This window comes from Watersipora subatra, chromosome 4, assembly GCF_963576615.1.
Source record: "Watersipora subatra chromosome 4, tzWatSuba1.1, whole genome shotgun sequence".
NCBI lineage: Eukaryota > Metazoa > Bryozoa > Gymnolaemata > Cheilostomatida > Watersiporidae > Watersipora > Watersipora subatra.
This window is the reverse complement of record NC_088711.1, coordinates 28,685,502-28,951,037: the sequence shown is the minus strand read 5'-3', so window position 1 is coordinate 28,951,037 and position 265,536 is coordinate 28,685,502. Positions and strand designations below refer to the sequence as shown.

At 36.7% G+C, this 265,536-nt stretch overlaps 7 protein-coding genes and 1 long non-coding RNA gene across 10 annotated transcripts in view; 5 read left to right on the top strand and 3 right to left on the bottom strand.

Annotated features, from left to right (window-relative positions):
• The window catches only part of LOC137394128 (sodium channel protein 1 brain-like), a 76,717-nt gene extending 22,894 nt beyond the window's left edge, over window positions 1–53,823 (top strand). The window contains exons 6-34 of the mRNA XM_068080847.1: window positions 12,486–12,721; window positions 13,462–13,613; window positions 16,016–16,182; window positions 19,312–19,453; window positions 23,753–23,887; window positions 24,068–24,076; window positions 25,049–25,069; window positions 25,758–25,932; window positions 27,239–27,441; window positions 29,065–29,272; window positions 32,058–32,141; window positions 32,439–32,578; window positions 33,749–33,946; window positions 35,012–35,229; window positions 35,528–35,681; window positions 36,170–36,301; window positions 38,892–39,105; window positions 40,294–40,656; window positions 42,225–42,330; window positions 42,420–42,558; window positions 43,677–43,841; window positions 44,239–44,361; window positions 44,449–44,592; window positions 45,022–45,366; window positions 47,876–48,013; window positions 49,042–49,152; window positions 49,453–49,632; window positions 49,941–50,101; window positions 52,084–53,823. Coding sequence (XP_067936948.1) covers window positions 12,486–12,721; window positions 13,462–13,613; window positions 16,016–16,182; window positions 19,312–19,453; window positions 23,753–23,887; window positions 24,068–24,076; window positions 25,049–25,069; window positions 25,758–25,932; window positions 27,239–27,441; window positions 29,065–29,272; window positions 32,058–32,141; window positions 32,439–32,578; window positions 33,749–33,946; window positions 35,012–35,229; window positions 35,528–35,681; window positions 36,170–36,301; window positions 38,892–39,105; window positions 40,294–40,656; window positions 42,225–42,330; window positions 42,420–42,558; window positions 43,677–43,841; window positions 44,239–44,361; window positions 44,449–44,592; window positions 45,022–45,366; window positions 47,876–48,013; window positions 49,042–49,152; window positions 49,453–49,632; window positions 49,941–50,101; window positions 52,084–53,353 — 5,833 coding nt within the window. The 3' untranslated portion in view covers window positions 53,354–53,823. The remainder of the gene's footprint in view (window positions 1–12,485; window positions 12,722–13,461; window positions 13,614–16,015; window positions 16,183–19,311; window positions 19,454–23,752; window positions 23,888–24,067; window positions 24,077–25,048; window positions 25,070–25,757; window positions 25,933–27,238; window positions 27,442–29,064; window positions 29,273–32,057; window positions 32,142–32,438; window positions 32,579–33,748; window positions 33,947–35,011; window positions 35,230–35,527; window positions 35,682–36,169; window positions 36,302–38,891; window positions 39,106–40,293; window positions 40,657–42,224; window positions 42,331–42,419; window positions 42,559–43,676; window positions 43,842–44,238; window positions 44,362–44,448; window positions 44,593–45,021; window positions 45,367–47,875; window positions 48,014–49,041; window positions 49,153–49,452; window positions 49,633–49,940; window positions 50,102–52,083) is intronic.
• A 7,437-nt stretch (window positions 53,824–61,260) lies between these two features.
• LOC137395311 (peptidyl-glycine alpha-amidating monooxygenase B-like) lies at window positions 61,261–133,581 on the bottom strand. 2 transcript variants are annotated; one of them, XM_068082207.1, is made up of 20 exons: window positions 133,454–133,581; window positions 125,948–126,053; window positions 119,763–119,905; window positions 114,948–114,999; window positions 112,245–112,332; window positions 107,661–107,743; window positions 102,719–102,916; window positions 102,033–102,116; window positions 94,105–94,291; window positions 91,438–91,634; window positions 87,376–87,432; window positions 86,846–87,013; window positions 81,051–81,123; window positions 80,835–80,907; window positions 76,121–76,337; window positions 73,648–73,824; window positions 72,992–73,104; window positions 64,017–64,122; window positions 62,032–62,223; window positions 61,261–61,650 (listed from the first exon to the last, which is right to left on the bottom strand). In XM_068082207.1, exons 3-20 carry the CDS (start codon window positions 119,901–119,903, stop codon window positions 61,481–61,483), a joined length of 2,376 nt encoding a protein of 791 aa, XP_067938308.1. In that variant the 5' UTR covers window positions 119,904–119,905; window positions 125,948–126,053; window positions 133,454–133,581; the 3' UTR covers window positions 61,261–61,480. The 2 variants fall into 2 exon arrangements, with proteins under 2 accessions (XP_067938308.1, XP_067938309.1); XM_068082208.1 differs by lacking the exon at window positions 125,948–126,053 and having other exon boundaries at window positions 133,454–133,550.
• Window positions 113,343–115,222, top strand: LOC137395312 (uncharacterized). Its single transcript, XR_010978471.1, has 2 exons — window positions 113,343–113,420; window positions 114,972–115,222. It is a non-coding gene; the product is annotated as an uncharacterized lncRNA (long non-coding RNA).
• Window positions 133,582–133,680: 99 nt separating the features above from the next.
• LOC137395306 (mitochondrial import inner membrane translocase subunit TIM44-like) lies at window positions 133,681–160,114 on the top strand. The gene is made up of 11 exons (XM_068082199.1): window positions 133,681–133,747; window positions 134,051–134,245; window positions 134,333–134,410; window positions 134,984–135,052; window positions 138,122–138,341; window positions 141,412–141,570; window positions 142,409–142,501; window positions 149,922–150,043; window positions 152,050–152,100; window positions 154,881–155,081; window positions 159,975–160,114. Exons 2-11 carry the CDS (start codon window positions 134,162–134,164, stop codon window positions 160,092–160,094), a joined length of 1,197 nt encoding a protein of 398 aa, XP_067938300.1. The 5' UTR covers window positions 133,681–133,747; window positions 134,051–134,161; the 3' UTR covers window positions 160,095–160,114.
• Window positions 160,115–160,692: 578 nt separating this feature from the next.
• Window positions 160,693–187,977, bottom strand: LOC137395305 (nucleolar protein dao-5-like). Of its 2 annotated transcripts, XM_068082198.1 has the most exons (7): window positions 187,831–187,977; window positions 184,904–184,941; window positions 184,599–184,642; window positions 170,506–172,691; window positions 169,519–170,385; window positions 169,017–169,103; window positions 160,693–160,861 (listed from the first exon to the last, which is right to left on the bottom strand). In XM_068082198.1, the coding sequence occupies exons 1-7, from the start codon at window positions 187,936–187,938 to the stop codon at window positions 160,703–160,705; spliced, it is 3,489 nt and encodes a 1,162-aa protein (XP_067938299.1). In that variant the 5' UTR covers window positions 187,939–187,977; the 3' UTR covers window positions 160,693–160,702. The 2 variants fall into 2 exon arrangements, with proteins under 2 accessions (XP_067938299.1, XP_067938298.1); XM_068082197.1 differs by having other exon boundaries at window positions 169,519–172,691.
• LOC137394127 (uncharacterized) lies at window positions 187,937–190,228 on the top strand. The gene is made up of 3 exons (XM_068080846.1): window positions 187,937–187,985; window positions 189,523–189,679; window positions 190,006–190,228. Exons 1-3 carry the CDS (start codon window positions 187,937–187,939, stop codon window positions 190,226–190,228), a joined length of 429 nt encoding a protein of 142 aa, XP_067936947.1.
• Window positions 190,229–200,205: 9,977 nt separating this feature from the next.
• Window positions 200,206–202,130, bottom strand: LOC137394126 (uncharacterized). The gene is made up of 5 exons (XM_068080845.1): window positions 202,052–202,130; window positions 201,642–201,821; window positions 201,150–201,440; window positions 200,931–201,062; window positions 200,206–200,444 (listed from the first exon to the last, which is right to left on the bottom strand). Exons 1-5 carry the CDS (start codon window positions 202,128–202,130, stop codon window positions 200,206–200,208), a joined length of 921 nt encoding a protein of 306 aa, XP_067936946.1.
• Window positions 202,131–239,716: 37,586 nt separating this feature from the next.
• Window positions 239,717–243,714, top strand: LOC137395216 (uncharacterized). Its single transcript, XM_068082059.1, has 6 exons — window positions 239,717–239,812; window positions 239,962–240,027; window positions 240,345–240,452; window positions 240,866–241,000; window positions 242,351–242,544; window positions 243,615–243,714. Exons 3-6 carry the CDS (start codon window positions 240,390–240,392, stop codon window positions 243,619–243,621), a joined length of 399 nt encoding a protein of 132 aa, XP_067938160.1. The 5' UTR covers window positions 239,717–239,812; window positions 239,962–240,027; window positions 240,345–240,389; the 3' UTR covers window positions 243,622–243,714.
• Window positions 243,715–265,536: the final 21,822 nt, after the last annotated feature.

Here is a 265,536-nt window from a genome sequence, read left to right as displayed (position 1 = left end):
TTCATTCTCTGTGAACTCTAACATTCACGCTGTAGTCTATTCATTCTCTGTGAACTCTAACATTCACATTGTGGTCTATTCATTCTCTGTGAAATCTAACATTCACATTGTGGTCTATTCATTCTCTGTGAAATCTAACATTCACGCTGTGGTCTATTCATTCTCTGTGAAATCTAACATTCACATTGTGGTCTATTCATTCTCTGTGAAATCTAACATTCACGCTGTGGTCTATTCATTCTCTGTGAACTCTAACATTCACGCTGTGGTCTATTCACTCTCTATGAACTCTAACATTCACGCTGTGGTCTATTCACTCTCTGTGAACTCTAACATTCACGCTGTGGTCTATTCATTCTCTGTGAAATCTAACATTCACATTGTGGTCTATTCATTCTCTGTGAAATCTAACATTCACGCTGTGGTCTATTCATTCTCTGTGAAATCTAACATTCACATTGTGGTCTATTCATTCTCTGTGAAATCTAACATTCACGCTGTAGTCTATTCATTCTCTGTGAACTCTAACATTCACGCTGTGGTCTATTCACTCTCTATGAAATCTAATATTCACGCTGTGGTCTATTCATTCTCTGTGAAATCTAATATTCACACTGTGGTTTACTTGCAGACGTTTGTGGCAATCGCGAAGAAGTTCTCAAAGTTCACAATATTCCGATTTTCAGCTACAAACTCTTTGTTCATCTTCAGTCCAGTTAACCCATTCAGGAAGTTCTGTATCCAAGTGATTAGTAACCAGTGGTTTGACCTCATTATACTCCTCACCATTCTCATCAACTGTATAATGATGATCGTCAAGACTCCAACCAATAAGGATGTCATACTCACCTTCAACGTCTTAGAGTAAGTTACTGTCATGCTCTAGGCTATTGTCAGAATTTCAGCTATTAGGATACTAAAAGTGTGTACTTTACGCCCGGTGTATACTTAATACCTGGTGTATACTTAACACCCGGTGTATACTTTACACCCGGTGTATACTTTACACCCGGTGTATACTTCACACCCGGTGTATACTTTACACCCGGTGCGTACATTACACCCGGTGTGTACATTACACCCGGTGTGTACATTACAGCCAGTGTAAACTTCACATCTTGTATATGCTTCACACTTGGCGAATGCTCGCGGGCATCTGAGCATACACTGGGCGTATTCAGTTTTAAAATTTGGTCAAGTATTCACCTACAATCACTGCAAATTACAAGTAAATATGTGTCGACACGCGATGTAAAATTTGGAAAAATATTTGTCCACACCAAAAGCCATTTTCCATATACAATCCTCGAAGTTCCACAAAATATTGTAGTTCTTTAAATGAAACTAGGAAGGCTGATAAAAGGGAAACGTAAACAAATGAAAACAATCTGTTTATAAGTTAGCGTGAGTTACTACCTTTACCACCTGAAAACACACGTAAGGTAGGCCTACATGTACTACACATAGAGTACATGTACTACACATAGGGTACATGTACTACACATAGAGTACATGTACTACACATAGGGTACACATACACACATAGGGTACCTGTACTACACATAGGTTACATGTACTACACATAGGGTTCATGTACTACACATAGGGTACACATAAACACATAGGGTACATGTACTACACATAGGGTTCATGTGCTACACGTCTGTTTGAGTGTTTGTAAGGTCAAGGTTGAGTAATAATTAAAACCTTTACAAGCGCTACTTTATTTATGTAGTATTTTATGTACCATTTAGTTTTGCGCATACTCTTATATAACATATTTGTTATTTAGTGCTACCACCAGTATCTGTTATGGAGTTATTGTGGATTTTGGGCTATAGAGTTACAGTGCGCCCTTGGGTTACGATGACCGTGTTATACGATTTTTTGGTTCAAACAAAATATTGTTTGCCATGCGAAATCAACAGAAAATTTTCCCAAATTGGAATTTGACAGTCGATGTGCTGATTACGTCAGAATAAGAAATATGCCGATATACTATTTGCCAAAATCATTCTAACAACGAATGAAAGAAATACTTTGCACGATCAGTGATTGCTCAGTGTTATTTGTTATTAATTATCGTGGAAAAGAAGCCGGAGACAGATAGGTGATAAAATTTTAGCTATGAAAAAGTTGAAGTTCGGTAAAATAGTTGAAAACGCATACTAATACTTAGATTTTAGTATGTGTATTTAACACCCGCGCTTGACCCCATAGGTCAAGTATTAGCCTAATTAATGACTCTATAAATAGCTACGCAGTTTTGTCAAGCTAAGCTTAGCAGCAATCGTTCGGAACGAACGTTGGCACACTGAGACTGCTGAAATCGAAATAAAAACGACCGAAGCGTGAAAATGTTTATAATGTAATAGCCATCGATATTCTAATACGCATTATTCGCAAGTGCTGTTTCCATTATTCGCAAGCACGATGGATTCGATAAAGTTTTGCGGTTCACAAAACTTGCTTAGCTTGCGGATTTATGCCGTTTCCATGACGTGGATGGCTTGCGGATTGGCTCAAATTTGCGAATTATGCGCATCATGGAAACATAGTGAGTGTTGAAATGAGAGAGGGGGAGGGAGAAGGAGAGGGAGAAGGAGAGGGAGGGAGTGGGAAGGAGAGGGAGAGAAAGGGAGAGAGAGGGAGAGAAAGAGAAAGGGAGGGAGGAGGGAGAGAGAGAGGGAGAGAGAGAGAGTGAACATAGTATCTCTTTAAGGCTTTGTGAGAGGGATTCCGGCAAATAGCATATCAGCATCTTTTTTATTCCGACGTATTCAGCTCATTGACTGCCAAATTTTAACATAGAGAAAAATGTTTGCTCATGTCCTATGGCAAAAAAAATCATATGCTGAGGCAAAAAATATCATGTTTCACAAGGCGAACAAACTGTGTAACAGGGTAATCGTAAACCGGAAGGGGGTGGGCGGGTCTGCACTGTACTACTTATCTGATGCGTGTAAAAGTGGACTTTGGTTACGATATATCTCGTGATTTTTCACTTTATCCGGGAAGAGCTGGTCTCCGTTAACCACAACAAGTTAGGTATAGCTGTGTCTGTCCCTATAGTGCAGTGCGACTGCCTGTATATTCTGATAAACTTGTTTAGGCTGATGAAATCTAATAGCAGCTCATTAATGATAATTATGTCTATAGGTGTGCTTGAAAAGTTTAGTATCCTCCTATGGCGCCTTACAGTGCCTCGACGTTGCGTGTTCACAACTCGAGTTGTAACTCGAGTTCATCAAAACCCAAGCCGAGTTCTTTCAACAGCAACTCGAGTTCAACAACTCGGCTTGAGAACATCACATCTCATCGTTTCATTTTCTCTAGTTATATGGAATTTTTTTTGGTCCATCATTAAACGCCGTTGAAATAATTTCTATGTTCATTTTCTGTGTTCATTCAGTTTCTTGTCTGGTTCTAGAGAGATAACTCTTTTTTCATTTGAAAAAGAAGTTGCCCGGCTCCCACATAGATTGTTTTTTAGTTTGCTTTTTACATTCTACAATTGTTTTTGTCTCGTTATATTTATAGAAATAAGTATGCGCAAATATCGCCAATATATATAATTTAAATGTGTCTATATATTTAAATTAATATTATTAAATTTCTGTAAATGTTCTGTAAATGGGACACCCCAATTACTCACTTTGCTCGTTTTACAAACCCGTGTTAGTTTTGCGTATAACACAACTCGAGTTCATCAAAAACCCAGGCCGAGTTGTACAACTCGAGTTGCGAACACGCAACGCACTGTAAGGCGCCATAATCCTCCAGCCTAGATGCTTGTAGGTATCTGGCTACAGGAAATCAACATCTCCATCGTGATACCCTGCTTGGTAGCCATTTCTTGCAGTAGTAGAATTATTTAAACTACATGTATGTGCTGAAACTATGTTTTGGCATTTATCAGAACCTGAATCCGTTACAGAGCGAGTCTCGTGTTTATCCTCCTGGTCGAGTGGAGGTAGGAAAAGCTGTCGCTCATCTCCTGTCTAACTTTAATTGTGCGTTGTCCATTTAGAAACCTGACCTGAGTTAGTAAATTTATTCAAATGTAGTAAAGAGCTAAAAATATGCTCAGGGATTGTATAGGTCAAGACAAGCTCATTCATATGCTGACGCATATGCAGTAACAGGCAGGAAGTAGAAGTCCTTATCCGGATGACCGTTCACCTTAAGCACTGCATATTGACCAGTTTTAAAACTGAGAAAGATTATCAAATTAGAAGGTCGGCTTACAAGATTAAAACTATAATCTCACACAAATGTAACCATGTAACAATACTTGCGTGTCATATGCACATGTACTTGCAGCACATATCTCTACATCCAGTCGTTCAGGCAGCTACAGTTATCAGACTACAGTAACTAAAGTCAACTTTCACCATTTGCTGTTCAATATTTTCAATTTAGTTTAAATTACACACAACATTGTCACTTCTAGATGAGCATGTTGTGTCTACTTTAGGTGCTGCAGTTTTCATTTACAATCATCTAATAATTAGACTTTCTGATTGGTTGAGCCCGGTCATATGAACTTTTTCTGCAAGTTTTTTATGTTAGTAATAAAAATGACAAAGTTTGCTTGAATGAATCTGGAATTTTTGTGTGACACTGTTTTGTTTTTGAAAATTCATTACATTAAATGATTAAACATTTTGCTTATCTGCAAGTATTTTATGCCATCATCGCCATAATTGTCATAATTGCCATAATTGTTACGGTTACACAATGCTAAATTGTCAAATGTAATATTGTTGAGGCTTGTTAATATCTTGGCTCATTAAAAACAAATAATTGCTCAAAGATGAAATGGTCATGCAAAACTATCCCTATGGCAGCACAAACCATCATTTTATATTCTATCTGCAAGTAATTATATTCCATCTGCAAGTAATTATATTTCATCTGCAGGTAATTAATATTTGGTTATGTTTGTTATTAAAATGTTTTTACTGCGTGCAAAATAATCAATATTTCCAAAAGTAAATTATTTAGACCGGCTCTGGCCCTTACCTACCGCCATTCAAGAAAGTCTTTATCATAAGAAAAATGAATGGCCGGCTGTGGCAGCAGCTGTAAGCATCTTCTATGAACAACAAATTAATTTAACTTCAGCTGGCTTCAACTGCTTGAGCTCAGAATATCTGTTTGCTAGAACAGATTTGCTGGCTCTGGAGAGTCAGCAAATCAGAGGCAGCAATTAAGTCTTATTCTAACTCCAGTTAATTGAAATTTTAATTTATTAGGTGATTCAGCATTCATTAGGTGCAATGAGGAGTCTGTGCAATCAACTTTGGAACTTAGCCGGAGAGCTCTAAATTACACCTTGCAGTAGTGCTGGGCACGGGTACTTCTTGGCCAACGGGTTTAGACTCGTCTCCTTCTATTCGGGTTTTTCGAGTATTGGGTAACTAGTAGTGCTGGGCACGAGTACTTCTTGCCTACGGGTTTTTCGGGTATCGGGTTTGTTGATACGGATTTTATGTCTACTGCTTACCGTACTAGTTTTTCGGCTAAAGGGGACAACTCCATACAATTAATATATCATTTTTAATGGACACAATCTAGGAGCAAAACCTAGTGCAATATCCATGTAGCTAAAATGTGTTCATTATATGCGATGCACCTTACCTTCAGGCTCTTGTTCTATATACTTAATTTGCAATTAATAGTGAAAAAACTTGTTTTCGTTTCATAACTACAAAGATTCTGATGGTATAAACTAAAGCTTCAAACAGACAATGAAGGGTAAGAATGTACTAAAAATACACTGCTCTACACCATATTCAGTTGGGCAATTGACATTGACGAAATTATAATACCTGCAAAGACACGATTGCAAAGTAGTGAACGCGAAAATTTTCTACCATGTAAGATTAATGAACAGTTACTTTATAGACAAAGCATGCGTTATAATTTTACTAACATTTTAAAAAACATAAACCCCATAAAAATCTCAGCTATGGGATTTGTTTGACAGAGATGCCAGGTTTGTGGATAAAAAACATAGTTGATTAACTTTGGCAGGCTTTAGGCTATTTCGTCTGGCTGTGATAATGTTCCCAGCGGTTGAAAACAGTCTTTCACTAGCAACACTCGAAGCTTGAATGCACAAATATTTCTTAGCAAGGTTTGCGAGGCAAGGAAAGGAAGTTTCATGCTGGCTCCACCAAGTCAAAGGGTCAGAGTCTTTTTCCGCCACTGTCGGTAGACTTGTATATAATGAAACTTCGTTGCTAAGCCGGTCAACGCTGGCAGTAGTGAGAGCCGGCGGAGTAGTGAGAGCATTAAGATACGCTCCCCAACTTTTACATTTTGCTAAAGCAGTACAGCTGGTGGTGGCAGACTCTAGTGTGATTGTTTCTCTAGCCAAATCCTCTCCTGTTGGTATTAAATGGGTGTGCTTTTTATCGGCTGAAAGCACTTTCCTCACAGCACACTCTTGCTCAAGAAAGCGATTGATCATCGCAAACTTTGAGCACCATCTCGTAGGGCATTCGTTTAGCAAATGATGTTTTGGCAGATGGAGTTCTTCTTGAGCAGCCTCTAGAAGACGACTCTTCTTATGCGAGTGAGCAAAGTGTGTCGCCACCTTTTGACAGCTTGAAATGGCTTTATCTATTGCCTTGTCATCCTTCAGTCCATTTACAACTGCTAGGTTAAGGCGGTGACCAAAACATGATATTCTGGTCCAACCTGTAATGCAATGCAAACAATCACAACTAGGTATACTAGTCAGCATTCACTGTACTTGTGTGCTTATCAAGGATTGAATGTGAACCAATTTATTTACCGAACTTTTCGGACTATTAACCGCACCCCTATTTAAGCCGCATCTGCTTATTTTTCAAAAAACCAACAATAAAACAATACATATGCCGCACCTTTGTATAGGTCGCAGAACTCAAGACGGTGTTTTTTAACATGGCAGCAACTTTGCTAATTAAAACGAGACAGTGTCGTTAGGCACTGTTCCGTATAAACCCGCGCTTTTTAACCCAGCGCCTAACAGAACAGTACCGTGAGGCATTGTTTCGTTTTTTTTCACCGCTAAAAGCGCACTAACTGGAGATTCCGGTTAATGCGCCCTAGCGGTGAAAGAAAAACCACAGATTAGCCGCCACCTTATATAAGTGGCATGGCTCAAAACATAAAAAAAAAGTAGTGGCTAATAGTCCGAAAAGTACGGTATAAATGGAAATAGCAGACTAAACATGAACAAAAGACTGCGTTTTGTCAATCTATATATATAGCGGCTATAATTGTTTAACTGCTATTACAAGAAATTTTTGACAATCAAGAGGGCGAATTTTGGGGTCACAAACAATAAAATTTAGTGTGAAATTAGTTACTTCCATCTCTGCATTCTCGCTAGCAGCATTATCAGTGTAAATAGCAGTCAGCTTAGCCTCGTCCAGCCCCCAGTCTTCAATTACCCCGATGATGCCAGCTTTTAGGTTTTCAGAGGTATGATCTTCAGGGGCATGTAAAACCTAGCAAAATACAGTCAAACATGGATAACTCGTCCACGGATAGCTCGAACACATGGTTAATTCGAACATTTCCTTTGGTCCGTTCCCACGTAATGATAAATTGCTATAGATAACTCGAACTCAACACTGTTAATTCGAACTGTTTTTTTGCCCAACGGCTACCGAAACGGTTGTTATCGCTTTAGAAAATCACTTTATTCAAAGCCATAGAGGTAAACTTCATCTTTTCGTAGTTCATAAGCGTCGTTATTACCACCATCGGCAAAATATTTTTGTCAACGACTTTTCTAAAAGTTTGGTGAAATTTGATTTATACTGCGATACGATGAATGACACGGGCTAGCCGGGTCACGCGCGCAAGGATTTTCGCCACGCACATACAAAACAAAAATCACATGTTGTTTTGTATGTGCGTGGCAAAAATCCTTGAGTGCGTGACCCGGCTAGCCCGTGATGAATAGTTTTCCGACGTTGATTCCGTGTTGAATCAACGTTGGAATGTTGAATGTTTAAAACGTCTTAAAAAATGTTGTAATTAAACGTATACGTTGTCTGAGCTACAAAAAACTATTCATCGTTTGACCTAAACACAGAATACGTGTGTACATTCAATAAGTATCTATTAAAAAAGCGTGAGTGATATAGAATGTACCGTAAAACCTCGTAAAACTTCTAATTGAACTGCCTCGGAGTGTTGCTCTTAACGAATCCCAGGTAAAGTAAGGTAATCTTTGCATAAACTTCAAGAAAAATCGGCAAAATTGATCGTGGCTAAAACGCTCAAAAGAAAAAGATGTCTTTTCTTTTGAGCATTTCAACAACGATCAAGTTTTGCCAATGTCAATCTGAAAAACGTCCTGGCAATAACATCACCTCAAACAACAAACCAATCTCAAATGATAGAAAAATCTCTATACTTTTCGATAAAAACGTTTTAAACTTTACATTAGAATCATTTAATTTGAAACAAGCCATTTGTGCTTTTGATTTATATTATAGTTTGTATATGTACATGTATCTACTAATAAATGAGTAAATACATGGACTTGTGACAGTGCTCTGATAACTTGAACGCTCTGATAATTCGAACACTTTTGCACGGTCCCTTGAAGTTCGAGTTATCCATGTTTGACTGTATAATAATTTACGATGTGTTCTTTAAATTATGGGATTGCCACTTTCAGTCATTTGATTTGAAAGTGTAACACTTTTCACTCGAGCTTTTCTTGCTAAAACTATCATAATGCATCACTCTATTGTTGAGATAAATGCATCACTCTATTGTTGAGATAAATGCATCACTCTATTGTTGAGATAAATGCATCACTCTATTGTTGAGATAAATGCATCACTCTATTGTTGAGATAAATGCATCACTCTATTGTTGAGATAAATGCATCACTCTATTGTTGAGATAAAATATAAAATTTGGTGTTGAGTAGGATTAAGATTTACTGAAGGTTACTTTTGTTCAGCTAAACTACTAAAAATACGCCTAACCAATACAAGAACATCACTGAAAATTAATTTTTATTAGCAATGAAATCCGAAATTCCTAAGCAAATGCATATCCCAATTATAGCTAACACGTGTAAAATTTTGTTAGTTGGTTTTTTACTGAGGTTAGTTTTAAAAAAACTTATTTTAATAACGCTACCAATTCGCAATGTGATGCCGCATATTGGTGTTGAAACATAACTGCAAGCACCTTGATTTAAGCTTCCAGTCAGATATAAAATGAATGGTAAACCCACAGTAAGGTGCCCTAGTGCGTAAGCTCTACATGTCCGTAGTAGCAGCATAAAACTGAGCAGTGGTAACCTCCTGCTTAATGGTGCCATACACAATGTCATACAACTCAGAGATGGCTGAGCGACTGAATTGATGTCGACTTGGAATGGAATACCTAGCAAACATGGAAAATCAAAACTAATTGCAAACAACATGGCATTCACTGGTGCGAACTAATAATGATAAATGCTAATGTAAGGCCAAAACACATTTTCTGATTTCTATATTGATCTTAATGTTATGTAACTGCTAAGTTACATCGGCAGAGAAAAGCAACATAAATAATTAAATAAAAAATACATTATGGCTGCAAACGTTCCCATATCAAGTAGTATTCATATAATTATAATATGCCACTATTCATGAAAAATGGTCACACACAACAACAGTTTTATCAATCTATAAATATTACATGTATAGCTACCAAACACTAATGTTCACAGAACTGGCTTGTGGTGGAATTACATGAAGCTTAACATAATATGTTTTACTTTCATACCTTCTATCAAACTAAGCAATCATTGCTTTGAAACCTTCTTTTTCAACAGCATATGCTGGAACACCATCTTTACAAATATAGTGAGTTATTGCAGAAGTCAGTGAATTGCACAAAAGGCATCTAACTGTCTCCATGCCATCAACAATAGCAATGCTATCTTTCGCGAAAAATTTCCAAACATCGAACATATTTTAAAATTTACATATTAAAATATTTGTGAAATTTTGTAAAATTTACATATTTTACAAATTTACATTTTAAAATTCTATTCAATTTATTGATTATTTTTACTAGTTTCTATCGATTGTTACTCAAGCGCTTAGTCTTAGCAGGCGCGTGGCTAAACAGTGCTCATTGAGCAGGCGCAATATACCGGGTTTTTGTTCACACTACTCGACAGATCCGTGTACTATAACCCGAACTCGAAAGTAAAAACCCGAACCCGGGAAACCGAATTACTCGAAATTGCTATTACCCGATACTCGAGAGAAGACAAACTCGCGAGTTCAACGGGTATTAGTACCCGCGCCCAGCACTACCCTGCAGCATTGCTTACCTCCCAGCGTTGGTTACCTCGTTCTTTTCAACCACTTATATTGTGTGCCCTTAACTGATCAATAGTAGTCCATACAGGTCAATAATTAGGCCTGTTAACTAGTCAGCGCTGCCACCAAGGCGTGACAGTGAATTTTATGTTTATCAAAGTGACCTATTTATCCTATGTAGCGCTCGTGTATTCTTGGAAATGTGAAGATTCATCCTATATAGCGCTTGTGTATTCATGGAAATGTGAAGATTTATCCTATGTAGCGCTCATTCATGGAAATGTGAAGATTCATCCTATGTAGCACTCGTGTATTCATGGAAATGTGAAGATTTATCCTATGTAGCACTCCTGTATTCGTGGAAATGTGAGAAATAACAAAGACTCTTTGAAGAACCCTTGTAACGTATCCACTAACCAATAGCCTAGGATTGGCTAGTGGATACGCAGCTTTAAAAGTATTACCTGCTGCAAGTGACGCCGCGTTGATATTTAAGATCATGCGTTACAATTTCTGTTATGACTGTTCATATCCATTTGCTATAATAAAATATTAACTTAACATATTTACTATGTAAGACAAAAGACTTTTAAGAAACTTATCACTGTTGAATTTTATAATGCAAATAACCTTAAAAATGAATGACTAGCATGCCAAGTCAATGACAATAAACAACGACAGCCAAGTTGACATTTTCTCAGCGGTTTTATAGCTATGAACCTGTTTTCTTTTTTGACCCAATCATGAACAAGACTTTATAAAATTTTGCTGTTTAAAAGCCCTCTGCAATCAGTTCTGGAATAGTAACAGCGACGAAGTATATGGAAATGTAAAAGGTGAATTTTGATTGAGACTGTTTGATACCGACAGGCTGTGTTCATCTCATTCATATTTTTATGAACTTACAAAACAAAATTAAGAATTATCACCTACGAAAGGCAAAGATTATCAGCTTTATTACGTGGCAATAGCCATTAATTGATGTCTTTAAGAGCTTTCAATTGCTAAACGGAAATTCTCTTGAAGATATCCAAGCGAGTCACAACCGCGTTGCACGCATTGGCACATTTACTGAGCGAACGAGTTACGCTGGTAATTATCCTACAAGGAAAAACTTGTAATAGAAATAGAACAGATTATAGATTGACAACAATTATTATACAAACAGAAATTAACTAAATATATGCTTTTGTTTTGAACTTTTACTATTGCTAGAATTTGATTTAAGTGGGGCACTCATTGAGTTTCAGAATGGTCATTAGTATTTCTTTCCTTGTGTAGTAATATTGCAGGAATAGCTGATATTTGGCACATAATCATGGCAGTTGGTTGCTTCATCGCTTCCGTGTGTGTGCGTGTGTGTGTGTGTGTGTGTGTGTGTGTGTGTGGCTTTCATTTCCGCTCATTTCATATGAAATTGGCTGTCTCTTTTGCTGCAGCACTGAGTAAACACTAGCAACGCTCTTTTCTCATATTCACATGCCTAACCGGCCAGCCAAAATATAATAATTTTGGGTATCCTTAGCAAAGATATTATCTATGCAAATGAGGTAATATTCGTAAAATAGCTCAGCATTGCAAGTATTCAAAACAATTTGCTTTGCAAGTCCTTCAATGGCCAGCCTTGCCATAGCAGAATATTTCAGCTTAAAATTTTAAGGGTTTGTTCATGATAAATGATTTTTTCCATCTATCCCAGCACATTTAATCTTTGTCGGCTAATTCAAGTGCTGCAAATCTAGGTCAAATCTAAGTCAAACAAAGCTGGTTGTCAAAATTTAGGTCAGATTGGATGGCAGCGATGTTATTAGATGCACCTACTTATATGAATATATGAATTGCGACTAAACACAACTGTCCTACCTGTCACACCTGTCCTACCTGTCACACCTGTCCTACCTGTCACACCTTTCCTACCTGTCACACCTGTCCTACCTGTCACACTTGTCCTACCTGTCACACCTGTCCTACCTGTCACACCTGTCACACTTGTCCTACCTGTCACACCTGTCACACCTGTACTACCTGTCCTACCTGTTACACCTGTCCAGGGGTAGCTAAGGTCTAACATATCATCTGTCAGACTCACAAATGACATACTAAACTAAAAAACTCATGTTTCCGTTCCTTCCATAAATATTTTAGGTACACATTTCAAGGGGTCTACACGCTAGAGTTGGTATTCAAAGTTGTCTCGAGGGGATTCATGCTCAACCGATTCACATACCTGCGAGACGGATGGAATTGGCTAGATTTTGCCGTAGTAATATTGGCGTATGTGACAATATTACTTGACGAACTTCAGCTCGGGGATGTCAATCTTACGGGTTTACGAGCTTTTCGTGTGCTCAGAGCCCTGAAAAGTATCTCAGTTGTGCCAGGTACGATCTTACTCTCAACTACCACCTTTTACCATGAGCAGTTTGATCCATGGCCTCCTTTTCCCAAGAGCTTGGGATAGCCACTCAAATAGCCCAGCTATGAATGGCTAGAGGCAGGTATGGTAAAGCGCTTTCTGCCCAGCCTGTTATGACAGATATATAAGATGGTGAAGTGGCTGATAAAGATCTCTTTCTGTTCAGTTGAATTTAAATTCTCGAAATTTATTTAAAATAGCCTAAATACTTCATCATTATTTGTTTAAAAATAAATGCTTATTCAGTTCCTTGATAATGATCAAAAAAATAACATTCGCTTTTCTGAAGACTTTATAAAAACATTTCGTGTGCCGATAAAGAATGTCTGTTTTTGGCTTTATTATGTCATATCTATTTATATCTCATATCATATTGTGTCATGTTTCTGTATTGAACGACGGTATTGCGCGGTGGTATTGCGCGGCGGTATTGCGCGGCGGTATTGCACGGCTGTATTGCACGACAGTATTGCGTGGCTGTATTGCACGGCAGTATTGCACGGCAGTATTGCATGGCAGCGTTAAACAAATTCTGCTGATCTCTCTTGTTTGAATAAAAAGAAAGATAAATGCTAGTTAAAACAGCACCAATTTTATACCTAATTGCTGCCATGTCAACTTCGTTCATGCAGTTGTGGATTATCATTATGTCTGTCTTGTTGCGCTCTGTATTGCGCTCTCTATTGCGCTTCATTTGTCTTGCAGGCCTGAGAACTATAGTGAATGCTTTGCTCAACTCTTTAAAAATGTTGGCTGAAGTCATCGTGCTGACTCTCTTCTGCATCGCTGTGTTTGCCCTTCTTGCGCTCCAGCTCTACATGGGAGCTCTCCGCTATAAGTGTGTCCAAGATATGGATGTACGTATTCATAAATATTTAATAGTTTTATCTCAGCTTGTATTTGTATTTAGTTGTATTTTTCAAAGACTCGTTGATCTGCTTTCAAATGAGTTGAGTCGCTGAGGAGTGCAGATAATTTGCAGAGACTGTTTCTCATCACACAGTCAGCGAAGTTGTTTCAACGGCTCATTGGATTGGATGCTTGTCTTGCTATAAAAAACTCTTAATTTTTATTAATCTGATCTTGCTCTGATGCTAGGTGTATGCTGATTATATACAGTCAAACCTCTGCTTACAATCGCTTCAACATACAAATTGTTCAAAATATAATGAATAAGTTGAGGAAACACTTTACTCCATGTGCAAACTAATTTTTAATATTTGACATTCAAAGTTTTTCGAGGTACTACAGTTTACAAAGTGAAAGTGACGGGGCTGATGAAATTAATTATGAGACATAAGAAAATGAGTGTGTGTTAGTGTGTCAGTGTGTTAGTGTGTTAGTGCTTTAGTCGCGTCGAGTGTTATTAGTTTTATTACATTTTTCGTTCAAATTAGTCTCTTTAAAAACAATTAACTTTGTCACCTTGAAATAATATTACATTTATATATTCACAAGTTATGCAATAGAAAAACCTAATCTCCGCCCTCATGAGACATATTCAAATCATTAATTTCGTTATGAACGGAGTTATTCTAAAAGATTCAACTCTAACTCAAACATCAATTTTTAATGAAACAAAATTTCAGTCACTAATAAATGTATCCGGTGAAATCATTTCAAGAAATGAATGACAAAATTCTAAAAAGAGAGATTAATTGTAGCTCAGGCTGAGCGTAAATGCTTTAGCCCAATCATACATACGCCTGCAGATAAGATACTAAGCAAAAGTCGGCCTGTGCTCTCACAGAATCATGTGCCAGCTTCATGGATGTCAACAATGAGTAAAGTAGGTCATAGTCGACTATAACTTATGATTGTCCAATTGTTTTATTGCTCTTATCAGCAGGTCTCTGCGTCTCATTTGTTTGCAACTATTACAAGAAGACGGGCCTATTGCCAATTCTATTCTCAAATTCATTGGTTATAAAACGACACAATGTAAAGAATTCCTTGGGAGCATTTCAGCAGCCTACACTGATTGCGCTGAGCAAAGGAGACGACTATAATGTTACTAGCCTCAGGCCTCACAGACTGTTGATCAAATGTTTCTTTTTAGCTCATGCAGTAAATGAATCAGCAGAGCAGTAGCTACATCACTTCTGAATAAATTTAAATAATTTTTTTAAAACATCTTAGTTTCCGAATGTTTGTTTTAAACTCAGTCAAGCACATTTCTGTTTCACGACAGGTTCTATCCGGTCGAATGCAAAAAGGCATCCAGCTACAATCACTCATATGTACTGTGAACATCCATCTAGCTACGATCACTCTTATGTATAGTAAACATCCATCTAGCTACAATCACTCCTGTGTACAGTAAACACCCATCTAGCTATGATCACTCTTATGTACAGTAAACATCCATCTAGCTACGATCACTCCTATGTACAGTAAACATCCATCTAGCTACGATCACTCCTATGTACAGTGAACATCCATCTAGCTACGATCACTCCTATGTACAGTGAACATCCATCTAGCTACGATCATTCCTATGTACAGTAAACATCCATCTAGCTACGATCACTGCTATGTACAGTGAATATCCATTTAGCTACGATCACTCATATGTACAGTGAACATCCATCTAGCTATGATCACTCCTATGTACAGTGAACATCCATCTAGCTAAGATCACTCCTGTGTACAGTGAACATCCATCTATCTACTATCACTCCTATGTACAGTGAACACCCATACAGCTACAGACACTGCTAACATGTGAACTAAGAAAGGGTATCCAAAGGTGCATCATAGAACTAATGAATGTTTCGGTGGAAACACCTTTTTGGAAGAGTGCCAAGAATAGCTATTAATACATGAATTCAAAAAAGTTTTTTAGTAAATTGTTTACTCATCATAAATTTATTTTTCTGCTGTCTGACAGTCCCGCTTTAGTTAAATGTTTATAAATAAATTATGAACAGTCGGCTAAAGCTGTTTATAATTTACCTATAACCTGTGAAAGGACAAGCTCAAGAAAAACTCGAGTGTCCTTTCAATGCAGTAGTAAAATAACATTTAGCTCGGTTGATTTCGTTCAGTTTTTTGCTACTGAAATGATTCTAAACTATCAGTTTTCCAAAAGGTGATTCATAACTCTCACTTATAAGAACATTTATAGCAAAGGCGACATGACAGCACCCAGAATCCTATGTGCTGTTAGGAATATGAGTGGTAGTGTGATAGTGGTGAAATTACTGTTTATCCATTGAATTATTTATTAACTAACTGACCTGATATCATGTATTTTCAGGAACATTTTAGCGTGTGCAACGCAACAATTTCATCCCCTACTAACGCTACACCATGCTTCGCTGATAAGGAAAATTATCGCAAATGGTGGTTGCAACAGGAGGACCATTACGCACTAGACCCGAAAGAAGGAGAGTACATTATCTGCGGAAACATTGCCAATGCCAAGTAATATTTTAACATCTTCTTTGGCACTTTTTCTGGTCCGTTGATGCACTTCAACTTTAACAGTTTATCTACAAGGCTAAGATTAGAGTTAGTGCAGTAGTTTATCTGCAAGGCTATGATTAGAGTTAGTGCAGTAGTTTATCTACAAGGCTATGATTAGAGTTAGTGCAGTAGTTTATCTGCAAGGCTATGATTAGAGTTAGTGCAGTAGTTTGTCTACAAGTCTATGATTAGAGTTAGTGCAGTAGTTTATCTACAAGGCTATGATTAGAGTTAGTGCAGTAGTTTATCTGCAAGGCTATGATTAGAGTTAGTGCAGTAGTTTATCTACAAGTCTATGATTAGAGTTAGTGCAGTAGTTTATCTGCAAGGCTATGATTAGAGTTAGTGCAGTAGTTTGTCTACAAGTCTATGATTAGAGTTAGTGCAGTAGTTTATCTGCAAGGCTATGATTAGAGTTAGTGCAGTAGTTTATCTACAAGGCTATGATTAGAGCTAGTGCAGTAGTTTATCTACAAGGCTATGATTAGAGCTAGTGCAGTAGTTTATCTACAAGGCTATGATTAGAGTTAGTGCAGTAGTTTGTCTACAAGGCTATGATTAGAGTTAGTGCAGTAGTTTATCTGCAAGGCTATGATTAAAGTTAGTGCAGTAGTTTATCTACAAGGCTATGATTAGAGCTAGTGCAGAAGTTTATCTACAAGGCTATGATTAGAGCTAGTGCAGTAGTTTGTCTACAAGGCTATGATTAGAGTTAGTGCAGTAGTTTATCTACAAGGCTATGATTAGAGTTAGTGCAGTAGTTTATCTTCAAGGCTATGATTAGAGTTAGTGCAGTAGTTTATCTACAAGGCTATGATTAGAGTTAGTGCAGTAGTTTATCTACAAGGCTATGATTAGAGCTAGTGCAGTAGTTTATCTACAAGGCTATGATTAGAGTTAGTGCAGTAGTTTATCTACAAGGCTATGATTAGAGTTAGTGCAGTAGTTTATCTACAAGGCTATGATTAGAGTTAGTGCAGTAGTTTATCTACAAGGCTATGATTAGAGCTAGTGCAGTAGTTTATCTACAAGGCTATGATTAGAGTTAGTGCAGTAGTTTATCTACAAGGCTATGATTAGAGTTAGTGCAGTAGTTTATCTACAAGGCTATGATTAGAGTTAGCGCAGTAGTTTATCTACAAGGCTATGATTAGAGTTAGCGCAGTAGTTTATCTACAAGGCTATGATTAGAGTTAGTGCAGTTGTTTATCTACAAGGCTATGATTAGAGTTAGTGCAGTAGTTTATCTACAAGGCTATGATTAGAGTTAGTGCAATAGTTTATCTACAAGGCTATGATTAGAGCTAGTGCAGTAGTTTATCTACAAGGCTATGATTAGAGTTAGTGCAGTAGTTTGTCTACAAGGCTATGATTAGAGTTAGTGCAGTAGTTAGTGCAGTAGTTAAGTGCACTAGTTAAGTGCACTAATGCAGTTATTTTTTACTTTATTATCGTACTTCTGCAATTGTTGCACTAGTATTGTAATATTTTTGTGGCTATATACAAATTATCTTATATGGCTCACTCCTATCAAAATAAATCTTGAGGCAACTAGTAGCCAAAAACCTTCGTGAACTACTAGTAGCTAAGAACTTTTTGAAATGATTAGCAACATTCTTGAAAAATCTTTTGCTTAGATCTTTCTAGAATGACTTGCAGCTAAAGATTTTTACAATGGCTAGTAAGTTAGTGGCTAAGAACCGTTCTAAAACACTGCTACTAGCTGAGGTCCTTTTAGATTGGCCAATAACTGAGAACTTTCTAGATTGGCTAGTGGCTAAGAACATTCTAAAACACTGCTACTAGCTGAGGGCCTTTTAGATTGGCCAATAACTGAGAACTTTCTAGATTGGCTAGTAGCTGAGAACTTTCTAGAATGATTAGTAGTTTCTGCAAATACAGTCAAACATGGATAACTCGAACTTCACGGGACCGAGCGAAAGTGTTCGAATTATCAGAGCGTTCAAGTTATCAGAGCACTGTCACAAGTCCATGTACATGTATTTACTTATTTATTAGTAGATACATGTACATATACAAACTATAATATAAATCAAAAGCACAAATGGCTTGTTTCAAATTAAATGATTCTAATGTAAAGTTTAAAACGTTTTTATCGAAAAGTATAGAGATTTTTCTATCATTTGAGATTGGTTTGTTGTTTGAGGTGATGTTATTGCCAGGACGTTTTTCAGATTGACATTGGCAAAATGATGCAGAGCCACATTTTCTTCTTTTTAGGCTCTGCCTATTTTTGCTCTTACGCAAAAATGGGCAGAGCCTAAAAAGAAAAAAAAGTATATAAGCTATACGAGCACACTCTGCATATGTTCATATGTTTGAATGTGGTTCATTGCCTGTCATACATGTATGCTTATGTATATTTTAAACATGAATCAGTACTTAGAAACATAAAAATGTGCAAGATCTGAGATGGAATCTTGATCGTTGTTGAAATGCTCAAAAGAAAATACATCTTTTTCTTTTGAGCGTTTTACCCACAATCAATTTTGCCGATTTTTCTTGAAGTTTACGCAAAGATTACCTCACTTTACCTCGCTTCTGAAGGGCGATCACTAAGCGGATGTTTGGTATAAATCAAATTTCACCAAACCTTTAGAAAAATCGTTGACAAAAATATTTTGCCGATGGTGGTAATAACGACGCTTATGAATTACGAAAAGTTGAGGTTTACCTCTATGGCTTGAAATAAAGTGATTTTCTAAAGCGATAACTACCGTTTCGGTAGCCGTTGCGAAAAAGCAGTTCGAATTAACAGTGTTGAGTTCGAGTTATCTACAGCAATTTATCATTACGTGGGAACTGACCAAAGAATCCGTTCAAATTAACCATGTGTTCGAGCTATCCGTGGGCGAGTTATCCATGTTTGACTGTATGTTATACCGTCATTGCTGCTAACTCCCAAAATATAGTACGGCCAAATGTTAAGACAATAGCCCTTCATTTTGTTACTGATGCCACTTTAATCACTAGATCATCACTAGCCACCAGCTGGCCTTGCGTTTTGTTTATTAATATTTGTTATTAATATTGGTTATTAATATTGGGTTATTTATAACCTTCCAGAACTTGTCCGATCGGCTCATCTTGTGTACAAGCAGGACCTAATCCAAACTGGGGCTACACTCACTTTGACAATTTTTTGTGGGCTATGCTAAATACCCTCCAACTCGTCACCTTGGACTTCTGGGAAGACACCTATAATAGGGTAAATATATTTGTATTCTTTGTACTAATCTGCCACAAATCTCAGACAGGCTTCATTATTACTGAACTCCCATAATCCTTCATTGCAATTATGATTGGCCTTGAAGAAGGCCTACCTTTTATTGCCATATTCTTAACAAAAAAGTATGACATTGCTTTCTCTCATTTGCATTTAGTGGTCATTATGTAACGACTTGGGGCCTGTTGTCTAGTTTTTCCTGCCATAGAAGCCTAGCGGTAAACTGCTCACTATCGGTCTATCTACACTTCATGTTTGATGGGATTATTTCATGTTAGTGAAAAGAGTTGTCGCATGATCTCTTCATTATTATAAATACTAGTACGATGCCGGTTTAGTGTCCTGTGAGAGATTGGCAGGCGCGCCGATGAAGCGCAAAATGTCAGGAGGTATATGCGCAATACGTAATTCTAAAATCTATAGAGGCGAGGGATGTGGGGCGCTGGGTGGCACTGCTCAATGCTGTTGGTTCAAATCTTGTATGATGCAATTCTTTTTGCCAAACTCCAAAACTGTGGATTTGGACAGACAAAACATACGCGACTCATATATTATAGTTAAGATATATGCATTTTGACCACTTCTGTTTAGTTGTCGTGTGACCCTAAGTTGTGAACTCCTTGGAAGTTTGTAAGTAAAGCTCACGCATCTCTAAAGTAACCTTCAAAAACTCACTTCACTGTTTCATTCATCTCATGCATATGCTGCCATGATAGCGATGTTGGACAATGGAGAACAACAAACGTATATGCTGCCATGATAGCGGTGTTGGACAATGGAGAACAACAAACGTATATGCTGCCATGACAGCGGTGTTGGACAATGGAGAACAACAAACGCGTATGCTGCCATGATAGCGATGTTGGACAATGGAGAACAACAAACGCATATGCTACCATGATAGCGATGTTGGACAATGGAAAACAACAAACGCATATGCTGCCATGATAGCGATGTTGGACAATGGAGAACAACAAATGCATATGCTGCCATGATAACGATGTTGGACAATGGAGAACAACAAACGCATATGCTGCCATGATAGCGATGTTGGACAATGGAGAACAACAAACGCATATGCTACCATGATAGCGATGTTGGACAATGGAGAACAACAAACGCATATGCTACCAAGATAGCGATGTTGGACAATGGAAAACAACAAACGTATATGCTACCATGATAGCGATGTTGGACAATGGAGAACAACAAACGTATATGCTACCATGATAGCGATGTTGGACAATGGAGAACAACAAACGTATATGCTGCCATGATAGCGATGTTAGACAATGGAGAACAACAAACGCATATGCTACCATGATAGCGATGTTAGACAATGGAGAACAACAAACGTATATGCTACCATGATAGCGATGTTTGACAATGGAGAATAACAAATGCATATGCTACCATGATAGCGATGTTGGACAATGGAGAGCAACAAACGCATATGCTACCAAGATAGCGATGTTGGACAATTGAGAAAAACAAACGTATATGCTACCGTGATAGCGATGTTGGACAATGGAGAACAACAAACGCATATGCTACCATGATAGCGATGTTGGACAATGGAGAACAACAAACGCATATGCTGCCATGATAGCGATGTTGGACAATGGAGAACAACAAACGCATATGCTGCCGTGATAGCGATGTTGGACAATGGAGAGCAACAAACGTATATGCTACCATGATAGCGATGTTGGACAATGGAGAACAACAAACGTATATGCTGCCATGATAGCGATGTTGGACAATGGAGAACAACAAATGCATATGCTGCCATGATAGCGATGTTGGACAATGGAGAGCAACAAACGCATATGCTACCAAGATAGCGATGTTGGACAATTGAGAAAAACAAACGTATATGCTGCCATGATAGCGATGTTGGACAATGGAGAACAACAAACGCATATGCTACCATGATAGCGATGTTGGACAATTGAGAACAACAAACGCGTATGCTGCCATGATAGCGATGTTGGACAATGGAGAACAACAGACGCATATGCTACCATGATAGCGATGTTGGACAATTGAGAACAACAAATGCATATGCTACCATGATAGCGATGTTGGACAATGGAGAACAACAAACGCGTATGCTACCATGATAGCGATGTTGGACAATTGAGAAAAACAAACGTATATGCTGCCATGATAGCGATGTTGGACAATGAAGAACAACAAACGCATATGCTACCATGATAGCGATGTTGGACAATGGAGAACAACAAACGCGTATGCTGCCATGATAGCGATGTTGGACAATGGAGAACAACAGACGCATATGCTACCATGATAGTGATGTTGGACAATTGAGAACAACAAACGCATATGCTACCATGATAGCGATGTTGGACAATGGAGAACAACAAACGTATATGCTGCCATGATAGCGATGTTGGACAATGGAGAACAACAAACGCGTATGCTACCATGATAGCGATGTTGAACAATGGAGAACAACAAACGCGTATGCTACCATGATAGCGATGTTGGACAATGGAGAACAACAAACCAAACATTTCATCAGCTGTTTCAGGAAGGCACATTCTACAGCTATCAAACAAAATCATTATTTCTTTCAACTAACCGAAAGTTCTTGAAGACGCTGCGCAACTCTGGAGCTACTAAAAGGAAAATTGAAACCAAGGGAAAAACCATCGTGTTGTGCTTGCTGTTACCTAAGAAGTTGTTGTTAGTAGAGTTTGCCCACTTGCCCTCCCAAATTGTGTCCTTACGTTATGATTTCAAGAATATTGCTAATGCTCTCGTCTGCTTATGAGTAAGCGCAATAGGAGCCTGCACCTGAGCGACTCGTAGGTCGTTAATATAGGTAGCTCAGGCGATGCTTCATCGATTAGCAACTTGATTAGCTCCATTCTATGAAATTCCGATATTTTTTCTAGCCTATTAGAACAGAGAAAAAAATCAATCAGCTCTACTGCTATTTGTTTTTTCTATTCTAGTTTTCCGATCTAGCAAAGATATTTTTATTTCTTTTCCTTGTTTACAATGGCATCAGGCAGAGACAATTCTGACACGACGCACTTTGGTCTTAACTCTCCATTTCACACTTGAAACAAATCTGTATAATTATTATCGATTTCTATCAGTCATATGAGACTAAACCAGAGTTTCCTGTGCGCCCTCATATGATTTTGACTTCCAAAACTCTATCTAGCCTAGTGAAGTGCTTTATGGGAAAAATAAATCAGACCGATTTATTTATGCTTATGCAAGCCGATGATCAAGTGGCAGTATGATGGGGTAGCAGTATGATCGAGTGGCAGTATGATGGGGTAGCAGTATGATGGGGTAGCAGTATGATCGAGTGGCAGTATGATGGGGTAGCAGTATGATCGGGTGGCAGTATGATGGGGTAGCAGTATGATCGAGTGGCAGTATGATGGGGTAGCAGTATGATCAAGTGGCAGTATGATGGGGTAGCAGTATGATCAAGTGGCAGTATGATGGGGTAGCAGTATGATCGAGTGGCAGTATGATGGGGTAGCAGTATGATGGGGTAGCAGTATGATCGAGTGGCAGTATGATGGGGTAGCAGTATGATCGGGTGGCAGTATGATGGGGTAGCAGTATGATCGAGTGGCAGTATGATGGGGTGGCAGTATGAGGGCAATATGATGTACCCCCTGTTTGAAAATTATTCGAAGTTGCTAGCTTAAGTCTATTTTTCAAAACCGGCAGGTCATGTTTTAGCAGCCGCATACAAACGGTAAGCACAGCCATGCGAATATGTGAATGAATACATTATAAATATATGCATGTGTAAGTTATTAGCTATAGAGAGTAATGCTCCCAGCTTATGACCTGTGAGTGATGGTTTGTTGATGTCCTATGAGGTAAGTGTGCAATAGTAGGAGACAGCTAGCCAGCCAGAGTCATGTAATTCAGGCCTAAGAATCTTGCTAGTTTGTTGATAATGTTGATGCAAAATTAAAAATGTGATAATAAATTACAAAAATATATGTACACTCGCTCGTCTGCTAAAGATATCCGCATGCTCTGTTATAGCTACACGCACATCAAGGAAATTATTGTCGATGCACCAATATAAATATAGACGATAATAATAACAAAATAAATATAGATTCATTTTGGAGCGGACTAATTGCAGCAAAGATGTGTTAACTCTATTACACCTTTACTTTCTATGTTTGTTAGCTCTATTGTAAAGCCGTTACTGATACAAACTAGCTGCTGTAGGTTGATCATACCTTTAGTAGCTATACGCTGGCTCCCTTGTAGATTGTCGACGCCAACGGACCATGGAACATCCTTTTCTTCCTCATGGTGGTCCTTCTTGGTTCCTTCTATCTCATCAATCTCATGCTTGCTGTCGTAGCCATGGCTTACGAACAGGAAGCGGATGTTGAGGCCAAGGTGAGTCATCGCATAATGTCTGTTTAACCACTCAATGTCCATGTGTGTAAGTCGACTTTCTCCTTCATCTTGTAATCGTTTTCTCCGTGTCCTTGTTCTTGTGAACTACATGTGTATGTTATCAACTAACTGTTCATTACAGTTATGTCTGTTAACTCTCCTCTCTTTTACCTCACACAGGAGAAACAGGTAAAGGGTTGTGACTGGTGTGCATGCATTCATTGTACCCATTCGCATGTCTAGCATACTATCATCTGACTATCATCTGATAAACTATGTGTATCAGGCTGTGGCAGCAATACAGTGGCAGCAATACAGTGGCAGCTCTACTGCCACTGTATTGCAAATACAGCGTTTCAGCTGGTTTATGAAAAAATATTTATTATGCTGAACAATACTGTGGCTAAAGATGGTTGGATTAGAAACTTTCTTCTACTCTGTTTGATCTATGGGTGATCTATGGGTGATTAAATGGTTTGATCTATGGGTGATCTATGGGTGATCTATGGGTGATTAAATGGTTTGATCTATGGGTGATGTGTTGTTTAAATTATTCACGTCTTCATGTTTACCCTCAACACATGTTATGACTTGCACAAAATTTTAGTAGATTTATCAGAAAGTATCAGTATGTTTTTTATCATTTGCGATTGTTTCGGATGTTTGAGGTGATCTGATTGCCAGGATGTTTCAAAATTAAAATCTACAAAACCTGATCACGGTTAAAGCACCGAGCAGAAAAATACGCGTCGACAGGACATCACTAGTTACTATCATTGCTATAGTTGCTATCATTGCTATAGTTGATACCAGCTATTGCTTTCAAGTTGCAGCATTACACAACTCTATTCTGTCGGTCTTATCGCAACTATAGGCGTCATAATCACAGTTTTGTTGTTATTAATCTTGAAACATCCTGGCAGTCAGATCACCTCAAACATCAAAAATAATCGCAAATGATGGAAAAATAGCATTACTTTATGATAAAATCTACTAAAATACTGTGTAAGTTGATCTTGAAGGTCTACTAGTTGATGTGAGAGGAAGTTTAGAGGAGTGAGAATTGTTTCTCTATATAGTTGTTCTGGTTTATGTATATACCATGTATGTACACTATGTTTGGCAGCGTATCATGTTTAACATTTACCTTTTTTTATTTAGCTTGCTGCTGAAGAAGAAGCGGTAATAAAAAGTTTCTTTTGACGGGCTTTACAAAATAACTGTTGAGAGATTACTTTATTAACATGATAAGGGTTAATAACCTGCTGTGTCATGCCATAGACCCTCAGTCGGCCAGTTTATGTCTGTACTGATACCGTTGCTTTCCCTGTTGTAGTTATCCACGACATTCACGAAAACACCTGTTTACATTGTCAATAGCCGCTGACACCTTCGTATTGGAGTCTAGTTGAATAGACAAACAGTTCAATAATCCAGTTCAATAATGAATTTGTTATTTTGTAAAGCCATTTGAAAGAGCTCCATGGAATATTTCTAACCTATGATTTTGTTGTATTGTTGTGGCCTTACGCTGTTGCATGATCTGTATTGATTTACAATAGCCGCTTTATTTGTTGCGGTTATAGCAATACTCACGCTAGTCTTTGAATGTTGTACGCCTGATTGACGCATACTCAAGCACCATTGCACTTTCTCAATCTTGCCTTCTTCACCAAATGTCTGCGAATACCTAACGCAGACCTCTCGCTGATTGGCTGCTTGTCTTCACGCTTGATTTTTAATACCCGATGAACTCTGGCCATACAATGCTCTACCTATGTATCTATTGTGCCCTATTAGTCGTAGCCTTTTTCTGTGTGGAGTTAGTGATTTGTCGTCTCTCTCTCCATCATGCTGCCTGTGCTTTCAGGAAGAGAAAGCTAAGGCTAAAAGAAAAGAGAATACGGCGGCTCTGTTTGATCCCAAAAAGCTCAAGCAGCAACTTCTGCAAAAGCAGAAAGAGGCGGAGGCTGGTGGCACTAAAGCTAACGGAAATGAATCAAATGCATCTCCCACCAACAACAACAATCATTCCAATGTCAATGGTGAATACTTAAAAATTTTGTTTTGAACGCCTCAGCCGTTGATCTGTTCCGGAGTCTGAGCAAAAAATTTGAGAAATAGTTTTTGTTTCAGAACTGGAACATCTATGAAATAAGCTGAGAAAACCGAGCGACTACATCGCTGACTTCGCTGACTACATGGCTGTATTAGGCTTCATCACTGACTTCGCTGACTAAATGGCTGTATTAGGGTTTAGGCTTCATCGCTGACTTCGCTGGCTACATGGCTGTATTAGGGTTTAGACATCATCGCTGACTTCGCTTACTTCCATGCAGTTCTGTTATCTGCCTTCTTTTGCTATCTGTTTAGGTTCAATTTCCTCAACTTAATGTTACGCTTAGCTACATCTTAAAATCTCAATCTGGGTCTACCCTGATTCCTATTTCCTTCATAGAGTTGTGAATATAATACAGTAATTGTCTGGGTCTACCCTGATTCCTATTTCCTTCATAGAGTTGTGAATATAATACAGTAATTGTCTGGGCCTACCCTGATTCCTATTTCCTTCATAGAGTTGTGAATATAATACAGTAATTGTCTGGGCAATCATTCATTACCCATCCTGTGCGCATGGCCCAGCCATCTCACGCATTTTGCTATCAGAATGTCTGCCTTGGATGAGAGGACATGGCAGTCATTCAGGTCTTAGGATTTCGGTGTTCTTAGCCCAATACATGTATTTCATTTTCTATGAAATGTTAACAGTATGTTGTGCTTTGCACAATGTATTAATCTACCATACTTGCGTCCCCAAAGAAAGCACAATGTACATGTATTAATCTACCCTATTTGCGTCCCCAAAGAAAGCACAATGTATTAATCCATCCTATTCGCGTCCCCAAAGAAAGCACAATGTATTAATCCACCCTATTCGCGTCCCCAAAGAAAGCACAATGTACATGTATTAATCCACCCTATTTGCGTCCCCAAAGAAAGCACAATGTATTAATCCACCCTATTCGCGTCCCCAAAGAAAGCACAATGTATTAATCCACCCTATTCGCATCCCCACAGAAAGCACAATGTATTAATCCACCCTATTCGCGTCCCCAAAGAAAGCACAATGTATTAATCCACCCTATTCGCGTCCCCAAAGAAAGCAAATGCAAATACTAAAGCGATCGATAAAAAGAGGAAAGTAGTAAAAAACCTATTTTATATGGTATTTAAAAACTATTAGTGAATATGTTTTACTTTGAAGCAGCTAAAAACTCTTGCCACCAATTACCACAAGCAGAAATTTTTAGTCTGCTCACATAAGTGAATGGTATTATTCAATGCTTGTAGGCATGTCAAATGGAGGCCCAGGGGTTACTACGAGTGCAAACAAGAAGGCTTTGCGGCCTGTGACACCGGGAGGAGGTTTTGTTAAGTCGAACTCGCAGATGTTGACTGCCAACCAACAGTCAGGAGATAAGATGCAAGTGGTAGACATCGGTGAGCTAGAGAGAGGCTCTACACCATCACCCACCAAAACACAGGGCAGCGAGGTAGGTTGTACTTACAACGAGGTAGGTCGTACTTACAACGAGGTAGGTCGTACTTACAACGAGGTAGGCTGTACTCGCAATGAGATAGGTTGTACTTACAGTAAGCTACAGGTCTCCCCGAGTTCACTCAATGTATGATGGTGAAGACTATGTATTATATTATGCCTCTGTATCAGCTACTAAGGACAAAAAGGAGTGATGTATATTTGCTGTTATGGACCATCTGCAATTATTTCTGAGATTTCCTTATGTTTTCCTGGATACCAAAGTCTCAGTTTATGCTTTTCAAACTTGAGGCTCTAGTATTCTGAATATTAAAATTATTTGTTAAATGATATACATGTAATGATATATGTAACCGTTTCATGATTATTTTACTGAAACCTTCAAGTGATGGCCTTGAATATTGCCACTGACGCTGTAATGTTTCACTATAGATAACGGTGCCTTTTGTGTCCGTCCATCTAACTTATTTGTATGTACAGATCCTGAATAATGCACATTATTGTTTATACATTTCTAGCAAATTCTCATAAACAAGCACTGAGGTAGAAAATGTATGCCTCAGCCTGAACACAGTGCCAGTGTTTTCTTTTAGTGTCCTGTCACTGTGCTTTAAACACATATAGATGTAGGTCCTGTCACTGTACTTTAAACACATATCGATGTAGGTCCTGTCACTGTACTTTAAACACATATATAGATGTAGGTCCTGTCACTGTACTTTAAACACATATAGATGTAGGTCCTGTCACTGCGCTTTAAACACATATAGATGTAGGTCCTGTCACTGTACTTTAAACACATATAGATGTAGGTCCTATCACTGTACTTTAAACACATATAGATGTAGGTCCTGTCACTGTACTTTAAACATATATAGATGTAGGTCCTGTCACTGCGCTTTAAACACAAATAGGTGTAGGTCCTGTCACTGTACTTTAAACACATATAGATGTAGGTCCTGTCACTGTGCTTTAAACACATATAGATGTAGGTCCTGTCACTGTACTTTAAACACATATAGATGTAGGTCCTGACACTGTACTTTAAACACATATAGATGTAGGTCCTGTCACTGTACTTTAAACACATATAGATGTATGTAGGTCCTGTCACTGTACTTTAAACACATATATATGTAGGTCCTGTCACTGTGCTTTAAACACATATAGATGTAGGTCCTGTCACTGCGCTTTAAACACATATAGATGTAGGTCCTGTCACTGCGCTTTAAACACATATAGATGTAGGTCCTGTCACTGTACTTTAAACACATATAGATGTAGGTCCTGTCACTGCGCTTTAAACACATATAGATGTAGGTCCTGTCACTGTACTTTAAACACATATAGATGTAGGTCCTGTCACTGTACTTTAAACACATATAGATGTAGGTCCTGTCACTGTACTTTAAACACATATAGATGTAGGTCATGTCACTGCACTTTAAACACATACAGATGTAGGTCCTGTCACTGTACCTTAAACACATATAGATGCAGATGTAATTTTACCCAAAGCTATAAATTCAATCAGGGTTTGTTCATCAAATTTCTCTAACTTTAATGCATGCTATACCTACCATTGCATTGTTCAGAATTGTCAGCTCATGATATATAGGTGACTGCCTCCGGAGTACAGGCTGACCTACAAAGTAACAACACACTGAATGGCAACATTAAATCAGATGATCATGTGATGAGAGTCGAAGAGGAGGAAGAGGAAGATGAAGATGCGTTTCACGATGATTTGCCTGACATAAAACCCAACCAGCAACGCTATCTTATACAGAAGTATGCGAATCTATGGTTCAACAAAATCAAACCAGGTAAGGGGATCATGTTCTTTTAACATGTAAGAGTCATTGTTTAACAGCCAGGGTCAACGGTAGGTTGCACGTTGCTAGCATGGCCAATCAACTAGTGCGAAAATGAGTAGGAGCAAAGAGTTGCAGAGAGCAAACAACTCCTTGTTCAGCATGTCAAATGAGTAGTCAAGGAGTTCTGAATCCTCGATTGACTCTCAATCATCTGTTACTAAAAGTTAAATATAGACTAAAGAGGCAGTTATTATTAATAATAAAAGCAATGAATAATGCATAAAGTAAATGATAGTTGTCAACTAAATACCATGGAATGATGTGAGTATTCACATTTGGAGATGACAGTTCATTTTTTCTTGTTCAATGATTGGCTGATGACTAAACTGGTTATTTTCATCTAACAATACTGTGGCTTACGGCTAATAACAAGACCAGACATTGACATAGACTCAAACTGTAATACCAGTTGGCCATCCTGAACTGATTTCCACAATGTTGCTATTTGAAAATGCATTTGTGTATTTTACAAGCAGGAGGTAATATTACTATGTGCTGTTGTAGTGTCATTGCAGTTGTACATCTATGTCTATGTGTATGATGCATAGATGCCTCATTAAGATGCCTCATTAAGATGCTCAGACTATTATTTTAAAATGCATCTTAAAGTCCTTACATTGGCATAGGCTGTTGCTACCATCTGTGATAACGTATCTGTGATTAGCCAGCTTTGTCTATCATTTGTTTGCAAACACAAGGATTTTCCTTTACACGAGTTCCTGCTCTTTGCTAGCAGATGACGGTTTGTTCAGTTTGTCCAAGTTTGCTCGCTATATTGTTTTGTTACATCTCGAGCTAGTCGGAAACTGCTGCCGTATTTGTTTGGAATCATTGTGTGTAATAATTTACTTTTGTGATGATTTAATTTGTGCTTATCAAGCCTGGCTTATCAGCTTGTCAAGGCCTGGCAATTTCCAGCTTGTCAGGACCTGTAAGTTGCCACTTTGTCAGGGCCTGTAAGTTGTCAACTTGTCTGAGCCTGTCAGTTGCCAGTTTGTCAGGGCTTGTCAGTCGCCAGCTTGTCAGTGCCTGCCAGTTGCCAGCTTGTCAGGGCCGGTCAGTTGCCAGCTTGTCAGAGCCTGTCAGCTGTCAGTTTGACAGGGTCTGTCAGTCACCGGCATGTAGGGACCTATCAGTTGGAAAAGACACATTGCGCCGTCTAGTAAATATTTTTGAAGTCATCTCTGTCAGCCTCATATCCTAAGACAAGTGTAGTTTGGTGTCAAGGTTTGTATGTCAAGGTTCGTAAATACTGCCAAACCTTGACATACAGAGTTAATCTGTTTCAATATTTGTTTACATGTAAGAGCCATCGTATGTTGGAATAAATACTTCTATTCTAGTACATTTAATACATAGAATGTATTATTTTTATTTGTTATGAAGTTCAAATGCAGTGATAAATCATCTAAGCTTTGAAATGTATTATATAAAACCACTACTGAATGCCCAGCGTTGCCGAGTGGTAAAAAAGTCTTTGGACAGACAATTTGTTTTTATTTAACATATACAACATCGACCATTCAAACTTTTAAACTTCATATCATGAGAAAAGTGTTTTTGTGCAGTTCAAATGAATTAAGAGAAAAAAGAATACAACTGTAAAGGTTTTCAAATTTTTTTCTAACAACTTTAATTTTTAAATTCCATATCATGAAAGAAGTGTTTTGTTGAAATAATTTAGGAAGAAAAATAAAACTGTAATCGTGTTTAAATGTAAATGTGAAATCATCAGCAAGTAATGACTAAATGTAGACTGTTTTTCTACGATTACAATGAAAAATTATTTGGTATACAATTATATGATTTTAGTTCGTTTCAGTATTGGCATCATAAGGCGCAAATATTGTATAGAGTGGTATAAAAACCTATAGTAATTATCTAATACAATCACCTCCTGGTGAAAATCATCAAAATTATCATCATTAAAAATAGTAACAAAACAATATGTTAACCTTAGTAACTATAGCTACCTACAATAACTTTAGTGCATTTTGTGGTTATGATCTGCAAGAAAATGTAACATTGCAATGTACTACGTGCATCATGTACCAAGGGGAGTTCTTACCTTCGAGGCAGACGTGTAACATAAATGGTAAATCTAACTTAAATGAATTTAGTTCACTAAACACCTACTTGAAGAAAGTTTTAGTCTGTATTTTACTAAACTTCAAACTTTGAGCTAAAATTTCATTACTTATCTGTTTGCGAATCCGTTTTCGTCATAATTTACCGTAACAAATAAAGCTGAACTGAGATAGCGAGCAACGTATATGGCTTTCCAGAATCGTGTGAAGTATTTCAGCAAATAGCATATCGACATTTTTGTTATTTCATCATAATCAGTACAACAATCTCCAAATTTCAATTTTGAGAAAAATTTTTGTTGATATCATATGGCACAAAACAAGTTTGCCCTAGTATGGCTTGGATGAAAAAGCATTGTATTTCATAGAGTTGGACAAAAATATTTTATAGCAGGGGCATTGTAACCTTTAGAGGCAATGTATCGATTAATACAACATTTAGTGTGTGCAATCGGGAAAAGAAACAACTGCTTAGCCTTGTGGTTAGATCCGTTTTTAGAAACTTGTGGTTGCAGTCTTCGATAGTTCAAATCCAGCACTTTTTAGAGCTTTTCAATTCAAGATTTCGGTAGCTATAGTCGGACAGACAGATAAGTGAGTCGTTCCACTCACTCGGGCTTATGCCAACCTCTACTATTCTTTTTCAGATGACCAGAAGTTGATTGACAGAAACTGTGGCTGCTGCCCCAAGTCTGGCTTCAGCACCTACCACAGATGGCTAAAGTTTCAGAGCCTGATCTATAAGGTGGCCACTAATGGATTCTTTGAACTGTTCATCACCCTTTGCATTATTGGCAACACCATCATCATGGCTACAGGTAATCCAACACTTCTCTGTTCGACTTTGTGCATAGTTGAGAATTGCAGCGATATGTTAGTAGTTGATTTTATAGCCGTGTATCACTGCATCAATCGTAGGGTGGCACAATTTTTGTTTTATCCCACAGAAATTTATGACAAATGTGAGCAATGTCGGCACTGCCCTGATTACCTACCTCCACCTCTCACCGGTGATGACGGACTCGCAGCATATACTGTGTACGGATATGATTTGCCCAATTGTTCCATCTGCCCTCAAGATGTTTGTGGCAACAAGAATATCACGCAGTATACAAAGAATACAGGCATGAAGGACTCTCATATTGATGCTATGGAGAAGTCTAATGTGGTGTGTACTGTTACCAAAGACCAAACCTCAACCGTATATATAAATCTATCAACTGTTACCAAAGACCAAACCTCACCAGTATATTTAAATCTACAAACTGTTACCAGAGACCAAATCTCACCAGTATATTTAAATCTACCAACTGTTACCAAAGACCAAACCTCACCAGTATATTTAAATCTACAAACTGTTACCAGAGACCAAATCTCACCAGTATATTTAAATCTACCAACTGTTACCAAAGACCAAACCTCACCAGTATATTTAAATCTACCAACTGTTACCAAAGACCAAACCTCACCAGTATATTTAAATCTACCAACTGTTACCAGAGACCAAACCTCACCCGTATATTTAAATCTGCCAATGACATAAATTGAAAAGAAATCTGTTAAAGGGAATAGTCTAAGAATTTGAGATTTATTAAATGTTTGATTTGAACACAAGGCAGCTTGCTATTAAATGTCTTTGTAAAATAAACTTCTTTTTCACAACACGAGAGCATAACTCTCAAACAAAAAGTGTTTATTTTGCGCAAAATGAACTTATTTTTCAAAACTTTAATTGACGGCGTTTCAGGTTCACAAAATTGATCATTATATATTCTTATACACTGACAGTCTCGTACGCTGTGAGAGATTATCAGGTGTAATAACCATGTGCACAATTATTCTTAGATGTGGAAAGGGGATGTCGTGGTGCAGAATGTAGCATGCTTGACAGACACTCTGACTATCCGAGATTGATCCCCATGCAATGTAATATTTTTTCCAAACACTTGAAGTTCTTATTATAGTAAAGACTATTCATTTAAATTTACCAAAAAAGTTGTCCCACTTATTAAAGATTTTTTAAGCTTTTTAATGTTATGCGCAGAACTAATACTATAAACTATCATTATTTATATTACAGCCTCTTTTTCTGTTAAAAGTTTATTTTAAAAAACTCCAGTGAATCATCACAACCTTGTGAAATTTTTAAGAACTGATTGGTTTCGTTCATTTGTAAAGATTACATGTTCCTTTGAACTCAATTTTCATATTTTTGTTGAAATATAGTGGCTGTGATAATTTGGTTGGCAAGTGGTTACTTATGTTTTCGTAACATTTATTTTACAGTACAAGATTCTTTTAGGAACACTTCAACTGTTCTCGTCTGCTTCGCTTGTAGTTTTTCACAATAGTCTTCACCTTGGAGGCGATCATTAAACTGACGGCCCTCAGCAAAGAGTACTTTGCCGTTGGCTGGAACAACTTTGACCTCTTCATTGTTATTCTCAGCCTTCCAGACCTTGCCATCTACTTTGGCGAGGTGGGCGATGTGCCTGGTGTTTCTACGATTACAGGAATTGTCAAGATCTTCAGATTGGTGAGATTTCTTGCGAGACTCATGACTCACATCAAGGCTTGTGACTCACACCAAGACATGTGTCTCACACCAAAACTCTTGACTCACACCAAGACTCGTGACACACACCAAGACTCCGTGAATCACACCAAGATTCATGACTCATACCAAGGCTCGCGACTCACACGAAGACTCATGGCTTACACTAAGCCTCGTGGCTCACACCAATACTCATGGCTCACACCAATACTTATGGCTCACACCAAAATTTGATACTCACACCAAGACTCGATACTCACACCAAGACTCGTGACTCACATCAAGGCTCGTGACTCACACCAAGACTCGTGACTCACACCAAGACTCGTGACTCACACCAAGACTCGTGACTTACACCAAGACTCGTGACTCACACCAAGATTCGTGACTCACACCAAGACTCGTGACTCACACCAAGACTCGTGACTCACACCAAGACTCGATACTCACACCAAAACTTGAGACTCACACCAAGACTCGTGACTCACACCAAGACTAGCGACTCACACCAAGACTCATGACTCACACCAAGACTCATGACTCACACCTAGACTTCTACATAAAACTCTCAAGCATTTTTTGACAGTTATATATCCTTTCCAGTTAACTTTGACAAAAAAGATAAATTTATTTGGGAGTTTCAATGTTATAGATAGTCCAGCATGAGTTGGATCCGCGAAGTTTTACCAATTCTCATTGATCGTGTGAAATAGTTTTCAGGTATTGAGTTGTCTCCTCACAGCCGACTGTAGTTAATCTCTAGAATCGAACCTTGAACTATCCTTAGAAGAGATTCGCAGGTTTGTAAGCGAAGGTGAAGAGGCTGGTGAAGCTTGAAAGAAGAATGTTATAGGATTTACATACAGTATAAATTATATATACATATTATTACCTTATATGTATATGGTATATACATATAAGGTACTGTAAACTTCATATAGTTTTAGTTAGGGCAAGCAACACTGCGTATTTCTACCGCAACCTCTAGCTCTGAAGGTAGAGTTTCCCGAAGATCATGAGTGTAAAACTGCATCTGCTGTACTGTAGATGAGGATTATCAAGCTAGCGCAGTCCTGGAGTACCATGAGGACCTTGTTGAGTATTATCTTCCAAACTATGAGCGCCATTGGCAACCTCACAGCTATCCTCGGTCTCATCATATTTATTTTTGCTGTCCTTGGCAACCAACTACTTGGAGAGCCGTATGCTCAGTACACAAACACATCTCGCATTGACCTTGAGGACTATGGATATGAATTGCCTAGGTATGCTCTGTTTCCCATTTAATGTCTAAAACTATTTGAATAGAGAAACTCTGGTATAAAAAGTGAGAATATTGCAGGGAGCCACCAGAAATCTCTTAGCGGAGTCTACATAGGAAGTTTGTGTAAGTGGCTAGGAAGAATGGGTGCAAATATGATTTAAGGGAAGAAAATTCTTTTTTTGTAATCACTTGATCCCGGCGTTGCTCTAGATTCGTATCTTCATATAACCTGTACAAATCCTAACTCTGTCTTCTCTTTCCAACATTTAAATCTATAGTGTCTTTGGCTTCTTTTCAAGGTGGCATTTTAACGATTTCTTTCACTCATTCCTCATGGTGTTCCGTATTCTATGTGGAGAATGGATAGAACCTCTCTGGGACTGTATCAGAGTTGTCAACTCCGCCGGTTGCAGTTTCTTTTTCCTCAGTACACTCATGATTGGTAACTTTATGGTAGGTGCCCGTTGTTATCTACCCATAACCTTTTACATACCTCTATGTCATATGCTTACATCACAATGCCATGCAATAGATATAGCTTCTAGCTTTGGCCATGAGTAATGTCAAGCTGTGTATAACAGCAATCTATCTGGCTCTATGCCAGAGATATTTGTTACAATCTTCCTTTATTGAAATTTATTACGACATGGCCTTCTTTTCATGTTAGTTAACTTCTAGGAATGCTAACAGTGTTAATTTTTACCATAATTAAGTGAACTCTAATTAATGATATTAATTTTTTTCAAAAGCTTCTTTACTAACCAATAAAAATTAAGATAATTTAGAAAAATCATTAAATTTTTGATCAATAAAGACTGTATTTAGAGTTTTGGAGCTCTTCTTTTCCTTTTACCACCAGAGGAGACTAGAGTAAGAAATATCAAATTCTTTATAATTTTTCATAACTGTCAGCTTTTTTATGGGTAGTTTTATCTCCACAGGTCTTCAACCTCTTTCTTGCTCTGTTGCTCAATGCGTTCACTGCCGACAATATTAAAGATACCAAGTCAGATGAGGAGTCAAAGATGGTACAGAGTCTCAAAGACTTGATCAACTGCTGCCGCAGGAAGCAGGTTGGTTGGTTACTGATGGTCATGTCAAGTATATACATACTGTAGATATACATTATATAAAATGTATATATGTATTTATATATATATAATATGTAAAATAAATATAGGCCTTTATAGCATGTATATATACGCATCTTATATATACATATATACACACATTTATATACATATAAATATGTATATAACTGTATATACAGTATATGTAGTTTACACTGTAAAGTAAAGTGCTCAATAATCGAGTCAATTAGAGCTGTGTATGAAGTTTATTAAAAACTACAGGTTAAAATCATTACTACTATTAGTTTCATGCAATCGTGTTGCAATCTTCAGGTAGAATGACTAAAATGTATAATGTACAAGCTATAAAGTTACTTAATAAAGCTGAGGGCTTAATACTATTGTGTGATATATATATTTTAGTACACAGCAAATTATGTAGTCAAATTATGTTATTGAGCTAATTAGGTGTTTTCTGGCATGCCGGCATGTGGATATCAGCTCGCTTCTAGTGTTAAGGCTGGCTAACTTCGGTTCGAATATGATGAAGTACTTTTCCCATTGACATAACTGGCAAGGTTTTGTTGATGTGTTGTAAGACCGCGCTCTTTTGATGATCTTCCAGGTTATATTATAGTGAATGTTCTTGTCTTTTAAGTCCCATATGTATTTACTCAATTCTGTTTGTAGCTTTTTAGTAGGATATTTAAAGGATGTTTTGTGGTTGGCTAGTCTTGTTTTAAAAGTTGTTTCGGTGAGGCCTACATACGTTTGTGTCTCGTGCCCATCGCGTTCTTCAGACTCTACGGTTGCCTGATATACTATGCACTTTGAAAGGCATAGTATATCAGGCAAGTCGGAGAATGCCTTTCAAAGTGCATAGTATATCAGGCAACCGTAGAGTCTGAAGAACGCGATGGGCAAGAGACACAAACGTATGTAGGCCTCACCGAAACAACTTTTAAAACAAGACTAGCCAACCACAAAACATCCATTAAATATCCTACTAAAAGGCTACAAACAGAATTGAGTAAATACATATGGGACTTAAAAGGCAAGAACATTCACTATAATATAACCTGGAAGATCATCAAAAGAGCGCGGTCTTACAACACATCAACAAAACCTTGCCAGTTATGTCAATGGGAAAAGTACTTCATCATATTCGAACCGAGGTTAGCCAGCCTTAACACTAGAAGCGAGCTGATATCCACATGCCGGCATGCCAGAAAACACCTAATTAGCTCAATAACATAATTTGACTACATAATTTGCTGTGTACTATAATATATATATATCACACAATAGTATTAAGCCCTCAGCTTTATTAAGTAACTTTTTAGCTTGTACATTATACATTTTAGTCATTCTACCTAAAGATTGCAACACGATTGCATGAAACTAATAGTAGTAATGATTTTAACCTGTAGTTATTAATAAACTTCATAACTGTATATCCATATATACAGTAGATGCTCCTATAACGTATACCTTCTATAACGTAAATTCCAGATAACGTAAAAAATTTATCTAAAGTTTTTGCTTCCTACTACATAAAAAATTTCATAACATGAAGTGTAAAGTCAGGGGAGTTTGCAAAATCGATTTGTATATTAGTTTATTTTGCCACACTTGCGTAAGAAAAGACGCCGTGCGTTTAGCGGGGTTTTTATATATATAACTTTCTAGTTATAATTATAGTTATACTATTCTAGTTCGCTGTAATAGATCATTAAACGTGTCAACAAAAAGGCGAATAGGATAGCTGCGCAATTGTTCATAAATACAAGGACGATCGATTGGTGCAGGTGTTACAGCATCAGTCTACCAGACTTAGTGTCACCAGTTGAATTATCGGCGAAAATTGTCTTTATCCTAACCTTGACCCCTGGATATTGATAGAACGACAAACAGGTATAATTGCTTTTTATAGTAAAAAGGTTTTGTTGTTTTGCCTTGTTGTAGACATAAAATACTTGTTATTAGTTTTACTTTGCAAAATAGATTTTGCTGTTTAGAAAAAAACAAGCAAATCCTTGTAAATGAATGTTAAAAATGTGCAGTCCCAACAACTCATAAAATTATCGCAATCATGGTCTATAAAAACCAGTGAAATTGATCATAAAAAGGAGAAAGGTTGTCTGTGCAAACTAATAATGCTGTAGTTACAGTACAACCCACAAATTAAAAGAGTTAAGTAAAGTTTTTTTCTTTTTGTATGCCCAAAAAGGAGGAGTTTTGAAAGATCTTGGAACGGATTAGCCAATTTACATGTATTTTACTATAATTCTTATAACGTACAATCCCTATAACGTAAACGTTCCTGGAACAGATTATTTACGTTGTAGGAGCATCTACTGTACATATAAATATGTATATATGTATATGTCTATGCATATTGGTGTAGATATACAAGCATATGAATGTATATTGTATATTTTGGTGTATATACAGACATATATTTGTGCATACAGTATATGTATGGATATATTTGTAATCTGTCTCTACATCAGTGTATGATCACCAGACTTCCAGGTTTTAGAGAAAGCAATAATCCCAAACGCAGTGATATTCACCCTTATTTCTGTTGTAGGCAAGGACAGTTACTCCAAGCAGTGACATGCTTTTGGGAAGTCAGGTTACATTACGACAATCTCACACTCGCTTAGATGACATGCTGCCAGAGCCTAAGCCAAAACAGCCATTTATCGCTATTAATGGCAGCACACAAAGCATCAAGAAACTGATAGAAGCAACAGATCCTCACAAAGATAATAGAAATGGAACAGCGCACAACATGTCACAAGGTGCTTTTCTCCTTTATTCTGCATGTGCGTGAAGAGAAATCCAAAGTGACTACCAAGCCAAATCAAGCATGGTACAATCAAAGCATGACTTGAATTCATTCCCTTTACGCTCTTGTGTTGTTAGAATAGTGATCATCACTGTTAGCCCTAGTTCTATAGGTGTTTGGTAGTGATCGTTCTACCCTCATTCCCTATATGCTCCTGTGTTGTTAGAATAGTAATCATCACTGTTAGCCCTAGTTCTATAGGTGTTGGTAGTGCTCGTTCTACCCTCATTCCCTACACGCTACTGTGTTGTTAGAATAGTGATCATCACTGTTAGCCCTAGTTCTATAGGTGTTTGGTAGTGATCGTTCTACCCTCATTCCCTATACGCTACTGTGTTGATAGAATAGTAATCATCACTGTTAGCCCTAGTTCTATAGGTGTTTGGTAGTGATCGTTCTACCCTCATTCCCTATACGCTACTGTGTTGATAGAATAGTAATCATCACTGTTAGCCCTAGTTCTATAGGTGTTGGTGGTGTTCGTTCTACCCTCATTCCCTACACGCTACTGTGTTGTTAGAATAGTAATCATCACTGTTAGCCCTAGTTCTATAGGTGGTAGTATTGTTCGTTCTACCCTCATTCCCTATACGCTCCTGTGTTGATAGAATAGTAATCATCACTGTTAGCCCTAGTTCTATAGGTGTTGGTAGTGCTCGTTCTACCCTCATTCCCTACACGCTACCGTGTTGTTAGAATAGTAATCATCACTGTTAGCCCTAGTTCTATAGGTGGTGGTATTGTTCGTTCTACCCTCATTCCCTATACGCTCCTGTGTTGATAGAATAGTAATCATCACTGTTAGCCCTAGTTCTGTAGGTGTTGGTAGTGTTCGTTCTACCCTCATTTGCGCTCGCTGATGTCGAACCATTCTGGTTGGTGATGCCTAAAATATGACTTGTCTTTTTAGATTGGCATACATCACCTTTCTTTACTGACGATTTTAGTGGTTAGTGAGAGAAGACGTAATTGGTGATGCGTTCACTAAACTCTATATACCTTGTTTGGCCAACAAAATAACATGGAATCTCTTAATTTGACCTTCAAATGTTAATTCTTTCATTATTTGTGAAATGTTAATAGCAGCCATAGAAGTGTTGTTAATGTATTTGTGTGCTAATGCTTTCCTCATGGAATACAGCTGTTATTTCTAGCTACAGCATGTGCATGACACCGCTTCTTGCAGACACAGGAACTGTAGAGCTCGCCCCGTTGAGTAATGGTCATGCGAAGACTAGCCGAAGTGGCAGCGTAATATCAATCTTATCAAATGGTACAAACACTGGCAATGGCGTACTCAGGAGTCGTACAGTTAACATGTCGCCCGAGAACCTCAAGCAGATAGGAGATGCTTTTACCACCAACCGGGATGAATATGCACAATTTGAGTCATCTATGGAGAGCGCCAGCGCTCCAAAGATGCCACCCATCATTGTAACTGAAGATGATAATGTCGAAAAAAAGACAACGGTGTTCTCTCCTTCCGCTGAAGATGATGACAAAAGTGAGCCAAAATTATGGAATCATAGGCACTATAATGTAGAATTTAAATTTGTGGTAATGTGGCCTTATGACCATGAGCTATTATCTAAATAGCAGAGCGGTAGCAATAGAATGAGTGGAAATGTGGCCTTATGAGCTCTATATAGTACCGTATGTAACACTGGTTATTCACAGGTAAAACTTCCATACTTACAACTCTAGCTTAATTGGTTGGCAAAACCTGCAACACCTTTTTCATGAAAACAATAGATTTATTTCTATAATTTAATGCATTTATGAGCTCTATTGTGTTATTCATTGATTAAATAGCCATGTAATCCTTTAAACTTAGTTTTAACTTTAATCTTTAAAAGTCAATCTTATCTAAAAGATGTTTTTTATATTTGAATCGACAAAATAATTGCACCCTTTGCATGGTGTTATGAAGGCATCATCCTGTCATGCATGCTGTGTGGCCCAATTTATTGTTGTATGCCGTGGTTTTATGCTTTATTTTCTTCTTGATTATTATTGGCCAGCGCTACTGCCGGACAGCTTATTTTTTTCTAATAGTTTGTTTTATAAGATTAATCTATTGTGGTTCCAATATTCTTATTATCCAATAGATTCTTTTTCAGAAATATGCTCATTTCAGTATACATTAAATACACAAGTTTAGTCATACCGTCTAAATCTAGCACAAATGTATTGTTAATGTAGGCCACATGGCAGTAAGAGTTGTCTACCTAAGAGTAGATAACTCTCTACGATAACTCTCTACTCTCTACTTTTTTGGTCAAGCTTAAGGGTTTGTTTTCTATATTTGAGAGTAATGCATTTTTTTATCATTTGATCTAAGAATAAAAAGATTGAGAAAACAAAGCAATAGTCTGCCACATCTTGGTTATATTTTTTATAGTGATGCAAACACTGACATATTAGTTGTACATACTAAACATGCTGACATATTAGTCGTACATACTAAACATGCTGCCATATTAATTGTACATTCTAAACATGCTGCCATATTAGTTGTACATACTAAACATGCTGCCATATTAATTGTACATACTAAAAATGCTGCCATATTAGTCGTACATACTAAACATGCTGCCATATTAGTTGTACATACTAAACATGCTGCCATATTAGTTGTACATACTAAACATGCTGCCATATTAGTTGTACAGACTAAACATGCTGCCATATTAGTTGTACAGACTAAACATGCCGCCATATTAGTTGTACATACTAAACATGCCGCCATATTAGTTGTACATACTAAACATGCCGCCATATTAGTTGTACATACTAAACATGCTGCCATATTAGTTGTACAGACTAAACATGCCGCCATATTAGTTGTACATACAAAACAGGCTGCCATATTAGTTGTACATACTAAACATGCTGCCATATTAGTTGTACATACTAAACATGCTGCCATATTAGTTGTACAGACTAAACATGCCGCCATATTAGTTGTACATACAAAACAGGCTGCTATATTAGTAGTACATACTAAACAGGCTGCCATAATAGTTGCACATAATAAAAGAGTTACTGGTTTGGTAGAAGAGGCCTTGAAAGAAGTAGATGGAATGGCAGAAGAAAAAACTGAAGAAGATGAAGAGAAGCTGGTAGGGGATGATGGTGTGGTGAACCTCCCCAACTGCTGCTGCGCTGTCTGCCACAAGTAAAACACTTTTGATGTTTCACATTTACAAAATCTTTCCTTACGAAACTCTCATTCTCTACCGCTTATCTTACTCAATTCTATTGCAGTAATCCCAAGTTGAATGGATGCTGTACCCAAACCTGGACTGCTCATAGAGAACTCTGGGCTAAAGTTGTCTCTCATCCTGTCTTCGAGGGTTTGGTCTTGTTTCTCATTGCTGCCAGCAGCATTACTCTGTGCTTCGAGGTTTGTGATTTGCTCTTATTGTCTGAAGTTTTAGCGTTTAATGTAGTCATTAGTCATTTCTACTGTAAATAGGTGGGCCATGATAGCTACGGGTTATGTGGGTAAATAAGTGGGCCATGATAGCTACGGGTTATGTAGGTAAATAGGTGGGCCATGATAGCTATGGTTTATGTGGGTAAATAGGTGGGCCATGATAGCTATGGTTTATGTGGGTAAATAGGTGGGCCATGATAGCTATGGTTTATGTGGGTAAATAGGTGGGCCATGATAGCTATGGTTTATGTGGGTAAATAGGTAAGACAGGATAGCTATGACTTAAGTGGGTGAATAGGTGGGCCAGAATAGCTATGACTTAAGTGGGTGAATAGGTGGGCCATGATAGCTATGGTTTATGTGGGTAAATAGGTGGGCCATGATAGCTATGGTTTATGTGGGTAAATAGGTAAGACAGGATAGCTATGACTTAAGTGGGTGAATAGGTGGGCCAGAATAGCTATGGCTTACGTAGATAGTCACATTGTCTATCATTGGAGGATGGCCTGTAGACCAACCTAGTGAAAATTTTTTTAACCTTTATCAAATGGGTCTGCACAGCAGTTACCATAATCTACAGCAACTAAATATTCACAAGAATGTTCCATCATATTTTTCATCCCGGTTCGTAAGACCATAAATATACAGAATGTTGACAACATCTCTTAGACTCAGTTCCCACGTACTAACATGTACCCTCAATCAATCAAAAGAAAGGCCATACATATACAGAGTGTTGACAACATCTCTTAGACTCAGTTCCCACGTACTGACATGTACTCTCAATCAATCAATCAAAAGAAAGGCCATAAACATACAAAGTGTTGACAACATCTCTTAGACTCAGTTCCCACGTACTAACATGTACCCTCAATCAATAAAAAGAAAGGCCTTTCTTTCTCATCAGTCACTGTCTTATAAAGTCGTAATGAAAGCATACATAAGCTTTAAAAAGGCTGCCTTTGGGAGATGCTGCCACAATTAAATGCCACTCTAGTAAGTGCCAACAACTTTCTTCAATGTTTGCTTTGCTATTTCATTGGCAGTCTTTACCTTTTTTTCATATTTGGGGTCTTTCTCTCTAGGATGTGCACTTGCATGAAAACCAGGTGTTGTTGGAAACCCTGAACTACCTGAACATGGTGTTTGCTGTGCTCTTCTTTCTTGAGATGCTCCTCAAGTGGCTCGCCTATGGTTTCAAAACATACTTCACTAGTTTCTGGACCATCCTGGATTTTATTATTGTCGTGGTAAGTAGTCTCAATAAGTCTCATAAGCGTGAGAATAACTTGCTCATGAGGATCGTCTGTGTACTAACTATCCATTGAGGATTGTAGTAATATAAAATATGAGTCAGTTTTTACGGTTTTCAGCAATGTTAAGTACACTGCAAAGAGAATTTGTTCACTTTTAGCATTTGAATAATTACTTAATTCAGTAAGCACAAAGGTTACCCAGATATTTTAAAAATATCTAGAAATAAGCCGATGAGAGTAAGCAACTCCCCAGATCAGGCTACATTATATGCTAAATAGAAATTCAACAACTTTAAATAATCAGGCTTGCCGCGACCGGGCTAAGATTGTGGATTGGAAAGTCAGCAGATATGTTTTCTTTTTTATTAAGTTGTTTGTCTTTTTGTCGCAGGTCGCTATTGTGGATATTATTGCCAGCTTTGCTGGGTTTGATGGACTGTCAGCGTTTAAGATTTTGAGAGTACTGCGTGCTTTGAGACCTCTTAGAGCTGTCTCCAGATGGCAGAACATGAAGGTGCGTTTAATCAGTCATTCATTTGCATTTGCAATAAACTCATACAATGTTGGTTGTTGTCTCCTCATTCACTGCTTTGATTTGCAGATTGTTGTGAATGCTCTTATCTTTGCCCTTCCCGCCATTGGCAATGTGTTTGTGGTAATCTTTGTTTTCTGGCTCATCTTTGCCATCATGGGTGTGCAGACATTTCGCGGCATCTTCTACCAGTGTTTCTACAACGATGAGCGGGTGAGTCAGGGTTGAACATTGAAATTCTGACTCAGAATTAAATGCAGATTTTCATAGTGTTTTTATGGCGAGTTGTAATTACATGTACAAGAAAAGAGATTTGTGGCACTATTGGTTGCTTGATTCATTCTGTAGAAAAAGATATGACTGTATTGTTCTTTTTATTAATTGTAAGGTTTTTAGTTTAATCGCGACAATTGTGGCTTACATACACCTCGGGTAGCTTTCATTCTTCCTGCAATCTATTGTGCCACTCCTCTTTCCTATATTTTCTCTGAGGCAGATTTAACCACTTTTTTTTAATTGTTTCTAGTTGAATTCATTTTTATTGGCTATTTTACAATTTAATCTGTCAATATGATCATATTAATAAAAAATAAATGGACAAATTTGGCATTAATAACGTGAAATACTGATATGTCTATGCAGGTGCTTGCGTCAAGAGATGATGAAGCTATAGCCTGGGCATGCGATGAGACCTACCTGAACAGCTCAAATGTAACCTTTAGCTTAACGATCTATAACTTTGAGAACTTTGGTGATAATAGAACGAACGTAACACATGCCTGGCCGTCAGAACTCAGTCGCTGCACTGCTAATCCCGTTCTTGTCAACCTGTCATGGGCTGGTTTGTGCGAACGATTGGGAGGCTCATGGGAGCGTCCCCTAGTTCACTTTGACAATGTTTTCTATGGTTACCTAGCATTGTTCCAAGTGGCTACATTTGAAGGATGGATGGAAGTGATGGAAGCTTCAATAGACGCTCCACTATCTGTAAGCGTTAGAATTTAAGATTCTCTTGTATGCGCGAGCTTTTTCAGTACAGTAGCTCAGCAGTAAAAATGTCTTGTAGAAAATTAGATGATAGAGTATGCTGGTTTTACAGTGCTTGATTTTAGAGATTTGCTCCAAAGTACAGTTAGGCCTGAAATTACATCTAGTTACATCTGAAGTTGATCTGTTCTGCATATGTTAAAGTCGTTATAATCTGATACAAATACCTCCATAAGAGCACTTTGTTTGGTGTTTTAAGTTGTTCAACAGCCTTAGACTTGAAGAGAAATGTTTTAAATAATTATATAAATAATGTGTGCTACAAAACTATATGAAAAACTACAACTGCTAAAATTAAATTACGGTGAAACTAAATTGATAATGTAATAGTCAATCAAAATAGTTTGATATTGTAGCTTCACCTTTCCATTAAAGACAAGCAAATTGAGGTGCTGCCTTGACAACACAGTAATTGTACAACGCGTAGGTAGAGAGAGCGATACAGAGCTTGCTGACTTGACAACACAGTAATTGTACAACGCGTAGGTAGAGAGAGCGATACAGAGCTTGCTGCCTTGACAACACAGTAATTGTACAACGCGTAGGTAGAGAGAGCGATACAGAGCTTGCTGCCTTGACAACACAGTAAATTGTACAACGCGTAGGTAGAGAGAGCGATACAGAGCTTGCTGCCTTGACAACACAGTAAATTGTACAACGCGTAGGTAGAGAGAGCGATACAGAGCTTGCTGCCTTGACAACACAGTAATTGTACAACGCGTAGGTAGAGAGAGCGATACAGAGCTGGCTGCCTTGACAACACAGTAATTGTACAACGCGTAGGTAGAGATAGCGATACAGAGCTAGTCTAACTCAGATCATGTGAACTTCAAATTAGCATAACATATTACTGTTTTATGTTTCAAATTTAATTTGTTTTATTTTGCGGTCAATTATCAAGTCTATGTTCACTCGCTTCAGGTGTTCCTTAATTTTCCTCACTTTTATTAAAGTAATTACTAGAAGGCTTCATAAATTTTATTAAGAAATGATCAAAATACTTCTTTTCTAAACTTTATTATGTTAATGGTAAGCAAAGCATTGCCTTTGTGCTCATTATCACTGCTAGGCTCACACTAATTTTTCAAAGTGTAAAAGAAAGTGTGAAGTACTGTTTAATAGTTTTGCCAAATTGTAAAACTAATTCATGTAAAGGATAACTGCGTACCTATATACTAATTTACAAAACTATAATGTTTTGGTAAACTTTGGATGTCATACTTGGAAATTATGTCAAAATTTGAGTGAAAAATTGGCTCAAATTTTACATTTGTTGAAAATTCATATGCTATATATATAAGTTTTTTTATTTTTTTTCATTAGGTAGTCCATAATATTTTTATACAAAAAATGTTTTAATTAGGGCTCCAAAAATGAAAAATCAATAAATAAAAAGGTATTGGCATGTAGTGTCAGAAACGTAAAAACAAAAATAAGGAAGAAAAAATGGGGAATAAGGAAAACTAGGACTTGAAACTACTAAGTATAGTTATACATCTTATTTCTTTTGACAAAAGATTTAAAGAATTAGCAATACAATTGTTGAGTGCATCTTTTGGTAAGTGCAAATTAAAATTATCACGCTGTGGATATCTGATAATTGAGAATTTAAACATATCAGTGATATGTGAAGTTAAACTATTCAGTATTTTTAATCGAGCAATGTAAGTAAAATAAATTAGAAAAACATGATTCATTGCTTTACTCCTTACCGCCGGATCCCTTCCATAAGCTACTCCTTGCCGCCGGATCCCTTCCATAAGCTACTCCTTATCGCCGGATCCCTTCCATAAGCTACTCCTTACCGCCAGATCCCTTCCATAAGCTACTCCTTACCGCCGAATCCCTTCCATAAGCTACTCCTTACCGACGAATCCCTTCCATAAGCTACTCTTTACCGCCGGATCCCTTCCATAAGCTACTCCTTACCGCCGGATCCCTTCCATAAGCTACTCCTTATCGCCGGATCCCTTCCATAAGCTACTCCTTACCGCCAGATCCCTTCCATAAGCTACTCTTTACCGCCGGATCCCTTCCATAAGCTACTCCTTACCGCCGGATCCCTTCCATAAGCTACTCCTTACCGCCGGATCCCTTCCATAAGCTACTCCTTACCGCCGGATCCCTTCCATAAGCTACTCCTTATCGCCGGATCCCTTCCATAAGCTACTCCTTACTGCCAGATCCCTTCCATAAGCTACTCCTTTCAGCCAAATCTCTTCCATAAGCTACTCTTTACCGCCGGATCCCTTCCATAAGCTACTCCTTACTGCCAGATCCCTTCCATAAGCTACTCCTTACCGCCGAATCCCTTCCATAAGCTACTCCTCACCGCCGAATCCCTTCCATAAGCGTTTTCATACTGAATAAATATTAAAGTTTCTGAAAATTTAAGAATGGCTATGACTTCCTCCGACAGCATAATATGAAATGGAGTTTTATTTGTTAGATCGGTGGACAGAGTTTCAGAGAATCACGTCTCTACTGGTACTTCTACTTCATGTCCTTTATCATATTCGGAGCTTTCTTCACCCTTAACCTTTTTATTGGAGTGATCATCGACAACTTCAATGTTCTCAAAAAGAAGGTGGGTTCATCAATGTACGATCATCGGCTTTTTCCTATTATTGATGTCGAGGCTAAGCGGTAACCCTAAAATGATAGGTAGAGTTTATATAGACGATGATTTTCCGAAACTATCAGATCTGTGAAGGGTATTTATACTAGTTGAACTGTATGAACAATGTTTATAGAAACTGCTTCTAAGGATAGTGTAATCCATGATGGCATATGATTAGTCTATCTGCATTTATGTACATCAGATATTTGTAATAAGCGGTCTGTTCACTTGGACTATTTGGATAAGTATGTATATAAGTAATACAAGTGTTACCATGGACATTCGCGTGTTGCGGATTATTGTTACAAGAAGATTTAAAGGATAAGGAATTTTATGCTAGAGGTCATAGTGGCGCACTCCTATCTCTCTTAGTAGCGTGCTTTGGAAATAGGAACGACCGAAGCATGGAAAATACTCAAAATGGATTAGCTTGGGCGGCATTTTCTTGCGTGTCATTCGCAACTGCCGTTTCCATATTTTGCAAGCGTGAAACATTTGACAAAGTTTTGCGAGTAAGAACGCTTGCTTGACTTGTGGGTTTTTGCCGTTTTCATCTAGCAGAGTAACCGCGTCATAAAAACAGAGTGACAAAGCTCTTTCAGCAAGTGTTCATCTTTTCTTAATAATAATAAGGAAAGGGAAACACAATGTCGAAACAGCACTTGCAATATGCTATTGATTGATTGGAGCAAACATTTTAATCAAATAAAGATGAATTTCTGGTGACTATTACAGTTGCTGTCAGTGTACCTAGTGATAATTACAGTTGCTGTCAGTGTACCTAGTGACTATTACAGTTGCTGTCAGTGTACCTAGTGACTATTAAAGTTGCTGTCAGTGTATCTAGTAACTATTACAGTTGCTGTCAGTGTACTTAGTGACTAGTGCAGTTGCTGTCAGTGTACCTAGTGACTATTACAGTTGCTGAGGTTTTAACTGGTTGGCGACGGCAACAACTTCATAAATTTAGTTGACCTGAGATTTTCCTTCTGCAGTATGACGGGAGCTATCTCGCTGCCTTCCTTACTGAAAATCAGCGGAACTACTACAGCACTTTAAAGAAACTAGGCAACAAAAAACCACAGAAGACAATTCGACGACCCAAGGTAAATGATTTGTTGGAATTGCATGTATCCTGTTGAGATAGACAATATTGTTACAGTTTATACAGTGTGTATTCGTCACACATGTTGCATTTGTGAGAGTTCGTTGCACTATTGATTGTACATGTACCGATTTGTGTGACTCATGTGCTGCGGCTCTTTTTATAGTACCACACTTGTAATCATCTCTTGCATTACCATTGACATGGTGGCACAGTCTGACAGTCTCTTTACCTCGCTGTTAAAAAGTATTACTACTACAACTCCGGATGCATTTATAAAATTTCTGTTTCTGTATTTTAGAATAAGTTCCAAGCGTTCTTCTTTGATGTAGCCGTTGATACACGATTTGAGATTTCTATAACACTGGTTATTTTTCTCAACATGGTGGTTATGATGCTTGACTACCTGCCAAACCCAGAAACAGACCATGGGGAGCTTATCGATGGAGTCTACACACTCACTACAGAGAACCAAAAGAAGGTAATCATCTCTACTTTTCCTTTGCTATATTACCATAACTCCTAATTACTTTAGTTGGACGAATGAAGTTAACTCTGGTTGCTATATTAGTAATCCCCAATGTTTAGTCAATCGCTACGCGAGAAAGGTGGTGTTAAATAAGCTAACAGGCACTAGTTATTATTAATGCAAGGAATGCGGTGATGAAAGATGTCGACTTGACCAGTTCAAATATCTGTTTATCTTGTAAGTTTATAACCGTTTACATATCTGATCCTTTTCGAATTTCTGCTTTAAACTGTAGGAATTGTCTTCTTACTTCATTTTAGAAAGACTTCCAGTTGCGTATGACTGCTGCAACAGAGTATATCAATCTTGTATTCACCATTGTTTTTGTACTTGAGGCTATCATAAAGATTATTGGGCTCAGATTGCACTACTTCCGAAGAGCTTGGAATGTCTTTGACTTTGTCGTAGTTATCCTCTCAGTGTTTGGTAAGTCATACTATTGATACAAACATTACTATACATAGAAATTTATGAACAGCAGTTCTTGTGGTGAAGACTCAAAATTAGCACTTATAATTTGCCGCCAATAGAGCTACTCCTTAATCCAATAAAGCTACACCCTTGTCCAATAAAGCTACTCCCTTGCATAGCTGTTTGATCTAGTCTGAATGGTTGGATGTGGTACTGCCAGACTCTTGCAATAAGGCATTTTCCTTCTCATAGCTCTGTCATGAGGGAAATCAATGTATAAACCCTGAGAGTTGCAGAATCAATATTCGAGGGATAAATATATATTTAATAGTATATTGTATTATTTCTATTTTCAAGTCAGGGTTCAATTCAGGGTTCATGTAATAAATGTTGTACATAGGTATAGGTAGATTTTGTGAACTTACTGTTTCATACAGATTTTACAGAAAATACATTTGGCTGTTGGAGTACTGGCAGTGCAAATCTTAACATTGGTTTTGCTCAAATTTAGCAGCTAGTGTATAAAAGATTGAATAGCCAGGCTTATTTTTTGTTGATATCTAACTCACATACTTTCACTGCCTGAATATAAAAGTAACATGAAAGCATTAAAAGATCTACATACATGATAGAGCAAGTTCTGGCATAGCTTTTCACTTTCCAAAAAATGCAGAGTAGAACTAGCTTGTCTTTACATCTTTGTTATGGCTGATTTATTTTTATTTAATTATTTCCAATGCCTGGTGTGTCAGATAACTTATTTCCTGTGTCTGGTGTTTCAGATAACTTATTTCCCATGCCTGGTGTGTCAGATAACTTATTTCCTGTGTCTGGTGTTTCAGATAACTTATTTCCTATGCCTGGTGTATCAGATAACTTATTTCCTATGCCTGGTGTGTCAGATAACTTATTTCCTATGCCTGGTGTGTCAGATAACTTATTTCCTATGCCTGGTTTGTCAGATAACTTATTTCCTATGCCTGGTGTGTCAGATAACTTATTTCTTATTCCTGGCATGTCAAATAACTTATTTTCTTCGCCTGGTGTGTCAGATAACTTATTTGTTAAGCTTGGTGTGTCAGATAACTTATTTCCTACGCCTGGTGTGTCAGATAATTTATTTCCTATGCCTGGTGTGTCAGATAACTTATTTCCTATGCCTGGTGTGTCAGATAACTTATTTCCTATGCCTGATGTGTCAGATAACTTATTTCCTATGCCTGGTGTGTCAGATAACTTATCTCCTACATTTCTTTCTGTTTGCATTGAGCTTAGATTTTGAAACTCTTCAGAATTCATTCCAAGCTTATTAATTGTGCTTATAGTTCATGCTTAATTGACATACATTTTCATAGACATCTACAGCTTCTTTGACTCACGGTTTGGAGCAAATCCCAGTAAGGATGATTTCTCTGCTTATATATGTTACAAATAATTATCTGTTATAGTTAATAGGTTCTATGCACAAATTATTGAGACATATTTTCCCACCAAGTTTTTGTTGAAACAATGACCTTTTAGAAACGCACCTTTCATACCTTTCATACTTTAGTGTTTCTTATATTTTTATTCACAGACTGATGAGCATTTTCTTAAAAGTTTTCGGTTTTCATTTTCTCATTTGTGCACATGCTTGTATATTGTAGATTTAGTTGCTTTTACTGGTAGGCATAAATGCTGTGTATGTACTTTATATACCTTCTGCATGCTTTCCAGTACCACTACTAAAAACCTGTTTTAAATCGCCCATTCATTTTGAACTCTGGTTGTTTTCTGTCCAGCACTCACTATGTTTAGCTCATGCCATGCCATCCAACACGTTGCTGCTATGACGACAGTTCTTTGGCATGCTTTTAAAAAAAAGCTTCATCTTGACCCTGTAGAAACAGTTTGCAAATTTGATATGAAATGCAGTGTTGGCTGTCTGCGCTATTCAGGCTTTAGCATGGCTCCTTTTGGCTCGATGTTCTAACATCCTGTTAAAATTTTTAGCTTGACACCTGATTTTCTTGCAGGTATCATCTTGGAGGATATATTTGATGGGGATCTATTCATCTCACCAACTCTTCTTCGAGTCGTTCGTGTATTCAGAATTGGCCGAGTTCTCCGTCTCGTTAAATCTGCCAAAGGAATACGAAAGCTCCTATTTGCATTGATTATCTCTATTCCTGCGCTGTTCAACATCGCTATACTGCTCTTCATATTTATGTTTATTTTTGCGGTGATGGGCATGACCTTGTTTTCAAAGGTGCGACATGTTGCTGCTCTGACAGAAACGGTGAATTTTGATACTTTTCCTAACAGCATTGTGCTGTTATTTAGACTGTCTACATCTGCCGGTTGGAATGATGTTTTAGAACCATTGCAGGACCCGAAGAGCGGATGTAACGACAGCTTTTATGTTGATACTTTGGGCGTGCCACAAGCGTCTGCTCAAGGCAACTGCGGTAATGAAACATTTGCTTGCATCTTCCTGATTCTTTATCTATTTCTCAGCTTCATGATAATCATCAACATGTATATCGCCGTTATTCTTGAGAACTTTGCGCAGGCGCATGAACAGGAAGAAATCGGCATCACCGAAGATGACTTCGACATGTTCTACGTCGTCTGGGAAAAATATGACCCACTCGCTACTCAGTATATTAAGCTCGAACATCTTTCAGACTTTCTTGATGATCTAGAAGATCCTCTTGGAGTACCGAAACCAAATGGTATGCAGGTTGTAGCCTTTTGTTTGCCCATAGTTGAGGGTGACAGGATTCACTGTCTTGATGTGTTAATGGCCCTAGTACGGCGTGCACTTCACACGAGTGAAGAGGAAACACCTAACATGTCTCAAGAACACAAGGATGCTAATGAAAAGCTCAAAGCACAGATTGCAGATAAATACAGAGCAGCATTCCCTCAAAGACAGAAAATTAAAGTGTTATCCACAACTATGCAGCGCAAAAAAGAGGATGTGGCGGCGAAAACATTACAGCGTGCGTGGCGAAAACACAGAATGAAACAGAATATATTACGCATTAAAGAACTGGCTTTGGACTCGAGCATGCGGGACAGCATGTCTCACAGGTTGAGCGATGCTGTCGGTTCAATCAAGTCTCGTCTAGGAAGTGCTGTAAGTAGATTTTCTAGGCGTGGCTCAACCCGAAGCGAAAAAAGCTTGGATTCGCAAACATTAAATTTACCTACAGATCCAAAGTCTAATAGACTGAGTCCCAACATGACACCACGCCAAAGTCGACGCAGCCCATGGTGAAAGACATGCGGGCAACTTTTTGCGAGTTCAGTTTTGTGTAGGCACTTGAAAAGGCAGGACAGTAGCAAGGCATTCTGGATCAGTAGACCACACACGCACACTCTATGCATCAATCTCTACATAATGGGAGAACAGGGTACCGCCCATGTGCTATTGTCTTTTCTGTATCGTTACCTGTGCGAGAAAGTTCTAACTCTGAGCTAACCCAAAGCATTATCTGTCTTCCACAACACTATGTGTGACTACAAAGTACATCATTATTTTACATTGAAATGAAATCTGTTGATGTAATAAACATTGACATTCATAATTTCTGTTTTTTATAAATATCTATATTTGGTAGTTACCCTGTTTTAAATCTATACCAATATGTTCACGCCTTGTAACATTTCCGAAACACTGTGTCATGGTATAATCACCTAGTTTTATGACCTTGCCGATGCGCATCATCCGTATAACCCCACTGACTGTTGTCAGCCAAATGTTTATTCATTACTGTTTGGTCACCAATCAAACATTGCATTGTAATATTTGTGACACAAACGATGTATGCAAAGACTAATTGCATTGTATTTATCATAATATTATTATGCCATGTTATTTTATAGTTGATATAATAGATTGTGCTGATACTATATGATACTATAGCACTTTATATATTTTTGTTGTTGTTTGAGACAGATAGTTTCTTAATAAATCACCATCTCAGATGAAATGAGGTTTGATTATTAATTTAGAAAACTGTAATCAAAACAAACGTGCATCATATGCCAGTTATGTCAGTTATACTGAAGGCTTTTATATTGTATCTTTAGGTCTCACGTACATCATATGTAACTTATACTCAAAGTGCAAAAAAACACGATAGCTGAACAAAGATTAAAAAAAAAACACAAAAGCCTAAAGAAAGGTTGAACAAAAAATGAAATAGCCACTTTTTGACGCTATTTGCCAAAGTTGATTTTAAGTTTTTACAATACATCTCAATACCAAATTTTTCTTTCATGATTTCAAGTGAGGTCAATTGGTGAGCATATTGAGCATATGCGATATCGCAACTGTTCTCTTGTCTATTTTCTCTCAGCTGCATCATAAAATTTTTGGTAAAATCACAATATGCAAATGACAACATAGTTCGAATATTCTGCTGATGACATAATCTATAGAGATGTTTGATTGCAGGCAGAACTTTATAGGCAGCAGGCAGACTTTCATAGGCAGCAAAAAGAACTTTATAGGCAGCAGGCATACCTTTATAGGCAGCAGGCAGACCTTTTTAGGCAGCAGGCAGAACTTTATAGGCAGCAGGCACAACTTCATAGGTAGCAGGCAAACCTTTGTAGGCAGCAGGCTGACCTTTATAGACAGCAGGCAAAACTTTATAGTCAGCAGGCAAAACTTTATAGTCAGCAGGCAGACCTTTATAGGCAGCAGGCAGACCTTTATAGGCAGCTTGCGTGGCAAATCAAGTTTTGCACTTGGTAATAAATCATGAATGAAGGTGTTTCTATCTTACCGTATATATAGCCATTATTATATGGCTTAATAATCTATCTCTATCTATATTTCTCAAAATATGTCGTATGTCTGTCGTCTGTCTGCATTCCAGCTATGACTATTAAAGTGTTGATATTAGAATTCCACATTTTGATGGATTTGAACTCAGGACGAATGCATTGACAAGTTTTTTAACCAGCCACTCTACTTCTGAGCTAAAACGACATACTGATCAAAGACGTTTTTATATACTGCATACCCCACGCGCATGCTAATTATTTTAGCCTTGCGCCCACGTGTTACGATGTCTCTGTTTAGAAATATTTTGGGACTTAAGTTTATGCGACACGATGCTTCGTCGTTTTTTTATCGTAAGGGCTAATTTATTCTGCCCTACAATATCGACAATATTTTATCTCGGACCTAATATTTGGCGGTTTGTGTACTGATTATATATGTTGTTAAAAGATATACGTCGCTGAACTTGCCATGGCAAGTTATCCGTATCCGATATACGGTATATCCGGTATCTGTTATAATAAAAACGTTTTGCAATGATAAAATTAATGTTAAAAGTTTACTAAAATACATACTAAAATCTTTGGTGACTTCTAATATACAATAGGAATTGTTAAAGTATGAATAGGATTATATTGGCAAAATGTTCACTTGATAATTATTGTAGTTGGAAACAAGCTTATTAGCTCTAGAAAAGGTTGATTTAGTGAAAGATTAGTACTTCATGTATCCATGTTGAAACATCTGGATACACCCTCGGTACACACTCGGTACACACACATACATCTGTAATACACCCCGATACACATGAAAGCTGAATATCCATGTGTATACGGATTTGAGACACATGTATACACAATGTGTAACCACATGTACCGATACACATGTATACATATGTATTTTTGTGCATGACTTGTGTATGAACATGTACAAAATAGCAGTACATGTGGTTAAGGGTGTATACACATGTGTATACATGTGTCTGACACCTGTCGGACACCTGTTGAACACCTGAATACACATGTCTGTACAGGGAGAGCAAACTATTGTTTACCGAGCTTTGTATATGGATTACACCAAATTTTATTGTTGGAAGAGGGTTGATAAAGTAGTCTTGCTTCATATCTGCTCTACGAGAATTCTATAGACTACTGCTAATGTAAGTTGTTTCATATGCTAAGTTCTAAGAATTTATTAATGTAAAGTGAAGTTTATGTGTTGACAGTTTTGTATGGACTTTATGCAAAACTTAAATTTAATATGCCATTTGCGGAATACTACTATTTTTTATCAATTGAGTCTGTAAAACTGTTCTTACTTATGTTCTGTAAGGTAAGTTTTCTTGTTGAGAGTAATTTTCTTCTAATTAAATGATGTATGCATACATTTGTAGAGCCCTGATTCCGGCACGTGTGCAATCAATAATGTAAAGCATTCTTTTACTGGTAGAGGTTAATAATTGAAAGTGTGTACTATACTATGTGGTTATATTTGAATTAATATGCAACATTGCTTTTGTGTGTGGAACTTGACGCTAATTTGTTTACTTTCGTAATATTGTATTTTTGATAATTTTTCTCGGTTAGTGTTATACGGATATGTACCTTTGTACAAAGTCTAATACTAACATTACTCAATATTACAGGGCACAATATTTTGGAATAATACAACTAGTTGCCAAAGACCTACACTATTACCCTTGACCTTGATGCATATGTGCACAGGAATGTAATAATGCTCATGGAATGAATCCGTCAGCCATGTGTATCCAAAAAGTTGGGTCTTCTCAAAACTTTTCCCTCATGATATGAAGTTTGAAAGTTACAGTTGTTTGAAAGAGTTTGAAAACCTTTACAGTTGTTTTTATTTTCTCTCTGAATTTATTTCAACTGTACAAAACACTTTTCTCATGATATGTAGTTTGAAAGTTAGAATGGCAAATGTTGTTATATGTTAAATACAAATCAATTTTCTGTCCAAAGACTTTTTTATTACATGGGCAACGCCGGGTAGAACAGCTAATAATTGAATAAAGATGCTAAGGGGATTTACGATAATAATGTTTAATATTTCGCAGTTCACTTTGCTTAATTCGAAGGTTGACTTCCAACAAAATTCACATTACAGTTATTTGGTATCAAAAGATTCACCATGTCTTACTCTGTTGTGTTGTAAGTGCCAAATATGTGGAAATGTGATTACAAGCTCTTAAAAGCTCAAAAACGAAAAGCCACCGTAGATTGGAATCTGTTTATTTCTCTGACGTAGTCATTAAATTTGGTTATTGTCATGTCACGTGATGTTCTCACGTGAATTGAAAGGCCAATAAAAAGCTCAATATAAAACTTATCGTAGCACTAGTTTATGACAAAAACTTCGGGTTTTACCGAAGACCCCGTATCAAATATAGATGCTCGCTACTTTACAGTTTTGTTTCGGCTTGGTCTAATCGGCAAGTCGTAATCTGATCATGTGACCCAATACTTCGCAAATAATTTCTGCAGCACTTTTCGATTATCACAGGTGACCAACAGGCTCGTCATGATTATTAGACAATGATATGTACTTCTTCGAGCTAAGGTTTTAAAAATTTAATGAATTTTTATGGTAAGTTATAAGATATCAGTGCTAAAAGTGACAGCATTACGATGACGATAAAACAGACGCGTAAGAACAATAGACATGGTTTTATTGAATGCGTGAAATATATTTGTAAAAATATTTTGACGAATGAGGTTGCATGAAAGTGTAAACAGAAACCATCTTGTAACAACTACATCACATTTGAGCCATTTTGGAAAGAGAATCCAAACTACGGCGGTCTCGTGTGGCTGGGATTAACTGTTCATTTTTGAGCATTTAAGAGCTTGTAATCACATTTCCACATATTTGGCACCTACAACACAGCAGAGTAAGACATGGTGAATCTTTTCATATCAAATAACTGTAATGTGAATTTTGTTGCAAGTCAACCTTTAAGCCTTTAAGTTAAGCAAAGAATGAAAAATGTGACTGACAGAAACAGCACTACTTCCAATTTTGAGTTAAAATAGGAATTGGGTTTCTTTGAAATATGATTTACATTCAAAATCACTAGCAACCTGTCTAAGGAGACGATCAGTAAAATGATTATGTTTGAGGGGTTAAGAATGAGTTTGTGAACACTTTTACTTGCTTCTCATCTAACAGTCAACAGCATAAAACCTTCGTACGCAAGCCACTGGGTCACTAATTGCTCTTAGGTGATGCTCGTACTGAGATTTGTGACTTTGATGTACGATGTACGATCATCGCTAAGTCACAAATCTGTACGAACCTGTAGTTTAAACATTTTCAGCAATTTCTGAAGGTTTCTTCTGTCTCAATATTTTGCATTTCATTTGAAATCCACAGCATAAAGTGTGTCAAAAGTTTTGTTCCAATGACTGAGTAAGCTCTGCATAAAATAAAAATATTGTTAATTTCGTCAAAGTGTTATTAATGTTAGTGTTCAAAATGATTGCTCTAGTTAACCGTTTACATCTATATGTTCCATATAGCATGTGTTCCATAACAACATGTGTGTAGCTACATGTTCCATATAGCTACACACATGTTATTTTACCTATACTCTGAGAATCAGAGTGTAAAAATGATCAGCCGAGATTGACCTTTCGACTCAACTAAGAATTTATAGTACTGCCATGCATAAAGCAAATATGAATGTTAGTACCATTAGGGAATAGGTAAATGAACGGTTTGCTAATTTTAAAATCATTGCAAACATTTGCATGTGAGATAGCAAATAACAGGTATGGTTTTGGATATAGAAATAAACATCCTATTTCTAACATTTGGTCAACAGTCATAATAGTTATTGCAGAATGATCACAGCATTTACAAAGATGACCCGCAAGCATGTCATGCCATGTAATAAATATACTTATGGATGCATTGAACTACATTTAAAACAAATTAACTTTTTCTATAAGTATAATCTATTTACATCACTCTTAAAGCTACCTTAAACAAAAATACTTGAGTCACTATATAACATTTATATAAACGTTCTAAACAGTTCTACGATTCGGAGTGTTCTAAATGATATTAAAACATGTTCAATAATTGCGTAAGGTTTGGCAACTCCTAAATGAAGTAATTTTAAAAACCATTTTCAACATTACAGGCGTTATATTAAAAGTGTATTGACTTTTTAGTATTTGTATCATGCCGGTAAAACCCATACATGCACCATGTTCCAGGTTTTGTCAAGCTGTGTCCCATATGCTGAGTACACTGTGTTAAAAGTCTGAATTGTACCTGGAAAAACCTTATTTCACGACAGACGATGATCTTAATGAAGTGTCAATTATGCTGTTATGACTCAATGAGCTTGATATTTATCATCAATCGTGAAGCATAATTAGTGAACGTTGCAAAAACTTGTAGCTTTATTAACTATACAGCTATCCATTCCTAATAATTGTCTCATCTTAATAATTATCTCATCTTAATAATTATCTCATCTTAATAATTATCCCATCTTAATAGTTTTCTTATCCTAATAATTGTCTCTTCTTAATATTTGTCTCATCCTAATAATTGTCTCATCCTAATAATTGTCTCATCCTAATAATTGTCTCATCCTAATAGTTGTCTCATCCTAATAGTTGTCTCATCCTAATAATTGTCTCATCCTAATAATTGTCTCATCCTAATAGTTGTCTCATCCTAATAGTTGTCTCATCCTAATAGTTGACTCATCCTAACAATTGACTCATCCTAATAATTGTCTCATCCTAACAGTTGACTCATCCTAATAGTTGTTTCATCTTAATAATTGTCTCATCCTAATAGTTGTCTCATCCTAATAGTTGTCTCATCCTAACAGTTGTCTCATCCTAATAGTTGTCTCATCCTAATAGTTGTCTCATCCTAATAGTTGACTCATCCTAATAGTTGTCTCATCCTAACAGTTGACTCATCCTAACAGTTGACTCATCCTAATAGTTGTCTCATCCTAATAGTTGACTCATCCTAATAGTTGTCTCATCCTAATAGTTGTCTCATCCTAATAGTTGTCTCATCCTAATAGTTGTCTCATCCTAATAATTGTCTCATCCTAATAGTTGTCTCATCCTAATAGTTGACTCATCCTAACAATTGACTCATCCTAATAATTGTCTCATCCGAACAGTTGACTCATCCTAATAGTTGTTTCATCTTAATAATTGTCTCATCCAAATAGTTGTCTCATCCTAATAGTTGTCTCATCCTAACAGTTGTCTCATCCTAATAGTTGTCTCATCCTAATAGTTGTCTCATCCTAATAGTTGTCTCATCCTAATAGTTGTCTCATCCTAACAGTTGACTCATCCTAACAGTTGACTCATCCTAATAGTTGTCTCATCCTAATAGTTGACTCATCCTAACAGTTGACTCATCCTAACAATTGACTCATCCTAACAGTTGACTCATCCTAATAGTTGTCTCAACCTAATAATTGTCTCATCCTAATAGTTGACTCATCCTAACAATTGACTCATCCTAATAGTTGACTCATCCTAATAGTTGACTCATCCTAATAGTTGTTTCATCTTAATAATTGTCTCATCCTAATAGTTGTCTCATCCTAATAGTTGTCTCATCCTAACAGTTGACTCATCCTAATAGTCGTCTCATCCTAACAGTCGTCTCATCTTAATAGTCGTCTCAATCTAATAATCGTCTCGTCTTAATAATCGTCTCGTCTTAATAATCGTCTCGTCTTAATAGTCGTCTCGTCGTAATAGTCGTCTCGTCGTAATAGTCGTCTCGTCATAATGGTCGTCTCGTCGTAATAGTTGTCTCATCCTAATCACCTCAATTGCTGAATGGCATTTAACATAGACTTTGTTATATAGCTCTGCAACTTACCTTAAAATTTGTTTATATTTTAAAGGCATTCCCTTAAATAAAGATGTTATCTTAGTAGTGACCAACATGGCTAGAGCTGGCTGCACAATCTGAATTTCTAGACTGTTGATGAAACATAACGCCCAATAAGTACTTCTTGGTTGACCACATCTAAATGAAAAATTGGTTTATTGGACTAGGTAGCAGTAGCTATAAATATTTTAAAATTATGATTCTACCCTTATTTCTGAAATCGCTAACTAAAATGTTTGTATAGTTCTTTAACATAATAAACTAATTCTTTTGTAACGAAGTTGTATTTGCTGTATATAATTAACTGGTCTATATTATTCTTTATTACCAGCATTGGCCATAATTATACATAGCATTTTAGACTAGAGTTACAATCTACTAGCAGATTCGAGATCAGCTAGTAGATATCACAGGTGCCTTAGCAAAACATTGGGCCATGGTCGGTCATCGTACATCACAGATTATACAACAATTAACAAAATAAATACATAGAAACATTTAATCAACACTAAACAGCAGTACAACTATTGCTGAAATAAAATATTTAAAAAATAGAAGTCTGACATTCAAACGGGACAAAGGATGGAATGTACAGAAAAAACCTCTGACACATGCCATGACACAACGCTGAAACATGACAGAATATCAAGATGGAAGAATGACAAGAGGCAGATATGAGATTGACGATATTCTTTTACTAAATTTCTAATTGACCGTTTTCACAAAGCTCTTTCGCTCATTAATTGCATCGTCTTCAGAGTCTGAGTAGTTGTCCTCGTTGGTTGCGAGTGGACTAAAACCAGTTTTATCCGGTCGGCTGCTGCTACTAAATATATTTCCCATGTCAAAAGCGCCATGTATGTCTTTACGCTGCCCTGCAAAACATGACCACGGAGTTATAGTTATAACATGAAGTTATAGACTAGGGTGCAAGCTAACCAGCAGATGAATGATGGCCTCACATCGACATCGTGTCAAGCAATGAATGTTTATTTGAGAGAAGCTAATTATTAATGTTTTAAACCAAGTAAATTATACTGAACTATTGCTTTTAGGAACTATGAAATTATTTAGCAATTTTGTTTCATGCCCATTCCATTGGACTGGCAAATTGGTGTGCAAATGTGGTTTTCAAATGTCAAAGGAATGTGATTGGTTGGTAAAGAAACATGTCTGCTTATGTGACGTTCTGTATTATGACAACTCTGTTTAGGAGATATGTTACACACATTAAGTAAAAATGGTAGAACACTCACTGGTTTTGCTGATTTTATGAGCAAGCATGCCAAGAAGGATGATCACCAGAGCGGCCAAAAGAATTGCACCAACAATTATGGGTACTTTCTGTGACTCTCCGTTCTTCGTTGACATCTCACCTGGCATCACCTTATGGCTGGAAAATGGCCCGCTGCTCAAAGCCTTCGCATCTATGCGACTATCGGCTGACTCTGTTATGTAAAAATTGAAAGGAAGAATGCAGTTTAATAGGGCAGCAGAACTTCCAAGCTATTAGAATTGATGTACTTCTACATACAAAGTTAAGCAGTTCTGAGATCGCCTTCATATGCTAAAACCGTCGTATCTTAGAGTAAATATTCTCATAAGAGTAAACTGCACATTTAATTCATTCTACAACCCAAATACTTAAGAAAAACTCTATATACTGTTAATATAAAAACTCTATATACTGTTAATATAAAAATTGAAACATCCCATCACACCTCTATAAAGAAATAGCCAGACTCTTCTAAACCAAGTTAAACTAGCCAATCAATGTAATTTGATCAACTTACTGAAGCGTCTAGCGGATTTACAGTCGTCTCCAAACAAAAACATTTTAAGGTTATATCTGCTAGTTGATAAAGGCGCTAATCTATCGGCACACGGAGTAGCGCCGACAGAGTAGCGCAGACAGTGATTTTTGTGGCACAAATTTCAAAGATACAATATTACGGCTAAAGGAGCTTTAACATGACATTTTTTGCTGCTCTAGAATACATAAAATCCAGGGTTGCCAAAAATATCGATATTTTTAAAAATATCATATTACTGATATATATCATGATATTTATTGATATTTTTGATATTTTTGATATTTTTGAAACAAATGACATATTTGAAAAAAGTTTGAAGCCAGGTTGAACTTGTATGGTGTTAACATTGTGATTGATGTTAATACCGAACACTTGATTTATTGTAGGCCTAGTATAATAATAATATTTATAAATATGAAAATGTTCGTCAAACATTCGATTGGAAATCATGACATGAATGCAAAGTGCAAACAAAATAGTGCAAATAGTAAATACACACTATGTTAGTCCAAGCTTGTTCTAATGTCCTACTCTTGTCTAGTTTAGGTATTTGTAAACAAACACCAGCTTGCCAGCCTTCACCACACCGAAACAATTTCTCAATTTGCTGTGAACCAGCCTACATGATGAAAACACACTCAACACACATGATGAAAACACACTCAACACTAGCAGTCAGAGTAATATAATCACAATTTTAGATTTTATACTGAGCCAGAATCTTTTGAAGCTATTCATTGAAAGATTTTTACAGAAAATGATGAGATACTCTGTCATCTCAATAAGCCAGTGTAATGTGCTTACAATTCTGTTTCTGGGTGTCAGATTGTTCAATTCAAAATAATGGATTATGAAGTTCCAAGGGTTTTCAGCAGGCTGGTCTTTTAATAAGGTAATAAAATTTAACATTTTAACATGAGATAATCAGGTTAGTGAGATAGTACTGGGATGAAGGAATACAATTTAGATCTGAAAAACTCCTCTCAACTCAAACAGTAATTAATTGGTCTAGCCAATGTCACCTCTTTGGTATGGCTGTCTTTGTTTGTCTATGTTGGGTAAGCCTAATAGGCCCCTATGCAAGTATTTGATGATTTTAGGTGTTTAATATTTTTAGACTGTTAGCAATAGTTGCAAGGTGAAAACGGAATGATAAAGTGAATATTTTTCAAAAATATCGATTTTTTTGACCCAAAAATATCATATCTATCAGCGATATATATCGATGATATATATCAAGCGATATACAGTATATCAAACCAACCCTGATAAAATCCTTTGGCTACATGTTCTGATTGGCTATTGTTACAGATTAATCGACTGAACATTAAACACGAGCAATATTTCAACTGGCTGAGAATAAAACGCTTTTGCATGATTGGCAGAGTATTTGCGAGCTCTAGAAATGGACCAATCACAACGCTTACCCTTCACTGACATCATAAACTTGTAAACATGAGGAGGCTCGAGCTGAGCTACATATACAGACTGGCCATCATGAGAAGTTGCGACATCATGCAGTGTCTTGAAACTCTGAAATGGCCAAAAGTCATGAAGGATTTTAGGAAACCAATTATAGGTGAGCAAATGGAAAATTTTCAACACGTATTTTCGCTGTCCAGAATGCTAGGACAGATGATAAGTGATGCAGTCAAGACTTGTGAAAACACGCAACGGGTATCATACTATATGCAGATGATAAGTGATGCAGTCAAGACTTGTGACACGCAACGGGTATCATACTATATGCAGATGATAAGTGATGCAGTCAAGACTTGTGACACGCAACGGGTATCATACTATATGCAGATGATAAGTGATGCAGTCAAGACTTGTGAAAACACGCAACGGGTATCATACTATATGCACATGAATGTTTTATGTTTGTTTTTGGGATTGTACATGTACGCGTCCATGAAATAGGATTCCAGGCACAGCTTTTTAAATATTCGTCTCGTGTAAAGGCTATCATCAAAGGCTAGTTGCGAAACAGCGATGTGCTGCATCGACTAAATATCAAAGAGAACACATTTTGATTAAATCGAATTTGAAAGTAAAAGAGCTACAAACAATATAAAAATATAGCGATTTCAATAATTGACACTCGTGAGATGAATCTCTCCAGACATGATTTATCTGGGTCACAGGTCTACATAACTCATAAAATTTGATATTGATCGCATCAAATATTACATATATAGTGATAATATAAGGGCACAAAACCAAAGCTTAAGAAGTATAACCATTTTATTCTGTACACAATAATGCACTGATGCTTCAAATTTATGATGTAAAATATTCCACTAAGAAGCATCTAGCACTATTGAAACTTGTCGTGACGGTTGAGCAAAGTCACTATGGATGGTTTTAACAGTGAGATATAACTTTGAAAGAGCGAGCTATGCTTTTGTTTGCTACAAGTTTTCATTTGAGTACAAGAGATTTGTTAAAAAGCCGCCCAAGTGAATAGCTAATAGACTTATAGTTACTGTACAATACTAGGTCGATATTCTAAAGTTATGATTTCACTAAAATGTAAAGTCGCAATATTCGTTAGTTGGTTTGCTGTATGTCTCAGACTCCTCCTTTTACAAATAGCATATTCTAAGTATTGATTTAAGACCAGAGTAAAAGAAAGCAAACGCTCACCGATAATCTAGTAATATATTCAATCAGAAAACTCGGCCAGCTAAAATACCAAGTTAGCGATCACCTTGGTCAATACTCGAGCGATAGTTTTTATTAGCATTATTATGCTAATATTGATTATACTATTATTCTTTCATTCAGGTTGAAGGATGCGACTTTACGATACAATTTTTGTGTGATTTGCAGTTGAACATGTGAAACTTTCCTCTAACAGTTACTTTCCATCGAAAGCTAAAAATATTTCCTTATATTAGAATAAACAGTGAATTTTTACTTAAATGCAAAGACTGCCTAATAACATCGCAATAAGGAACATAACAACTGTTGTTATTAAACTAACACGCTAACAACCAATCGTGTAGTTTTAGCAACTTTTTGTAGTGTTTAGCGTGTTGCCACTCGGCTCTGGAAAAATTCATTCGTTCAATTCATATAAACGAGTATTTCTCAAAGTTCACAAATAGAATAATAATAATAATAATAGTTGTTTACAATATCTAAGCTCTAGGCAACTCTTGGTACACAGATTTCAATGATAAAAACAATCCGCCAAAATTGTTTCCAAATGAATCAGCCATTGCTCTGGAACTGAAACCATAATAGAACTAACTGCACTAACCAAAACTATCTGAATTTCGATCAATCATTACACCAGCTTCTGCTCAGCTGACAATAACAATTATGAATTTATAATATGTTCTTTTATATAATTAACGGAAAACTTTTATTCATTAAAATTATAGCGCAGACCATCTTCTTCATTACTAACTACCTGCTCAACAAGACTGACATTCTATTAACAATATTCAACACTACAGGACTGACCTTCTATTAACAATATTCAACATTACAGGACTGACATTCTATTAATAATATTCAACACTACAGGACTGACATTCTATTAACAATATTCAACATTACAGGACTGACATTCTATTAACAATATTCAACACTACAGGACTGACATTCTATTAACAATATTCAACATTACAGGACTGACATTCTATTAACAATATTCAACATTACAGGACTGACATTCTATTAACAATATTCAACATTACAGGACTGACATTCTATTAATAATATTCAACACTACAGGACTGACCTTCTATTAATAATATTCAACACTACAGGACTGACATTCTATTAACAATATTCAACATTACAGGACTGACCTTCTATTAATAATATTCACCACTACAGGACTGACATTCTATTAACAATATTCAACATTACAGGACTGACATTCTATTAACAATATTCAACATTACAGGACTGACATTCTATTAATAATATTCAACACTACAGGACTGACCTTCTATTAATAATATTCAACACTACAGGACTGACATTCTATTAACAATATTCAACATTACAGGACTGACCTTCTATTAATAATATTCACCACTACAGGACTGACATTCTATTAACAATATTCAACACTACAGGACTGACATTCTATTAACAATATTCAACATTACAGGACTGACATTCTATTAACAATATTCAACATTACAGGACTGACATTCTATTAATAATATTCAACACTACAGGACTGACCTTCTATTAATAATATTCAACACTACAGGACTGACATTCTATTAACAATATTCAACATTACAGGACTGACCTTCTATTAATAATATTCACCACTACAGGACTGACATTCTATTAACAATATTCAACATTACAGGACTGACATTCTATTAACAATATTCAACATTACAGGACTGACATTCTATTAACAATATTCAACACTACAGGACTGACATTCTATTAATAATATTCAACACTACAGGACTGACCTTCTATTAACAATATTCAACATTACAGGACTGACATTCTATTAACAATATTCAACATTACAGGACTGACATTCTATTAACAATATTCAACATTACAGGACTGACATTCTATTAACAATATTCAACACTACAGGACTGACATTCTATTAACAATATTCAACATTACAGGACTGACCTTCTATTAACAATATTCAACATTACAGGACTGACATTCTATTAACAATATTCAACACTACAGGACTGACATTCTATTAATAATATTCAACACTACAGGACTGACCTTCTATTAATAATATTCAACACTACAGGACTGACATTCTATTAACAATATTCAACATTACAGGACTGACCTTCTATTAATAATATTCAACACTACAGGACTGACATTCTATTAACAATATTCAACATTACAGGACTGACCTTCTATTAATAATATTCAACACTACAGGACTGACATTCTATTAACAATATTCAACATTACAGGACTGACCTTCTATTAACAATATTCAACATTACAGGACTGACATTCTATTAACAATATTCAACACTACAGGACTGACCTTCTATTAACAATATTCAACATTACAAGACTGACATTCTATTAACAATATTCAACACTACAGGACTGACATTCTATTAATAATATTCAACACTACAGGACTGACCTTCTATTAACAATATTCAACATTACAGGACTGACATTCTATTAACAATATTCAACACTACAGGACTGACATTCTATTAACAATATTCAACATTACAGGACTGACATTCTATTAACAATATTCAACACTACAGGACTGACATTCTATTAACAATATTCAACATTACAGGACTGACCTTCTATTAACAATATTCAACATTACAGGACTGACATTCTATTAACAATATTCAACATTACAGGACTGACCTTCTATTAACAATATTCAACATTACAGGACTGACCTTCTATTAACAATATTCAACACTACAGGACTGACATTCTATTAACAATATTCAACACTACAGGACTGACATTCTATTAACAATATTCAACATTACAGGACTGACATTCTATTAACAATATTCAACATTACAGGACTGACATTTTATTAACAATATTCAACACTACAGGACTGACATTCTATTAACAATATTCAACACTACAGGACTGACATTCTATTAACAATATTCAACATTACAGGACTGACATTCTATTAATAATATTCAACACTACAGGACTGACATTCTATTAACAATATTCAACATTACAGGACTGACCTTCTATTAACAATATTCAACATTACAGGACTGACATTCTATTAACAACATTCAACACTACAGGACTGACCTTCTATTAACAATATTCAACACTACAGGACTGACATTCTATTAACAATATTCAACACTACAGGACTGACATTCTATTAACAATATTCAACATTACAGGACTGACATTCTATTAACAATATTGAACACTACAGGACTGACCTTCTATTAACAATATTCAACACTACAGGACTGACATTCTATTAACAATATTCAACACTACAGGACTGACATTCTATTAATAATATTCAACACTACAGGACTGACATTCTATTAACAATATTCAACATTACAGGACTGACATTCTATTAATAATATTCAACACTACAGGACTGACCTTCTATTAATAATATTCAACACTACAGGACTGACATTCTATTAACAATATTCAACACTACAGGACTGACATTCTATTAACAATATTCAACACTACAGGACTGACATTCTATTAACAATATTCAACATTACAGGACTGACATTCTATTAACAATATTCAACATTACAGGACTGACATTCTATTAACAATATTCAACATTACAGGACTGACATTCTATTAACAATATTCAACATTACAGGACTGACATTCTATTAACAATATTCAACATTACAGGACTGACATTCTATTAACAATATTCAACACTACAGGACTGACATTCTATTAACAATATTCAACACTACAGGACTGACATTCTATTAACAATATTCAACATTACAGGACTGACATTCTATTAACAATATTCAACATTACAGGACTGACATTCTATTAACAATATTCAACATTACAGGACTGACATTCTATTAACAATATTCAACATTACAGGACTGACATTCTATTAACAATATTCAACATTACAGGACTGACATTCTATTAATAACATTCAACACTACAGGACTGACCTTCTATTAACAATATTCAACACTACAGGACTGACATTCTATTAACAATATTCAACATTACAGGACTGACATTCTATTAACAATATTCAACATTACAGGACTGACATTCTATTAATAATATTCAACATTACAGTACTGACATTCTATTAACAATATTCAACATTACAGGACTGACATTCTATTAACAATATTCAACATTACAGGACTGACATTCTATTAACAATATTCAACACTACAGGACTGACATTCTATTAACAATATTCAACACTACAGGACTGACATTCTATTAACAATATTCAACACTACAGGACTGACATTCTATTAACAATATTCAACACTACAGGACTGACATTGTATTAACAATATTCAACATTACAGGACTGACATTCTATTAACAATATTCAACACTACAGGACTGACATTCTATTAATAATATTCAACATTACAGGACTGACCTTCTATTAACAATATTCAACATTACAGGACTGACCTTCTATTAATAATATTCAACATTACAGGACTGACCTTCTATTAACAATATTCAACACTACAGGACTGACATTCTATTAACAATATTCAACATTACAGGACTGACATTCTATTAACAATATTCAACACTACAGGACTGACATTCTATTAACAATATTCAACATTACAGGACTGACATTCTATTAACAATATTCAACACTACAGGACTGACCTTCTATTAACAATATTCAACATTACAGGACTGACCTTCTATTAACAATATTCAACATTACAGGACTGACATTCTATTAATAATATTCAACATTACAGGACTGACCTTCTATTAATAATATTCAACATTACAGGACTGACATTATATTAATAATATTCAACACTACAGGACTGACATTCTATTAACAATATTCAACACTACAGGACTGACATTCTATTAATAATATTCAACATTACATGACTGACATTCTATTAATAATATTCAACACTACAGGACTGACATTCTATTAATAATATTCAACACTACAGGACTGACATTCTATTAATAATATTCAACATTACAGGACTGACCTTCTATTAACAATATTCAACACTACAGGACTGACATTCTATTAATAATATTCAACATTACAGGACTGACCTTCTATTAACAATATTCAACACTACAGGACTGACATTCTATTAACAATATTCAACATTACAGGACTGACATTCTATTAATAATATTCAACATTACAGGACTGACCTTCTATTAACAATATTCAACACTACAGGACTGACCTTCTATTAACAATATTCAACACTACAGGACTGACCTTCTATTAACAATATTCAACACTACAGGACTGACCTTCTATTAACAATATTCAACATTACAGGACTGACCTTCTATTAATAATATTCAACATTACAGGACTGACCTTCTATTAACAATATTCAACACTACAGGACTGACATTCTATTAACAATATTCAACATTACAGGACTGACATTCTATTAATAATATTCAACATTACAGGACTGACCTTCTATTAACAATATTCAACATTACAGGACTGACCTTCTATTAATAATATTCAACATTACAGGACTGACCTTCTATTAACAATATTCAACACTACAGGACTGACATTCTATTAACAATATTCAACATTACAGGACTGACATTCTATTAACAATATTCAACACTACAGGACTGACATTCTATTAACAATATTCAACATTACAGGACTGACATTCTATTAACAATATTCAACACTACAGGACTGACCTTCTATTAACAATATTCAACATTACAGGACTGACCTTCTATTAACAATATTCAACATTACAGGACTGACATTCTATTAATAATATTCAACATTACAGGACTGACCTTCTATTAATAATATTCAACATTACAGGACTGACATTCTATTAATAATATTCAACACTACAGGACTGACATTCTATTAACAATATTCAACACTACAGGACTGACATTCTATTAATAATATTCAACATTACATGACTGACATTCTATTAATAATATTCAACACTACAGGACTGACATTCTATTAATAATATTCAACACTACAGGACTGACATTCTATTAATAATATTCAACATTACAGGACTGACCTTCTATTAACAATATTCAACATTACAGGACTGACCTTCTATTAACAATATTCAACACTACAGGACTGACATTCTATTAACAATATTCAACATTACAGGACTGACATTCTATTAACAATATTCAACATTACAGGACTGACATTCTATTAATAATATTCAACATTACAGGACTGACATTCTATTAACAATATTCAACATTACAGGACTGACATTCTATTAACAATATTCAACATTACAGGACTGACCTTCTATTAACAATATTCAACACTACAGGACTGACCTTCTATTAACAATATTCAACATTACAGGACTGACCTTCTATTAACAATATTCAACACTACAGGACTGACCTTCTATTAATAATATTCAACATTACAGGACTGACATTCTATTAACAACATTCAACATTACAGGACTGACATTCTATTAACAATATTCAACATTACAGGACTGACATTCTATTAATAATATTCAACATTACAGGACTGACCTTCTATTAATAATATTCAACATTACAGGACTGACATTCTATTAATAATATTCAACACTACAGGACTGACATTCTATTAACAATATTCAACACTACAGGACTGACATTCTATTAACAATATTCAACACTACAGGACTGACATTCTATTAATAATATTCAACATTACAGGACTGACATTCTATTAACAATATTCAACATTACAGGACTGACCTTCTATTAACAATATTCAACATTACAGGACTGACCTTCTATTAACAATATTCAACATTACAGGACTGACATTCTATTAACAATATTCAACATTACAGGACTGACATTCTATTAACAATATTCAACATTACAGGACTGACCTTCTATTAACAATATTCAACACTACAGGACTGACCTTCTATTAATAATATTCAACATTACAGGACTGACATTCTATTAACAACATTCAACATTACAGGACTGACATTCTATTAACAATATTCAACATTACAGGACTGACATTCTATTAATAATATTCAACATTACAGGACTGACATTCTATTAATAATATTCAACACTACAGGACTGAACTTCTATTAACAATATTCAACATTACAGGACTGACCTTCTATTAACAATATTCAACACTACAGGACTGACATTCTATTAATAATATTCAACATTACAGGACTGACATTCTATTAATAATATTCAACACTACAGGACTGACCTTCTATTAACAATATTCAACACTACAGGACTGACCTTCTATTAATAATATCCTCTCATTAGCATTTTATAGCAGCAATTATATCGCCCCACAAATGGTAAATTTAATCTTCCACTCAACTTGATTCTAATTTTGTCTTCCTGTTTTAATTTTTTATCATCTTCTTCCGGCTCTTTTTTACTCACTTTCACATTAAGCGGGTCTTTTTAAGGTCTTTTTAAACTTTTTCAAACTGATGAGAATAGCAGGACCGACCAATGTTGAACTTGCAAGCTGCCTCTCACATACTCGATCACTTAGCGGCTGCACCGGGAACTATCTCGTATGCTTTATCTCAAATTTGTCTTGTATCTCCAGGCAAAATTTCGCTAACAGTTTTCCTAGTATCTCAAATTTCTCATATGTTTGGGCACTTATATCTCAAAGTATTACTGTACAGAGTAAGATATATACCAGAATCATAGGGTTGTAGTCACCCAAGCTGTTAGCGCGATCAGGCAGCATGTGTAGGAGAGAAAGGGCTCCTGTATTTTGTATTTGGTTAGCCTGAGCCACGACCAGTTTATCTGCAGGTAACATAAAATATACAGTGGCTCAGCCATTCAACTTTGCAACATAACCTAAATGATGAGCATAGATGTTTGAGCTAAAACAACCATGCAAAGTGAATATCTGGAGAAAAAACCTATCGCTATACACTACCTGAAATTTTTTCAAAATAACTTAATGTTGGATGTTTATGATATCTAAATGACATTTATCTCAACTGGAGCTAACACTTTAGTCATCTATTGACACTAGTACCCTGGAAGTCTAGTGTACCGTAAGAGAACGCCAGATGTACTGATAAAGTACATTTCCAGCTGCCACCCATCATATGGTAAAGTACCCAAAAGCCTACACAAACTCATCAAACCACAATATTAGGAAGACTTACAGATAATAAAGCAGTTTTTGATAGGTTTATCTTAGAGATCCACAAGTAAATCCACATTAGGTGTTTGGCTTTATTATTGCTCAAAATTCTATACAAGTGCATAAATACTGATCACCATAATATATAACAGGTTGTGTAAAAATGAAACACTTTGCACATAAGATTTACTCACCCGTGTTCGAAAGGAATGCGAGTGCAAACGGTTTAACATCGCAAGGGTGCTCATATAGAAACTTTCCCTCTGTGTTGAAGCACTGTATTCTCCCATTCTCTCTATCAGCTACACACAATAGATTTTTTGTTTCTGAGAGAGCGAGTGAATGTACAACATTGAATCTGTTCGGGGTTTCTGCAATAAACGAGCGAAAATGAATGAGTAAGTACAATTGAATGCCTACTTACAATCCTGTAACCACACATTTTCCAACATACAAGGTCAAATTTGAGCAAATATTGACCATACATCCAAGGTAACTTTCTGGCATTGGCTTTTTGAAACATGTTATAAAGCATGAAATTACAAACATATAAGATTTGATTAGACTTAGCCTAGACTACTATAGAGTAAATTAGACTTAGCCTAGACTACTATAGAGTAAGTTAGACTTAGCCTAGACTAATATAGAGTAAGTTAGACTTAGCCTAGACTACTATAGAGTTAATTAGACTTAGCCTAGACTACTATAGAGTGAAATAGACTTAGCCTAGACTACTATAGAGTGAAATAGACTTAGCCTACTATAGAGTTAATTAGACTTAACCTAGACTACTATAGAGTAAGTTAGACTTAGCCTAGACTACTATAGAGTTAATTAGACTTAGCCTAGACTACTATAGAGTGAAATAGACTTAGCCTAGACTACTATAGAGTTAATTAGACTTAACCTAGACTACTATAGAGTGAAATAGACTTAGCCTAGACTACTATAGAGTAAGTTAGACTTAGCCTAGACTACTATAGAGTAAGTTAGACTTAGCCTAGACTACTATAGAGTAAGTTAGACTTAGCCTAGACTACTATAGAGTAAGTTAGACTTAGCCTAGACTACTATAGAGTTAATTAGACTTAGCCTAGACTACTATAGAGTGAAATAGACTTAGCCTAGACTACTATAGAGTTAATTAGACTTAACCTAGACTACTATAGAGTGAAATAGACTTAGCCTAAACTACTATAGAGTTAATTAGACTTAACCTAGACTACTATAGAGTAAGTTAGACTTAGCCTAAACTACTATAGAGTTAATTAGACTTAATCTAGACTACTATAGAGTGAAATAGACTTAGCCCAAACTACTATAGAGCAGGGTTGGCATTTTTCCCGGGATAAACTGTTTTTCCCAGGACAGCGGGAAAAACTGGTAAAAACCGGGAACAACCGGTAAAAACCAAGAAAAACTGGGAAATATTATAACTCCAGAATTTTTTATCCAAATATTTTGCTAAACAATGAAATTCAATAAAAATGGAAAATTGGATGAAACAATTAGTTGTGTGACTCCATATTTATATCAATCAATAGCAATGGAAATAGTGTTTAAAAGTGGAAAAAATTAGAAAAAGTCAAGACCTAAGATACGGGCCAACGTCAAATAACGATGAGCCTTTTTACAGTCCAATAATAGCACTGTTTTGATGTGTATTGTTTAGCACTTTTTCCTCAGTGCAGACCAAGCTGCGCAACAGGCATGGAATGGAGAAAGCGTCCAAACTGGTAGCTTGATACCAAAACCATATAAACAATTTCTTTAGGGTATGTATCGGCCGGGTACGAGGATTAACTTGTTCAGTTCACCGGTCTCGACTACTTGGCATTATCTTCATGTGTTTTCGTTTTCCAATTATTTTCTAATTGTTGTATTATGATTACTGTCATGTTTCACAAATATCAATTTTGCTTTTCATTCAATATTACTATTTAATATAAGTAAATAAACGAATATTATCTTGTGATCTGGTCTTTTCATTCAATATTTAGTAAATTAACCAATTATAAAGGTTATGCGTTTTCTTAGCCTGTGTACTGTTAAAGAGCCATAAAGGAACTCTATGACAGCTAGTGGTATAAGTGTATTGTTATTCTTTGCTTAAGCATTAGTCAACTTGTCAAAAAAAGAGGTTTTTTTTAGTTTTTCTAGCTTTTTCCCACTTTTGGACAAAAATGAGTTTTTCCCGGGGTGGTAAAAACCGGTATAAACCGGCGGTAATAACCGCCATGGGAAATACTATACCAACCCTGCTATAGAGTAAGTTAGATTTTGCCTAGACTACTATAGTGTAAGTTAGACTTAGCCTAGACTACTATAGAGTAAGTTAGACTTAACCTAGACTACTATAGAGTAAGTTAGATTTTGCCTAGACTACTATAGAGTAAGTTGGATTTTGCCTAGACTACTATTGGGTAAGTTGAACTTAACCTAGAAATATATAGACTGAGTTAGGCTTAAGTTTACTGCAGAAAAGAAAACAAACAAATAACTATATTGAACCTCAAATATTGCCTTTACTGCAATAAACCAAAAGGTCACATGACATCACCCAACACTCACACGTTGTCTGATGTAAAATCAGCTTCAACTCAAAAGCGACTTCCTGTTCCTTCATTTGATATTCTTCAATATGGTAAAACTACTGAGGGAACTTACCTTTGCCGAAGGTACCCCACACTCTGATCACATGTCCTCTGACATCGAAATACATAATTCTGCTGTTGCAGTAGCCGTCAGAAATGAAGAAACTGCCATCAGCCATTACAGCCACATCTGTTGGCTTACAAAAATGCTTTTCATCAGAGCCTGACTTAAACTTCTCTCCCAGTGTCAGCGCTGCCTGCCATGTTCCATTCGTGGTGAATTTAAACACCTAAGATAAGTAGATCCCAAAGATAGAATCGGCAGACAAGGATGTCATTTGTAAGTGCTAATATGCATTTGTAAGGGCTCAGTAAAAGATTAATTCCGTGTATGTAACCAAGTACTAGATTAATTCAGTGTATGTAACCAAGTACTAGATTGTATGTAACCAAGTACTAGATTGCGCTTACCAACAACCAATTTTCAATACAGATTGCTCTGCAATGCGATTCACTAGCATTTAGTTTTGCACATTTGCTTTTATTAAATAGCAAATCTGAATACCCCCCCATCCCCCCTCCCCCTCAAGACTGCACCATATCTAAATACCCTCCATCCCCCTCCCCCTCAAGACTGCACCATATTTAAATACCCCCCATCCCCCCTCAAGACTGCACCATATCTAAACACCCCCCACCCCCCTCAAGACTGCACCATATCTAAATACCCCCATCCCCCCTCAAGACTGCACCATATCTAAATACCCCCCATCCCCCTCAAGACTGCACCATATCTAAATACCCTCATCCCCCCTCACGACTGCACCATATCTAAATACCCCCCATCCCCCCTCAAGACTGCACCATATGTAAATACCTCCCATCCCCCTCAAGACTGCACCATATCTAAACACCCCCCATCCCCCTCAAGACTGCACCATATATAAATACCCCCCATCCCCCCTCAAAACTGCACCATATCTAAATACCTCCCATCCCCCTCAAGACTGCACCATATCTAAATGCCCCCCAATCCCTCCTCAAGACTACACCATATCTAAATACCTCCCCCCTCAAGACTGCATCATATCTAAATACCCCACCAGAAATGCAACATATCTAAATACCCCACCAAAAATGCACCATATCTAAATACCCCACCAGAAATGCAACGTATCTAAATACCCCACCAGAAATGCAACATATCTAAATACCCCACCAGAAATGCAACATATCTAAATACCCCACCAGAAATGCACCATATCTAAATACCCCACCAGAAATGCAACGTATCTAAATACCCCACCAGAAATGCAACATATCTAAATACCCCACCAGAAATGCAACGTATCTAAATACCCCACCAGAAATGCACCATATCTAAATACCCCACCAGAAATGCAACATATCTAAATACCCCACCAGAAATGCAACATATCTAAATACCCCACCAGAAATGCACCATATCTAAATACCCCACCAGAAATGCAACATATCTAAATACCCCACCAGAAATGCAACATATCTAAATACCCCCACCAGAAATGCAACATATCTAAATACTCCACCAGAAATGCACCATATCTAAATACCCCACCAGAAATGCAACGTATCTAAATACCCCACCAGAAATGCAACATATCTAAATACCCCACCAGAAATGCAACGTATCTAAATACCCCACCAGAAATGCAACGTATTTAAATACCCCACCAGAAATGCACCATATCTAAATACCCCACCAGAAATGCAACATATTTAAATACCCCACCAGAAATGCAACATATCCTAATACCCCACCAGAAATGCAACGTATCTAAATACCCCACCAGAAATGCAACGTATCTAAATACCCCACCAAAAATGCACCATATCTAAATACCCCACCAGAAATGCAACGTATCTAAATACCCCACCAGAAATGCAACATATCTAAATACTCCACCAGAAATGCAACATATCTAAATACCCCACCAGAAATGCACCATATCTAAATACCCCACCAGAAATGCAACGTATCTAAATACCCCACCAGAAATGCAACATATCTAAATACCCCACCAGAAATGCAACGTATCTAAATACCCCACCAGAAATGCACCATATCTAAATACCCCACCAGAAATGCAACATATCTAAATACCCCACCAGAAATGCAACATATCTAAATACCCCACCAGAAATGCACCATATCTAAATACCCCACCAGAAATGCAACATATCTAAATACCCCACCAGAAATGCAACATATCTAAATACCCCCACCAGAAATGCAACATATCTAAATACTCCACCAGAAATGCACCATATCTAAATACCCCACCAGAAATGCAACGTATCTAAATACCCCACCAGAAATGCAACATATCTAAATACCCCACCAGAAATGCAACGTATCTAAATACCCCACCAGAAATGCAACGTATTTAAATACCCCACCAGAAATGCACCATATCTAAATACCCCACCAGAAATGCAACATATTTAAATACCCCACCAGAAATGCAACATATCCTAATACCCCACCAGAAATGCAACGTATCTAAATACCCCACCAGAAATGCAACGTATCTAAATACCCCACCAGAAATGCACCATATCTAAATACCCCACCAGAAATGCAACATATCTAAATACCCCACCAGAAATGCAACGTATCTAAATACCCCACCAGAAATGCAACATATCTAAATACCCCACCAGAAATGCAACATATCTAAATACCCCACCAGAAATGCAACGTATCTAAATACCCCACCAGAAATGCAACATATCTAAATACCCCCACCAGAAATGCAACATATCTAAATACCCCACCAGAAATGCAACATATCTACAATACGTAAATACCCCACCAGAAATGCACCATATCTAAATACCCCCACCAGAAATGCAACGCATCTAAATACCCCACCAGAAATGCAACGTATCTAAATACCCCACCAGAAATGCAACGTATCTAAATACCCCACCAGAAATGCAACGTATCTAAATACCCCACCAGAAATGCAACGTATCTAAATACCCCACCAGAAATGCAACATATCTAAATACCCCACCAGAAATGCAACATATCTAAATACCCCACCAGAAATGCACCATATCTAAATACCCCCACCAGAAATGCAACATATCTAAATACCCCACCAGAAATGCAACATATCTAAACACCCCCGCCAAAAATGTATCATATCTCAATACTTCCCACCAAGACTGTATCTTCTAAAATAAGGCAACAACTTTAAGTTTTGCATACATTTCAGGGGGACAATTCAAATTAAGGAGAATTCTGTTTATAATCTTACAACAAAAAACCTCTCCTATAATAAGGCTACTTTAAAAGTTAATTATAGTCCCTGTTTCTAGGATCAGCCTTAAATTGAATATGATTACTATAAGATTGCCTTTGGCCCCTATCCTCATACATTGACTTGTATAAAAAGACTATGCCGATGTAAATGTATGATGAAAACATAGGCAACAGACTTGCAAATCCTATCAATGCCAGCTGATCAAACACAACTTGAGTTACAAACACAACTTGAGTTACAAACTTTGAATGATGTGAAAACAGAAAGCAATTTTTGCAGCAATATTTAGACACAAAGTAACCGATGTAGCAAGGAATAAGGTAACAGATGTAGCAAGGAATAAGGTGACCAATGTAGCAAGAAATAAGGTAATAGATGTAGCAAGGAATAAGGCGACCAATTTAGCAAGGAATAAGGTAACAGATGTAGCAAGGAATAAGGCGACCAATGTAGCAAGGAATAAGGTAACTGATGTAGCAAGGAATAAGGCGACCAATGTAGCAAGGAATAAGGCGACCAATGTAGCAAGGAATAAGGTTACCGATGCAGCAAGGAATAAGGTAACAGATGTAGCGAGGAATACGGTAACAGATGTAGCAAGGAATAAGGTAACCGATGTAGCAGGAATAAGGTAACAGATGTAGCAGAGAATCAAGTATATCGCAAGAACAAGAGTGAATGTTTAGTGAAGAGGGAGTGATAGAAATAAAACAATGTAATTTCAAATTTAAATTAACTCACCTGGTTTATTTATTCTTATTATTTTATGCATTATTGTTAGTTGTAACCATATTATTGTTAGTTGTAACCATATTATTGTTAGTTGTTACCATATTATTGTTAGTTGTAACGATATTATTGTTAGTTTTAACCATATTATTGTTAGTTGTAACGATATTATTGTGAGTTGTAACCATATTATTGTTAGTTGTAACCATATTATTGTTAGTTGTAACCATATTATTGTGAGTTGTAACCATATTATTGTTAGTTGTAACCATATTATTGTTAGTTGTAACCATATTATTGTTAGTTGTAACCATATTATTGTTAGTTGTAACCATATTATTTACTTTCCCTTAATTGTGATGTTTGAAAACACTTCAGACATCACATGTCAGAAACAACTTTATTATGTCGAAAAAAATATCTGCTAACACTTTGTCGTATACTGAAATATTCAAATCTGGAGGTGATTGTAATTTCTTGTTTAACTGTACACGGTGTCACTGGTACAACATAGTATAATTATATAGTGACCTACATACCAAAAACTTTTAATTGAACCCCACCTCTTTGAATGCCACCTCTATTTGAATGCCACCTCTATTTGAATGCCACTATGGGAGAAGGGTTGAACAATAGAGCGCTACCCTTTAATTAAACGCTACCTCGATTTGACCGCCACTATTAATAGAAAAGTTGAAAAATAGAGCGCCATGGAGTTCAAATAGAGATTTTACGGTAACTATCTACCTGGTGCATAGCAACATCTGTGAGCCACATGTTGTTCTCATCGTCTATTGTCACTCCATGAGGAAGGTAGAAGCTACAAATTGAGAAAACCAGATAGAGTACGTAACAAATTGCTAATAGAACCGATCAGGTCAAAATATTAGCCAACCCCGGATAACTAACTAAAGGATATTTAGACAAGAATGATTACAAATAAGGCACAAGTTCATAACTTACAAGTTATCTCCCCATGAGTTAATTAGAGCTCCGGAAGAGTCAAACTGTATGAGAGTTTTTTCAGGAATAGCACCTGAAATGAGACAAGGGGTATATATATAACTAACAACTACTAACAAGTGATATGACTAACAACTACTAACAAGTGATATTATTAACAACTACTAACAAGTGATATGACTCACAACTACTAACAAGAGATATGACAAACAGCTGCTAACAAGTGATATGACTAACTACTACTAACAAATGATACTACTAACAACTGCTAACAAGTGATATTATTAACAAGTGATACTACTAGCAACTACTAACAAGTGATATGACTAACAACTACTAACAAGTGATATGACTAACAACTGCTAACAGGTGATATGACTAACTACTACTAACAAATGATACTACTAACAAGTGATACTGCTAACAACTACTAACAAGAGATACTGCTAACAACTACTAACAAGTGATACTACTAACTACTAACAAGTAACACTACTAACATTTATTAACAAGTGATATGACTAACTACTACTAGCAACTACTAACATGCGATACTAGTAATAAGCGATACTAGTAACAAATGTTTTGATTCACTACACCAACGGATTCTTCAGAGTCATTTTAAAGAGCTACTACAAAGTCTAAAGCCATCCAGCATACCCGTAATGTACACAAACATTTTCGAGCAATCAATTGTTTTTGAGATGCTGCAGAAAACACACTGACACTAAGCTGTACTACACACCTAGTATAAACTGCATTGTCAGTAAATCTATAAATGTGTTTAGTCCTCACCAAGCTATGAAACACCAAGTATTGGATTAGATTAATTCTATAAACAAGAGAAAAAGCTTACACTCTCCTGCATCTCACGTTCATTAATGGTGGTCAACTCATTGGACAAACCTGAATCCTACTCTTCCAACTAGTGTTATACCCCCTCAGACCCCCTATACCCCCTCAGACCCCCTATATACCCTCAGACCCCCTATACCCCCAGACCCCCTATACCCCTCAGACGCCCTATACCCCCTCAGACACCCTATATACCCTCAGACCCCCTATACACCCTCAGACGCCCTATCTATACCACCTCAGACCCCCTATACAACCCCCTATATCCCCTCAGACGCCCTATACCGCCTCAGACCCCCTATACACCCACTATACCCCTTCAGACCCCCTATATACCTCTCTTTAGAAAAAATAACAAATGCTGAACTGATAAATAACTGAAATGTAAACTGAAATACAGCGGTAACAACTTTTCAAAGTCACTGCTACCATTACTACTACTGTAATTCACTGCTACCATTACTACTACTGTAATTCACTGCTACCGTTACTACTACAGGGATAGAACCTTCTGACTACTACTGTAATGTTCTTGTTTACATTCCAAAGTTAAACCGTCTCACACCAACTGAACTTTCACTCATTTACAATCCAGACTGAACTCAGGAAATAAATCGCCTCATCAGTCTATTTCACTCTTTGGGAAATTAACTCTTTAAACCAATCGGTATATCATGTAGCCTACTTCATTAACCCTTTTTAACTTAGCCTACCAATTAACCATAAGAGTGCTTAGTCACTTCATAGACCACAGCTCAATCTTGACCGTTAACACTGCTCACACGTGTCTTCAGTTAAAGATAGACAATCACTGAAAGCTTACAGCAGGTTGAACACATATCGTACTGCATGTGGGGGAAGGAGCTCTGGTATCCCAGGAATCTATATACAGCGATACTTGAATAATGCGAACTTCACGAGACCGAGTGAAAGTGTTCGAGTTATCAGAGCACTGTCACGAGTGCATGTATTTATCAGTAGACACGTGTACATATACAAACTATATATAAATCAAATGCATAGCATGCTTGTTGCAAGTTAAAGGGCCTCTGATGTAAAGTTTTAAAAAGTTTCATCAGAAAGTATGCGTAGATATTTTTATATCATTTAAGGTTTGTTAGCTGTTTCAGGTGATGTGACTGCCAAGACGTTCTCAGGTTAAAATTGGCAAAACTTGGTCGCGGTTAAATCGCTAAGAAAAAAGACATCTTTTTCTCCTTCTCCATCTTCTTCTCTTTTTTAACCAAGATCAATTTTGCCAACTGTATTTTAAGTTTATTTGAACATTACCTCGCTTTTCCTTGCTTTCGAAGGGCCACCACAAAGCGGATGTTTGGTAAAATTTGATTTTTTGCAAACTTTTAGAAAAGTCGTTAACGAAAACATTTTGCTGATGACGGTAATAACGACGCCTAAGAACTACTAAACGTTGATGTTTATCTCTATGGCTTGGAATAAAGTGATTTTCTACAGCGATAACTGTTTTAATAGCCGTTGGGTAAAAAACTGTTCGAGTTAATGATGTTAAGGTCGAGTTATCTCAAACAATTTATCATTGCGTGGGAACGGACCAAACAAATCCATTCGAGTTAACCTTGTGTTCGAGCTATCCGAGGGCGAGTTTTCCGAATTTGAATGTATATAAATCTCAAAGTTTGTCGTCTGTCGCCATCTGTTCGGATGTCTGCGTGTCCGGCTATTAAAATCTTGGAAATAAAATTTCACTTCACGCGGGATTTGAACTCACAAAGATTGCACACGCAAGTTTGTAATCCAATTGTTTAACCGCCGAGTCTACGAAGGCACTTACGATTTATAGCCCTTACTATATACTCTATACACCCTCTTCCCGATTTCCTAAATGACGTATTAACTAAAACTCTATGAATCCTATTAACTTTATAGAATTCGATGCTTTTTCGTTCTCGCCTTACTAAGGCTAATTTGTTTTCCGCCAAACGAAATCAACTAACATTGACATATTACATTTAATCATCTAACTATTTTGAAATTTGGCGATTGTATCTCAGTTCAGCGTCATCCGCTTTTTAAAAGAACAGGTTCACAGACAGATAAGTGATGAAACTTTAGTTAAAAATTTACTAAAATACTAAAACTTCCTTCAAGTATGTTTACAGTAAGTTAAATTCATAGAAGCTAGATTCATGGGTTATGTTACATGTCTGTTATGTTACATGTCTGTTATGTTACATGTCTGTTATGTTACATGTCTGTTATGTTACATGTCTGTTATGTTACATGTCTGTTATGTTACATGTCTGTTATGTTACATGTATGTTATGTTACATGTCTGTTATGTTACATGTATGTTATGTTACATGTCTGTTATGTTACATGTCTGTCTTGAAAGTAAGAACTACACGAAGTACATTGTAATATTACATTTTATTGCAGATGATAACCACAAAATGCACGAAAGTTATGGTTGGTAACTATAGTTACTAAGGTTAACATATTGTTTCATTACTATTTTTTAGTTTTGGTGATTTTGATTATTTTTACTAGTCAGTGATTGCATTAGATAATCACTATGGGTTTCTATACCAGTCTATACGTCTATACGATATTTTCGCTTTATGATGCCAACACTGAAACGAACTAAAATCATATAACTGTATACGCAACAATTTTTCATTGTAATTGTAGAAAAACAGACTATATTTAGCCATTACTTGCTAATGATTTCGCATTTACATTTAAACACCTTTACAGTTTTAGTTTTTCCCCTGAATTATTTAAAAAAAACACTTCTTTCATGATATGAAATATAAAAGTTAAAGTTCTTTGAAAAAATTTGAATTCCTTAAAGTTGTTTTCTTTTTCCTCTTAATTCATTTCAACTGCACAAAACACCTTTCCAACGATATAAAGTTTAAAAGTTAGAATGGTAAATGTTGCGTATGTCAACTTAACCCGGACAACGCCGGACATTCACCTAGTATATTCTAATACATGCATTAAGGTTTCATACCCCTCTCAACCCACACATACCTATATTCTAATACATGCATTAAGGTTTCATACCCCTCTCAACCCACACATAGCTATATTCTAATACATGCATTAAGGTTTCATACCCCTCTCAACCCACACATACCTATATTCTAATACATGCATTAAGGTTTCATACCCCTCTCAACCCACACATAGCTATATTCTAATATATGCATTAAGGTTTCATACCCCTCTCAACCCACACATAGCTATATTCTAATACATGTATTAAGGTTTCATACCCCTCTCAACCCACACATAGCTATATTCTAATATATGCATTAAGGTTTCATACCCCTCTCAACCCACACATAGCTATATTCTAATACATGTATTAAGGTTTCATACCCCTCTCAACCCACACATAGCTATATTCTAATACATGCATTAAGGTTTCATACCCCTCTCAACCCACACAGCTATATTCTAATACATGTATTAAGGTTTCATACCCCTCTCAACCCACACATAGCTATATTCTAATATATGCATTAAGGTTTCATACCCCTCTCAACCCACACATAGCTATATTCTAATACATGTATTAAGGTTTCATACCCCTCTCAACCCACACATAGCTATATTCTAATACATGCATTAAGGTTTCATACCCCTCTCAACCCACACATACCTATATTCTAATACATGCATTAAGGTTTCATACCCCTCTCAACCCACACATAGCTACAGTCAAACATGGATAACTCGAACACATGGTTAATTCGAACGGTTTCTTTGGTCCGTTCCCACGTAATGATAAATCGCTATAGATAACTCGAACTCAACACTGTTAATTCGAACTGTTTTTTTGCCCAACGGCTACCGAAACGGTTGTTATCGCTTTAGAAAATCACTTTATTCAAAGCCATAGAGGTAAACTTCATCTTTTCGTAATTCATAAGCGTTGTTATTACCACCATCGGCAAAATATTTTTGTCAACGACTTTTCTAAAGGTTTGGTGAAATTTGATTTATCCTGCTATACGATGAATAGCACAGCTAGACGGGTCACGCGCGCAAGGATTTTCGCCACGCACATACAAAACAAAAATCGCATGTTGTTTTTGTTTTGTATGTGCGTGGCGAAAATCCTTGAGTGCGTGACCCGGCTAGCCCGTGATGAATAGTTTTCCGACGTTGATTCCGCGTTGAATCAACGTCGGAATGTTGAATGTTTAAAACGTCTTAAAAATTGTTGTAATTAAACGTATACGTTGTTAGCTACAAAAAACTATTCATCGTTTGACCTAAACACAGAATACGTGTGTACATTCAATAAGTATCTATTAAAAAAGCGTGAGTGATATAGAATGTACCGTAAAACCTCATAATACTTCTAATTGAACTGCCTCGGAGTGTTGCTCTTAACGAATCCCAGGTAAAGTAAGGTAATCTTTGCATAAACTTCAAGAAAAAACGGCAAAAATGATCGTGGGTAAAACCCCAAAAGAAAAAAATGTCTTTTCTTTTGAGCATTTCAACAACAATCAAGTTTTGCCAATGTCAATCTGAAAAACGTCCTGGCAATAACATCACCTCAAACAACAAACCAATCTCAAGTGATAGAAAAATCTCTATACTTTTTCATAAAAACGTTTTAAACTTTACATTAGAAGCATTTAATTTGAAACAAGCCATTTGTGCTTTTGATTTATATTATAGTTTGCATATGTACATGTATCTACTAATAAATAAGTAAATACATGGACTTGTGACAGTGCTCTGATAACTTGAACGCTCTGATAATTCGAACACTTTTGCTCGGTCCCGTGAAGTTCGAGTTATCCATGTTTGACTGTATATTCTAATACATGCATTAAGGTTTCATACCCCTCTCAACCCACACATACCTATATTCTAATACATGCATTAAGGTTTCATACCCCTCTCAACCCCCACATAGCTATATTCTACACTATACTTACCCTTTTCTGCATGCCTGTAATTTTGGTTGGCGTCAAAAGATGTGGCATCCCAGGTAAAGGAGCCCCGGTGGAAGAGAACAAGGTTGTCACGAGAGTCCGTGTCAAGACCTGCTAGCTGACCGATATGGATATCTGATGGAGAGAACCAATCCTGTGCCTCAGCCATTACTGCAGTAGGATAGGCTTGCATTAACAAAATGAGTGATGCTTTTTCCTCCACATCATTGAATACAACAATTAAAAAAGCATACGGAAACCATTAGCTTTAACTTTACAAAAAGTAGCAAAATAGTTGCTCAAATTAAAGTAAACACTGATTTAAACTGGACAAATATCTTCTAAACCTGCTAATAAAATCCTGGCACATTACAGATTTCATCCAGGCCCGGTGCTGCTCAACATTCCCAGGGTTACAATCCAAAATGTGACCCTCAATAGAATGCTGACACCAATAATTCCTAAATTACAGACTCTGAAAATTGATATTCCTCCGAGATGAGTCACTATAATAATGATTGATATTTACTAACATGGTAACTCGTTTCCATCTATCTTTATGCCAAAGCTCAGGGCTGTAGTAGTGTCCTCTACAAGTATAGCACAGTTATATAAACATGTATAAGTGACTAAGTTCAGGGTTGTAGTAGTGTCCTCTACAAGTATAGCACAGTTATATAAACATGTATAAGTGACTAAGCTCTGGGCTGTAGTAGTGTCCTCTACAAGTATAGCACAGTTATATAAACATGTATAAGTGACTAAGTTCAGGGCTGTAGTAGTGTCCTCTACAAGTATAGCACAGTTATATAAACAAGTATAAGTAACTAAGTTCAGGGCTGTAGTAGTGTCCTCTACAAGTATAGCACAGTTATATAAACAAGTATAAGTAACTAAGTTCAGGGCTGTAGTAGTGTCCTCTACAAGTATAGCACAGTTATATAAACATGTATAAGTGACTAAGTTCAGGGCTGTAGTAGTGTCCTCTACAAGTATAGCACAGTTATATAAACATGTATAAGTGACTAAGTTCAGGGCTGTAGTAGTGTCCTCTACAAGTATAGCACAGTTATATAAACATGTATAAGTGACTAAGCTCAGGGCTGTAGTAGTGTCCTCTACAAGTATAGCACAGTTATATAAACATGTATAAGTGACTAAGCTCAGGGCTGTAGTAGTGTCCTCTACAAGTATAGCACAGTTATATAAACATGTATAAGTGACTAAGCTCAGGGCTGTAGTAGTGTCCTCTACAAGTATAGCACAGTTATATAAACAAGTATAAGTGACTAAGTTCAGGGCTGTAGTAGTGTCCTCTACAAGTATAGCACAGTTATATAAACATGTATAAGTGACTAAGCTCAGGGCTGTAGTAGTGTCCTCTACAAGTATAGCACAGTTATATAAACATGTATAAGTGACTAAGCTCAGGGCTGTAGTAGTGTCCTCTACAAGTATAGCACAGTTATATAAACATGTATAAGTGACTAAGCTCAGGGCTGTAGTAGTGTCCTCTACAAGTATAGCACAGTTATATAAACAAGTATAAGTGACTAAGTTCAGGGCTGTAGTAGTGTCCTCTACAAGTATAGCACAGTTATATAAACAAGTATAAGTAACTAAGTTCAGGGCTGTAGTAGTGTTCTCTACAAGTATAGCACAGTTATATAAACAAGTATAAGTGACTAAGTTCAGGGCTGTAGTAGTGTCCTCTACAAGTATAGCACAGTTATATAAACAAGTATAAGTGACTAAGTTCAGGGCTGTAGTAGTGTCCTCTACAAGTATAGCACAGTTATATAAACATGTATAAGTGACTAAGCTCTGGGCTGTAGTAGTGTCCTCTACAAGTATAGCACAGTTATATAAACATGTATAAGTGACTAAGTTCAGGGCTGTAGTAGTGTCCTCTACAAGTATAGCACAGTTATATAAACAAGTATAAGTGACTAAGTTCAGGGCTGTAGTAGTGTCCTCTACAAGTATAGCACAGTTATATAAACATGTATAAGTGACTAAGCTCAGGGCTGTAGTAGTGTCCTCTACAAGTATAGCACAGTTATATAAACATGTATAAGTGACTAAGCTCAGGGCTGTAGTAGTGTCCTCTACAAGTATAGCACAGTTATATAAACATGTATAAGTGACTAAGCTCAGGGCTGTAGTAGTGTCCTCTACAAGTATAGCACAGTTATATAAACAAGTATAAGTGACTAAGTTCAGGGCTGTAGTAGTGTCCTCTACAAGTATAGCACAGTTATATAAACAAGTATAAGTAACTAAGTTCAGGGCTGTAGTAGTGTTCTCTACAAGTATAGCACAGTTATATAAACAAGTATAAGTGACTAAGTTCAGGGCTGTAGTAGTGTCCTCTACAAGTATAGCACAGTTATATAAACAAGTATAAGTGACTAAGTTCAGGGCTGTAGTAGTGTCCTCTACAAGTATAGCACAGTTATATAAACATGTATAAGTGACTAAGCTCTGGGCTGTAGTAGTGTCCTCTACAAGTATAGCACAGTTATATAAACATGTATAAGTGACTAAGTTCAGGGCTGTAGTAGTGTCCTCTACAAGTATAGCACAGTTATATAAACAAGTATAAGTAACTAAGTTCAGGGCTGTAGTAGTGTCCTCTACAAGTATAGCACAGTTATATAAACAAGTATAAGTAACTAAGTTCAGGGCTGTAGTAGTGTCCTCTACAAGTATAGCACAGTTATATAAACATGTATAAGTGACTAAGCTCAGGGCTGTAGTAGTGTCCTTTACAAGTATAGCACAGTTATATAAACAAGTATAAGTGACTAAGTTCAGGGCTGTAGTAGTGTCCTCTACAAGTATAGCACAGTTATATAAACATGTATAAGTGACTAAGTTCAGGGCTGTAGTAGTGTCCTCTACAAGTATAGCACAGTTATATAAACAAGTATAAGTGACTAAGTTCAGGGCTGTAGTAGTGTCCTCTACAAGTATAGCACAGTTATATAAACAAGTATAAGTGACTAAGTTCAGGGCTGTAGTAGTGTCCTCTACAAGTATAGCACAGTTATATAAACATGTATAAGTGACTAAGTTCAGGGTTGTAGTAGTGTCCTCTACAAGTATAGCACAGTTATATAAACAAGTATAAGTAACTAAGTTCAGGGCTGTAGTAGTGTCCTCTACAAGTATAGCACAATTATATAAACATGTATAAGTGACTAAGCTCAGGGCTGTAGTAGTGTCCTCTACAAGTATAGCACAATTATATAAACATGTATAAGTGACTAAGCTCAGGGCTGTAGTAGTGTCCTCTACAAGTATAGCACAATTATATAAACATGTATAAGTGACTAAGCTCAGGGCTGTAGTAGTGTCCTCTACAAGTATAAGTGATTAAGTCAGCTATGAACAGATATATAAGTTAAACTACATAGAGGCTAGTTAGCATACCAAATTAGATGTAAATGTGAAATAATTAGCAAGTAATAGCTGAATTAATTCGGTTTTGCTACGATTACAATAAAAGATCATTCGGTAATTTGGTCATGATACAATTAATACGAACTGAGAAAACAAAATAAAAATCCTGAATGTGTTGAATTAACAATAACAATTTTTGCATAGGCGTGTGTGTGTCTATAAAAAGGTTATTGTTTCATCAGAAGGTGTCCATCAAAACTTTTTTATGATACTCAGTTTGAAAGTTAGACTGGCAAATGTTGTTATACGTTTAATACAAATCAATTTTCTGACCAAAGACTTTTATTCCCCGGGTAGCACACATATTATTCCTATAATATTTGCTCCAACATACGATCGTTTTGAAACAAACAAGAAAGAACATTTCGGAACGGATTATCTTTGTACAGCGATGTTTTACTACTTCCTAAGGAGGTGAACAACTAACTGAGTACTCAATGACTTACCAGTGTATTGTATGTATATTGATGACCATAGTAGGATAACTGTTGAGTAACTAAAGGCTACCTACAGGGCTATATGGGAATGACTATAAACTAGTCCTATGGTGACTACGGTAGGGCAACTCACTGAAAGGTAACTCTATGTCAGGTTATACAGAACAACTATAGGGTAACAGTAAGCAAGCTATAAAGGTAACTCTATGTCAGGTTATACAGAACAACTATAGGGTAACAGTAAGCAAGCTATAAAGGTAACTCTATGTCAGGTTATAGAGAACAACTATAGGGTAACAGTAAGCAAGCTATAAAGGTAACTCTATGTCAGGTTATACAGAACAACTATAGGGTAACAGTAAGCAGGCTATAAAGGTAACTCTATGTCAGGTTATAGAGAACAACTATAGGGTAACAGTAAGCAAGCTATAAATTAATATGAAAACCTTGGGAATGGCTATAATGCAAATATATGCAAACTAGAAAATAAAAAATAACAATGTGTAAAATAGTTAAAGTGCAGACATTCCAATCCGATATTAAAACTGTGCCCTCACTTACATTCAACTCACTTATAAAGGTAAACATTGCACATCATTAATCCCGCTAAACTCGCTATTGTTCTTTGCCTATGTTGCTCTAGGGATAACCTCGCTAAGTGAAAATTAAACTCAAAGGAAGAACTGTAATTACCATGCTCATCAAGGTGGTGTTCATGGCCGACTGGCTTCTGGTCAAGTGGAGGATTCGGTGGTAGCGTTACCATACTGTCAGAAGGGAGAGTATTGGCTTGTTTTGGCAACCAGTTGCTGAAGCATGTGTGATACCCTGCTTCACCCTCGACATAGTACATCATGTAGAAGTTACACATCTCATCCTTGTGGGTTGACCTAGTTAAACACTTATCTAACTGAACAGGAACAAACAATAATAGACTCAAAAAACAAACATCTGCAGCTCCTCTGCGTGTAGAGGAGTAGAGGAAGACTCATTACTATTATCACTCCAGAACATTGAAAACAACCCAAAAGGGACTGACTGATTCATCTATTAACTAGGGCTTAAAAAACAGGGTCCGACAACTTCTAACACAATTAAATCAAAACTTGTAAGCGGTTACATAACTCACGAACTATCAATGCTTAAAGGGCCAGGCATAATGTCACGGGTATAGGCAATTTTTTTCTATCTTTTGTGATCATAATTTTCTGTCAATTAGTGAGTAAAATTGTTCAGACATACAGAAACACGAAAATTTTTATAACGAAATCTTCTCTCATGATGATATGGGGCATGCGAGTATATTTTTCTGGCATCGTGTGTGACGCGCGGGACAATAGGTCAACTTCTATCAAACTTTGCCATTCATTCTGTAATAAATTTTGCTTTTCTTCTATAATCAATGCAAGAATAGATTTTTTAGCCAAGGCATTTTTTCCTAATAAGTGCATTTTTTCCTTACCATTCAGGGCGAAATAGTTTGTCCCATGCGTCACATTTTCAGTGCATTTAGTTGCAGCCTGTTCTTCCTAAGCTATCTGAAGTAAAACAATTATTAATCTATCATTCCATGTTGGGCCGCTATGCCTCAGCCAAACTCGCAGAAAATATGGCAAGCTTCTGTTTTATAGGCACATGGAAGTATATGTGACAGGCGGGACATTTTTTAATAATATGACGATATCTGCCTTTGTTTGAGATTTCATTTTGATACCCCGCATGTGAAAGCAATGCTTGATATTTCAAGTCAGAAAAGCCAGTTTCTTTGAGAGAAATGAAAAATTGGAATTAATTTGTCATGTTTTGTAACTAAGAACATGGAGTTTGTCAAGATTACCCTACTGATACACACTTGGGGTGATGCCGTCAAATCATGAGGTAATCTTTGAACCAAATTTGTGTTTGTAAAGTATGGTTACAAAAATTACATCATATGGCGAAGGTGCAAGAGATGGTATTGAGGGACATCAAACAACAGGTTCTAATGGCAGTGTACCAGAAAAGGTATGTCGTAAACTCGGCAAAGTCATTTGCGGAAGCTACCACAACAATAACATCAAATCAGTGAAACCAATGAAGATATTTTCCATCTCAAAAGATAAGATTACTAAAACAGCGCAGATCTATAAAGAACCCTAGTCTATGGTGCCTATAATTCATGGCATTCAATAGCATTCAATCACATAGCAAATAAAAAAATAGTGATGTTGTTCTGATGGAATGGTGTCCTTCTCCCTGGCAGCCAATTCCACACACACAGAGCAGCGAACCTAATCAAGGGGTAACCACAAGAGATACTTCACAAACACTAATGCAGTTTTCACCACAAATGCTGGTCGCATTGGCCTATGACTCTGAAGTCAACATGGGAGAAATTCTCATAGCAAAGGCCAATGAAAGTAGGTGAACTATAAAGAAGTTCATGCAGCCAAACCCCAACGACAAAAGAACCACCCAGAGGAACTTTCTTCTTAAAGCACCTCCAGTTAATGCACCAGCGGGAACTATCAGGTCACTGAGATACTTTTACTAGCAAATGAGGAAATAATAATGGCAGAACGTAATGGTTTTAAGAAAAAATGGTTTACTGCATAAGTCTGACAATCTTTGAATCGTATGTGTTTTATGTTTCTTGTTTAAATAAAATAAGTATAATATATACTAATTTTAAATAATTAGTTGGTTTACCATATTTATAGATGTTTTGACTTCAAATCGTGACAATTTGTTGTCTAACAACTGCAAAATGTAGAAAAATTCTGAATTTTTCATGATGTTATTTTAGTCCGGCGCGTCACAGTCCCGCGCGTCACAGTCCCGCGCGTCACAGTCCCGCACGTCACAGGTGGTAGTCATCTTTTAAACCTCACAGAATCGTTAAACTTTAGCCTGAAAACAAAACAGTACAGACTTTTAGTAGAAGTATAGTAGAGATATGAGTTTGCCAAATAATAATGTCATGAGTCAAAAACTTCAGAATATTCTTGCAATTTATCACAAAGTAATTTTTCATGTCAAATTATGGTCCCGCGCGTCACACCAGGTTCAATATTTAATAATTCTTCAATCCATTGCATGACAAGAATGAAATCTCATTCAGTAATAGTTAGTGTCAAGTGCTGCCTGAAGAAGCAAAAAATACAGCAAAAGTTCACATCTGGGCTGTTAAGTATGCGAGGAAGCATTCAAATGTCCCGCGCGTCACAATCAGGCCAAAAATGGCTTTACCCTAAAAAGACAACAAAATAGATTACCCTTTGGAATGAATGCGATATATGATACAAAATACATTATATGTGAAACTGAAGGACACCTCGTGAGGAAATTGGACTACTACAAAAGATGACAAATTGAACATACCCAATCCTGGTTACGGTATCTTGGTTTGTAGAGTTGTAAACACATCTGGCAGCCAGTATGTCTTTAGGATTGATTGTGTGCTCTTGCTTCATCGGGTAAAATGACTGAGGCCACTGCGGATTTCCTTTGCCTAGCTCCTCCCACTCATCATGAATAGTTGGCTTTTTGTACGCTGATATCACTCTACCTATGCATATGAGGTATATATGAGGTATACATGAAATATACGGTATATGAGGTACATATGAAAAATATACTAGAAATTCCACTGTCATACAGCCCACCACCAAAGTGATAATGAAAAAAAGAAAGGGTACTGATGGTTGAAAAATGCAATATTAGCAGTCAAATAGGATAACTGCAATGGTAGCTGTAATGTACTGGGTGTGGGTGTTATTATATACAACAAATAGCAATAATGAAAGGAAAAGATTATATGTTTATATCTCTCCTCCTGAAAAAAGAGAAATGCAATATCGGCCAATATTAGAAGTAAAATGCACTGATATAGATTTTTAGAAAATCTGTACTACGTAGCCATTGTTCTGTAGTCATCCAAACCTATAATTAATTATTGTAATAATCTCATTAGAACCGTCAGAAAAAATATCATCGTCTTGCCCTTTACTTACACTAAGTTAGATTTTTAGAAAATCTGTACTACGTACGTAAGTCATTGTTCTGCAGTCATCCAAACTTATAATTAATTATTGTAATAATCTCATAAGAACTGTTAAAAAATATCATCGTCATTTCCTTCACTTTTACTTCGTTGGACATCAGTTAGAATACGAAAGTACAGTACTAAAATGTGTCGGCAAATGAAATTGAAAATGAAAAAATTGAAATCGGCAAAGAATGAAACGATTTCTGTACTCCTATGTTAATTGCCGAAACCTTCGGTAATTCGAGAATGCTATAGACTGGTGAAAAGTGCACGTTTTTTTCGTGAAATGCACAAGACTTTATCGTTCTATTCTCGGTTCAATTTCCGGTCTTAACTTTTATTAAACCAAGCTTTTCAAGCGTTTTGTGACGATTTTCGACCTAATAAATCTGTCTATTTATGTATAATCCGATCAGATGGGTTAGTTTTAGGAATTTGCGGTAACCTTTCAAAGGCTTGGTAACATATTTAAATAGGTTTATATGCGTTTTGTATCATTATTATACTTAAACGACTACTGAAAAATAGTTAAATTTTTTGATAGGATTTTGTTGCAAGGGTTTGGTGACGGCCGTTAACGGATAATTTTTTGGGAGTTGTGTGCACATGTGCATTAATCATACATCTCCCAATGAATCGCTTCACTCTTGTTTGGTTGTGGGATGAGGTATATATGAAGGTATATATGATATATGGAACATAGTGATACAGAAGCGATACACTCAGCTGATTGACAGGCCATCACAGGTTACTCACAGCTGATCGACAGGCCATCACAGGTTACTCACAGCTGATCGACAGGCCATCACAGGTGCTATTGGCCTTTTTGAAAAAAACTGTGCAAAATAACCGAGCATGAAAAGTTGTAAATGTCTTTACCGCGCAATAGCAAAATGGCTACAAATCAAACAAAATAAGCGCAATTGAGCATTTCGACACAAAAACAATTTTTGATTTCTTTTGCATACCCAGTAGGGAAACTTCTTTTCAGTATTTTGTGTATATATATAGTATATTGTGTCATGTATTAAATTTTCTACAGTAGTGACTTCATACTGTAGATTTAAACAAATTGGTCAAAGGGTTAGCAGTTGTCAGTACTTGATAACAACTTATTACATGAGCTGTGATTGGACAATTGATGATATTAAATAACAAGTATGGTTTCCAGAGGCTGGGGATGTCACAATTTAAAAGTTGACTTGCAACAAAATTCACATTACAGTTATTTGGTATCAAAAGATTCACCATGTCTTAATCTACTGTGTTGTAGGTGCAAAATATGTGGAAATGTGATCACAAGCCCTTGAAAGCTCAAAAACAAACAGTTCATCCCAGCCATCAATCACGAAAACGCCGTAGATTCGAATCTCTTTCCAAAACAGCCAAAATGGGACATAGTTGAACACGATGGCTTCTGTTTTACACTTTCATGCAACCTCATTCATTGAAATATTTTCACAAATATAATTCAAGCATTCAATAAAGCCATGTTTATTGCCCTTACACGCCTATTTCATCATCATTGTAATGCTGTCATTTAAGCACTGATATCTCAGAACCTACCGAAAAAATATTTGTCTAATTTTTCAACCTTCGCTCGAAGGAGTGTATATCATTCTCTGATAAATATGAGGAACCTGTTGGTCACCTGTGATGGTCGAAAAATGCTGCAGAAATTGTTCGCGCTATTGGGCAGGAAGTACGGGTCACATGATCAGATTACGAGTAGATGATTAGATCAAACTGAAATGAAACTGTAAAGTAGCGAGCATCTATATTTAATAAGGGCTTCCCGGTAAAACCCGAAGTGTTTGTCATAAACTAGAGCTACGAGACGTTTTATATTGAGCCTTTTATTGGCCTTTAATTTCACGTGTCAAAACAATAACCACAATGTTTGAGTACGTCATCGGAATAAAGGGATTCTAAACTACAGCATTTTCGTGATGGCTGCCATTAACTGCTCATTTTTGAACTTTTAAGAGCTTATAATCCCATTTCAACATATTTTGCACCTATAACACAGCAGAGTATGACTTGGTGAACCTTTTGATACCAAATAATTGTAATGTGAATGATAAATTGCAAGTGATAAATTTAATAAATAAATTTAATATTTTAATAAAATAATACTTTAGTAAATTTTTCCGTGACGCAACAAGAACCCCATTCTAACGACTACTACTCATTTTAAAAGGTATTTCCTCAAGGTTAATGGGAGAAGTGTGCGGTCCGTCATGCATCTAGACTATTTTAAAAGGTTATTTCCTCAAGGTTAATGGGATAAGTGTGCGGTCTTCATGCATCTAGACTATTTTAAAAGGGTATTTCCTCAAGGTTAATGGGAAAGTGTGCGGTCCGTCATGCATCTAGACTATTTTAAAAGGTTATTTCCTCAAGGTTAATGGGAGAAGTGTGTGGTCCTCATGCATTTAGACTATTTTAAAAAGGTATTTCCTTGAGGGTAATAAGATAAGTGTGCGGTCTTCATGCATCTAGACTATTTTAAAAGGGTATTTCCTCAATGATAATGGGAGAAGTGCGCGGTCGTCATGCATCTAGACTTGTCACCCTAAAACCCGATCAAATCCAGCCAGCGACATAGTTTTTTTTTCAAAACAAGCTAAGGAAGGTTGCTAGTAGACAAGAGAGAACATTGTCGCTATACATTACACAAGTCAACACGTAAAGCATTTAGGTAATCCCTATGAAGAAGGATTGAAAGTCGTCATTCATAAAACGCTCAACATCTGAAGGCTACTCGGACCTATGAATTTTTGTAACCCATATGAGATGTGATAAAGTGGAAGTTTTGTAACCCTATGAGATGTGATAAAGTGCAGGTTTTGTAACCCTATGAGATGTGATAAAGTGGAGGTTTTGTAACCCTATGAGATGTGATAAAGTGGAAGTTTTGTAACCCTATGAGATGTGATAAAGTGCAGGTTTTGTAACCCTATGAGATGTGATAAAGTGGAAGTTTTGTAACCCTATGAGATGTGATAAAGTGGAGGTTTTGTAACCCTATGAGAGGTGATAAAGTGGAAGCTTTGTAACCCTATGAAATGTGATAAAGTGGAAGTTTTGTAACCCTATGAGATGTGATAAAGTGGAAGTTTTGTAACCCTATGAGATGTGATAAAGTGGAAGTTTTGTAACCCTATGAAATGTGATAAAGTGGAAGTTTTGTAACCCTATGAGATGTGATAAAGTGCAGGTTTTGTAACCCTATGAGATGTGATAAAGTGGAAGTTTTGTAACCCTATGAGATGTGATAAAGTGGAGGTTTTGTAACCCTATGAGATGTGATAAAGTGGAAGTTTTGTAACCCTATGAGATGTGATAAAGTGCAGGTTTTGTAACCCTATGAGATGTGATAAAGTAGAGGTTTTGTAACCCTATGAGATGTGATAAAGTGGAAGTTTTGTAACCCTATGAGATGTGATAAAGTGGAGGTTTTGTAACCCTATGAGAGGTGATAAAGTGGAAGTTTTGTAACCCTATGAAATGTGATAAAGTGGAAGTTTTGTAACCCTATGAGATGTGATAAAGTGGAAGTTTTGTAACCCTATGAGATGTGATAAAGTGGAAGTTTTGTAACCCTATGAAATGTGATAAAGTGGAAGTTTTGTAACCCTATGAGATGTGATAAAGTGCAGGTTTTGTAACCCTATGAGATGTGATAAAGTGGAAGTTTTGTAACCCTATGAGATGTGATAAAGTGGAGGTTTTGTAACCCTATGAGATGTGATAAAGTAGAGGTTTTGTAACCCTATGAGATGTGATAAAGTGGAAGTTTTGTAACCCTATGAGATGTGATAAAGTGGAGGTTTTGTAACCCTATGAGAGGTGATAAAGTGGAAGTTTTGTAACCCTATGAAATGTGATAAAGTGGAAGTTTTGTAACCCTATGAGATGTGATAAAGTGGAAGTTTTGTAACCCTATGAGATGTGATAAAGTGGAAGTTTTGTAACCCTATGAGATGTGATAAAGTGGAGGTTTTGTAACCCTATGAGATGTGATAAAGTAGAGGTTTTGTAACCCTATGAGATGTGATAAAGTGGAAGTTTTGTAACCCTATGAGATGTGATAAAGTGGAAGTTTTGTAACCCTATGAGATGTGATAAAGTGCAGGTTTTGTAACCCTATGAGATGTGATAAAGTGGAGGTTTTGTAACCCTATGAGATGTGATAAAGTGGAAGTTTTGTAACCCTATGAGATGTGATAAAGTGCAGGTTTTGTAACCCTATGAGATGTGATAAAGTGGAAGTTTTGTAACCCTATGAGATGTGATAAAGTGGAGGTTTTGTAACCCTATGAGAGGTGATAAAGTGGAAGCTTTGTAACCCTATGAAATGTGATAAAGTGGAAGTTTTGTAACCCTATGAGATGTGATAAAGTGGAAGTTTTGTAACCCTATGAGATGTGATAAAGTGGAAGTTTTGTAACCCTATGAAATGTGATAAAGTGGAAGTTTTGTAACCCTATGAGATGTGATAAAGTGCAGGTTTTGTAACCCTATGAGATGTGATAAAGTGGAAGTTTTGTAACCCTATGAGATGTGATAAAGTGGAGGTTTTGTAACCCTATGAGATGTGATAAAGTAGAGGTTTTGTAACCCTATGAGATGTGATAAAGTGGAAGTTTTGTAACCCTATGAGATGTGATAAAGTGGAAGTTTTGTAACCCTATGAAATGTGATAAAGTGGAAGTTTTGTAACCCTATGAGATGTGATAAAGTGCAGGTTTTGTAACCCTATGAGATGTGATAAAGTGGAAGTTTTGTAACCCTATGAGATGTGATAAAGTGGAGGTTTTGTAACCCTATGAGATGTGATAAAGTGGAAGTTTTGTAACCCTATGAGATGTGATAAAGTGCAGGTTTTGTAACCCTATGAGATGTGATAAAGTAGAGGTTTTGTAACCCTATGAGATGTGATAAAGTGGAAGTTTTGTAACCCTATGAGATGTGATAAAGTGGAGGTTTTGTAACCCTATGAGAGGTGATAAAGTGGAAGTTTTGTAACCCTATGAAATGTGATAAAGTGGAAGTTTTGTAACCCTATGAGATGTGATAAAGTGGAAGTTTTGTAACCCTATGAGATGTGATAAAGTGGAAGTTTTGTAACCCTATGAAATGTGATAAAGTGGAAGTTTTGTAACCCTATGAGATGTGATAAAGTGCAGGTTTTGTAACCCTATGAGATGTGATAAAGTGGAAGTTTTGTAACCCTATGAGATGTGATAAAGTGGAGGTTTTGTAACCCTATGAGATGTGATAAAGTAGAGGTTTTGTAACCCTATGAGATGTGATAAAGTGGAAGTTTTGTAACCCTATGAGATGTGATAAAGTGGAGGTTTTGTAACCCTATGAGAGGTGATAAAGTGGAAGTTTTGTAACCCTATGAAATGTGATAAAGTGGAAGTTTTGTAACCCTATGAGATGTGATAAAGTGGAAGTTTTGTAACCCTATGAGATGTGATAAAGTGGAAGTTTTGTAACCCTATGAGATGTGATAAAGTGGAGGTTTTGTAACCCTATGAGATGTGATAAAGTAGAGGTTTTGTAACCCTATGAGATGTGATAAAGTGGAAGTTTTGTAACCCTATGAGATGTGATAAAGTGGAAGTTTTGTAACCCTATGAGATGTGATAAAGTGCAGGTTTTGTAACCCTATGAGATGTGATAAAGTGGAGGTTTTGTAACCCTATGAGATGTGATAAAGTGGAAGTTTTGTAACCCTATGAGATGTGATAAAGTGCAGGTTTTGTAACCCTATGAGATGTGATAAAGTGGAAGTTTTGTAACCCTATGAGATGTGATAAAGTGGAGGTTTTGTAACCCTATGAGAGGTGATAAAGTGGAAGCTTTGTAACCCTATGAAATGTGATAAAGTGGAAGTTTTGTAACCCTATGAGATGTGATAAAGTGGAAGTTTTGTAACCCTATGAGATGTGATAAAGTGGAAGTTTTGTAACCCTATGAAATGTGATAAAGTGGAAGTTTTGTAACCCTATGAGATGTGATAAAGTGCAGGTTTTGTAACCCTATGAGATGTGATAAAGTGGAAGTTTTGTAACCCTATGAGATGTGATAAAGTGGAGGTTTTGTAACCCTATGAGATGTGATAAAGTAGAGGTTTTGTAACCCTATGAGATGTGATAAAGTGGAAGTTTTGTAACCCTATGAGATGTGATAAAGTAGAGGTTTTGTAACCCTATGAGATGTGATAAAGTGGAAGTTTTGTAACCCTATGAGATGTGATAAAGTGGAGGTTTTGTAACCCTATGAGATGTGATAAAGTAGAGGTTTTGTAACCCTATGAGATGTGATAAAGTGGAAGTTTTGTAACCCTATGAGATGTGATAAAGTAGAGGTTTTGTAACCCTATGAGATGTGATAAAGTGGAAGTTTTGTAACCCTATGAGATGTGATAAAGTGGAGGTTTTGTAACCCTATGAGATGTGATAAAGTAGAGGTTTTGTAACCCTATGAGATGTGATAAAGTGGAAGTTTTGTAACCCTATGAGATGTGATAAAGTGGAGGTTTTGTAACCCTATGAGAGGTGATAAAGTGGAAGTTTTGTAACCCTATGAAATGTGATAAAGTGGAAGTTTTGTAACCCTATGAGATGTGATAAAGTGGAAGTTTTGTAACCCTATGAGATGTGATAAAGTGGAGGTTTTGTAATCCTATGAGAGGTGATAAAGTGGAAGTTTTGTAACCCTATGAAATGTGATAAAGTGCAGGTTTTGTAACCCTATGAGATGTGATAAAGTGCAGGTTTTGTAACCCTATGAGATGTGCTAAAGTGGAAGTTTTGTAACCCTATGAAATGTGATAAAGTGGAGGTTTTGTAAACCTATGAGATGTGATAAAGTGCAGTATCTAGCCATGTAACAGAATCAGTGTAGCTTGGCAATATTTAACCAGTTAAACAAAAGTCTGCCACAAGGGAGTTACTACGACACAATTGAACTATTTACAAACATAACCCCTAAATAAAAAGACATTACATAAACATAACCCCTAAAGAGAAAACGTTGTCCCGGTTTTATTAAACTCATTTGGAAAAAGAAGCAGACAGACAGCAAACGTGCACCACATAAAAGCTTGACACAAGTTGAATTAATAATTGAGTTACCAGTGCTTTAAGATTCTACGCGATAAGCGATGTTACAAGCTATTCGTTTTAATATCTAAAACAATTAAAAGAGTATCAAGACAATGAGAAGGTAGGGACAAACCACTTACTCAAAAAGTGACCATGAGTTCGGAAGGCAAATGGGTGAATTGTTTTCTTTCCATCAAAACGACAGGAAACCTCAAGGGTCGCAGCTGCAAAAGACAGCAAAATCTAGACAACACAAAGAGCTCAAGGCTGCAAGAATGCACCAGTTTTTGGCAATTACGATTCCATATACCTGTAGCTGGCTAGTGACATGAACTTACTGTGGGCATAGTTTGAACTAAGAAACATATGCTTTATGGAAAGGTGCGAGTCAGGGTACAGGGTTCTAACACGTGCCATTCCTATCACATGCACAAGCAAACATGGCAGCAAAGACACTAACCCCTCTCATTAGTGGCAGCGAGAGCCAATCTCTGCATCTAACCACACTATATTCTATTAACCACCAATATTCAATCTTATATTGATAAAACTGTAACTAACTTTATGCATGTTGCACGCTATGTGTAACAACAGCGAAAGAATAATAGTAAAATTATTCCCAGTGTCACATATATCCTTTAATTTGCCTGAGTGATAGAAAAACGATTACTTGAATATAATTATAAAATATTCTCTAACCTTTAATTAAAATTTGAAACATGTCACGTGATATGGCCGCATGAGCATGAACGGGTGAGTCGTGCATTTTGTATACAAATAGCTATGAGATAAATCAACGTCTTCAAGCATTTAAACCATTCCATACCTTCTTTGTGAGGAGGAATAGTGCCAAAGCCTGAGGCCAGTAGAAGTATTCCTTGAGTGTATTGCGGGACAGACTTTGTTGTATAGATCGCTATTCCAGACCTATCTGGGGTCTCCGAACTGTTGAAAACCCTCAAATAGTGGACCTGCATGACTATATATCGTATCTTGCTCTCGCCTCCTATGTGATAACCCACATCTGAAACAAACAAGTCTTGTCTGTTATACACCTCTTGATGTAAGTTCAAACGCATTTTGAACTCGTCTTCTTTATTCTATTCAATTGTCATCTGTTCAATTGTGTACGTATTTTGCCAGACTTGCTAAAGATGAGAATTTTTACATTTGTGTTAGCAACATATTGTCATGTATTTCTTTAAAGAAATAATAATGATTATAAACAAAGCAGCTAATAAGTTTGATGATTTTAATACCACGATAACAAGGTTAGGAACAATCAAACTAAGTAGAAACAAACTCCTGTGATATAACAATCAAACTAGGTAAAAACAGACTCGTGAGTTATAACAATCAAACTAGGTAGAAACATACTCCTGAGATATAACAATCAAACTAGGTAGAAACAGACTCTTGAGTTATACCAATCAAACTAGGTAAAACAGACTCCTGAGTTATAACAATCAAACTAGGTAGAAACAGACTCCTGAGTTATACCAATCAAACTAGGTAAAACAGACTCCTGAGTTATAACAATCAAACTAAGTAGAAACAAACTCCTGTGATATAACAATCAAACTAGGTAAAAACAGACTCCTGAGTTATAACAATCAAACTAGGTAGAAACATACTCCTGAGATATAACAATCAAACTAGGTAGAAACAGACTCTTGAGTTATACCAATCAAACTAGGTAAAACAGACTCCTGAGTTATAACAATCAAACTAGGTAGAAACAGACTCCTGAGTTATACCAATCAAACTAGGTAAAACAGACTCCTGAGTTATAACAATCAAACTAGCTAGTAACAGACTCCTGAGTTATACCAATCAAACTAGGTAGAAACTGACTCCTGAGATATAACAATCAAACTAGGTAGAAACAGACTCCTGAGATATAACAATCAAACTAGGTAGAAACAGACTCCTGAGCTATACCAATCAAACTAGGTAGAAACAGACTCCTGAGCTATAACAATCAAACTAGGTAGAAACAGACTCCTGAGTTATAACAATCAAACTAGCTAGTAACAGACTCCTGAGTTATACCAATCAAACTAGGTAGAAACTGACTCCTGAGATATAACAATCAAACTAGGTAGAAACTGACTCCTGAGCTATATCAATCAAACTAGGTAGAAACATTTTCCTGAGTTATAACAATCAAACTAGGTAGAAACAGACTCCTGAGTTACAACAATCAAACTAGGTAGAAACAGACTCCTGAGTTATAACAATCAAACTAGGTAGCAACTGACTCCTGAGTTATAACAATCAAACTAAGCTGAAACAGACTCATATAACAAGTGAAATACGTGTAAAAATAAAATCTTTACTATAATCTCCTTTCCTATAATCAGAGCCCTGTCAGTCTGTGCGTCCCAAACCACCGTTGAAGATTAGTAAAACATTGCATGAAAGGTATTCGAACTCACAATGATGATCATGGTAGTCTAATACTCTAATAACTCATTATAGTCTACATAAAGACATTCTAGTACGTATACACAGCAGACATTCCGGAATAATTGTATGTATAGTTATTACACCTGATCATCTCTCACGGCACACTAGACTGCCAGATTACTAGTAGTAATAATTTTATCAGTAATAGTAGAAGACAATTTTGTCTGTAATATAACGCTGACAAAACATGGGACAGTGTGACTTTGTACACAAGCATGCTGACTGGCTACACCTATATAAATATAAATTCATGGATTAATCATCTGAAACTATAACTGGATGTTTTTATTACATTTGCATTTGCTGCACTCATATCTATAAGGAGAGATTGTAATGAATGACCTCAGTACAACCTTTTGTCCAAGTTAGGTACGTCGCGGTTGCTATATGTTGATAGATTGTTATATGGACTGTATACATTACCCTAGTAATTCTCACTGTATACCTATTAAGTTATATTGTTTGCTTGTAACTGAAGGAGATACCAATTACAACATGAGTACTTTCTAACTGTTAGCAAATTCTAGTCTACACTACCAGCTGCTGTCATCCCCAGGCCTGTTATGATGATAATGTAACATTTTGATAATCAGCATGGGTACCTTCTGTTTAATTTCTAACTAGTATTTAGTAGATGAACAGACATCACATGTAAAAAATGTAATTTGGGCTAATCTACAATTCTGGGCCAAAATATTGGTAACTTCCACATTATAGCTGAGTTTTTTCTTAGCATCTCAGAAAAGCATAATTTATAGTATATAAATCGTTAGTTTATTATGCAATGTAAATTTTTATTACGCAATAACTCCATCATAGACTTTCATGAGTTTCATAAGACAAGTTAGAAGCTCATCCTAGAAGTGAAATTCTATTCATCAAGTGCTATTTAAACTAACCGCAGGTTAGTACACAACATGAATAACTTTAGGTCCTACGCCCTGTCTAACGGTCTGAATTATGTCACATCATCACAAGCATAAAGTTGTTAGCAGTGAATAAATAGGATAAATTCATGGACTTCTATAAAAAGAAGAGAATGTTACTTGGTAGAAGATAGCTGAGAAGGTTGGATGTTTTGTAAGTGGAGACAAAAGACTGGCAGCAATGAGAACAGACAGCAGCAAAAAACTCAAGAACAGAGGGAAATTTTTGGAGCGAATGCCAGCTCATCAACGTAAGATGGTTACTAAAACAGGAGGCAAAAGAACAAGACAGAAATAATTCGTGCATCAGTTATCAGTATGAGCCATATACAGTACTAGTGCTATTCATAGACATACATGTAGATGTGCATGGCCATATACAGTACTATTGCTATTCATAGACATACATGTAGATGCGCATGGCCATATACAGTACTATTGCTATTCACAGACATACATGTAGATGCGAATGATCATATACAGTACTATTGCTATTCATAGACATACATGTAGATGCGCATGACCATTTACAGTACTATTGCTATTCATAGACATACATGTAGATGCGCATGGCCATATACAGTACTATTGCTATTCATAGACATACATGTAGATGCGCATGACCATATACAGTACTATTGCTATTCATAGACATACATGTAGATGCGAATGACCGCTATGCGCATCTGAGTAAGATTTGTTTTCGTAAACAAGCTGAGACTATATTAAACGCAGTTCTTTTAAAGACTTAGAAAACGAAGTGGTGAAAACACGCTGTCCAGAGAGATAGATAGTTGCAGATTGTGCCGAATGATTATGAATCGTCACTTGAAAAACTACACAGGATTAACGAAAAGTTGGAGTCTTTGTAATGATTTTAGGGAAACGCTTATACTTTGCCACCCCTTCTTTAAACATCTTCCCTCTCTGATACGGAACATGAGAACAACGAGTGTCAAACAGCTAGAAGTGCTAGAAGCGTTATGGCGAATGCGCAATCGATAAAAGAAATGCTGCAAAGTCTTAATGCTCTGTTCCAAAATGATACAAACACGGAAGAGGCGGAGAAAAGTGAGCCTGGTAGAGCATAACAAATCTACATTGAAAACTTTATTATAGTATTAAAACTGTGAATATGAAATAGCCAATTCAGTTTTTAGTGAGGTAGCAGCACCATACTGGTTTCTGCACTGAATTGCTATTGAAAATCCTGTTTTCTTTAGTAAGTCCCCTATTTGACATGCCGTCGTATCCTCCCTCACAAATGGCTTCAAAAGGTATTGTGGTAGGCAATATTCAAAAAGGACGCGAGGTGGTGATAGTGTATATATCACTTCATAAAGTATCGAGTTATTTACAGCCATTTTAACCTTGCATTTTACCAATTTGCATTCCATGTCAAAGGCTTATATGACTATGACTTTACCGTGTCAAAGGCATATATATAAATATATATCAAAGGTGATATATATATAAAAAATTAATGAAAATGAATAAAAACCAAAAAATTAAATACATAAAATACACGAATCCCTCTTGTACTATGTTCCAATGAGATTCCTCAGCAAGCATCAGTGTGCTAGCAGCCATCACAGTTCATTCTTTTCACTTGTTTTTCTGTTGTTTTTGAAGCAAAGTGTGAATCGCTTTGACACCCTTCATCATGCCCATGACTCTCATTGTGACAACAGAAAGTTATCACCTCTCCCATGTTTACGAACGAGCGACTTCCTTCTCACAACGAACCCAGTTAGTCTCAAGCACAAATATTCAGACCAGATCTACTCTGACTAAACTATGCAAGCTATGTTTTAACATAGCTTGCATATATCTGGTTTTAACTCTTTCGCTACCGTAAGCTTTCATGCTAATAGAAATACAGACCGTAAGACGATGTATGGGCTTACCAATAGTGTTTCACTAATTTTCATTACGAAGTCTACAGATTAGCTAGAGCAATCGAACTTTGTCTCCGACGAAACAATCTTGTTGCAAATCACGTGCAACCAATCGAAAATCGTTTTGCTAAGCAATTCCATTTCTGATCAATTTTCAAAACAGGAAAACCAAACCGCTGTCGTCATGGCAATAATAAACTCACCGCATTTTTTCAATGGAAAGGAATTTTGCAAGAGTGGGATTCACTAAACAATTTTATACTTAGGTACTTTTATACTTATCTTGTAGAGGCTTTTGTTCTGAATAAGATGCATTTTATTGCAATACAAAAAGTTTAAAAAGCAGTTTAAATATTAAACTTTTGGCTCATACACATACTTTACAAAATTGGTTTTGATTAGTTAAGTTAGTTCTGATTAACCTCGAAAAGTAAGGGATTACAGTATTTCAAAGACATGAAGTTCATTAACTCACTGTCAGGAAGCTTTGTGGGTGGAGCGTTCTTCGCCCAAGCAAACATTATCGAATCATCCCCCTTGCATGTCATACCACACTCCCTAGAAAATAATGGAAGAGCCTTGTAAGCCATTTTCACAGTGGTTATTTAACTCAAAACTATGACAACATAAGCTTTTAGGAATTGTCATTATATGCAAGAGAGGATAACCCCTTGAGACTAAAAGCGGGAGCTGTGTATGTCTGTCCTACAACTACAAAAGCCTCAGCACAGTGTGTTAGCATTTCCTCATAATCGAGTATGATGTCTATTGTTACACAAACAATGTCTCTATAATCTTGGCTGGACATGTTCGAGTCCAGTGGCTAAGGGAACCTCTACGACTGAAGACACAGCCAGTTGCAGAGAGCAATTTAACAATTAGGATGTCCTTGCTGTCAACTGTCCTTGCTGTCAACTGTCCTTGCTGTCAACTGTCCTTGCTGTCAACTGTCCTTGCTGTCAACTGTCCTTGCTGTCAACTGTCCTTGCTGTCAACTGTCCTTGCTGTCAACTGTCCTTGCTGTCAACTGTCCTTACTGTCAACTGTCCTTGCTGTCAACTGTCATTACTGTCAACTGTCCTTGCTGTCAACTGTCCTTGCTGTCAACTGTCCTTGCTGTCAACTTACTTATTTTAGAAACTGAATACCAACCTGTTGTTTGCCAGTCATGCATTCTAGACCACTCAACCAGCCGCTGCTATCTAGTATAATAGCGATGATAGTAATAATATATTATGTGAAATACAAAACTGGCCTTGCACCCACATTTATGATACGTAACTGTAGGTTCTGGTTGCGACAAGAAATACTTATTAGAGAAAAATGAGTGACTGAGCTAACCTTTAAATTTGGTGGTCAACCAGATTTTATAAACATAGTCTAGATGAGAACACAAGCCAAGTAGTCGTGAGAGAACCATGCTGTGCTACCATGTGTGGGTGTGTGAACACAACTTCCAATGTAATGTAATTTGAATGTCATTCAGATACATTCAGTGCAAACCAGGTTTTCACCAATAGGCAGCAATAACAAGGATGAGGGGAGATGAATCCCAGAAGGGACTAATTTTATAAGTCAACCAAGACACTACCCTACAAGCACAAATTTTACAAGAGCCAAAATTAGTTAGTGTGTGCTTATCATTAGAGAGAGGTTCACATAAGGATACAAGATTAGCTACATTAGAGAGAGAGGTTCACATAGGAATACAGAATTAGGTACATTAGAGCGAGAGAGTTTCACATAGGGATACAGGATTAGGTACATTAAAGAGAGAGGTTCACATAGGGATACGCGATTAGGTACATTAGAAAGAGGCCCACATAGGGATACAGGATTAGGTACAGTAGAGAGAGGTTCACATAGGGATACAGGATTAGGTACAGTAGAGAGAGGTTCACATAGGGATACGCGATTAGGTACATTAGAAAAAGGCTCACATAGAGATACAGGATTAGGTACATTAGAGAGTTTCACATAGGGATACAGGATTAAGTACATTAGAGAGAGAAGCTCATAAAGGGATACAGGATTAGGTACATTAAAGAGAGAGGTTCACATAGGGATACAGGATTAGGTACATTAGAGAGAGGTTCACATAAGGATACAGGATTAGGTATATTAGAGAGAGAGAGGTTCACATAGGGATACAGGATTAGGTACATTAAAGAGAGAGGTTCACATAGGGATACAGGATTAGGTACATTAGAAAGAGGCTCACATAGGGATACAGGATTAGGTACAGTAGAGAGAGAGGTTCACATAGGGATACAGGATTAGGTACATTAAAGAGAGGCTCACATAGGGATACAGGATTAGATAGATTAGAGAGAGATTCACATAGAAATACAGGATTAGGTACATTAGAGAGAGGTTCACATAGTGATACAGGATTAGGTAACTTAAAGAAAAAAGGTTTGTCACAATTTAACAGCAAAAAATGAGTTGAAAATTTTTTTTTTTCAAAAAGAACATCTTTTCTTTAAAATCAATGTTTTCAATTTTCTTAATAAATGTGATTGTTTCGCTCATGTAAATAATCTGAGTATTGTATTGAACATCAAAATGCCGGCAAACCTACTTTTCAGTATTAGCTGACTTACACGCTTACACGACTCACAATTAAATCTGACAAATTCTTCTATAGTATCTTGTATTCAACTCAACAGTCATCTAAAGTTATCCCACGACGAAACGAGCGGATGCGAAGTTTGGGAGTTTTTATGATAAATGCATGTGCACACAACTTACGAAAATTATTCATCAACAATGAGACGAACCCTTGTATTAAAATTTGATCAACGAATTTAATCATCGTTTTGTAGATTAGTTAAAGTATAATAACGATACAAAACACATATAGGCCTATTTTAATATGTTACCAAGTCTTTGTAAATTATCGAAATTCTCTAAAAACTTACCCATCTGATCGGATTATACACAAATAGACAGATTTATTAGGACGAAAATCGTCACAAAACGCTTGAAAAGCTTGGTTTAATAAAAGTTAAGACCGGAAATTGAAACAGCGGGCGACAGAGAATAGAACGATTAAGTCGTGCGCATTTCGCGAAAAAATAACGTGCACATTTCACCAGTCTATGGCATTGTCGAATTGCCGAAAGTTTCTGTCACTAACGTAGGAGTACTGAAATCGTTTCATCTTTGCCGATTTCAAAATATTTGACTTTTTAGAAACAATCGAGTACTTTGGTATTCTAACTGATGTCCAACGCAGTGTAAGTAAAGGAAATGATGATGATATTTTTTTCTAACGATTCTTATGAGATTACGATATTTAATTACAAGTTTGGATATTATTCTTGATACTTCTTGATATTGTTAGCTATGAATTTTGAAATGTAAACAAAATTGTACATTGGTTTTCTATTATTACTGTATTACTATTACTAAATTTTTGATATTCTTTTTGATACTTCTTGATATTGTTAGCTATGACGTTTTTAAATGTAAACAAAATTGTTCATTGGTTTTCTATTATTACTGTATTACTATATTAATAATATTGGTTATTCTAATAATATCAGTGCATTTTACTTCTAATATTGCATTTCTCCTATTGCAGCGGGAGAGATATAAACATATAATCTTTTCCTTTCATTATTGCTGTTTGTCATGACCAAACAGTTTTTTAAATAGATTTTCTAAAATTCTATATAAATATCACTTCTTGATATTGTTAGCTATGACGTTTTGAAATGTAAACAAAATTGTGCATTGGTTTTATACTATTACTATATTAATAATATTGGTTATTCTAATAATATCAGTGCATTTTACTTCTAATATTGGCCAATATTGCATTTCTCCTATTGCTGGGGGAGAGATATAAACATACAATCTTTTCCTTTCATTATTGCTGTTTGTTGTATATAATAACACCCACACCCAGTACATTACAGCTACCATTGCAGTTATCCTATCGCACTGCAGTGCCATTTGACTGCTAATATTGCATTTCTCAACCATCAGTACCCTTTCTTTTTTCCAATATCACTTTGGTCGTAGGCTGTATGACAGTGGAATTTCTAGTAAGGTATAAACTACATGTAAGTTAGTGGAGTGGAGCTACTAGCAGTTTCACACAAAGTATGAATGAGAGCCAAATATGTAAAAAGGCACTATGAAATATTTAGGCATATTATACCATGCTGTTAATTATGCTGATCATTGTTGTTAACTATGCAAAATATAACTACCAGCTTGCTCATGTTTTTCATAACCTAGCGTGTTTCTCAATTTTGAATTAACGAAAGCAAAATTTTAGAATACTCTTTGGATACTTGCACTTGAGGTGATTGCAGTAAAGAGTTTGATGTTATGATGACATTTATTAAACAGAGTAGTGACGGAAAACTGTACCAGTTACAGTTGCTACCTCACAATTACTCCTATTTAGAGGTTTACTAACTAAACTCGTATGTTCTAACTTACAAGGTCCTTTGGTAGCATTTTGCTAGACGTGCAGTCAATTATCTCTGTCACATATGCCAAATCATCAATGGGAATGTTTTCAGATTTGTTACACCTATCAAAATCATGATACAAACAATTTGATTTTTTCATGATAACCCTGAGCCAAAAATAAAAGTAAGATTTGCTCATCAATGAAAAGAACAATAAGCGATAATAAGGTAATAAGCGAGCTAAGATAAGTCAAACCATTCTGGTTCTTGAAATATTTAACGCTGTTTCTTTGGGTTCTCAAAACAAAGCCAAGTGTTCTCAAAAGAGAATACTTGCTCCAACGACCAACATACAACAATTTTGTCATATGCAGCAGGGAAGATTAACTTTATACCGTACATTGAGGTTAGACTGTGTGTAACCCCTAGCAGTGAGCATCGCAAGCCGAAAATAGCCAATACAGTGTAATTATAAACTAAGACTAAAAAACTACATGTACACTTCTGAATATAAAGTTTTCATTAGGTGATGCAATGTAATCAAGCAGGAACTAGTAGTTGGTGAAAACTGCTGATGCATAACAGATGAGTAGAGAGATGGCAGAACTTTATTAGCAGATGTGGGTACAAACCATGTAACAGTGTCTCTGTATGGCTCAGTGCATCCGAATAAGAGGATATGGTGGGCTGTACTGGCCTCTGCTAGGGCTTCGTATTGGACTGCAGCAGAAAGAGTAAGCAGATAAGGCAGGTGACCTTTACAGTTTTAAGGAAATAGCTCATACTCAATGGAAACTATGCGGTGATTGATGCTTGCGTCTATCCTATGTCTATCCTATTTCCTATTACGTACTAGGACTCATTAGAAACCTGATACGTGACAGCCGATGGCAATGTTCTCTGACAAGGATAGAAGATGGCAGCAGGGGCAAAGCTAGGTAGTGATGCTATTGCCGCCATTACATATGCCGTACTCAAAACAGTGTCGAACCAAATAAGTTGTCAGGCTTGTGCCATCACACCGAAAATGATGCCAGAAAAAAATGGTATCAGCAACTACAGAAGACAAAGAAGACGATAAGCGAGGAGAAGTGCATGATGCCACATTCCCATGACATTCTATACCACCGACTCTTTTGATTGTTTAGCAAACGCTGACAAACAGTCATTAAAAATAAATGTTTATATGAGATACTTATCAGCACTACTTTCTCAAATAGTTAACATTGTCTTGTCATATTGTTCAGATAATAGCGATGAGTTTGATTGACAACATGGCGGGTCAACACGACGGGCCAACACGACGACTCAACACGGCGGCTCAATACGGCGGCGCAACACGGCGGCGCAACACGGCGGCTCACTGGTGTTTGACAATGTACCTATACCTAGGATGGCTGTTCATCAAGTATTCACTGAGATGTGTGAATTCAATTTTACTGTATCCACTACAAACGCGTTATTGTAGTATGTTCTAGTATTTCTGTGAGCTTGTATCCAAAGGGTGCGCGGCCATTTACAAGTTTTATATTTCCTGTTTGCCAAGGGTGAGCCAATGTCAACACTGACACAGTTTTTACTACCTCTAAAGTTGGAAAGTGTCCATAACATAGTTACCTCAGGTATTTAGCCAAGTCAGCTAGTACTGCCAATACAGTACTAGTGTGTCTGCCTACATATACCTATACATTACAGCCTATACATTACAACTAGTTCTGTTACCTATCTGCAGAGAAGAGTGCAGTACCTTGACAGCCTGACAGCTGCAGAACATAGTGATACAGATGCAGAAACAGAGTGATACACAGGTACTGCTGTGGAGACTGAGAGAAACAGAGTGATACACTGGTACTGCTGTGGAGACCGAGAGAAACAGAGTGATAAACTGGTACTGCTGTGGAGACTGAGAGAAACAGAGTGATAAACTGGTACTGCTGTGGAGACCGAGAGAAACAGAGTGATAAACTGGTACTGCTGTGGAGACTGAGAGAAACAGAGTGATAAACTGGTACTGCTGTGGAGACCGAGAGAAACAGAGTGATAAACTGGTACTGCTGTGGAGACTGAGAGAACAGAGTGATACACTGGTACTGATGTGGAGACTGAGAGAAACAGAGTGATACACTGGTACTGCTGTGGAGACTGAGAGAAACAGAGTGATACACTGGTACTGCTGTGGAGACTGAGAGAAACAGAGTGATACACTGGTACTGCTGTGGAGACTGAGAGAAACAGAGTGATACACTGGTATTGCTGTGGAGACTGAGAGAAACAGAGTGATACACTGGTACTGCTGTGGAGACTGAGAGTTGACGTGTGGGTTTAATGGCTTTTGTTTAACGAAACGCCATTAAAAGTTTGATTACCTAACGCTTGTTTACACAAATGTACCGTACAAATACCATGCTGACAAGAGACCTTATCTCCCCAGCATTATTAATACTCATGTTCTCTTAGGATCCGTTAATAATCTACATTCCGATAAGTCTTCACGAACCCTAACACATTGAAATTGAGAATTATTACTTTTGCCATTTTCAACAATATTTACAACCAATTATAACATTGTCTAGCTAATCATACCACATTAGCTGCCCTTATAGATATCTCAGGCAGCTCATGTCATGCTGTCCTAGGTTTTATAACAAACAGACGCTCTCCTTTCAATGCGTAAATAGAGGTGTATTAAGGCTGTTACACTGAACGCAAGAGGTCAGGGTTGTCCTTTCGATGTTTATTCATAGACTATGCGCACTGTTGACCAATGGCACCACCAAGGCAATACAGACATGTTAGGAAAACAGCAGTTTTTCCTGATACTTCATGCCGCATCCAAGACAGTCTGTGCGTTGTGCATCATTTCGACGATGGTGATTCGCTGGCATGGATTGCTAAGTCTACATTTCCCTTCATGATACCTCCTGCTACAAGTCTACCTGCTGCGCAACTAGTATTTTATCATTTTGGCGACCTCAATGTATGATGAGAATTCTATGCAACAGACTACTCGCTGATGTAAACGCAGTTGGCTTTGTGACAGTTCGTGACGGTTTGTGACAGTTCGTGATGGTTTGTGACGGTTTGTGACAGTTTTTGACGATGTGAATAATGTATCACAGTCCATAACTGATGTTGTGTGGATTACTGCGGATAGACTGTGATACAGTGTGTAACCAACCTTTAGTCAAAACTACTAGTGTTATTTTTATGGTGACTTCCACAACTGTGTGACAGGTTAATCAGTGCAACAACGGAGGGTTTAAAATATGAAATGTGGAGCAGAGAGAAATGCAACAGTGAATATTCTCGTCTAATCTCAAATGCGAAATACTCACCGATATACTTTTCTTCATTCACAGGAACAGCTGTACAGACATAGTAGTCCTCCTAGAACACGTAGAAGCAGACAATGTATGAGACAACTTGAAGAAGTAAAGATGAATAACGCAATTTGCTAGAGAACAATCATAGCAGTTGCATTGATGAAATGCTATCTGGTTTGAGACCTTGTTATATTACGTACCCGTGTCAGTGTAATAAATGCTATCTGGTGTGAGGCCTTGTTATATTACATACTCGTGTCAGGGTAATAAATGCTATCTGGTGTGAAGCCTTGTTATATTACATACTCGTGTCAGGGTAATAAATGCTATCTGGTGTGAGACCTTGTTATATTACATACTCGTGTCAGTGTAATAAATGCTATCTGATGTGAGACCTTGTTCTCGTGTCAGAGTAATAAATGCTATCTGGTGTGAGACCTTGTTATATTACGTACTCGTGTCAGTGTAATAAATGCTATTTGGTGTGAGACCTTGTTATATTACATACTCGTGTCAGTGTAATAAATGCTACCTGATGTGAGACCTTGCTGTACTACGTACTCGTGTCAGTGTAATAAATGCTATCTGGTGTGAGGCCTTGTTATATTACATACTCGTGTCAGGGTAATAAATGCTATCTGGTGTGAGGCCTTGTTATATTACATACTCGTGTCAGTGTAATAAATGCTATCTGGTGTAAGACCTTGTTATATTACGTACTCGTGTCAGTGTAATAAATGCTATCTGGTGTGAGACCTTGTTATATTACATACTCGTGTCAGTGTAATAAATGCTACCTGATGTGAGACCTTGCTGTCCTACGTACTCGTGTCAGTGTAATAAATGCTATCTGGTGTGAGGCCTTGTTATATTACATACTCGTGTCAGTGTAATAAATGCTATCTGATGTGAGACCTTGTTATATTACGTACTCGTGTCAGTGTAATAAATGCTATCTGGTGTGAGGCCTTGTTATATTACGTACTCGTGTCAGTGTAATAAATGCTATCTGGTGTGAGGCCTTGTTATATTACATACTCGTGTCAGGGTAATAAATGCTATCTGGTGTGAGGCCTTGTTATATTACATACTCGTGTCAGTGTAATAAATGCTATCTGATGTGAGACCTTGTTATATTACGTACTCGTGTCAGTGTAATAAATGCTATCTGGTGTGAGACCTTGTTATATTACATACTCGTGTCAGTGTAATAAATGCTATCTGGTGTGAGACCTTATTATATTACATACTCGTGTCTGAGTAATGTACCAACAGCGATAAGTTGAGACACACATTTGTTCTTAGTTAGATGAGCACCAGTCTCTTGCAAACTGAGCTAACTAGGCCCATAGGGAGGGCATAAACCACTTATCATGAACAGAATATGATTTGCAATATTGACGAGAGTGTGAAAACTGATTTAACAGACCTTTATATCCTCACTCTCTCATATGATAAAAATGAAAATGTTCTGCTGCATCAAACTTCTCCACACTACCTGACTATATGGGTCGCTATAGGTATTATATTGTTACTCGCTAATTTATTAATAACTTTCAACATTCTGATACATATATGTAAATCTCAAAATCTGTGTTTATGTAGTTCAGTTGGTCCAGCTATAGCTATTAAAATATTGGAATGAAGAATCCACATCGCGGAAGATTTAATCTCGGAACCTCCCGTTTGCCAGGCAAGTGCCTTACCAATTTAGCTACATGACATTGATAGGTTCATTGGATGATATATGTCACTATGTGAGTGAAAACATGCTATCGCTTTCCGTGACGGCACAACGTAATTTTATGCGTGCTCTCCCGTGAGAGCAAGTGGTTTGCTTTTATTAGTAAGCTCACTCAAATTAGCCATTGGCAAAGTGCCAGGCTAATAGCAAGTGGCAGGCAACTCCCATTATCTCTCAATGTTCATACTTTATAAGCTGAATTTTAATAGCCGTGACCGCCGGGCATTCCACTAGTCATTTCATACCGGTAATTTGAATTTATAAAGCGATATTAATATTTTAACAAGAATATATTTTGTAGACCTTAAGAGTTTTCAACGGCTCGACTGAACATGTCAATGTAAGCCCATGCTTGACCAATAAAGCAGTTTCTCAAAGACATTAACTTTTTAAATTAATATTAATTAATATTAATTTTTGCCTACGTTTGTTTTTAAATATTTTTAAAAGCTAATTTTTTAGTATTACCGGATTTAATTTACAATTTTTAAATGTGCCGTTTCAATTTCAAATGTGGTGTTACACTCATATTTCCGGTTTTGATGAATCTGTAAAAGCTTAAATGCTTTTCACATGGACAATTGTATTATCTGGAGTAGGAATTGCCTCTACATTCTCCCTCAGTTCAGTCAGACAAAGTGTCAGACAAAGAAAGTTCAATAGCTCATTTTTACGTTTGTACCAGTATCCTGAGGTACCGGTATCGTCCATCAAAACTTTGAATACAACAAGCTTCTGCTGCAATAGTCAATTGTTTTATACAAACACTTCCATGCATTCATTGTCTTTTTCTTAATATATTTGAACTGCACAAAAACACTTTTTCTCATGATATAAAGTTTAAAAGTTAGAATGGAAAATGTTGTATATGTTAAATAAAAATATGTTTTCTGCGCAAAGACTTTTTTATTACCCTAGTATTATTATTCAACTAATATTAATATAGAGATTACAAATATTCCCATTAGTAGAGTCTCCTAGCTGAGTATATATTATACAATATATTACATCACTACTAGTAGAGTCTCCTAGCTGAGTATATATTATATTATACAATATATTTACATCACTACTAGTAGAGTCTCCTAGCTGAGTATATATTATATTATACAATATATTACATCACTATTAGTAGAGTCTCCTAGCTGAGTATATATTATATTATACAATATATTTACATCACCGCTAGTAGAGTCTTCTAGCTGAGTATATACTATATTATACAATATATTTACATCACCGCTAGTAGAGCCTTCTAGCTGAGTATATACTATATTATACAATATATTACATCACTACTAGTAGAGTCTTCTAGCTGAGTATATACTACATTATACAATATATTACATCACTACTAGTAGAGTCTCCTAGCTGAGTATATATTATATTATACAATATATTTACATCACTACTAGTAGAGTCTCCTAGCTGAGTATATATTATATTATACAATATATTTACATCACTATTAGTAGAGTCACCTAGCTGAGTATATATTATATTATACAATATATTACATCACTACTGCAATCATCCCTAAGTCAACAAAATTAAATTTACACTCTCATTCATCAAACTTATTTGAATATAACAAAAAATCGAATGCAAAATCTCCCATTTTTAGCCGTATTAGAAATGAGGCAAATGCTTTTTATCTTTCAGTGCATCTACTTATATGAAGTACTGCATCTACTTATATGGAGTACTGCATCTAATTATATGAAGTACTGCAGAGGCAAAGATAAAACACCCTAAACAACTTATCACATGAAGAAATGGAAGATTGATTTGGATTTGGAAAATTGATTTCAACCAATCTACAATCGAAATCTTAAAAAGTTATTCGTGTAGGCCTATAAATTATATAAAATGATTAGGCCTATGTTACAGTTCTTTTTAATACCTAGCATAGGAGCGAGTGGAGGAGTTATTAGCAACTGCGCAGACACTGCGGAACAGACGCTGCGGAACAGACGCTGCGGAACAGACGCTGCGGAACAGACGCTGCGGAACAGACGTTGCGGAACAGACGTTGCGGAACAGACGTTGCGGAACAGACGTTGCGGAACAGACGCTGCGAAACAAACGTTGCGGAACAAACGTCGCGGAACAAACATTACGGAACAAACATTGCGAAACAGACGCTGCGGAACAGACGCTGTGAAACTAGGCTAGGCATTTAATAGTGACTACTAATATAACCTACTAATAGGCTACAACTGCGGAACTAGAAAATTGGATATTGATTGACAATCTTGTCACATCTGATCAGGTTTACCGAGACTGGATGCTATACGTATACACATTCTTCTACTAACCAGAGTACTAGACAGGAATGTACAACTAGGAACTATATACATGTATGGTCAGCTATCCGCTGTGAGTGAAACGACTTAATACTATATTTTATGAATATTTTATACATAAATAAACAGTTATTTCTCTAAACTACTACAGTAATACCTCGACATACGAGTGTCCCAACATATGAGAAATTTGAGATACGAGGAAAATTCTGAGCGTACGAGACAGGTCTCAATGTGGCCGCTAGGTGACTGAGTATGCGAGAGGCAACCTATGAGAACAGCACTTAGTTTTTCTCGCCGATAAGTTTGAAATTTTTTTAAAAAGGCCAGTTTCAAGTGAAGGCGCAAGTGAGTTAAAGATCGAGGTACATAGAGCAAAGCCCGAGAAAATAGTACAAAAATTTATTTTCAAGTGTGTGTGCGTGCGCGCGAGTGTTTAGCATGCAAAGTTTTTAAATTAAATTTGAAGTTTATGCTACGTAGTGTCACAAAAGTGCAGCCTACCGAACTTGTTGCCATCAAGTGGCAACTCAGAACAATTAAAACCATTGTGAAATTCTGTTTCAGGTGCTTTTATTAGAGGGTAGGAACAGATTAATTCAGTTATTTCACGTAAAAATGCTGATTTTAGATAAAGGAGCCTTGACATACAAGCTCGATCCCAAAGGCATTAAGCAAGTATGTAAAGGTATGACTGTAGGTCCAAACTCCCAACAAGCTCTACCATTTATCTCAGCACAACATTGTCTCCCACTAGCTTTTAAGTCAGAGACTCACAGCAGGAGGACGAAACCCAGGCATCCGAATCTCCTCTCTGACGATCTCAGAGGGCAGGGAATCACAAGTAACTAGCAGCATGACTAGACATATCAGTGGATGATGGAAAGACATCTTCAGGCCAACCAATGACCTCTTCATACCTGTAGCAAGTGATGAGAAACCATAAAGATGAGCGCATAGGCTAGAAAACTATCATGGTATACTGCGTACGTGATGTGTAAACATACTGCAATAATGATATCAAAATACCAGCTTCTCCTTATAGCTCTCTGATAATCTGAAAGGCATAGACGTTACCTTCCACACTCTAGTTTAATGGACAAGATACCTTCTCCTACTTGAAACTGATTGTTTGTTTAGCTCTCCATTACTGATAAAAGACAATATAAGAGTGATGTCAGTTTTCGCAATACCAAATGGTGATCTCAAGTACTCTTATTAATATGTTTGCAGTGGTGGGTCCACCGAACAGAAATGAAGCTAGCCAAAAGTTGTAGTTTTTTTCTTCACGGTATATAGCAGCAGACAAAAAAAATGTCATGACAATTTATACACGGAAACTCAGCTCTACACATAATTTAATGTTTTTTGTGGAAGGGTCTCAGAATTCAAATATTTGCAATAACAAGAAATGGCATAACTTATAAATCTAGCCAGTCAGAGCATTCTGTGCAGCGATAAAGGACTGAACAGGCTAGACACGCTTTTTCACTTTCTCTTATTCTATTCATGCATTTAAGTCTGCATAATAAAGTGAGCTAGGAAGCTAAACTACTTGAAACCTTGCATCGATCTAACACACAAATAACTGAATTGGAGTTGCTATGAAAATAGTTAACCTTAAAATCATGCAAAATATTTAACGTCACTTGATATGAGTGTTTGGCATCCTTTTACGGCCCTTGGTTCCTTCTGGCTTAAATGCCTTCTTATTTTCTACCTACATTTCGAAACTAGAACTTGGACCGATGTGAAGGATTTTATCAGAGAGTAAGCACAGTAGGCTGGTAGGCATACCAGGCCTGCTAGCATGCCTACTAGGCTTGCTAGCAGGCATAAAATTGGGTTTGACAAACCATTGTAGCAATGCCAAACTCCCTAAGAGCTGAAACCGCAGAAACAATTACTGCCACAAAATGGACTTCTGCCAATGAGTGCCACGAATAATAATAGAACTAACCCTTGATAACAAAAACAAATAGTTTGCTAAAGGAAAGCACAGATGAAGCTAGTAGAATGATATATAACCTGTCTATTATCTCACACCTCTAGCAGAGCGTAAGATATCTAGTTCCAAGAAATATTGGTTTTTTTATTACTGATATCTACATTTGAAATGTTTGATATCACAACTCGCATCGCCTTCAATGCGAGTTGTGAATTTTAATGTCTACTCAAATCTAGATAATGTCAAAGCATTGCAGCATACACAAATGTGCTGGTTTTAGTGCCAATAAAATTCAAAGCAAATACCCAAATATAGGACCATGCAGAAACAGCTTTAGTAGGAAAATAGGAATTGTGAAGCAGTGAATAGAGCCTACAGTGCTCTAACATGTCACGGCTTATTATAAGCCGTGACATATGAGCAGCTCTATAACAGGCCCAAGTCATGTGGTACTTCAGTTTAGATGTAATGTTTAGAATATTTAGAGCTCGATTCTACCTGTCTAGGTTGACTTGATTCCACCTGTCTAGGTTGACTTGATTCCACCTGTCTAGGTTGACTTGATGCGTATATCTAATAATCTAATAATAGGTCACCACTTATACGTCTTACTCTGCTGTGTTGTAGGTCACTGGTGATATGCCCCCTCTCATAAGTCACCACTTATAAGTCACCACTTATAAGTCACCACTTATAAGTCACCACTTATAAGTCACCACTTATAAGTCACCACTTATAAGTCACCACTTATAAGTCACCACTTATAAGTCACCACTTATAAGTCACCACTTATAAGTCACCACTTATAAGTCACCACTTATAAGTCACCACTTATAAGTCACCACTTATAAGTCACCACTTATAAGTCACCACTTATAAGTCACCACTTATAAGTCACCACTTATAAGTCACCACTTATAAGTCACCACTTATAAGTCACCACTTATAAGTCACCACTTATAAGTCACCACTTATAAGTCACCACTTATAAGTCACCACTTATAAGTCACCACTTATAAGTCACCACTTATAAGTCACCACTTATAAGTCACCACTTATAAGTCACCACTTATAAGTCACCACTTATAAGTCACCACTTATAAGTCACCACTTATAAGTCACCACTTATAAGTCACCACTTATAAGTCACCACTTATAAGTCACCACTTATAAGTCACCACTTATAGGTCACCACTTATAGGTCACCACTTATAGGTCACCACTTATAGGTCACCACTTACAGGTCACCACTTACAGGTCACCACTAATAGGTCACCACTAATAGGTCACCACTTATAGGTCACCACTTATAGGTCACCACTTATAGGTCACCACTTATAGGTCACCACTTATAGGTCACCACTTATAATAGGTCACCACTTATAATAGGTCACCACTTATAATAGGTCACCACTTATAATATGTCACCACTTATATGTCACCACTTATATGCCACCACTTATATGTCACCACTTATAGGTCCCGGCTTATAGGTCCCGGCTTATAGGTCCCGGCTTATAGGTCCCGGCTTATAGGCCACGCCTTATAGGTCACGCCTTATAGGTCACGCCTTATAGGTCACGCCTTATAGGTCACGCCTTGTAGGTCACGCCTTGTAGGTCACGCCTTGTAGGTCACGCCTTGTAGGTCACGCCTTATAGGTCACCACCATATAGGTCACCACCATATAGGTCACCACCATATAAGTCACCACCATATAGGTCACCACCATATAGGTCACCACCATATAGGTCACCACCATATAGGTCACCACCATATAGGTCACCACCATATAGGTCACCACCATATGGAGTTGAGTATCGAGTTCACAATAGTCTTTTAAAGTGTTTTCTTTAAAGAGAGTAGAGATGCAATTAGCAAAGATTGATACAAAAACCTTGGTAAACAACCGAGCATGCCAGGTGTGAACATAGATGAAAATGATTTGTCACTCAAATGATAACTGAAATAAGAAGAATATGAAAGACTGTATTAAATACGACTAGATGGTTAGCCTTATTGCTCAGCTCTGATTTACACCAACTTGATTTCTGGTGTTTTCAGTGTATCGCAGGTTCTAAAGTATTTCTGTATTTTTACTCACTTTAGTACTGAATCTTCCAAAAACATGCTCAAGTTTACGTGAACACCTAACAATTGTCTTGGGATTGTGCTTTGACCTGGCAGAGCTAGCCAGCAACAAACAAAAATAACCCACAAAATAGTAATTGCGTACGTCAGAGGAGAAGGAGCAGTACAACGCTAGAGCGATTGCATAATACAATCAATAAGTAGCAATAGGCTTTACACCTGATTTGTACCTATAAGATGATGTCTTCGAGGCCCTACCTAAGAATTTAAGCAGCACTTGTGAGTGTGAAAGACAAGAGCATGTTTTAAACGTCAAACTGTCTACACCATAGTAGTACCTACTAGAGAGTTCTAAAAAGTAACTTACCGACCATTTCTACAGAACGTGACTAAGCAGCAGCATACAGTGCGGACAGCCACCCGACTACGGATAAGCTAAAACATTATGCTGTTTCCCATACTATCACCTCTGCCTTAAATAACACAGCGCTTCAAGTTCTACCGATGAACTTGATATTCCAGTGATATTCCCTACATGTATATGCGCAGTTTTCACAGGTTCTCAAATCCTGTAAGCCATCCTAAATCTTCATATACTTTCTTGTGAATATCGTGTTAGTGTGGAGTGTTAGTAATGATTTGTGTGCAGCGTAGCAGTTCATCTTAAGTTGTAAAGATTTAAGTTAAGCTCCTCAGTATCATAATAGATGTAAACTGAAGAAAGCATAGCTATAATGAGATCAGTGGACAAATTGCCCATTCTCCGAGCTTAAGTGTTAAGGGTATACCTAGTAGCTACACAAATGGTGTGTAATTTCAATTGCACCACAATTTCGCAACAAACTACAGTAGGTTTTGCCTTGACTGAAGAACATGATGTAAAGCGGTAGTAGAGCCAGATAGGCTGTGGAAGGCATATCCTCTTGATGTGTTATTACACACTGTGACGAGAGTTAATGCTCACAGGCGCACTGTTTGTTCCAAGTGAATGCTTATTGCATATGCCCATTCGGCAATAGATATTTTTAGATACTCTATGATGTGTATCCCTCTGGGGCACAAGTAGGGAAATCGCCCTTCGAATGTGATGGCACATTAGTGAAGTCACCCAACCATCATCCATACTCAGATTCCAAAGAGGGCATGATGGAGTATTTTTAGAGTCTAGACATTCTATGGAAGTAAAAACAATATGAGCAAACTAGGGGAGCCTCAAAACCTGAATTAGTTACTAACAGTATCTCATCAAGCTGTTTATTACTATTTCAACCATCCATAGGACAGCATGTTTTAACACACTGGAGACAATTACAACCTTAAAGGTTGACTTGCAACAAAATTCACATTACAGTTAGTTGATATCAAAAGATTCACCACGTCTTACTCTGCTGTGTTATAGGTACAAAATACGTGGAAATGTGATTACAAACTCTTAAAAGCTCAAAAACGAGCAGTTAAAAAAACAGCGGTTCCGCCATCAGATTGGGATCAGTTTATTTCTCTGACGGAGTTAATTCATTTGGTTATTGTTTTGACACGTGATGTTCTCACACGAATTAAAAGGCCAATAAAAGGCTCAATATAAAACTTCTCATTGCACTAGTTTATGACAAACGCTTCGGGTTTTACTAAAGAGCCCTTACCAAATGTAGATGCTCGCTCCTTTACAGTTTTGTTTCGGCTTGGTCTAATCGCCTAGTCGTAATCTGATCATGTGACCCATACTTCTTGCCAAACAGCGCGAATAATTTTTTGCAGCATTTTTCGACTATCACAGGTGACCAACAGCCTCGTCATGTTTATCAGAAAATGATATGCACTTCTTCGAGCTAAGGTTACAAAATTAAACGAATTTTTATGGTCGGTTTTGAGATATCAGTGCTCAAAATGACAGCACTACAATGATAATGAAAGACAATAGACATGATTTTATTGAATGCGTGAAGTATATTTGTGAAAATATTTCGACGAATGAGGTTGCATGAAAATGTAAACAGAAGCCATTTTGTTTAAGTACGTCCCATTTGAGCCGTTTTGGAAAGAGATTCTAATCTACAGCAGTTTCGTGATAGCTGCGATTAACTGTTCGTTGTTGAGCTTTTAGGAGTTTGTAATCACATTTCCACATATTTTGCACCTATACCACACAGCAAAGTAAGACATGGTGAATCTTTCGATACCAAATAACTGTAATGTAAATTTTGTTGCAAATCAACCTTTAACAACATTCAATGAGTGATTTGAAACAGCTAGCGGCTAGAATAACAATTCGTTGACTGTCCATGTAGTCCCTAACATTTTTGTACTAGAAGCTACTAATTAACAATAGTGTGTATTACCTGACTCTAATTATATTTTTAAAGAGCTCTCAAACGTCTAGTTACGAATACGGTTATTCATTATAATTGCATTGCAATTCGTATATTTTCCCCTTTTGTAACTTATTGAAAAACAAGGCTGATCAGATGACATGTCCACCAACAATTAATGGCACAAATTACCAAAAAGGATGAATTTGAAATCGTCCCTAGATAATAACGCAATCAAGAAAACTTGAATTTCTTCTACAAGTATATTAATTATGCACACTTTTTGATTCAGTGTGTCTGTCTGTTAGCTGGCATAAACCCTACGCATTCCCATTTTTTCTGCCGATTTCACAAACATAGGCCTAACACGCATATGCTTTGTGCCTTCCTCAAGGTTGCTAAAAGTATTTGGTCTCAAAACTTCCTCCGATTCATGAGAATGAGGCCCTTAAACATCTGCCTACGGGCACTCTGATTAGAAATGAACGAAAGGTCAGGGATCAGCAGGCTTACTACTATCCATGATAAAAAGCATTAAACTATACACATGACAGACGGCGCAAGGAAGGGTGTCTGCTGGTGACCATTAGGTGCTAAGTTCGATCCCAACTTACCGCTCACTTTGCTGGCAGCCCTTGAACAAGACCCTTGCTTTTGTAATGTCTACTATCTCTAAGGAAAGGGCACAAAAGCTTATGCGGAGTTCACTCAGATGTTGCCCTGCAATATAAAGCCATCAGCTAAATACATGTAAAGACAAGTCAGGGACACATGAGGTTTAAAATAGATAAAATGTACTCTTAAAAACGCAAACCTTATGCAGGGCTAATTTAAGAGTAAATCTCAAAAGTTGGGCTACATAAAGAGGATGCAATGACTTGATGTATATATGTTTGCTTTTTACATGAATTCTAGAGTACAGCCTGAGAAGACAATAGACTGCATCCTTGAAACTGACAGCAGCTGAAAGCAAAGTATGAATTATTTTTTAAAACTATTTTTAAATTTAACTCCATACTTCGTGTTGTTCTTTATTAGCTTTACTTCAGTAAATATTTTTTAAATAATTATTTACTTTAGCAGTGTGAACATATAGTGTATATATCTATATGTAAATCCCACTTTGTCATTGTGCAGTGTGAACATATAGTGTATATATTTATATGTAAATCCCACTTTGTCATTGTGCAGTGTGAACATACACTGTATATATTTATATGTAAATCCCACTTTGTCATTGTGCAGTGTGAACATACACTGTATATATTTATATGTAAATCCCACTTGGTCATTGTGCGTGTGTCTATTACCCTGCGTAAGCCATGTCCATGTTTTTCTCGAATTCATTTAACCTTCAGAACCATATGAACCAAGCGCATACGCATCATGCCTTGCACCAGGTTGTTAAAATATTTGGTCTTGAAACTTCAAGTGAATCTTGAGAACCAAGCCGGTTGAAGATGAAGGAAATACCGCATCGCCGGTTTAATGCTAGTGATATATACAAATACATTCACACAACGTTATTTTCCATTTTAACAAGTCTTCCCGAAAAAATTACAAATTCTTTCGCAAAGACTTCTTGTAAATTTCCTTGCTTTATCCAAGACTTTCTGTGTTACAAAATTTGGCTCTTAACATTAACTTTATGGTAAAAGGGAAAACCATAAATAACATCTGTTGCTGCACTAATAGCCAGAGATGGGCACTCGAAATAACACGCTTGCTCGAGTTAACACGGTCGCTCGAGTTAACATGCTAGCTCGAGTTAACAAGCTCGCTCGAGTTAACACGCTCGCTCGAGTTAACACACTCGCTCGAGTTAACACACTCGCTCGAGTTAACACACTCGCTCGAGTTAACACACTCGCTCGAGTTAACACACTCGCTCGTGTTAACACGCTCGCTCGAGTTAACACACTCGCTCAAGTTAACAAGCTTGCTCGAGCAAGCCTAAAACCATGACTGCCGCAAACAACTTTTATCATTACTTCTAGGTAAATCAGACACGCTGATTTCGATTTTGTACTCAAAATAAAGATTGGTCCACTAACTTTCAAAGTCATGAAGGCTTTTTAAAAGCGTTTCAATATCCATCTCGAAAACAACACAATCGACAGTACAAGCTCCGCCCATAAATATGTGCTGTATGCTAGCTTTTTAGGTATGGAAATTAAGGATGTTTAGTCCAATTTAGAATGATAGAGATGAGTGTCTTAAAACCCATTAGGCCTAGTATCTAAATTCAGCCTTCAAAATAATCTCAGTCTTTTATGAAAGGTAGATAAACTATATAGTTTTAGCTATCTAGTTTAGCTTGTTACAGGATGTTTAATAGGCTGAACGCCGAGAAAAAATGAGCTCAAAAAAACGTGATAGCAATGCAAGCTCGTAATAAAATCGAGACTAAACTTCAAACAAGTTTAGTTTACTACACACACTTAAAGCTAAGTTTTAGTATGTATTTTCAACTATTTTACTGAATTCCAATTTTTTATCACTTAAGTTTTATCACCTATTAGTTTCTGGCTTCGTTTTAAATATAATTTCAGTGGATCTCATACAAACCTTTTTCAACCTAATTCAGCAAGAAAGCTCGAACAATGCTGTTTTCGTAATGAAATGGATTTTTGTTAGCAGGTCAAGAAAAGTTGTCTTACCACTGTCCTTATGGTAAATTACCAAATCTATGTACAGACGCTCCCCTACTTACGAATATTCGAGTTACGAACAACGGTACATACGAACAATTCTGCGCGTATTTCCGACGCTATTAATGACGGTATTACCGATGTATTAGCGGCGGAAAGAGGCACTACTCAGAAGCACCACCCAGCATCCACCTTCCTCTGCCCAGTTCGTTGCAGTGCATAAGTGCGTGATCATATCTCCAGTGCGCAAAGAACTTTTTTTATTTTTGCTGTAAAAATGGACTGGAATTTGCCAGCCTTTACTTGGCACGATCTAGACTAATAAATAAGGAGAAGAGAGTGCGTATAGTTTCATTCAGCTTTTTATTGGCGAAGGAAATTTCACTAGCCGAGGAGCGAATGGCTATCTGCTCTGCTCAACTATGTGAGCGCACTCCTTTATATACAGTAATATCAACCGTTCCGGCTAACGGCAAACAGTAAGAACACCGGCTAACAAGGTGAATAAATAGGACCGCTAGAGCGTTGGTATGACAACAATCTAAGTGACGATAAGTGATAGTGTTATGACGGTATATCAGATATAACAATAGCATAACGAGTGAAACAACGATATAATAAACGGACAACACATACAAAAAATAAGACAACAACGATAAGTGATAGCATAACGATTAAAACAACAATATAATAAAAAGGACAAGACATACAATAAATAAGAAATGCAGTGTCATGGCTCGGCGTCCATCAAAGTATTATCTCCATTTTATTAAATTTTTTTTTCAGTACAAACCAATACAGGTTACTTATACAAGCCTTAAACATACTTATATAAACCTTCAATATACTTATATAGGCCTTAAACATAAATTATAATACAAAATATAGCACTGAAGCGACTTACGAACGAATTCACCTTACGAGCGATCGTTCGGAACGTAACTCGTTCGTAAGTTGGGGAGCGTCTGTATATATTTCTCAAAGTTTGTCTGTGTATCTGTGCTTGTGTATGTCCATCTACAGCTATTAAAATCTTGGAATTAAAATTTTGAAATCTGATGGATTTGAACTCACAGAGATTGCTACTGCAAGTTTAAAATTTACCCATAAATCAATCACATATTTATGGGCGGAGCTCGTTGTGCCGATCGTGTTGTTTTCGAGACCAATATTAAAACACTGTGAAAAGGCCTTCATTTCTCTGAAAATTAGTGGACCAATCTTTATTTTGAGTACGAAAACGGAATCAGCGCATCTGATTTACCTAGAAAATACGATAAAAGTTGTATGTGGCAGTTATGGTTTAAGGCTCATTTGCAAACAAATTGAATTGATTCTCTGGTATTTTTTACTTACTGTTGAATTGAAATGACTCGGCGCATCCTACCAGTAAGAATTGAATCGATTCTTTACTGTCATCATAGATGAATTGATTCGATTCTCTATTTTTAATAAGCAAAAAGACTCAAGTCAATGCTTCTCTTTATTATTATCTGAGTATCTTTATGACAGGTAATTTATAACTGCGTTGACGGAAAGGCCATCATGGATAGTTATATCCTATTAAACCAATAAGTTAGATGTACGTGCAATTCAGTAATGCAAACCGCACACGTTTAATGTTTTTATGAACCTCGATATCATCAAATGTTTTATTTGTCGATAATATGTAGTATTAACATTTATGTACCATGCAACAATATACATAGTATAGTTCCATGGTTTGCCTGTGCACTAGCAACACGGTTAGCTATGCTGTTGTCATCATCGTGTGAACGAATGTAACTACACCTCATTCAAGCATCGGGCCTTGTCCTATGCAGTTGTCAAAATTTATCACTCAGGACTCAGTGGTAAGTTGAACCTAGTTCACTGGTCTAGTTTTTCTCAGTTTTGTGGTTTGTTGGCAAGATTTTCTCTAGCTGAATAAGTAGTTTCACTAGTCTGATGATTGTAATAATTTATGCAATATCTAATAAATATATTTCATCAACTCACTAACAACAACATCCAATCTTGTTTACAGTATTATTATAATCATACTATAGATATGATGGACACTACTGATAGGATTATGCCACATTTTCTCCAGACGTAGCGGTGCATGCAATGGTAAGTAGTTTATTATTTATTTATATAATTATTGTGCTATACTAAATATGAGATGAATGAAGGAGTCTAAACATAGTAGATAAATGAGAGATCATTATCTTTAATTATCATTGCTCTATCCTGTGCTTTTCATTCTTTGGTGTATCTCAAACTACACTAATACCCGACTATCTATTATCTAAACAATTTCATGTTGTAATTATTATCTATTTATTTGTTACTCACAACATTCAATTGTCATTTACTACTAGTGGCGGCTAATAAATAAACAATAATTACTATGATATAACAAATGTTAAAATTTTATGTTACGAACAAAGAATGGAATAAATTGATTAATAAATAATTTTTTTCTAAGCAATAGTCCAATAATAAAAAAATTAATTTAGAGAGGTATACATATGTATGTATATTTATGTATAGACACAATCAACTAATTTTATATTGGCAATCCTTTGACAGTGTGTACATCAGATGGTGGACATGGTGGTATGTAATAATAATTGCAGTACTATATCAATTTGCTGCATTTAGTTTGCTTACAATGCTTTCAATTTTCTTTTACCCACTAACAGCTTTCACTAACTTGTATTTGTTTTTAGAACTGAAGAAATGGGTGCCAAATTCTGCTCAGTCTGTGGCACCTCTTGTCATCAAGGAGCCAGAGGAGCACAGAGTAGGCCTCTTCAACAACGAACGGAAGAAGAGAGCCATTGCTCCTTCAGTTATTGGCTTGGAGGGTGAACTACTTAATTATCATGAGTCGGCTGCTACACATAAAGGTAATTTCACTTTTATTATTCTATTTTCGTTGTTTGTATATGTCAGCTGGCAGACATTATTGTTTTAGTGGTTGTTGCTTTTATTGCCGTTACTGTAAGCTCTGTGTAGTGATGTGCTGACTAATCTGATGTGATATCACTCCAATGTTAGTGATGATGCAAATCTGTTAGCTAGTTTCTATAATTGAGAACCACCATGCTCTGGTACTATTCAATATGCATTCTGGACAACCTGTAGAAAGCAATTTGATTGTCATCACTGAAAACTTTTACGCAGGTCCCTGTATAGTGTGTTGAAATGAACACAAAAGGCAGATGCCTAAGTTGGCTGAAATTAAGTAGATTACACGCACTTTGCATGCAACTAGTGCTCCAATGAACTACATATCTAGTCATGGGAGCATTATCATACGCCTCCATAGATCAAAGATGATCCCAGCAACTTTAACCAAACTTATATTTTGTAAATGTAACCATCAAGCGCATTGAGAAACAGTCTTATGATATAAAATAGAACAAAACTGCAACAATCAATGTTTATTTTATTTCTAAGGTTGTTTTGCATAAGAGTTACCCAACAACATTTGTGTGGTTGAGCATCTTCTACTCAGAAAAGGCTGAACAGGCGAGCTATTGGACAGGTGGTGAATTGACAGAGAATTGATTTTGTCTAAAGAATTAAATTAACTTGATTCATTGTAAGGTATTATAGCTAAAGAATTGATAATTAATTAAATTGCAGTATTTTGCTTGAATTAAAACGATTGTTCCCTGATCTATGATGGAAAAGAATTGGAAATTGAATGGCTAATTTTTTGACGGGAATTAGATTGAATCGAGTAATTTTTAACGCTTCAAAAACATCTCCGCTAAAAGCTAGTAAATTATTATAAATAGCTTTTGAGAAAAGGTAGTAAAGAACAGAAGATTGTTATGAAAACAATAATGTGATTGAATAAATACATCCTTACACGTCTTAGAGTTGATTGATACTTTCAGCAGTCTGTCTAATACGTGATCGCAAGTTTATTTGCATCAATGTAAAAAATTAAAACCTGTATCTTACTGTGTACAGAGAGCATTAATAAAACGAGCGATTCATGAGCTATAAACATAAAAGAAGCGAGACTGGAGATTGCCGAAGTCTTATGCAACGTACTCTTTGTTACTATTGTTAATAATGGTTTTAGTGAGCTCATTATCATATTCCTAGACTGTTTGTGCAAATTTACAGTTTTATAAAAGTATAAGACTATCAGTTATAAACGTAAAATACTAATGTGAGTATGTTTAGGTTTATAATCCGATGAACTAGCTGTGACATCTGGAGTTCCACAGGGATCAGTGCTAGGTCCCACACTGTTTTTAGTTTATGTTAATGACTTGCCCCAGCAAGTTGACTGCAATATTAGTTTATTTGCAGATGACACCTTGATATACCAACCCGTAAACTGCCATGCTGATAAACAACGATTTCAGGTAAACATTAATGCCCTGGAATCATGGGCTAACAAATGGAAAATGCTATTTAATGTATCTAAGTGCTCTGTCATGGTTTTTAATGACAAAAATAACTCTCCCTTAGCTGATTACTTCCTAGACACTGAACAATTAGAAATAGTTGAAGAAACCAAATACCTAGGTGTTATCCTACAATCTAACCTGAAGTTTGACAAACATATAGACTCCAAAGCCAGAAGGACGAGACAGCAGTTAGGCATGATTAAGCGTGTGCTATATAAAGCTCCTGAAAAGGCCAAACTCTTAGCATATACTAGTCTTTGCAGGCCACATATTGAGTATGCCTCCACTGTGTGGGACCCTTCTACTAAGCTACTACAACATGAACTTGAAATGGTGCAAAGCAACGCACTACATTTTATATGTAAACTGAAAAAAAGAGATAGCACCACCAAAGCTTTAGATACTTTAAATATGCAAACACTATGTGAAAGACGGAAGGTCAGTAGACAAAATCTGCTAATGCGACTCCTCTCCTCTGACCATAATCACAACTCATTAATTACCTCCTATGATGAATTAATGCAGGACCGAGTTAGTACGACTGTCACACGAGCTGCTGGAAGAGGCGATCCTCCTACTATATATGCAAGAACGTCTGTTTATCACAACAGCTTTTTACCAAAGACTGTTCGTGAATTTAAAAACTGTACATCACATCAACAATAAACAATTATTTGCTAATATGGCAATAAAATACAATATTATCTAGTGTTAACAACTGCTCAACATATGAGGCGTGCCGCTTGCCGCAACCGGCTCTAGTACGTTCTATGAAGAAGATGTAAGACAACAGTTCTTAGTACGAACTGTTATAACTATTAATTTACGGATGTCAAACAATTTTGACCACCAACATAATTAGTGTTTTTGTATTACATTTCCTGATAGCGTAAATATAAAAAATAATAACGTAATTAAACACCAAAAGTACAAATTTTCAAAGCTAGCAGATTGATGTATCTCAACTTTTGATTGAGCAGATTTTGCGGTAGCAATTATTTTAGACTTGACAGCAAAGCTACGTAACTCTAAGCCTGTTATAAACACTTACACAAAATACTAGTTCTTTTTATTTCAATGTGCAATCTCCACCTTTGTGACCCACCGTCGTTTGAAAGCAAACAATAATATTCTTATCAGAATCTCATTAGCCGTTTGACGACAATGCCAGTACATACAATATTCTACACACATAGCCTGTGGTTCGGTTCCAAAAATGTATCGAGGATTGGATCTCTTCTAACAACGAGAAATCGTCATTGAAGAAAGTTAGAAAATGGCGTCAGCTTACGGTGCACATGTATATAAAGTTTCTAAGAAACTTCTTTGTAATGTATACTCTCAGGTAAGTGTGATAAAAAATCATTTGTTTGACGAATTACAATAATTTTATTAATCAATTATGGGATGATTTATGTTTGCATTCTAACTACACATTAGCCCTTCGTTATTGTTGCTGATCTTTAAGGTAGTTTTATTTACGGTCTACCGGCACCAGTGCTTTGCACTTATTGCAATGTATCGACGTGCTCGAAGACTAAGTTGAAGCTTTGGAACGAGCTTTATAATGTGCATTTGAAATGTTTAAAATAGCGTCGTTTGTTGAAGGATAATGTGTTTGTTGATTCAACTTGTTCATTATTTGTAGAATGTTTTGACTTGCGACACGATACCAAATGTAGCAAAGCCCGGTCTTCATCAACACCATACTTCCAATACACACATCCATGTTCCTTTATACCGTGTGCAGAATAGACATATGTCAAGCGGAAAACGGTCCGGTTTTTTAGAAAATATAATCAGCAATATTCGGGACGGATTCGGTAAAGATGAAAAGCTAAAGGTAAGAATTTTTGCTGTCAGTCTTGCTCAATACACCAGTTCACAGCTAGGCTATATTTGTAAGTGCTAATTTAAAAATACGTTTTAGGAAAATCTCAAAGCATTCCGAGAACAAACAAAGAAGTTGGAAGATTCTGATGCTTTAAAGCAGGCTCGACAGAAATATGTAAGTAGCTTAAATGGTATGCATGTATATTAGTTCATTCATTAGTTCATTTTGTTTTTGTGTTATTAGGCTATAACAATTGCTTTTACATTTATTTCGAGTTGCATTTTTTTTTACTTCAGGTATAAAAAATATCAATAGTTAACAAGTTTGAAGCTCGCAGACAACAGTAACTATTTTATTATTATTAGTACCAAGGCAGTCCTATGCGCCATGAGAGATCATCATGTGTAATCACTATATTAACAGTTATTCTTTGATGTGGAAAGGTGGTTGAGCGCCTCAGATGGTAGGGTGCTTGGATGGTAATCTGAATCTCTGGGTTCACCTCCCAGTGGCGTATTCATTTTCCTAATGCTCTTCGTGTGGCTCCATACAGACGGCCACGACTCTTATTATAATAAATATTTGTCTATCAGGCATGCAGATGTTCCTAGTTCATTCGCTGTAATCGACTATGAATTCATGTTACATACCATTTCAGCTTTTGTAATTCTGTTCTGTCAGCATTCTCATGCTGGCATTTTTCGCTAACTTCTGTTCTCTTTATCTAGCTATCTCATTTGCTTTTAGAAAAACATAGAGTCGGAGAGCTCCGCTATGAAACAGAAATTAGAAGAATTACAGAAGAAAGCTGCTGATGTAAGGCTTTTTACATAATCACTGGCTTACTTGTCTTTAGACTTGGTAAAGCACCAAGCATTTTTACTCAAGACACAATCACCAATAATCGGTTAAAAGCACATCATATCAAGGATGCCAAATGCAGTCTCTGAGCCGATAATGAAGCAATGAGTGACTAGGAACCCAGCACGTTTGCGATGGACTAAGGCTAGAGCGTAGATACTTGTTTATGAAATTCGCTAACATAGTTTTCTAAAAACCATTTATGTTGGATTATCATTGGCAGCTGTGGAATTTTAATAGTAGTAGGGACTGTAGCTTTACACTGAGCTTTTTATACGTTGTGACTTTTTGATATGATGAGACTGTGTTGAGTTTTACAAAATTCATTTAATGTGTGAGTAGTGGATTCTTCCGTAGCAAAACTTGTCAAGTAGGACTTCAACTCCCAACGCTGCATGCATAAAAAGCCTTCTTGCTGCTTCCCAAAACAGAGAGTGAATTATGCGCGTTAATGAGTTGATATACTCAATGAACTACTGAGATTACACTTTAGCTAGACGATATATATATGCAAAAGTCCTTGTGTTCAATTTACTTGAGATAATTTTGCAACTCCTGGAGGTAGTCTCGAAATAGTTCAGTCGAAAGCTTGAACTTAAAAAGAGATTCTTCTTGTTACTTTACTCACAGGCACAGAAGTGTAGGCTGTGCGATGCATGAAAGGTGGACGTAGTAAAAGTGATACGGATTATAACTTTATTCTCAAGTGCTTACACACCATTACAGTAATCTATATATGCTTGTAATAACTGGTACTGAGGTTAAACCTATGTCCTACTATAAATTATTGGTACCAGACATTTCTGGGTTTTCAAGTGTTGTAAAGGGACTTTGAAAAAGAATTACTTTTGCTAAGTTTCAGTCCATTATATCTGAAGAGATGCAAATTCTGTCGATACGTACTCACACCCTAGCTACGATTGGACGCTTCACAGTTCGTGTGAGACACTGTAAAGGAAATAATTTACTTAAATAGTGAGCTGTAGTGCCGCTTCATTGGAGAGCAAAACTCTAAACTGGATTTAACTTTGAAACTAATAAACATCTGCCTAGTCCAAAGTTTTTGTTTGCGATCTTCAGCCAATAACGATTACCAAAGCTCACTTAATTTACTATTTATCCCATGTAACTAACCTTTTTGTGCAGGCAAATGATCAGTTTTTCCGTATACTCCGGTATCCGCCTGCACATGCTGATTACATTTGTATTCAAAGAACTGAAGAGGACTTCAACTTTTGCCATAATTTGTAGCGCAAGGTAATGTTTGGCAGGAGTCAAATCTGGTCACTGATTGTTAACACTGATAGGCCTTCTTCAATCCCTCTCAGAGTTAATTTACCATTCCTCAACCTTGTTTTATAGCAAATTAAATAGCACCCTAATTTTGCTACTGTAATAAACTAACTCCCCCAACCAATAGCTGTATTAAACTAGACCCTATTAGATTAATTAAGCTAAATTAGATCTAAACTAGCCACCGTGAGAGTTTTATATGATACCAAATATAACATGGATAAGAAAATTTCCCATCCAGCAAGCGTGAGAAGATATTTCTATTTATAGAACAAATTCAAGGCATCTCCAGACTTGTTTCGCACCACAGACTTAGTGAATTTTAATTGGTCTCAGTTTATGTACTTCTAAAATTTCTATCCTTTTTATTTCTTTGCAATTTCGACCTTCAGCTTATTCATTTCCACTGATGAAATCATGATGCATCGAAAAACTTTCAACCTAGGATATTTTAGAATCATTGGGGTTGTATATTCAAGTATTTGTTTCTATGTTGTACAGTAGGTGCTCGTACAACATAAATAATCCGTTCCAATAACGGTTACTTTATAGGGAATTAACGTTATAACAACAGTAAAATACATGTAAGTTGCCTAATCCATTCTAAGATCTTTTCAAATTCACCCTTTTTTGAGTATGGAACTCCCACACGTGACACCTTTCCAAACTCACCTCCCTAATTTTTGGGCTGTACCGTAACTGCAGTGTTATTGGTTTGCATCAATACCTTTTTCTTTTTTATAGTCAATCTCACGGGTTTTATAGACAATGATTGCGGTAATTTTACAACAAGTTGATGGGACTGCACATTTTTAACATTCATTTACAATGATTTGCTTGTTTTTTTTCTAAACAGCAAAATCTATTTTGTAAAACTAATAACAAGTATTTTGTACTTCTACAACAAGGCAAAACAACAAAACCTTTTTACTATAAAAAGCGGTTCTACCTGTTCGTTGTCTATCTGTATCCAGGGGTCAAGGTTAAAATAAAAAATAGCTTTCGACAATACTCCAACACGTGACATTCGGATTGGTAGACCGACTTGCACCAATCGATTGCTTTTAAGACTAAGTATTTATGAACATTTGCGCAGCTATCTTATTCTCTGCTTTGTAGACACATCTGATGATTTAGTACGACAAACTAGAATGTCGCAAAATTTATGTACATGTATAATAGATATACAAGATATAATAGATATCTTCCGCAAATGCAGTGAAATAAACTAATGTTTAAATCGAATTTGAAAACTTGCCTGACTTGACACCTTATGTTATATGGAATTTTTTACGGAGTGCGCAGCAAAAACTTAATATAATTTTTCTACGTCATTTGGCATTTACATTATAGGAGGTATACGTTATAGGAGCGTCTACTGTATGCTGGAAAGACTGGTTAATGAAATATCAGTTATGAATAAAAGAGCATACGTCACCATGGTGCTTCATGCTAGACCATATAGACATTTTATCAAATTTTTGTTACTAAATGATCATTGATCAAGCGAAGCGGCTGGGTTGAATACAGGAGAAACTTAGAGAGAGAATGGAGATGGAGGATAGATTAAAAAAGGATAGAGGTTTTTATTCTTCATTGAACCCACATATCTATATGGAGCGGTGTATGATGAGATTAATCAAACTTTAATTAATGAGGTACTTTGTAAAGCTTATTGTTACGTGTAACTATATAATAGTAAGCTTTAAATAATCATTTCACTTTTTCTAGAGCTGGGAAGAAGCTCAAAAGAATGAGATGGTAAAGAAGGCGGGTGTCATTGGCTCCAAAGTAGCCGAGTCAGCATCAAAGGCAGCTGAGACCGCGAAGAAGACTGGAGAGTCGATAGGAAAAACAGATGTGTTCAAGACTGTCACTGATGGTGTGAAGTCAGTTAAAGAGGAATTGGATGAAGCTGCCAAGGTCAGCAGTAGACACTACACGTCACCTCGTGAGTTTTAAAGGAATGTCCACTTCCTCAAATGGTATCAAGTAATCACCATAGATGTCAACTCTAACTTTCATGTGTTTAGTTGCATGAAACTATGTTACCTCTTAATACCAATCAGTTCAATATCACAGTCTCTCCCTTCATTAAGAGCATGACTCGTAATGTAAAGTAGCAAGCCGGTTTTTGCCTTTGCTTCTGTGCTTGATGTTTCTTCCTTTTTCATTATTTTCCTAGTCATTTGTCTCAGATGTTGTGAAGTGTAGTGTCAACTTGGCACACTGCCATTAAGTGTCATGTGTGAACTTGCTGCCTTATTTTAGCATGATCCCGTTGTAGTCTGGTCTCCTCCTATTATGATCCTGTTATAGTCTGGTCTCCTCCTATTATGATCCTGTTGTAGTCTGGTCTCCTCCTATTATGATCCTGTTGTAGTCTGGTCTCCTCCTATTATGATCCTGTTATAGTCTGGTCTCCTCCTATTATGATCCTGTTGTAGTCTGGTCTCCTCCTATTGTGATCCTATTGTAGTCTGGCCTATTATGATCCTGTTGTAGTCAGGTCTATAATATTATGGTCTTGTTGTAGTCATGTAGTCTTTTGTGGTCTGGTCTCCTCCTAGTATGGTCTTGTTGTAGTCATGTCGGCTGTTGTAGGGTGGTCTTGCCCTAATGTAATTTTCACCGTCTATTGGTTTGAGTGCACTGGGTAAGCAGATGGTATATTGCTAACACACATCGGGTATATTTTAAATTATGCATTTGACAATTGTCGTTTCTTGTCAGGGAATATGTAGAGTGAACGCAAGGTCAACTAGATATTAGCAATGTTGTTCTAAATTGACGATATAGATTTCTCACTAACATTGCAACAATTAGGTAATTTTTCTCTTGATATTGTCTCTGAGATTTCTGATCTCCTATAGGTGTCGATATTGTATAGACACGTATGCATTCTGATTGTTTGACATGGGTGTTGTTAAAGACGTTTTCTAGTGAACATGCTCTCTGTTAAATATGCTTTCTGTTGAACATGCTCTCGGCTTTAACTGGTTTTTAGTGGACCAAGTTTCTATTATGTCTTCTGCAATATGGATGTTCATTGGGTTTTCTACACTGGACATGTACAGTCATGTGTAAAAGTATGGAGCCGCTTCTAAAGTATTTACAATTTCAAACTTCAAGCTCTTGCAACTCCGCTTAGAATATAGCTACAGCAAATATATTGGTATCATTTTAATGCTGAGAGTGTCTATCTAATTGTTTTAATTATTAACTTACTAAATAATAATTAAAACAATAGGCTACCTCTATTGTTCAGTGCATGTAGTTATACAATCTACTAAATAATTTCTGAAAGTGAACATTTGTTTGAACAAGTTGGTGGCCATAAAAAAGGCCGTTGGTTGTATAAATATTCTCTATAAGAGACTAGAAGTGATTTCTGAAACCTGGAAGTGATTTTTAAAGCCTGGTATGCTCAGTTCTTGTGTTACCAGCCTTTGTTCTTTATGACAAGACGACAGCGGTTGGGCAATGGCGCAACCAACTTTTCAGGTTCTTATGGCTCAATTAATCTGTGCCAAGCTTTCACAAGGCCTTCCATCATATCTTTTTTAATCTTTGGCTTTGTCTTGTTTAGTATAGCTGTTATATGCTGCCACAGATTTTCCATGGGATTCAAATCTGGGCTCTGAGCTGGCCATGGCAATATGCTGACTCTCTCTTGTTGCATCCACTCTTTACTTTCTTGGCACGGTGGAAGGAGGCATTGTAATCCTGGAATTACCACTCAGTTGATCATTCACCAAACAATGTCGTAGCACTTGGTAGCATCTTTTTTTCCATGGTTTTGATATATTTTTCTCCGTTCATCATGCCAAGTACAAAAACGAGTCGTACAACCCCTGATGCCGGCCATACAGTTTCTAACCATCAATGATACAAAGTGCTTAACCATGGGAATGTTACATCATGGTTTGAAAGCTTTTCTTGGTTTTCTTCTAACAAACTGCAAACTAGAGTGGTTTGTAACAGAAAAGGTAGTTTCATCGGAGAAAAGTGCTCTTTTCCACTGGTTCACACTCCGTGTCTTTGGCTGTCTTTGGCCCACTTTATTTGATTGCGCCGTTGTTTCTCTGTCACCAGTGGCTGCTTTCTTGGTTTGCAGCCTTTCAATCTGGCAGCAATTAGTCGTCTTCTAATTGTAGATGAATGCACTTTAATATTGCTTGTGTTCTGCCAGTCTCTGGTTAGTTCACTGCTAGACTTTCTACGGTCTGTCAAGAAAAGCGGCACCAGAGTTCTGTCTTGTCTACAAGTGCTCTTTTTTGGGGCGACCAGAGCGTGGTTTATCTTCAGTACTGCCAGTTTCGTTGAATCTCTGGATGACACCAGACACTTCTTTTCTTTAAGAACCAACTCTTTTGACCATTTCTCGCATAGAAAGTCCTTCTTTATGAAGGAAAATGATGGCTGCTTGCTGTTGCGCAGTAGTTTTCATAGTGAGCATGTTACTAACAAAAAATATTGTATAACGAATGCACAAAATGTTAAAAAAATTTTTTTTATATCCTTAGGTGCACAAAAACTGCAATCCTTCAAAGATTTTGCAACAATGGCTTCAGGGGATGGAATTATGATAATTACTTGTACTCGCTTCTTATTATTATTGAATACTAAACTTATTTGAGTGAGAGTCTCAGGTCCATTAGGAGATTACACAAGTGGAGTAAACTTTGTAATTATGTTTTAATTAGCACCATCTTAAGGAAGAGAATGGTAGGATTGAAATGATACCTTGCTTTGTTATATTTGAAATAGTTCTATTTATTCTATTTGAGTTTGAACTTTGAGTTCATGCAAATTCGCAGGGCGGCTCCATACTTTTGCACATAACTGTATATGGCAACTTTCTGTTTCACAGAGCGTAGTTAGGGCACCTGTAGCGCCAGTTGTTGACTAATAAACATGAAGTTCGATACAATAATGCTACAACATTACGCTCTTCTTATAAACTTCATCACTTACCACGGATGATCAGTTTAAAAGCAGGCATCAATTTTTCGCTGCAGATAAACTAAAGAAACGTTCAGACTTGGCAACTGTGTCATCTATGGCTGATGATAAGGTGTTTGATGCGGATACAGAGAGCACGGGTATGGTCATGCACAAAGACAGCAAATGGAGCCAAAACTGGCAAAACTTCAAAGACAACAATCAGTACATGCACAGTTAGTATCACAGTTAGTAGCATCAGCTATCAGCATTTACATGGTAAACTTTCGCGGGTTAGGGTAAAGTAAGCCTGGCCTATAATCCAACAGTGGTACTGGCTGCTTAATACATATGATTGATCAGCTCTTTGACATATTTTATGACCAGTGTTCATTGTTCCTACCCTTTATTTTCATGTTTCATGTTTGTAACTTTTACAGCCAGTGGGTTCAGTTGTTTCCCTTGCAATATAATTATACATATCACTGAGGAAGCATTCAGACAGCTTATACAGTTTTTATAGACTTTGTCCTTTGCATGTACTTTGATTGCAAAATTTTGTCAGTTACAGTAGCTTATAGGAAAAACACAAACTTGTTTTGCATTATAAAAGCCTTTTTTTAGATTTTATTATGTTTATAAATATGCTATTGGGTTTCTCATGTGTTTGCACTAGTGCCGAGCACGAGTACTTTTTGGCCAACGAGTTTAGACTCACCTTCTGTTTGAGTTTTTCGAGTAGCTGGTACTGTCGTGCACATTTTTTGGGTATCGTGTTTGTTTATGAGGGTTTCATGTCTAAAATTTCCAAACATTGGACATATATTGGACATATCCAAAACTGAGGCTCGAGAGAAAATAAATCGGCAAGTTCATCGAGTTTTATTACCTGTGCCCAGAACTAGTTTGTAGTCTCTTAACTTGTAGCTAACTACAAATTAGTTAACTTGTAACTAACTACAAATTAGTTAACTTGTTGCCAGTCCCTATCTAACTTGTAGTTGGTCCCTAACTACAAGTTAGTTTGGGACCAACTCTTGTAGCTAAATATTTTTCTTTGTCTTTTACTTGCAGAAATGTTTGACTTGAAGACACAATATGACGAGAGTGATAACATAGCTATCCGGATGACACGCTCTATCACAGATAAAATAGGTCATGTTTTCGGTCAGTCTCTATGCAGGATGTGGTTTTGAGCCCGCCTTATTTCCTTCTTCATATGGTTAATATGTATATATCTCAATGTTGGTCGTCCGTCGCTGTATATGTCCATTTGTAGCTATTAAAATCTTGGAATACAGAATTTGTAAAGCAGAAGATTTGATCTTGGAACCTCCTGTTCGCCAGTCCGGCACCTTCCGGCACAACACGAGCTTGACCGATTCACTAGGCAATATATGTCACTATATGGGAGCAAATAGGCTAACGCTTTCGGCCATGACACAGCATGAAAGCGTAATGTCACAGAGAGTTGTAGCTTTTATTAGTAAGCTTACTCAAATTAGCCATTGGCAATGTACCAGGCTAATAGCAAGCGGCAGGCAACTCTCATTACCTCCCATTGTTTATAAGCAGATTTTTAATACCCGGGCATCACCGGGTAGCACAGCTAGTTGCATCTATGAGGTCTGATCCAAAATTTCCCGGAATAGAGTTGTGTACACTTGCATATTTGCACAATGGAAACTCCCATTGCAGCATTTGCCGGGAAACACCTCCGGAGTGTTGTTACTAAATTTTGGGTTGCTATGACAGCACGTTTTCACATGAGCTGATGATATGTCAAGGTCTGTCAAGTGCTTTCGGCGGTTTTTTAACATATTTATTGTCATGTCTAATCAATCAGAACAGCATGTTTGCATTAAATTTTGTGTGAAGTTAGGGAAGACAAGTACTCAGACAGTTGAAATGTTAAATATTGCTTTTGGAGATGCTGCTCTAAAGAAAACGCAAGTTTTTGATTGGCACAAACCGTTTCGTGAAGGTAGAGACGGCACTGAAGATGATGTGAGGTCTGGCAGACCAGCCTCCGTAAGAACCTGCTTGTCAATCGACAGTGTGAGATCACTAGTCATGGCAGATTATTGTTTAACCATTAGAGAGATTTCTGGAGAGGCGACTTGGTAATGTTCAAAGAGTTTTAACTGACGATTTGAACATGACAAGAGTCGCAACAAAGTTCGTGCCACGCTTGCAAACTGATGACCAAAAGGAGCTCAGGATGCACACTTGCAACAATTTTAAGAAAGCTTTTAAGGAATGATAAAACTTTCTTTCGAAGGTACCAACTGGAGATGTCTTGGGTGTATGGTTACGACCCAGAGACTAAATACCAAAGTAGCCAGTGGAAGTCTCCGTGCTCCCCAAGACCATCAGACCTTGTATATTAGTGTGTATTCTCGCCATGCAGTTTTAATCCGTTCCAGTGTTGGCATTGTAAGGCGAAAAGTTGGCATCGGAAGCGGTTCTGCAAACACCCCCCTGGTCTTTGCTGGTCAAATTTTTATACTAGTGTTGTACATATTGAAAATTAGTAACAAAATAATCCCAGCGGAGCGAGAGTTTCTATGATAAATGCATGTGCACACAACTTACGAAAGTTTTTCATCAACAATGTCGGAAACCCTTGTATCAAAATCCCATCAACAAATTTAACCATTTTTTTGTAGAGTCGTTAAAGTGTAATAACGATACAGAACACATATAAACCTATTTAAATATGTTACCAAGTCTTTGAAAGGTTACCGCAATATCTTAAAACTAACCCATCTGATCGGATTATACATAAATAGACAGATTAATTCGGCCAAAAATCTTTATTAAAACTGGCCAAGCCTTACTTTTATCCAAATTAAGACCGGCAAACGAAACACCGAGCGGCAGAGAATAGAACCATTAAGTTGTGCGCATTTCACGAAAAAATGACGTGCACATTTCACCAGTCTATAGCATTGTCGAATTGCCGAAGGTTTCTGTAATTAACGTAGAAGTACAGAAATCGTTTCTTTTTTGCCGCTTTCAAAGTAACTGACATTTTGGAAACTTTTGAGTACTTTGGTATTCTAAATGATGTCCAAAGCAGTGAAAGTAAAGGAAATAACGATGATATTTTTTTCTAGCGATTCTTATCAGATTATTACAATATTTAATTATAAGTTTGTATGACTATTGAAGTGTAATAGTCACACTAACAACATCGATGATGGGTAATATGTTAATGTTATTATTTTTTGTAAATAGTTTTGTTAAGTAGATTTTCTAAAAATCTATAGAAATATCACAACTTCTTGATATTGTTAGCTATGACGTTTTGAAATGTAAACAAAATTGTGCATTGGTTTTCTATTATTACTGTATTACTATATTAATAATATTGGTTATTCTAATAATATCAGTGCATTTTACTTCTAATATTGCATTTCTCCTATTGCAGGGGGAGAGATATAAACATATAATCTTTTCCTTTCATTATTGCTGTTTGCTGTATATAATAACACCCACACCCATTACATTACAGCTACCATTGCAGTTATCCTATCGCACTGCAGTGCCATTTGACTGCTAATATTGCATTTCTCAACCATCAGTACCCTTTCTTTTTTCCAATATCACTTTGGTCGTGGGCTGTATGACAGGGTAATTTCTAGTATGTTAATCTTACTAGCTGTCGTTACTTACAGTAAATTTAGTCTATTCATTGTTACATTACAATGTATTGTGTGCAGTACGTATCGTAGGGAGTTCTTATCTTCGAGACAGGCATGTAACACAAACATTGAATTTAACTCAACTGAATTTAGCTTACTAAACATAATTTTAAAGGTTTACTTGCAGCAAAATTCATATTACCATTACGAGGGCGATTCGATAAGTAAAGATAATTTCCTTATAAGTTAGAATATTATTGTGATACATGCATAATTTTTTGGAGTTATGTTCTTTTAGGTGTTGTCTTCACATTGTAATCTTTTTCCATAACTTTGAGGCTATAAATTTTTTTGGAGACTATTTCAAAATGGCTACCCCTCTTGAAATTTGCTCACATGGTGAACAGAGAGCTGTAATAATAATGTAATAATTCGTATTTGGTATCAAAAGACCCACCATGTCTTACTCTCCTGTGTTGTAGGTACAAAATATGTGGAAATGTGATTACAAGCTCTTGAAAGCTAAAAAACGAACAGTTAATCGGTTAATTGCAGCCATCACGAAAACGCCGTAGTTTGGAATCTCTTTATTTTGATGGCGTACTCGAACATTGTGGTTATTGTTTTGACACGTGATGTTATCACTTGAAATTAAAGGCTACTATAAAACTCACTATGAAAGCTCAATATAAAACGTCTCGTAGCACTAGTTTATGACAAACACGTCGGGTTCTACCAGAAAGCCCGTATCAAATATAGATGCTCGCTACTTTACAGTTTCGTTTCAGCCTGGTCTAATCATCTAGTCGTAATCTGATCATGCGACCCACACTTTCTGGCAATTGGCGCGAACAATTTCTGCAGCATTTTTCGACTACCGCAGGTAACCAACAGGCTCTTCATGTTTATCAGAGGATGATATGCACTCCTTCGAGTTAAGGTTAAAAAATCAAACGAGTTTTTACTGTAGGTTTTGAGATATCACTGCTCAAAATGACAGCATTACAATGATGGTGAAATAGATGCGTAAGGACAATATACATGGTTTTATTGAATGCGTGGAGTACATGTATATTTATGGAAATATTTTGATGAATGAGGTTCCATGAAAGTGTAAACAGAAGTCATCGTGTTCAACTACGTCCCATTTGAGCCGTTTTGGAAAGGGATGGCAATCTACGTCGTTTTCGTGATGGCTGCAATTGACTGTTCGTTTTTGAGCTTTTAAGAACTTGTAATCACATTTCCACATATTTTGAACCTACAATACAGCAGAAAAAGACATGGTGAATCTTTTGATACCAGATAACTGTAATGTGAATTTTGTTGCAAGTCAACCTTTAAAGCTAAGTTTTAGTACAGTGCATCCTCAGGATATGATTTTAATCTGTTCTTGGGTTGGCATAATGGGGAAAAAGATCATATGGAGGGGTATAGAAACCATAGTAATTATGTAATGCAAACATCCTTTTCTAAAAATCATCAAAGTTTTATACAAGCACTCTACATGTTAAAAATTAGTAACAAAATAGTATATTAACCTTAGTAACTATAGTTACCTGCAGTAACTTTAGTATATTTAGTGTATTTGTTGGTAAGGTTCTGCATCAATATATAGCACTGCCATGTGCAGTATGTACCGTAAAGAGTTCCTACCTTTAAGACAGACGTACGTATAACGTGAACAATAAATTCATTTTAAACAAGTTTAGTTTACTAAACACACACCCAAAGCTAATTTTTAGTATGCATTTTAAACTATTCTACTGAATTTTAACTTTTTATCACCTATTAGTTTCTGGCTTCATTTTTAATATAATTTCAGCGGATCTCATTGAAACCTTTTTCAACCTAATTTGGCAAGAAAGCCCAAACAATGCTGTTTTCGTAATGAAATGGATTTTTGTTAGCAGGTTAAGAAAGGTTGTCCGACCACTGTCCTTCTGGTAAATTACCAAATCTATGTATATATTTTTCAAAGTTTGTCTGTGTTTCTATGTATCTGTCATTGTGTAGGTCCATCTACAGCTATTAAAATCTTAGAATTAAAATTTTGCAATCCGATGACTCACAGAGATTGCTACCGCAAGTTTAAAATTTAGGCGCTCTACCACTGAGCCATACAAGGCGTAATGATCTAAGCAGCTATCATATACCGTATAGCGTATGCACACCCTAAATGTCGTATTATTTTAAACTATGAATTCTATTAACTCGATGAAACACGATGCTTTTTTGCATTTTCGTGAACTTCTCTATTTTTGGCTTTTCGTAGGGTTCAATTGCTAAATCGCGGTGAAGGTCAATACTTTTCACACGGACAATTGTATTATCTCGACGAGGATTGAGCTCTACATTCTCTCACCGTTTGCTCGAGCAAAGACAGTCCGATAATCCATTTTTACATTGGTACCTGTATCGAGATTTACCAGTATCCTTGTATTCAAAGTTCTGATGGAAAGCTTCTGGTGCAACAGTAACCTTTTTTATACACACACTAATAAACCTCTATGCAAGAATTGTTATTATTCAACATAGTCAGGATTTTTGTTTTTGTTTTCTCAGTTCGTATTAATTGTATCATTACCGAATCATCTTTTATTGTAATCGTAGCAAAACAAACTTAATTTAGCTATCATTTGCTATTTATTTCACATTAACATTTAAACTTTTATAGTTGTTTTAATTTGATCTGCACAAAACATTTTCCTCATGATATGAAGTTTGAAAGTTACAGTCGTTTGACAGAGTTTGAAAATCTTTACAGTTGGTTTTATTTCCTCTCTTAATTTACTTCAACTACACAAAACACTTTTCACACTCCTCAAAGTACATGTATGTGTTTAGTAAGCTAAATTCAGTTAAGTTAGTTTTAACGTTTATGTTACTCATCTGTCTCGAAGGTAAAAACCCTCTACGCAGTACATTGTAATGTTATATTATCTTGCAGATCATAACCACAAAATGCATCAAAGTCATTGCAAGTACCTATAGTTACTAAGGTTAACATAGTATTTTGGTACTATTTTAATGATGATGATGTTTACCAGGAGGTGATTGCATTAAATTATGACTATGGGTTTCTATACCACTCTATGTACGTCTATAGCCTATGACATTTTCGCATGCAAAAATTGGCATGTCAATTTTTGCATGCCAACACTGAAGCGAACTAAAATCATATAATTGTAAACCAAATAATTTTTCTTGGTAATCATAGCAAAACAGACTATATTTAGCATTTCTTGCTCAATATGCTAATTTGCTAATGATTTCACATTTACATTTAAACACCTCTACATTTTTATTTTTCCTCTCAATTTATTTCAACGAAACACTTCTTTTAAGTTTTGATGTTTGAAAGTTACAATTGTTTGACAAAGTTTGAAAATCTTTACAGTTGTTTTTATTTTCTCTCTTAATTTATTTCAATTACACAAAACACTTTTCTCATTATATCTAGTTTGCAAGTTAGAATGGCAAATGCTATTATATGTTAAATACTACAGAAAATTGATGTATACTTTTTATTACTTGGGCACCGATGTGTTGTAGAGCTAGTTTACATATATATGGTAAATGTTGTATATGTTAAACCATAATTGCCACGAACAGTTTTCATTCTTTTTACTAGGTAAATCAGACACTCTGATTCCGATTTTGTACTCAAAATAAAGATTGGTCCACTAACTTTCAAAGTCATGAAGACTTTTTTACAGCGCCTCAATATCGATCTCGCAAACGGCACAACTAACACAACAAGCTCCGCCCATAACTATGTGACGTAGCCTGGCTTTTTAGGGACCGAAGTTGGAGATGTTTAGTCTAGATCTAGAATTATAGAGATGGATGTCTTCAAACCCATCATTGTCTAAATTCAGCCTTCAAAATAATCTCAGTCTTTTATGAAAGGTAGATATGCTATTTAACATTGCTCGTACCTACTTTGAAAATTAGTTGACCTATCGTTATTTTGAGTACAAAATCGGAATCAGCGTGTCTGATTTACCTAGCATAAACAATGAGAGCTGTTTGTGTCAGTTATGCTTGAAATAAAAATAATTTTTCGGTCCAAAGACTTTTTATTACCCGGGCAACACTGGGCATTCAGCTATAATATACAACATATACAACATTTACCATTCTAATGTTTAAACTTCATATCATGAGAAAAGGGTTTTTTGTGCAGTTCAAAGAATTAAGAGAAAAAATAAAACAATTGTAAAGGTTTCCAAACTTTTTCAAACAACTGTAACTTTTAAATTTCGTATCATGAAGGAAGTGTTTTGTTGAAATAAATTAGGAGGAAAAATAAAACTGTAAAGGTGTTTAACAGTAAATGTGAAAGCATCAGCAAGTAATGGCTAAATATAGTCTGTTTTGTCACGATTACTATCAAAAATTATTTGGTACACGATTATATGATTTCATTTCGTTTCAGTGTTGCCATCATAAGGCGAAAGTACCGCATAGATGTATGGAGTGGTATAGAAACCCATAGTAATTATCTAATGCAAACCCCTCCTGGTAAAAATCATCAAAATCCTCATCATTAAAAAGTAGTAAAAAACGATATGTTAACCTTGGTAACTATAGTTACCTACAATAGCGTTAGTGCACTTAATGGTTATGATCTGCAAGAAAATAAAACATTACAATGTACTTTGCGCAGTACGTACCGTAGAGAGTTCTTACCTTCGAGACAGTCGTGTAACATAAATGCTGAAACTAACTAAATGCTGAAATAAATGAAAGCCTCTCATTTTTTCAATGGAATTTGTAATTAATTGAAGTGCAGACAACTCCCCATGTGACGAATTATGAAAGAGTGCGAATTCCTAATGGTGTAACTTTGGGAGTAGTTAGTGTTCATAGGAAGTCAGTGATGGGTTATCTATGTGAATGTCATGGAGTGTGATATGTAAGGGGTTGTCTTGCAGGCAGCGTGTCAAAAACTGAGCTGTCAGCAGTCCTAACAGAAATCTGTAAAATAGACCCAGAATTTGATAAGGAGCAATTTCTAAAGTTCTGCAAAGCAGATGTTATACCTAATGTCTTGGAGGTGAGCAAACAGTATGGTTCCTGATGCAGTGATTTGCCTTTTCGAGTTGCTGCTTTCTGATTGCTCAGGCTGGTCCTTGTCACGTAAATCTACCTTTACAAGTGTCTTGTCTAGTCAAGAAATACTTTCATTGAAACAATTCGTTCTGTTGATTTTAGGGTTTTTTTGTTATACAGTTTGTCAGTCTTTTAGATGTGCATTTATGGCAAGGAACATTTTTTATTCAGGGTTTGCATAAAAATATCAAATCACTCAAATCATGTTCGAAATCATAATTTTTTCAGTAAAAAATCATGATTGTTTTGATTTTTTTTAATTTTACAAAAATGTTTACAAATAATATTTTGTTGATATGCATTACAAATTTGTAAACATTCTTTTTTCAGGAATAAGCAAGTGTGATGAAGCATGTCTATTACAGTACACGCTCCTACAATGTAAATAATCCGTTCCAGAACCGATTACATTATAGGGATTTTACGTTATAATAACAGTAAAAAACATGTAACTTGCCTAATCCTTTCCAAGCTCTTTCCAAACTCATCCCTTTGGGCATACAAAAAGGAGAAAATTCGACTTAACTTTTTAATTTGAGTGCTGTACTGTAGCTGTAACATTATTATTTTGAATCGACAACTTTTCTCCTCTTTATGGATCAATCTCACTTTTTTATAGACCATGATTGTGGTAATTCTACAATAAGTTGATGGGGAGCGCAAATCTTTGACATTGTTTTACAACGTTTTGCTTATTTATCTAAACAGCAAGGCGTACTCTACAAAGTAAAACTAATAACAATGATTTTATACGTCTACAACAAAGCAAAACAACAAAATATTTTACAAAAAACTGTACAACCTGTTCGTCATATATCTGCATCCGGGGGCCAAAGTTAGGATGCAAGACAACTTTCGACGCTACTCCAACTCTAAACATTCAGATTGGTGGACCGAGTCTGTAACACTTGCACCAATCAATCGCCTTCAAGTTTTTATGAACAATGCGTAGCTACGCTGTTTTCTGTTCTGTCAAAACATCTGGCGATCTATCACGATGAACTAGATTGTTGTGAAAGTTGTATATATAATAAATATGATGCTATGCACACGTGGCTTTTATTGCACAAGAGCGGCGAAATAGATCAATGGTCAAATCGAATTTGAGAACTCGTCCGACTTGGCACTTTACGTTGTATGAAATTCTTTACTTAGTACGAAGCGAAGACTTCACATAAACTTTTTACATTGTCTGGAATTTATGTTATAGGGAGGTATATGTTATAGGAGCATCTACTGTACAATGTTACTGAAGAACCTTTGAAGTTAGAACATATGAGTTTAGTTAGTAAACCTCTAAGTAGGAGTAATTGTGAGGTACATGTAGCAACTGTAACTGGTACAGTTTCCTTCTCTACTCTGTTTAATAAATGTCATTATAACATCAAACTCTTTACTGCAATCACCTCAAGTGCGAGCATCCGAAGAGTATTCTAAAATTTAGCTTTCGTTAATTCAAAGTTGAGAAACAGGCTACATGTAGGTTATGAAAAAAATGAGCAAGCTGGTAGTTATATTTTGCATAGTTAACAACAATGATCAGCATAATTAACAGCATGGTATAATGTGCTTAAATATTTCATAGTGCCTTTTTACATTTTTGGTTTTCATTTATACTTTATGGGAAACTGCTAGTAGTTCTAATCTACTAACCTACATGTAGTTTACACATTATAACTATACGGCTGTTGAATGCAAGATACTATATAAGAATTTGTCAACTTAAAGCATGCAAGTCACCAATACTGAAAAGTGGGCTCGCCATCTTTCTGATGTGCAATACTGAGATAATTTACATGAGTAAAAAGGATTGAGAAAAGATTTATTTTGAAACAAATCTAAAAAATTTTCGAACCCTGCTTGTATTAATATGGCTTGATCAGTAGCCATAACATAGTGCCCAATATACAAGCGTTTGTATCTATACTACAACAGGATGTTTTTTTGCAGGCAATGTTGAAGGGACATTTAGATATCTTAGAAGATTGGTGCTTTGAAGCGGTGAGTTTGCGTAATCGCATTTGATGTTTATCCATAAAATCAATAATTCCCTTATGGGGAGCTTTACAATATGTGTGTAATGTGGTTCAACAGAGAATGCCAATTTGAGTAGCCAATGAAACCACATTCACAGCAGTCACATAGTTATTTAAAGTGAACACCATATTTGGTAACAACACATTTGTGCATGTTTCTGTTGCTGCTTCAATCGTGAGTAATAAATTCGTTGATAGAGTTATTGTTCGCATCTAACTTTTATAGAAATGGCAGTTGCCCTTGCTATAATAGTTGAAGCAGATTATGTTAGAAATAGATCGTCATCCATATAGTTATCCATTATTGGTGTGAGCTGAGACGATGTTAGCAAAAGATCGTTCTCCATATAATTATCCATTATTAGTGATGAATTATATTGGGTACTGTGGTAAATATTTGCTCAAATGTTACATCGAATGAGGAGTGAATAGCGGTAACTCTAGTAGATTTTGTTGTATGAGGATGAACCATGGTAATCCTGCTACACAAGCAACAGCCATGGTAATCCTGCTACACAAGCAACAGTGCATCAATAGTCCACACCCACCAGCTACATTACTAATCCATATACAGCGGTACCTTGAGATACAAATTTATTATTGATGCATTCCAATGATATGAAACCATCCCAAAATACAGTTAAATAACAAATAATATAGTAATTCGTATCCAAATAAACTAGTACAAACACACATAATGATAAGATAACATATTGATGTATGATAAATGTCAATAAAATAATTAAAAAAAGGCTTTACTGTATGGTGATTACCATATTGACAGGTGAGGAGCGGCCTGGAGTAGGAGGGTCAAGGGTGGCAGGGAATGATTTCATCTCTTTTTATATATGTACACATAATAACTAAACTAACACTTGATAGCAAAACAAACAAAAATGAAAACATTGCAAAACTAATTTCTAATTTTTTCTCTTTTTAAAAGCTTTTAATGTTTTTCCAATTTTGTAATCATCACTGAGGCTAACCATGCTTGACTATAATTTCACGGTTATCTTTCATCGATACCATTTCCTCAGACTTTTTCTTTTCATCACTTTTGTCTTTAGCTTTGAGACCCATAGTCGGTAACATCGTACTTTTCGGACTATTAGCCGCTACTTTTTTCTGATGTTTTGAGCCATGCGGCTTATATGAGGGTGCGGCTATTCTGTGGCTTTTTCTTTCACCATCAGGGCGCATTAACAAGAATCTCCGGTTGGTGCACCTCTAGCGGTGAAAGAAAAAACGAAACAATGCCCAACGGTACTGTTCCGTTAGACACTAGGTTAAAAAGCGTCGGTTAATACGAAACAGTGCCATTAGGCACTGTTCCGTTTTAAACAGCAAAGTTGCTGCCATGTTAAAAAGCATTTTTAGTCCTAAAGCGGCCTATACAAAGGTGCGGCCAATGTATTGTTTTATCGTTTTTTTTTTAAATAAAGCAGATGCTGCTTATATAGGGGTGTGGTTTATTGTCCGAAAAGTATGGTAATAAGGGTGTATAATCCAAAATACAACAAATAAGCAAGCACATGTGAACAGAGCAGCGGCGACGACCAAACAGGGTAAGCGAACGCACTTCTCCGTAGCAGCACTCACGGCGACCAAGGTTGATTTGTATCTCAAATTTTTCGTCATATTTCAGAACAAATCTGTTAGGACTTTTCATGTCGTATCTCAAATAAATCATATGTCGGGGCAATTGTATCTCAAGGTACCACTGTAAATAGTCATTCATGGGCTGTCTATGTAGTCCCTAACATTTTTGTACTTAGCTACTAATTGACGATAGTATGTATTCTCTGACTCCAGTTATATTTTTTAAAGAACTCTCAAACATCTAGTTACGAATACGATTATTCATATTAATTGCATTGCAATTTGTATATTTTTCCCTTTTGTAACTCATTGAAAAACAAGGCTGATCAGATGACATGTCCATCAATAATTAATGGCAGCTAATGCAATAAAAATGGCACAAATTACCAAAGATGTTGAGCTTAAAATTGTCCCTGGACTATAACAAGATAATTAACACTTGAATTTTCGCTACATGATATATAGATATATTCATTCAAACATGTTTTCTTTCCAAAAAAAGTCACAAATTCTGTCATGATCAATTCTTGTAAATGTCCTTTCTTTATACTTGTACAGGACTTAATGTGCTGCAAAATTTGGCTCATGACATTAAATTTATAGTAAAAGGCAAACCGTCAATTTCTGCAATGCACCGATAGCTGATAATATATTTCAAATATTGTGAGTGTTAAAACCTGGTGAATAACGGAAGATCGATATGAAGACAATAATGTGGTTGAATAAATACATCATCACACTTTATAGAGTTGATTGGCATCTCAAGCAGTTTGCCTAATAAATGATCCCAGGTCAATTCGTATCAATGAATAGATTGAAGCCTCGATAAAATTGTGGCTATTAAATGCTAAAAGGATGGTTTCCAGTCACCGCTTGTCAAGATCACATGCTCTGTGTTGCTATGTCATTTTATATTTATTGTAGCCATATAACATTCTAGCTACTGTTGGTCAAGATCACATGCTCTGTGTTGCTATGTCATTTTATATTTATTGTAGCCATATAACATTCTAGCTACTGCTTGTCAAGATCACATGCTCTGTGTTGCTATGCCATTTTATATTTATTGTAGCCATATAACATTCTAGCTACTGCTTGTCAAGATCACATGCTCTGTGTTGCTATGTCATTTTATATTTATTGTAGCCATATAACATTCTAGCTGAGCCCATAAAGCAAGCGAAGAAGCTAGGTTATATAATGGATTCACAAGTATTAGATGTTGAACATGTCGACCTTCACAGTGGTCAGATGATGGAACAAGGCCCAGTGCTGCTAATAACATTTCAAACGCAGCAAGTAATGGCTATACGGGATAAATCTGGCAAGGTCGTTGAAGGTGACCCTGTAAGTTAGACAGCTGATACAGAATAGTCTCCTCCGTTGTGCAACATTTATTATTTATTGGCTTTCTGGTATGCTGTTGTAATAATCATATTAAGTGAAAAACTTTCTGACAGATATGAAGGTCATTATCTGAAACAGGTACTTTACGTATTGTACGTTGGAAATCACTTCATATGCCAAGAGCAATCAATATCTGTTAACATTTGTGCCGTATGTAAACAAATTGATATATTGTATCTAATAGCCTGTTAGACGCATTTCTTCATAGAACACATCCTAATTTCAACAGAACATTAAGGGAAAAATATTGACAGATTTATATATGTATATTTTTTTGTATTTTAGTAGGTTATTACAGAATCATAAAATTTAGCTACTAAAATAATAAATTATAGAAAGTATTTGGAGAAGGAAACTATTTTTTTACTTTTGCTATTTAATTAATTCACTATTGCCACATCAAGGAAAATAGAATAATGAAACACAAGACATAATGAGGGAGTATTAACAATAATAATAAGACATAATAAGAGAGTATCAACAATAATAATAAGACATAATAAGAGAGTATTAACAACAATAATAATAAGACATAATAAGGGAGTATTAACAATAATAATAAGACATAATAAGGGAGTATTAACAATAATAATAAGACATAATAAGAGAGTATCAACAATAATAATAAGGCATAATAAGGGAGTATTAACAATAATAATAAGACATAATAAGGGAGTATTATCAATAATAATAATAAGACATAATAAGGGAGTATTAACAACAATAATAAGACATAATAAGGGAGTATTAACAATAATAATAAGACATAATAAGGGAGTATTATCAATAATAATAAGACATAATAAGGGAGTATTAACAATAATAATAAGACATAATAAGGGAGTATTAACAATAATAATAAGACATAATAAGAGAGTATTAACAACAATAATAAGACATAATAAGGGAGTATTAACAATAATAATAAGACATAATAAGAGAGTATTAACAACAATAATAATAAGACATAATAAGGGAGTATTAACAATAATAATAAGACATAATAAGGGAGTATTAACAATAATAATAAGACATAATAAGGGAGTATTATCAATAATAATAAGACATAATAAGGGAGTATTAACAATAATAATAAGACATAATAAGGGAGTATTAACAATAATAATAAGACATAATAAGAGAGTATTAACAACAATAATAAGACATAATAAGGGAGTATTAACAATAATAATAAGACATAATAAGGGAGTATTAACAATAATAATAAGACATAATAAGAGAGTATTAACAATGATAATAAGACATAATAAGGGAGTATTAACAATAATAATAAGACATAATAAGGGAGTATTAACAATAATAATAAGACATAATAAGGGAGTATTAACAATAATAATAAGACATAATAAGAGAGTATTAACAACAATAATAAGACATAATAAGGGAGTATTAACAACAATAATAATAAGACATAATAAGAGAGTATTAACAATAATAATAAGACATAATAAGAGAGTATCAACAATAATAATAAGACATAATAAGAGAGTATTAACAACAATAATAATAAGACATAATAAGGGAGTATTAACAATAATAATAAGACATAATAAGAGAGTATTAACAACAATAATAAGACATAATAAGGGAGTATTAACAATAATAATAAGACATAATAAGAGAGTATTAACAATAATAATAAGACATAATAAGGGAGTATTAACAATAATAATAAGACATAATAAGGGAGTATTAACAATAATAATAAGACATAATAAGAGAGTATTAACAACAATAATAAGACATAATAAGGGAGTATTAACAATAATAATAAGACATAATAAGAGAGTATTAACAATAATAATAAGACATAATAAGGGAGTATTAACAATAATAATAAGACATAATAAGAGAGTATTAACAACAATAATAAGACATAATAAGGGAGTATTAACAATAATAATAAGACATAATAAGAGAGTATTAACAATAATAATAAGACATAAGGGAGTATTAACAATAATAATAAGACATAATAAGGGAGTATTAACAATAATAATAAGACATAAGGGAGTATTAACAATAATAATAAGACATAATAAGGGAGTATTAACAATAATAATAAGACATAAGGGAGTATTAACAATAATAATAAGACATAATAAGGGAGTATTAACAATAATAATAAGACATAATAAGGGAGTATTAACCTAGAAAACCAAGTTATCAAATTTTACTCATCTTCAAAACAAAAAGGTTTGTCATCATCATTGTCACCAGAACAGTTACTCGCCACCTTCATCCATCAGCACGGTTTCCTTCCTCACTTTCCAAAGTTTTTATTTTTTTAGACGCCAAGATTGTACAAGTCTTCAGTAGGAACAGGAACAAAATAACTCGACCAAAACTATACTTTTCGACGCAAGGCTTCAATTTCTGTAAATATGCATTTTGACCAATATCATCCTCGCAAAACAACCAATGCACCATTTCTTGTATCAATATTCGCCGCAAAACATTCAGTAAATAAAAATGGTTCAACTGTAATGGTTTGTCCAGAGAATGTTGGGCTAGGATAAGACATCTTACGACATTTTCATGTAGAACAGGGGTCGGCAACCTTTTCCACTCAAAGAGCCATTTGGATCCGTTTTCTGCAGGAAAGAACGCAGTGGGAGCCACAAACCCCTTTTTGATATTTTTAATTAAAAATAAATAAATACTACAAATAACTTTTTTGTTTAGTTTTTAATGCTTTTATATCATGTTTATACCATAAAACGAAATAGTGTGGCATATACAATGATTTAACTGCTGAGAAAACAAAATTACACTTTTGCAAACAACAACAAAATAGTTTTGGCTGTTTTATTGGCGCATAAATTGTTATAAGGTATGCTACCTGTATTAGTGATGTTGTTTGTCAGAAGGGTTGTTGACGAGATATTGCGGTCCTAAGTGGCTGGCCAGTCTAACTAGATTTATAATAGTTTAACCTCGTTTGTTGACATAATATTATAAGGTATCTCGTAGCGACCTGGCCCTCTGCGGGGGAATCCGGTAGTTTTTCTGCACTTTTATGTTAAAGTTAACAAGACACGTGACAATCATGTGATAAGGTACTAATAATAATAGAGCGTCATTGATGCCGCATAACAAGCGACAATGTTTGATTTATCACCATAATTACATTTTTTTAAATTATCTTACAAAATTTAGTGATAAAAACTTCTAGTTTTATGAATTACTTGGCATATGGTGAAAAAAGGTTAAAATCTAAAGTCAGAGGGAGCCGCAGCGAAGGGATGAAAGACCTGCATGCGGCTCCGGAGCCGCATGTTGCCGACTCCTGATGTAGAATATCAGCAAAAATTCTCAAATCTTGAACCTGCATCTATATACAGTGAAACTCGGATAACTCGCCCTCGGATAACTCGAAAACACGGTTAGCTCAACGTATTTGTTTGGTCCGTTCCCACGCAATGATAAATGGCTTTAGATAACTCGACCGAAACTCCGTTAACTCGAACAGTTTTTTGCCAAATGGCTACCGAGACGGTTGTTACGACCGCTTTAGAATATCACTTTATTCCAAGCCATAGAAATAAATATCGACTTTCAGTAGTTCTTAGGCCTCGTTATTACCAACATCGGCAAAATATTTTCATTAATTACTTTTCTAAAGGTTTGCAAAAATCAAATTTTACCAAACATCCGCTTAGCGATAACCCTCCGAAAGCAAGAAAAGCGAGGTAAAATTCGGATAAATTTTAAGTAAAATCGGCAAAATTGATAATGGGTTTTTAATAGTAAAGCAGTTTTGTAATAACTGACTGCAAAATTGATCTTGGTTAAAACTCTCGGTAGAAAAATACGCATGTATTTTTCTACCGAGAGTTTTAACCGCGATCAAGTTTTGCCAAATTTAATCTGAGAGTCACATCTGAGAGTCCTGACAGTCACATCACCTAAAACAACAAACAAATCTCAAGTGATAGAGAAAAATATCTATACTTTCTGATTAAATAATATTTAAAACTTCACACGAGAGACCCTTTAACTTGCAACAAGCAATCTATGCTTTTGATTTATATATAGTTTGTATATGTACATGTATTTACTGATAAATACATGCACTTATGACTGTCCTGATAACGTGAACGCTCTAATAACTCGAACACTTTTGCTCGGTCCCTTGAAGTTTGAGTTATCCGAGTTTCACTGTATATATTATATTTCTCAAAGTATGTGGATATGTGTGTATGTATGTGTGTCCCTCCAGCTATAGCTATTATTAGAATAGCTTAGCTGGCCAATGCTTTCGCAATGTCATGGCTTACCATTATGGCTTCATTAACTAGCTTACTGGAATTTTTCATTGGCAATATGCCAAGCTAATAGTGGTAGGTGAGCAAGTGGTAGGCAACTCTCATCACTTCACATTGTTTATAAGCTGATTTTTAAGACCCGGTTAACATCTTGAGGCACAGCTAGTTATTTACATAAGACGCAGGAAAACCTTTTTGCTCATTTTTTTGATAAAAAGGTGTCTTATAGGCGATAAAATACAGTAGTTACGAAAACTGCACATCTACTTAGGGTTTCCTAAAGTTTATCTATATTCCTGAATTTAAACAAGACTAAAGCTTTAAAAATAGAGCAAACATGTTTTAAAATTGAAATTTTTGGTAATTCAGTCAACATCCAATATTTGGCAATCACTGACTCAAGGGGTCTGCTAATATACTACGCCAATAATTCAACTAGCACATTTTAACATTAATATAACATACATAAATAATATTTTATAATTAAAGCTAGCAGCTTTGAACAAATCCATGGCATTGCCTCACATATTTTATGTCATTGCAGGAAAAGGTCCTGAAGTTCACCTATGTCTGGGCACTCTGTAGAAATCAAGAAGATTTTGATCCTAAATCCGCTTGGAGAATATTAGAATTGTCTGCTATGTCGACGGAACAATGGCTTTAGAGATAAATAAGCATTTTTTATCCTTATAGCCTTGTGTGGGCGACTTGCGCATCGCTGCCCAATCTGACAGCTATATAAATTGTCACGAATGGAGTGTGGAAGACTGAGTGAATCTTGTTTAATGACACTAGAAATTTGATGCTCAATTTATTTGTTTAAAATAGTAAATTTCCATTTTGATAGACCCTATATCAAATGCTACTGAGCCTATAACAGTTCTTTTTGATGCATGCACATAAGTGTTTAAAAATTAAACAATTATTGAACTGGTTTTGGATTTGTATGCAGTTGTTTTAGTACGCATAACAATAATATTTACAATCCTTAACCTGAAATAGGTACAGAAGACAAACATAGCTATTGAATTAAGGATATTACAAAACATGCCACGGATGCATGTAGGGCAGCTCATTGACAAAGTAGAATATGATATACGTAGTACCAAATTGAGAAGATAACTGCCAACAAATCACTGACATACAAAACACAACATGTCTGGAATTTTTAGGCGCTACAATGAACGCTTCTAAGATTAGATATCGGGGAGTAGCTGAGAATGGTGTAAGGCACACATAGCAGCGTATCACAAAACCTGCTAATTATTGTCCTCAATCACTGTCAAATTTAACAGAATAAACTGCTTGGTCAATTTGTCCTCCAATGTATGAACCTCTTTTCTTTTTTGTCTTTTCCGTTTTGAATCCCTTGCCCTTGGTTATGATTAAATCTTTGTTGGCACGTTCACCCCATGATCCTTTTGCTCCAGCCTGTAAGTATGAAGTTATTAGTAAGAGTCATCCTCATGGTCAAAATATTTGATGCCGATTGTTATCAACGATTATCTTCAAAGTTTCACGTACACTGGCTAGTTAACAGGAAGATTAGATTGGTCAATCTTGGAAAGCAATAATTTTATCATCAGTTAACAAAAATTTACTGAAGAATTGATCATAATTCAGCACGCCTGCACACAATTTTTAACATAGTTGTAAAATACCCCATACCCAAAGACTGTACTTGTATTTTCATCCAACTGCCCAACAACAATCAGTTTCCATTTAAAATACATTTGGCATAGTTTTATCATTAAAGTTCATGCCATGGAGTTTGTGATGTGTATGCTACTACAAACAACTAATGCCATTCCATATTTTAAACATCATTTACTGCTCAATTAGTCACTCTTAAACCATAACTGTCACATACAACTTTTATCGGATTGACTAGGTAAATCAGACACGCTGATTCCGATTTTGTACTCAAAATAAAGATTGGTACACTAACTCTCAGAGTAATGAAGGCTTTTTTTACAGTGTTTTAATATATGTCTCGAAAACAGCACGATCGGCACAACAAGCTCCGCCCAACCTAGCTTTTTAGGAACGGACGTTAGGGATATTTAGTCCAATTTAGAATGATAGAGATAGGTGTCTTAAAACCCATTATTACCTAAATTCGGCCTTCAAAATAATTTCAGTCATTTCTGAAATGTAGATGAGCTATTTAACATTGCATATTTAAAAATGAGCTCAAAAAAACGTGATAACAACGCTAGCTTGTAAAAAAATCGCACTTTTTGAGCTCATTCTTCTCGGCACTCAGCCTATTAAACATCATGTAACAAGGTACGAGCAATTTTAAATATTTTATCTACCTTTCCTAAAAGACATTATTTTACAGGCTGAATTTAGATAATAATGGGTTTTAAGACACCCATATCTATCATTCTAAATCGGACTAAACATTCCTAACTTCGGTTCCTACAAAGCTAAGCTGCGTCAAATATTTATGGGCTGAGCTTGTTGTGTTGATTGTGTTCGTTTTTGAGACGGATATTGAAACGCTTTAAAAAGGCTTCATGACTGAAGGTTGGTGGACCAATCATAATTTTGAGTAACAAATCGAAATCAGCCTGACTGATTTACCTAGAAAATACAATAAAAGTTGTGCGTGACAGCTATGGTTTAAGGCTTCATGGCTACCAATAGAATTAGCCGCTTTTGTCCAGCTTTAATTAGCAACAATTCTTTATGCTGAACACTCTATATTGCATTATTGGGACTGCGAAACCAATATACCGTGAAACTTGTATTTGAATGCCAACTCTATTTGAGCGCCACTATGAGAGAGCGATTGGAAAATAGAGAGCCACAATTTAATTGACCGTCACTTCTATTTGACCGAAACCATTTGACATTCTTCATCTTTATGAACCCATAATAGAAAGCGATCAGTAAAAAAGGGGTCCACAAAACCGTACTAATAATGACTCGGTAAAAATTAATTGTTACACTAGAAATTCCAGTCATACAGCCCACAACCTAAGAGATGGCCAGAGATATTGGCAAAAAAATAAAGGGTACTGATGGTTGAGAAATGCAATATTAGCAATCAAATGGCTCTGCAGTGCAATAGGATAACTGCAATGGTAGCTGTAATGTACTGGGTGTGGGTGTTATTATATACAACAATAAGCAATAACGAATGGAAAAGATGTTTATATTTTCCCCCTGCAATAGGAGAAATGCAATATTGGCCAATATTAGAAGTAAAATGCACTGATATGCTTAGAATAATCAATTTTATTAATATAGTAATAATAGAAAACCAATACACAATTTTGTTTACATTTCAAAACGTCATAGGTAGAAATATCGAGAAGTTGTGGTATTTATATAGGTTTTTAGAAAATTTATTTAAAAAGTGTTTGGTCGTGACAAACAACAACAATGAAAGGAAAATATTACACGTTTATATCTCTCCCTTGCAATAGGAGAAATGCAATGTTGGCCAATATTATAAGTAAAATGCACTGATATTATTAAAATAACCAATATTGTTAATATAGTAATACAGCAATAATAGAAAACCTATGAGCGTTCACGCGTCTCGAAGATTTCTGCAAACTGCAGCAAAATAAAAGCTGTTATAAAAGTGTTATAAAGCTGTAGGTCTAATCTACTGTATTGTATGTAATTTAACAACAACAATAAGGAAATATGTTTATTATAACTCTGAAATGCAAAATTAAAAGTAAAATGACAAGCTACTGTGTACTATACACAGTTTGAAAGTTGGTTGCGTTGAATGTAGATTGGTTTTGATAGCGATCTTTAACAGAAAGCAAGTATGAGTGTTCACTCTTCTGAAAGTTTTCTGCAAACTGCAGCAAAATAAAAAAATGTTATCGTCATAAACGGGCGTTGTAGTTCGGCCCTAGCTGGTACGTAAGTTGTAAAGAATTTCGGCTAACGTTTTAAATAATGAAACCTTCGGTGATTGGACAAAAAAACATAGGCTGATAAACGGTGTACCACAATCTCGTGCCTGTAAATCGGTCTACGTCTCAAACGGTCTACGTTTATTACAAAAACCTTCGAATAAATTCGATTACAAGTAAACAGCACCATAGACTGGTGAAATGAGCACGGTTTTCTCGTGAAATACGCACTACTAAATAGTTCTACAATCGGTCGCACGGCTTTATTGGCGTTTCAATTTTCGGTCTTAACTTTTATTAAACCGAGCTTTTCAAGCTTTTTGTGGCAATTTTCGTTCAAATTAATCTGTATATTTGTGTATAATCCGATCAGATGGGTAAGTTTTAAGATATTATCGAAGGTTTACAAAGACTTGGTAACATATTTAAATAGGTTTAAATGTGTTTTGCATCGTTATTATACTTTAACGACTTTACATTACGATGCTTAAACTTGTTGATGAAATTTCTTGACGAGGGTTCGTCTCATTGTTGATGAATAATTTTCGTAAGTTGTGTGCACATGCATTTATCATAAAAACTCCCACACTTCCGCTCCGCTCGTGTGGTCGTGGGATCAATAACAATTAATTTGTTCGTTGTTTCTGTCTGTATCGAAGTCCGTTTGTAACTCCAATTTTTTAGGCCGTTTTGTAAAAACTTTGATCACAACAGGAAATAAATAATTAGCAACTGCATCAGGCGAATAGTATCACGGTTTAATGCAGTCTTGATACTTCAATGTGTATCGGGAAGTTTTCGCATTTTCGACGGAAAATGTGCCATTTTGAGACTATTTTGATTACACGCCATTTCTTTTTATTCGCACGAGAAGCTTCCAGTCAAAATGGCATGGTGTAAGTTTTGCTCTGCTAGAAAATTGTTTGGACGCTAATACCGACTAGTTCATCTGTGTAGAAGAGAAGTTGAGGTCCGATGATGCTGTAGAAGGTATTGAACTGCCAAAAAAATATGAAATGGTTTCAAATGAAGGTAACAATCAGACCGCAACTGGCAGAGCAAACGATGCTAATTATTTTGTTTTAAAAATGTTATTATTTGTTTTAAAATGTTAAATTTTGTTGCTGCTGTGTTATGATGGTTTGTTTATGTTACTTGATCTTGAATATATATTTGTAGCGTTGAACAGATCATTGTTGTTATAAAAATTTTAAATGTGCAGATTTATAGCATATTATTGCTATAATATGTTATAGCATGATTGCGGTAATCTGAATTCAGCTTAACATGGACCGATGCTCGTAATTCCTATTCTATTGCACATAAAAAGCCAGTTTTGGCTATAAAATGTGGCCAACATTGATGAGTGCAATGAGTTTTTATGCAACCTTGTTAAATATAGTTATAAAATGAAAACACACCTTCAAATTTAAAATTTAAAATCTTTAAAGCTCCAACAAAATTCTATGCAGGCAAGATTATCGTAGATTAATTGCAAGTAATAGATATCAACGGGTAAAGACATGTATCAGCTTCCTCGTGCATATTTATTTAAAGATCTACAAGTTGGAAGTTAGAAATTTTTGCATCCAAACAGGTTAATGTCACACCGTCTGTCAGAGAGTGCAAAATATAGGTGACATTCGATTAACCAGTGAAATGGTTAAATTTATTTTCCAACACTGGGAAGGGCTTGAAAAATACAAGGTCCTCCTTTATTTGACCTTCCCTCTCGAATAAAGCGCCACCCTAAAGGCCGGTTCACACTATGTCGTCATTTGTCAGCGTTTCCCTTTCGGCGTTTATCGTTGATTATGTGAGCCATGAATTGATGGCATCAACGACGCATGGCGGACACATCGGGAAACTTTGCAGCTGTCAAACTTTCCCGATGCTTCGCCGAGCATCGACGACCACCATTCAAATGTGAACCATTTCGGTCATGGATAGCAATAACATGATTTATTCATCTCCAATTATAATAGTCGCTGCGGGACTAGTTTTTGATTCCCACATGCGAAAACAAAAAGGTTTCTTTGTTTTCAACAAAAATGTCACGGAGTATTTCCTGATGCAAACGCGGATGGGTTTGTGATAGTGTGAACATGGCTATCATCGACTATCACCGAAGTATCGTGGCATCAACCCCGAAATACGGCGATATAGTGTGAACCAGCCTTAAGGGAAATGTTGAAAAATAGAGCGCCACAACGTACAAATAAATTTTTCCGGTATTTTCTCAATTTAGAATTTTAGATGCCGTTATCCTATAACCAAATAAAATATATTTGATTGATTTGCCGAGGACTTGGGCAGTTCCAATCCAGTTTTAGATTTTGTTTATTAAATACATTATTTTATTTAAGTTTATTTTTCGATACCTAATGAAAGATAAAATGGCGATTTTCATTTTTTGTTTATGCTATCAATCGATTATTGTGATCATTGTTGATGTTAACAAAAGCGATCACTTTAAGCGTCGTCCACTGTATATAAAACACAAAGTTTGTCCATCTTTCTGCCTGTCTGTTCACTTATAGAAATGAAACTGCAGATACTTGGGAAAAATCTATTTTCAAGGAAACTAATTAGGTATGCTATTTTGTTCAGGGTCCTCATCGAGGGTCTATCGACAGAAAGACTGGCAAACTGTGTATCATGCATTTAGATGTAAAATAGATATATGGTAATATATGATTGTAACTATATTCATCACCAGGGCAATGCCAGGTCCCAATGCTAGTAGAAAATGTGACAAGTGTGCTAGTGTGAACATAACAACCTAGCATGAGCTAAAGGTGAGGCTTATTAGTTTCCTACTTAATAGAAATAATGGTTGTTACGATCAGCAAGTTTTTTGGTAATCGAAGACTCGCACTGTAGTATTATAATAGTGCACTGCACTAGAAAAAAAATTACAGGCAGAATAAAAGATGCATAAAAGCATCTCCAAAAAAAACAGTCTACAGTTTGCTAATTGAACAGAAACTTGACAACTGAATCAAGGTATTTATAGAATAATATCATTTTCCTTCAAGTAAATTTCTTGAAATGCTTAGAATGATTTTATTATATTGAACATCCTTCAACAAAGTTAATGTTTTTAAAATGCTTTAACTCATTCGCACCCGACGAGAGTTAACTATGGACCAAACGCGAGTTATCTCGCCACTGAAATTTAACTACTTGTATCACTATTTTTGGATTATAAAAAATGTTTTTTGATTAGCTAGAAGGAAAAAGTTTCTGGCCAATCAGACAAACGTAGAAATATGCCTCAATGTCTCTGGCAAAAGTTATGACCAAAATAGTACATCCATATCGACATCTACCTAAACCGGAAAACATCATGCCAACTTAAAATTTTATTGTTCGCAATAAAAATAATTTCAACTCCAGAAGTTATATGCAGATTCTGAAAAGTTTTCATTAACTTTCAATTTGGCCAATTTGAATCATTATGCTCGAATAAAAATACACTTTTAGGCTGTCAGCCGTAGTCAGCCTAAAGTTATCACACACTTTCGATAGCCTCATATTGATTCTTAAAGCTGTATATTAAGTCTGAAAAGTCAAGAACAGAGTTATTGAACATATTTTCATTATTGGAAACATGTTCATGACAGTTTATTGGAGTTATATTTTGGCATGTAGATTAGTTAGGTTTTGCTTTCAAGGATGATGTTCGCAAAATTTTTTCGAAATTAAAGTTTCGGACTTTTCATGTTCATGACTAACTGTATATGTATAAATAATATTAATAACTGTGTATTGTATGTAATAAATAAGTAATTTTAGTCAAACTTTGTATATTTTGCAATTTTTATGGTGCAAGTTTAATTTTGTTTCAGCAAATGACAATTTTTTCAAAATCGGAAATTTTCTGAAACTACCTTCTTTGAGACACAGATTTACATGAAAGGGATACGAATTGTCTATATGAATGTAATATCATTCGAGGAGACTTGGCTGGATCTTGTGCAACTTGAATGAGTAAATCATCTCAAGTCTGTTTCTTGTAGTAGTAATTTGAATTATGGCAACTTTCTGAAAAATGAGCGGTATTTGGGGTTAATCGCCTGGAAATTAGTCGAATACGAATGAGTTGAAGGTTTGCAACAAAATTCACATTACAGTTATTTGGTATCAAAAGTTTCACCATGTCTCATTCTGCTGTGTCGTAGGTGCAAAATATGTAGAAGTGTGATTACAAGCTCTTAAAAACTAAAAAACGAGCAGTTCATCGCAGCCATAAAAAAACGCTGTACTTTGGAATCTCTTTATTTGGCTGACATACTCCAACAGTTTGGTTATTTTTTTGACACGTGATGTTATCACGTGAAATTTAAGGCCAATAAAAGGCTCGATATAAAACGTCTCGTAGCACTAGTTTATGACAAATACTTCGGGTTCTACTGAAAAGCCCGTATCAAATATAGATGCTCGCTACTTTACAGTTTCATTTCAGCTTGGTCTAATCATCTAGTCGTAATCTGATCATGTGACCCATACATCCTGCCAAACAGCGCGAACAATTTTGCAGAATTTTTCGACTATCACAAATGACCAACAGGCTCGTCATGTTCATCAGAGGATGATATGCACTCCCTCGAGCTAAGGTTAAAGAAATTAAACGAACTTTTACGGTAGGTTTTGAGATATCAGTGCTCAATGACAGCTTTACAATTATGATGAAATAGATGCGCAAGGATAATAGACATAGCTTTATTGAACGCATGAAGTATATTTGTGAAAATATTTCGATGAAAGAGGTTGCATAAATGTGTAAACAGAAGCTATCTTGCTCAACTACGTCTCGTTGGAGCCATTTTGGAAATGGATTCCAATCTACGACGTTTTCGTGATGGCTGCGATTAACTGTTCGTTTTTTAGCTTTTAGGAGCTTGTAATCACATTTCCACATATTTTGCACCTACAACACAGCGGAGTAAAAAATGGTGAATCTGTTGATATCAAATAACTGTAATGTGAATTTTGTTGCTAGTCAACTTTTAAATAATTTACAGTCAAAAATGCTAAAAATGATCAAAGATCTTCAAATTTCCATGAGCCAATGATCAACCTATAAAATCAATCAATGGAACACCGACAGAATATGGTTAATCAACGAATGCGTGTCATGTATTAAAGCAGTCTTGTATATAGTATCACATTGCTCTAAATTATATGAGAAGAACTGAAACAATTCAATATTGGTTTTTCATTTTTCAAGTTGAGCTTTACGAGTTTTGCAACATTGTGAACTAAAACTATAATGTCATCGACTTGGCCATGCATCAACCAAATCAATGATCAAAAATTGTGTTTGGAAGTTTTGGTGCACTAGTCAACAGACCCTCGCCTCATGAAAAATGGTATCGCATGAGAGATATTGAAGTGAACAATACCATCACTATTCGATTTCTCCTATCGATAATATAAAACTACAAGAAACTAGCAAACTTATTTCAAATCAAACAGCTAATCTTCTAGTGCATTTTTTAACCTGACAGCATGTGCAAAGCGGGTTTGTGAAAACATGAGAAATTTGACATTGACATTTCCCTGAAAAGCTTTAGTGCGAGAAACATCCAAACTACAATTTGATAAAAAAAGACAAACAGGTAGTACATAAAACCTCATCATGAATAAAATATCTGTTAAAGTTAGTCTGCATCTTATTTATTGCACCACACACGTACCTTGTCCAGAAATGCATTGCTGGCTAGTCTGGGATCTATTTTGACTTGACTAGAATCTACTCTTCTAAATGGCTGACCCGCTGTCCTCTGTCAAAAAAAATAAATTTAAAAGTGTATGGTTTCAACAACTGGTATTGTGTAGATATCACAAATATACAAAAACCCCCACAAATTCAGCCCCATTTGACAAATCTTTTGCCACAAGCAACTACAATGGTATGATGTTAGTACTACCAACAAGCATGATCCTCCGATTTCTTGATGCTTTAGAAGTTTCGTAACTGCTAAATAAAATAATAGCAAATGTCACACTAATCGCAATACACAGTGTATTACTAGATCATGGTTGTAATAATATTCGAGGGTTAATAAAAGCTATGTCCAAGTGAAGTCTCATAAAATGCGAAACAACTAAAAGGAAGCATGTAATGCAGCGATTCAAACCACGCGTTCGAGAAATGTTAGAAATCTGTGAAATATTAGATGCATGCAGATAACTTACAGGAGATTGCTGTGTAAGCGGATTTGACTTGGATTTCTTGCTAGGTGGTTCTATCCTATTTTCTTCATCCGAGTCTGAACTACCGCTACTTTCTGCTTTCCTTTTTCCACCAGTCAAGTTCTTTATGGTTGCCTTAGGATTGCTGCATTCTTCTTCAGATGATGAATCTGAGCTAGAACTTTTTTGTTTACCACGGGTTTGCTTGACAGGGGCTACCTTAGCAATAGCCTTTTTGGGTGGCAGTGAGTCATCGTCTGAAGATGAATCCGAGGTAGAGCTTGTGTCATTTTTAGACTTGGCCCGAGTTGATGTAGTAATAGATTTCCCATGTGTTCTTTGCCCGGTTATTTTAGCAGGTGCTGGTTTCTCATCTTCTGAAGATGAATCTGAACTAGAACTCTCTTCCTTTTTAGAGTTCACTACAGCTGGCTTCACAGTGGATTTCATTGTTGCTGGTTTGCCAGCCACTTTCTTGGATGTTAGTTTGTCATCCTCTGACGAATCTGAACTGGAGCTCTCATCCTTTTTGGACTTGGTTGCAGGTGACTTTGCAGTCGATTTCACCAGTGTTTCATCCTCTGAGGACGATTCTGAACTAGAGCTCTGTTCCGTCTTGGACTTGATAACAGCTGGCTTCTGAATGGATTTCACTGGTGCTGGCTTTCCAGCCACCTTTTTGGGTGCCGATTTTCCAGTCACCTTTTTGGGAGCTGGTTTCTCAGCCTTATTTTTTTGTACCGTTTTCTCGTCATCTGAAGATGAATCTGAACTAGAGCTCTCAGCGTTTTTTGGCCTTGCTGCCACTGGCTTCGGGGTAAGCTTCACTGGTGCTGGTTTTTCATCATCTGAAGATGAATCTGAGCTAGAATTTTCTTCCTTTTTGGAATGGGTTACAGATGGCTTCAGAGCCGATTTCACTGGTGCTGTTTTGCGAGATACTTTCTTGATTACTGATTTTTCATCATCTGAAGATGAATCTGAGCTAGAGCTCCTATCTTTTTGTAGCTTGATTATTGCTGGCTTCACAGCCAATTTCGATGATGCTGGTTTTCCAATAACCTTTTTGGGTACTAGTTTCTCATCATCTGAAGATGAATCTGAACTAGAGCTCTCTTCCTTCTTGGGCTTGGATACTGCTGGCTTTGGAACCGATTTCACTAGTACTGATTTCCCGCTTATTTTCTTGGATACTGGTTTCTCATCCTCCGAAGATGAACCAGAACTAGAGCTCTCCTCCTTCTTGGGCTTGGATACTGCTGGCTTTGGAGCCGATTTCACTGGTACTGATTTCCCGCCTGTTTTCTTGGATACTGGTTTCTCATCCTCCGAAGATGAATCAGAACTAGAGCTCTCCTCCTTTTTGGGCTTGGATACTGCTGGCTTTGGAGCCGATTTCACTGGTACTGATTTCCCGCTTATTTTCTTGGATACTGGTTTCTCATCCTCCGAAGATGAATCAGAACTAGAGCTCTCCTCTTTCTTGGGCTTGGATACTGCTGGCTTTGGAGCCGATTTCACTGGTACTGATTTCCCGCCTGTGTTCTTGGATACTGGTTTCTCATCCTCCGAAGATGAATCAGAACTAGAGCTCTCCTCTTTCTTGGGCTTGGATACTGCTGGCTTTGGAACCGATTTCACTGGTATTGATTTCCCGCTTATTTTCTTGGATACTGGTTTCTCATCCTCCGAAGACGAATCAGAACTAGAGCTCTCCTCTTTCTTGGGCTTGGATACTGCTGGCTTTGGAGCCGATTTCACTGGTACTGATTTCCCGCCTGTTTTCTTGGATACTGGTTTCTCATCCTCCGAAGATGAATCAGAACTAGAGCTCTCCTCTTTCTTGGGCTTGGATACTGCTGGCTTTGGAGCCGATTTCACTGGTACTGATTTCCCGCCTATTTTCTTGGATACTGGTTTCTCATCCTCCGAAGACGAATCTGAACTAGAGCTATCTTCTTTATTGAGTTTGACTGTTGCTGCCTTCGAAGTGGGTTTCACTGGTGCTGGTTTACCAACAGCTTTCTTGGATACTGGTTTCTCATCCTCCGAAGACGAATCTGAACTAGAGCTATCTTCTTTATTGAGTTTGACTGTTGCTGCCTTCGAAGCGGGTTTCACTGGTGCTGGTTTACCAACAGCTTTCTTGGATACTGGTTTTTCATCTTCTGACGATGAATCTGAACTAGAGCTCTCTTCCTTCTTGGACTTGAATACTGCTGGCTTTGAATTCAATTTCACTGGTGCCGATTTTCCACCTATTTTCTTGGATACTGGTTTCTCATCTTCTGAAGATGAATCAGAACTAGAGCTCTCTTCCTTCTCGGGCTTGGCTAAGGCTGGTTTTAGAGCTGATTTCACTGGTGCTTGTTTTTTTGCAACTTTCTTGGGTGCTGATTTTTTTGAAACTTTTTTGGGTGCTGTCTTTTCATCCTCTGAAGACGAATCTGAACTAGAGCTTTCATCATCCTTTTTAGGTTTAACTACAGCTAGCTTTGGAGTCGATTTTAGTGGTACTGGTTTTCTAACTACTTTCTTGGATGGTGGTTTCTCATCCTCTGAAGACAAATCTGAACTAGAGCTATCTTCTTGAAGTTTAGCTGTTGCAGTTTTCGAAATGGGTTTCACTGGTGCCGGTTTACCAACAGCTTTCTTGGATACTGGTTTCTCATCCTCTGAAGATGAATCTGAACTAGAACTTTCATCATGCTTTGGCACAACTGACTTTGGAGTTAATTTTACCGGTCCTGGTTTTTCTGCTGTTTTATTAGGTGCTGTTGCTTCGTCATCTGAAGATGAATCAGAACTAGAGCTTCTACTTGAAGGCTTATTGGTTGATATCTTGCTTTCAGGTTTTACAATATTTGGCCTAGATGAAGCAGACCTAAACTTCTTGCTATCATTTGTACCCTCATCATCAGAAGATGAATCATCTGAACTAGTTTGGTTGTTAACAGATGACTTTTTACACAATGTTTTATTTTTTAAATGCACTTTTTTACTAGGAGGTTCTTCATCGGAGGATGAATCTTCGGACTGCCTTGCCTTCTTTACTTGCAACTGAGACGGTGCCTTGCTTGTAGCTGGAGGTGGAACAGCGCCATACTTTGGGATTTGCTTTTGAGCAGTTCTTGTCATCCGAGACTTTTTTAGAATAGGACTAGCTCCATTCAATTCTACAAATATTTAGATATCTGGTCAAGCCTATGAATTCATTTGATATTTTAAAAATTTAGAGTTTTTCTGTAAGAGATGAGTTGAAATGATATTTTCTGAATGAATGTATGTTGCTTTTCTGTACGTTGCTTGAAAAAGACATTTGCAACCATTTGTGGTGCCAGGTCTTTTTTGATGATTTTTGAATACTGTAACGCCTCTATTTGAACACCATGACGTTCTATTTTTCAACCCTTCCCTATAGAGGTATTTTATTAGAGGTGGCATTCGAATACAGGGTGGCGCTGTATTCGAATGCCACCTGCCTCCTGACGAATTGACTAACTCGTCAGGAGTTTAGAGAAACAGATTTAACCATGGTATGAGTCAAGTGATGCTAATGTCGCCTATATTTTGCACTCTCCTTCAGGTGGATGAAATTAATACTATCAGGCTTCAGCATTTTTGCTAAACCATTTTTTATATACATTAATGTATCAGACCGAGTTGAACAAGAACCTACAGTGTACCCCCGGGTTACAATGACCCTGTTATACAATTCCTTCGCCTTACAATGTAGATCACGCTGTATTTCCGCCTTCTTCATACGAAATATTTTTGCCATACAATATTAACAAAAACGTATCTCCAAATTTGATTTTGACAGTGTGCTAAATATAACGAATATGGGTCTGTCCATAATCGCCATTGTAACATTTAGAGAGTTTTTTTGCATGTATTTGCTTATTAAGGGTCCTTTGAAACTTACTAAACGCTATATTCCGATAGAGCTTGCAATTCTCTATGAAATGATATACTGATTATGTAGTTTCTTCAAACATTTCAAAAACATGTGTCACTTTTGCAACATCAGAAAATTGCGAGTTTAAAAGTTACTGGAGCTATTTGAAAAACTCTGAGATTTATCATACACCTGAATGGCCTTGCTTAGTTATTATGTCTAGAACACGCATAGCTACGTGTACAATAGAAACCATGTAGCATAGTGATATATGTCAAGATGAAGGTAAATTATAAGCCTTAACATTCGTCCCCGTTGCAACAGCTTCTTGTCACCGTTGCAACTCGTCTGAATTTTAAAGGGAATTAGTGCTATAGATTATAGTTTAACTTTTATCTTAACATTATTTGATCTTTACGAGCCGATAATATAAACTGATCAGTAGAAAAGTGTCCACAAACTCATATTAACAACGAATCGTTTATAATTTATATCAATAACAATTAATTCTCTCGTTATCCAATTCCATAGCTTTTAGTTAATCTTTCGTTAAAACTTGGAAAGCGACACCATAGAAATAATCAATAACGATCTCAGGCTAGTATTAGTTCTCTGTTTAACGCGGTCTTTCTACTTTGAAGAGGCCTACATATAAAAATGGCTTAAATAATACGATGATAGATGAACTTTCAAAGCAACGCTATAGAAATAATTACTGTCGCAAGCTAATAGTTGTTCCTTGTTTAACGCGGTCGTGCTTCTTCGAAGTACATGCACATATACAAAAACGGTTTAAATTTACGATGGTAGATAGAACTTGGAAAGCAACGCCATAGAAATAACTACTATCTCATACTAATAGTAGTTTCTTGTTAAACACGGTCCTAATACTTCGAAAGACATGCATATAAAACCGGTTCGCTAGTTTTGGATCAAAAGTTATACGTTTAGCGAGCAAAGTTTTAGCACTGCATCAGTGCTAAATGCAGCACGTGAAAGTTCTGCCGAAAAATTATTTGGATGCTATTATCGACTGGTTCAGCAGTGCAGAAGAATTGAAACCAGAAGATATTGTAAAAGGTATTGGACAACTAGAAGATGTTCATTCCAACGAAAGCAACAATCAGAACGCAGCTATCCGAGCAAACAATGAAAATATTTTGTTGTTGTAAAAACGTTAAGTTTCATTTCTGCATTTATATAAATGAATATATATTTGTATCATTTGAAAGATTATTGTTGTATAAATTGTAAATATACAGATTTATGGCATGTTACTTAATAGCATTTTGCGGCTATCTTAACAAAGCTTACAACGGATCGATGCTCGTAACTCCACTTCTATTGCATATAAAGAACTAGTTTTGGCTGCAAACTGTAGCAAACATATCAGTAAGTGCAATGAGCCTTTATGCAAGATTGCTAAATCTACTACATAAACGCCAATCGTTGTCCGTCTGTGTATGTGTCCGCCTTAAAGAGTACCGTACTTTTCGAACTATTAGCCGCTACTAGGTATCTAGTTAATTAATGGGAATCTCCGGTTAGTGCGCCTCTATAAATAACCTATTTATCGTTGTTACACAAAAATCACGTGATCTCTGGTTTGCGCGCCTTTACAGTGCCGTTTTAAACAGCAGTTGCTGCAGTGTTAAAAAGCATCGTCCCGAGTTCTGCAGCCTATACAAAGGTGCCTATACATCTATACAAATGTACTACTCATTAAATAAAATAAATTAATGAGTAGTAATTTACATGCAATTAATAATTTACTGCCAACATGAGAAGGTCACGTAAACTTTTGTTTCTTGCGGTCACTGGAAAAAACACAATTCTCACCTACTAAATTTCCACATCAAAAAGGTAAATACGTCTTATTCAATGTTGTATTGTCTATGAATTGCCACACTTCCAATACATAACCCTTTCACTCGCGCCATGTACAAATTTAGCTATCGGCCTACTGCCAGTCATTTTGCCGATATTGCTTCATGATATTTTCTCAATTTGAAACTCCATCTAGAATGTTTGTTTTGGTTATATCGTAGATTTTGCCAACATGTTAACAAACACTGCTATACAAAAAATTCATTGTATCTATACTTTGTGCACAGCCTCACATACTAAAGCGATGTGAGGCTACGGAGCTAAAACAATCCTCTACAATGTTCCTTATTCTTACAAAACCAATACTTTCACCACCATCAGAGTCAGTGCTGCTATTGCTATTTTAATTATCTGTGTAATCACAAAAATCTAAAACTGAATCGGCTATAATGTCATCAACATAAGTAATTGTTTTCTAACTCGGCGGCGTTTTTAAAACATACACAAAAAATGGTTGTTTTTAAGTTAGAAATTCTCAAACAAAGATTTAAAATTAAATTTTAGGCCAACTTTATAGAGAAATCTTTGGACAACACTGTCACTACCATAAAACCCTTAAAGATCGTTGGTTATGTTATCAACAAATAATAAAATTCAGTTACTAGCAATTGTTGGGAAAGTCGCAAAAATGTGTCTATGGCAGTCGACCATAGAAAACGCAAGAATGAGTTTACTTCAGTGAAAGGGTTGAAAACGTTAGATTTGCCACTGTTTGTGATAGTAAACATGTTCATTTCCTTCCACAGCTGACTTACTTTTATTTTTTTTCCAGCTACAAGTATCACAGAACTACAGCTACTCCAGAACTTGCACGGGCACTCCGAGCGTTGGGATAGGCGACGGTGAGAAGAAAGCGAGCAGCGTATATTACAAAAAAGCACACCATCTCATTCACTTTTAGAAACGCTTGAAGCAGTACAATGCCTCCCAAAAAGCCTACTGCCTAAATGCAAGAACAGATTGATTGATTTGATTCCCGTAGAGAAAGAGACCAAATTCGCAAAGCAGCAGCTAGACGAGCAGAAACTGCAGAGCAAACACAGCTACGCCCACAACGAAACAGAATAGCTACTGCATCTGCTAGAAGTGCAGAAACCGCAGAGCAAACACAGCTATGCCTACAACGAAACAGAATAGCTACTGCATCTGCTAAAAGTGCAGAAACTGCAGAGCAAACACAGCTACGCCTACAACGAAACAGAATAGCAACTGCTAGAAGAGCAGAAACCGCTGAACAAACACAGGTACATCGCGAGCAGGCCAGAATAGATGCGGCAGCTGCTAGAAGTGCAGAGACTGCTGAGCCGGCACAGGAGCGACTCAGACGGCTCAGAGCAGCCGCTACAGCGGCCAGACGTGCAGAAACCTCCGAGCAGATGCAGCGGCGACAACAGCAAGATGCACTAACTACAGCAGCTGCTACCAGGCGCTGTGTATGGGCAGAAAACTTCGCACTTGACTACAGTCCTGCAACACAGTATAGGGCCGAATGGTCCAAAAATGCTCCAGATGTAATGCCTTACGTTGGAAAGGCGAGAGGCCATATATGTAGTTTATATAGTAGATTTTATTGATAATAAATTTTATCAACAACCGCATTACTGCTGCACAGTTTGTATATACCATGTCAAAACACAGGCTATAGACGAAGAACTGGTGAGTCATGATTAGCGTTTCAAGCATGTAGAAGTCTCAATTCAATAAATGCTGGCGATAGCTTAGCCATGCAAAAGCAAATTTTCTAGAATTTCTTTAAAATAAGTAAAACTTTTCAATACTGCCAGTTTGAAGAACTTCAGTTGACCTAGCAATGTCAATTTCATTATTAATTCTGTGTACAAAATTAGGACAACTCCGATTTGAGTGGTTCGAGACTGATGCATCGTATACTAGCTGTAGAACACATTGCATATTTCCATTGGTCTCTCCAACATTATTGACATGTACGACTGCATATGTGTATACAGTCTGATCGGCACAAAAATTTCAGTAGATTGCATATTTGGAGTTGTTTTACAGTATGAAAGACAACTCTCAATATAACTATTGCTTTACGTAAATCTGTTTTTAAACACGGGTAATGCAGCTAGTATAGATATAAAATTAAAACATGTCTTCAACTTTAGAAATAAATAAAAATTGAAAATGCCAACAAATTGCAAAGGACAGTATAGAGCGTGCCTGGTGAATATCAATCTGCGTAGAAAGTTTTGAATGTTTTTATAGATAGTAGACAAGTCACATAATACAATTACAACAGTTAATCGTGGCTCAATGTTCTAAATCCCTGTTGAATATTAGTTGAGTTTCCAAAGATATTTTGTTTAAAATGTTATATAACATACCCATGATCTAATAATGATTTTGCAATACATACACGTAGCATATCTTTAAAGGAGAGTCAAAGGTATTTACTATTGAATGCAAAAAGTTATTTTTTAAAACCTTTTTGAGAAATTCCATCAAAATTTATTTATTTATGGACAGACCCACATGCCAATATGCTATTCTCTGAAATCCCTCCCACAACGCATGAGAGAAATAAGATGCTCGATGTCTCGTAGTTCAGCGGTGTATGTTATTAGTTATAGTGAAAACGAAACTGGAAACAGGTGATATAAATTTGGCTGATGACAAAGTTCAAGTTCAGTAAATAGTTGAAGACATATTAAAATCTGTTGCTAGGTTACAGCATTTTTTTGCATCCAAAAGGGTTAATGTCACTTCTCCTGAAGGAGTGCGCTCAAGGATTAAATTTATCCAAAATTCTGACGAGCTATTTGAAAAATAGAACCTCCCGCCCCCCCTATATTTGAACATCACCTCTAATATAGAGACATGGTAGGGAGAGGGTTGAAAAATTGGTAGAGCCCCAGGGCAGTCAAATAAATGTTTCACGGTACTTTGTGATCACTTTTTATTATGGGATCGTAAAAATAATAAATGTCAAAGGGACCAGCAAATAAAGGTGGCATTCAATTAAAAGTGGCACTGTAATTTTCAACTTTACATCTATAGTGGCGTTCCAATAGAGGTGACGTCCAAATAAAAATGGCGGTTAAATACGTTTGAAAGTATGTTTGATACATAAAAATACACCATGTTACACGAAACTTAATTTTTCAAGTAATAAATGTCTTGCTAACCTTGCTATAAAATATTTTACAATCATATTTGGAACAAGAGCTGTAGTAGTCCAGTAGACCAACCGATATGAAGGTGAGCGTAGTTGTTATTTTGTGATACAGCCATACTTCGACTTACGGGCTTAATGCGTTCTGTGACTGAGCTCGTATGTCAATTTACTTGCATGTTAATACAATTTATATATAGAACAATTAAATATATATATTGATTGGTTTCCATACTCTGAAAAACACTGACAAAAGCACTTAAAACAAGATATTGTAAAAGAAAAGACATGTTTGCAATTGTCCCAATTTATCACGTGCTTTCAAAAGGCAACTAATAAAAAAAAAAATGCAAGAAAACGTCATTAATTATAATGTAAAATTAAATACATACAATAGCAGCTAACGCTAGCATTTGCCAAAGAGGGAGAGAAAAGTTATCCTTCTTTACAACATTTGACTGATATACAGTGAAACATGGATAACTCGCCCTCGGATATATCGAACACGTGGTTAACTCGAATGGATTTGCTTGGTCCGTTCCCACGCAATGATAAATGGCTTTATATAACTCGACCTCGGCACCGTTAACTTGAACAGTTTATTGCCGAATTCACAAACATGGTTTCCGTTCAATTTATTTCGAAGGAGTTTCCACTAGTCGCGGAGCTGAGACTACTCTGCTTTCTTAACGAAAGCGCTTTTTATACGTGTATAGTGTACATATAATTTCCACCGTACCGTATAATGGAACCGAAAAAGAAATCGTATAAAAATGATTAATAGTGTCGCTAAGACGTTCGCTTAGTCACGGCCAAGCTATAAACGTTAGAAGGTATTAGCGATAAAAATTTAATAAAGATAGACACAGCATGCAAAATACATATATTGTAACAGTGATTATATGCGGATACATAAAGATAAAATGTCACAAATAGGCTCGTGGCTTGGCGTCCGCTACAACAGACATCCGCTTTACGATGGCATCATGCAAGCAAAGAAAAGCGTGGAAACCTGACAAACTTAAAGTACTCGAGGAAATCGAAGCAGGACAAAAGCTATCAGCATTATCAAAAAGAGAAAATCTTCCAAAAAGTACAGTGTCAACATGAATTAAACAAAAAGAAAGAATAAGATCGTTATGTGACCAAAATTCATCAAGGCTAAGAGATCGTTCAATGTCGCACGATGATTTGGATGGTTTATTATTGACTTGGTTTAGACAAGTGCGTAGTGAAGGCGTACCTATTGATGGGCCAATTTTGTTAGAAAAGGCTAACAAGTTTTTAAGGACTATAATAACTGTTTAAAATCTATTTCTACAATAAGTCACACTGTTGATCGTTGTCAAAAAAATACCTTGTCACAGACTACACTCGATAAGTTTTTTAAATGAAACAACTGATCAGATGTAAAGCATGCTTTTTTGCATTGGTCATAAATGTTTACTTATGTCCAGTTTTAAAAATTATCAGAAAGAATAGATATTTTTCTATTGGGCTGAGATTTGTTTGCAGTTTTAGGTGATGTGACTGACAAGACGTTTTAAGATTAAAATTGGCAAAATTGATCTCGAGTAAAACACTCAGAAGAAAAAATGTCTTCTGAGCGTTTTAACCGCGATTAGGTTTTGCCAATTTTAATCTGAAAAAGTTCTGGCAGTCACATCACCTAAAACAACACAAATCTCAAGTGTATAAAAATATCTATACTTTCTGATAAATACTTTAAAACTCTACATCAGATGCCCTTTAACTTACAACAAACAACCTATACTTTAGTTTTATATATACATGTAGTTTGTATATGTATCTACTGATAAATACATTCACTTGTGACTGTGCTCTGATAACTTGAACGCTCTGATAACTCAACGCTTTCGCTCGGTCCCGTGAGGTTTGAGTTATCCATGTTTCACTGTATTTGGATTATGATGCACAGACTTGTAAGAAAACTTTTATTTTAAACTTGAAGTAATTAAAATTTCTTTAGCATTCAGAGTTTTAAGTTTCTTCTCATGACTTAGCTAATTTTTCCTTTTTCGGCTCTCACGATCAGCCGATCAGTTTAAGAGAAACCCATCTAAGGACGTTTGCTTTTGTCGCCCTTTCAACATGTTGCAAAAAGGACGAACATACAGGACTGTACATGTAGGTGTCATCAAAAAGAGTGAATGCAAGACAACTAGCCAACTTCTCTGAATATCTATTTTTAGATTTGATAGATAGCACCGGCCTTTTCACATAGTATCGTTTCAGTTACGCTGTCACCAGCCAATTGTTTGTCTTTTATCCAAAGCATGAACAGTCTTTCCAGCTCGTCGTGAAGATAGCTATGCCGTTTGGAAACTATGGTTAGTACTTTTGCAGGTTATGCCCTTCATATTAGCCTTCTGTTGCCAAAAATGCTGTTTTCGATAATTGTGCATATTGGGGATGTATTTCTGTTATATCGGCGAGCTAGCTCAATCACGCGTACACCTTTCTTATATTTTTCAACAATTTCACGGTTAATATCAATTGCTATCATTCGCTTTTTCTTGGCGTTATCCATCATTGTACCGGTTGGCTTTCGGTCCACGCAAAGTACTTTTAATTCACTTACTGTAATTCTACGCTGATAAACAAACGCGCACCAAAACACGTTGCAAAATTATAACCTGAGCTGTTGAAAAATACAGAGTGATGCTGTTTTCATAAGACAGTTCCTGAAAGTTTTTCAATAATAATGGCCCCGATGCAAAGTGAAATACAGTAATACAGTGCACCCTCGAGATACGATAACCCTGATATACGATTTTTTCACCTTATGAAGTCAAATATTGTGATATCTTCACCTCGCTATACGAATTTTACTTCACCATACGAATTAGAAAAAAGTTTCGCCCGAGTTAAAATTTGGCCGTCGGTGTGCTCATAACACACGTCGAGATAAAAAAAGACACCGAAATATAGTTTGCCGAAAACATTCTTAGAACGTTTAGAAGAGACACGATGATCGACTTATCTCATGTCCGCGTGGAAAATTTCGTGTAAAATACACAAGCGAGAGCAAATATTCATTTGTAGCGTTATTATAGCTTTTACTATAAACATTCAAGTCAGCATACGTATATAATTACAACTATCTACATTTAATTCGTTATCTTTGGAATCTGAGACCGATACAAACGTTACAAAACGAAGGAAAAATTATTTCTATGTCAACAAAGTTGTATGTCGTAAATAAGAAGGGACCCGTATTATTAACATTGTCAAGGAATATGATCTCAACCAATCAGCATTTGCAATTATTATTAAAACAAGAACTCCATTAAAGCAAGCACAAGAAAGAGCTTCCGACTGAAGATTTGAATGAGCTAGGTCATGCACGCGATCAGCATTCAAAAGGAGCAACCATTTTGTAAAGGCGAGGATTTAGAAAATACAGAAAATCCCACATTCGCAGAAATGTTTCAAGTGTTTAATTTACTGATGTGGACTGGTACATTAAAACAACGCATGTATAATATATATTATTTATCTCTTGTGTGGCATGTTTTTCATATTTTATTCATTTTATTTGTTTCCTTTTGATTTTATGTTATATTTTCTTGTTTAACCATGTCTTTGCATATGGGCTTGTTATCTTCTACGTGAATACAACTCATCGTATGTATGTATGTATGTATGTATGTATGTATGTATGTATGTATGTATGTATGTATGTATGTATGTAACTCATATAACTAGCTACTCAAGATAGTTGACGCATCCACATTACTTTCTGAAACTTGCTAAAGCCATGTCCCCCCATAGGGTATAAATACGTACAAACTTTGTATGTATGGTTACATTGATTCTTGTGCACATTTCATACAAGACAAACTACTGTACCACATTCTCTGGATCCTTTTACAAGCGCTAGCTAGCAATTTTCTGCATTGCACCATCAATTTTTCGTAAAAAAATTGGACAGGAATGGACAACTTTTAGTGTGCTAAAAAATTCCAAGTTATTACGTTTTAAATTTATTTTCAAGTGTACAGCACCATAATTAACATTGATACGTTTTTGCCTCCTCTCTGCTTTACCCGCTACATGTACCAGCTACGTTACTCCAAAGGTATGTACGTCCAGTATAGAAAATATAACTTTATTTTTCTTTTCGGTAGCCATTAAATTGTCAAGTGTGCGAGAGGCCGCTTTCTATAACTGCATCGCTCGGCCTTATTGATTTAGGTCGAAAAAGATTTCAACCAGATAGGCTAAAGTTTATAGTGAAAGTGATGATAGGAACTGCTGAAGGATAAAATTTCGTAATAAAAAGTTGAAATTCAGTAAAATAGTTTAAAATACATACTAAAACTTAGTTTTAAGTGTAGGCTTAGCAAGCTAAACTTACTTGAAGTGAATTCAAAGTTTATGTTATGCGTACCTTTTGAAGGCAAGAACTCCTTACCGTACGTACTACATTTGGTACACAAATTATAATTTTGCGTTTTATTGCAGATCATAACCATTAAAATACACTAAATACAATACAGTTACTGTAGGTAACTATAATTACTAAAGTTAACATACTATTTTGTTGCTAATTGTCAATATGTACACATTTTTATAAACAAAATTGACGATTTTTACCAGGGGGTGTTTGCATTGTATAATTACAATGGTCTTTATACCCCGAAATACGAATTTTTCACTATACGATGCCAACTCTGGAACGAATTAACATCGCATCACGAGGGTGCACTGTACTTCAACTTACGAGTGCTCCAACGTACGAGAAACTTGAGATACGAGCCAGCTTTTAAGCAAGTTTCAGCACTAACATACGAGCCATGTTTGAGATACGAGCACGTGAGTCAGTTGCCAAATATGCCGGAGGTGCTTTATGACAACAGCATGAATCTGTATTTTTCAACTGCTCAGGTTATACTTTAGCACCGTGTTTTTGTGCGCGCTTTTCAGTGCAGAATTATGTGAATTAAAAGTACTGTGCGTAGACCGAAAGTTTGCCAGTAAAATGAAAAATAATGCAAAGAAAAAGCAAATGATAACAATTGATATTAAACGGAAAATTATTGAAAAATTATGCGAATGTGTATGCGTGATTGAGCTAGCTCGGCAATATGACAGAAATACATCCACAATTATCAAACAGAAGGATTATATTCAGGGCATTTAGCTCGCAAAAGGACTAACCATAGTTTCTAAATGGCGCAGCGATCTTCACGACCGCTGATGGAGAGACCGCTCAGGCATTGGATAAAAGAATTGGCCCATGACAGCGTAACTGAAACGACGCTATTTGAAAAGGCCGGTGTTATTTATTAAAACTATAAAAATAGACATTCGGACAAGTTGGCTAGTGGTCGTGCATTAAACCTTGAAAACCATGAAAATAATTTTTTTGAAAAAAAAATACTATTTTGAGGGTGCCTTCTAACCTTAAGACTTCTTTTAACCTAATTCGGCAAAAAAGCCCGCACATTGCGGCTTTCGTAATGAAGTGGATTTTTACCAGGTCAAGGTAAGTTGTCTGACCACAGACTTCTGTTTGAAGGGATCGCAACTCCAACTTTGCTACTGGTTTTCAAAGAGAAAATATTACTATTTTACACACGATAACTGCTAACTGAATGAAATTATTCATTGGGTCTTTTTAGGCGTTGTGAAAAGATTTTCGGCAAACAGCATTTCGGTGTCTATGTTACTTTGACATATGTAATAAGCACATCGACTGCCAAAGTTGAACTCGGTTGGAAATTTTGTTGAATTCGTATAGTGAAAAAGATTAGTATGGCGAGGTGAAAAAATCTTCAAGTTCCACTTCATAAAGTGAAAGAATCGTATATCAGGGTGATCGGATCAGGGTGCACTGTATCGCACTAATATGATTCCTTAAATCAGTTATTATCAGCTATTAGGTATAACTGATAATTTAAATCAGCTATAACTTCCAATATTGCAAAACAGAAGTTATAAACTGAGAAATGGTTCAGAAACAACCAATAAAATATCGAAGCAGGATTCCAATGAATATTAACTAAAACTGATATGACGAATATGAACTCCAAATATATCTAGAATATCTGTCGATACAGTTGAAACAGATCTTGAGAACCAGTTGATGCAGCACTACTTAAGTGTCTAAATTCGGGATATAATATTCTAAATACCTACCTGAAGGAGCATCCCCAGAAGCTCCCCGCTTTTTAGCACTTGAACTAAAAAAAGAAAGCACAACAGTTAGATATAGCGTGATAAATTCACACTAACTTACCAGTTATTTTACGAATACCAAAAATGCACTATTTGTAACAGGAACATACAGATTAAATATACAGATTGCATTGTATGTCTATTTTCAAATTTAATTTGTAAAACATTAGATGTTGAAAATCTGGTGAATGAAAAAACGCTTGCATGTTCAGTGGTTATGTAACCTAGATGTGTAATTGGTATAACAAGATATATTAATTACTCACGTCAGATAATTCTGGCAGATATTATCCAATTCTTGTTTCTACAATTGAAATCCAACTATAACATATATCTGAAGCATCACAAGCCTTTGTTTCCAAAATTATCACTTCAAACGTTTCATAATTGTCATGAAACAATGCATGATAGATTATTAGACATTTTGTTTCAACTTTCTAGGAACATTAAAACGAACAAATGCAATTGCAACACCTTACATGAAACAGATGTCCAAATTGTTCATTCTGAATTAAAAAAACACACCTCGAATATAACATTTAACAATGACAGGATTTATCGACTTGCATTTGTGTAAACTATTTTAGGAACAAATGATTTTATAAGATCAAAAGTAGAATACAAAATGAACAAATAATATTTGACTGTTGATTGCTTCCTTAACTGTTTCGCTACCGTAAGCCGATATATCAGCTTTTCAATATGGTTTCACTTTTCTTTTAATTACGAAGCCTATGCAATAGCTAGACCAATCAAATTTGGTCTCCAATGAAACAACCTTGTTGCCAATCACTTGCTATCAATAGAAAAAAATTTGGCTAAATATTTTCAACAATTCGCGGTGATAAAAGTACCAACCGTAAAACGATATATTGGGTAATCAATAGGGTTTCACTTTTCTTTTCATTACGAAGCCTACACATTAGCTAGACCAATCAAAATTTGTCTCCAGCGACACAACTGTGTTGCCAATCACGTGCATCTAAAAAAATTTTTTTGGTTCAACGATTCCATTTTTAATTATTTCTCAAAACGGCAAAACCAGATCGTTATCGATTTGGCAAGGAAAAACACACCGCGTTTGTTCAACGCAAATAAAACGTTGAATATTGTACTAGAGTAGAATTCACTTTGTACTTATCTTGTATGAAATTTTGTTTTGAATAAGATGCATTTTACAGTGAAGCGATATATTTTTTTATTCTCGAGATATTGCTTGAATACTAGCGGTATATCGGCTTTTCGAAAAACTCGTTTTATTAATTCGTGAAAAATATTCATTCGGTAAGATTTTAATGCAGTAACGAAAGAGTTAAGAGCTTGTAATCAAATTTCTACATTTTTTGCATCTACATCACAGCAGAGTAAAACATGGTGAACCTTTTAATACCAAATAACTGTAATGTGAATTTTGTTGCAAGTCAACCTTTAAGATTCTATGGGCACGTTAGTAGGTTAGAAGATTGAGCGCCTGTCTATATTCTGATGGCAAAATAGAACACTCAAGCTGAGCACATAAGTTCCCATGGAGGAAGAACCCGTAGTCACTTAAATAAGTTAGGGATTAGCGTTAGCGAGTCAAAGATGATCTCTCAGAATAGGGAGAGTGGCTGCAGTAGCAAATTCTCGAAGCAAAGCTTAAGGAACAGAAGTAACGAAACTACCAGCCATCGCAGATGATGATGATATAAAAATCGGATTATTAACAAACCATAGAAATTAATTTTTTAATCTTAACCGACATAAATATGGGCTTAGACTTTTCTATTATTACCACGATGAGTAACACATTGTTACTGTTCCGCGTAAGCTAGCTGATTGACTAGCTATATACCACAGGTGTCTTTTAGCGGGATATTGCCGAAGCTGAGATCGGGCCGTAGTCTACACACACAAAAAACAACACAGGTCCACGTAGTTATGAGCAAAAACAAAAGTATCCACCCAAATATCTCACCAATCCGATGAGCAGCACACACAAAAATTAAACCAATCGACAGAGCCACCCATCATGTCAAAATATTGTAAGTTTCAAGTCATGTCTTGCGCAACTCACCTTATGGTTTGTCAAAACTTGTCCCAAAGTCCCTATTCATTTGAGACTGTCCAATATCTGTTTTAGAAATAGTCGCCGCTAGCCTAGCCTAACGTCCTCATTCAACATCTTAGTAACTATCGGGGCATTGCTGAGTGCTCCCGATCTTTTCGAGTCTCTCTTAAGCATGCAAGAACCAATCAAAATCGGGTTAACACTATTGTAAACAAAACTTAAGAGGGACTCAAAAGGATCGCGAGCACTCAGCAATGCCCCGATAGTTACTAAGATGTTGAATCAGGACGTTAGGCTAGGCTAGCGCGACCATTTCTAAAACAGATATTGGACTGTCTCAAATTAATAGGGACTTTGGGACAAGTTTTGACAGACCATAAGGTGAGTTGTGCAAGACATGACTTGAAATATTTTGACATGATGGGTAGCTCAGTCGATTGGTTTAATTTTAGTGTGTGCTGCTCATCGGATTGTTGAGATATTTGGGTAGATACTTTTGTTTTTGCTCATAACTACGTGGATCTTTGTTGTTTTTATTTGTGTGTGTAGACTACGGCCCGGTCTCGGCAATATCCCCGCTAAAGGACACCTGTGCTATATACATTTATTTTTTTTAAATGACAGTTAAAACGATGATTAAGTGTGTGTTCAAAAATTTACTAGATACTAAAAACTAGGCCTATCAACCGTTAGTGTTGTTTAATAAGAATGCAAGACGCTGTGGGAAAGAAACTATAGGCCTACTGCGTTTGGCAATCAAAGCTTTACAGTTTGCACATATTCGTTCATCAGACTAATAATTCCGTAGTCTTATATATTCAGTATTCATATATAAGTCTATATGCCTCAACATTAGTTTAATTAAATCAGCAGAAAATTACAGAATTCAAATACATGTACTTCGTCATGACATTTTCAAAAGATAGCGCGAGAACTTGAGCTAGGAAAGTATTTTTCATCACTAGAAATTTACACATATTATTCTTGTTATGGCTACTTGAAGTAAAAATCAAAATCTGCGCTAATGCTAAAACAATGCATATGTTCATGCAATACTTCAATAACAAGTCAAGTGATGATACATTGACTACTAGCGTTACAGCGCTGGTGAGTCATAAAATACTAGCTTTTCACTTATTGCACCTGTTGTGGAGAAGCATGTTCCCTTTTGGCTTGCTGAAAAACTTCAGCAAACAGCGAAGATACATTTTCTTTCAAATAGTTGAACACGTCTTTTTCTTTGCTAGGCATGGCTAAAGTAAGACCAATCGCTCATACACTAACGAATGATGTAGCATGTGCGCGAAAGAAAACGTGGCGGAAGCAACAACATGTTGACGCATGCGTACAAGAATTCCATGCCATACTTCAATTCCGAGCAGATCGGATTATTGGTAAAGGCGATCCAATTACGTGCATTCCTGAGTTATACTGGTGACAAAATCGAGTTAGCTGAATGTTTATAAATTAACAAGAATCAGTCGCATTAGAGATAACTCAGCATTGTTCCGTCGCCCATTATTAGATATCTCACCTGTTCAATCTTGCTCCACTAGCCCCAAGGGTTTAATGAGAAGATAAATTCAGGAATGTTGACTCGCAATAAAGAGACACCGCGCTTAAAATTACTTGCGATAATCGTGATACGAACACAGAAATTACTCAATTCTTAGCAAAAGAGATAATTTCATAAATACTACTAAATTTCATTTTACTTTTCTCGCCACTGCTTATTGTTTAGAGTTTGAGGCCCATTTGATTTATCTTATAGAAATCATATTATTGTAGCCATTATCAATTTTATTCTCAATTATCATATTATACCACATTATATTAGCTTTAATTTTTAACTATGAGGTCAACAAAACACTATTTTCTCATGAAAACCTCAATAAATAATATTCACAAACAAACAATTTCTTGTTCTCACAGAAGTTCCTACAAAATTAAATAATTTAACTATTCTATTATCATGTAATGTAAAATCAGGGCAACCCCGAACCAGGGCAAGCAGGAACTGATGTTTGATTATAGCAGCTTATGCACCTTCAATTTAACTATACTTCCAACGCTGCCAGCGTAAAAGTCTGTTTTTGGGTGTTTACCTGGTTACAAATATATGGACAAATTTTCATTGCCAAGTTTTTGTTTTTCTCTGAGATCTCAGTCATACAAATCAGCTAAATGGGTTTATTCCACAATCTTGTTAGAGCTGAAACCCTTCAACTGGTTTGTTCAATACAAACTATATACAGGGTGTCCGTAAAATCCTGATACAACTTAAAAAATGCATTACTAAGCCGGTTAAGATGAGTTGTTTTATTTTTATCAGTCATGAGTAAAGTTTGTTTTGCTGATGAAATTCCCTTTGCCTTTGTACTCTTGGTTTTAGACAAAAGCTATTTTTAGGCGGAAAAGGGGTACGGCTATTCTTAGGCAAACAATGAATGCAGTAGATTGTTCCAGATGCAAGTTCTAGTGCAAACAAGAATTAACTCAACAAAATTGAGACAAAATTCATTATTCATTCTGGAAACTAAGATGGAACGACCTACAGAAATTTTTTGCAACCTTCCCTATAAATAGAACAAACCAACTCTAGAAAGCGAAAAGACTACAAACGTACCAAAACATGCTTCATCAAATATTACTTGCCTGTTCATGGACATGACATTCAGGTCTGCAAAAAATTTTATGTAAAAACATTACATATTGATAAATTAAGAGAATCAGTCTTTCATGGCAGAAAAGGGGATCCAGTCACAAATTTATCTGATGCTAGTGCATACAAACGTCCATTTGACGGTAAAAAAAATTCTGTCAATACTCTTTAAGACATAGAAAATCACATCAAAAGTTTTCCAAAGGTAGAATTGCATTACTGTCGAGCAGATTCAAAGAAAGAGTATTTGGACTTATATCTATCAATAGCTGAAATGTACAAGTTGTATTATCAAAAACAAATAAACAATCGAAAAGATCCAGTTCTGAAGTGGAAAAACTGAAAAGTTTTTCATGAGAGGTTAAATATAGATATTCATAAACTCGAGAAGGATTGACGCAACAGGTGCAAACTACATCAGCAAAAGAGAGCCCACGGCTCTGTAAACAAAGAAGAGGACAAAGATTAACAATCTCACAGGAAACTGGTTATAGCAATCAGCGAGAAAAAGAAAAAGACTGAAAACTAGCTGAGACAAACACATTGGTGATATCCTTTGACTTAGAGAACATATTTGCATTGCCGAAATGCCAGCTTTCTTTTTGTTTTTACAAGAGAAAGCTCTTAACATATAATTTCATAAAGATTTTTCATAGTATTAGGAAAGCATACTGCAGCATTTTGAGTGAGACGCTGTTAGGTCTAAGTGGGAATGATATAGCAAGTGCACTGATTGCTATTCTAGAGAAGGCAATGTCTGACCATCCCAGCATTCAAAATATTATCTTATGGTCTGATAGCTGCGTCCAACAGAACAGGAACAGTGTCATGTCTTATGCTTTGCAACATTTTGTGCAAAATCATGACACACTTGTGTAGCTTTGTGTCCCACATGACGCAGAAATGTTGCGAGTCTGAACACAGCTCAATACAGGAAATCGATTTCGGTCAGAGTGTGATCAAAAGAGCTTTACTACCACACGACAGTCCACCGTCCCTCATTCGCCACCTACTCAACGTGAAACCAAACAATTAAAAACTATGAAAGTTCATCCATGGAAAAAAGCACATCAGAAAGTATAGTTAAATGACAAAAACAGGGCATTACAATCTGGTAAGCTACACAATGGTGAAGAATTGTGTTTACCGTGCGATTGGACCTCAAAATGTTTCTCATCGTAAGCACTGGAATAAGCCTACTCTAAAATTGAGTTCTGTCATAAGTAGAACTCTGTCAAGAGGACCCTCATCTGAGATCAGATTAGCCAATGCTCCAGAAGACAAAAGGGTGATAACGTTAGCTGAAGAAAAATTAAAGATCTCGAGTCAATGCTTCCTTTTATGGCAGAAACACACAAATCATACATAAGATCACTCCTAAAATAGACTCAGTTTAGTATCATAAACTTGTGCTTATATACTTTAATGTCGTAAAACTATCTTGTTGTTCATCTAGAGAGAGCAAATACCATATTTGTACACTATAAACCAATTTAATTCTATGCGCTTGTGCATCCTCAGACATATTGTTATGCTTCAATGATATACCAGTTGGCTGCTTTGTGCTCCAACTTCTAAACTAGTTTGTGAACAGACCAGTCAACTGGAATTATGAAAAATAGTTTTAGCCACAATGAATACTGATAGGATGAAAATATTTTACTTATTCATTGTCATCCGTGTTAGGATATTGTTGACTGAATTTTGAAAATGCTGTGAAAATTTTATGAAAATTCTAACTAATATTAAAATGGAATTACAGAAGACCAAAACTTGTAATCCATTTTGTGAATTTAGCTTTGTGTCTCACATGACTGGTTTGAGAACTAAGCCAGCGAATAGCTGACTGTGGATATACCGACGCAACTGCAACAAGAGCCGATAAATCAAACTCTATATATTACAGCCGATAGCAGACTGTGTATATACCAACGCAACTGCAACAATAGACAATAAATCAGACTCTATAGCAGCTGATAGCAGACTGTATATATACCAACGCAACTGCAACAATAGCCAATAAATCAGACTCTATATTTTACAGCCAATAGCAGACTGTATATATACCAACTCAACAATAGACAATAAATCAGACTCTATAGCAGCTGATAGCAGACTGTATATATACCAACGCAACTGCAACAATAGCCAATAAATCAGACTCTATATTTTACAGCCAATAGCAGACTGTATATATACCAACGCAACTGCAACAATAGACAATAAATCAGACTCTATATTTTACAGCCAATAGCAGACTGTATATATACCAACGCAACTGCAACAATAGACAATAAATCAGACTCTATAGCAGCTGATAGCAGACTGTATATATACCAACGCAACTGCAACAATAGCCAATAAATCAGACTCTATATTTTACAGCCAGTAGCAGACTGTATATATACCAACTCAACAATAGACAATAAATCAGACTCTATAGCAGCTGATAGCAGACTGTATATATACCAGCGCAACTGCAACAATAGCCAATAAATCAGACTCTATATTTTACAGCCAATAGCACACTGTATATATACCAGCACAACTCCAACAATAGACAATAAATCAGGCTCTATAACAGCTGATAGCAGACTGTATATATACCAACGCAACTCCAACAATAGCCGATAAATCAGACTATATACCACAGCTGATGGCAGACTGTATATTCACTGCACACCCTTTAAGTCAAGCTGTCTAAGTTACAAAAGAATGGACTGGAATAATTTTACTATGATATCATAGCATGTCTCACCATACTAGCCAAATTACGACTGCTCTTCAAATGCAAAAACAACTGTTTATATAAGCGAGCAGAAGCAAAAACATCATATGGTGGTTACAAGTACTGTAGTTGAAATTTGTAGGTCAAAATGGCAGCTACTTTTCAAAAAAACAAACGCTGTTTACCAGCAAAAACATAATATAAAAATTTTGTTACATTTTTGTAATACATTAATTACTATGAGAAAAGAGTTAAGAATAAAACAAAAAACTAACGAATATTTTTTCTTGAAGTTCAGAAGACTTTCTGCTCGTAAGTCGAGGGAAGCGGGTGTCTTATAACTCAATTAGCGGGCGCATTTTAGCTTGTATTTCTTTTTGTATTTATTTTAGCAAGCTTCTTAGTTTTCGTTAGCTGTCTAAACATGTCAATTTAAATTCTTTAGTTGGATAAATAAACCCTGATTGACTCGCTAGTATAGGTTTTAGCTTTTGCTCCCATCCTCTCTTTGGCCCTGCTCAGTGCCACCAACATTTAATAAGGAATTGTTCTTTCGTTTTAGTGGTGGAAAGTCTTGTTTATAAATTTTATGCAAATTTTCTACACATGGTATAGCAGCATAAGTTTTGAAGGTAAATATGTGCATGTAACAATATAACATATACATGACTTAAATACCATTAATGGATATGTTATACTCATTCAGGCTGGTATTTTTGGAAAAACATATAAAAATTAGAGTGATGTAGTATGGAGATGCATTATGTGTATGCCATCTTGCTGTATTATGGCAAGAATACCAACTATGGAGAAGTCGATGAGGGAAGTCCCTCTGAAAACATTTTCTGTCTTGCTCAAAGGAATAGGTGAAGGTCGCCATCTGTTTTCTGACAGGTAATACGCCACTTTCAAGCTCATTCATTACCTAACTAACAAAACGTTTACTATACAGGTACCCTGAATGTAAACCGCAACGGCATTGCACCTTAAATAAAAAACGCTCAATCTTACTCCCCGTGAGCAGAAGAATTATCGCTGTAATCAATCTGGCAGTCTGCTAACTGCGTGGTGTGATAAAAAGGCTAGGAAGCCAGTAATTGTTGTTTCAATGAAGACCATGGTTGGAAGTGTTGATGTCAGACGTCAAAGTGGCGTCTATAACCGATGTAGTTGATAACTACAACGCTTCAATGAATGGCTGTAACAAGGCAGACCAAATGGCTGTCTCACATGGCTGCGATTAACTGTTCGTTTTTCAGCTTTTAAGAGCTTGTAATCACATTCCCATATATTTTGCACCTACAACACAACAGAGTAAGACATGGTGAATCTTATGATACCAAATAACTGTAATGTGAATTTTGTTGTAAGTCAACCTTTAACTATTATGGTCACTATCAAAGAAAAACCACCAAAAGGTGGAAGAGGATATTTTACTGGCTGTGGGAGGTCTCGCAGGTTAACTCATTCATCTTGCTCAAACTAGAGACAAATCTTCCCAAGCTTTTATTTAAAAAGTACAAGCAAGCCCTAGTCTTGCGGTGTCTTGACAAAGCAGGATCATATGGCGAGGCTGAAGGCTTTCGTCGTAGCTCTACTGGAAGGCAGGCAGAACTTCCAATTGTTCGTTTTAAGTTTAACCCTCACCTAATTGACTTTGGTGGTCCAAATCGAAATTGTGTAGTTTGCAGTGAGCCTGGTTAGCGAAAGCGCACAACATGTCTGCACTGGTTGTGAAGAACGCCCACATACTTGTCCTGAAGGTTGTTTAAAAAAATACCACACGCAGGCTCATAATAAATAGATTGTATAACACAAGCTTGTTTACAAATACTTTCCATCACATACTGTAGCATTTTTTACTTTGGTGTTTTGTATCATTGTACTTTTTAAGGCTTCTCAGATATACGTTGGGCACTTGGCTAATAGGAAAGGGCTTTCACAAACAATTTTGCTAGTAGAACTTTGCATTCTGGACTTTTCACAATTGAAACATAACCACAAAATGTCATAAACTTTTTACAACATTTGTAATATTATTTATTGTTGTTTTGTTTTTTGACTTATCAATAAACTATTTTGTACTTATCTTGCAGAAAATAGTGTTCTGAATAAGATGCAATTTACAGTAAAACCATATCTGCGTTGAGTCTTAAAGGTTGGCTTGCAACAAAATTCACATTACAGTTAATTGGTATCAAAAGATTTACCATGTCTTACTCTGTTGTGTTGTAGGTGCAAAATATGGAAATGTGATTACAAGCTCTTAAAAGCTCAAAAACGAACAGTTAATCGCAGCCACACGAGACGGCCGTAGTTTAGATTCTCTTTCCAAAACGGCTCAAATTTGACGTAGCTGTGGTAGATGGTTTCTGTTTACACTTTCATGCAACCTTATTCGTCGAAAGATTTTCACAAATATACTTCACACACTCAATAAAACCATGTCTATTGTTCTTACCCGTCTGTTTTATCGTCATCGTAATGCTGTCACTTTTAGCACTGATATCTTATAATTTACCGTAAAAATTTGTTTAATTTTTTAGCTTTATCTCGAAGGAGTACATATCATTGTCTGATAATCATGACGAGCCTGTTGGTCACTTGTGATAATCGAAAAGTGCTGCAGAAATTATTTGCGAAGTATTGGGTCACATGATTAGATTACGACTTGCCGATTAGACCACAAACCGTGAGCTTTTTGAGCTTTTAAGAGCTTGTAATCACATTTCCACATATTTTGCACCTACAACACAGCAGAGAAAGACATGGTGAATCTTTTGATACCAAATAACTGTAATGTGAATTTTGTTGCAAGTCAACCTTTAAGATATTGCATAAATACTAGCAATATATCCAATTTCCAAAAATCCGTATGAATTAATTCGGTCAGAATAGCTGCAGTAGTGAAATATTTAATCAACATATACAACATTTACCATTCCAACTTTTAAATGAAGGTGTTTGTTTATTTCTGTGTGTGTCTGGTCAATGCATAATTCAAATATTTAAAAGATTTATTTCTGTGTACTGTGTTTATTTCTGTGTACTGTGCCATTTCGGTTTACTGTTTATTTCTGTGTACTGTGCCATTTCGGTTTACTGTTTATTTCTGTGTACTGTGCCATTTCGGTTTGCTGTTTATTTCTGTGTACTGTGCCATTTCGGTTTACGGTTTATTTCTGAGTGCTGTGCCATTTCGGTTTACGGTTTATTTCTGTGTACTGTGCCATTTCGGTTTACTGCTTATTTCTGTGTACTGTGCCATTTCGGTTTGCTGTTTATTTCTGTGTACTGTGCCATTTCGGTTTACGGTTTATTTCTGTGTACTGTGCCATTTCGGTTTACGGTTTATTTCTGTGTACTGTGCCATTTCGGTTTACTGTTTATTTCTGTGTACTGTGCCATTTCGGTTTACTGTTTATTTCTGTGTACTGTGCCATTTCGGTTTACTGTTTATTTCTATGTAATGCATATCATTCCGGCTGCAGTGCCTATTACAAGTCTATGCTGATTGCAATAGTCTTGTTGGCTATATTACATTTTTCCGCACATACATGTATGGGCATGCTTGTTTCTTCTGGTATGGCGTCACAGATTCTTCTTCTGGTATGGCTTTACCCACAACGCTAGCTACAGTGTTTAACATGAAGCCATGAAAGATTGACACGTGTTCCAGGTATGTGCCCAATTTATTTCATGGTAAAGCCATTTAGATGGTGTAGTGACAGACATGTCCAAAGTACGGCCTGTGGGCCAAATGCGGCCCATGGTCAATTTTCATCCGACTTGCAGCCTCTGTCATAAAATCAATTATGTCTAGCCCACCTGTAGAATTAACCTTTTGAACCCTAATGGCCGGGTTTTCCATCATTGCATAGGCCAAAGGGTATGTCAAAATCTGTGACGGCCGGAATTCTGGCATTCACATGGCTTTGTTTACAAAAGCAATTTCTAAGTAACAGCGTAAACCAATCAGATTAATTCTTGCACAAGATGTTTGACCAGAAATGTCTCATCCATTTGTAACAGTTTTCAAATATCTTTACTTCCTTCAATTTAATGACAAATTTTATTAGAATGTAATTAGGTACAACGAAAGAATTGATACAGCTCGCTTGTTAATAGGTCATAAATGATTGTGATACAAATAAATAGTTTTATGATACTAACTATAATTTTCCAATATATTTTGAATCATGAAATGATGAACATGTGCTTAATGGATATGATGCTACTGTAAATGTTTTTACGAGTTTTTTTTAAATCGTACAAACTTTTATAGTTGTGGTCTGAATAATGGTGACGCACTGCTTTTTTCTGTTTGATGGCATTTGCTGTGGGTTGCTTGACCTTTTTACTAATGTTTTACTAAATATCATTGTATTATGAGCATGTTTAGTTATATGTAATAAAAGTTTAAAAACTTAAAATCATTAGACAGAATGCTTAGGGTTACTTACACTACTGACTAAGACCGACCATGGTTCAAAGGGTTGATATTCCTATTAGTTGTTGATTTTTCTGTAATTGTGTTTAAAATTTTTATAAATATTAAACTGCCATGGTGAGATATAGTTTTGTTTTAAATTTAATTTGTACTCAAGAGTACAATTACTTCTGTTCAACTGTTACAAAAAAGTTAGCGTTACAAAAGTGAAGTATAGTGATTATTAAATTTCAATTATAATGTCAATGCAATTTTGATATGTATGTTTCAAACAAACCAAAACACATGCTTAAGATAGCTGAAATTAAAATAAAAAAGCAAATATGAAACACAGATTGGCTAGGTAAAATTTATTTAAATTAATTGCTGTTATATGTAAAAAATTTCCGCCAAGGTTGCCCCTCTAAATTTTTAACAAACCAACTCTGGCCCCATTGGCAAACAGTTTGGACATTCCTGGACTGTAGTGTATTAGACAAATGGCTGTCCATAAAACTGGAGGTTGTGAGTTCAAGTCTGGTTCGTAGCGGATTTCTCATTCTCAAAACTTTATCGGTATTGATGAACAGACGAGTGGACAGACGGACAGACAAACAAATATTGAGATTTATATATACAGATAAGAGCAGTGTTCGTCTGTTCGTCTGTTCAAGGCAACACTAAGAGGTGAAGACAAAAGATTGCCTCGCCCTGGTAATTGAACCAGGGCATCGGCTTCAGAGGCAAGAACGCTACTACTACACCAGTCAAACGACTTAACATCACTCCACCAGAAAAAGAGGGCAAAATATAGGCGATATTGGCTCCGCCCAAAAGAGGGCTAAACTTATCTTCCCAAAATTCTGACGAGCCATTTGAGGAATAGCACGCTAACCTCTTTTTCAATGTCACCTCCAATTGACTGCCACTATAGAGCAAGGCTTGAAAATTCAAGAGGTTTAATTGAAGGTTTTACGGTAAATGATATCTTTTAGATGGTCTTATTAATAGGACAGCAATCATTCATCTCTTATATCCAAATCCGTCATTTTTGTCTCCCATGAGTATATAGCTGTTTCTATACTTTGTTCTTTGGCATTTAAATTTGTCTTTGCTCTTTTTAGTGTCTTTCGCTCGCATATATGCTTTTTGATAACGATAACGAAACCAATTTTTTTAAGTAATAGTACGTCATTTCAAGTAATGTTATTAACTATAGATATAACGTAGACTACGTTATAATGCGAGTCTCGTTTTGCGAGATTTAGATTTGTTGTAAACGAGATGATGTAACAACTCTATAAAATGGATAAGCATTGTTTCCATTGTGATTTTATAGTTGCTAGTTGGTCAGTTTAGAGTGTTGTGTTTAATATCTTTGTTACTCACTAGTAAACTATTTACCTTCGTCACTCCAACTCTTTAGAGTAATCGTTTATAAAGCAAATATATATGACATCTAAAAATGGTGTCAAGGTTATTAAATATATTTTATTATTATAAATGACAGCATCCAATTTGAGGCTATTAAAAAAGATTTATTTAAAAGGGTTAAAAATTTAGGCATTTATGGATATATTAGATTACCAAAAGCTGAACTACAAAATAGTCTTAATATGTATTCCGTGCCTCTACCTCTAAGATTAGAAAGGAAAGCAATCCGTGAGTTAAAGTTATTAGCTAGTAATCTTGATATCAAACATCGTAGAATGAAAAAGCAAGAGTAGATAAATGCTATTCAGCGAGTAACCGATAGTTTAATGAAGGCCCGCAGCAAGTAGTTATTAATGAAAGATTATTCGATATTGGTAAAAAGTTAACGCTAGACGTGAGATCTCTCATTACGAGTGACGTTGATGTATTAATACAATCATCACACCAACAACTAGTCAAGACTAGAAGAGATGGAAAAGGTACTGGCAAAAAGTTTAGAATGAGTATGGAAATCAAAATTATTTAAGAAAACGTCCATAAAGTGAGCCTTTGGGGTACTCCAAATATAAGACTTGAAATAATCTTACCCAAATCTGCAAATATTGATATGCTCATAAATCGAGTACTGAACTTGATTAAATGCAGAGTAGAAGCGCATACTAATAATGGGTCTGACTGGACTATATCAAAAATTACTAAAATCTATATAAAATTTTATCATTACCTTTCAAGGGTGCCTCGTATGTCAAGACACCCAGAATACTAGCTGGTAAAAGGCGCTTATCAATGTGCAAAATGCTGACAATAAACCCTTTTTATGGGCTATACTATCCAGTTTGTATCATGAAAAAAGAAAAGACCATCATCTGGAAGTAATTATGAGCGCATTTTTTCATTAGTATTACATCATACTAATGTCTATTGTGTTACATTACAGTAGACATATTGATCTTTCTGACTATAACAAGCTCTCTTATAATAAAATGAGATATCAATACTACTAGCTGTTGTCTCTATAATGTTATTATTATATATACATTATTTATTGATATTAGTTGTGCAATTACCAATATTGCCAATACAACCTAAACAATATACATTTTCATATATACAAAATACTGATATGTAATTTTAAAACACACACCAAACAAGTATGCCTTATTTACTGACAGAACTACATTATGCAGTTAGCAATATAGCATATCTTCTGCTTTATGAAGGTGTTAAAAGAAGGTAATCCGCACGCTGTACCCTTGATGTAGTGATGGAGAGTACAATTCAAGAATCAGATATTCTTCTAGGGGTAGTTTTAAATACAGTGCAGAGTATTATAGAGATAGCAGTGATGAGCAAACCTTTAGTAGAAATGAGAACTTAGAACTGTCAAAGTAATCAGGTCGTCTTCTATTACGAGTAGGATATCTGGGACTTTGTACTGGCCTCTCATCAGGTACAGATTGGACAGGTTAGATGTTAAGATCATTTGAAGCTGTGATATTATTGTCATCGATCGATGTATCATTAACTTGAAGTCTAGCCTGTGGCTGATTGACATTTCGTTTCCATACACCATGATCTGTTTGTACAGCATACAGTATGTTATCCAGCTTGTTAATCATCGCTCCAGGTAGCCACTTTTGTTCAGAACTATAGTTCCTTGCATAAACCGAAGAGTCTACTTTATACCATGACGATGTAGAAGATGCTTGACCTGGTGAAGGAGTTTTCTTGTTCTGAATTGGTTTTAGCAAGGTCAGAGTATTTCTCAGAGTATTTACTCCTCAGAGCCTGTGGAATGACAACTCTGATAGTGTCATCACCTTGCAAAAGCACAGCCTCTCCATGAACAAAAAGATACTCCCTCATATTCCAATATGGTTGCAAACGTTCATTGCTTGCTGTAAGCTTCTTGGGCCAAAGGTCATTCAGTATCCACTCTTTTACTATCTGGAGTGAGGTGTCTTTCATGGTTTCTTGTTTCACAGCCTCATCATCAAGGGGACCATGATTGAGCTCCTCTTGTATAGTGTGTGAGACCTTCTCTTCATCATGGTCAAACTTCGGATCAGCCCCTATAGGTAACCTGGACAAGCCATCTGCATTGCCGTGCTGTGCTGTAGGTTTGCGCCTGATGTCATAGTGATAAGCCGTCAGTGTGAGGGCCCATCTCTGTAGTCTCTGAGCTGTTAAAACGGGGATATTCCTTTCTGGTGAAAACATGGCAACCAGAGGTTTATGATCAGTAATGAGCGTAAAACGTCTCCCTTATAGATACTGTCTAAACTTAGTCACTCCATAGATGATAGAAAGCGCTTCTTTCTCTATCTGTGAGTAGTTCTTTTGGTGCACGCTTAATGTCTTTGATGCGTGTACCAGTGGTCTTTCAGCTCCATTTTCCTTCTGTAGGAGTACTGCCCCAAATCCATAGTTGGATGCGTCTGTTGCTAGAACCAGCGGTTTACTCTGGTCAAAATGGGTAAGTTTGGTAGCCTTGACGACACTTTCTTTAAGAACATGGAAGGCCTTGTCACACTCGTCAGTCCAGTCAAACTCGACATTTTCACGAAGAAACTTGTAGAGGGGGGCTGCTTTGCTAGACAGGTCAGCAATGTATGAGCCATAGTAGTTTATCTTGCTCAAAAACGCCTGTAGCTGTTGTAAGTTCTGTGGTCGTGAAAGCTGTTCAATAGCCGCTATTGCAGAGGTCAATGAAGTCTTGCTGTTCTTGTCAATTATGTGATCTAGGTATTCAACAGCGTTCTTAAAGAGCTCGCATTTCTCTCTCTGTATGCGGAGCCCGTACTCCTGTAGTCTAGCTAAGGGTTTGTGGAGATTAGACCAGTGCTCACTTTCACTGCTACCAGTGACAATCAGATCATCCAATTATGCTGCAACTCCAGGTAAGTCAGCAATCATTGAGTCCATGCATTGCTGAAACTGTGCAGGGCTTGATGCCAATCCAAAACACATCCTGTTGTAGCGAAACAAACCACATTGAGTGTTGATGACACACAACTTCTTTGCATTATCATCTAACTCTAGTTGTAAGTAGGCATCTGCCAGGTCTATCTTGGAAAAATGTACCCCGCCTCTCAACTTCTCTAGCAACTCTTCAAGAGTTGCTAGAGAAGTTGAGGTAATGGTTCAGGAAGTTCTTGGTGATGGGTGTTGGTCAATTGATATTTGTTGGTTCAACATCTTGAAATCACCACATATACGCACTCTTCCATTCGGTTTAGAAACTGCTACTATTGGAGCAGCATAATCACTAAAGTCCACGTTTTCCAGAACACCAGCTTCAACTAATCGGTCTAGCTCTTCTTTTACAGCTTGGCGTCCAGAGAATGGCACTACACGAGGTTTAGAAAAGCTTGGTGTGCTTCCTGGTTTCAAGTGTACTGGTACTTTTAGCTTTTTACATCGACTAAGACCTGCCTTAAAGACAGAGTACTTAGAAGAGAGTGAAGTGATTTTGTCACTTAATCCAATAGGGTTACTTCCTGTGATGGTACAGGTAACATCACAACTACCCTGTGTCAATTTAGCTAGTCCCTGCTGCGAGAGACCGAACTTGTCACTCTAATCTAGACCAAAAAGGTTTGAACCTTGTGTTGTGTTTACAACAAGAAGTTTGAGATTTTGTTTTTCCACATCCCCTACCTTCACACTAACTGAAAATTGTCCTTTAATCTGTAACTCACTCTCCCCATACGCTTTAAGATGGGTACTGACGGTTAGGAGTGGGGGTAATCCAAGACTTTGGTAGCCTTGCAAATCAACTATAGAGCAAGTAGCCTCTGTGTCCCATTGAAACATTGCATCATGACCATTGATAACAGTTTTGATCCAAACCTTTCTATTGACTCGTTGGAAAAGATTATCTGAAATCGCATGTACTGAATGATAAGGTTCATTTGCATCAGTGAGCACACTTAACACAGAGTTTTAAACCGTCTTAGCAGACTGTTCTGCTTGACTTTGTGCTGCTGTCTTAGCCATACAAACAGCCTCAATGTGATCTTGACCTCACATTTCCTGCAGACAAATGCTCTGCAGGGACAATTTTTTCTGTCATGTTTAATGTAACAGCTAGGGCAAGAATTCAACATACCTGTGTTCTGTGCATTAGCTTGTTGCTTTCCATCGGTTCGTTGACCTCGGCGTAATCTTTGCTTGTACTGACCTGACATTTTGTTTACTGTGTCTTCAATAGCTGAAGAAGTTGTCTCTCCCTTGAGAATTTTAAGAATATTAATTCTAATATTATTTTAAGAATTTTAAGCCTTCTTAAGAATATCATTAAGAGAAGGATCAGCATCAAGCAGACACTGGTGATGTACATCAGCATGTGGCGTCTCTTTAATGATTATGTCACGAATTTGTTCATCCACATAACTAGTCCCACAGCCTGTGCTTTTGCACATGAATGCACAGTGCCGTGCAAGTCCACAAATTTCTGCAGCCCAATCAACATAGGACTGACCAGTCTTCATCTTACATTGAGAAAATTCAAATATTGCTGCCTGAACATGTATGGTATCCGCAAAGTGTTCATTAAGTTTCTCCGACAACTCAGTAAATGACTTGCTTGTAATATCCTCTGCGCCAAATAAATTTGACAAAAAGTCGTATGTATCAGCCCCTACCCAAGATAGTAAGCATGCTCGTTTCTGACTGTCATCTACCACCCGATACACATTAAAGTGCTGATTAAAACATTAATGGTACTGGTTTCATTTTTCTTCACCCCTGTCGCATACTTCAAACTTGGGTATGGCGACAGCTACTGGTACTGATGCAGTACTATTACTTTTGGTAGCTTCAAACAAAGAGATAAACTGTTTCTGTAGATCAGCGTTTTGCTGCTGGAACTGTTGTTGCTGTTTCTGCATAGCATCGATCAAAGCTTTTATTTTAGGATCCATAGCAAGACAATAGAAAACTGCTGGCTGTGAGTCCACAATGTTCGTTCCTGACACCAGTTGTTGTATTGTATTGTCTCCAGAAGTATTGTATTACAGAAAACACAGCTAACAGATAAGAAGCACATAAAAGAACTGGCTTAGTTAGTAAGCCCATAGCTATGAGAGCCATTAAACAATTATGCAATTAAAGCACTACTAAAAGAAAATGTGACCGCACAGCTAACATGTAACAGTAAGGACAGAGACAGTAGAAGGTAGTATAGAGACAATAGCGATTAGCAGTATGTCAGTAGATATGGAGCAGGCAGTAGTGAACATGTTAGAGGTATGGAGACAATAGAGATGAGCAGTATGTCACTAGATATGGAGCAGGTAGTAAAGAACATATTAGCGATATGGAGACAATAGCGATGAGCAGTATGTCACTAGATATGGAGCAGGCGGTAGAGAACATGTTAGAGGTATGGAGACAATAGCGATGAGCAGTATGTCACTAGATATGGAGCAGGTAGTAAAGAACATATTAGCGATAAGGAGACAATAGCGATGAGCAGTATGTCACTAGATATGGAGCAGGTAGTAAAAAACATATTAGAGATATGGAGACAATAGCGAAGAGCAGTATGTCACTAGATATGGAGCAGGCAGTAGTGAACATGTTAGAGGTATGGAGACAATAGAGATGAGCGGTATGTCACTAGATATGGAGCAGGTAGTAGAGAACATGTTAGAAATAGAGTTTGCTGCACATGCAGGTCTAGTGGTTATGAGATGGGTTTCCCAGAGCATGTCAAAGTCGGATGATTTACCCTATCAATTAATTTATCAATATTTTGATATTATTAAAGATCTACCCTATCAAAGATTTATCAATATTATTAGTTTACGGCATTATTATTACTAATAAAATATGAATAATAACTTTTAGTAGTACTATTGTTCAATAACAATCGCCCAAAGTTCATAGATCTAAAATAGTAGAAATTCGTAACTGTAATGCGTCTAGCATGACTAGTCATTGCTAACAATAAAATTCAATAAAAAGTAGGTTTTGCAAAGCGAAACTATGCTCAGAATGTGTTGTTAACATATTTTAATTGGCCTAATGCATGCAGATAATTTTTTCGGTAAAATTACAGATATGATTGGGTAACTTTTTAACTATTTACCAATCAGAAACGATTTGCACGAAGCCTGCTAAAAAGTGCACCAGGTGGCTTTTGGCTATCTGAAAACGCATTGCCGAGCTGTAATATGCGGGTCGTAAAGCCAACGAGCTAATGCATTTAGCCTCAACTTAACCCTAACCTTTTGGATGCAATAAATCTGTATGTTAGGGTGGTACACAGAACTTGTGTCTGGTGAAAGTCTCTTATTATTTGTATGTTAGGTGGTACACAGAACTTGTGTCTGGTGAAAGTCTCTTATTATTTGTATGTTAAGGTGGTACACAGAACTTGTGTCTGGTGAAAGTCTCTTATTATTTGTATGTTAAGGTGGTACACAGAACTTATGTCTGGTGAAAGTCTCTTATTATTTGTATGTTAAGGTGGTACACAGAACTTGTCTCTGGTGAAAGGCTCTTATTAATTGTATGTTAGGGTGGTACACAGAACTTGTGTCTGGTGAACGTCTCTTATTATTTGTATGTTAGGGTTGTACACAGAACTTGTGTCTGGTGAAAGTCTCTTATTATTTGTATGTTAGGAATGTACACAGAACTTGTGTCTGGTGAAAGTCTCTTATTATTTGTATGTTAGGGTTGTACACAGAACTTTTGTCTGGTGAAAGTCTCTTATTATTTGTATGTTAAGGTGGTACACAAAACTTGTGCCTGGTAAAAGTCTCTTACTATTTGTATGTTAGGGTTGTACACAGAACTTGTGACTGGTGAAAGTCTTTTATTATTTGTATGTTAAGGTGGTACACAGAACTTGTGTCTGGTAAAAGTCTCTTATTATTTGTATGTTAGGGTGGTACACAGAACTTGTCTCTGGTGAAAGGCTCTTATTAATTGTATGTTAGGGTGGTACACAGAACTTGTGTCTGGTGAACGTCTCTTATTATTAGTATGTTAGGGTTGTACACAGAACTTGTGTCTGGTGAAAGTCTCTTATTATTTGTATGTTAGGGTGGTACACAGAACTTGTGTCTGGTGAAAGTCTCTTATTATTTGTATGTTAGGTGGTACACAGAACTTGTGTCTGGTGAAAGTCTCTTATTATTTGTATGTTAAGGTGGTACACAGAACTTGTGTCTAGTGAAAGTCTCTTACTACTTGTATGTTAGGGTGGATGTTAGGGTATCATTTAGTTCAACTACTAAATGCCCTGTTTTGCTAAGCCTTAAAATAATCTTTCGGATTCTGCCATAAGTACTCTCAACAGTTTCACGTCAGTTTTAAACATTTCTGTCAAAAAACAGCGCTGAAAACTAACATTTGCCTTTAGTGAACTTATTTTAGTTGTAATTGTAAACTTGAGCATTGAAATAATACTAGTACTGTAGGTATGTGATAAAATCTTTTCCTATAGGATACACTAGTTTTATGCAGTTTGTTATGTATGACCAAATGAATAGTTGTGGCTGGTAACTGCTCTTTTATTTTATGTATCCAAAAAGAGCAAGAGACCCTCGAACTGAATGTCTGTGATAAGGTAGCCACGTTAGATGTGTGTTGAGATATGTTACTCCCATTATCAACTTTACAAGCTTGTTCAGTGTAATAGGCTGGCTCGCCGACAGCGCATAGCCATCTCATGTATGCTAAACACAGGCGGCCATCTCATTCAAACTAGTATGTAAAGCTATATCTACTAACTCTATCAGCCGAAACATGTAGCTAAGCCTGCCTTCCTTTTTCAGCAAGTTTTAAAGATTGCAAACAGAAAAACACTTAATAACAAATCTTAACAGAAGCATAATGCATAATCAGATGTTTGTGTCTTCACTTGTGATGTAATGCAATTAAATTTTTCATAAATGTATGCCAATTAAATTTTTCACAGCGAACAAAATTAGACATTCGATACACTAGTACGTATGTTTAGAATAGTAGCTCAAGCTATGCATAGTGAACTTCAGCTTGATTAATTTACTGCTGGACTGTTGCTCATTATAATGGTGCGTAAATTTTTTATGCAGACCCAATGCTCAAGTTATCTTTGCTGTAGCACCACAAATAGGCCTACTTGGTATATTTTCACTAGAATTCATATGATTATTGGGATCGATTGGTATTGATTGAGGACTTGATCTAGATAGAGGATAATCTAGATCGAAGATAGAGAGCGATCTATCAATAATGGATTTATTGGCATATTGTGTCGAATCTGTCGCCTCCAGAAAGTATAATAGATTGTACTTCCATAACAACCATAACAACAGCCAAAGAAGCCACAGATGTTACTAATTCAAAAGGCTGAAACTAGTTACAATGAAAGACCACCTGTTACAATTGAAACATATAATATATAAATATCTAAATTAAAACAAAAAAGACAATGCCAATTTAGAGTTTACATAATCTCAGTTAGATTAGCTCTACACCACAACCTCTACCTATGCATCCCTTCAATCTCTTGTATTTCTACACTACCTATGCATCCTCTCAATCTCTTGTATTTCTACACCATCACCTCTACCTATGCATCCACTCAATCTCTTGTATTTCTACACCACCTCTACCTATGCATCCCCTCAATCTCTTGTATTTCTACACCACCTCTACCTATGCATCCTCTCAATCTCTTGTATTTCTACACCACCTCTACCTATGCATCCACTCAATCTCTTGTATTTCTACACCACCTCTACCTATGCATCCCCTCAATCTCTTGTATTTCTACACAACCTCCACCTATGCATCCTCTCAATCTCTTGTATTTCTACACAACCTCTACCTATGCATCCCTTCAATCTCTTGTATTTCTACACCACCTCTACCTATGCATCCCCTCAATCTCTTGTATTTCTACACCACCACCTCTACCTATGCATCCTCTCAATCTCTTGTATTTCTACACAACCTCTACCTATGCATCCCTTCAATCTCTTGTATTTCTACACCACCTCTACCTATGCATCCCCTCAATCTCTTGTATTTCTACACCACCACCTCTACCTATGCATCCACTCAATCTCTTGTATTTCTATGGCACCACCTTTACCTATGCATCCACTCAATCTCTTGTATTTCTATGGCACCATCTCAATTTATATCTCTTTAATATAAAACATACAATAAAACAATAAAACTCTCTTTTTACTGATTACTCCTTGTATTATTTTACAGAAAATTCTGTTTTTTACACTTAGTCTTGTACATAGTGTTATATAATGCAATTGTTATAATGCTGTACATATTTAGTTGAATGAAGTATTGATCATAATGTTTTCAACCTGTATAGCGCATTAAACATAATAGAAAGTACCCTTGTAAGAATGTGTGCTCCAACATACACGGGTTCCGACATACAAAAAATATCAAAATGTATTAATTTTGTGCGTCAAGATTTAATTCATTATGTTTTTTAAGCAGATTTTGTAAAGATTCTAAGACTGTAAGCAGAGTAATGTTGGCACGGAAAAGTCAATTCCTACAGAACTTGCCACTCTGATATCCAGGTATGACTCACATCTGAATGAGAATAGTAAACTGAAGAAAACTTTGTACATATTATGTGGTACTTACTACTATATTTTTTAGGATCACATATATATATATATAATTATATATGTATGTTATCACATTACAAAGCTTTCAAGCAATAGCAATATGGCTATACTTCCAATGTTTGCTTGCTACAGGTTGTGTAAAGAGAAATCTGTACCATGTTGGTTCGTGACCCTGATGAAATAAATCACCTTGTCATCAGAAAGAATGCCAGTTCATTGGAGCCCCTCTTGTCGGACATTAAACAGAAGTACACCGACTTCGATATCATAACTCATAACATAACAAGCTTTCTCTACAATCAGCATAAGACCAGGCTAAAAGCTGCGAGGCAGACCTTTAGAAGGTTTGGAGCACCTGATTGGACAATGGAAAGAAAAGATCAGGCAACCATTGAAAGGCTAGGGAAGGCAGATGGCATGGCGACTATTAACATTGATGAGCCTGTTGGTATTTATGCTGTGGTGCCAGCACACATGGTCATGACTGAAAAGCAGAAGAAAGAATTTGCGAATTTGGATAACCACATCGACAAGAGCCGATTAAAAGTCGAATTTAAAACAACGACTAGGCATTATTCAATCTGCATTGATAACGATCATCTCTTGCATGAAATAGGCAACCCACCAGAATTTCTGCTATCGACATTGATTCAATCCTGAATTTCAGGGTGCAAACTTACCATTCTCATCATCACAGTCGGTGTTGACTGGGTCTTGTGTTGGAGGCGAAGAATGTAATCATGGGTATATGAATGATTTAGCCCAACTTCTGATTACAAATCACAGAGAACATCATCTTCAAACAAATTTAGAGATCACTGAGCCAAAGAGAGTGTGCCGGGCTCTCAAATAGGTTCTGCTCAAACATCAGCAGAACTGATTGATTTTCATAAACAGAAACAACGAATCGTAGTTAAGAATTTACGTGGCTACATGATGAATGAAGAGCAACACAACCTTACACACAGTTGGATATACGTCAAACACATTCTATTCCGCCTTGAATAAATCGGCCATGCTATGACTCCATATGTTATATTATTCTATTCCACCTTGAATCAATCGGCCATGCTATGCCTTCATATGTTATATTATTCTATTCCACCTTGAATCAATCGGCCATGCTATGCCTTCATATGTTACATTATTCTATTCCTCCTTGAATCAATCGGCCATGCTATGTCTCCATATGTTACATTATTCTATTCCTCCTTGAATCAATCGGCCATGCTATGCCTTCATATGTTACATTATTCTATTCCTCCTTGAATCAATCGGCCATGCTATGTCTCCATATGTTACATTATTCTATTCCTCCTTGAATAAATCGGCCATACTATGCCTTCATATGTTATATTATTCTATTCCACCTTGAACAAATCGGCCATGCTATGCCTTCATATGTTACATTATTCTATTTCGCCTTGAATCAATCGGCCATGCTATGCCTTCATATGATCACCTCAGCATATAAACTTTAAACATAAGACGTCAAATTTAGCCAACTATTTGTTTATAGGCCAGAAGTAACTTTTCACATACAATGACCAAAATTTTTAAAAGTTTTAGATTCACGATTGAAAGTAACGAGGAAATGGAATACTCAAAATAAAACAAAGTCTAATATTAGATACATGAGCTAAGTTACTTTACACTTTATCTATTTTGAATTAAAATAAGTTACACTAAATATTTTTATCACAACCAACACATAATTGAGCCTACCCTTACATTTGTGTGTCTCTAAAGTTCAGGGACTTTAAAATATTTTTATTAACTAACCGTCTAGTCCGCTTGTCGTTTTTACTTCCATTGTTATTTTTTAACATCTATTTATATATATACAATAGAGTGCATTTAGTTTAGTTCGATGCATAGTTACTTGTTATATTCTTTACTATCGTAAGCCTTAGGCTCAAACACAAGTGAACCGAAATGCATTGTATTCTCGTAAAAATGTTTGTTCCAAGTTGATTAGATATACTAAACAGATTTCTAGCCAAATTAACTTTATAGGTTGAGGTATGAGCGGAGTTGTTTCCAAACCTCAAGTTGGTTAGATCCAACTGGCCTTGCTACAAGTATATGCTAGAATATTAATGGTATTTAATGGTATTTGTGTTGTACTATATTCATGTACTAAGGCTAGTTATAACATACATGAATGTCATTGGGATATACATGTAGATATTTAGGAGCACTGTGTAGGCCTAATATAACTACTCAAGGCCAGTCAAAGGTATCCTACAGAAAGCAAGAATCGCGATTCGCAGGCCTAACATTGTTACAATCATGTAGCCTAGCCCAATCAACTGCCTAGATCAGGGGTGTCCAAGCTTTTTGCAAAGGGGGCCAGATTTGGTGTGTTAAAAGTTTAAGAGGCCAACCTTGGCGGACATTTTTTAGCAGTTAATTTAAATAAATTTTACCAAGCCGATCTCTGTTTCATATTTGCTTTTTTATTTTAATTTCAGCTATCTTAAGCATGTGTTTTGGTTCGTTTGAAACATGCATATCAAAATTGCATTGACATTATAATTGAAATTTAATAATCACTATACTTCACTTTTTTAACGCTAACTTTTTTGTAACAGTTGAACAGAAGTAATTATACTCTTGGGTACAAATTACATTTGAAACAAAACAATTTCTCACAATAGCAGTTTAATATTTATAAAATTTTTAAACACAATTACAGAAAAATGAACAAATAATTGTCATATCAACAAGTGCAGGGCTCATTTAAAATATGACAGTAACTATAAATGTTGATTAGATTTTTTTTTAATGTTCAACACGCATGTAACAGCGCTTCTGCCCAATTCATTGACCCTTTGAACCCTGGTAGTTTTTGTCAGTGGTGTGAGTAACCTTAAGCATTCTGTCCAACAATTCTAAGTTTTTAAACTTTTATTAAATATAACTAAACATGCTCATAATACAATGATATTTGGTAAAACATCAGTGAAAAGGTCGAGCAACCCACAGCAAATGTCATCAAACAGAAAAAAACAGTGCATCACCCTTATTCGGGCCAAAACTATAAAAGTACGTATGATTAAGAAAAAAACTTGTAAAAACATTTACAGTAGCATCATATCAATTGAGCACATGTTCATCATTTCATGATTCAAAATATATTGGAAAATTATATTTTGTATCATAAAATTCTTCATTTGCATCACAATCATTTATGACCTATTAACAAATGAGTTGTATCAATTCTTTCGTTATGCCGTTCTAATAAAATTTGTTATTAAATCGAAGGACATAATGATATTTGAAAGCTGTTGCAAATGGATGAGACATTTCTGGTCAAACATCTTGTGCAAGAATTAATCTGATTAGTTTACGCTGTTACTTAAACACTGCTTTTGTAAACAAAGCCATGTGAATGCCAGAATTCCAACCATTACGGATTTTGACATACCCTACGCAGTGCTGGAAAACCGGCCGTTAGGGTTAAAAGGGTTAATTCTAGAGGCGGGCCGGACGTTATTTTATGACAGAGGCTGCGAGCAGGATGAAAATGCATCCTGGGCGCATTAGGCCCGCAAGCCTGACTTTGGACATGTTTGGGTCATAGAAGGTCTTCTAGTTATTTGGTAGTTATTACCTCCTTAATCCTTATTGTTGTTTGACAACAGACATGGACAGACAACTCCATTATTGCAAGCATACCTTTGTCTTAAATTCAGCTGATACTTGGTGACTGCAGATGCATTGTCTGCCTTGAAAATTCTGAAAGAGTGCATCAACCATCCGGACTGTTTATTAGAATCTTTAAGTATAAATTGGAAGGTGCGCCACTGTACCAGGCAATCATTCTTAATCAAGCATTTCAAGATCTTGATTTGAATTATCCACAGAGTTTGAGGCATCCCCCTCTATCACCTCTAGAGCCTTACAAAAGCAAGTACACAAACAAACACATACAGCTGTCCTGCTGGTGTGTCACTGCCATATTGCCAATGAAGATGATATAATTGTATATATACCGACCACTGTTAATATAATTATATATATTGACTATATATAGCAGACAAATAGCACTGACCTTCTGCTCGCATGCGGGCCACTAGATTACCACAACAACCAAAAGATTATTATGAGCTTTTTAATAACTCTGAGAGTTCAGGTAAAATGAGTTGCAAGTCTGACGCTTGTCCGTTTAACACTTCTGTTGAAAGAAAGTTTAGAAATCTTGTCGAGTTTTGTGTAGTGGAATGTCTCATACCAGAGCATTTTATGTATTGGGCTTGTCAAGGTTTGTGTAGGCGTATCCGGTGCGTTTGATTGCCAAAAGATTCATCGCTGAGAATGCTTGAAGTTTGTGTTTCAACAAAATATACAAACATAGTTTTTTATGAATAGTTTTCCTTTTGTAAAGCTTTTTTGCAGCTGGTTTACAGTATTAATTTACTCGCTTCTTTTGACAATACGCTGTTGAGCTCAAACTAAAATCTCTAGGCCAGCAAAGATATAAAAGTTTATCTGGGTGGAGTTTCAATGCGTAGTATAGATCTATTGACTGTATTTTATATGCAATACAGTTAATAGATCAATCGTTGTTCAGCTACTATATCAGTTGGAGGAGAGCAATGAAGTTGCTGGCAGCAAACTAACAGACATGATCATATCAGCTGCATTCATTTCTCATGATAGATGGTGTTTACAGAGTTAATCGATATCTCTATTATATTTATAGCGAATGGTTACTGTGAACAGCTGTTCACTATGTTTGTTTACTGATAGATTGTCAGCGAGTTGTCTTTTTCCATAATTCTTTTTCATTTTATGGATACTTTCCCATCATTATTTGCTGGTATTTCCCATCATTATTTGCTGGTATTTCCCATCATTATTTGCTGGTATTTCCCACAAAGATGGTAAGTCAGTAATTTCCTCGTCTGTAATCTGTTCTTCACCAAGAGTCAGATTTTCTACATTTTCTTTGCAGACAATTGCAGCACGCATCTGATGATGTCCATTTCTTGTTGAGCAAGTATCAACATCACTATTCTTGGGAACCTTTGGCAGATGAATTGGTTGGTCTGTGGCGCTCAACAGGCTGTCTGAGCAGTTACTGGTTATGCCAAAATTCCCAGTGCTTGGCTGCATAGAAGAGGCATCTTTTGTGCATTCAAACATTTTGTTCTGGTTGTATATCTTTTCTCGGGTAGATATTTCCAGTTTTTGTGTGGTAAAAGTAGAAGCCATCACAGAGTTGCCTGATTGCTGAAGATTTGTTGATAGATGATGTGACATCAACTGTGAAAGGAATAAACAATCACATTTTCTAAAACGCTGAAAAATTGAGTTGTAGATAGCTCTTAGAGTTCTGAATCAAAGATGCTGATAGTGTAACATTTGGTATAAGCCAAATTTAGAAATATCATCACATTTAATTCAAGGAATGATCAGATTATTATTTAATGGAACTTTTTTGCAATAGGCAAAATGTTGATTTCATTGAATAATTGGTTCAAGCACTGTTTTGGCCATTTTGGGAAATATTTTGAAATGCTTCTAGTATTACAGCGATTAGATTTTCCTTAGATTATTTTAAACAGCTCCGTGGATAGTTAGGAATTGTTGCATATTATCGGTTAACCTCAATGCTTTATGCTCTCCTTTATAATGTACAATTTTCTATCATTAAACATAAATAATAATATAATCAGTTGAAAAAGATACAAATGGCAGCATAGAGTTACGCAACAATGTAACTAGTGGCAGTACTGAGTTAAGGAGTAGTGTAAGTAACTAGTAATAGTAGTAGTGAGTTAAGGAGTACTGTAAGTAACTAGTAGTAGTAGTGAGTTAATGAGTAGTGTAAGTAACTAGTAGTAGTGAGTTAAAGAATAGTCTAAGTAACTAGTAGTACTGAGTTAAGGAGTATTGTAAGTAACTAGTAGTAGTAGTGAGTTAAAGAATAGTCTAAGTAACTAGTAGTAGTGAGTTAAAGAATAGTCTAAGTAACTAGTAGTACTGAGTTAAGGAGTACTGTAAGTAACTAGTAGCAGCAGTGAGTTAAGGAGTAGTGTAACTAGTAGTAGTGAGTTAAGAAAGCAATAAGTCGATAAGCATCCGAAATTTTGTCCTAACTCTTGTGCTATTCCCCGTAGGATGTTCAAAATTGAAACACTTATAGTTATTGCAGAGTAAAAATCTCACACACCGATTTACATCATCAGCGTTGTTCAATTTTTTTCACTTTTGCAAATTAATTATGGCCATTAAACTGAAACAGTGCTCCAATCTAGGACAGAGGTTAGTATTAAGATTTTCACGAGATGACAGCGGCAGCACAGCTGGAAATGTAATCTCGAATGAAGTCAAAATGTGGCTGTAACTGTGTGTCGAAAGCATCTTGTTATGAATTAGCCAAACCTTGTAAGGGAGGCAAAATTGAGAATCAAGATGAAATAGACCATTGGACGTTTTAACTCCTGACACCATAAACACCATTAAACAAACCATCCTATCTGATAGATGGGTGCGCGTTGATGATTTAGCAGAAAACTTTGGAGTGTCTCCTCGTGCTGCGCACACAAGCTTGAACCATAGGGATTCAGTAGAGTAAGTGCTCATTTGGTTTTAAAGATACTTACAGACATTCACAAAGAATAGTGCTCAATGGCAGCGAGGTATGGTCTCGCCAGGTTTATACATAATGTAACAATTTTCTGAGCATTTATGAACAATTTTCTGAATTTTCGAACTGCGTCAAAAAGGCAGTCACCTGAATGGGAGCATGTGACATCACCAGGTAAGAAAAAAAAAGTTAAACCCAGAAAAGGACACAAAAGCTTGGCTGTACAGTGTTCTGTGACATGCATAGGCCAATAACAAAGAATTTCAAAAGCCAGATTACGACAGTGCACTCTAGTAATTTCTGCAGGCTACTAAAAAGATGAAAGAAGTCATCAGAAACAATTGAAATGGACTCCAAACAAAACATGTGATTTTTTGTTGGAATATATGGCCCCATTCTGCTAACAGAACTTTGTCTGAAGTTGGTGAATTGACTTGGCAACTACTCAGACACTCTCCATATAGGCTAGACCTTTAGCCCTATCTGACTTTCATCTGTTTAGGCCACTTAAAAATCAAAATCCCTTGAGAAGGAAGTACCTTACCAGTGCTGAGGATGTCATCAATGCTTAGAGTGAATGGCTTCAGAGACAGTTCGGAGATTTCTTTGATAAACAAATTAATTAATTTTTAGCTAAATAAAAAATGCATTAAAAAGATGGTGATTTTGAGAAATATATAGCCATACTTTTACTTTTTCACAAAGTATGTTTTATGCCCGTATGTTTGTATGTCTGTGTTCCAGCTATACCTATTAAAATCTTGGAATAAAGAACCCGTACGGTAGAAGATTTGATCTCAGACCCTATCCTTTACCAGTCCAACACCCTACCCAATAGGCCACAGAGAATGAATTATTAGCTTGCCGATATAAGTCACTATATGGGATCACATACTTATCGGCTTTGCGTACCACGCAGGGTGATTACGTTAGTAAGTGATTGTCATTAGTTAGCTTACTAAAATTTTCCAGTGGCAATCTGCCAGGCTAATAGCAAGTGGCAGGTGACTCTCATTACTTCTAAGTTGATTTTTAAATACTCGGGCAACTTCGGGTAGCACAACTAGTATATATATATTTCTCAAAATACACGTATGGATCTGTGTGTCAATCCGGCTATAGCCATAGCGCAAGCTGATTATTTAACAAATGCGGCCACTTGTTTCGATGCCCCTGTTAAGAAATATTTTTCGTAAGGTTCGATTACTATATATGGGGTCAAGGCCAATTCTTTACACGCGGACAATTATATTGTCTTCATGGGAAGAGCCTCGACATTATCTCTCCATTCGGTCAGACAAAGACAGTACGGTATCTAATTTTTACATTTGTATCCGTATCGAGAGGTACCAGTATTGTCTTATTCAAAGTTTTGATGGATAGCTTTTGGTAGAACAGTAACTTTTTATACACACACTTCTATGCAAGAATTGTTATTATTAATTCTACATATTCAGGATTTTTTTTTCTCAGTTTGTATTAATTGTATCATTACTGAATCATCTTTTATTGTAAGTGTAGCAAAACCAACTTAATTTAGCTAATACTTGCTTACTATTTCACATTTACATCTAATCCTTTTTATAGTCATTTTATTTTTTTCAATTTATTTGACCTGCGCAAAAAATTTTCCTCATGGTGTGAAGTTTAAAAGTTGTTTCACAAAGTTTCAAAATCTTCACAGTTGTTTTTATTTTCTCTCTTAATTTATTACAACTACACACAACACTTCTCTCATGATATGTAGTTTGAAAGTTAGAATGGCAAATGTTGTTATATGTTAAATACAAATCAACTTTCTGTCCAAAGACTTTTTATTACCCGAGCAACGCCGGGTTGCACAGCTAGTGTAAATTTATAATAAAGTTGTAACAAAATTCCGGATGCTTATTTACTGACCCTTGTACATGTACATGTATAAGTTGTTATTGAGTTAAAATGCTCCATATACCTTCTTCATTGTATCACGAACAGCCACATGTCGATCGGTGACAAAACTGGAAATCACTTTGCACTCGCCATCAGAGAGTAGCTTCCATTTGCCAAGAACTTTTTGAATCTGCAATGAATACATAATTTACTTAGTTGACTACCAAAGATGGGTTTCTTCAATTCAGCTTAATGCATCTCTAACTTCTCTAACCTCATCCATTTTAAAAAGCAGTAAGTAGAACTCTTTCTCTAGATGTTTCCTTGCGTCTGATTGGATGCTTTCTTTCAGCTTTGACTTCTCAAGCTTTGCTTGCAATGCACTGATTTGCTGCTACAAAAAACAAACAAGATCCAATTCACAATCTTATATACGCATAGCAGAGTTTATTAAGATTAAGGACCTCTATTAAAGATCTACTAAGGAAGAAAGATTAGATTTGGTAAGTAAAACTAAGCTAGACCTGCTGCGGCATCGTCTTTACAGCCTTACAACCAGTCATATTATTTGATTATATATTACATATAATATTATAACATGTATATTATATTTATTTTATCTATGCATATTAATCTCAAAGTTTGTCATCCATCATTCGGTCTGACCAGCTATAGTGATCTAACAACAAAGAATCCGTATTGCAGTAGATTTGATCTCAGAACCTCCCATTCACCAGGCGATAAGCTAAACCGTTGAGCTACCCAAGATGCAATGGATGCATTGGGCAATATGAGTCAATATTGGGTTAAAACACGCATAGCGACTCTTACGGAGCTATGCCACTAAATCTTGCTCATATTAGTAAGTTTAGCAATACAGATAGTAACGTACTCAAATTAATCATTGGCAATGTGCCAAGCTAATGGCATGTGGCAGGCAACCACTATTTGTAAGCTGTGCATTCGGCTAGTATATATGTATATAAATCTCAGTCTGTCTGTCTGTCCAGTGAGCCCGAAAAGATTTTAGTAACAAACAATCCACTTTGCAGAAGATTTGATCTTGTAACCTTCAGTTCTAAGGGTGCTGAGCTTATCCACTAGACCACAATATTCAACCGAGCGTAGAGATTGGTAATAATGAACATGTTCATTAAATTGGTTCAAGTATGCATAACGACGCTGTGTCACACAAAACGATTACCAGCTGGCCTCACGAGGTGAGTGTTCGGCGTTGCATGGTTAATAAAAAATAATTTATTTAATTTATTTTGTTTTTTTCTTCATCCTGTAATGTTTGTATCAGTCTCAGATTTCAGAGCTAATGAATTAAATATAGATACTTGTAGTTATATACGTATGCTGAATAAAGGTTTATAGTAACTATGGGTATAATGCTAAAAATAAATATTTGCTCTCGGTTATGTACTTTTCACAAAATTTCTCATGTAGAATGCTGACCTGAGAGCAATCGGTCATCGTGTCTCTTCCAAACGTTGTGAAAATGTTTTCGGCAAACAGCTTTCGGCATCTTTGTTATTTCGAAGTATGTGATAAGCACACCGACTGCCAAATTTGAACTCAGGCAAAAGTTTTCTTCAATTCGTATGATGAAATAAAATTTGTATGGTGAGGCGAAACCCTCACCATGTTCAACTTCGTAAGGTGAAAAAATTGTATATCAGGGTAATCGTATCCTGAGGGTGCACTGTATATGAAATATATATACACTAACCAAATACCCGGTAATAGAATAATTACCTCATGAACTTGAGTAACTTACCTGAAAAGCTAGATCTTTGCTAAAACAATGCCTGCGTTTTGGGTCAGCATAGCAATTGTTACGGGTATCGGTCAACATTGTTAGTTATTAACAGTGCAAGTGCCCAAGCAAACACTCTAAAAGTGCATATCTTAAACAGCGTAATGTATCTTAATTATTACCCAAATAAATCCATTGTATTCTGCGTAGCTTAATGCCCAGGGTTGATACTGCCCCCAAAAGGCCCATTTGGATCGGCCCAAAATCTCGTTTTAGGGGGTTTTCAGACCATGGGGCACTGTCAGTGAATTTGCTACTTTAGGGAGGCCCAAATAAAATTCACTAAGTTTTGCTGAACAATTTCTTTCATTGATTGGCCTGATTAGGTGTTCCCCTAGATACATAGGGAATACATATGCTATAGGCCTGGTGAAAATTATTTTTATAGCTTCTGAATCATATTGGTCGTTTAGCGGGGTGTGAAACCTGGGCTCTAAAAAACCTGAGAAACGTGTGAAACCTGAGGATCTATTACGGTGAACTATAATGTCACGGAACTTATATATAAAATAGAGATAACGCTATACGTTCGCCACTTTGTCTCACAAGTGTGATGAGAAAAAGAAAGTGACATTTTAAGGCTAGCTACAAGCTTACCATTATTCAAATCAAGTTTGAGTACTCGCCATGATTTACTACCACGTTGAAAGAAATTTTTTATGTAGTACGAAGCATAAACTTAACATGATTTTTTACATTATGTGTGTAGAGTTCCTGGTGGTACTCATCCGGAAGAAGGATGGCAAGTAGCCTTTCTGCATCGATTACCGACAGCTAAATGCCGTCACTGAGCAGGACGCCTACACCCTTCTCTAGATCGATGATAGCCTTGATGCATTGTCCGACACCAAGTACTTTAGTACACTTAACCTAGACAGTAGCTATTGGCAAGTACCCTTGGACGCCAATGCACAGGAGAAGTTGGTGTTTGCTACTCACTCTCTGACCTCTGGAAGTGAAAGGCCTTGCCCTTTGGTATTACAGTGCTGACCACCTTTCAGAGGTTGATGGAGTGGTTACTGCACAGCTTGCATTGGAAGACGTTACTGCTTTATCTAGATGACTTCATAGTCATTGCCCCCAACTTTGACATCCATTTGCAACAATTGGAAAAGGTGCTTAGCAACTAAAAAAAAACGGTCTAAAGTTTAGGCCCTTTAATTGCAAGTTTATTATTTAGGCCACATGGTAAGCATGGAAGGGATAGCTACCGACCCGAAGAAAACCCAGGTGGTCTGTCAATAGCTGATCCCCAGGGAACTCCGAGAGCTACAAGGGTTTCTGAGTACGGTAAGATACTACCGGCAATATATTTTCAACTTTACCATCAAAGTACAGCCTTTAAACCAACCTGCAAGCAAAGGGGAATAGTGAACTTGAGGCTAGAAGGAGCAGACGACTTTTGACAAGCTGAAGGAACATCTATCATCGGCTCCTGTGCTAGAATACCCGAGCTGGCCATATACCCTCAATACAAACGCCAGTGACTGAGGAGTAGGTGCAGTGCTCTCTCAAGTACAGACTGGAGCCGAGAGAATGATTGTGTTCTTAAACAAAACACTGACCTCTGATAGGAGAAACTATTGCGTGACCGGAAGGGCAACGTGGTAAAGGCATGAAGCACTTCTGGCTATACCTATATGGTACCCGGTTCCTTCTACATATAGATCATGCCTCTCTGCAGTGGCTGTTTTGATGGAAGGAACCTTCTAACCAAGTAACCAGATGGTTAGAGAGCCTGGCCAAGTTCCGGTATACACTGGAACACTAAGCAGGTCTTTGTTGTGGGAATGCTGATACACTCAGTTAGCAGACTTGTGAAGACTGTCGGCAATGTAAGCTCATCGAGCTAAGAGACCAAAAGCTGACTCACAGGAAGCTTGCTTTGGAGGGCCAAGATTCATCAGAAGGACTTGAAGAAAACCCGTTCACTGTGCTAGGGGTAGCCAGAATCACGCGTAAGACAGTCAGTCAGTCAAATGGGACGATTTGCTGCTATGGCAGCCGGAGAGCCGGCTCAGGACCAACTGAGTCACACTGAGACTCTGTAGCAGGGTATAGGTGAGGACTTGGAGAAACACCAAAAAGGAGCTGGCTCGGATGCAAGCTACTGGTCGAGAACAAGTGGCAACCATGTGTCACGCTGTTGAGCAGGTAAAGGAACTAACTCGGGAGCAGCTGGAGCCTAGAGGTCAAGAACTACGACAGTTGCATAAAATTTGTTTATTCTTCAGGCTTTGCTCCTACAGGGTAGTGAAAGCTCGGACCTTTTCCCATGGCCAACCAAGATAGTGCCCGGTCTACCCACTGCCGATCAGGCAAAAGACCATCTGCCAGACTCATGTCCTTGCTCAGTCTGGGGTGGGTAGGACAATCATCTGGCTAAGCCTGACCTTGTACTGGCCAGGGATGACAGCCACAGTAAGAAGGTTGATCAAGAGCTGTGAAGTTTGCCAGGTGGCAAAACACAGCAGTACAAAGACAGCCGGCAACAAGCATAGACTCTATGCCAGGCGCCTCTAACAGAAGATTGCCATAGACCTGGTGGGACAGATGCCAGAGACTCCGATAAAAAACAATTAGATCTTGGTACTCACGGACCACCTCAGAGGTGACAGGATGCCCTAGCTCTCTTTAACCACAGGACTCGCAGCAGCTCAAGTCCTGTGTGATAGCCTCGGCTTTTCCTTAATCTTTCTCGTACTAACAAATTGGGCCGCCGGCTCTCTAAGGGGGCAGTCGGCCAACTGTCTGTTGGCAGGGCACTATCTCCAAGTCGGCCAGCCATTTTCTGGCGCTCAGAAAGGACTTCCAGCAAACCCGGTAGACCATATTCCGTAGCCTCATGTGCGTTTTAGTGAGCCATGAGCTGGTCTCGGAAAATATGCTAATATTGGCAGAAGCAGACATAGACAGCCAAAAGCTGCACTACGTGCTGCCAGTTCTTGCACGCGCTGGTTGTCACTTTACACAGGCTGCATGTGCCAGGCTCCCTCAATACATCCTCCACTTAATCCAATGTGCTGCCACTGCTATAACACTTGGTGTATGCAACCGCCTTCTTAGGCACCGTTCGTAGCATGGCTAACTTCATTCATAGCGTCGGAAGAAACGACTGCGTGGGGCTGGTGACCGAATGGACTTGGTCTTAGTTATATATGCGACTCAAGTTGGCTTGGTCAACTCGGTTTTTTCCACCTCCTCCACCCAGCCGAAACGATCATGTATCTCCAAGGGTTACTCGGTTAGTGGGCTCTTTGGCATCCTCTTGAAAATCCTCTTGATATAGTCTGGCCTATAGTTGATAAAGTGTCGACCAGGTGTGTCTCTACTCGAGCCTCTCTGCTGGGAGCAAATTTGCTCGAGAAGGCAGCCTGGTCAGAACACCCTTCTGAGTTGTGAGGGAGCTGGGCTGTATCATCCGAGGTAGCCGGGCCTGGGCTAAGACACACAAACATGGTTTCTCTCCTCTTTCGAGCTCAGTAGGCCTACCAATGACTCCCCCTCTGCTGCCTCCACATCCTCTAACAAGTTCAACATTTTTGTTTAGGAGTGGAAAGTCTCACCTGAAGTTGCCATAGCTGTGTTGACAAGAGTGCTTTGAGTAGGATAAAAAGTGGTTTAGTTAGCAATGATACCGCTTGTCCACATGAAAGAACTGCTGCACTGGAAGTTGCAGAAACAAAAGACCTTGTTTTACTAATCCCCCATCTCCCCTTCTTACCCTGGTCCCTGTATCGTTAGGCCTGTGGCTCTTCTGATTAGTTGTTACCATTGTAAGCCACTCCCACTCCCCTTACCGGTCTGGTGGCCAAGTGAGCTAGGCTGGCTGAAGCTTGTACTGAGTGGCACCAAGAGCCTTTCTTTCCGGACTAGGAAGCCAGACCAGTGAGGAACTCACGGGCCAGGCTCGCTTTCTCAGAATTTTGTGTTCATGCTGCTCCTGTCTCTTTTGGAGTTTCTGCAGTCGGCTTTCTAAGTCCTTGCTAAAAGCAGGAGAAGTGTAAGCTTCCACTCTCTGCCCTATCAGCTTCAACTCGGCCTGCCAATCCCACCCATTGCTCCTTTCATGTTAGGCCCTCTCCAGGGTTCTACAGTGCAAGCGGCACCAGAAGTGCCCTCCCAAGCTCTTACGGACAAGCATGGAAGGGCTTCAGCCGGCTCTCATTCTGCACCAAATGGTAGTCCAGTTGCTCTATTAGGCATGTATAGTTTGGCCAGGCCTTTACAACCTGAAAAAGTCCCACAAACCAGAATTATCAGATTGTCTCCTCCTTTAATTCAGGAGCCACACCCAGTCTCCCAGTGCATACAGCAGAGGCTCTTTTTGGTCTTTCTGCTAGATGGCCATTTGTTTCTCTCAGAGGGTTACGTGCACCTCCTCTAGCTTTTCCAACATCTCCACCGTGTACTTGTGCAAGAGTTGAGCCTCAGGGGGTAGTGGGTTACATTGTAGTTGGTCAGGAAGCCGCAAGTCTCATTTCTTTAGTAGCTGAGTGTGGGAGGCTAGCATCAGCGCAACGGGCAACCTTTTCCGCTTCTCTTGGCTTTGGGTTTTTAACAATGCTCACAGAGAGTAACCCAGCTGTCGATTATTGGGCTCAACAACGCTGCTGGCTTGGGGGTGATAGGGTAGAGTATGAGTGTTTTTCACCCACCAGAGTCGACACAGCTCGGTCATCAGCTGACTTTTGATCTGAGCTCCCTGGTCGGTGTCGATCTGCTCTAGTAACCTCATATAACAAAACACCCGCTCATCCAATGAATTTGCCATCACTAGAGCTAAGGGCACTGAGCCCGCCAGTGTTGGCAGAGCTTGGAAAAACTAGCTCACCTCCCAGAAAGAGACTGGCACTAACTAGCACAGCGACATCTCTGCTGGAAGCGTCGCAATATGTCTCCGTGTCCAGCTCCCCGGCCGAGCTGAAGAGTCAGACAGATAGACTGACCCACCTCGTTGGAGTACCGCTTAAAAATCTTTACAGTTGCCAGAAGAGAACCATACAACTCCTGGAAGATAGCCAACACTGACAAAAGATGGCCATTTGTACAAGTCAGTTAATAACTGACACCTCCAGGGACCGGACAAAGCATTCACCGAAACAGAAGTGACAAGACTAGAGTTTGGCGCCTGATAGCAGAGGCTCTGGTAACAGCTACTCTCGCCTCTCAGCTCTGAGTGGACAACTTCAGAGCTTCCAATGAAAGAGAGGGTGTTACAGCAGAGCGCTATGACCAAAGCCAGAGAGATCGACTCCACAGCCACTGGCTACAGCCCTCCTACCATCGAAAAAGGCTCGGCCTCAGTCACTAATGAGCCGGTCGACCGAGCAATAAACAGAGAAAAGGGGTGGAGCCTAACACAAGAACAGTCGATATACAAAAAGAAGAGCATTATCGTTCAGCAGAGCTAAACCATTACGCTCTTTTTTCTTTTTCTTTCATATCAATCGTTCTTACATTAGGCTCCGCCCCTTTTCTTTGTTTATTGTTTGGTTGACCGGGCCAACTCATTGGTGATCGAGTCTTCTCTGATGGTAGGAAGGTTCGGTCCAGTGAAGTGTTGATTGTATGCACACACTGTAGCTTCATGTATTTATATAATTATATTTATAGTAAAATATATATAAATGTTCTGGTGATTAAACACTCGGTGTGTGTATTTATCTCTTGCTGGTCTTGTGAAGAAGTGAAGGAAACCTGCAATTTCCTTTACACTATTAGTAACTACTGAAGTAGTGCTACAATACATATGTATGCGTATGTATACATATGTTCCCATACAATAATATGTAAACCTCTAACTCTTCAATTGAACTTACTAAGGTGTTGAGGTCAGGGATTATTCACAAAGAGATGGAGAGCTGTAACCATACCTGCTGTTTTGTGCTTGTCTTTTTGTATTTCATCAATTGAAAAATCTGTGCTTGCATTCTCTCTATCTGACAGCTCTACAGCATAAAAAGTTCATATAAACACAATACAACCATTTATAAATCATTGTAATGTAACATCTGCAGATACAATATCAAAATTGTAAATAACAAGACATTGCAATCCTCTCGCTTCAAAATTGTGCAAATGTTACTCAAAAAAATTAGAACCCTTGAATTTGTTTTTAAACATAGTAAACCAACAGTATAACAGGTAGTGCTTCAAAGGATTTTGTTTGTTATACCCTCACCTTACACAAATGGCTATAATTTATTTTGGCCATAATAACATACCTGTTATTTTTTTGCTGCCATTAAGCTAAGTTTTTTCAATGAAATGAAAATAATAATTTTAAATTCGTTATTGCATACTTTTATTGGAATTAATCCACAGCAAATCTTTTGTGTAAAACCAAAACAAATAAATTTTGAAGACCAGAACAAATGTTGTAAGGCTAGCACAGATAATAGTCTAAGGCAGGTAAAGACAGTACTGAAGGACAGTACAGATAGTATTCAAGGACAGTACCGATAGTATTCAAAGCCAATACATAATTATCATACTCAAGGACCGTACGGATAGTACTCAAGAACAGTATGGGTAGTACTCAAGGACAGTATGGATAGTACTCAAGGACCGTACGAATAATACTCAAGGACAGTGAGGATAGTATTAAAGGATAGTACAGATAGTAATCAAAAATAGTACAGATAGTACTCAAGGACAGTATGGATAGTACTCAAGGACAGTATGGATAGTACTCAAGGACAGTACGAATAATACTCAAGGACAGTGAGGATAGTATTCAAGGACAGTACAGATAGTAATCAAAGACAGTACAGATAGTACTCAAGGACAGTATGGATAGTATTTAAGGACAGTGCAGATTGTACTCAAAGACAGTACAAATACAAGTAGTACTCAAGGACAGTACAGATAGTACTCAAGGTTAGCAATTATAATGCGTCCGAGGAAATAAGTTATGGCACTGTTTATCAGTTTGATGAGGGAGTAACTCTGTAACCCTGACAACTGATATGGAGCTATAACTGTTACTGTTATAACTAAACATGGCTGTTTGCTGAAAACATATTTTGAAACTTAGCTTCAATAATGGTCAGTCTTTAACTAATTCACCATCACCTTATCGTAAACGCCAATACAAGACAAATTTCTGACCTACCTGTAGTACATATAGTACATCTACTATTTACCTTTTGATGATTTAAACGAATCAAGTGATTCAACCTTTCCTCAGCATTGTTGACTGGAAGCTTCTTTGAGCGGAGGTTTGTTGCGCTGGATGATGCTACATGCTTTTTTTTCTTTGGCAGTAAAGCTTTTTTGGCATTGCTAAAACAGGAATTATGTACATAATTACTTAAACGTAATAATAGCCAATTCTGTGTCGTGGTAAGTAGATCAAAGGCCAAAACTCTACCTAGAGCCAAAATGAATGTGTGGCACTGGTCATTTTTATTTGTAGGTGTCTGTATCAATAGACACCCGAACTCGAGTGTATATGAGAACTAATAAACCCTCTTAAAAATAATTATGAACACATGCAAGGAGAGTTTGTAGGTGTGTTTGTTTTATTCTATCAATTACGCAAAATATAACATTAAGCAAAGAATAAACTTGACTACAATGTTGATATAAAATAAAAAGAAAATTAAAATTTGATGTTTAAACGAGGCATAATGAAGCCTGCATGTTTACACGAGGCATACTGAAGCCTGCATGTTTACTAGAGGCATAATGAAACCTGCATGTTTACACGAGGCATAATGAAGCCTGCATGTTTACATGAGGCATAATGAAGCCTGCATGTTTACACGAGGCATACTGAAGCCTGCATGTTTACACAAGGCATACTGAAGCCTGCATGTTTACACGAGGCATAATGAAGCCTGCATGTTTACACGAGGCATAATGAAGCCTGCATGTTTACACGAGGCATAATGAAGTCTGCATGTTTACACGAGGCATAATGAAGCCTGCATGTTTACACGAGGCATACTGAAGCCTGCATGTTTACACGAGGCATAATGAAGCTTGCATGTTTACACGAGGCATAATGAAGCCTGCATGTTTACACGAGGCATAATGAAGCCTGCATGTTTACACGAGGCATAATGAAGCCTGCATGTTTACACGAGGCATAATGAAGCCTGCATGTTTACACGAGGCATAATGAAGCCTGCATGTTTACACGAGGCATAATGAAGCCTGCATGTTTACACGAGGCATAATGAAGCCTGCATGTTTACACGAGGCATAATGAAGCCTGCATGTTTACACGAGGCATAATGAAGTCCTCATGCGCAGCAGCACTGCGGCTAGTTTAAGTGCTTGGCCCTGACAAAATGGCAGAACTCGGCAATGAAAATAACATTCACTATCTTCTTAAAATTAGAAAATTAGACTGGTCTTGGTTAATGTAGGTTTCCCAAGTGGATCTCACATTTTTTTTAAATTATTAAGTATTGACGACCTACGTAAGTTGATTGGGAGACTGTTCCATTATTACGTAGTTCTTTATTAAATTGATTTTTGCCAGAAACAGTATAAATATTGGTAATGGTAGACTAGTTTTCATAAACCTAATATCATAGTGAGAATATTTTTTACTGTATAATCATTTGAATAAAATTTTGAATGTGCTATCAATAAAGTTTTGTACTGTTAAAGTTTAAGTAAGTACAAGAAATACGGAAATGTCCATACATTACAGTCACTTTATCTTTTTCTGTTTTGTTCGCGGCAAGAAAATGAGCTGCGTCAACTTCAGTCTTCTCGACCTGTAAGATAGCACCTTTACAAGTTGCAGTTGTAAAATCAGCAACCTAATATAGAACTAAGAGTAGGATAACGTAAAAAGTAGAACAGGTTTATATCAACCGATGAATCCAGCACATCTTGATACTGAAATCTCAGTGTCTGTAGGAAAAAAACATTTGCTTTGCACTGGCTTCAAACTCAGACAGGCAATTCAGAAATCTGCAGACAAGCGCGCTAGCTATTACATTACCCACTCAACTGACTATACTATGGAATAAATGGTGCACATACTTATTACACCTGCTAATCATTCCTGGCTTCACGCTCGACATTGCAGCTCGCTTTATGCGTGAAGCAATACCAAAAAAAAAATATGTACCATACGAGAAGAAAAAAGCTTAAAGGTTGATTTGCAGCAAAATTCACATTACCGTTATTTGATATGAAAAGACTCACTTTGTCTTACTCTGTTGTGTTGTAGGTGCAAAATATGTGGAAAGGTGAATACAAGCTCTTAAAAGCTCAAAAACGAACAAAGAATCGCAGTCACACGAGACCGCCGTAGTTTGGATTCTCTTTCCAAAACGGCTCAAATGTGATGTAATTGTGAGAGATGGTTTCTGTTTACACTTTCATGCATCCTTATTCGTCGAAATATTTTCACAAATATACTTCACGCATTCAATAAAACCATGTCTATTGTTCTTACGCATCTGTTTTATCGTCATCGTAATGCTGTCGTAATTACCTTAAAAATTAGTTTAATTTTTTAGCCTTAGCTTGAAGGAGTACATATCATTGTCTGATAATCATGACGAGCCTGTTGATCGCTTGTGATAATCGAAAAGTGCTACAGAAAATATTTGCGAAGTATTGGGTCACAGGATCAGATTACGACTTGCCGATTAGACCAAACCGAAACAAAACTGTAAAGTAGCGAGTATCTATATTTGATACGGGGTCTTCGGTAAAACCCGAAGTGTTTGTCATAAACTAGTGCTATGATAAGTTTTATATTGAGCTTTTTATTGGCCTTTCAATCCACATGAGAAAATCACGTGATAAGACAATAACCAAATTTCATGGCTACGTCAGAGAAATAAAGAGATTCCAATCTGCGGCGGCTTTTCGTTTTTGAGCTTTTAGGAGCTTGTAATCACATTTCCACATATTTGGCACCTACTACACAACAAAGTAAGGCATGGTGAATCTTTCATGTCTTTAAACTCACATGGCCATCAAGACTATTGCAGTCAGCATCGAGCTGTAGTAGGCACTGCAGCTGGCACAGTATTAATTACACAGAAATATACACAGAAATAAACACAGTATACAAAGTAAATACAGTTCACAGAATTTAGCAAACACCTTCATTCAAAAATTAAAATGGTAAATGCTGTAATACATGTATGTTGATTAAAAATAAATTTTCTGTTCAAAAACCTTTTTATCACTTGTGAAACTCTGGGCATTCAGCCAGTCTTAATACTAAAATAGCATGCTGGTACTTACGTATTCCAGTTCTTAAAAAAACTTTTCATAAAACTTTAGCTTCATCACAGTAAAAATGGTTACCACAGATTCTTTCATGATTGATAATTTCTTGAAAGGTTTCTGCAGATTCTCAGATGAGATGCTAATTGATGGCAATGCGATGGAAGAATTGTCGTCCTTTAGTGACACCTGCTGTGATGAGCTTGGCAAACCGACTATCTTGCTTGGTGTTGAAGCAAAAAGAACATTAGTTTGTCTAGCAACTGAATCCTCTTCTACTTCAGACGTAGGAGGACAGGCAGGAGGAGAATTACCAACATGTCCGCTTTTTGATTTTACAAGCTTTCTTTTCAGTAACTCATTTGACCTGCAATATTCACTGAAGTGCTATACAGTCGAGTACTTATAGAGGAACCTGCGATATTCACTGAAGTGCTTATATAGTCGAGTACTTATAGAGGAACCTCCAATATTCAGTAGAGTGCTTATACAGTCGAGTACTCATAGAGGAACCTGCAATATTCAGTGAAGTGATTATACAGTCGAGTACCCAAAGAGGAACCTACAATATTCAGTGAAGTGGTTATACAGTCGAGTACTCAAAGAGGAACCTACAATATTCAGTGAAGTGCTTATACAGTCGAGCACTCATAGAGGAACCTGCAATATTCAGTGAAGTGCTTATACAGTTGAGTACTTATAGAGGAACCTGCAATATTCAGTGAAGTGCTATACAGTCGAGTACTCATAGAGGAACCTGCAATATTCACTGAAGTGCTTATACAGTCGAGTACTTATAGAGGAACCTGCAATGTTCAGTGAAGTGCTAATACAGTTGAGTACTTATAGAGGAACCTGCGATATTCAGTGAAGTGGTTATACAGTCGAGTACCCAAAGAGGAACCTACAATATTCAGTGAAGTGATTATACAGTTGAGTACTTATAGAGGAACCTACAATATTCAGTGAAGTGCTTATACAGTTGAGTACTCATAGAGGAACCTGCAATATTCAATGAAGTGCTTATACAGTTGAGTACTCATAGAGAAACCTGCAATATTCAATGAAGTGAATATACAGTCGAGTACTTATAGAGGAACCTACAATATTCACTGAAGTGCTTATACAGTCGAGTACTCATAGAGGAACCTGCAATATTCAGAAGAGTGCTTATACAGTCGAGTACTCATAGAGGAACCTGCAATATTCAGTGAAGTGATTATACAGTCGAGTACTTTTAAAGGAACCTGCAATATTCAGTGAAGTGCTTATACAGTCGAGTACTTATAGAAGAAGGGCATATCAACAATGAAAGCTTTCTACATTCAAAGTGATGAATGCAGAAAATTCTTGTCAAAGGAAGTGATCGTAACATTCTTTTGCTGACTGCAAGTTAGAAACGCGTTCTCCCAGTTGAGCTCAGATTGATGAGTATTGAACAAATATGTCAAAACACCCTCAACACTTGTCATTAGATGCTAAGGACACTTACACTTAGACACTTACACTTGGACACTTACTTCTTGAGACGCTTAATTCTGCCAGCAATCATTGTCTCTTCTATAAATAAGGCATTCATAGTCATTGACCAGAAGTTTTTTGATTCTTCTGTCAGTGTTTGCATTTTTTCCATCTCATCACTTCTTCCCTCTTCACTTTCTACAAAAGTTTTAGAAGACATCTGGCTTCTAACCATTTGTGAGCTTGGTAAAAACTTACTTGAATCTCTATGTAAAGCATTCACAGTTTATCCGTGTGTGTAGAAAGAACTCACCATTATAATCTGACACTTGCTGACTGTCATCAATTCCTGAGATTTTACCTTGACGATGAGAGGTAAGAGAGCTGTTTTGACTCACTAGCTCAGTCATGCGAGATAAATCTTGAGTATGTCCTGCCATTTTCAATGCATTGGTAGCAGCAATCTTTTGTAGGAATTTCTCTTTGACTCTTTGCAAAACGCAGCGTCAGTACTGAATGTCATTACCGAATGAGATTATTGTTTACAACATTACAAAGTCATACCATTGCATTTGCGTTAATCATAGGTGAGCATTGACTCTTGGTAGGATGGAGGAAGGGCAACGGTAAAAGGTGAGGGAAGACGATTTGAGATCTGAGAATCGAAGTAGCCTGTAAATGAACTGATGAGAATAATGGTGAAGAATAAAGAGGCTGACTAAGTATTATCGGTTGCCGCATTTTTTTTTCATTTGCATTTTAAATAAAAGGAATAAAATAATTTGCAATATTCATTTAAATAAAAGAAGTTGCATTTAAATATTATTTAAAACAGAGAAATGATTCGCAAATCACAAAATCGCTCATCCTGATCTCACTCACCAGCAAAACAATGAGGTCAGCGTTCTAACCGAATTGCTGCCTACTCAAGCAAAAGTTATTCTAAAAACAAGAACATTTGTGAGAGCCTTTCCTTCGATTATATAAAGGTAATTTAATTTTACGGAATGTTTTTTTTGCTTCTGTTGCGTTGCTATGTAATACATAGGTCTCCGTTCTCTTGTGACATGTAATTATACTCCCTTAAAACTGATTTGCGTTAAAGTCTGCGTAATGTTTTGTTTAAACTAGGTGAGTGGCCGTAACTAGGAAAAGTTATAATATAGTTATTGACACGAAAAGCTATTTTAGCTTTACCATAATGTCGGACTTGACAATATATTATATGGACTGTAGAAAACGCTGTTGAAACATAAATGACTGGATAGATAAGATGTGGCTAATTTACAAAAAAGGTGCATATAAAAAATTATGCTGTTTTTTCTATTAGGTTATGTCTTTGCTGACTACAAGTGACTATTTGTAGGCAGCGAAGGACTATTTACAGTTGAAAAAGCACTTTTCACAGCATTTAGCATGAACAATTTTAATATGAGGAAACATTTATGACCTAATAGGTCACGTCTATTGCAGCAGTAGATCTAAACCTGCCATAATTAGGAAGCCGAGTTGTATGTACAATGTTCAGCTTCCTAGTTCTGGCTAGACTCTGGCAAGGTTTATAGCAATTTCTTCGGCGGGTTAAGGCAAAAGCCTGTTGGCCTTTAGAGTAATAAACTATAATCATCATTTCTTTAATATGAGCATTAATCGCTATTTTAACTGTGGAAATTCATGATTCTTGTTTAACCATTCTCACGGCTGATGTTATTGATCTAGTCAATCACCACAATTGACTAGCACAAAAAAGGGCCATGGCCTAAACGCTTCTTGTTGGCAGCGGAAATGCTCGTTTTGTTATCACTTTAGGGGAAGATAACTCTATGGTAGGGACCAACTCACCGGTCACCGTGGTTATCGGACCGAGCTGTCTTGCCGTCGGAAAAGGCTCGACCACCAATGAGTAAAATCGAACGAGCGATACAAGAAAACAAGCGATGAATAAATATATAAATAAGTGGGCGGAGCCTAGTGAGAGATGATTGTATAAAACAAGGAAAACCCAATCGTTCCAGCAGAGCAAGCGTAGGCTCTCTGCATGATTGTTGCACACACATCTAAATACATGTATTTATATATATATTTGTGCTGTAAATAAAATATAGTGTATATTGTCTGGTGACTAAACACTCGGCGTGTTTATTAGTTGCTTGACTGTCTTGTGAAGAGTAAAGGAATGGGCAGTTTTCTTTACAGGTGTTCCATCCTAGAAAATACAATGGTGGTAAACTGATGGTGGCAGACTGCGCATCTGACTTCAAAAATCTCTCTGCACAAAAATTGAGAGAGTAGAGGGGGATGGCACTACACTTGCATAATATGGAAAGGTGTGTACATGTACAGATTCTGTTTTAATGCTCAGAAGCTGTACCTAAGACTGGAGATGCGGTTAACCAAAATATACAGAGGAATTAAGTTTAGAGAGAGCAGAAAACTGGAGCGATATATGGATTTTGAATACTAAGGAATGAAACATGGGAAAGGTTGCAGGTGACAAAGCGAGGAAGCAATTTATAAGATCATGAACAACAGTGCTTATGAGAAAACAGTAGAAATGTTCAGAACTATGTCGATATTCTGTTTGTGACCGATAGATAAGAGACAGAAAAAATGCCTTCACAGCCATGCTATTAAATAATCTGCTATAAATCTGCTATTTGTAAGTCTATTTATAAGCCTGCACGATAATGATCTATTAAATGATATGAATATATATTCATAAACAAGTGACATAAACGAATCATACTTATATTACATGCCGAAAATAAATTAACATTTTTTAAAACAAAAATATTTCCATCGTTTGCTCGGAAAGCTGCGTTTTGATTGTTGCCTTCCATGGAACGAACATATTCTATTTGTCCAATACCTTCGACAATGTTTTCTGGCATGAACTCATTTTCGACCATGCTAAACTAGACGATGTTAGCGTCCAAACATTTTTTGGCCGAGCAAAATCTACGCGCTGCATTTTGCGCAATAAAAGTATGGTCGGCAAACGTAACCTTTGGTCCAAAACTTGCGAACCGATTTTGATACGCATGTCTTCGAAGTATTAGGACTACGTCGAACAAAGAACTACTATTAGCCTGAGACGGTTAGTAGTTATTTCTATGGCGTTTTTTCAAAGTTCCTTCTACCATCGTAAATTTAAACCATTTTTTCTATATGTACAAGTACTTCGAAGTGTCAAGACCGCATTAAACAAGGAACCATTATTCGCCTGAAACAGTAATTATTTCTATAGCTTTGTTTAGAAAGTTAATCTACCATCGTAGATTTAAGCGTTTTTTTTATATATGTAGGCTAGTTCGAAGTAGAAATATACTTTTATACTTGGAAGAATTTGTTGTTGTTTTATCTTGTACATGTAGTTATAGCAGCTGAATATGTTTATTATTATTATATATTAGCTGCTGCTATTAAACCTTCAAGGGAGGGCAATTTTATTTTTAGTGTTCCGCCACTCCTTGCAAATTAATTCCGAAAAAATATTATCGTTATGTTTTACGTTCACTATTTCTGATCATAACTTATAAAACGGTTTGTTTGATCTTTACATACCCGAAATAAAGAGTGATCAGCCAAACATTCTCCACAAAATGGTATTAATAGTGACTTGATGACAGCATCATCCACAAAATAAATTGTTCGTTGTTGTCGTAGTCACAGTGGTTTCAGTGATGCGTGTGTCTGAGAAGCTCGGCAGCCATAATAATTATAACTACACAGTGATTTGAAGTCGCAAAGATCTAGATTTGTCCTATGGTCTTCAGCTTTGTTCATACGGTGGTTCATAACCAGATCTGAATACCTTAAAATGTCTAGATTAACTATTAACACCTTGAAACGTAATCTCGTATACACAAGCAAGCCCATTGAGCGTAGACTGTATTAATAACTGTCAATCTACCGTGAAAGTACTTACAGTAACACAAATCCTTTGGGACTGAATAGCATATTGAAGCTCCAAGCTTGTAGAAATCAATAAAAAAAAGTCAGAAATTAAATATAGCAATTTTTTTCACACCATTTTAAATATGTGATGTTTTAGAGGTAACTGAAGAAACATAATGGTAGGTGTAAACCGAGTCTGATAAAATGTGTATACTTTGAAGATATATATAGAGTGTATAAATGTGTATACTTTGAAGATATATATAGAGTGTATAAATGTGTATACTTTGAAGATATATATAGAGTGTATAAATGTGTATACTTTGAAGATATATATAGAGTGTATAAATGTGTATACTTTGAAGATATATATAGAGTGTAGAAACATAATGGTAGGTGTAAACCGAGCCTGATAAAATGTGTATACGTTGAAGATATATATAGAGTGTATAAATGTGTATACTTTGAAGATATATATAGAGTGTATAAATGTGTATACTTTGAAGATATATATACATGTAGAGTGTATAAATGTGTGCACTTTGAAGATATATGTAGTGTATAAATGTGTATACTTTGAAGATATATATAGAGTGTATAAATGTGTATACTTTGAAGATATATATAGAGGGTATAAATGTGTATACTTTGAAGATATATAGAGTGTATAAATGTGTATACTTTGAAGATATATATAGAGTGTATAAATGTGTATACTTTGAAGATATATAGAGTGTATAAATGTGTATAATTTGAAGATATATATAGAGTGTATAAATGTGTATACTTTGAAGATATATATAGAGTGTATAAATGTGAATACTTTGAAGAATAGAAAAACAACTAGTTTAGTGTTAAGCTCGTGTTGCTGAGGAGAAGCTTTTTAGTTTTTGATTAGCTTGCTTGTGTTTGATTTTCCAGACAAAGAATTTCACTCAGAGTTTCATTAGAGATTAATGTTCTGACAGCAGCCATTTATCTTTTCTCAGTCGGTCAGTTTCCATAACTAATATTCTAAACGGCTCGAAACTTTTGCATTATACTGAAAATATTTACCACATATAGTGCGACCCTAGCGGTGAAAGAAAAAACCACAGAATAGCCGCAACCTCTAAATACATAGCATGACTTGAAACGTCTAAAATAGGTAGCAGCTGATAGTCCGGAAAATACGGCAATAGTCCTGTCAACTTGAAGTTTTTTTAACTGCGCTAAAAATATATATCGTACAACGTGATCAAAATCCTTTAATTCTAAGTAAACCGGAAGTCTTGAAAGAACTATTGTTCTGTCGGCAGTCATTTTTTATTTCTCATTCGGATAGAAGTGTCATCGATATTTATACTATATCTCAAGAACCCTGTAGTCCTATCAACTTGATACTTTAGAATTGTACTAAAGTCCTATACGACACAAAACCACCAAATTTTTATAATCTTCCGTAAACAGGAAGTACATAAAAACAGAGTGAACCTATGAATCCGAGTTTACTGAGCGTAGGATCAGGTAGAGTTCATATTTTCGAGTTATTTCAGGCCTAGACTTCCAAGTGTTAAAATACTTTTTAGAGACATCATACAGTAGATATTCCTACAACATAAATAATCCATGTCAGGAATGTCTACGTTGTAGGGATTTTATGTTATAGGAACTTTAAAATACATGTAAATTGCCTACTCCATTCTAAGATCTTTCCTAACTCATTCCTTCCTTATCCAACAGGAAAAAACGATCGAACTCTTTTTATTTATTGGCTGTATCGTAAGCGCAATATTATTGGTTTGTATCGACTATCCTTGTTCTTATCCTTTCTTGAGGGAAGTACTCATCTTTGATGTCAATCAACAATAACTTGTTTATTTTTTCTAAGCAGCGAGAGCTATTCTGAAAAAGAAAATTAATTACAAATATGTTATACGACTGCGATATTGCAAAACAAATATATATTTTACCATGATAAGAACTTTGTCTAAATGTCCGTAATCACGTATTCAGGGTTTCAAGGTTATGATAAAAATAACTTCGACGATGCTCAAATTCATGACATTCAATTTGGTAGGTTGAAAATGTAACACCTGCACCAATCAATTGCCCTTCAAGAATTTATGAAAAATTGTACAGTTACATATCCTCCGAGCTTCGTCGAAACAGCTAACGATCTATCACAACGAACTAGACTGTCATGGAACTTGTGTATATACAACAGAGATACAAGATACGCGCGTCGGTTTTCTGCTAAGAGCAATGAAAAATAAAGCAACATTTTTAAAGCCAACTACAATGTTTTCGTTATTCAAATCCAATTTGAGAGCTTGCACCGACTTGACACTTTATGTTATAGTAGCACCTCCTGTACTAGCATAAGGAGCTGCCATTGCTATGGCTTATCGTATTTCGTTTTATAGCTCCAAAGTTATCAGTTTTTTCTTAAAGCTTAAAGTTAAATAAGTAGTAATTTTATCGGTTGAATATATTTTACTTAGTGTAGAATACTGGTAAACCCTGTTTAACACGATGTGCTACTTCTACGTATGTGGAAACCTGTTTAAAAAAATGCTTGCCCCTCCAACATCTATGTCACTTTGCCCATGGGAAAATGCAAAGTATAGGCGACATACATGTTGCTGCACCTGCCAAAGGGTTGATATTATAATTGTTGTAACATATTGTTGGTGTAACCATATTTTACTCTCTCATGTATTCTGTATATGCATATTGTAGCCTAGGTGTATATGCATGTGGCAATATACGGACTGTTTAACATACAATGTGGTACTGTACAGTACAGAAGTTTTTATGATTTGGCTTTTTGATATCGGGGCATGGACAGGTCTGTATTAGTTTGAACAAACAAGGGTCAACTCTAGATAGCATTGTTGTCTACAGTTGACTTTAAGTTTTATTTGTACTAGTGAGTAAAACCTGAAAGATTGGAGATGCCAACGTTACTGGGAACTGGGGCTGTAAAACCCCTGTGTCAACAGGAGAATTATTTGCGCTTTCAGCAAGATTATTCTGTATAATTATAAATTCAAGAGAAAATCTAGTAATCTTTGTCTCATTAATATGTGAAGGTAGATACTACATGTAGTTGAATTATAATTTGTGTTCATTTTATAGTTGCTGGGAGAAAAAGGAAATCGTGCTCACCTGTTAGCGATGGAGGCGTAAAGCGTAGCAGAATCATGACACTGTTCAGTGTGTTTGTATTTTAACTAAAGGAGGCATACAATGCCTGTGATTAGTTAGCATTGCTGTCTCCAGTTAACTTAATCTTTGTTTGCACTTGTAGGAAAAATCAAAAACTTGAGATGCTATTGTGAACATGGAAATCATGAAAAATTTTATTTCGCAAAACGTGTAGCGTGTGTTTTTGTTATTCAGCTTCTGTCTTTGTTGAATACAGGTGGAAGGGATGGAGCATGATTAAACTTCGTCAGCGATATCCACATGGCTGAAACACAAAGCGTCAACTGAAAAGATGCTGAGGGAAAGTTATAATATCGAGTGCATACCTAGAGTTGGTGGTTCAAGTGACGGCAGTCTAGTTGGAGTCGTCTGTCATCTCCTTTTTACGTGGAAGACATGGTCGAGTCGTGGCGAGATAACGAGTCACTCTTTATAGGGACCTGAGTTCAACGGTTGATACATAGAGTGTACATGGTCAGGAGATCTATTTAACAGTATCTGTGTGTACCATGTTCTATATTCCTATGGGTATTCCATGTTCAATATTTATTCCTTGTATACTAAGGTAGTAATTAGTTACTAAATATATTATATTGTTAACTGTTATAACAATCGCTTCATTCTTCATCACCATTTTCAACAGTGATTTGTTATACGAAGTATTGAGCTAAGTGTTGATGAACAAAGATTATTAACTTGATAAACACAAATTCCATGCTCCATGATTGTTTGATTGCCCCAGACGCAGTTTGCAAATTCTTTCGGTGACAAACATGCTTTTTAACACACTGTTCATTCAATTAGAGAGGAGGAAAAAGGGAAAGTGTACATCTGATTCAGGGTATATTTCAAGGTAGTACACCATGTAAGATGGATTTCTAAATGTCAAGTATATTTGTGATGCCAAACTTTTAAAGTCCTAATAATAATAGATATAGCATATAACATAGCATATGTACATATTACATTCGATTAAGAGGGAATTGTATACCCTACATCAGAATTACATATATCACAGGTGCAGCAGACTCGAATATTGGCATACGGTGATCGTAATACTATGATACACCCATGCATCAACTACTACGCGTTATTACGGTTTCTTGCATAATTTATATAATGAAACCTTTAACAGGTTGACTGTTTGTAATTTTGTACACACGCTATCAGTTGATGAACTTTACTTTTATTCCGTTAGCGCAACACTTGTAAATTGTTAACTATAATCAGCACAAAAACATATCAGTTTAAATATAGCTGACTGCTGAATCGTTGTTATAACAACATAACTCAGTTTGCTCAAGCAAAAGCTGAGCATGTATAACTGCAATGTCAAACAACGAACAACTCTGTAATATTCCTGGAGGTTTTTGAATCTTAACGGCAAAAAATGTGCTTTATTAAAAAGTCTGTATACGGTCAGGCATCATTTCTATTGCCACTGGTTGACCCTCTAAATATTTACCCCGAGTTGATGTTCACATGTCAGGAGGTCTAGATGATTAGAATACCGCTGCTCTTTTAATAATAAAGAACACTAAATATGAAATAACTAAAAGTAAACAAATTAAGTAGCGCTGTCTGACTGAAAGGTTCTCAAGTTCCATCAGCAGTATGACAAAGTTTGTGGTGTTTAATAATTGTGAAAAGATTTTATGAAAATCTCAAAAATAGGAAAGTTGGATTAAGTCTTACAGGCATTAAGTCTTGAACTGCTAAAACTACTGAAATCAAAATTAATTCTTGTAGAAGATTTTGAAAATGCATCATTTAAATAGCTGTCTGACTTCATATTAAGTTCTAAAGATGTAATATTTATTTGATGTCTTTGTGATGCTTTTACTGAGCTGCCATGCGTTAGTTTTGTATTAGTGTAAACTTATAACTAATTAAGTTTAACAAGCTTCATCAATGTTAGTTTAGTTGAAATTAATTATTAGTTTGTTGTTAGCAGATGACCTTTGGTGACCACACTATTATTTTAAAATACATTTATTCAAAATGATTTGCTGAGGTATTCAAGGGGTGAGACATGAGCTGTGGATTGTTTAAAAAATGATATGTGTCTCAAACATGACTGGAGTCTGTAGAGTTTTTCAAAATGAGTGGTCGGATTGTGTGTTGATTTGTACATAGTTTTTTGGCATATAGTACATGTACAAATCATGTAGCTGAGAATATATTAGGCTACCCCAATCTATGTAAAACTTAGTTGCAAATTATTAAAGTTTTTTAAGAGTTGTCTCCTCAGTCAACAACACAGCGTTTTTAGTAAGAGTTGTCTTCTCTATTTTATGTATAACTTGAAACGCATCCTGTTTGATTAATAGAAAAACGATTGTTTGGAACGATTTTTTCAAAGGAAGTAAAGCCAGTCTTGAATAATGCCATTGTTGAGCAGAGCGACTATTTCTTAAGTCAAAATTGTCCATTGCGCCCAGTCTATTCGTTTGGTTTTTCTTTAAAAAGCTAGCAAACGTTTATCATACCGCAATCTTATATTCATAGAGACCAGTTTAACCATGTCATTGGTAAGTTCTGTCATGTATTTCTTCATATGTTTGTAATCTTAAATGTTTGGCAGCATATATCGTTATTTTTGCCAAAGTTTATTTCCTTGCACTTTTCAGAAGTTACTTTGCCATGTTTTGTTTACAAGTAACATCGACTTTGTAATTGTTACTACTAAGTAGCTGTTAAGCACGATACATCTTAATAACTAGATTTGCCAGCTTATTACAGCGAATTATTTTCAAGGATGACATAGTATTGGCTGTATTGCTCCGTTTGTGCGGCTGATTATCAATGCTTGTGACTTCAAGTGGTTACTACCCAGTGTTTTAATTCATTAAAAAGAATTTTGATGCACGAATAATACCAAGCAAACTAAATTTACTGCCCTTACGCACACTTGATAAGCTATTGGTGTAAAATGAGTGTTTATCTGTTTTTGAATGTTTGGCACTTTCATTTAAAGAAACATTTTTGATGCGCAACCACTTGGTTTAACCCTAAAGTTTACAACCATATCATTTTTTTGTTGTGACAGAATATTGGATGAGGCCGAATTTGTGCCTCGCTATCAAAAAGAACTGAAACTTCATGTAAATAATTACAAGATGATGAAGATGGATGAGCTGCTGTCTGGCAAACTAGTCAAGAAGCAAGCCATAAGATCGCTGTGCTGAGAGACTGCCTTGACTGCCAGCTGAATCTGTAGCTAAGGTTTAGACAATGTGTTTATTTGTCTGACTATCGGTTTGTTGCGGGCTAGTGTTCAATCGTCATCTCAATCCCAACTGGTTTCTATAAATGTTCATTTTATAAACATCCAGAAGTCTAGCGTAGTAGTCTCATCATACATTTTCTTGCAGGTCCCTAGAAAATCTCGTAGTTTTGGTGATCAGAGTTTAAGAGAAGTGGCTTGTAGCTCAGCTCTAGTAAGTACCATGATTACGCTAGTAATGCTTATTCATCTTTTCAACACTTAATCTGATGCAGAAAAGTGGCTACCTACTTTTCAACAATAAATTTAGGATATCCTCCTTATGCAATCAAACAGAATTGATACAGTTCAAGTTGTTAAATGTAGAAACGAATTATCTCTAAAATGACGGATAAAAGTTATAAAAACAAAACATGCAACAACCTTAAAACATAATCATGCTGTTTAGACTTGATAAGATTACATAGTCTATAATTTGGTCTAATTGATTTGCACTGAATATTTAATATTTATATAAATTTATTTTTACAGAAGTACTCGAAGAGTGAGACATGTGCTGCAGATGGTTCTATAAGAATGAACTCTGTGTCTCAACTGCTCATGGAGTCTGTTATTCCTCGAGAAGTTCGAGCAGTCATAGTATGTTTACTTATACATAGTAACCTTACATATTCCATACACAGTTGTGTGACTGAAACAATCAAGTGTACTTCCTTTCAAGTCTGAGAGTGCGTTGGTACGATTTTACATTTCAAACTATGGTCATATTTTTTTTATAAAGTGAAAGCACTGCACTCAATTTCTAAGTCTATATACATCATCACGCAATTTATAATTATCTCATAAAATATGCATTGTCAAAACTCTTAATATATCACAAACTAACTGACAAGATTATTTCTTGATATCAGCTCCAGTCTGCGCTATACAGTTTATATTTTGTAAGTTGGAATAGAATATGATCTGTACTAGTTTTATAACAGCACTGTATTCCCTTCAATAGTGAGGATTTTATGTAAACTACATGTAACTTGTGGTTTTTACACTTACAGAAAGATGCTATTAGAATGGGTACTTTTGGGCAAGAATATGAACATTTGGTTAGATCCAAGAACTTCTCTAAACTCTCTAACTTCCGAGTTGATGTGTTGGTGACGAACATGATGGCTAGTCAGAGGTTCATAAAGGTATGTCTGTGTTACTTGTTACTCTTTGGATTCTAGGTCGTTGTTCTGTAATTCATTTAATTGAACATTAGGGTTTTATAAGGATAATCCTCCATGTTATAATAATATAGTTACTTTGTTACAGGGATCGCTAAGCATATTATGGAAATGTTGCCATTTCCATGAACATAAATTAAATATCTCCATAATTTTATAGAAATGGATATGGAAATTTTATTTTAGAAATATGAAAATGTTATGGAAATGGAAATAGTATGAAAATGAATTATGGAAATGGTATGGAAATAGAAATAATATGGAATTGAATTATGGAAATGGAAAAAAATATTAATATGAATTACGGAAATGTTATAAAAATGAAAATGAGTTATGGAAATGTTACGGAAATAATATGGAAATGAGTTATGGAAATGGAAATAATATGGAAATGAAATAGGGAAATTTTATGGAAATGGAAATAATATGGAAATGAATTATGGAAATGTTATGGAAATGAAAAAAAATATTAATATGAATTACGGAAATGTTATAAAAATGGAAATGAGTTATGGAAATGTTGTGGAAATAATATGGAAATGAGTTATGGAAATGGAAATGAAATAGGGAAATGTTATGGAAATGGAAATAATATGGAAATGAATTATAGAAATGTTATGGAAATGGAAAAAATATTGAAATGAGTTACGGAAATGTTATAAAAATGGAAATAATATGGAAATGGATTATGAAAATGTTATGGAAATGGAAATTGTGACATACACGTAATCCCTGCTCTGTTATTAATTGTATTTTATTATAATCCTCCATGTTATAATAATATGGTTACTCTGTTATTAGTTGTATTTTATGTTAAAGATATGTAGTTACAACGGTTGCTATAGTTCAAGTTATTTTACTATCTTGTTAACTGAAAAACCAAATGACTAAACAAGATTTACTAGTGCTGGTTACAAGAGTGCTGGCCCATCATTCTTATCTCTTGAACGGCTGAAGTTTCTCTGAATTAAAGGTTTATGTGTAAGAAAATTGATATGAATTTGTTATAATACTATCATTAGTACATCCATTCAGTACTAGAAGTGTGCACCTCACTTTTACCAATAGAAATACCAACCAAACTACATAAACCAATACAATTCTTAATTTGCAATAAAATGGCATTTTTGTCCACTAAGTCTCACTGATGTGCTGTCATGAAGATAGTTTTTATAGTTCTCTGTTTTGTACATATGGGATAGTGTGTAATATCTCTCTTCCAGATCTCTCTAAACAATCTTCAAACAGATTTGACTCTCTCTTGTATAGCAGTCAGATTAACTCCTATTTCTTAATATATTTTTTGTGTTATAGGCTGCTTTAAGATGTAAGAGGGCTAAGATATCCGATAGGGGCTTTATTCGTCTAATGAACATCACAACAAGACTGGTACTGGATAGGATGGTTGAAAGAAAGGCCAGAAACAAATTCAATCAACACGTACAGAGGACCATTAGTGACATGTCTAGGAAACAGTGGCTGGCTCTGACGGTGCTGATTAGATCCAGGTATGTTAGACGCGCTATGATAGCTCACTGATATTTCAACCAAACCCAAAAGTGTACATGCATGCATGAAGTACGAGCTGTGATTCAGTTAAGTTTTCACCTTGAGTTATTTATAAATATCAACAATTTTTTATGGAATTAATATACAATAATGTAATTATTATAACTGAAACCTTTCATATATGAAAACGCTGGTTTACATATATATACTATATATATATATATACATATATATATATATATATATATCATATACATATATATACTATATAATCATAATATTAGCAATCACAATTGAGGGCTGGTGGAAGACAACTCCACCATTTTGTATATTTATATGGAATATTTGCTGTTAGATACAATGCCATTAGAACTCTTCAAACGTGTTACTTTCATCGTGAAAGGAAAACTTTCACAGTTTCATTCCTTTCATGTGTCAGTTAATGAGAGATACAAGTTTAAATTTAATACGAAGTTCTCTTCGTTTCATGCGTACAAAATTACAACTATTCAGGCAGTGTTCATATTCTCAAAAGGTGTGTATTATTTGTTTAGAGTCGTGACCAGGACACTTCCAGTCTTTCCTCGTAGGAAACTACGAAGACGTTTTTCTCGCGTTTCTGACAATGAGTCTAGTGGTTCAATCCTTTCCTTCTATAATCCTCATTCTGACAGCTCATCGATATCTTCTGATTCTGGTCCTACCATCACTCATTCATCCTCTGAGGATCGCATTCCCCCTGGTGTGTGTTGCAGTGTTTTTCATTGTTTTGTTTTGTGGGTTTCAGTTAGTTGTTATTTTATTGTGAGCAGCTAACCATTTGTTTAATGTTATTCTCACATAGGGCTCATTTTAATTTTAATTGTCCAAGCACAGCACGCACTGCTTGTGATTGGTTGAATGTAATGCACGCTCTCTCTGTGATTGGTTAAGCACAACACATACTTCTTGTAATTGGTGAGGCGCAACACATACCATAATGATTGGTTGAGCGCAACACAAACCATAATGATTGGTGGAGCGCAACAAATGCTCTTTGTAAACATTCCCAATTATTTATTTTTTTTAGTCCCTGAAGATGCAGCCGTCATTGTATTAGAACTCGAGGGTGATGCTCAATATTGGACATCGTGTAATGATATAATCGGTGTAGACATCAATGACGGGTCCACATATGATCATGAAGAGATCATTGATGATGGTGGTTCTTTGGAGTTTGTCCATGATGTACCTAAGGCTTCTCTCACCACTCCCGTACCATCTGACTTAGAACCAACCACTGTTACAAGAGCAGATGGTAAGATTTCAGTTATCCTCAAAGAGGGTTGCTAGAGTTATAGCATCTCTTACCTGTGTTTTTCTCTACTTCATAACCAATCCATTTACTTAGTACTAATAAATATAGTATATTCTCAACTGATATCCTACCTCCAAACTGTGTATAAAGTTTAAGTATTTGCTGTAGTACCCTCTTTTCCAATCTCTAGTCTTAGTATTTTATTATTACCGTAAAACTTCTAATTGAACACATGGCGCACTATTTTTTTAACCTTCTATTATAGTGGCGGTCAATTGGAGGCGGCGTTCAAATAGAGGCTGGCAGTCTATTTTTCAAATGGCTAGTCAGAGTTTTGGGAAGATAAATTTAGCCCTATTACGGGCGAAGCGACTGTCGCCTATATTTTGCTCTCTTTTTTTTCATTCGAACGATATTAAACCTTTTTTTGGACGCAATAAATCTGCTAACTTACCTTTAACTTGATGAAGATCTCTGAATAAATGTGCATCAAGAAACTGAGAAATATCTCTACCAGTTGATATCTATTGCTTGCAATTGACCTGCGATGATATTTTAGCCTGTGTCCTTTGCAATTTGTTGTTGACATTTTCTATTGTTATTTCAATCTAAATTTGACGAAATATGTTTATTTTATATCTATATTTAACATTGTTGAGTATAGGCTCATTGCACTCACTGATAAGTTTGCTACAGTTTACTGCCAAAGCTAGCTTTTTATGTGCAATAGAAGTGAATTTATGAGCATCGATCCTTTGTAAACCGTGTTAACATGGTCGCAAGGATGCTATTAAATAACCTGCTATAAATCTGCATATTTGTAAGTCTATTTATAAGCCTGCACGATAATAATCTAATAAATGATATGAATATATATTCATAAACAAGTGACATAAATGAATCATACTTATTTTACATGCCGAAACAAAAATTAACATTCTTTAAAACAAAAATATTTCAATTGTTTCCTCGGAAAGCTGCCTTTTTATTGTTGCCTTCGATGGAACGAACATATTCTATTTGTCCAATACCTTCAACAATGTTTTCTGGCATGAACTTTTTTTCGGCACTGCTAAACTAGTCGATATTAGCGTCCAAACATTTTTTGGCCGAGCAAAACCTACGCGCTGCACTTTGCGCAATAAAAGTATGGTTGGCAAACATAACCTTTGGTCCAAAACTTGCGAACCGGTTTTGATACGCTTGTCTTCGAAGTATTAGGACTACGTCGAACAAGGAACTACTATTAGCCTGAGACGGTTAGTAGTTATTTCTATGGCGTTTTTTCAAAGTTCCTTCTACCATCGTAAATTTAAACCGTTTTTTCTATATGTACAAGTACTTCGAAGTGTCAAGACCGCATTAAACAAGGAACCATTATTCGCCTGAAACAGTAATTATTTCTATAGCTTTGTTTTGAAAGTTTATCTACCATCGTAGATTTAAGCCGTTTTTTATATATGTAGGCTAGTTCGAAGTAGAAATATACTTTTATACTTGGAAGAATTTGAACAATATAACTACTAAGTCTTGAGAGAGAGTCTAGTATTCTCTCTGTCTCATTACTATGTATAGTTGCCTTATAATTTATGTTCATTTCATAGTTGCTGGAAGAAAAAGGAAGTCGTGTCCACCTGTTAGTGAGAGTGAAGCAAAGCGCAGCAGAATATTGACACTCTCTGGTATGTTTGAATTTTAGCAATCAGAGTTTTAACAATCCCCGCTTTTTCAGACTTTACTTCCCCGTACTTTCAAATGCCCTGACAACATCTTGGAACGGATGATTATCCGATGTGGCTGAGTCTCTCCGAAAAGTGTTGTACTGTAATTTTTGTTTGTCGTTGTTGCTACTGCTATTAAACCTTCAGGGGAGGGCAATTTTATTTTCAGTGTTCCGCCATTCCTTGCAAATTAATTCTGAAAAACATTATCAATATGTTTTACGTTCACTATTTTTGATCATAACTTATAAAACAGTTTGTTTGATCTTTACATACCCGAAATAAAAAGTTATCAGCAAAACATTCTCCTCAAAATGGTATTAATAGTGACTTGATGACAGCATCATCCACAAAATAAATTTGTCGTTGTTTTCGTAGTCACAGTGGTTTCAGTGATGCGTGTGTCTGAGAAGCTCGGTAGCCATAATAATTATAACTACACAGGGATTTGAAGTCGCAAAGATCTAGATTTGACCTGGTCTTCAGCTTTGTTCGTACGGTAGTTCATAACCAGATCTGAATACCTTAAAATGTCTAGATGAACTATTAACACCTTGAAACGTAATCTCGAAACGTAAATGTGTATACTTTGAAGATATATATATAGAGTGTATAAATGTGTATACTTTGAAGATATATATAGAGTGTATAAATGTGTATACTTTGAAGATATATATAGAGTGTATAAATGTGTATACTTTGAAGATATATATATAGAGTGTATAAATGTGTGTGCTTTGAAGATATATATATAGAGTGTATAAATGTGTGTACTTTGAAGATATATGTAGAGTGTATAAATTTTTGTACTTTGAAGATATATGTAGAGTGTATAAATGTGTATACTTTGAAGATATATAGAGTGTATAAATGTGTGTACTTTGAAGATATATATAGAGTGTATCAATGTGTATACTTTGAAAATATATATATAGAGTGTATAAATGTGTATATTTTGAAGATATATATAAAGTGTATAAATGTGTATACTTTGAAGATATATAGAGTGTATAAATGTGTGTACTTTGAAGATATATATAGAGTGTATCAATGTGTATACTCTGAAGATATATATAGAGTGTATAAATGTGTATACTTTGAAGATATATATAGAGTGTATAGATGTGTATACTTTGAAGATATATATAGAGTGTATAAATGTGTATACTTTGAAGATATATATAGAGTGTATAAATATGTATGCTTTGAAGATATATATAGAGTGTATAAATGTGTATACTTTGAAGATATATATAGAGTGTATAAATGTGTATACTTGGAAGATATATATAGAGTGTATAAATGTGTATACTTTGAAGATATATATATAGAGTGTATAAATGTGTATACTTTGAATATATATATATATATAGAGTGTATAAATGTGTATACTTTGAAGATATATATAGAGTGTATAAATGTGTGTACTTTGAGGATATATATAGAGTGTATAAATGTGTATACTTTGAAGATATATATAGAGTGTATAAATGTGTATACTTTGAAGATATATATAGAGTGTATAAATGTGTGTACTTTGAGGATATATATAGAGTGTATAAATGTGTATACTTTGAAGATATATATAGAGTGTATAAATGTGTATACTTTGAAGATATATATAGAGCGTATAAATGTGTATACTTTGAAGAATAAAACAACAACTAGTTAAGTGTTAAGCTTTTGTTGCTGAGGAGAAGCTTTTTAGTTTTTGATTAGCTTGCTTATGTTTGATCTTCAATACAAAGAATTTCACTCAGAGTTTCATTAGAGATTAATGTTCTGACAGCAGCCATTTATCTTTTCTCAGTCGGTCAGTTTCCATAACTAATATTCTAAACGACTTGAAACTTTTGCATTATACTGAAAATATTTACCACATATAGTGCGACCCTAGCGTTGAAAGAAAAAACCACAGAATAGCCGCAACCTCTAAATATATCGCATGACTTGAAACGTCTGAAAAAAGTAGCGGCTGATAGTCCTGAAAATACGGCAATAGTCCTGTCAATTTGAAGTTTTTTTAACTGCGCTAAAAATATATATCGTACAACGTGATCAAAATCTTGTAATTCTAAGTAAACTGGAAGTCTTGAAAGAACTATTGTTCGGTCGGCAGTCATTTTTTATTTCTCATTCAGATAGAAGTGTCATCGATATTTATACTATATCTCAAGAACCCTGTAGTCCTATCAACTTGATACTTTAGAATTATACTAAAGTCCTATACGACACAAAACCACCAAATTTTTGTAATATTCCGTAAACAGGAAATACATAAAAACAGAGTGACCCTATGAATCCGAGTTTACTGAGCGTAGGATCAGGTAGAGTTTGTATTTTTGAGTTATTTCAGGCCCAGACTTCCAAGTGTTAAAATACTTTTTAGAAGCATCCTGCAGTAGACACTCCTACAACATAAATAATCCATTTCAGGAATGTTTACATTGTAAGGATTTTATGTTATAGGAACTTTAAAATACATGTAAATTGCCTAATCTGTTCCAAGATCTTTCCTAACTCATTCCTTCCTTATCCAAAAGGAAAAAAACTAGACCTGACTTTTTATTTATTGGCTGTATCGTAAGCGCAGTATTATTGGTTTGTATCGACAATCCTTTTTCTTATCACTTAACTTGAGGGAAGCACTCATCTTTGATGTCAATCAACAATAACTTGTTTATTTTTTCTGAACAGCGAGAGCTATTCTGAAAAAGAAAATTAATTACAAATATGTTATACGACTGCGATCATGTAAAACAATGATATATTTTACCATGATAAGAACTTTGTCTACATGTCCGTAATCACGTATTCAGGGTTTCAAGGTTATGATAAAAAATAACTTCGACGATGCTCAAATTCATGACATTCAATTTGGTAGGTTGAAAATGTAACACCTGCACCAATCAATTGCCTTTCAAGAGTTTATGAAAAATTGTACAGTTACATATCCTCCGAGCTTCGTCGAAACAGCTAACGATCTATCACAACGAACTAGACTGTCATGGAACTTGTGTATATACAACAGAGATACAAGATACGCGCGTCGGTTTTCTGCTAAGAGCAAGGAAAGATAAAGCAACATTTTTTAAAGCTAACTACAATATTTTCGTTATTCAAATCCAATTTGAGAGCTTGCACCGACTTGACACTTTATGTTATAGTAGCACCTCTTCTACTAGTATAAGGAGCTGCCATTGCTATGGCGTATCGTAGTCCGTTTTATAGCTCCAAAGTTATCAGTTTTTTCTTAAAGCTTAAAGTTAACTAAGTAGTAATTCTATCAATTGAATATATTTTACTTAGTGTAGAATACTGGTAAACCCTTGTTTAACACAATGTGCTACTTCTACGTATGTGGAAACCTGTTTAAAAAAATGCTTGCACCTCCAACATCTATGTCACTTTGCCCATGGGAAAATGCAAAGTATAGACGACATACCTGTTGCTGCACCTGCCAAAGGGTTGATATTATAATTGTTGTACCATATTGTTGGTGCAACCATATTTTACTCTCTCATGTATTCTGTATATGCATATTGTAGCCTAGGTGTATATGCATGTGGCAATATACGGACTGTTTAACATACAATGTGGTACTGTACAGTACAGAAGTTTTTATGATTTGGCTTTTTGATATCGGGGCATGGACAGGTCTGTATTAGTTTGAACAAACAAGGGTCAACTCTAGATAGCATTGTTGTCTACAGTTGACTTTAAGTTTTATTTGTACTAGTGAGTAAAACCTAAAGGATTGGAGATGCCAACGTTACTGGGAACTGAGACTGTAAAACCTGAGTATAAACAGCAGAATTATTTGCGCTTTCAGCAAGATTATTCTGTATAATTATAAATTCCTGAGAAAATCTAGTAATATTTGTCTCATTAATATGTGAAAGAAGATACTAGTTGAATTATAATTTGTGTTCATTTTATAGTTGCTGGGAGAAAAAGGAAATTGTGCTCACCTGTTAGTGATGGAGACGTAAAGCGTAGCAGAATCATGACACTGTCCAATATGTTTGTATTTTAACTAAAAGAGGCATACAATGCCTGTGATTAGGTAGCATGTCTGTCTCCAGTTAACTTAATCTTTGTTTGCACTTGTAGGAAAAATCAAAAACTTGAGATGCTATTGTGAACATGGAAATCATGAAACATTTCATTTCGTAATACGTGTAGCGTGTGTTTTTGTTATTCAGCTTCTGTCTTTGTTGAATACAGGTGGAAGGGATGGAGCATGATTAAACTTCGTCAGCGATATCCACATGGCTGAAACACAAAGCGTCAACTGAAAAGATGCTGAAGGAAAGCTATATCGATTGCATAACTAGAGTTGGTGGTTCAAGTGACGGCAGCCTAGTTGGAGTTGTCTGTCATCTCCTTTTTACATGGAAGACATGGTCGAGTCATGGCGAGATAATGAGTCACTCTTTATAGGGACCTGAGTTCAACAGTTGATACATAGAGTATACATGGTCAGGAGATCTATTTAACAATATCTGTATGTACCATGTTCTATATTCCTATGGGTATTACATGTTCAAGATTTATTCCTTGTATACTAAGGTAGTAATTAGTTACTAAATATATTATATTGTTAACTATTATAACAGTCGTTTCATTCTTCATCACCATTTTCAACAGTGATTTGTCATACAAAGTATTGAGCTAAGTGTTGATGAACAAAGATTATTAACTTGATAAACACAAATTCCATGCTCCATGATTGTTTGATTGCCCCCAGACGCAATTTGTAAATTCTTTCAGTGACAAACATGCTTTTTAACACACTGTTCATTCAAATGGAGAGGAGGAAAAAGTGAGAGTGTATACCTGATTCAGGGTATATTTCAAGGTAGTACACCGTCTAAGATGGATTTCTAAATGTCAAATATATTTGTGATGCCAAACTTTTAAACTCCTAATAATAAATAATGCATATAACATAGCATATGTACATATTACATTTGATTAAGGGGGAATTGTACACCATACATCAGAATTACATATATCACAGGTGCAGCAGACTCAAATATTGGCATACAGTGACCATAATACTGTAAAGGTTTTGTGCGACCTTCACTTTCCTCCACTAGTACAAGACTCGTGCATGAGTACAATACATATATTTCTGCTTAGTTCATCAAGGTGTACAAGAAATGAATCAAGTGACAAGCAATGAACAGGCCCAGAACTGCTCTACTAGACAAATGTTCGGGCTTATATAGCTGCTAAACTCCGTCCCTGTTCTGCTTGGTTAGACCCAGCACGGCTCGGTCTAGCTCGGCTCGGTCTTCAGTCGGTATGGCTCTGGCTTGGCTATGCTTGACTCAGCTGTACATCGGCTTGGCTTGGCTACGTGTAAGGGGACGCCTTCCACCACACACTCCCCCCATTGGCGACTAGGGTCTCCAATTCACATCCTGTGGAAGGACTAGCTGGGCCAGAGCCTCCTGTTGGCGGGCTCCATAGCGGAGGCACTCTAACTCCTCCAATAGTAGCTGGCATTCCCGGCATAACTTCATTCAGTGGCTCTTCTACGCTGTCCTCTGTCAGAGTGGCATCCAGCAGCGCCTCTGCTCCCTCCTCCGTAATCTCCAACAAGGCAGAATCTGGCCGTAGTGCCTCGTCCCTCTCCGTGTTATTCCCTTTGTAGGCCACCACGTTTGCCGGTGTTGGCCTACCTACTCCTTCTCCAGTCAGGGTTCTGTCCAGGTCCTCCACATCCGTGTCTGAGGCAGCTGCCCCGGGGCAGCTTGTGCCGGCCTCGGCAGCCGCCTTCTTCCACTCCCGATCTCTCTGGTCTGCTGCCACATCGACTGGCTTTGGTGCACTTAGGGCTTCCTCAGCTTCTTCCAAGCTCCTGGTGATCGAAGCCAATAGTTCCAGCAAAGACGCATCGCATGCGTCATCCAAGTTCTCCAACAAATTGAGGGCATCCGGGGTGAGCGAGTGCTCCAACAGAAAGGCCCTGGTAGCAGCGGTGAGAACTACCTGGTTGTCCTCTTGTCCCACCTCCGGGTCGTTTGCTGGTGACTCCATCGATTAGAACACCCCACTCCCGTACCGGTCTGGCCTTCTAGTAGTCCGGGCCGGCCTTGGGTTGTGACGGACAGGTTCCGATGAAGTCTCTGGTGTCGGAGCCGTTCCGGTCTCCGCCGGGTTTGATTTCGGTTCTCCTGGAACTTCTTCTAGTGGGACCGGATTGGCTTCTACTAAACTTGGAGAGCATCCTTGGCGTCCCTGGCGTTTTCCTTCCTCCGGTCTGGCCGGGTTTTCTCCCGGAGTTACCTCCTGTCCTTGCTTTTCAGCAGCCTCCAGCAGCAACTTTTCCCAGTTGGGGATCGGCATAGGGTCCATTCTGGCCTCTTCCTGCCTTTTCTCCGGCCTGCTGTGTACAGCTCCCTTCATGTTGGGACCCCTCTTTGGCTCCAGAGTGGCTGGGGCCTGCCCCAACCTCTCTGGGCAAGCGTGGTAAGGCTTCAGCCTTCCCTCGCTCTGGATGGAAGACTGTCCCTGCTGTTCCACCAGATACGCGTGGTTCCCCCAAGCCTTCAAGACCTGGTATGGTCCCACGAACTTTGCCTGTAGCTTGGGATTTTTTCCTCGTCTTCGGCGTTTGTTCGTGAGCCATACCCAGCCGCCTGAAACATACAGCGGTGGTTCTTCCTTATCCTCTAGTCGCACCTCCATCTGGCTTCACCGGAGCACCTCGTGCACTGTCTGCGGCCTCCGCTGCACCTCAAGAGCGTGCTTGTGGGCAGGAAAGAACTCGGTCGGTGGGGGGGTGACTTTCCAGCTGGTCTGGCAACCTCAGCTCCCGTCCCAACATTAGCATGTTGGCCCTCTCTCCAGTCGCGGAGTGGGGGTGCCTCTGTATGCCTTCATCAGCTGGAGAAGCAGTAGGTCCCACTCGTCCTGTCCCCGAGCCAGGAGCAGCGCCCTCAAGGAGTCTTCGAGTCCCCGGTTATTCTGCTCCACGATTCCATTTGCCTGTGGATGATATGGAGTCGTGTGGGTCCTCTCCACGTTTCAGAGTTGGCACAGTTCGGCCATCAGTTGGCTCTCGAACTGCGTCCCCTGGTCCGTGTGGATCTGCTCAGGCAATCCCAGGTAGCAGAAGACCCGCTCATCCAGTGCGTTGGTGACCACCATGGCCGTGGCGTCAGGTAGTGCCAAGGCGTCCTGCCACCGGGTGAAGTGGTCGGTGAGAACCAGCACCCACTTGTTCCCCCTTGGCATGACAGGAAATGGCTCCACCAGATCCACAGCCACTTTCTGCCAAGGTCGTCCTGCGTAGCGCCTCCTTTTTCCTCCGGCCGCCTTTGTCCTTTCATGCTTTGCGGCCTGGCACACCTCGCAACTCTTGATGAGCCGTCTGACTGTGGACGTCTGACTGTGGATGTCAGTCCGGGCCAGCACCACGTCAGTTGGAGGCGACCTATCGTCCTTCTCATCCCAGAGTGAGCCAGGGCATGCGTTTGCTACACCGTGGTTTCCCGCATGGCCGGAGGGCAAATAGCGCACCATCTGGCTTGGCCCTGCGGGGCCACGCGTGCTTCCAGCACACCGTCCTGTTGTATGCGCAAAGAGCCTCGCATGCGATGCAGGATGTCCAGCTCTCTGCTCCCGACCTCCAGATGTTCTGCTGGCACCTCCTCTCCTGTGGCGATGGCACGGTACATGATGGCCACTGGTCCCTGTCCGGTAGCCTGTGTCTTTGCCAGTTCGCCCTTTGGTCCTGTCACTCCTGGCGGGGCTGATAGCCCCTCGGATGAACCTCCGGCATCCAGGTTCAATCCCGCCACTGTTGGGACGGGAGTCCCATGCGAGTTGCTGGCCAGCCCCTCGGGGTATGCGACGTGGCCCAGGGTCGATCCCGCTCTATCGAGGGCAGGAGTCCCATCCAGGCAACTGGTCGGCACCCACGCGGCTAACGGCCCTTGTTCATTTGCTAGTTCCTTCTGTGAGGGACCCCCGTCCCTCTGTTCAATGCCCGCGCATTGCCGGCAGTCCTCGCAGGTCTGCCTGCTCAATCCATCCGCATTCCCGTGGCGAGTCCCCGACTGGTGCTCCAGGATGTAGCGGAACTCCGCCAAGATCTCAAGCCACCGGACTACTTGGTTTGAGGGTTCCCTCCTTTGGCATAGCCACCAGAGTGACGCGTGGTCCGTCTGCAGGAGAAACTTCTGGCCATACAGATTCGGCCGGAAGTGCTTGACTGCCTTCACTACTGCAAGTAGCTCCCGTCGAGTGACGCAGTAATTGCGTTCCGAGGGGATGAGGGTCTTGCTATAGTAGACAATGACCCTCTCGCAGCCCTCCTGTACTTGAGACAGCACGGCCCCTACTCCACGTCTGCTGGCATCCGTGTCCACGATATACTGCCTCCGAGGATCCGGATAGCCCAAGATCGGGGCGGAGCTGATGCATTCCTTCAGCGTGTCGAAGGCGGCCTGCTCCCCTTCCGTCCATCTACAGGGCTACCCCTTTGTAATCAGTCAGTGCAAGGGGTGTGCTATAGTGGCGAACTCCGGGATGTATTTTCGGTAATAACCGACCATCCCGAGGAATCCTTGGAGTTCCCTTACTCCGCGCGGACTCGGCCACTTCGCTACTGACTGTGCCTTGTCGGTTTTTGTAGAGACTCCGTTCTGGCTTACTATGTGCCCCAGGTAGCGAACCTGAGATTGTAGTAGCTCACACTTGGAGGGTTTCAGCTTTAGTCCGGCCTTGTGGAATCTCTGGAAGACCTCCAGCCGAGGTAGATGCGTATCGAAATCCGGGGCGATGACGATAATATCATCTAGATATAGAAGCAGCGTTCTCCAGTGGAGGCCATGTAGGATGCGTTCCATGAGTCTTTGGAAGGTGGCGGGGGCGGACGTCAGTCCGAAAGGCAACACCTTCTACTTTTACAGCCTGGACCGTGTCGAGAAAGCTGACTCCTGCGCTTCTGCATCCAGGGGCACCTGCCAATACCCGCTCACCAGCTCGAGCGTGCTAAAATAGCGACTACCGGACAGGGCGTCCAGGCTGTCATCGATCTTGGGTAGCGGGTAGGCATCCTGCTCTGTGACGGCGTTGAGATGCTGGTAATCAATACAGAAGCGCCATTTTCTGTCCTTCTTCTGGACCAACACTACGGGAGAGCTCCAAGCTTCTCCGGCGGGCTCAATGAGTCCTCGTTTGAGCAGGTCCTGGACCTGCCTCTCGGCCTCTACCTCCTTTTCTGGTCCGAGTCTGTGAGGGGGGTTGGCAGATTGGCCGAGTACCCTCTTTAAGTGGAATAGAATGTTCCACCTCTGAGGTCCTTCCTACGTCGTCATCACCCATACTAAATACGGTGGCATACCGACGCAGCAAGGTTGCCAGCCTGGGCGTTTGTCCCCTGTCCTCACAGTTCGGCCGGGCCGACTGGAACAATTCCTCAAGGTGAGCCGGCACTCCATTGATTGACGTCGGACCGGCGTCACACAGTAAGGGATCGTCTTTTTCGACCTGCCGGGGCCTCCACTCCCGTGTACATGTATGTGCAGATAGTGGCTCCGTACCGAAAAGTCAGCGGCCGCTCCGTAGTGTTCATACAGTGGGTGATGACTTGTCCCTTGGGTCTCAGCTGGTTCAGGCTACTGGCCACGGGAGGTCCATCGGGAAATCCCTCGATTAGTCCCATGGGGCAATAGTTCCACCTGGTGATGCGACAGTGTACCGCCATCTCTGTCCGGGCGGGAACTACTACCCCCCTTATTACCTGCAATTTGCTCTGGAGCAACCGCCCATGCCGGTCCGTGCAGACTAGCTGTCGGCTATCCACCCAAACCACCGGTTGCTCAAACTCGAGAGCGCATTGATGAGCCACGAAGAACGGCATTTCGAGAATGGCATCCTCGCTCAGTCGGCTCACTACAAAAACCTCCTCCGTCTTCACGTCCCTCAAGCAGATAGCTAGACGGATTATTCCATAGAAGGGAAGCCGTGTTCCGTCAGCCAATAGTCCGTGGCTGTCACTCTCCTCGAGTCGGTCCCGCACGGTTTCTGGCAATCGATCAAATACCTGCTTATTAATCAGGTTGGTGGTGCATCCGGTGTCCAGTAGGAACTGGATGGGCCGCCCCTCCACTTTTCCTGGGAGGAAATAGCTGGTGGAGTGCTGTCGGCTGAGGGCTTGCGCCTTAGGGGTGTCCTCCAGGACATCCTCCGTGAGGCCTGGAAGGCTTCCTTCTCATGGTGGGGCGAGGTCAGCACTTCGGGCCATACCACGCCCGGAGTAGTTCTGCTGCTTTCGTGATTGCCACTCCCAAGGCGGAGAAGGGGTCAGCCCTGCCGCTTTTAAGGCAGGCTTCCGACTGCCCGGTCCAGTGGGGATGGTTCTCAGTGTCTGGAGCGGAGAGGATTTTGGGGTCACCCTCCTACGCTTTGGGCTACGTTCCTGCCGTTTGCAGGAGGCAGGGGTGTAGGCAATGAGGCAATGCAAACGGCACGTTCCTGCCGTTTGCAGGGGTGTAGGCAATATCCAGGACAAGGGGGCTGTCCAAACTAATCTCACTCAAGGACTGGTAATAATTCCGTGTTACCACAGGTCCTTCCTGTACACGAATGCTCCTTGGCCTAGTCCTTGCCGGTTGAGACCAGCCATCAGCCGTTGTCGAGTCCCGCGAAATCTTAGTATATTTCCGTGTTTGCTTGGCCTTGGCACAGCCAGTAGTCAGAGCTACTGTTGTGGCCGTCCTCCATTTCCTGAAGCCGGTTTGGTGAGGGCAGTTTTTTCGTACATGTCGCGGTTGGCCACATCCCCAGCAAAGAGTAGCTGGCTGGCTCCTTTTCTCAGCTGGGGTGCACACCTGCTCCTGGAGCCGTTCCACCTTGTCCGTAAGAGTTTGAACCAGCCGGGCTAGTTGTCCTATGACATCGGTCTCGGCCGAGTTTACCTGGTCAGAGGTTCTTACTTCCAGGACTCGCACCGAGGATTTGGTGAGCCTACGCTCGCTCCCCGGGATTTGGAGATAGTCATTTCCGGCTCGTACAGCGTCCGCCAGCGTGGGCGTAGGTATGGCCAACAGATGTCTCTGCAGGGCAGGGTCCCTCAGCGAGCTGCAGAAAGTCTCCATAGCCATGCTATTTTGGTGGCGACTCGGCAGGTTCCCGTACGCAATGCGTACCAGCCTCTCCACCTCCATAGCATGCTCCTGCAGCATCGTTCCCTCCTCTCTCTTAAGGGCGTTGAGTTGGCTCAGCGCTTTCCTAGCGGATAGTCCGAACCTTGCCCGGAGAGCATTGAAAATGGCCCCCTGGCCCCCGGCTCGCCCACAGTCCTCAGCCTGCTTGCCCAACGCTTCCCGGAGATGCAATAGAGTTGCTCCTTCCGTCCGCTGGTTAGCTTCGGCTACCTCTGTGAAGCGAGCAATAAAATATTCCACATCTCCTTTCCCAGTATACTGGGGAGTCCTGAAGCACGGTGCCGGTTCCTGAGCTCTCGGCATCAGCAACACCCACTCTAGTGCCTCGACTAGTCGGTCGTGTCCTGGGTCAGCACTCCTGGCTCTCCTGTTAGCCATGTCTGGCTCCTAGTAGGTTTCTACTCTTCTCCCAGAGCAGTGCCTCTACTGTGTCCGCGGCTGCTGGCTCCTTTCTGGGTTTCTTCCCGTGGGAAGTTCTTCCAGTAGAGGCACACTGCTTCCTTAAGCGAGTCCTGTCGGATCCCTTGTTAGGTTTCTGCTTCTGGAGCAGTGCATCTACCGGTCCGATTGGCAGGCTTTCCGCAGCTCTTCCTGGGTTTCTTCCGGTAGGAAGTTCGTCCAGTAGGAGCCGGCTGCTTTCTCAGATAGGGCCTCTTGGTAGGTTTCTGCTCCCGGAGCAGTGCATCTACTAATCTGGTAGGGCTTTCCACAACACTCTTTGGGTTTCTTCCAGTAGGAAGTTCTTCCAGTAGGAGTGGTGCTGCCGTTTTTCTCGCAGCCCAGTTTATCCAGAGTCCAGTGATCCAATGCAAGTCCTGTGGTGGAGTTCTTGGGATCGTTACCAATTCCACTGTTGCCACCAGTGTAAAGGTTTTGTGCGACCTTCCCTTTCTTCCACTAGTACAAGACTCGTGCATGAGTACAATACATATATTTCTGCTTAGTTCATCAAGGTGTACAAGAAATGAATCAAGTGACAAGCAATGAACAGGCCCAGAACAGCTCTGCTCTACTAGACAAATGTTCGGGCTTATATAGCTGCTAAACTCCGCCCCTGTTCTGTTTGGTTAGACCCAGCACGGCTCGGCCCGGCTCGGCTCCGTCCAGCTCGGCTCGGTCTTCAGTTGGTACGGCTCTGGCTTGGCTATGCTTGACTCGGCTGTACATCGGCTTGGCTTGGCTACGTGTAAGGGGACGCCATCCACCACAATACTATGATACACCCATGCATCAACTACTACGCGTTATAACGGTTTCTTGCATAATTTATATAATGAAACCTTGTTGACTGTTTGTAATTTTGTACACATGCTATCAGTTGATGAGCTTTACTTTTATTCCGTTAGCGCAACACTTGTAAATTGTTAATTAAAATCAGCACAAAAACATATCAGTTTAAATATAGCTGACTGCTGAATCATTGCTATAACAACATAACTCAGTTTGCTCAAGCAAAAGCTGAGCATGTATAAATGCAATGTCAAACAACGAACAACTCTGTGATATTGCTGGAGGTCTTTGAACCTTAACGGCAAAAAATGTGCTTAATTAAAAAGTCTGTATACGGTCAGGCATCATTTCTATTACCACTCGTTGCCTCTCTAAATATTTAACCCTGAGTTGATGTTCACATGTTAGGAGGTCTAGATGATTAGAATGCCGATGCTCTCTTAATAATAAAGAACACTAATATGAAATAACTAAAAGTAAACAAAATAAGTAGCGCTGTCTGACTGAAAGGTTCTCAAGTTCCATCAGCAGTATGACAAAGTTTGTGGTGTTTAATAATTGTGAAAAAGATTTTATGAAAATCTCAGAAATAGAAAAGTTGGATTAAGTCTTACAGGCATTAAGTCTCGAACTGCTAAAACTACTGAAATCAAAATTAATTCTTGTAAAAATTTTTTAAAGTGCATCAATTAAATAGCTGTCTGACTTCATATTAAGTTCTAAAGATGTAATACTTATTTGATGCCTTTGTGATGCTTTTACTGAGCTGCCATGCGTTAGTTTTGTATTAGTGTAAACTTATAACTAATTAAGTTTAACAAGCTTCATCAATGTTAGTTTAGTTGAAATTAACTATTAGTTTGTTGTTAGCAGATGACCTTTGGTGACCACACTATTATTTTAAAATACATTTATTCAAAATGATTTGCCGAAGTATTCAAGTGGTGTGACATGAGCTGTGGATTGTTTAAGAATGATATAAGTGTCTCAAACATGACTGGAGTCTGTAGTTTTTCAAAATGAGTGGTCAGATTGTGTGTTGATTTGTACATAGTTTTTTGGCATATAGTACATGTACAAATTATGTAGCTGAGAATATAGTAGGCTACACCAATCTATGTAAAACTTATTGCAAATATTTGAAGTTTTTACAGAGTTGTCTCCTCAGTCAACAACACAGCGTTTTTAGTAAGAATTGTCTTCTCTATTTTATGTATAACTTGAAACGCATCCCGTTTGATTAATAGAAAAACGATTGTTTGGAACGATTTTTTCAAAGGAGGTAAAGCCAGTCTTGAATAATGCCATTGTTGAGCAGAGCGACTGTTTCATAAGTCAAAATTCTCCATTGTGCCTAGTCTATTCGTTTGGTTTTTCTTTAAAAAGCTAGCAAACGTTTATCATACCGCAATCTTATATTCATAGAGACCAGTTTAACCATGTCATTGGTAAGTTCTGTCATGTATTTCTTCATATGTTTGTAATCTTAAATGTTTGGCAGCATATATCGTTATTTTTGCCAAAGTTTATTTCCTTGCACTTTTCAGAAGTTACTTTGCCATGTTTTGTTTACAAGTAACATCGACTTTGTAATTGTTACTACTAAGTAGCTGTTAAGCACGATACATCTTAATAACTAGATTTGCCAGCTTATCACAGCGAATTATTTTCAAGGATGACATAGTATTGGCTGTATTGTTCCGTTTGTGCGGCTGATTATCAATGCTTGTGACTTCAAGTGGTTACTACCCAGTGTTTTAATTTATTAAAGAGAACTTTGATGCACGAATAATACCAAACAAACTAAATTTACTGCCCTTATGCACACTTGATAAGCTATTGGTGTAAAATGAATTTTTATCTGTTTTTGAATGTTTGGTACTTTCATTTAAAGAAACATTTTTGATGCACAACCACTTGGTTTAACCCTAAAGTTTACAACCATATCATTTTTTTGTTGTGACAGAATATTGGATGAGGCCGCATTTGTGCCTCGCTATCAAAAAGAACTGAAACTTTATGTAAATAATCACATGATGATGAAGATGGATGAGCTGCTGTCTGGCAAACTAGTCAAGAAGCAAGCCATAAGATCGCTGTGCTGAGAGACTGCCTTGACTGCCAGCTGAATCTGTAGCTAATGTTTAGACAATGTGTTTATTTGTCTGCCTATCAGTTTGTTGCTGGTTAGTGTTCAATTGTCATCTCGATCCCAACTGGTTTCTATAAATGTTCATTTTATAAACATCCAGAAGTCTAGCGTAGTAGTCACATCATACAATTTCTTGCAGTTCCCTAGAAAATCTCGTAGTCTTGGTGATCAGAGTTTAAGAGGAGCGACTTGTAGCTCAGCTCTAGTAAGTAGGCCTACCATGATTATGCTAGTAATGCTTATTCATCTTTTCAACACTTTTAATCTCAGCAGAAAACTGGTTGCCTACTTTTCAAAAACCAACAACTTTTTAACCACACAGATTTGATGACTTTTTCCTAAGTTTTTAGTATTGAAGCGGGTTTACTGTCAGTCACAAGTTTCCCATTGAGGTGCAGCTGAAAATCTCTTTGCACTGTGAAATCTGTTAAGCTCTAACTTCAAACATGTTTCAAGTTATTCTCATCGCTATACAGACCATTTATAGAAGCTTGCTCATTAAACCTAATGCACTATCAATATTTGGCTACTAAAACATTGTATTGATAAATAAATAGTATATAGACTTTCAGGTTTAGCAAAAAAAATTAAATAACTCAGTCAACAATAAATTTAGGATATTCTCCTTATGCAATCAAACTGAATTGATACAGTTAAAGTTTTTAAATGTAGAAACGAATTATCTCTAAAATGACGGATAAAAGTTATAAAAACAAAACATGCAACAACCTTAAGACATAATCATGCTGTTTAAACTTGGTAAGATTTCATAGTCTATAATTTGGTCTAATTGATTTGCACTGAATATTTAATATTTATATAAACTTATTTTTACAGAAGTACTCGAAGAGTGAGACATGTGCTGCAGATGGTTCTATAAGAATGAACTCTGTGTCTCAACTGCTCATGGAGTCTGTTATTCCTCGAGAAGTTCGAGCAGTCATAGTATGTTTACTTATACATAGTAACCTTACATATTCCATACACAGTTGTGTGACTGAAACAATCAAGTGTACTTCCTTTCAAGTCTGAGAGTGCGTTTGTACGATTTTACATTTCAAACTATGGTCAGATTTTTTTTATAAAGTGAAAGCACTGCACTCAATTTCTAAGTCTATATACATCATCACGCAATTTATAATTATCTCATAAAATATGCATTGTCAAAACTCTTAATATATCACAAACTAACTGACAAGATTATTTCTTGATATCAGCTCCAGTCTGCGCTATACATTTTATATTTTGTAAGTTGGAATAGAATATGATCTATACTAGTTTTATAACAGCACTGTATTCCCTGTAACAGTGAGGATTTTATGTAAACTAATTTGTGGTTTTTACACTTACAGAAAGATGCTATTAGAATGGGTACTTTTGGGCAAGAATATGAACATTTGGTTAGATCCGAGAACTTCTTTACCCTCTCTAACTACCAAGTTGATGTGTTGGTGACGAACATGATGGCCAGTCAGAGGTTCATAAAGGTATGTCTGTGTTACTTGTTACTCTTTGGATTCTAGGTCTTTGTTCTGTGATTCATATAATTGAACATTAGGGTTTTATAAGGATAATCCTCTATGATATAATAATATGGTTACTCTGTTAAAGGGATCGCTAAGCATATTATGGAAATGTTGCCATTTCCATAAACATAAATACCTCCATAATTTTATGGAAATGGATATGGAAATTTTATTTTAGAAATATGGAAATGTTACGGAAATGGAAATAGTATGAAAATGAATTATGGAAATGGTATGGAAATAGAAATAATACGGAATTGAATTATGGAAATGGAAATGAATTATGGAAATGTTATAAAAATGGAAATAATATGGAAATGAATTATGGAAATGCTATGGAAATAATATGGAAATGAGTTATGGAAATGGAAATAATATGGAAATGAAATAGGGAAATGTTATGGAAATGAATTATGGACATGTTATGGAAATGGAAAAAAATATTGAAATGAATTACGGAAATGTTATAAAAATGGAAATAATATGGAAATGGATTATGAAAATGTTATGGAAATGGAAATTGTGACATACACGTAATCCCTGCTCTGTTATTAATTGTATTTTATTATAATCCTCCATGTTATAATAATATGGTTACTCTGTTATTAGTTGTATTTTATGTTAATGATATGTAGTTACAACGGTTGCTATAGTTCAAGTTATTTTAATATCTTGTTAACTGAAAAACCAAATGACTAGACAAGAATTACTAGGGCTGGTTACAAGAGTAACCAGCCCTATCATGGCCCTATGATAGGGTGAGATGAGAATGATGAGAATGACGGCCCTATGGCCCATCATTCTCATCTCTTTAATGACTCAATTTCTCTGAATTGAAGGTTTGTGTGGAAGAAAATTGATATGAATCTGTTATAATCATAGATATATATATACCTAGATTGGCCAATAATAGCTATTCCCATCGGTTGCCTTGTCAGACATAAATAGCACGACGTAACGTCACTGTATTGTACCTCACGCTTGACTGCACTGCTGTTTACAATGAATCTAATGGGAACAAGGTAACAAAATTACATTTATTTTCACATAAAAACCTTCTTGGATACATAATCCAGTAAACTAAAGCAATTCTGTGATAATATCTGATAACCACCATAGATTAAAACTATAAAAGCTATGAATTGTTGCACACAAATCATGAGCCATCAGGGCTTTATTTGCAACCTTCTCCTATCCCCATTCTCTCTTTTCCCCTTCTCCAAAGAGGAAGTGAGAAAGGAAAAAGAGAGAAGGGGGAAAGGTGAAGGGGGGGGGGCAAATAGCCAACCCACCCAAAGAGCCAGACCCTGGCTAGGTAAAAGACTAATATCATGCTGAACTAAACATTACTAAGTACAGTAATACTTCAACTTTCGAGTGCTCCAACGTACGAGAAACTTGAGATACGAGCCAGCTTTTAAGCAAGTTTCAGTACTGACATACGAGCACGTGAGTCAGTTGCCAAGTATGCCGAAGGTGTTTTATGAGAACAGCATCACTCCGTATTTTTCAACTACTCAGATTTATACTTTGGTACTGCGTTTTTGTGCGCAATTTTCAGTGCAGAATTACACTGTATGTGAATTAAAAGTACTCTGCGTTGACTGAAAGTTTGCCAGTAAAATGAAAGATGATGCAAAGAAAAAGCAAATGATAACAGTTGACATTAAACAGAAAATTATTGAAAAATATGCGAAATGTGTATGCGTGATTGAGCTAGCTAAGCAATATGACAGAAATACATCCACAATTATCAAACAGAAGGATTATATTCAGGGCATTTAGTTCGCAAAAGGACTAACCATAGTTTCTAAATGGCGCAGTGATTTTCACGACTGCTGATGGAAAGACTGCTCAGGCATTTAATTGGATAAAAGATAAACAATTGTCCGGTGACAGCGTAACTGAAACGATGCTACGTGAAAAGGCCGGTGCTATCTATCAAAACTATAAAAATAGACATTCGGACAAGTTGGCTAGTGGTTGTGCTTTAAGCCTTTGTGACGACACCTGTGTTCGTCCTAATCGCAACATGTTAAAAGGGCGACAAAGGTGAACGTATTTAGATAGATTTATTTTAAGACGGCCGGCTAGTCGTGAAAGCGAAACAAAGGAAAAATTAGCTAACCAGCAAGAAACTTTAAACTACGAACGCCGAAGAAATTTTAATTACGTCAAGTTAAAAATGAAAGTTTGCTTTTAGGTTTGCTTCTAAGTTTGTCTTTCAAGACATTGATAAAATTCAAATTTATCAAAGACAACTGTTGTAATGAAGGATACCTTATATCTCCCTCCCTCGCAAATGCTAGCATTAGCTGCTATTGTATGTATTTAATTTTACATTTTAAATAATCACATTTTTTGTATTATTTTTTAATTGTTGCTTTTTGAAGGCATGTGGTAAATTATGACAATAACCAACATGTTCTTTTTGTTACAATATCTTGTTTTGAGTGTTTTATTTGCATTTTTAGAGTATGGAAACCAAGCAATATATATTTAATTGTTCGATATATAAATAAATTGCACCAACATGCGACCACCAGTAGGCAAAGACAAAGTCAAGCCACCCTGATTCTTAACTGTGATTAGGGAAGTTGTTGCTTGGTTTACATCAACGTTGGTAACATCCACGATGCTAGTGATACAATCATTACACTTCAGCTTTGGTGACCTAGCCAGCTACATAGCCAGCTGTAAAATAATCATTCTGTCTCATTTTTAACTTCAGACATACTTGCATACTCATCATATTTAGTCATGTTTAGTTCAGCATATTAATCTATTTACCTAGCCAAGGTCTGGCTCTTTGAGTGGGTGGGCTATTTCCCCTCCCCTCTCCGTTCCCCTTCTTTCTTTTCCCCTTCTAACTTATTCTTTGGAGAAAGGAAAAGAGAGAATGGGGATAAGAGAGGTCGCAAATAAAGCCATGATGGCTCATGATTTGTGTGCAACAATTCATAGCTTTTATAGTTTTAATTTATGGTGGTTATCAGATATTATCACAGAATTGCTGTAGTTTACTGGATTATGTATACAAGAAGGTTTTTATGTGAAAATAAATGTAATTTTGTTACCTTGTTCCCATTAGATTCATTGTAAACAGCAGTGCAGTCAGGCGTGAGGTACAATACAGTGACGTTACGTCGTGCTATTTATGTCTGACAGGCTTTTTCCCTATTGGCCAATCTAGGTATATATATCTATGGTTATAATATTATCATTAGTACATCCATTTAGTACTAGAAGTGTGCACCTCCCTTTTACCAATAGAAATACCAACCAAACTACATAAACCAATACAATTCTTAATTTGCAATAAAATGGCATTTTTGTCCATTAAGTCTCACTGATGTGCTGTCATGAAGATAGTTTTTGTAGTTCTCTGTTTTGTACATATGGGATAGTGTGTAATATCTCTCTTCCAGATCTCTCTAAACAATCTTCAAACCGATTTGACTCTCTCTTGTATAGCAGTCAGATTAACTCCTATTTCTTAATATATTTTTTGTGTTACAGGCTGCTTTAAGATGTAAGAGGGCTAAAATATCTGATAGGGGCTTTATTCGTCTAATGAACATCACAACAAGACTGGTACTGGATAGGATGGTTGAAAGAAAGGCCAGAAACAAATTCAATCATCACGTACAGAGGACCATTAGTGACATGTCTAGGAAACAGTGGCTGGCTCTGACAGTGCTGATTAGATCCAGGTATGTTATAGATTTGCTATGATAGCTCACTGATATTTCAACCAAACCAAAAAGTGTACATGCATGCATGAAGTACGAGCTGTGATTCAGCTAAATTTTTACCTTGAGTTATTTATAAATATCAACAATTTTTTATGGAATTAATATACAATAATGTAATTATTAT

Excerpts from the sequence above, each read along its gene's own strand:
- LOC137395311 (XM_068082207.1), bottom strand. The coding sequence starts at position 119,903 with ATGAAGAGGTCATTGGTTGGCCTGAAGATGTCTTTCCATCATCCACTG. Across the intron at positions 107,744-112,244 it reads TACAGAGACACTGTTACATG|GGAGTGTGGTATGACATGCA; the intron begins GTTTGTACCCAC and ends ATTATTTTCTAG. Across the intron at positions 80,908-81,050 it reads AACTCATGGGGAGATAACTT|CTTCTACCTTCCTCATGGAG; the intron begins GTAAGTTATGAA and ends CTCAATTTGTAG.
- LOC137395306 (XM_068082199.1), top strand. The coding sequence starts at position 134,162 with ATGTCAAGCGGAAAACGGTCCGGTTTTTTAGAAAATATAATCAGCAAT. Across the intron at positions 134,411-134,983 it reads AGCAGGCTCGACAGAAATAT|AAAAACATAGAGTCGGAGAG; the intron begins GTAAGTAGCTTA and ends ATTTGCTTTTAG. Across the intron at positions 150,044-152,049 it reads TTATACCTAATGTCTTGGAG|GCAATGTTGAAGGGACATTT; the intron begins GTGAGCAAACAG and ends GTTTTTTTGCAG.
- LOC137394127 (XM_068080846.1), top strand. The coding sequence starts at position 187,937 with ATGGCTAAAGTAAGACCAATCGCTCATACACTAACGAATGATGTAGCA. Across the intron at positions 187,986-189,522 it reads ACTAACGAATGATGTAGCAT|ACATAGAAAATCACATCAAA; the intron begins GTGCGCGAAAGA and ends ATACTCTTTAAG. Across the intron at positions 189,680-190,005 it reads CGAAAAGATCCAGTTCTGAA|TATTAGGAAAGCATACTGCA; the intron begins GTGGAAAAACTG and ends GATTTTTCATAG.
- LOC137395305 (XM_068082197.1), bottom strand. The coding sequence starts at position 187,938 with ATGCCTAGCAAAGAAAAAGACGTGTTCAACTATTTGAAAGAAAATGTA. Across the intron at positions 184,643-184,903 it reads ATCTGCCAGAATTATCTGAC|TTCAAGTGCTAAAAAGCGGG; the intron begins GTGAGTAATTAA and ends TTCTTTTTTTAG. Across the intron at positions 160,862-169,016 it reads GCAATGCATTTCTGGACAAG|GCTGGAGCAAAAGGATCATG; the intron begins GTACGTGTGTGG and ends TCATACTTACAG.
- LOC137394126 (XM_068080845.1), bottom strand. The coding sequence starts at position 202,130 with ATGTCAGGTCAGTACAAGCAAAGATTACGCCGAGGTCAACGAACCGAT. Across the intron at positions 201,441-201,641 it reads TCTTAAAGCGTATGGGGAGA|GAAGTAACCCTATTGGATTA; the intron begins GTGAGTTACAGA and ends GTACCATCACAG. Across the intron at positions 201,063-201,149 it reads TGGAAGAGTGCGTATATGTG|CAACTCTTGAAGAGTTGCTA; the intron begins GTGATTTCAAGA and ends CAACTTCTCTAG.
- LOC137395216 (XM_068082059.1), top strand. The coding sequence starts at position 240,390 with ATGAACTCTGTGTCTCAACTGCTCATGGAGTCTGTTATTCCTCGAGAA. Across the intron at positions 240,453-240,865 it reads GAGAAGTTCGAGCAGTCATA|AAAGATGCTATTAGAATGGG; the intron begins GTATGTTTACTT and ends TTACACTTACAG. Across the intron at positions 241,001-242,350 it reads CTAGTCAGAGGTTCATAAAG|GCTGCTTTAAGATGTAAGAG; the intron begins GTATGTCTGTGT and ends TTTGTGTTATAG.